The sequence below is a fragment of the Ammospiza caudacuta genome, chromosome 6, assembly GCF_027887145.1.
Source record: "Ammospiza caudacuta isolate bAmmCau1 chromosome 6, bAmmCau1.pri, whole genome shotgun sequence".
Classification (NCBI taxonomy): Eukaryota; Metazoa; Chordata; class Aves; order Passeriformes; family Passerellidae; genus Ammospiza; species Ammospiza caudacuta.
This window is the reverse complement of record NC_080598.1, coordinates 5,699,188-5,978,744: the sequence shown is the minus strand read 5'-3', so window position 1 is coordinate 5,978,744 and position 279,557 is coordinate 5,699,188.

Genomic DNA, 279,557 nt, shown 5'->3' with positions numbered 1-279,557 from the left:
CTGTCTGGCAAGGAAAACCTGCGGGAGCACAGAAAACATCTCCCATCGTGTTCTGGACGTTGCACGGAGGTCTGCCAAGTGTTTGGCATGAAGGAAAGAAAAGTTGTCCAAAAGAGCTTCCAATTGAATATTCATGTGATTGGAAACGTCAGGAAAGTGTAAGGTACTGTTTTCTATCAGTTGGCAAGCTGCGCACACAATCCCAGTGTTGTACAGCTTCCTTCTTCACCTTTCCGATGCTGCCGCTCTCTCCGGCTCCCGGAGCCGAAGAAGCGGCTTCTTCGCGCAAAGACCATTGTACCGCTCACAGTGCTCTCTTAGCGCCGCTTCTGCCGAAAGAAGCCCGGGAGCGGCGCTTAGCTCCGGAGAGCATCGTACCTTCGTCTTTAGCGTCTTTTGTGGTCTACATCCTAGCAGAAAGCTTTTCCACTCTGTCTGGCAAGGAAAACCTGCGGGAGCACAGAAAACATCTCCCATCGTGTTCTGGACGTTGCACGGAGGTCTGCCAAGTGTTTGGCATGAAGGAAAGAAAAGTTGTCCAAAACAGCTTCCAATCGAATATTCATGTGATTGGAAACGTCACGAAAGTGTAAGGTACTGTTTTCTATCAGTTGGCAAGCTGCGCACACAATCCCAGTGTTGTACAGCTTCCTTCATCACCTTTCCGATGCTGCCGCTCTCTCCGGCTCCCGGAGCTGAAGAAGCGGCTTCTTCGCGCAAAGACGATTGTACCGCTCACAGTGCTCTCTTAGCGCCGCTTCTGCCGAAAGAAGCCCGGGAGCGGCGCTTAGCTCCGGAGAGCATCGTACCTTCGTCTTTAGCGTCTTTTGTGGTCTACATCCTAGCAGAAAGCTTTTCCACTCTGTCTGGCAAGGAAAACCTGCGGGAGCACAGAAAACATCTCCCATCGTGTTCTAGACGTTGCACGGAGGTCTGCCAAGTGTTTGGCATGAAGGAAAGAAAAGTTGTCCAAAACAGCTTCCAATGGCATATTCATGTGATTGGAAACGTCAGGAAAGTGTAAGGTACTGTTTTCTATCAGTTGGCAAGCTGCGCACACAATCCCAGTGTTGTACAGCTTCCTTCTTCACCTTTCCGATGCTGCCGCTCTCTCCGGCTCCCGGAGCCGAAGAAGCGGCTTCTTCGCGCAAAGACGATTGTACCGCTCACAGTGCTCTCTTAGCGCCGCTTCTGCCGAAAGAAGCCCGGGAGCGGCTCTTAGCTCCGGAGAGCATCGTACCTTCGTCTTTAGCGTCTTTTGTGGTCTACATCCTAGCAGAAAGCTTTTCCACTCTGTCTGGCAAGGAAAACCTGCGGGAGCACAGAAAACATCTCCCATCGTGTTCTGGACGTTGCACGGAGGTCTGCCAAGTGTTTGGCATGAAGGAAAGAAAAGTTGTCCAAAACAGCTTCCAATCGAATATTCATGTGATTGGAAACGTCAGGAAAGTGTAAGGTACTGTTTTCTATCAGTTGGCAAGCTGCGCACACAATCCCAGTGTTGTACAGCTTCCTTCTTCACCTTTCCGATGCTGCCGCTCTCTCCGGCTCCCGGAGCCGAAGAAGCGGCTTCTTCGCGCAAAGACGATTGTACCGCTCACAGTGCTCTCTTAGCGCCGCTTCTGCCGAAAGAAGCCCGGGAGCGGCGCTTAGCTCCGGAGAGCATATTAACTTCGTCTTTAGCGTCTTTTGTGGTCTACATCCTAGCAGAAAGCTTTTCCACTCTGTCTGGCAAGGAAAACCTGCGGGAGCACAGAAAACATCTCCCATCGTGTTCTGGACGTTGCACGGAGGTCTGCCAAGTGTTTGGCATGAAGGAAAGAAAAGTTGTCCAAAACAGCTTCCAATCGAATATTCATGTGATTGGAAACGTCACGAAAGTGTAAGGTACTGTTTTCTATCAGTTGGCAAGCTGCGCACACAATCCCAGTGTTGTACAGCTTCCTTCTTCACCTTTCCGATGCTGCCGCTCTCTCCGGCTCCCGGAGCCGAAGAAGCGGCTTCTTCGCGCAAAGACGATTGTACCGCTCACAGTGCTCTCTTAGCGCCGCTTCTGCCGAAAGAAGCCCGGGAGCGGCGCTTAGCTCCGGAGAGCATCGTACCTTCGTCTTTAGCGTCTTTTGTGGTCTACATCCTAGCAGAAAGCTTTTCCACTCTGTCTGGCAAGGAAAACCTGCGGGAGCACAGAAAACATCTCCCATCGTGTTCTGGACGTTGCACGGAGGTCTGCCAAGTGTTTGGCATGAAGGAAAGAAAAGTTGTCCAAAAGAGCTTCCAATTGAATATTCATGTGATTGGAAACGTCAGGAAAGTGTAAGGTACTGTTTTCTATCAGTTGGCAAGCTGCGCACACAATCCCAGTGTTGTACAGCTTCCTTCTTCACCTTTCCGATGCTGCCGCTCTCTCCGGCTCCCGGAGCCGAAGAAGCGGCTTCTTCGCGCAAAGACCATTGTACCGCTCACAGTGCTCTCTTAGCGCCGCTTCTGCCGAAAGAAGCCCGGGAGCGGCGCTTAGCTCCGGAGAGCATCGTACCTTCGTCTTTAGCGTCTTTTGTGGTCTACATCCTAGCAGAAAGCTTTTCCACTCTGTCTGGCAAGGAAAACCTGCGGGAGCACAGAAAACATCTCCCATCGTGTTCTGGACGTTGCACGGAGGTCTGCCAAGTGTTTGGCATGAAGGAAAGAAAAGTTGTCCAAAACAGCTTCCAATCGAATATTCATGTGATTGGAAACGTCACGAAAGTGTAAGGTACTGTTTTCTATCAGTTGGCAAGCTGCGCACACAATCCCAGTGTTGTACAGCTTCCTTCATCACCTTTCCGATGCTGCCGCTCTCTCCGGCTCCCGGAGCTGAAGAAGCGGCTTCTTCGCGCAAAGACGATTGTACCGCTCACAGTGCTCTCTTAGCGCCGCTTCTGCCGAAAGAAGCCCGGGAGCGGCGCTTAGCTCCGGAGAGCATCGTACCTTCGTCTTTAGCGTCTTTTGTGGTCTACATCCTAGCAGAAAGCTTTTCCACTCTGTCTGGCAAGGAAAACCTGCGGGAGCACAGAAAACATCTCCCATCGTGTTCTAGACGTTGCACGGAGGTCTGCCAAGTGTTTGGCATGAAGGAAAGAAAAGTTGTCCAAAACAGCTTCCAATGGCATATTCATGTGATTGGAAACGTCAGGAAAGTGTAAGGTACTGTTTTCTATCAGTTGGCAAGCTGCGCACACAATCCCAGTGTTGTACAGCTTCCTTCTTCACCTTTCCGATGCTGCCGCTCTCTCCGGCTCCCGGAGCCGAAGAAGCGGCTTCTTCGCGCAAAGACGATTGTACCGCTCACAGTGCTCTCTTAGCGCCGCTTCTGCCGAAAGAAGCCCGGGAGCGGCTCTTAGCTCCGGAGAGCATCGTACCTTCGTCTTTAGCGTCTTTTGTGGTCTACATCCTAGCAGAAAGCTTTTCCACTCTGTCTGGCAAGGAAAACCTGCGGGAGCACAGAAAACATCTCCCATCGTGTTCTGGACGTTGCACGGAGGTCTGCCAAGTGTTTGGCATGAAGGAAAGAAAAGTTGTCCAAAACAGCTTCCAATCGAATATTCATGTGATTGGAAACGTCAGGAAAGTGTAAGGTACTGTTTTCTATCAGTTGGCAAGCTGCGCACACAATCCCAGTGTTGTACAGCTTCCTTCTTCACCTTTCCGATGCTGCCGCTCTCTCCGGCTCCCGGAGCCGAAGAAGCGGCTTCTTCGCGCAAAGACGATTGTACCGCTCACAGTGCTCTCTTAGCGCCGCTTCTGCCGAAAGAAGCCCGGGAGCGGCGCTTAGCTCCGGAGAGCATATTAACTTCGTCTTTAGCGTCTTTTGTGGTCTACATCCTAGCAGAAAGCTTTTCCACTCTGTCTGGCAAGGAAAACCTGCGGGAGCACAGAAAACATCTCCCATCGTGTTCTGGACGTTGCACGGAGGTCTGCCAAGTGTTTGGCATGAAGGAAAGAAAAGTTGTCCAAAACAGCTTCCAATCGAATATTCATGTGATTGGAAACGTCAGGAAAGTGTAAGGTACTGTTTTCTATCAGTTGGCAAGCTGCGCACACAATCCCAGTGTTGTACAGCTTCCTTCTTCACCTTTCCGATGCTGCCGCTCTCTCCGGCTCCCGGAGCCGAAGAAGCGGCTTCTTCGCGCAAAGACGATTGTACCGCTCACAGTGCTCTCTTAGCGCCGCTTCTGCCGAAAGAAGCCCGGGAGCGGCGCTTAGCTCCGGAGAGCATCGTACCTTCGTCTTTAGCGTCTTTTGTGGTCTACATCCTAGCAGAAAGCTTTTCCACTCTGTCTGGCAAGGAAAACCTGCGGGAGCACAGAAAACATCTCCCATCGTGTTCTGGACGTTGCACGGAGGTCTGCCAAGTGTTTGGCATGAAGGAAAGAAAAGTTGTCCAAAACAGCTTCCAATCGAATATTCATGTGATTGGAAACGTCAGGAAAGTGTAAGGTACTGTTTTCTATCACTTGGCAAGCTGCGCACACAATCCCAGTGTTGTACAGCTTCCTTCTTCACCTTTCCGATGCTGCCGCTCTCTCCGGCTCTCGGAGCCGAAGAAGCGGCTTCTTCGCGCAAAGACCATTGTACCGCTCACAGTGCTCTCTTAGCGCCGCTTCTGCCGAAAGAAGCCCGGGAGCGGCGCTTAGCTCCGGAGAGCATCGTAACTTCGTCTTTAGCGTCTTTTGTGGTCTACATCCTAGCAGAAAGCTTTTCCACTCTGTCTGGCAAGGAAAACCTGCGGGAGCACAGAAAACATCTCCCATCGTGTTCTGGACGTTGCACGGAGGTCTGCCAAGTGTTTGGCATGAAGGAAAGAAAAGTTGTCCAAAACAGCTTCCAATCGAATATTCATGTGATTGGAAACGTCACGAAAGTGTAAGGTACTGTTTTCTATCAGTTGGCAAGCTGCGCACACAATCCCAGTGTTGTACAGCTTCCTTCTTCACCTTTCCGATGCTGCCGCTCTCTCCGGCTCCCGGAGCCGAAGAAGAGGCTTCTTCGCGCAAAGACGATTGTACCGCTCACAGTGCTCTCTTAGCGCCGCTTCTGCCGAAAGAAGCCCGGGAGCGGCTCTTAGCTCCGGAGAGCATCGTACCTTCGTCTTTAGCGTCTTTTGTGGTCTACATCCTAGCAGAAAGCTTTTCCACTCTGTCTGGCAAGGAAAACCTGCGGGAGCACAGAAAACATCTCCCATCGTGTTCTGGACGTTGCACGGAGGTCTGCCAAGTGTTTGGCATGAAGGAAAGAAAAGTTGTCCAAAACAGCTTCCAATGGCATATTCATGTGATTGGAAACGTCAGGAAAGTGGTAAGGTACTGTTTTCTATCAGTTGGCAAGCTGCGCACACAATCCCAGTGTTGTACAGCTTCCTTCTTCACCTTTCCGATGCTGCCGCTCTCTCCGGCTCCCGGAGCCGAAGAAGCGGCTTCTTCGCGCAAAGACGATTGTACCGCTCACAGTGCTCTCTTAGCGCCGCTTCTGCCGAAAGAAGCCCGGGAGCGGCGCTTAGCTCCGGAGAGCATATTAACTTCGTCTTTAGCGTCTTTTGTGGTCTACATCCTAGCAGAAAGCTTTTCCACTCTGTCTGGCAAGGAAAACCTGCGGGAGCACAGAAAACATCTCCCATCGTGTTCTGGACGTTGCACGGAGGTCTGCCAAGTGTTTGGCATGAAGGAAAGAAAAGTTGTCCAAAACAGCTTCCAATCGAATATTCATGTGATTGGAAACGTCAGGAAAGTGTAAGGTACTGTTTTCTATCAGTTGGCAAGCTGCGCACACAATCCCAGTGTTGTACAGCTTCCTTCTTCACCTTTCCGATGCTGCCGCTCTCTCCGGCTCCCGGAGCCGAAGAAGCGGCTTCTTCGCGCAAAGACGATTGTACCACTCACAGTGCTCTCTTAGCGCCACTTCTGCCGAAAGAAGCCCGGGAGCGGCGCTTAGCTCCGGAGAGCATCGTACCTTCGTCTTTAGCGTCTTTTGTGGTCTACATCCTAGCAGAAAGCTTTTCCACTCTGTCTGGCAAGGAAAACCTGCGGGAGCACAGAAAACATCTCCCATCGTGTTCTGGACGTTGCACGGAGGTCTGCCAAGTGTTTGGCATGAAGGAAAGAAAAGTTGTCCAAAAGAGCTTCCAATCGAATATTCATGTGATTGGAAACGTCAGGAAAGTGTAAGGTACTGTTTTCTATCAGTTGGCAAGCTGCGCACACAATCCCAGTGTTGTACAGCTTCCTTCTTCACCTTTCCGATGCTGCCGCTCTCTCCGGCTCCCGGAGCCGAAGAAGCGGCTTCTTCGCGCAAAGACGATTGTACCGCTCACAGTGCTCTCTTAGCGCCGCTTCTGCCGAAAGAAGCCCGGGAGCGGCGCTTAGCTCCGGAGAGCATCGTACCTTCGTCTTTAGCGTCTTTTGTGGTCTACATCCTAGCAGAAAGCTTTTCCACTCTGTCTGGCAAGGAAAACCTGCGGGAGCACAGAAAACATCTCCCATCGTGTTCTGGACGTTGCACGGAGGTCTGCCAAGTGTTTGGCATGAAGGAAAGAAAAGTTGTCCAAAAGAGCTTCCAATCGAATATTCATGTGATTGGAAACGTCAGGAAAGTGTAAGGTACTGTTTTCTATCAGTTGGCAAGCTGCGCACACAATCCCAGTGTTGTACAGCTTCCTTCTTCACCTTTCCGATGCTGCCGCTCTCTCCGGCTCCCGGAGCCGAAGAAGCGGCTTCTTCGCGCAAAGACGATTGTACCGCTCACAGTGCTCTCTTAGCGCCGCTTCTGCCGAAAGAAGCCCGGGAGCGGCGCTTAGCTCCGGAGAGCATCGTACCTTCGTCTTTAGCGTCTTTTGTGGTCTACATCCTAGCAGAAAGCTTTTCCACTCTGTCTGGCAAGGAAAACCTGCGGGAGCACAGAAAACATCTCCCATCGTGTTCTGGACGTTGCACGGAGGTCTGCCAAGTGTTTGGCATGAAGGAAAGAAAAGTTGTCCAAAACAGCTTCCAATCGAATATTCATGTGATTGGAAACGTCAGGAAAGTGTAAGGTACTGTTTTCTATCAGTTGGCAAGCTGCGCACACAATCCCAGTGTTGTACAGCTTCCTTCTTCACCTTTCCGATGCTGCCGCTCTCTCCGGCTCCCGGAGCCGAAGAAGAGGCTTCTTCGCGCAAAGACGATTGTACCGCTCACAGTGCTCTCTTAGCGCCGCTTCTGCCGAAAGAAGCCCGGCAGCGGCTCTTAGCTCCGGAGAGCATCGTACCTTCGTCTTTAGCGTCTTTTGTGGTCTACATCCTAGCAGAAAGCTTTTCCACTCTGTCTGGCAAGGAAAACCTGCGGGAGCACAGAAAACATCTCCCATCGTATTCTGGACGTTGCACGGAGGTCTGCCAAGTGTTTGGCATGAAGGAAAGAAAAGTTGTCCAAAACAGCTTCCAATGGCATATTCATGTGATTGGAAACGTCAGGAAAGTGGTAAGGTACTGTTTTCTATCAGTTGGCAAGCTGCGCACACAATCCCAGTGTTGTACAGCTTCCTTCTTCACCTTTCCGATGCTGCCGCTCTCTCCGGCTCCCGGAGCCGAAGAAGCGGCTTCTTCGCGCAAAGACGATTGTACCGCTCACAGTGCTCTCTTAGCGCCGCTTCTGCCGAAAGAAGCCCGGGAGCGGCTCTTAGCTCCGGAGAGCATCGTACCTTCGTCTTTAGCGTCTTTGTGGTCTACATCCTAGCAGAAAGCTTTTCCACTCTGTCTGGCAAGGAAAACCTGCGGGAGCACAGAAAACATCTCCCATCGTGTTCTGGACGTTGCACGGAGGTCTGCCAAGTGTTTGGCATGAAGGAAAGAAAAGTTGTCCAAAACAGCTTCCAATCGCATATTCATGTGATTGGAAACGTCAGGAAAGTGTAAGGTACTGTTTTCTATCAGTTGGCAAGCTGCGCACACAATCCCAGTGTTGTACAGCTTCCTTCTTCACCTTTCCGATGCTGCCGCTCTCTCCGGCTCCCGGAGCCGAAGAAGCGGCTTCTTTGCGCAAAGACGATTGTACCGCTCACAGTGCTCTCTTAGCGCCGCTTCTGCCGAAAGAAGCCCGGGAGCGGCGCTTAGCTCCGGAGAGCATATTAACTTCGTCTTTAGCGTCTTTTGTGGTCTACATCCTAGCAGAAAGCTTTTCCACTCTGTCTGGCAAGGAAAACCTGCGGGAGCACAGAAAACATCTCCCATCGTGTTCTGGACGTTGCACGGAGGTCTGCCAAGTGTTTGGCATGAAGGAAAGAAAAGTTGTCCAAAACAGCTTCCAATCGAATATTCATGTGATTGGAAACGTCAGGAAAGTGTAAGGTACTGTTTTCTATCAGTTGGCAAGCTGCGCACACAATCCCAGTGTTGTACAGCTTCCTTCTTCACCTTTCCGATGCTGCCGCTCTCTCCGGCTCCCGGAGCCGAAGAAGCGGCTTCTTCGCGCAAAGACCATTGTACCGCTCACAGTGCTCTCTTAGCGCCGCTTCTGCCGAAAGAAGCCCGGGAGTGGCGCTAAGCTCCGGAGAGCATCGTAACTTCGTCTTTAGCGTCTTTTGTGGTCTACATCCTAGCAGAAAGCTTTTCCACTCTGTCTGGCAAGGAAAACCTGCGGGAGCACAGAGGACATCTCCCATCGTGTTCTAAACGTTGCACGGAGGTCTGCCAAGTGTTTGGCATGAAGGAAAGAAAAGTTGTCCAAAACAGCTTCCAATCGAATATTCATGTGATTGGAAATGTCAGGAAAGTGTAAGGTACTGTTTTCTATCAGTTGGCAAGCTGCGCACACAATCCCAGTGTTGTACAGCTTCCTTCTTCACCTTTCCGATGCTGCCGCTCTCTCCGGCTCCCGGAGCCGAAGAAGCGGCTTCTTCGCGCAAAGACGATTGTACCGCTCACAGTGCTCTCTTAGCGCCGCTTCTGCCGAAAGAAGCCCGGGAGCGGCTCTTAGCTCCGGAGAGCATCGTACCTTCGTCTTTAGCGTCTTTTGTGGTCTACATCCTAGCAGAAAGCTTTTCCACTCTGTCTGGCAAGGAAAACCTGCGGGAGCACAGAAAACATCTCCCATCGTGTTCTGGACGTTGCACGGAGGTCTGCCAAGTGTTTGGCATGAAGGAAAGAAAAGTTGTCTAAAACAGGTTCCAATGGCATATTCATGTGATTGGAAACGTCAGGAAAGTGTAAGGTACTGTTTTCTATCAGTTGGCAAGCTGTGCACACAATCCCAGTGTTGTACAGCTTCCTTCATCACCTTTCCGATGCTGCCGCTCTCTCCGGCTCCCGGAGCTGAAGAAGCGGCTTCTTCGCGCAAAGACGATTGTACCGCTCACAGTGCTCTCTTAGCGCCGCTTCTGCCGAAAGAAGCCCGGGAGCGGCGCTTAGCTCCGGAGAGCATCGTACCTTCGTCTTTAGCGTCTTTTGTGGTCTACATCCTAGCAGAAAGCTTTTCCACTCTGTCTGGCAAGGAAAACCTGCGGGAGCACTGAAAACATCTCCCATCGTGTTCTAGACGTTGCACGGAGGTCTGCCAAGTGTTTGGCATGAAGGAAAGAAAAGTTGTCCAAAACAGCTTCCAATCGCATATTCATGTGATTGGAAACGTCAGGAAAGTGTAAGGTACTGTTTTCTATCAGTTGGCAAGCTGCGCACACAATCCCAGTGTTGTACAGCTTCCTTCTTCACGTTTGCGATGCTGCCGCTCTCTCCGGCTCCCGGAGCCGAAGAAGCGGCTTCTTCGCGCAAAGACGATTGTACCGCTCACAGTGCTCTCTTAGCGCCGCTTCTGCCGAAAGAAGCCCGGGAGCGGCTCTTAGCTCCGGAGAGCATCGTACCTTCGTCTTTAGCGTCTTTTGTGGTCTACATCCTAGCAGAAAGCTTTTCCACTCTGTCTGGCAAGGAAAACCTGCGGGAGCACAGAGAACATCTCCCATCGTGTTCTGGACGTTGCACGGAGGTCTGCCAAGTGTTTGGCATGAAGGAAAGAAAAGTTGTCCAAAAGAGCTTCCAATGGCATATTCATGTGATTGGAAACGTCAGGAAAGTGTAAGGTACTGTTTTCTATCAGTTGGCAAGCTGCGCACACAATCCCAGTGTTGTACAGCTTCCTTCTTCACCTTTCCGATGCTGCCGCTCTCTCCGGCTCCCGGAGCCGAAGAAGCGGCTTCTTCGCGCAAAGACGATTGTACCGCTCACAGTGCTCTCTTAGCGCCGCTTCTGCCGAAAGAAGCCCGGGAGCGGCGCTTAGCTCCGGAGAGCATCGTACCTTCGTCTTTAGCGTCTTTTGTGGTCTACATCCTAGCAGAAAGCTTTTCCACTCTGTCTGGCAAGGAAAACCTGCGGGAGCACAGAAAACATCTCCCATCGTGTTCTGGACGTTGCACGGAGGTCTGCCAAGTGTTTGGCATGAAGGAAAGAAAAGTTGTCCAAAACAGCTTCCAATCGAATATTCATGTGATTGGAAACGTCAGGAAAGTGTAAGGTACTGTTTTCTATCAGTTGGCAAGCTGCGCACACAATCCCAGTGTTGTACAGCTTCCTTCTTCACTATTCCGATGCTGCCGCTCTCTCCGGCTCCCGGAGCCGAAGAAGAGGCTTCTTCGCGCAAAGACGATTGTACCGCTCACAGTGCTCTCTTAGCGCCGCTTCTGCCGAAAGAAGCCCGGGAGCGGCGCTTAGCTCCGGAGAGCATCGTACCTTCGTCTTTAGCGTCTTTTGTGGTCTACATCCTAGCAGAAAGCTTTTCCACTCTGTCTGGCAAGGAAAACCTGCGGGAGCACAGAAAACATCTCCCATCGTGTTCTGGACGTTGCACGGAGGTCTGCCAAGTGTTTGGCATGAAGGAAAGAAAAGTTGTCCAAAACAGCTTCCAATCGAATATTCATGTGATTGGAAACGTCAGGAAAGTGGTAAGGTACTGTTTTCTATCAGTTGGCAAGCTGCGCACACAATCCCAGTGTTGTACAGCTTCCTTCTTCACCTTTCCGATGCTGCCGCTCTCTCCGGCTCCCGGAGCCGAAGAAGCGGCTTCTTCGCGCAAAGACGATTGTACCGCTCACAGTGCTCTCTTAGCGCCGCTTCTGCCGAAAGAAGCCCGGGAGCGGCGCTTAGCTCCGGAGAGCATCGTACCTTCGTCTTTAGCGTCTTTTGTGGTCTACATCCTAGCAGAAAGCTTTTCCACTCTGTCTGGCAAGGAAAACCTGCGGGAGCACAGAAAACATCTCCCATCGTGTTCTGGACGTTGCACGGAGGTCTGCCAAGTGTTTGGCATGAAGGAAAGGAAAGTTGTCTAAAACAGCTTCCAATGGCATATTCATGTGATTGGAAACGTCAGGAAAGTGTAAGGTACTGTTTTCTATCAGTTGGCAAGCTGCGCACACAATCCCAGTGTTGTACAGCTTCCTTCTTCACCTTTCCGATGCTGCCGCTCTCTCCGGCTCCCGGAGCCGAAGAAGCGGCTTCTTCGCGCAAAGACCATTGTACCGCTCACAGTGCTCTCTTAGCGCCGCTTCTGCCGAAAGAAGCCCGGGAGCGGCGCTTAGCTCCGGAGAGCATCGTACCTTCGTCTTTAGCGTCCTTTGTGGTCTACATCCTAGCAGAAAGCTTTTCCACTCTGTCTGGCAAGGAAAACCTGCGGGAGCACAGAAAACATCTCCCATCGTGTTCTGGACGTTGCACGGAGGTCTGCCAAGTGTTTGGCATGAAGGAAAGAAAAGTTGTCCAAAACAGCTTCCAATGGCATATTCATGTGATTGGAAACGTCAGGAAAGTGGTAAGGTACTGTTTTCTATCAGTTGGCAAGCTGCGCACACAATCCCAGTGTTGTACAGCTTCCTTCTTCACCTTTCCGATGCTGCCGCTCTCTCCGGCTCCCGGAGCCGAAGAAGCGGCTTCTTCGCGCAAAGACGATTGTACCGCTCACAGTGCTCTCTTAGCGCCGCTTCTGCCGAAAGAAGCCCGGCAGCGGCGCTTGGCTCCGGAGAGCATCGTACCTTCGTCTTTAGCGTCTTTTGTGGTCTACATCCTAGCAGAAAGCTTTTCCACTCTGTCTGGCAAGGAAAACCTGCGGGAGCACAGAAAATATCTCCCATCGTGTTCTGGACGTTGCACGGAGGTCTGCCAAGTGTTTGGCATGAAGGAAAGAAAAGTTGTCCAAAACAGCTTCCAATCGAATATTCATGTGATTGGAAACGTCAGGAAAGTGGTAAGGTACTGTTTTCTATCAGTTGGCAAGCTGTGCACACAATCCCAGTGTTGTACAGCTTCCTTCATCACCTTTCCGATGCTGCCGCTCTCTCCGGCTCCCGGAGCTGAAGAAGCGGCTTCTTCGCGCAAAGACGATTGTACCGCTCACAGTGCTCTCTTAGCGCCGTGTCTGCCGAAAGAAGCCCGGGAGCGGCGCTTAGCTCCAGAGAGCATCGTACCTTCGTCTTTAGCGTCTTTTGTGGTCTACATCCTAGCAGAAAGCTTTTCCACTCTGTCTGGCAAGGAAAACCTGCGGGAGCACAGAAAACATCTCCCATCGTGTTCTAGACGTTGCACGGAGGTCTGCCAAGTGTTTGGCATGAAGGAAAGAAAAGTTGTCCAAAACAGCTTCCAATGGCATATTCATGTGATTGGAAACGTCAGGAAAGTGTAAGGTACTGTTTTCTATCAGTTGGCAAGCTGCGCACACAATCCCAGTGTTGTACAGCTTCCTTCTTCACGTTTGCGATGCTGCCGCTCTCTCCGGCTCCCGGAGCCGAAGAAGCGGCTTCTTCGCGCAAAGACGATTGTACCGCTCACAGTGCTCTCTTAGCGCCGCTTCTGCCGAAAGAAGCCCGGGAGCGGCTCTTAGCTCCGGAGAGCATCGTACCTTCGTCTTTAGCGTCTTTTGTGGTCTACATCCTAGCAGAAAGCTTTTCCACTCTGTCTGGCAAGGAAAACCTGCGGGAGCACAGAAAACATCTCCCATCGTGTTCTGGACGTTGCACGGAGGTCTGCCAAGTGTTTGGCATGAAGGAAAGAAAAGTTGTCCAAAACAGCTTCCAATCGAATATTCATGTGATTGGAAACGTCAGGAAAGTGTAAGGTACTGTTTTCTATCAGTTGGCAAGCTGCGCACACAATCCCAGTGTTGTACAGCTTCCTTCTTCACGTTTGCGATGCTGCCGCTCTCTCCGGCTCCCGGAGCCGAAGAAGCGGCTTCTTCGCGCAAAGACGATTGTACCGCTCACAGTGCTCTCTTAGCGCCGCTTCTGCCGAAAGAAGCCCGGGAGCGGCGCTTAGCTCCGGAGAGCATATTAACTTCGTCTTTAGCGTCTTTTGTGGTCTACATCCTAGCAGAAAGCTTTTCCACTCTGTCTGGCAAGGAAAACCTGCGGGAGCACAGAAAACATCTCCCATCGTGTTCTGGACGTTGCACGGAGGTCTGCCAAGTGTTTGGCATGAAGGAAAGAAAAGTTGTCCAAAACAGCTTCCAATCGAATATTCATGTGATTGGAAACGTCAGGAAAGTGTAAGGTACTGTTTTCTATCAGTTGGCAAGCTGCGCACACAATCCCAGTGTTGTACAGCTTCCTTCTTCACCTTTCCGATGCTGCCGCTCTCTCCGGCTCCCGGAGCCGAAGAAGCGGCTTCTTCGCGCAAAGACGATTGTACCGCTCACAGTGCTCTCTTAGCGCCGCTTCTGCCGAAAGAAGCCCGGGAGCGGCGCTTAGCTCCGGAGAGCATCGTACCTTCGTCTTTAGCGTCTTTTGTGGTCTACATCCTAGCAGAAAGCTTTTCCACTCTGTCTGGCAAGGAAAACCTGCGGGAGCACAGAAAACATCTCCCATCGTGTTCTGGACGTTGCACGGAGGTCTGCCAAGTGTTTGGCATGAAGGAAAGAAAAGTTGTCCAAAAGAGCTTCCAATCGAATATTCATGTGATTGGAAACGTCAGGAAAGTGTAAGGTACTGTTCTCTATCAGTTGGCAAGCTGCGCACACAATCCCAGTGTTGTACAGCTTCCTTCTTCACCTTTCCGATGCTGCCGCTCTCTCCGGCTCCCGGAGCCGAAGAAGCGGCTTCTTCGCGCAAAGACGATTGTACCGCTCACAGTGCTCTCTTAGCGCCGCTTCTGCCGAAAGAAGCCCGGGAGCGGCGCTTAGCTCCGGAGAGCATCGTACCTTCGTCTTTAGCGTCTTTTGTGGTCTACATCCTAGCAGAAAGCTTTTCCACTCTGTCTGGCAAGGAAAACCTGCGGGAGCACAGAAAACATCTCCCATCGTGTTCTGGACGTTGCACGGAGGTCTGCCAAGTGTTTGGCATGAAGGAAAGAAAAGTTGTCCAAAACAGCTTCCAATCGAATATTCATGTGATTGGAAACGTCACGAAAGTGTAAGGTACTGTTTTCTATCAGTTGGCAAGCTGCGCACACAATCCCAGTGTTGTACAGCTTCCTTCATCACCTTTCCGATGCTGCCGCTCTCTCCGGCTCCCGGAGCTGAAGAAGCGGCTTCTTCGCGCAAAGACAATTGTACCGCTCACAGTGCTCTCTTAGCGCCGCTTCTGCCGAAAGAAGCCCGGGAGCGGCTCTTAGCTCCGGAGAGCATCGTACCTTCGTCTTTAGTGTCTTTTGTGGTCTACATCCTAGCAGAAAGCTTTTCCACTCTGTCTGGCAAGGAAAACCTGCGGGAGCACAGAAAACATCTCCCATCGTGTTCTAGACGTTGCACGGAGGTCTGCCAAGTGTTTGGCATGAAGGAAAGAAAAGTTGTCCAAAACAGCTTCCAATGGCATATTCATGTGATTGGAAACGTCACGAAAGTGTAAGGTACTGTTTTCTATTAGTTGGCAAGCTGCGCACACAATCCCAGTGTTGTACAGCTTCCTTCTTCACGTTTGCGATGCTGCCGCTCTCTCCGGCTCCCGGAGCCGAAGAAGCGGCTTCTTCGCGCAAAGACGATTGTACCGCTCACAGTGCTCTCTTAGCGCCGCTTCTGCCGAAAGAAGCCCGGGAGCGGCTCTTAGCTCCGGAGAGCATCGTACCTTCGTCTTTAGCGTCTTTTGTGGTCTACATCCTAGCAGAAAGCTTTTCCACTCTGTCTGGCAAGGAAAACCTGCGGGAGCACAGAAAACATCTCCCATCGTGTTCTGGACGTTGCACGGAGGTCTGCCAAGTGTTTGGCATGAAGGAAAGAAAAGTTGTCCAAAACAGCTTCCAATCGAATATTCATGTGATTGGAAACGTCAGGAAAGTGTAAGGTACTGTTTTCTATCAGTTGGCAAGCTGCGCACACAATCCCAGTGTTGTACAGCTTCCTTCTTCACGTTTGCGATGCTGCCGCTCTCTCCGGCTCCCGGAGCCGAAGAAGCGGCTTCTTCGCGCAAAGACGATTGTACCGCTCACAGTGCTCTCTTAGCGCCGCTTCTGCCGAAAGAAGCCCGGGAGCGGCGCTTAGCTCCGGAGAGCATATTAACTTCGTCTTTAGCGTCTTTTGTGGTCTACATCCTAGCAGAAAGCTTTTCCACTCTGTCTGGCAAGGAAAACCTGCGGGAGCACAGAAAACATCTCCCATCGTGTTCTGGACGTTGCACGGAGGTCTGCCAAGTGTTTGGCATGAAGGAAAGAAAAGTTGTCCAAAACAGCTTCCAATCGAATATTCATGTGATTGGAAACGTCACGAAAGTGTAAGGTACTGTTTTCTATCAGTTGGCAAGCTGCGCACACAATCCCAGTGTTGTACAGCTTCTTTCATCACCTTTCCGATGCTGCCGCTCTCTCCGGCTCCCGGAGCTGAAGAAGCGGCTTCTTCGCGCAAAGACGATTGTACCGCTCACAGTGCTCTCTTAGCGCCGCTTCTGCCGAAAGAAGCCCGGGAGCGGCTCTTAGCTCCGGAGAGCATCGTACCTTCGTCTTTAGCGTCTTTTGTGGTCTACATCCTAGCAGAAAGCTTTTCCACTCTGTCTGGCAAGGAAAACCTGCGGGAGCACAGAAAACATCTCCCATCGTGTTCTAGACGTTGCACGGAGGTCTGCCAAGTGTTTGGCATGAAGGAAAGAAAAGTTGTCCAAAACAGCTTCCAATGGCATATTCATGTGATTGGAAACGTCAGGAAAGTGGTAAGGTACTGTCTTCTATCAGTTGGCAAGCTGCGCACACAATCCCAGTGTTGTACAGCTTCCTTCTTCACCTTTCCGATGCTGCCGCTCTCTCCGGCTCCCGGAGCCGAAGAAGCGGCTTCTTCGCGCAAAGACGATTGTACCGCTCACAGTGCTCTCTTAGCGCTGCTTCTGCCGAAAGAAGCCCGGGAGCGGCTCTTAGCTCCGGAGAGCATCGTACCTTCGTCTTTAGCGTCTTTTGTGGTCTACATCCTAGCAGAAAGCTTTTCCACTCTGTCTGGCAAGGAAAACCTGCGGGAGCACAGAAAACATCTCCCATCGTGTTCTGGACGTTGCACGGAGGTCTGCCAAGTGTTTGGCATGAAGGAAAGAAAAGTTGTCCAAAAGAGCTTCCAATCGAATATTCATGTGATTGGAAACGTCAGGAAAGTGTAAGGTACTGTTTTCTATCAGTTGGCAAGCTGCGCACACAATCCCAGTGTTGTACAGCTTCCTTCTTCACCTTTCCGATGCTGCCGCTCTCTCCGGCTCCCGGAGCCGAAGAAGCGGCTTCTTCGCGCAAAGACGATTGTACCGCTCACAGTGCTCTCTTAGCGCCGCTTCTGCCGAAAGAAGCCCGGGAGCGGCGCTTAGCTCCGGAGAGCATCGTACCTTCGTCTTTAGCGTCTTTTGTGGTCTACATCCTAGCAGAAAGCTTTTCCACTCTGTCTGGCAAGGAAAACCTGCGGGAGCACAGAAAACATCTCCCATCGTGTTCTGGACGTTGCACGGAGGTCTGCCAAGTGTTTGGCATGAAGGAAAGAAAAGTTGTCCAAAACAGCTTCCAATCGAATATTCATGTGATTGGAAACGTCACGAAAGTGTAAGGTACTGTTTTCTATCAGTTGGCAAGCTGCGCACACAATCCCAGTGTTGTACAGCTTCCTTCATCACCTTTCCGATGCTGCCGCTCTCTCCGGCTCCCGGAGCTGAAGAAGCGGCTTCTTCGCGCAAAGACAATTGTACCGCTCACAGTGCTCTCTTAGCGCCGCTTCTGCCGAAAGAAGCCCGGGAGCGGCGCTTAGCTCCGGAGAGCATCGTACCTTCGTCTTTAGCGTCTTTTGTGGTCTACATCCTAGCAGAAAGCTTTTCCACTCTGTCTGGCAAGGAAAACCTGCGGGAGCACAGAAAACATCTCCCATCGTGTTCTAGACGTTGCACGGAGGTCTGCCAAGTGTTTGGCATGAAGGAAAGAAAAGTTGTCCAAAACAGCTTCCAATGGCATATTCATGTGATTGGAAACGTCACGAAAGTGTAAGGTACTGTTTTCTATCAGTTGGCAAGCTGCGCACACAATCCCAGTGTTGTACAGCTTCCTTCTTCACGTTTGCGATGCTGCCGCTCTCTCCGGCTCCCGGAGCCGAAGAAGCGGCTTCTTCGCGCAAAGACGATTGTACCGCTCACAGTGCTCTCTTAGCGCCGCTTCTGCCGAAAGAAGCCCGGGAGCGGCTCTTAGCTCCGGAGAGCATCGTACCTTCGTCTTTAGCGTCTTTTGTGGTCTACATCCTAGCAGAAAGCTTTTCCACTCTGTCTGGCAAGGAAAACCTGCGGGAGCACAGAAAACATCTCCCATCGTGTTCTGGACGTTGCACGGAGGTCTGCCAAGTGTTTGGCATGAAGGAAAGAAAAGTTGTCCAAAACAGCTTCCAATCGAATATTCATGTGATTGGAAACGTCAGGAAAGTGTAAGGTACTGTTTTCTATCAGTTGGCAAGCTGCGCACACAATCCCAGTGTTGTACAGCTTCCTTCTTCACGTTTGCGATGCTGCCGCTCTCTCCGGCTCCCGGAGCCGAAGAAGCGGCTTCTTCGCGCAAAGACGATTGTACCGCTCACAGTGCTCTCTTAGCGCCGCTTCTGCCGAAAGAAGCCCGGGAGCGGCGCTTAGCTCCGGAGAGCATATTAACTTCGTCTTTAGCGTCTTTTGTGGTCTACATCCTAGCAGAAAGCTTTTCCACTCTGTCTGGCAAGGAAAACCTGCGGGAGCACAGAAAACATCTCCCATCGTGTTCTGGACGTTGCACGGAGGTCTGCCAAGTGTTTGGCATGAAGGAAAGAAAAGTTGTCCAAAACAGCTTCCAATCGAATATTCATGTGATTGGAAACGTCACGAAAGTGTAAGGTACTGTTTTCTATCAGTTGGCAAGCTGCGCACACAATCCCAGTGTTGTACAGCTTCTTTCATCACCTTTCCGATGCTGCCGCTCTCTCCGGCTCCCGGAGCTGAAGAAGCGGCTTCTTCGCGCAAAGACGATTGTACCGCTCACAGTGCTCTCTTAGCGCCGCTTCTGCCGAAAGAAGCCCGGGAGCGGCGCTTAGCTCCGGAGAGCATCGTACCTTCGTCTTTAGCGTCTTTTGTGGTCTACATCCTAGCAGAAAGCTTTTCCACTCTGTCTGGCAAGGAAAACCTGCGGGAGCACAGAAAACATCTCCCATCGTGTTCTAGACGTTGCACGGAGGTCTGCCAAGTGTTTGGCATGAAGGAAAGAAAAGTTGTCCAAAACAGCTTCCAATGGCATATTCATGTGATTGGAAACGTCAGGAAAGTGGTAAGGTACTGTCTTCTATCAGTTGGCAAGCTGCGCACACAATCCCAGTGTTGTACAGCTTCCTTCTTCACCTTTCCGATGCTGCCGCTCTCTCCGGCTCCCGGAGCCGAAGAAGCGGCTTCTTCGCGCAAAGACGATTGTACCGCTCACAGTGCTCTCTTAGCGCTGCTTCTGCCGAAAGAAGCCCGGGAGCGGCGCTTAGCTCCGGAGAGCATCGTACCTTCGTCTTTAGCGTCTTTTGTGGTCTACATCCTAGCAGAAAGCTTTTCCACTCTGTCTGGCAAGGAAAACCTGCGGGAGCACAGAAAACATCTCCCATCGTGTTCTGGACGTTGCACGGAGGTCTGCCAAGTGTTTGGCATGAAGGAAAGAAAAGTTGTCCAAAACAGCTTCCAATCGAATATTCATGTGATTGGAAACGTCAGGAAAGTGTAAGGTACTGTTTTCTATCAGTTGGCAAGCTGCGCACACAATCCCAGTGTTGTACAGCTTCCTTCTTCACCTTTCCGATGCTGCCGCTCTCTCCGGCTCCCGGAGCCAAAGAAGCGGCTTCTTCGCGCAAAGACGATTGTACCGCTCACAGTGCTCTCTTAGCGCCGCTTCTGCCGAAAGAAGCCCGGGAGCGGCGCTTAGCTCCGGAGAGCATATTAATTTCGTCTTTAGCGTCTTTTGTGGTCTACATCCTAGCAGAAAGCTTTTCCACTCTGTCTGGCAAGGAAAACCTGCGGGAGCACAGAAAACATCTCCCATCGTGTTCTGGACGTTGCACGGAGGTCTGCCAAGTGTTTGGCATGAAGGAAAGAAAAGTTGTCCAAAACAGCTTCCAATCGAATATTCATGTGATTGGAAACGTCACGAAAGTGTAAGGTACTGTTTTCTATCAGTTGGCAAGCTGCGCACACAATCCCAGTGTTGTACAGCTTCCTTCTTCACCTTTCCGATGCTGCCGCTCTCTCCGGCTCCCGGAGCCGAAGAAGCGGCTTCTTCGCGCAAAGACGATTGTACCGCTCACAGTGCTCTCTTAGCGCCGCTTCTGCCGAAAGAAGCCCGGGAGCGGCGCTTAGCTCCGGAGAGCATCGTACCTTCGTCTTTAGCGTCTTTTGTGGTCTACATCCTAGCAGAAAGCTTTTCCACTCTGTCTGGCAAGGAAAACCTGCGGGAGCACAGAAAACATCTCCCATCGTGTTCTGGACGTTGCACGGAGGTCTGCCAAGTGTTTGGCATGAAGGAAAGAAAAGTTGTCCAAAACAGCTTCCAATCGAATATTCATGTGATTGGAAACGTCAGGAAAGTGTAAGGTACTGTTTTCTATCAGTTGGCAAGCTGCGCACACAATCCCAGTGTTGTACAGCTTCCTTCTTCACCTTTCCGATGCTGCCGCTCTCTCCGGCTCCCGGAGCCGAAGAAGCGGCTTCTTCGCGCAAAGACCATTGCACCGCTCACAGTGCTCTCTTAGCGCCGCTTCTGCCGAAAGAAGCCCGGGAGCGGCGCTTAGCTCCGGAGAGCATCGTAACTTCGTCTTTAGCGTCTTTTGTGGTCTACATCCTAGCAGAAAGCTTTTCCACTCTGTCTGGCAAGGAAAACCTGCGGGAGCACAGAAAACATCTCCCATCGTGTTCTGGACGTTGCACGGAGGTCTGCCAAGTGTTTGGCATGAAGGAAAGAAAAGTTGTCCAAAACAGCTTCCAATCGAATATTCATGTGATTGGAAACGTCAGGAAAGTGGTAAGGTACTGTTTTCTATCAGTTGGCAAGCTGCGCACACAATCCCAGTGTTGTACAGCTTCCTTCTTCACCTTTCCGATGCTGCCGCTCTCTCCGGCTCCCGGAGCCGAAGAAGCGGCTTCTTCGCGCAAAGACGATTGTACCGCTCACAGTGCTCTCTTAGCGCCGCTTCTGCCGAAAGAAGCCCGGGAGCGGCGCTTAGCTCCGGAGAGCATCGTACCTTCGTCTTTAGCGTCTTTTGTGGTCTACATCCTAGCAGAAAGCTTTTCCACTCTGTCTGGCAAGGAAAACCTGCGGGAGCACAGAAAACATCTCCCATCGTGTTCTGGACGTTGCACGGAGGTCTGCCAAGTGTTTGGCATGAAGGAAAGAAAAGTTGTCCAAAACAGCTTCCAATCGAATATTCATGTGATTGGAAACGTCACGAAAGTGTAAGGTACTGTTTTCTATCAGTTGGCAAGCTGCGCACACAATCCCAGTGTTGTACAGCTTCCTTCTTCACCTTTCCGATGCTGCCGCTCTCTCCGGCTCCCGGAGCCGAAGAAGCGGCTTCTTTGCGCAAAGACGATTGTACCGCTCACAGTGCTCTCTTAGCGCCGCTTCTGCCGAAAGAAGCCCGGGAGCGGCTCTTAGCTCCGGAGAGCATCGTACCTTCGTCTTTAGCGTCTTTTGTGGTCTACATCCTAGCAGAAAGCTTTTCCACTCTGTCTGGCAAGGAAAACCTGCGGGAGCACAGAAAACATCTCCCATCGTGCTCTAGACGTTGCACGGAGGTCTGCCAAGTGTTTGGCATGAAGGAAAGAAAAGTTGTCCAAAACAGCTTCCAATCGAATATTCATGTGATTGGAAACGTCAGGAAAGTGGTAAGGTACTGTTTTCTATCAGTTGGCAAGCTGCGCACACAATCCCAGTGTTGTACAGCTTCCTTCTTCACCTTTCCGATGCTGCCGCTCTCTCCGGCTCCCGGAGCCGAAGAAGCGGCTTCTTCGCGCAAAGACCATTGTACCGCTCACAGTGCTCTCTTAGCGCGGCTTCTGCCGAAAGAAGCCTGGGAGCGGCGCTTAGCTCCGGAGAGCATCGTAACTTCGTCTTTAGCGTCTTTTGTGGTCTACATCCTAGCAGAAAGCTTTTCCACTCTGTCTGGCAAGGAAAACCTGCGGGAGCACAGAAAACATCTCCCATCGTGTTCTGGACGTTGCACGGAGGTCTGCCAAGTGTTTGGCATGAAGGAAAAAAAGTTGTCCAAAACAGCTTCCAATCGAATATTCATGTGATTGGAAATGTCAGGAAAGTGCTAAGGTACTTTTTTCTATCAGTTGGCAAGCTGCGCACACAATCCCAGTGTTGTACAGCTTCCTTCTTCACCTTTCCGATGCAGCGGCTCTCTCCGGCTCCCGGAGCCGAAGAAGCGGCTTCTTCGCGCAAAGACGATTGTACCGCTCACAGTGCTCTCTTAGCGCCGCTTCTGCCGAAAGAAGCCCGGGAGCGGCTCTTAGCTCCGGAGAGCATCGTACCTTCGTCTTTAGCGTCTTTTGTGGTCTACATCCTAGCAGAAAGCTTTTCCACTCTGTCTGGCAAGGAAAACCTGCGGGAGCACAGAAAACATCTCCCATCGTGTTCTGGACGTTGCACGGAGGTCTGCCAAGTGTTTGGCATGAAGGAAAGAAAAGTTGTCCAAAACAGCTTCCAATGGCATATTCATGTGATTGGAAACGTCAGGAAAGTGGTAAGGTACTGTTTTCTATCAGTTGGCAAGCTGCGCACACAATCCCAGTGTTGTACAGCTTCCTTCTTCACCTTTCCGATGCTGCCGCTCTCTCCGGCTCCCGGAGCCGAAGAAGCGGCTTCTTCGCGCAAAGACGATTGTACCGCTCACAGTGCTCTCTTAGCGCCGCTTCTGCCGAAAGAAGCCCGGGAGCGGCTCTTAGCTCCGGAGAGCATCGTACCTTCGTCTTTAGCGTCTTTTGTGGTCTACATCCTAGCAGAAAGCTTTTCCGCTCTGTCTGGCAAGGAAAACCTGCGGGAGCACAGAAAACATCTCCCATCGTGTTCTGGACGTTGCACGGAGGTCTGCCAAGTGTTTGGCATGAAGGAAAGAAAAGTTGTCCAAAACAGCTTCCAATCGAATATTCATGTGATTGGAAACGTCAGGAAAGTGCTAAGGTACAGTTTTCTATCAGTTGGCAAGCTGCGCACACAATCCCAGTGTTGTACAGCTTCCTTCTTCACCCTTCCGATGCTGCCGCTCTCTCCGGCTCCCGGAGCTGAAGAAGCGGCTTCTTCGCGCAAAGACGATTGTACCGCTCACAGTGCTCTCTTAGCGCCGCTTCTGCCGAAAGAAGCCCGGGAGCGGCGCTTGGCTCCGGAGAGCATCGTACCTTCGTCTTTAGCGTCTTTTGTGGTCTACATCCTAGCAGAAAGCTTTTCCACTCTGTCTGGCAAGGAAAACCTGCGGGAGCACAGAAAACATCTCCCATCGTGTTCTGGACGTTGCACGGAGGTCTGCCAAGTGTTTGGCATGAAGGAAAGAAAAGTTGTCCAAAACAGCTTCCAATCGAATATTCATGTGATTGGAAACGTCAGGAAAGTGGTAAGGTACTGTTTTCTATCAGTTGGCAAGCTGCGCACACAACCCCAGTGTTGTACAGCTTCCTTCTTCACCTTTCCGATGCTGCCGCTCTCTCCGGCTCCCGGAGCTGAAGAAGCGGCTTCTTCGCGCAAAGACGATTGTACCGCTCACAGTGCTCTCTTAGCGCCGCTTCTGCCGAAAGAAGCCCGGGAGCGGCGCTTAGCTCCGGAGAGCATCGTACCTTCGTCTTTAGCGTCTTTTGTGGTCTACATCCTAGCAGAAATCTTTTCAACTCTGTCTGGCAAGGAAAACCTGCGGGAGTACAGAAAACATCTCCCATAATGTTCTGGACGCTGCACGGAGGTCTGCCAACTGTTTGGCATGAAGGAAAGAAAAGCTGTCCAAACCAGCTTCTTTTCGAATATTCCTGTGATTGGAAAGTCAGGAAAGTGGTAAGGTACTGTTTTCTATCAGTTGGCAAGCTGCGCACACAATCCCAGTGTTGTACAGCTTCCTTCTTCACCTTTCCGATGCTGCCGCTCTCTCCGGCTCCCGGAGCCGAAGAAGCGGCTTCTTCGCGCAAAGACGATTGTACCGCTCACAGTGCTCTCTTAGCGCCGCTTCTGCCGAAAGAAGCCCGGGAGCGGCGCTTAGCTCCGGAGAGCATCGTACCTTCGTCTTTAGCGTCTTTTGTGGTCTACATCCTAGCAGAAAGCTTTTCCACTCTGTCTGGCAAGGAAAACCTGCGGGAGCACAGAAAACATCTCCCATCGTGTTCTGGACGTTGCACGGAGGTCTGCCAAGTGTTTGGCATGAAGGAAAGAAAAGTTGTCTAAAACAGCTTCCAATGGCATATTCATGTGATTGGAAACGTCAGGAAAGTGTAAGGTACTGTTTTCTATCAGTTGGCAAGCTGCGCACACAATCCCAGTGTTGTACAGCTTCCTTCTTCACCTTTCCGATGCTGCCGCTCTCTCCGGCTCCCGGAGCCGAAGAAGCGGCTTCTTCGCGCAAAGACGATTGTACCGCTCACAGTGCTCTCTTAGCGCCGCTTCTGCCGAAAGAAGCCCGGGAGCGGCGCTTAGCTCCGGAGAGCATCGTACCTTCGTCTTTAGCGTCTTTTGTGGTCTACATCCTAGCAGAAAGCTTTTCCACTCTGTCTGGCAAGGAAAACCTGCGGGAGCACAGAAAACATCTCCCATCGTGTTCTAGACGTTGCACGGAGGTCTGCCAAGTGTTTGGCATGAAGGAAAGAAAAGTTGTCCAAAACAGCTTCCAATGGCATATTCATGTGATTGGAAACGTCAGGAAAGTGGTAAGGTACTGTCTTCTATCAGTTGGCAAGCTGCGCACACAATCCCAGTGTTGTACAGCTTCCTTCTTCACCTTTCCGATGCTGCCGCTCTCTCCGGCTCCCGGAGCCGAAGAAGCGGCTTCTTCGCGCAAAGACGATTGTACCGCTCACAGTGCTCTCTTAGCGCTGCTTCTGCCGAAAGAAGCCCGGGAGCGGCTCTTAGCTCCGGAGAGCATCGTACCTTCGTCTTTAGCGTCTTTTGTGGTCTACATCCTAGCAGAAAGCTTTTCCACTCTGTCTGGCAAGGAAAACCTGCGGGAGCACAGAAAACATCTCCCATCGTGTTCTGGACGTTGCACGGAGGTCTGCCAAGTGTTTGGCATGAAGGAAAGAAAAGTTGTCCAAAACAGCTTCCAATCGAATATTCATGTGATTGGAAACGTCAGGAAAGTGTAAGGTACTGTTTTCTATCAGTTGGCAAGCTGCGCACACAATCCCAGTGTTGTACAGCTTCCTTCTTCACCTTTCCGATGCTGCCGCTCTCTCCGGCTCCCGGAGCCGAAGAAGCGGCTTCTTCGCGCAAAGACGATTGTACCGCTCACAGTGCTCTCTTAGCGCCGCTTCTGCCGAAAGAAGCCCGGGAGCGGCGCTTAGCTCCGGAGAGCATATTAATTTCGTCTTTAGCGTCTTTTGTGGTCTACATCCTAGCAGAAAGCTTTTCCACTCTGTCTGGCAAGGAAAACCTGCGGGAGCACAGAAAACATCTCCCATCGTGTTCTGGACGTTGCACGGAGGTCTGCCAAGTGTTTGGCATGAAGGAAAGAAAAGTTGTCCAAAACAGCTTCCAATCGAATATTCATGTGATTGGAAACGTCAGGAAAGTGGTAAGGTACTGTTTTCTATCAGTTGGCAAGCTGCGCACACAATCCCAGTGTTGTACAGCTTCCTTCTTCACCTTTCCGATGCTGCCGCTCTCTCCGGCTCCCGGAGCCGAAGAAGCGGCTTCTTCGCGCAAAGACGATTGTACCGCTCACAGTGCTCTCTTAGCGCCGCTTCTGCCGAAAGAAGCCCGGGAGCGGCGCTTAGCTCCGGAGAGCATCGTACCTTCGTCTTTAGCGTCTTTTGTGGTCTACATCCTAGCAGAAAGCTTTTCCACTCTGTCTGGCAAGGAAAACCTGCGGGAGCACAGAAAACATCTCCCATCGTGTTCTGGACGTTGCACGGAGGTCTGCCAAGTGTTTGGCATGAAGGAAAGAAAAGTTGTCCAAAACAGCTTCCAATCGAATATTCATGTGATTGGAAACGTCAGGAAAGTGTAAGGTACTGTTTTCTATCAGTTGGCAAGCTGCGCACACAATCCCAGTGTTGTACAGCTTCCTTCTTCACGTTTGCGATGCTGCCGCTCTCTCCGGCTCCCGGAGCCGAAGAAGCGGCTTCTTCGCGCAAAGACCATTGCACCGCTCACAGTGCTCTCTTAGCGCCGCTTCTGCCGAAAGAAGCCCGGGAGCGGCGCTTAGCTCCGGAGAGCATCGTAACTTCGTCTTTAGCGTCTTTTGTGGTCTACATCCTAGCAGAAAGCTTTTCCACTCTGTCTGGCAAGGAAAACCTGCGGGAGCACAGAAAACATCTCCCATCGTGTTCTGGACGTTGCACGGAGGTCTGCCAAGTGTTTGGCATGAAGGAAAGAAAAGTTGTCCAAAACAGCTTCCAATCGAATATTCATGTGATTGGAAACGTCAGGAAAGTGGTAAGGTACTGTTTTCTATCAGTTGGCAAGCTGTGCACACAATCCCAGTGTTGTACAGCTTCCTTCTTCACCTTTCCGATGCTGCCGCTCTCTCCGGCTCCCGGAGCCGAAGAAGCGGCTTCTTCGCGCAAAGACGATTGTACCGCTCACAGTGCTCTCTTAGCGCCGCTTCTGCCGAAAGAAGCCCGGGAGCGGCGCTTAGCTCCGGAGAGCATCGTACCTTCGTCTTTAGCGTCTTTTGTGGTCTACATCCTAGCAGAAAGCTTTTCCACTCTGTCTGGCAAGGAAAACCTGCGGGAGCACAGAAAACATCTCCCATCGTGTTCTGGACGTTGCACGGAGGTCTGCCAAGTGTTTGGCATGAAGGAAAGAAAAGTTGTCCAAAACAGCTTCCAATCGAATATTCATGTGATTGGAAACGTCACGAAAGTGTAAGGTACTGTTTTCTATCAGTTGGCAAGCTGCGCACACAATCCCAGTGTTGTACAGCTTCCTTCTTCACCTTTCCGATGCTGCCGCTCTCTCCGGCTCCCGGAGCCGAAGAAGCGGCTTCTTCGCGCAAAGACGATTGTACCGCTCACAGTGCTCTCTTAGCGCCGCTTCTGCCGAAAGAAGCCCGGGAGCGGCGCTTAGCTCCGGAGAGCATCGTACCTTCGTCTTTAGCGTCTTTTGTGGTCTACATCCTAGCAGAAAGCTTTTCCACTCTGTCTGGCAAGGAAAACCTGCGGGAGCACAGAAAACATCTCCCATCGTGTTCTGGACGTTGCACGGAGGTCTGCCAAGTGTTTGGCATGAAGGAAAGAAAAGTTGTCCAAAACAGCTTCCAATCGAATATTCATGTGATTGGAAACGTCAGGAAAGTGGTAAGGTACTGTTTTCTATCAGTTGGCAAGCTGCGCACACAATCCCAGTGTTGTACAGCTTCCTTCTTCACCTTTCCGATGCTGCCGCTCTCTCCGGCTCCCGGAGCCGAAGAAGCGGCTTCTTTGCGCAAAGACGATTGTACCGCTCACAGTGCTCTCTTAGCGCCGCTTCTGCCGAAAGAAGCCCGGGAGCGGCTCTTAGCTCCGGAGAGCATCGTACCTTCGTCTTTAGCGTCTTTTGTGGTCTACATCCTAGCAGAAAGCTTTTCCACTCTGTCTGGCAAGGAAAACCTGCGGGAGCACAGAAAACATCTCCCATCGTGCTCTAGACGTTGCACGGAGGTCTGCCAAGTGTTTGGCATGAAGGAAAGAAAAGTTGTCCAAAACAGCTTCCAATCGAATATTCATGTGATTGGAAACGTCAGGAAAGTGGTAAGGTACTGTTTTCTATCAGTTGGCAAGCTGCGCACACAATCCCAGTGTTGTACAGCTTCCTTCTTCACCTTTCCGATGCTGCCGCTCTCTCCGGCTCCCGGAGCCGAAGAAGCGGCTTCTTCGCGCAAAGACGATTGTACCGCTCACAGTGCTCTCTTAGCGCGGCTTCTGCCGAAAGAAGCCTGGGAGCGGCGCTTAGCTCCGGAGAGCATCGTAACTTCGTCTTTAGCGTCTTTTGTGGTCTACATCCTAGCAGAAAGCTTTTCCACTCTGTCTGGCAAGGAAAACCTGCGGGAGCACAGAAAACATCTCCCATCGTGTTCTGGACGTTGCACGGAGGTCTGCCAAGTGTTTGGCATGAAGGAAAAAAAGTTGTCCAAAACAGCTTCCAATCGAATATTCATGTGATTGGAAACGTCAGGAAAGTGCTAAGGTACTTTTTTCTATCAGTTGGCAAGCTGCGCACACAATCCCAGTGTTGTACAGCTTCCTTCTTCACCTTTCCGATGCTGCCGCTCTCTCCGGCTCCCGGAGCCGAAGAAGCGGCTTCTTCGCGCAAAGACGATTGTACCGCTCACAGTGCTCTCTTAGCGCCGCTTCTGCCGAAAGAAGCCCGGGAGCGGCTCTTAGCTCCGGAGAGCATCGTACCTTCGTCTTTAGCGTCTTTTGTGGTCTACATCCTAGCAGAAAGCTTTTCCACTCTGTCTGGCAAGGAAAACCTGCGGGAGCACAGAAAACATCTCCCATCGTGTTCTGGACGTTGCACGGAGGTCTGCCAAGTGTTTGGCATGAAGGAAAGAAAAGTTGTCCAAAACAGCTTCCAATGGCATATTCATGTGATTGGAAACGTCAGGAAAGTGGTAAGGTACTGTTTTCTATCAGTTGGCAAGCTGCGCACACAATCCCAGTGTTGTACAGCTTCCTTCTTCACCTTTCCGATGCTGCCGCTCTCTCCGGCTCCCGGAGCCGAAGAAGCGGCTTCTTCGCGCAAAGACGATTGTACCGCTCACAGTGCTCTCTTAGCGCCGCTTCTGCCGAAAGAAGCCCGGGAGCGGCTCTTAGCTCCGGAGAGCATCGTACCTTCGTCTTTAGCGTCTTTTGTGGTCTACATCCTAGCAGAAAGCTTTTCCGCTCTGTCTGGCAAGGAAAACCTGCGGGAGCACAGAAAACATCTCCCATCGTGTTCTGGACGTTGCACGGAGGTCTGCCAAGTGTTTGGCATGAAGGAAAGAAAAGTTGTCCAAAACAGCTTCCAATCGAATATTCATGTGATTGGAAACGTCAGGAAAGTGCTAAGGTACAGTTTTCTATCAGTTGGCAAGCTGCGCACACAATCCCAGTGTTGTACAGCTTCCTTCTTCACCCTTCCGATGCTGCCGCTCTCTCCGGCTCCCGGAGCTGAAGAAGCGGCTTCTTCGCGCAAAGACGATTGTACCGCTCACAGTGCTCTCTTAGCGCCGCTTCTGCCGAAAGAAGCCCGGGAGCGGCGCTTGGCTCCGGAGAGCATCGTACCTTCGTCTTTAGCGTCTTTTGTGGTCTACATCCTAGCAGAAAGCTTTTCCACTCTGTCTGGCAAGGAAAACCTGCGGGAGCACAGAAAACATCTCCCATCGTGTTCTGGACGTTGCACGGAGGTCTGCCAAGTGTTTGGCATGAAGGAAAGAAAAGTTGTCCAAAACAGCTTCCAATCGAATATTCATGTGATTGGAAACGTCAGGAAAGTGGTAAGGTACTGTTTTCTATCAGTTGGCAAGCTGCGCACACAATCCCAGTGTTGTACAGCTTCCTTCTTCACCTTTCCGATGCTGCCGCTCTCTCCGGCTCCCGGAGCCGAAGAAGCGGCTTCTTCGCGCAAAGACGATTGTACCGCTCACAGTGCTCTCTTAGCGCCGCTTCTGCCGAAAGAAGCCCGGGAGCGGCGCTTAGCTCCGGAGAGCATCGTACCTTCGTCTTTAGCGTCTTTTGTGGTCTACATCCTAGCAGAAATCTTTTCAACTCTGTCTGGCAAGGAAAACCTGCGGGAGTACAGAAAACATCTCCCATAATGTTCTGGACGCTGCACGGAGGTCTGCCAACTGTTTGGCATGAAGGAAAGAAAAGCTGTCCAAACCAGCTTCTTTTCGAATATTCCTGTGATTGGAAAGTCAGGAAAGTGGTAAGGTACTGTTTTCTATCAGTTGGCAAGCTGCGCACACAATCCCAGTGTTGTACAGCTTCCTTCTTCACCTTTCCGATGCTGCCGCTCTCTCCGGCTCCCGGAGCCGAAGAAGCGGCTTCTTCGCGCAAAGACGATTGTACCGCTCACAGTGCTCTCTTAGCGCCGCTTCTGCCGAAAGAAGCCCGGGAGCGGCGCTTAGCTCCGGAGAGCATCGTACCTTCGTCTTTAGCGTCTTTTGTGGTCTACATCTTAGCAGAAAGCTTTTCCACTCTGTCTGGCAAGGAAAACCTGCGGGAGCACAGAAAACATCTCCCATCGTGTTCTGGACGTTGCACGGAGGTCTGCCAAGTGTTTGGCATGAAGGAAAGAAAAGTTGTCTAAAACAGCTTCCAATGGCATATTCATGTGATTGGAAACGTCAGGAAAGTGTAAGGTACTGTTTTCTATCAGTTGGCAAGCTGCGCACACAATCCCAGTGTTGTACAGCTTCCTTCTTCACCTTTCCGATGCTGCCGCTCTCTCCGGCTCCCGGAGCCGAAGAAGCGGCTTCTTCGCGCAAAGACGATTGTACCGCTCACAGTGCTCTCTTAGCGCCGCTTCTGCCGAAAGAAGCCCGGCAGCGGCGCTTAGCTCCGGAGAGCATCGTAACTTCGTCTTTAGCGTCTTTTGTGGTCTACATCCTAGCAGAAAGCTTTTCCACTCTGTCTGGCAAGGAAAACCTGCGGGAGCACAGAAAACATCTCCCATCGTGTTCTAAACGTTGCACGGAGGTCTGCCAAGTGTTTGGCATGAAGGAAAGAAAAGTTGTCCAAAACAGCTTCCAATCGCATATTCATGTGATTGGAAACGTCAGGAAAGTGGTAAGGTACTGTTTTCTATCAGTTGGCAAGCTGCGCACACAATCCCAGTGTTGTACAGCTTCCTTCTTCACCTTTCCGATGCTGCCGCTCTCTCCGGCTCCCGGAGCCGAAGAAGAGGCTTCTTCGCGCAAAGACGATTGTACCGCTCACAGTGCTCTCTTAGCGCCGCTTCTGCCGAAAGAAGCCCGGCAGCGGCTCTTAGCTCCGGAGAGCATCGTACCTTCGTCTTTAGCGTCTTTTGTGGTCTACATCCTAGCAGAAAGCTTTTCCACTCTGTCTGGCAAGGAAAACCTGCGGGAGCACAGAAAACATCTCCCATCGTGTTCTGGATGTTGCACGGAGGTCTGCCAAGTGTTTGGCATGAAGGAAAGAAAAGTTGTCCAAAACAGCTTCCAATCGAATATTCATGTGATTGGAAACGTCAGGAAAGTGGTAAGGTACTGTTTTCTATCAGTTGGCAAGCTGCGCACACAATCCCAGTGTTGTACAGCTTCCTTCTTCACCTTTCCGATGCTGCCGCTCTCTCCGGCTCACGGAGCCAAAGAAGCGGCTTCTTCGCGCAAAGACGATTGTACCGCTCACAGTGCTCTCTTAGCGCCGCTTCTGCCGAAAGAAGCCCGGGAGCGGCGCTTAGCTCCGGAGAGCATCGTACCTTCGTCTTTAGCGTCTTTTGTGGTCTACATCCTAGCAGAAAGCTTTTCCACTCTGTCTGGCAAGGAAAACCTGCGGGAGCACAGAAAACATCTCCCATCGTGTTCTGGACGTTGCACGGAGGTCTGCCAAGTGTTTGGCATGAAGGAAAGAAAAGTTGTCCAAAACAGCTTCCAATCGAATATTCATGTGATTGGAAACGTCACGAAAGTGTAAGGTACTGTTTTCTATCAGTTGGCAAGCTGCGCACACAATCCCAGTGTTGTACAGCTTCCTTCTTCACCTTTCCGATGCTGCCGCTCTCTCCGGCTCCCGGAGCCGAAGAAGCGGCTTCTTCGCGCAAAGACGATTGTACCGCTCACAGTGCTCTCTTAGCGCCGCTTCTGCCGAAAGAAGCCCGGGAGCGGCGCTTAGCTCCGGAGAGCATCGTACCTTCGTCTTTAGCGTCTTTTGTGGTCTACATCCTAGCAGAAAGCTTTTCCACTCTGTCTGGCAAGGAAAACCTGCGGGAGCACAGAAAACATCTCCCATCGTGTTCTGGACGTTGCACGGAGGTCTGCCAAGTGTTTGGCATGAAGGAAAGAAAAGTTGTCCAAAACAGCTTCCAATCGAATATTCATGTGATTGGAAACGTCAGGAAAGTGGTAAGGTACTGTTTTCTATCAGTTGGCAAGCTGCGCACACAATCCCAGTGTTGTACAGCTTCCTTCTTCACCTTTCCGATGCTGCCGCTCTCTCCGGCTCCCGGAGCCGAAGAAGCGGCTTCTTTGCGCAAAGACGATTGTACCGCTCACAGTGCTCTCTTAGCGCCGCTTCTGCCGAAAGAAGCCCGGGAGCGGCGCTTAGCTCCGGAGAGCATCGTACCTTCGTCTTTAGCGTCTTTTGTGGTCTACATCCTAGCAGAAAGCTTTTCCACTCTGTCTGGCAAGGAAAACCTGCGGGAGCACAGAAAACATCTCCCATCGTGCTCTAGACGTTGCACGGAGGTCTGCCAAGTGTTTGGCATGAAGGAAAGAAAAGTTGTCCAAAACAGCTTCCAATGGCATATTCATGTGATTGGAAACGTCAGGAAAGTGGTAAGGTACTGTTTTCTATCAGTTGGCAAGCTGCGCACACAATCCCAGTGTTGTACAGCTTCCTTCTTCACCTTTCCGATGCTGCCGCTCTCTCCGGCTCCCGGAGCCGAAGAAGCGGCTTCTTCGCGCAAAGACGATTGTACCGCTCACAGTGCTCTCTTAGCGCCGCTTCTGCCGAAAGAAGCCCGGGAGCTGCTCTTAGCTCCGGAGAGCATCGTACCTTCGTCTTTAGCGTCTTTTGTGGTCTACATCCTAGCAGAAAGCTTTTCCACTCTGTCTGGCAAGGAAAACCTGCGGGAGCACAGAAAACATCTCCCATCGTGTTCTAGACGTTGCACGGAGGTCTGCCAAGTGTTTGGCATGAAGGAAAGAAAAGTTGTCCAAAACAGCTTCCAATCGAATATTCATGTGATTGGAAACGTCAGGAAAGTGTAAGGTACTGTTTTCTATCAGTTGGCAAGCTGCGCACACAATCCCAGTGTTGTACAGCTTCCTTCTTCACCTTTCCGATGCTGCCGCTCTCTCCGGCTCCCGGAGCCGAAGAAGCGGCTTCTTCGCGCAAAGACGATTGTACCGCTCACAGTGCTCTCTTAGCGCGGCTTCTGCCGAAAGAAGCCTGGGAGCGGCGCTTAGCTCCGGAGAGCATCGTAACTTCGTCTTTAGCGTCTTTTGTGGTCTACATCCTAGCAGAAAGCTTTTCCACTCTGTCTGGCAAGGAAAACCTGCGGGAGCACAGAAAACATCTCCCATCGTGTTCTGGACGTTGCACGGATGTCTGCCAAGTGTTTGGCATGAAGGAAAAAAAGTTGTCCAAAACAGCTTCCAATCGAATATTCATGTGATTGGAAACGTCAGGAAAGTGCTAAGGTACTTTTTTCTATCAGTTGGCAAGCTGCGCACACAATCCCAGTGTTGTACAGCTTCCTTCTTCACCTTTCCGATGCTGCGGCTCTCTCCGGCTCCCGGAGCCGAAGAAGCGGCTTCTTCGCGCAAAGACGATTGTACCGCTCACAGTGCTCTCTTAGCGCCGCTTCTGCCGAAAGAAGCCCGGGAGCGGCTCTTAGCTCCGGAGAGCATCGTACCTTCGTCTTTAGCGTCTTTTGTGGTCTACATCCTAGCAGAAAGCTTTTCCACTCTGTCTGGCAAGGAAAACCTGCGGGAGCACAGAAAACATCTCCCATCGTGTTCTGGACGTTGCACGGAGGTCTGCCAAGTGTTTGGCATGAAGGAAAGAAAAGTTGTCCAAAACAGCTTCCAATCGAATATTCATGTGATTGGAAACGTCAGGAAAGTGGTAAGGTACTGTTTTCTATCAGTTGGCAAGCTGCGCACACAATCCCAGTGTTGTACAGCTTCCTTCTTCACCTTTCCGATGCTGCCGCTCTCTCCGGCTCCCGGAGCCGAAGAAGCGGCTTCTTCGCGCAAAGACCATTGCACCGCTCACAGTGCTCTCTTAGCGCCGCTTCTGCCGAAAGAAGCCCGGGAGCGGCTCTTAGCTCCGGAGAGCATCGTACCTTCGTCTTTAGCGTCTTTTGTGGTCTACATCCTAGCAGAAAGCTTTTCCGCTCTGTCTGGCAAGGAAAACCTGCGGGAGCACAGAAAACATCTCCCATCGTGTTCTGGACGTTGCACGGAGGTCTGCCAAGTGTTTGGCATGAAGGAAAGAAAAGTTGTCCAAAACAGCTTCCAATCGAATATTCATGTGATTGGAAACGTCAGGAAAGTGGTAAGGTACTGTTTTCTATCAGTTGGCAAGCTGCGCACACAATCCCAGTGTTGTACAGCTTCCTTCTTCACCCTTCCGATGCTGCCGCTCTCTCCGGCTCCCGGAGCTGAAGAAGCGGCTTCTTCGCGCAAAGACGATTGTACCGCTCACAGTGCTCTCTTAGCGCCGCTTCTGCCGAAAGAAGCCCGGCAGCGGCGCTTGGCTCCGGAGAGCATCGTACCTTCGTCTTTAGCGTCTTTTGTGGTCTACATCCTAGCAGAAAGCTTTTCCACTCTGTCTGGCAAGGAAAACCTGCGGGAGCACAGAAAACATCTCCCATCGTGTTCTGGACGTTGCACGGATGTCTGCCAAGTGTTTGGCATGAAGGAAAGAAAAGTTGTCCAAAACAGCTTCCAATCGAATATTCATGTGATTGGAAACGTCAGGAAAGTGGTAAGGTACTGTTTTCTATCAGTTGGCAAGCTGCGCACACAATCCCAGTGTTGTACAGCTTCCTTCTTCACCTTTCCGATGCTGCCGCTCTCTCCGGCTCCCGGAGCCGAAGAAGCGGCTTCTTCGCGCAAAGACGATTGTACCGCTCACAGTGCTCTCTTAGCGCCGCTTCTGCCGAAAGAAGCCCGGGAGCGGCGCTTAGCTCCGGAGAGCATCGTACCTTCGTCTTTAGCGTCTTTTGTGGTCTACATCCTAGCAGAAATCTTTTCAACTCTGTCTGGCAAGGAAAACCTGCGGGAGTACAGAAAACATCTCCCATAATGTTCTGGACGCTGCACGGAGGTCTGCCAACTGTTTGGCATGAAGGAAAGAAAAGCTGTCCAAACCAGCTTCTTTTCGAATATTCCTGTGATTGGAAAGTCAGGAAAGTGGTAAGGTACTGTTTTCTATCAGTTGGCAAGCTGCGCACACAATCCCAGTGTTGTACAGCTTCCTTCTTCACCTTTCCGATTCTGCCGCTCTCTCCGGCTCCCGGAGCCGAAGAAGCGGCTTCTTCGCGCAAAGACGATTGTACCGCTCACAGTGCTCTCTTAGCGCCGCTTCTGCCGAAAGAAGCCCGGGAGCGGCGCTTAGCTCCGGAGAGCATCGTACCTTCGTCTTTAGCGTCTTTTGTGGTCTACATCCTAGCAGAAAGCTTTTCCACTCTGTCTGGCAAGGAAAACCTGCGGGAGCACAGAAAACATCTCCCATCGTGTTCTGGACGTTGCACGGAGGTCTGCCAAGTGTTTGGCATGAAGGAAAGAAAAGTTGTCCAAAACAGCTTCCAATCGAATATTCATGTGATTGGAAACGTCAGGAAAGTGGTAAGGTACTGTTTTCTATCAGTTGGCAAGCTGCGCACACAATCCCAGTGTTGTACAGCTTCCTTCTTCACCTTTCCGATGCTGCCGCTCTCTCCGGCTCCCGGAGCCGAAGAAGCGGCTTCTTCGCGCAAAGACGATGGTACCACTCACAGTGCTCTCTTAACGCCGCTTCTGCCGAAAGAAGCCCGGGAGCGGCTCTTAGCTCCGGAGAGCATCGTACCTTCGTCTTTAGCGTCTTTTGTGGTCTACATCCTAGCAGAAAGCTTTTCCACTCTGTCTGGCAAGGAAAACCTGCGGGAGCACAGAAAACATCTCCCATCGTCTTCTGGACGTTGCACGGAGGTCTGCCAAGTGTTTGGCATGAAGGAAGGAAAGTTGTCCAAAACAGCTTCCAATCGAATATTCATGTGATTGGAAACGTCAGGAAAGTGGTAAGGTACTGTTTTCTATCAGTTGGCAGGCTGCGCACACAATCCCAGTGTTGTACAGCTTCCTTCTTCACCTTTCCGATGCTGCCGCTCTCTCCGGCTCCCGGAGCCGAAGAAGCGGCTTCTTCGCGCAAAGACGATTGTACCGCTCACAGTGCTCTCTTAGCGCCGCTTCTGCCGAAAGAAGCCCGGCAGCGGCTCTTAGCTCCGGAGAGCATCGTACCTTCGTCTTTAGCGTCTTTTGTGGTCTACATCCTAGCAGAAAGCTTTTCCGCTCTGTCTGGCAAGGAAAACCTGCGGGAGCACAGAAAACATCTCCCATCGTGTTCTGGACGTTGCACGGAGGTCTGCCAAGTGTTTGGCATGAAGGAAAGAAAAGTTGTCCAAAACAGCTTCCAATCGAATATTCATGTGATTGGAAACGTCAGGAAAGTGGTAAGGTACTGTTTTCTATCAGTTGGCAAGCTGCGCACACAATCCCAGTGTTGTACAGCTTCCTTCTTCACCCTTCCGATGCTGCCGCTCTCTCCGGCTCCCGGAGCTGAAGAAGCGGCTTCTTCGCGCAAAGACGATTGTACCGCTCACAGTGCTCTCTTAGCGCCGCTTCTGCCGAAAGAAGCCCGGGAGCGGCGCTTGGCTCCGGAGAGCATCGTACCTTCGTCTTTAGCGTCTTTTGTGGTCTACATCCTAGCAGAAAGCTTTTCCACTCTGTCTGGCAAGGAAAACCTGCGGGAGCACAGAAAACATCTCCCATCGTGTTCTGGACGTTGCACGGATGTCTGCCAAGTGTTTGGCATGAAGGAAAGAAAAGTTGTCCAAAACAGCTTCCAATGGCATATTCATGTGATTGGAAACGTCAGGAAAGTGGTAAGGTACTGTTTTCTATCAGTTGGCAAGCTGCGCACACAATCCCAGTGTTGTACAGCTTCCTTCTTCACCTTTCCGATGCTGCCGCTCTCTCCGGCTCCCGGAGCCGAAGAAGCGGCTTCTTCGCGCAAAGACGATTGTACCGCTCACAGTGCTCTCTTAGCGCCGCTTCTGCCGAAAGAAGCCCGGGAGCGGCGCTTAGCTCCGGAGAGCATCGTACCTTCGTCTTTAGCGTCTTTTGTGGTCTACATCCTAGCAGAAATCTTTTCAACTCTGTCTGGCAAGGAAAACCTGCGGGAGTACAGAAAACATCTCCCATAATGTTCTGGACGCTGCACGGAGGTCTGCCAACTGTTTGGCATGAAGGAAAGAAAAGCTGTCCAAACCAGCTTCTTTTCGAATATTCCTGTGATTGGAAAGTCAGGAAAGTGGTAAGGTACTGTTTTCTATCAGTTGGCAAGCTGCGCACACAATCCCAGTGTTGTACAGCTTCCTTCTTCACCTTTCCGATTCTGCCGCTCTCTCCGGCTCCCGGAGCCGAAGAAGCGGCTTCTTCGCGCAAAGACGATTGTACCGCTCACAGTGCTCTCTTAGCGCCGCTTCTGCCGAAAGAAGCCCGGGAGCGGCGCTTAGCTCCGGAGAGCATCGTACCTTCGTCTTTAGCGTCTTTTGTGGTCTACATCCTAGCAGAAAGCTTTTCCACTCTGTCTGGCAAGGAAAACCTGCGGGAGCACAGAAAACATCTCCCATCGTGTTCTGGACGTTGCACGGAGGTCTGCCAAGTGTTTGGCATGAAGGAAAGAAAAGTTGTCCAAAACAGCTTCCAATCGAATATTCATGTGATTGGAAACGTCAGGAAAGTGGTAAGGTACTGTTTTCTATCAGTTGGCAAGCTGCGCACACAATCCCAGTGTTGTACAGCTTCCTTCTTCACCTTTCCGATGCTGCCGCTCTCTCCGGCTCCCGGAGCCGAAGAAGCGGCTTCTTCGCGCAAAGACGATTGTACCACTCACAGTGCTCTCTTAGCGCCGCTTCTGCCGAAAGAAGCCCGGGAGCGGCTCTTAGCTCCGGAGAGCATCGTACCTTCGTCTTTAGCGTCTTTTGTGGTCTACATCCTAGCAGAAAGCTTTTCCACTCTGTCTGGCAAGGAAAACCTGCGGGAGCACAGAAAACATCTCCCATCGTGTTCTGGACGTTGCACGGAGGTCTGCCAAGTGTTTGGCATGAAGGAAGGAAAGTTGTCCAAAACAGCTTCCAATCGAATATTCATGTGATTGGAAACGTCAGGAAAGTGGTAAGGTACTGTTTTCTATCAGTTGGCAGGCTGCGCACACAATCCCAGTGTTGTACAGCTTCCTTCTTCACCTTTCCGATGCTGCCGCTCTCTCCGGCTCCCGGAGCCGAAGAAGCGGCTTCTTCGCGCAAAGACGATTGTACCGCTCACAGTGCTCTCTTAGTGCCGCTTCTGCCGAAAGAAGCCCGGCAGCGGCTCTTAGCTCCGGAGAGCATCGTACCTTCGTCTTTAGCGTCTTTTGTGGTCTACATCCTAGCAGAAAGCTTTTCCACTCTGTCTGGCAAGGAAAACCTGCGGGAGCACAGAAAACATCTCCCATCGTGCTCTAGACGTTGCACGGAGGTCTGCCAAGTGTTTGGCATGAAGGAAAGAAAAGTTGTCCAAAACAGCTTCCAATGGCATATTCATGTGATTGGAAACGTCAGGAAAGTGGTAAGGTACTGTTTTCTATCAGTTGGCAAGCTGCGCACACAATCCCAGTGTTGTACAGCTTCCTTCTTCACCTTTCCGATGCTGCCGCTCTCTCCGGCTCCCGGAGCCGAAGAAGCGGCTTCTTCGCGCAAAGACGATTGTACCGCTCACAGTGCTCTCTTAGCGCCGCTTCTGCCGAAAGAAGCCCGGGAGCTGCTCTTAGCTCCGGAGAGCATCGTACCTTCGTCTTTAGCGTCTTTTGTGGTCTACATCCTAGCAGAAAGCTTTTCCACTCTGTCTGGCAAGGAAAACCTGCGGGAGCACAGAAAACATCTCCCATCGTGTTCTAGACGTTGCACGGAGGTCTGCCAAGTGTTTGGCATGAAGGAAAGAAAAGTTGTCCAAAACAGCTTCCAATCGAATATTCATGTGATTGGAAACGTCAGGAAAGTGTAAGGTACTGTTTTCTATCAGTTGGCAAGCTGCGCACACAATCCCAGTGTTGTACAGCTTCCTTCTTCACCTTTCCGATGCTGCCGCTCTCTCCGGCTCCCGGAGCCGAAGAAGCGGCTTCTTCGCGCAAAGACGATTGTACCGCTCACAGTGCTCTCTTAGCGCGGCTTCTGCCGAAAGAAGCCTGGGAGCGGCGCTTAGCTCCGGAGAGCATCGTAACTTCGTCTTTAGCGTCTTTTGTGGTCTACATCCTAGCAGAAAGCTTTTCCACTCTGTCTGGCAAGGAAAACCTGCGGGAGCACAGAAAACATCTCCCATCATGTTCTGAACGTTGCACGGATGTCTGCCAAGTGTTTGGCATGAAGGAAAAAAAGTTGTCCAAAACAGCTTCCAATCGAATATTCATGTGATTGGAAACGTCAGGAAAGTGGTAAGGTACTGTTTTCTATCAGTTGGCAAGCTGCGCACACAATCCCAGTGTTGTACAGCTTCCTTCTTCACCTTTCCGATGCTGCCGCTCTCTCCGGCTCCCGGAGCCGAAGAAGCGGCTTCTTCGCGCAAAGACGATTGTACCGCTCACAGTGCTCTCTTAGCGCCGCTTCTGCCGAAAGAAGCCCGGGAGCGGCTCTTAGCTCCGGAGAGCATCGTACCTTCGTCTTTAGCGTCTTTTGTGGTCTACATCCTAGCAGAAAGCTTTTCCACTCTGTCTGGCAAGGAAAACCTGCGGGAGCACAGAAAACATCTCCCATCGTGTTCTGGACGTTGCACGGAGGTCTGCCAAGTGTTTGGCATGAAGGAAAGAAAAGTTGTCCAAAACAGCTTCCAATCGAATATTCATGTGATTGGAAACGTCAGGAAAGTGGTAAGGTACTGTTTTCTATCAGTTGGCAAGCTGCGCACACAATCCCAGTGTTGTACAGCTTCCTTCTTCACCTTTCCGATGCTGCCGCTCTCTCCGGCTCCCGGAGCCAAAGAAGCGGCTTCTTCGCGCAAAAACGATTGTACCGCTCACAGTGCTCTCTTAGCGCCGCTTCTGCCGAAAGAAGCCCGGCAGCGGCTCTTAGCTCCGGAGAGCATCGTACCTTCGTCTTTAGCGTCTTTTGTGGTCTACATCCTAGCAGAAAGCTTTTCCACTCTGTCTGGCAAGGAAAACCTGCGGGAGCAGAGAAAACATCTCCCATCGTGTTCTGGACGTTGCATGGAGTTCTGCCAAGTGTTTGGCATGAAGGAAAGAAAAGTTGTCCAAAACAGCTTCCAATCGAATATTCATGTGATTGGAAACGTCCGGAAAGTGGTAAGGTACTGTTTTCTATCAGTTGGCAAGCTGCGCACACAATCCCAGTGTTGTACAGCTTCCTTCTTCACCCTTCCGATGCTGCCACTCTCTCCGGCTCCCGGAGCCGAAGAAGCGGCTTCTTCGCGCAAAGACGATTGTACCGCTCACAGTGCTCTCTTAGCGCCGCTTCTGCCGAAAGAAGCCCGGGAGCGGCGCTTAGCTCCGGAGAGCATCGTAACTTCGTCTTTAGCGTCTTTTGTGGTCTACATCCTAGCAGAAAGCTTTTCCACTCTGTCTGGCAAGGAAAACCTGCGGGAGCACAGAAAACATCTCCCATCGTGTTCTGGACGTTGCACGGAGGTCTGCCAAGTGTTTGGCATGAAGGAAAGAAAAGTTGTCCAAAACAGCTTCCAATGGCATATTCATGTGATTGGAAACGTCAGGAAAGTGGTAAGGTACTGTTTTCTATCAGTTGGCAAGCTGCGCACACAATCCCAGTGTTGTACAGCTTCCTTCTTCACCTTTCCGATGCTGCCGCTCTCTCCGGCTCCCGGAGCCGAAGAAGCGGCTTCTTCGCGCAAAGACGATTGTACCGCTCACAGTGCTCTCTTAGCGCCGCTTCTGCCGAAAGAAGCCCGGGAGCGGCGCTTAGCTCCGGAGAGCATCGTCCCTTCGTCTTTAGCGTCTTTTGTGGTCTACATCCTAGCAGAAATCTTTTCCACTCTGTCTGGCAAGGAAAACCTGCGGGAGTACAGAAAACATCTCCCATAATGTTATGGACGCTGCACGGAGGTCTGCCAACTGTTTGGCATGAAGGAAAGAAAAGCTGTCCAAACCAGCTTCTTATCGAATATTCCTGTGATTGGAAACGTCAGGAAAGTGGTAAGGTACTGTTTTCTATCAGTTGGCAAGCTGCGCACACAATCCCAGTGTTGTACAGCTTCCTTCTTCACCTTTCCGATGCTGCCGCTCTCTCCGGCTCCCGGAGCCGAAGAAGAGGCTTCTTCGCGCAAAGACGATTGTACCGCTCACAGTGCTCTCTTAGCGCCGCTTCTGCCGAAAGAAGCCCGGGAGCGGCGCTTAGCTCCGGAGAGCATCGTACCTTCGTCTTTAGCGTCTTTTGTGGTCTACATCCTAGCAGAAAGCTTTTCCACTCTGTCTGGCAAGGAAAACCTGCGGGAGCACAGAAAACATCTCCCATCGTGCTCTAGACGTTGAACGGAGGTCTGCCAAGTGTTTGGCATGAAGGAAAGAAAAGTTGTCCAAAACAGCTTCCAATCGAATATTCATGTGATTGGAAACGTCAGGAAAGTGGTAAGGTACTGTTTTCTATCAGTTGGCAAGCTGCGCACACAATCCCAGTGTTGTACAGCTTCCTTCTTCACCTTTCCGATGCTGCCGCTCTCTCCGGCTCCCGGAGCCGAAGAAGCGGCTTCTTCGCGCAAAGACGATTGTACCGCTCACAGTGCTCTCTTAGCGCCGCTTCTGCCGAAAGAAACCCGGGAGCGGCTCTTAGCTCCGGAGAGCATCGTACCTTCGTCTTTAGCGTCTTTTGTGGTCTACATCCTAGCAGAAATCTTTTCAACTCTGTCTGGCAAGGAAAACCTGCGGGAGTACAGAAAACATCTCCCATAATGTTCTGGACGCTGCACGGAGGTCTGCCAACTGTTTGGCATGAAGGAAAGAAAAGCTGTCCAAACCAGCTTCTTTTCGAATATTCCTGTGATTGGAAAGTCAGGAAAGTGGTAAGGTACTGTTTTCTATCAGTTGGCAAGCTGCGCACACAATCCCAGTGTTGTACAGCTTCCTTCTTCACCTTTCCGATGCTGCCGCTCTCTCCGGCTCCCGGAGCCGAAGAAGCGGCTTCTTCGCGCAAAGACGATTGTACCGCTCACAGTGCTCTCTTAGCGCGGCTTCTGCCGAAAGAAGCCTGGGAGTGGCGCTTAGCTCCGGAGAGCATCGTAACTTCGTCTTTAGCGTCTTTTGTGGTCTACATCCTAGCAGAAAGCTTTTCCACTCTGTCTGGCAAGGAAAACCTGCGGGAGCACAGAAAACATCTCCCATCATGTTCTGAACGTTGCACGGATGTCTGCCAAGTGTTTGGCATGAAGGAAAAAAAGTTGTCCAAAACAGCTTCCAATCGAATATTCATGTGATTGGAAACGTCAGGAAAGTGGTAAGGTACTGTTTTCTATCAGTTGGCAAGCTGCGCACACAATCCCAGTGTTGTACAGCTTCCTTCTTCACCTTTCCGATGCTGCCGCTCTCTCCGGCTCCCGGAGCCGAAGAAGCGGCTTCTTCGCGCAAAGACGATTGTACCGCTCACAGTGCTCTCTTAGCGCCGCTTCTGCCGAAAGAAGCCCGGGAGCGGCTCTTAGCTCCGGAGAGCATCGTACCTTCGTCTTTAGCGTCTTTTGTGGTCTACATCCTAGCAGAAAGCTTTTCCACTCTGTCTGGCAAGGAAAACCTGCGGGAGCACAGAAAACATCTCCCATCGTCTTCTGGACGTTGCACGGAGGTCTGCCAAGTGTTTGGCATGAAGGAAAGAAAAGTTGTCCAAAACAGCTTCCAATCGAATATTCATGTGATTGGAAACGTCAGGAAAGTGGTAAGGTACTGTTTTCTATCAGTTGGCAAGCTGCGCACACAATCCCAGTGTTGTACAGCTTCCTTCTTCACCTTTCCGATGCTGCCGCTCTCTCCGGCTCCCGGAGCCGAAGAAGCGGCTTCTTCGCGCAAAGACGATTGTACCGCTCACAGTGCTCTCTTAGCGCCGCTTCTGCCGAAAGAAGCCCGGCAGCGGCGCTTAGCTCCGGAGAGCATCGTACCTTCGTCTTTAGCGTCTTTTGTGGTCTACATCCTAGCAGAAAGCTTTTCCACTCTGTCTGGCAAGGAAAACCTGCGGGAGCACAGAAAACATCTCCCATCGTGTTCTGGACGTTGCAAGGAGTTCTGCCAAGTGTTTGGCATGAAGGAAAGAAAAGTTGTCCAAAACAGCTTCCAATCGAATATTCATGTGATTGGAAACGTCCGGAAAGTGGTAAGGTACTGTTTTCTATCAGTTGGCAAGCTGCGCACACAATCCCAGTGTTGTACAGCTTCCTTCTTCACCTTTCCGATGCTGCCGCTCTCTCCGGCTCCCGGAGCCGAAGAAGAGGCTTCTTCGCGCAAAGACGATTGTACCGCTCACAGTGCTCTCTTAGCGCCGCTTCTGCCGAAAGAAGCCCGGGAGCTGCTCTTAGCTCCGGAGAGCATCGTACCTTCGTCTTTAGCGTCTTTTGTGGTCTACATCCTAGCAGAAAGCTTTTCCACTCTGTCTGGCAAGGAAAACCTGCGGGAGCACAGAAAACATCTCCCATCGTCTTCTGGACGTTGCACGGAGGTCTGCCAAGTGTTTGGCATGAAGGAAGGAAAGTTGTCCAAAACAGCTTCCAATCGAATATTCATGTGATTGGAAACGTCAGGAAAGTGGTAAGGTACTGTTTTCTATCAGTTGGCAGGCTGCGCACACAATCCCAGTGTTGTACAGCTTCCTTCTTCACCTTTCCGATGCTGCCGCTCTCTCCGGCTCCCGGAGCCGAAGAAGCGGCTTCTTCGCGCAAAGACGATTGTACCGCTCACAGTGCTCTCTTAGCGCCGCTTCTGCCGAAAGAAGCCCGGCAGCGGCTCTTAGCTCCGGAGAGCATCGTACCTTCGTCTTTAGCGTCTTTTGTGGTCTACATCCTAGCAGAAAGCTTTTCCGCTCTGTCTGGCAAGGAAAACCTGCGGGAGCACAGAAAACATCTCCCATCGTGTTCTGGACGTTGCACGGAGGTCTGCCAAGTGTTTGGCATGAAGGAAAGAAAAGTTGTCCAAAACAGCTTCCAATCGAATATTCATGTGATTGGAAACGTCAGGAAAGTGGTAAGGTACTGTTTTCTATCAGTTGGCAAGCTGCGCACACAATCCCAGTGTTGTACAGCTTCCTTCTTCACCCTTCCGATGCTGCCGCTCTCTCCGGCTCCCGGAGCTGAAGAAGCGGCTTCTTCGCGCAAAGACGATTGTACCGCTCACAGTGCTCTCTTAGCGCCGCTTCTGCCGAAAGAAGCCCGGGAGCGGCGCTTGGCTCCGGAGAGCATCGTACCTTCGTCTTTAGCGTCTTTTGTGGTCTACATCCTAGCAGAAAGCTTTTCCACTCTGTCTGGCAAGGAAAACCTGCGGGAGCACAGAAAACATCTCCCATCGTGTTCTGGACGTTGCACGGAGGTCTGCCAAGTGTTTGGCATGAAGGAAAGAAAAGTTGTCCAAAACAGCTTCCAATCGAATATTCATGTGATTGGAAACGTCAGGAAAGTGGTAAGGTACTGTTTTCTATCAGTTGGCAAGCTGCGCACACAATCCCAGTGTTGTACAGCTTCCTTCTTCACCTTTCCGATGCTGCCGCTCTCTCCGGCTCCCGGAGCCGAAGAAGCGGCTTCTTCGCGCAAAGACGATTGTACCGCTCACAGTGCTCTCTTAGCGCCGCTTCTGCCGAAAGAAGCCCGGGAGCGGCGCTTAGCTCCGGAGAGCATCGTACCTTCGTCTTTAGCGTCTTTTGTGGTCTACATCCTAGCAGAAATCTTTTCAACTCTGTCTGGCAAGGAAAACCTGCGGGAGTACAGAAAACATCTCCCATAATGTTCTGGACGCTGCACGGAGGTCTGCCAACTGTTTGGCATGAAGGAAAGAAAAGCTGTCCAAACCAGCTTCTTTTCGAATATTCCTGTGATTGGAAAGTCAGGAAAGTGGTAAGGTACTGTTTTCTATCAGTTGGCAAGCTGCGCACACAATCCCAGTGTTGTACAGCTTCCTTCTTCACCTTTCCGATTCTGCCGCTCTCTCCGGCTCCCGGAGCCGAAGAAGCGGCTTCTTCGCGCAAAGACGATTGTACCGCTCACAGTGCTCTCTTAGCGCCGCTTCTGCCGAAAGAAGCCCGGGAGCGGCGCTTAGCTCCGGAGAGCATCGTACCTTCGTCTTTAGCGTCTTTTGTGGTCTACATCCTAGCAGAAAGCTTTTCCACTCTGTCTGGCAAGGAAAACCTGCGGGAGCACAGAAAACATCTCCCATCGTGTTCTGGACGTTGCACGGAGGTCTGCCAAGTGTTTGGCATGAAGGAAAGAAAAGTTGTCCAAAACAGCTTCCAATCGAATATTCATGTGATTGGAAACGTCAGGAAAGTGGTAAGGTACTGTTTTCTATCAGTTGGCAAGCTGCGCACACAATCCCAGTGTTGTACAGCTTCCTTCTTCACCTTTCCGATGCTGCCGCTCTCTCCGGCTCCCGGAGCCGAAGAAGCGGCTTCTTCGCGCAAAGACGATTGTACCACTCACAGTGCTCTCTTAGCGCCGCTTCTGCCGAAAGAAGCCCGGGAGCGGCTCTTAGCTCCGGAGAGCATCGTACCTTCGTCTTTAGCGTCTTTTGTGGTCTACATCCTAGCAGAAAGCTTTTCCACTCTGTCTGGCAAGGAAAACCTGCGGGAGCACAGAAAACATCTCCCATCGTCTTCTGGACGTTGCACGGAGGTCTGCCAAGTGTTTGGCATGAAGGAAGGAAAGTTGTCCAAAACAGCTTCCAATCGAATATTCATGTGATTGGAAACGTCAGGAAAGTGGTAAGGTACTGTTTTCTATCAGTTGGCAGGCTGCGCACACAATCCCAGTGTTGTACAGCTTCCTTCTTCACCTTTCCGATGCTGCCGCTCTCTCCGGCTCCCGGAGCCGAAGAAGCGGCTTCTTCGCGCAAAGACGATTGTACCGCTCACAGTGCTCTCTTAGCGCCGCTTCTGCCGAAAGAAGCCCGGCAGCGGCGCTTAGCTCCGGAGAGCATCGTACCTTCGTCTTTAGCGTCTTTTGTGGTCTACATCCTAGCAGAAAGCTTTTCCACTCTGTCTGGCAAGGAAAACCTGCGGGAGCACAGAAAACATCTCCCATCGTGCTCTAGACGTTGCACGGAGGTCTGCCAAGTGTTTGGCATGAAGGAAAGAAAAGTTGTCCAAAACAGCTTCCAATCGAATATTCATGTGATTGGAAACGTCAGGAAAGTGGTAAGGTACTGTTTTCTATCAGTTGGCAAGCTGCGCACACAATCCCAGTGTTGTACAGCTTCCTTCTTCACCTTTCCGATGCTGCCGCTCTCTCCGGCTCCCGGAGCCGAAGAAGCGGCTTCTTCGCGCAAAGACGATTGTACCGCTCACAGTGCTCTCTTAGCGCCGCTTCTGCCGAAAGAAGCCCGGGAGCTGCTCTTAGCTCCGGAGAGCATCGTACCTTCGTCTTTAGCGTCTTTTGTGGTCTACATCCTAGCAGAAAGCTTTTCCACTCTGTCTGGCAAGGAAAACCTGCGGGAGCACAGAAAACATCTCCCATCGTGTTCTAGACGTTGCACGGAGGTCTGCCAAGTGTTTGGCATGAAGGAAAGAAAAGTTGTCCAAAACAGCTTCCAATCGAATATTCATGTGATTGGAAACGTCAGGAAAGTGTAAGGTACTGTTTTCTATCAGTTGGCAAGCTGCGCACACAATCCCAGTGTTGTACAGCTTCCTTCTTCACCTTTCCGATGCTGCCGCTCTCTCCGGCTCCCGGAGCCGAAGAAGCGGCTTCTTCGCGCAAAGACGATTGTACCGCTCACAGTGCTCTCTTAGCGCGGCTTCTGCCGAAAGAAGCCTGGGAGCGGCGCTTAGCTCCGGAGAGCATCGTAACTTCGTCTTTAGCGTCTTTTGTGGTCTACATCCTAGCAGAAAGCTTTTCCACTCTGTCTGGCAAGGAAAACCTGCGGGAGCACAGAAAACATCTCCCATCATGTTCTGAACGTTGCACGGATGTCTGCCAAGTGTTTGGCATGAAGGAAAAAAAGTTGTCCAAAACAGCTTCCAATCGAATATTCATGTGATTGGAAACGTCAGGAAAGTGGTAAGGTACTGTTTTCTATCAGTTGGCAAGCTGCGCACACAATCCCAGTGTTGTACAGCTTCCTTCTTCACCTTTCCGATGCTGCCGCTCTCTCCGGCTCCCGGAGCCGAAGAAGCGGCTTCTTCGCGCAAAGACGATTGTACCGCTCACAGTGCTCTCTTAGCGCCGCTTCTGCCGAAAGAAGCCCGGCAGCGGCTCTTAGCTCCGGAGAGCATCGTACCTTCGTCTTTAGCGTCTTTTGTGGTCTACATCCTAGCAGAAAGCTTTTCCACTCTGTCTGGCAAGGAAAACCTGCGGGAGCACAGAAAACATCTCCCATCGTGTTCTGGACGTTGCACGGAGGTCTGCCAAGTGTTTGGCATGAAGGAAAGAAAAGTTGTCCAAAACAGCTTCCAATCGAATATTCATGTGATTGGAAACGTCAGGAAAGTGGTAAGGTACTGTTTTCTATCAGTTGGCAAGCTGCGCACACAATCCCAGTGTTGTACAGCTTCCTTCTTCACCTTTCCGATGCTGCCGCTCTCTCCGGCTCCCGGAGCCAAAGAAGCGGCTTCTTCGCGCAAAAACGATTGTACCGCTCACAGTGCTCTCTTAGCGCCGCTTCTGCCGAAAGAAGCCCGGCAGCGGCTCTTAGCTCCGGAGAGCATCGTACCTTCGTCTTTAGCGTCTTTTGTGGTCTACATCCTAGCAGAAAGCTTTTCCACTCTGTCTGGCAAGGAAAACCTGCGGGAGCAGAGAAAACATCTCCCATCGTGTTCTGGACGTTGCATGGAGTTCTGCCAAGTGTTTGGCATGAAGGAAAGAAAAGTTGTCCAAAACAGCTTCCAATCGAATATTCATGTGATTGGAAACGTCCGGAAAGTGGTAAGGTACTGTTTTCTATCAGTTGGCAAGCTGCGCACACAATCCCAGTGTTGTACAGCTTCCTTCTTCACCCTTCCGATGCTGCCACTCTCTCCGGCTCCCGGAGCCGAAGAAGCGGCTTCTTCGCGCAAAGACGATTGTACCGCTCACAGTGCTCTCTTAGCGCCGCTTCTGCCGAAAGAAGCCCGGGAGCGGCGCTTAGCTCCGGAGAGCATCGTAACTTCGTCTTTAGCGTCTTTTGTGGTCTACATCCTAGCAGAAAGCTTTTCCACTCTGTCTGGCAAGGAAAACCTGCGGGAGCACAGAAAACATCTCCCATCGTGTTCTGGACGTTGCACGGAGGTCTGCCAAGTGTTTGGCATGAAGGAAAGAAAAGTTGTCCAAAACAGCTTCCAATTGAATATTCATGTGATTGGAAACGTCAGGAAAGTGGTAAGGTACTGTTTTCTATCAGTTGGCAAGCTGCGCACACAATCCCAGTGTTGTACAGCTTCCTTCTTCACCTTTCCGATGCTGCCGCTCTCTCCGGCTCCCGGAGCCGAAGAAGCGGCTTCTTCGCGCAAAGACGATTGTACCGCTCACAGTGCTCTCTTAGCGCCGCTTCTGCCGAAAGAAGCCCGGGAGCGGCGCTTAGCTCCGGAGAGCATCGTCCCTTCGTCTTTAGCGTCTTTTGTGGTCTACATCCTAGCAGAAATCTTTTCCACTCTGTCTGGCAAGGAAAACCTGCGGGAGTACAGAAAACATCTCCCATAATGTTATGGACGCTGCACGGAGGTCTGCCAACTGTTTGGCATGAAGGAAAGAAAAGCTGTCCAAACCAGCTTCTTATCGAATATTCCTGTGATTGGAAACGTCAGGAAAGTGGTAAGGTACTGTTTTCTATCAGTTGGCAAGCTGCGCACACAATCCCAGTGTTGTACAGCTTCCTTCTTCACCTTTCCGATGCTGCCGCTCTCTCCGGCTCCCGGAGCCGAAGAAGAGGCTTCTTCGCGCAAAGACGATTGTACCGCTCACAGTGCTCTCTTAGCGCCGCTTCTGCCGAAAGAAGCCCGGGAGCGGCGCTTAGCTCCGGAGAGCATCGTACCTTCGTCTTTAGCGTCTTTTGTGGTCTACATCCTAGCAGAAAGCTTTTCCACTCTGTCTGGCAAGGAAAACCTGCGGGAGCACAGAAAACATCTCCCATCGTGCTCTAGACGTTGCACGGAGGTCTGCCAAGTGTTTGGCATGAAGGAAAGAAAAGTTGTCCAAAACAGCTTCCAATCGAATATTCATGTGATTGGAAACGTCAGGAAAGTGGTAAGGTACTGTTTTCTATCAGTTGGCAAGCTGCGCACACAATCCCAGTGTTGTACAGCTTCCTTCTTCACCTTTCCGATGCTGCCGCTCTCTCCGGCTCCCGGAGCCGAAGAAGCGGCTTCTTCGCGCAAAGACGATTGTACCGCTCACAGTGCTCTCTTAGCGCCGCTTCTGCCGAAAGAAGCCCGGGAGCGGCTCTTAGCTCCGGAGAGCATCGTACCTTCGTCTTTAGCGTCTTTTGTGGTCTACATCCTAGCAGAAATCTTTTCAACTCTGTCTGGCAAGGAAAACCTGCGGGAGTACAGAAAACATCTCCCATAATGTTCTGGACGCTGCACGGAGGTCTGCCAACTGTTTGGCATGAAGGAAAGAAAAGCTGTCCAAACCAGCTTCTTTTCGAATATTCCTGTGATTGGAAAGTCAGGAAAGTGGTAAGGTACTGTTTTCTATCAGTTGGCAAGCTGCGCACACAATCCCAGTGTTGTACAGCTTCCTTCTTCACCTTTCCGATGCTGCCGCTCTCTCCGGCTCCCGGAGCCGAAGAAGCGGCTTCTTCGCGCAAAGACGATTGTACCGCTCACAGTGCTCTCTTAGCGCGGCTTCTGCCGAAAGAAGCCTGGGAGTGGCGCTTAGCTCCGGAGAGCATCGTAACTTCGTCTTTAGCGTCTTTTGTGGTCTACATCCTAGCAGAAAGCTTTTCCACTCTGTCTGGCAAGGAAAACCTGCGGGAGCACAGAAAACATCTCCCATCATGTTCTGAACGTTGCACGGATGTCTGCCAAGTGTTTGGCATGAAGGAAAGAAAAGTTGTCCAAAACAGCTTCCAATTGAATATTCATGTGATTGGAAACGTCAGGAAAGTGGTAAGGTACTGTTTTCTATCAGTTGGCAAGCTGCGCACACAATCCCAGTGTTGTACAGCTTCCTTCTTCACCTTTCCGATGCTGCCGCTCTCTCCGGCTCCCGGAGCCGAAGAAGCGGCTTCTTCGCGCAAAGACGATTGTACCGCTCACAGTGCTCTCTTAGCGCCGCTTCTGCCGAAAGAAGCCCGGGAGCGGCGCTTAGCTCCGGAGAGCATCGTCCCTTCGTCTTTAGCGTCTTTTGTGGTCTACATCCTAGCAGAAATCTTTTCCACTCTGTCTGGCAAGGAAAACCTGCGGGAGTACAGAAAACATCTCCCATAATGTTATGGACGCTGCACGGAGGTCTGCCAACTGTTTGGCATGAAGGAAAGAAAAGCTGTCCAAACCAGCTTCTTATCGAATATTCCTGTGATTGGAAACGTCAGGAAAGTGGTAAGGTACTGTTTTCTATCAGTTGGCAAGCTGCGCACACAATCCCAGTGTTGTACAGCTTCCTTCTTCACCTTTCCGATGCTGCCGCTCTCTCCGGCTCCCGGAGCCGAAGAAGAGGCTTCTTCGCGCAAAGACGATTGTACCGCTCACAGTGCTCTCTTAGCGCCGCTTCTGCCGAAAGAAGCCCGGCAGCGGCGCTTAGCTCCGGAGAGCATCGTACCTTCGTCTTTAGCGTCTTTTGTGGTCTACATCCTAGCAGAAAGCTTTTCCACTCTGTCTGGCAAGGAAAACCTGCGGGAGCACAGAAAACATCTCCCATCGTGCTCTAGACGTTGAACGGAGGTCTGCCAAGTGTTTGGCATGAAGGAAAGAAAAGTTGTCCAAAACAGCTTCCAATCGAATATTCATGTGATTGGAAACGTCAGGAAAGTGGTAAGGTACTGTTTTCTATCAGTTGGCAAGCTGCGCACACAATCCCAGTGTTGTACAGCTTCCTTCTTCACCTTTCCGATGCTGCCGCTCTCTCCGGCTCCCGGAGCCGAAGAAGCGGCTTCTTCGCGCAAAGACGATTGTACCGCTCACAGTGCTCTCTTAGCGCCGCTTCTGCCGAAAGAAGCCCGGGAGCGGCTCTTAGCTCCGGAGAGCATCGTACCTTCGTCTTTAGCGTCTTTTGTGGTCTACATCCTAGCAGAAATCTTTTCAACTCTGTCTGGCAAGGAAAACCTGCGGGAGTACAGAAAACATCTCCCATAATGTTCTGGACGCTGCACGGAGGTCTGCCAACTGTTTGGCATGAAGGAAAGAAAAGCTGTCCAAACCAGCTTCTTTTCGAATATTCCTGTGATTGGAAAGTCAGGAAAGTGGTAAGGTACTGTTTTCTATCAGTTGGCAAGCTGCGCACACAATCCCAGTGTTGTACAGCTTCCTTCTTCACCTTTCCGATGCTGCCGCTCTCTCCGGCTCCCGGAGCCGAAGAAGCGGCTTCTTCGCGCAAAGACGATTGTACCGCTCACAGTGCTCTCTTAGCGCGGCTTCTGCCGAAAGAAGCCTGGGAGTGGCGCTTAGCTCCGGAGAGCATCGTAACTTCGTCTTTAGCGTCTTTTGTGGTCTACATCCTAGCAGAAAGCTTTTCCACTCTGTCTGGCAAGGAAAACCTGCGGGAGCACAGAAAACATCTCCCATCATGTTCTGAACGTTGCACGGATGTCTGCCAAGTGTTTGGCATGAAGGAAAAAAAGTTGTCCAAAACAGCTTCCAATCGAATATTCATGTGATTGGAAACGTCAGGAAAGTGGTAAGGTACTGTTTTCTATCAGTTGGCAAGCTGCGCACACAATCCCAGTGTTGTACAGCTTCCTTCTTCACCTTTCCGATGCTGCCGCTCTCTCCGGCTCCCGGAGCCGAAGAAGCGGCTTCTTCGCGCAAAGACGATTGTACCGCTCACAGTGCTCTCTTAGCGCCGCTTCTGCCGAAAGAAGCCCGGGAGCGGCTCTTAGCTCCGGAGAGCATCGTACCTTCGTCTTTAGCGTCTTTTGTGGTCTACATCCTAGCAGAAAGCTTTTCCACTCTGTCTGGCAAGGAAAACCTGCGGGAGCACAGAAAACATCTCCCATCGTGTTCTGGACGTTGCACGGAGGTCTGCCAAGTGTTTGGCATGAAGGAAAGAAAAGTTGTCCAAAACAGCTTCCAATCGAATATTCATGTGATTGGAAACGTCAGGAAAGTGGTAAGGTACTGTTTTCTATCAGTTGGCAAGCTGCGCACACAATCCCAGTGTTGTACAGCTTCCTTCTTCACCTTTCCGATGCTGCCGCTCTCTCCGGCTCCCGGAGCCGAAGAAGCGGCTTCTTCGCGCAAAGACGATTGTACCGCTCACAGTGCTCTCTTAGCGCCGCTTCTGCCGAAAGAAGCCCGGCAGCGGCGCTTAGCTCCGGAGAGCATCGTACCTTCGTCTTTAGCGTCTTTTGTGGTCTACATCCTAGCAGAAAGCTTTTCCACTCTGTCTGGCAAGGAAAACCTGCGGGAGCACAGAAAACATCTCCCATCGTGTTCTGGACGTTGCAAGGAGTTCTGCCAAGTGTTTGGCATGAAGGAAAGAAAAGTTGTCCAAAACAGCTTCCAATCGAATATTCATGTGATTGGAAACGTCCGGAAAGTGGTAAGGTACTGTTTTCTATCAGTTGGCAAGCTGCGCACACAATCCCAGTGTTGTACAGCTTCCTTCTTCACCTTTCCGATGCTGCCGCTCTCTCCGGCTCCCGGAGCCGAAGAAGAGGCTTCTTCGCGCAAAGACGATTGTACCGCTCACAGTGCTCTCTTAGCGCCGCTTCTGCCGAAAGAAGCCCGGGAGCGGCGCTTAGCTCCGGAGAGCATCGTACCTTCGTCTTTAGCGTCTTTTGTGGTCTACATCCTAGCAGAAAGCTTTTCCACTCTGTCTGGCAAGGAAAACCTGCGGGAGCACAGAAAACATCTCCCATCGTCTTCTGGACGTTGCACGGAGGTCTGCCAAGTGTTTGGCATGAAGGAAGGAAAGTTGTCCAAAACAGCTTCCAATCGAATATTCATGTGATTGGAAACGTCAGGAAAGTGGTAAGGTACTGTTTTCTATCAGTTGGCAGGCTGCGCACACAATCCCAGTGTTGTACAGCTTCCTTCTTCACCTTTCCGATGCTGCCGCTCTCTCCGGCTCCCGGAGCCGAAGAAGCGGCTTCTTCGCGCAAAGACGATTGTACCGCTCACAGTGCTCTCTTAGCGCCGCTTCTGCCGAAAGAAGCCCGGCAGCGGCTCTTAGCTCCGGAGAGCATCGTACCTTCGTCTTTAGCGTCTTTTGTGGTCTACATCCTAGCAGAAAGCTTTTCCGCTCTGTCTGGCAAGGAAAACCTGCGGGAGCACAGAAAACATCTCCCATCGTGTTCTGGACGTTGCACGGAGGTCTGCCAAGTGTTTGGCATGAAGGAAAGAAAAGTTGTCCAAAACAGCTTCCAATCGAATATTCATGTGATTGGAAACGTCAGGAAAGTGGTAAGGTACTGTTTTCTATCAGTTGGCAAGCTGCGCACACAATCCCAGTGTTGTACAGCTTCCTTCTTCACCCTTCCGATGCTGCCGCTCTCTCCGGCTCCCGGAGCTGAAGAAGCGGCTTCTTCGCGCAAAGACGATTGTACCGCTCACAGTGCTCTCTTAGCGCCGCTTCTGCCGAAAGAAGCCCGGGAGCGGCGCTTAGCTCCGGAGAGCATCGTACCTTCGTCTTTAGCGTCTTTTGTGGTCTACATCCTAGCAGAAATCTTTTCAACTCTGTCTGGCAAGGAAAACCTGCGGGAGTACAGAAAACATCTCCCATAATGTTCTGGACGCTGCACGGAGGTCTGCCAACTGTTTGGCATGAAGGAAAGAAAAGCTGTCCAAACCAGCTTCTTTTCGAATATTCCTGTGATTGGAAAGTCAGGAAAGTGGTAAGGTACTGTTTTCTATCAGTTGGCAAGCTGCGCACACAATCCCAGTGTTGTACAGCTTCCTTCTTCACCTTTCCGATTCTGCCGCTCTCTCCGGCTCCCGGAGCCGAAGAAGCGGCTTCTTCGCGCAAAGACGATTGTACCGCTCACAGTGCTCTCTTAGCGCCGCTTCTGCCGAAAGAAGCCCGGGAGCGGCGCTTAGCTCCGGAGAGCATCGTACCTTCGTCTTTAGCGTCTTTTGTGGTCTACATCCTAGCAGAAAGCTTTTCCACTCTGTCTGGCAAGGAAAACCTGCGGGAGCACAGAAAACATCTCCCATCGTGTTCTGGACGTTGCACGGAGGTCTGCCAAGTGTTTGGCATGAAGGAAAGAAAAGTTGTCCAAAACAGCTTCCAATCGAATATTCATGTGATTGGAAACGTCAGGAAAGTGGTAAGGTACTGTTTTCTATCAGTTGGCAAGCTGCGCACACAATCCCAGTGTTGTACAGCTTCCTTCTTCACCTTTCCGATGCTGCCGCTCTCTCCGGCTCCCGGAGCCGAAGAAGCGGCTTCTTCGCGCAAAGACGATTGTACCACTCACAGTGCTCTCTTAGCGCCGCTTCTGCCGAAAGAAGCCCGGCAGCGGCTCTTAGCTCCGGAGAGCATCGTACCTTCGTCTTTAGCGTCTTTTGTGGTCTACATCCTAGCAGAAAGCTTTTCCACTCTGTCTGGCAAGGAAAACCTGCGGGAGCACAGAAAACATCTCCCATCGTCTTCTGGACGTTGCACGGAGGTCTGCCAAGTGTTTGGCATGAAGGAAGGAAAGTTGTCCAAAACAGCTTCCAATCGAATATTCATGTGATTGGAAACGTCAGGAAAGTGGTAAGGTACTGTTTTCTATCAGTTGGCAGGCTGCGCACACAATCCCAGTGTTGTACAGCTTCCTTCTTCACCTTTCCGATGCTGCCGCTCTCTCCGGCTCCCGGAGCCGAAGAAGCGGCTTCTTCGCGCAAAGACGATTGTACCGCTCACAGTGCTCTCTTAGCGCCGCTTCTGCCGAAAGAAGCCCGGCAGCGGCTCTTAGCTCCGGAGAGCATCGTACCTTCGTCTTTAGCGTCTTTTGTGGTCTACATCCTAGCAGAAAGCTTTTCCACTCTGTCTGGCAAGGAAAACCTGCGGGAGCACAGAAAACATCTCCCATCGTGCTCTAGACGTTGCACGGAGGTCTGCCAAGTGTTTGGCATGAAGGAAAGAAAAGTTGTCCAAAACAGCTTCCAATGGCATATTCATGTGATTGGAAACGTCAGGAAAGTGGTAAGGTACTGTTTTCTATCAGTTGGCAAGCTGCGCACACAATCCCAGTGTTGTACAGCTTCCTTCTTCACCTTTCCGATGCTGCCGCTCTCTCCGGCTCCCGGAGCCGAAGAAGCGGCTTCTTCGCGCAAAGACGATTGTACCGCTCACAGTGCTCTCTTAGCGCCGCTTCTGCCGAAAGAAGCCCGGGAGCTGCTCTTAGCTCCGGAGAGCATCGTACCTTCGTCTTTAGCGTCTTTTGTGGTCTACATCCTAGCAGAAAGCTTTTCCACTCTGTCTGGCAAGGAAAACCTGCGGGAGCACAGAAAACATCTCCCATCGTGTTCTAGACGTTGCACGGAGGTCTGCCAAGTGTTTGGCATGAAGGAAAGAAAAGTTGTCCAAAACAGCTTCCAATCGAATATTCATGTGATTGGAAACGTCAGGAAAGTGTAAGGTACTGTTTTCTATCAGTTGGCAAGCTGCGCACACAATCCCAGTGTTGTACAGCTTCCTTCTTCACCTTTCCGATGCTGCCGCTCTCTCCGGCTCCCGGAGCCGAAGAAGCGGCTTCTTCGCGCAAAGACGATTGTACCGCTCACAGTGCTCTCTTAGCGCGGCTTCTGCCGAAAGAAGCCTGGGAGCGGCGCTTAGCTCCGGAGAGCATCGTAACTTCGTCTTTAGCGTCTTTTGTGGTCTACATCCTAGCAGAAAGCTTTTCCACTCTGTCTGGCAAGGAAAACCTGCGGGAGCACAGAAAACATCTCCCATCATGTTCTGAACGTTGCACGGATGTCTGCCAAGTGTTTGGCATGAAGGAAAAAAAGTTGTCCAAAACAGCTTCCAATCGAATATTCATGTGATTGGAAACGTCAGGAAAGTGGTAAGGTACTGTTTTCTATCAGTTGGCAAGCTGCGCACACAATCCCAGTGTTGTACAGCTTCCTTCTTCACCTTTCCGATGCTGCCGCTCTCTCCGGCTCCCGGAGCCGAAGAAGCGGCTTCTTCGCGCAAAGACGATTGTACCGCTCACAGTGCTCTCTTAGCGCCGCTTCTGCCGAAAGAAGCCCGGCAGCGGCTCTTAGCTCCGGAGAGCATCGTACCTTCGTCTTTAGCGTCTTTTGTGGTCTACATCCTAGCAGAAAGCTTTTCCACTCTGTCTGGCAAGGAAAACCTGCGGGAGCACAGAAAACATCTCCCATCGTGTTCTGGACGTTGCACGGAGGTCTGCCAAGTGTTTGGCATGAAGGAAAGAAAAGTTGTCCAAAACAGCTTCCAATCGAATATTCATGTGATTGGAAACGTCAGGAAAGTGGTAAGGTACTGTTTTCTATCAGTTGGCAAGCTGCGCACACAATCCCAGTGTTGTACAGCTTCCTTCTTCACCTTTCCGATGCTGCCGCTCTCTCCGGCTCCCGGAGCCAAAGAAGCGGCTTCTTCGCGCAAAAACGATTGTACCGCTCACAGTGCTCTCTTAGCGCCGCTTCTGCCGAAAGAAGCCCGGCAGCGGCTCTTAGCTCCGGAGAGCATCGTACCTTCGTCTTTAGCGTCTTTTGTGGTCTACATCCTAGCAGAAAGCTTTTCCACTCTGTCTGGCAAGGAAAACCTGCGGGAGCAGAGAAAACATCTCCCATCGTGTTCTGGACGTTGCATGGAGTTCTGCCAAGTGTTTGGCATGAAGGAAAGAAAAGTTGTCCAAAACAGCTTCCAATCGAATATTCATGTGATTGGAAACGTCCGGAAAGTGGTAAGGTACTGTTTTCTATCAGTTGGCAAGCTGCGCACACAATCCCAGTGTTGTACAGCTTCCTTCTTCACCCTTCCGATGCTGCCACTCTCTCCGGCTCCCGGAGCCGAAGAAGCGGCTTCTTCGCGCAAAGACGATTGTACCGCTCACAGTGCTCTCTTAGCGCCGCTTCTGCCGAAAGAAGCCCGGGAGCGGCGCTTAGCTCCGGAGAGCATCGTAACTTCGTCTTTAGCGTCTTTTGTGGTCTACATCCTAGCAGAAAGCTTTTCCACTCTGTCTGGCAAGGAAAACCTGCGGGAGCACAGAAAACATCTCCCATCGTGTTCTGGACGTTGCACGGAGGTCTGCCAAGTGTTTGGCATGAAGGAAAGAAAAGTTGTCCAAAACAGCTTCCAATTGAATATTCATGTGATTGGAAACGTCAGGAAAGTGGTAAGGTACTGTTTTCTATCAGTTGGCAAGCTGCGCACACAATCCCAGTGTTGTACAGCTTCCTTCTTCACCTTTCCGATGCTGCCGCTCTCTCCGGCTCCCGGAGCCGAAGAAGCGGCTTCTTCGCGCAAAGACGATTGTACCGCTCACAGTGCTCTCTTAGCGCCGCTTCTGCCGAAAGAAGCCCGGGAGCGGCGCTTAGCTCCGGAGAGCATCGTCCCTTCGTCTTTAGCGTCTTTTGTGGTCTACATCCTAGCAGAAATCTTTTCCACTCTGTCTGGCAAGGAAAACCTGCGGGAGTACAGAAAACATCTCCCATAATGTTATGGACGCTGCACGGAGGTCTGCCAACTGTTTGGCATGAAGGAAAGAAAAGCTGTCCAAACCAGCTTCTTATCGAATATTCCTGTGATTGGAAACGTCAGGAAAGTGGTAAGGTACTGTTTTCTATCAGTTGGCAAGCTGCGCACACAATCCCAGTGTTGTACAGCTTCCTTCTTCACCTTTCCGATGCTGCCGCTCTCTCCGGCTCCCGGAGCCGAAGAAGAGGCTTCTTCGCGCAAAGACGATTGTACCGCTCACAGTGCTCTCTTAGCGCCGCTTCTGCCGAAAGAAGCCCGGGAGCGGCGCTTAGCTCCGGAGAGCATCGTACCTTCGTCTTTAGCGTCTTTTGTGGTCTACATCCTAGCAGAAAGCTTTTCCACTCTGTCTGGCAAGGAAAACCTGCGGGAGCACAGAAAACATCTCCCATCGTGCTCTAGACGTTGCACGGAGGTCTGCCAAGTGTTTGGCATGAAGGAAAGAAAAGTTGTCCAAAACAGCTTCCAATCGAATATTCATGTGATTGGAAACGTCAGGAAAGTGGTAAGGTACTGTTTTCTATCAGTTGGCAAGCTGCGCACACAATCCCAGTGTTGTACAGCTTCCTTCTTCACCTTTCCGATGCTGCCGCTCTCTCCGGCTCCCGGAGCCGAAGAAGCGGCTTCTTCGCGCAAAGACGATTGTACCGCTCACAGTGCTCTCTTAGCGCCGCTTCTGCCGAAAGAAGCCCGGGAGCGGCTCTTAGCTCCGGAGAGCATCGTACCTTCGTCTTTAGCGTCTTTTGTGGTCTACATCCTAGCAGAAATCTTTTCAACTCTGTCTGGCAAGGAAAACCTGCGGGAGTACAGAAAACATCTCCCATAATGTTCTGGACGCTGCACGGAGGTCTGCCAACTGTTTGGCATGAAGGAAAGAAAAGCTGTCCAAACCAGCTTCTTTTCGAATATTCCTGTGATTGGAAAGTCAGGAAAGTGGTAAGGTACTGTTTTCTATCAGTTGGCAAGCTGCGCACACAATCCCAGTGTTGTACAGCTTCCTTCTTCACCTTTCCGATGCGGCCGCTCTCTCCGGCTCCCGGAGCCGAAGAAGCGGCTTCTTCGCGCAAAGACGATTGTACCGCTCACAGTGCTCTCTTAGCGCGGCTTCTGCCGAAAGAAGCCTGGGAGTGGCGCTTAGCTCCGGAGAGCATCGTAACTTCGTCTTTAGCGTCTTTTGTGGTCTACATCCTAGCAGAAAGCTTTTCCACTCTGTCTGGCAAGGAAAACCTGCGGGAGCACAGAAAACATCTCCCATCATGTTCTGAACGTTGCACGGATGTCTGCCAAGTGTTTGGCATGAAGGAAAAAAAGTTGTCCAAAACAGCTTCCAATCGAATATTCATGTGATTGGAAACGTCAGGAAAGTGGTAAGGTACTGTTTTCTATCAGTTGGCAAGCTGCGCACACAATCCCAGTGTTGTACAGCTTCCTTCTTCACCTTTCCGATGCTGCCGCTCTCTCCGGCTCCCGGAGCCGAAGAAGCGGCTTCTTCGCGCAAAGACCATTGTACCGCTCACAGTGCTCTCTTAGCGCCGCTTCTGCCGAAAGAAGCCCGGGAGCGGCTCTTAGCTCCGGAGAGCATCGTACCTTCGTCTTTAGCGTCTTTTGTGGTCTACATCCTAGCAGAAAGCTTTTCCACTCTGTCTGGCAAGGAAAACCTGCGGGAGCACAGAAAACATCTCCCATCGTGTTCTGGACGTTGCACGGAGGTCTGCCAAGTGTTTGGCATGAAGGAAAGAAAAGTTGTCCAAAACAGCTTCCAATCGAATATTCATGTGATTGGAAACGTCAGGAAAGTGGTAAGGTACTGTTTTCTATCAGTTGGCAAGCTGCGCACACAATCCCAGTGTTGTACAGCTTCCTTCTTCACCTTTCCGATGCTGCCGCTCTCTCCGGCTCCCGGAGCCGAAGAAGCGGCTTCTTCGCGCAAAGACGATTGTACCGCTCACAGTGCTCTCTTAGCGCCGCTTCTGCCGAAAGAAGCCCGGCAGCGGCGCTTAGCTCCGGAGAGCATCGTACCTTCGTCTTTAGCGTCTTTTGTGGTCTACATCCTAGCAGAAAGCTTTTCCACTCTGTCTGGCAAGGAAAACCTGCGGGAGCACAGAAAACATCTCCCATCGTGTTCTGGACGTTGCAAGGAGTTCTGCCAAGTGTTTGGCATGAAGGAAAGAAAAGTTGTCCAAAACAGCTTCCAATCGAATATTCATGTGATTGGAAACGTCCGGAAAGTGGTAAGGTACTGTTTTCTATCAGTTGGCAAGCTGCGCACACAATCCCAGTGTTGTACAGCTTCCTTCTTCACCTTTCCGATGCTGCCGCTCTCTCCGGCTCCCGGAGCCGAAGAAGAGGCTTCTTCGCGCAAAGACGATTGTACCGCTCACAGTGCTCTCTTAGCGCCGCTTCTGCCGAAAGAAGCCCGGGAGCGGCGCTTAGCTCCGGAGAGCATCGTACCTTCGTCTTTAGCGTCTTTTGTGGTCTACATCCTAGCAGAAAGCTTTTCCACTCTGTCTGGCAAGGAAAACCTGCGGGAGCAGAGAAAACATCTCCCATCGTGCTCTAGACGTTGCACGGAGGTCTGCCAAGTGTTTGGCATGAAGGAAAGAAAAGTTGTCCAAAACAGCTTCCAATGGCATATTCATGTGATTGGAAACGTCAGGAAAGTGGTAAGGTACTGTTTTCTATCAGTTGGCAAGCTGCGCACACAATCCCAGTGTTGTACAGCTTCCTTCTTCACCTTTCCGATGCTGCCGCTCTCTCCGGCTCCCGGAGCCGAAGAAGCGGCTTCTTCGCGCAAAGACGATTGTACCGCTCACAGTGCTCGCTTAGCGCCGCTTCTGCCGAAAGAAGCCCGGGAGCGGCTCTTAGCTCCGGAGAGCATCGTACCTTCGTCTTTAGCGTCTTTTGTGGTCTACATCCTAGCAGAAAGCTTTTCCACTCTGTCTGGCAAGGAAAACCTGCGGGAGCACAGAAAACATCTCCCATCGTGTTCTGGACGTTGCACGGATGTCTGCCAAGTGTTTGGCATGAAGGAAAGAAAAGTTGTCCAAAACAGCTTCCAATCGAATATTCATGGGATTGGAAACGTCAGGAAAGTGGTAAGGTACTGTTTTCTATCAGTTGGCAAGCTGCGCACACAATCCCAGTGTTGTACAGCTTCCTTCTTCACCTTTCCGATGCTGCCGCTCTCTCCGGCTCCCGGAGCCGAAGAAGCGGCTTCTTCGCGCAAAGACGATTGTACCGCTCACAGTGCTCTCTTAGCGCCGCTTCTGCCGAAAGAAGCCCGGGAGCGGCTCTTAGCTCCGGAGAGCATATTAACTTCGTCTTTAGCGTCTTTTGTGGTCTACATCCTAGCAGAAACCTTTTCCACTCTGTCTGGCAAGGAAAACCTGCGGGAGCACAGAAAACATCTCCCATCGTGTTCTGGACGTTGCACGGATGTCTGCCAAGTGTTTGGCATGAAGGAAAGAAAAGTTGTCCAAAACAGCTTCCAATGGCATATTCATGTGATTGGAAACGTCAGGAAAGTGGTAAGGTACTGTTTTCTATCAGTTGGCAAGCTGCGCACACAATCCCAGTGTTGTACAGCTTCCTTCTTCACCTTTCCGATGCTGCCGCTCTCTCCGGCTCCCGGAGCCGAAGAAGCGGCTTCTTCGCGCAAAGACGATTGTACCGCTCACAGTGCTCTCTTAGCGCCGCTTCTGCCGAAAGAAGCCCGGGAGCGGCTCTTAGCTCCGGAGAGCATCGTACCTTCGTCTTTAGCGTCTTTTGTGGTCTACATCCTAGCAGAAAGCTTTTCCACTCTGTCTGGCAAGGAAAACCTGCGGGAGCACAGAAAACATCTCCCATCGTGTTCTGGACGTTGCACGGAGGTCTGCCAAGTATTTGGCATGAAGGAAAGAAAAGTTGTCCAAAACAGCTTCCAATCGAATATTCATGTGATTGGAAACGTCAGGAAAGTGTAAGGTACTGTTTTCTATCAGTTGGCAAGCTGCGCACACAATCCCAGTGTTGTACAGCTTCCTTCTTCACCTTTCCGATGCTGCCGCTCTCTCCGGCTCCCGGAGCCGAAGAAGCGGCTTCTTCGCGCAAAGACGATTGTACCGCTCACAGTGCTCTCTTAGCGCCGCTTCTGCCGAAAGAAGCCCGGGAGCGGCTCTTAGCTCCGGAGAGCATCGTACCTTCGTCTTTAGCGTCTTTTGTGGTCTACATCCTAGCAGAAAGCTTTTCCACTCTGTCTGGCAAGGAAAACCTGCGGGAGCACAGAAAACATCTCCCATCATGTTCTGGACGTTGCACGGATGTCTGCCAAGTGTTTGGCATGAAGGAAAGAAAAGTTGTCCAAAACAGCTTCCAATCGAATATTCATGTGATTGGAAACGTCAGGAAAGTGCTAAGATACTGTTTTCTATCAGTTGGCAAGCTGCGCACACAATCCCAGTGTTGTACAGCTTCCTTCTTCACCTTTCCGATGCTGCCGCTCTCTCCGGCTCCCGGAGCCGAAGAAGCGGCTTCTTCGCGCAAAGACGATTGTACCGCTCACAGTGCTCTCTTAGCGCGGCTTCTGCCGAAAGAAGCCTGGGAGCGGCGCTTAGCTCCGGAGAGCATCGTACCTTCGTCTTTAGCGTCTTTTGTGGTCTCCATCCTAGCAGAAAGCTTTTCCACTCTGTCTGGCAAGGAAAACCTGCGGGAGCACAGAAAACATCTCCCATCGTGTTCTGGACGTTGCACGGAGGTCTGCCAAGTGTTTGGCATGAAGGAAAGAAAAGTTGTCCAAAACAGCTTCCAATCGAATATTCATGTGATTGGAAACGTCAGGAAAGTGTAAGGTACTGTTTTCTATCAGTTGGCAAGCTGCGCACACAATCCCAGTGTTGTACAGCTTTCTTCTTCACGTTTGCGATGCTGCCGCTCTCTCCGGCTCCCGGAGCCGAAGAAGCGGCTTCTTCGCGCAAAGACGATTGTACCGCTCACAGTGCTCTCTTAGCGCCGCTTCTGCCGAAAGAAGCCCGGGAGCGGCGCTTAGCTCCGGAGAGCATCGTACCTTCGTCTTTAGCGTCTTTTGTGGTCTACATCCTAGCAGAAAGCTTTTCCACTCTGTCTGGCAAGGAAAACCTGCGGGAGCACAGAAAACATCTCCCATCGTGTTCTGGACGTTGCACGGAGGTCTGCCAAGTGTTTGGCATGAAGGAAAGAAAAGTTGTCCAAAACAGCTTCCAATCGAATATTCATGTGATTGGAAACGTCAGGAAAGTGGTAAGGTACTGTTTTCTATCAGTTGGCAAGCTGCGCACACAATCCCAGTGTTGTACAGCTTCCTTCTTCACCTTTCCGATGCTGCCGCTCTCTCCGGCTCCCGGAGCCGAAGAAGCGGCTTCTTCGCGCAAAGACGATTGTACCGCTCACAGTGCTCTCTTAGCGCCGCTTCTGCCGAAAGAAGCCCGGCAGCGGCGCTTAGCTCCGGAGAGCATCGTACCTTCGTCTTTAGCGTCTTTTGTGGTCTACATCCTAGCAGAAAGCTTTTCCACTCTGTCTGGCAAGGAAAACCTGCGGGAGCACAGAAAACATCTCCCATCATGATCTGGACGTTGCACGGAGGTCTGCCAAGTGTTTGGCATGAAGGAAAGAAAAGTTGTCCAAAACAGCTTCCAATGGAAAATTCATGTGATTGGAAACGTCAGGAAAGTGTAAGGTACTGTTTTCTATCAGTTGGCAAGCTGCGCACACAATCCCAGTGTTGTACAGCTTCCTTCTTCACCTTTCCGATGCTGCCGCTCTCTCCGGCTCCCGGAGCCGAAGAAGCGGCTTCTTCGCGCAAAGACGATTGTACCGCTCACAGTGCTCTCTTAGCGCCGCTTCTGCCGAAAGAAGCCCGGCAGCGGCGCTTAGCTCCGGAGAGCATCGTAACTTCGTCTTTAGCGTCTTTTGTGGTCTACATCCTAGCAGAAAGCTTTTCCACTCTGTCTGGCAAGGAAAACCTGCGGGAGCACAGAAAACATCTCCCATCGTGTTCTGGACGTTGCACGGAGGTCTGCCAAGTGTTTGGCATGAAGGAAAGAAAAGTTGTCCAAAACAGCTTCCAATCGAATATTCATGTGATTGGAAACGTCAGGAAAGTGGTAAGGTACTGTTTTCTATCAGTTGGCAAGCTGCGCACACAATGCCAGTTTTGTGCAGCTTCCTTCTTCACCTTTCCGATGCTGCCGCTCTCTCCGGCTCCCGGAGCCGAAGAAGCGGCTTCTTCGCGCAAAGACGATTGTACCGCTCACAGTGCTCTCTTAGCGCCGCTTCTGCCGAAAGAAGCCCGGGAGCGGCGCTTAGCTCCGGAGAGCATCGTACCTTCGTCTTTAGTGTCTTTTGTGGTCTACATCCAAGCAGAAAGCTTTTCCACTCTGTCTGGCAAGGAAAACCTGCGCCAGCACAGAAAACACCTCCCATCGTGTTCTGGACGTTGCACGGAGGTCTGCCAAGTGTTTGGCATGAAGGAAAGAAAAGTTGTCCAAAACAGCTTCCAATCGAATATTCATGTGATTGGAAACGTCAGGAAAGTGGTAAGGTACTGTTTTCTATCAGTTGGCAAGCTGCGCACACAATCCCAGTGTTGTACAGCTTCCTTCTTCACCTTTCCGATGCTGCCGCTCTCTCCGGCTCCCGGAGCCGAAGAAGCGGCTTCTTCGCGCAAAGACGATTGTACCGCTCACAGTGCTCTCTTAGCGCCGCTTCTGCCGAAAGAAGCCCGGGAGCGGCGCTTAGCTCCGGAGAGCATCGTACCTTCGTCTTTAGCGTCTTTTGTGGTCTACATCCTAGCAGAAAGCTTTTCCACTTAGTCTGGCAAGGAAAACCTGCGGGAGTACAGAAAACATCTCCCATCATGATCTGGACGCTGCACGGAGGTCTGCCAACTGTTTGGCATGAAGGAAAGAAAAGTTGTCCAAAACACCTTCTTATCGAATATTCCTGTGATTGGAAACGTCAGGAAAGTGGTAAGGTACTGTTTTCTATCAGTTGGCAAGCTGCGCACACAATCCCAGTGTTGTACAGCTTCCTTCTTCACCTTTCCGATTCTGCCGCTATCTCCGGCTCCCGGAGCCGAAGAAGCGGCTTCTTCGCGCAAAGACGATTGTACCGCTCACAGTGCTCTCTTAGCGCCGCTTCTGCCGAAAGAAGCCCGGCAGCGGCGCTTAGCTCCGGAGAGCATCGTAACTTCGTCTTTAGCGTCTTTTGTGGTCTACATCCTAGCAGAAAGCTTTTCCACTCTGTCTGGCAAGGAAAACCTGCGGGAGCACAGAAAACATCTCCCATCGAGTTCTGGACGTTGCACGGAGGTCTGCCAAGTGTTTGGCATGAAGGAAAGAAAAGTTGTCCAAAACAGCTTCCAATCGAATATTCATGTGATTGGAAACGTCAGGAAAGTGGTAAGGTACTGTTTTCTATCAGTTGGCAAGCTGCGCACACAATCCCAGTGTTGTGCAGCTTCCTTCTTCACCTTTCCGATGCTGCCGCTCTCTCCGGCTCCCGGAGCCGAAGAAGCGGCTTCTTCGCGCAAAGACGATTGTACCGCTCACAGTGCTCTCTTAGCGCCGCTTCTGCCGAAAGAACCCCGGGAGCGGCGCTTAGCTCCGGAGAGCATCGTACCTTTGTCTTTAGCGTCTTTTGTGGTCTACATCCTAGCAGAAAGCTTTTCCACTCTGTCTGGCAAGGAAAACCTGCGGGAGCACAGAAAACATCTCCCATCGTGTTCTGGACGTTGCACGGAGGTCTGCCAAGTGTTTGGCATGAAGGAAAGAAAAGTTGTCCAAAACAGCTTCCAATCGAATATTCATGTGATTGGAAACGTCAGGAAAGTGGTAAGGTACTGTTTTCTATCAGTTGGCAAGCTGCGCACACAATCCCAGTGTTGTACAGCTTCCTTCTTCACCTTTCCGATGCTGCCGCTCTCTCCGGCTCCCGGAGCCGAAGAAGCGGCTTCTTCGCGCAAAGACGATTGTACCGCTCACAGTGCTCTCTTAGCGCCGCTTCTGCCGAAAGAAGCCCGGGAGCGGCGCTTAGCTCCGGAGAGCATCGTACCTTCGTCTTTAGCGTCTTTTGTGGTCTACATCCTAGCAGAAAGCTTTTCCACTCTGTCTGGCAAGGAAAACCTGCGGGAGTACAGAAAACATCTCCCATCATGATATGGACGCTGCACGGAGGTCTGCCAATTGTTTGGAATGAAGGAAAGAAAAGTTGTCAAAAACTGTTTCTTATCGAATATTCATGTGATTGGAAACGTCAGGAAAGTGTAAGGTACTGTTTTCTATCAGTTGGCAAGCTGCGCACACAATCCCAGTGTTGTACAGCTTCCTTCTTCACCTTTCCGATGCTGCCGCTCTCTCCGGCTCCCGGAGCCGAAGAAGAGGCTTCTTCGCGCAAAGACGATTGTACCGCTCACAGTGCTCTCTTAGCGCCGCTTCTGCCGAAAGAAGCCCGGGAGCGGCGCTTAGCTCCGGAGAGCATCGTACCTTCGTCTTTAGCGTCTTTTGTGGTCTACATCCTAGCAGAAAGCTTTTCCACTCTGTCTGGCAAGGAAAACCTGCGGGAGCACAGAAAACATCTCCCGTAATGCTCTAGACGTTGCACGGAGGTCTGCCAAGTGTTTGGCATGAAGGAAAGAAAAGTTGTCCAAAACAGCTTCCAATGGCATATTCATGTGATTGGAAACGTCAGGAAAGTGGTAAGGTACTGTTTTCTATCAGTTGGCAAGCTGCGCACACAATCCCAGTGTTGTACAGCTTCCTTCTTCACCTTTCCGATGCTGCCGCTCTCTCCGGCTCCCGGAGCCGAAGAAGCGGCTTCTTCGCGCAAAGACGATTGTACCGCTCACAGTGCTCTCTTAGCGCCGCTTCTGCCGAAAGAAGCCCGGGAGCGGCTCTTAGCTCCGGAGAGCATCGTACCTTCGTCTTTAGCGTCTTTTGTGGTCGACATCCTAGCAGAAAGCTTTTCCACTCTGTCTGGCAAGGAAAACCTGCGGGAGCACAGAAAACATCTCCCATCGTGTTCTGGACGTTGCACGGAGGTCTGCCAAGTGTTTGGCATGAAGGAAAGAAAAGTTGTCCAAAACAGCTTCCAATCGAATATTCATGTGATTGGAAACGTCAGGAAAGTGTAAGGTACTGTTTTCTATCAGTTGGCAAGCTGCGCACACAATCCCAGTGTTGTACAGCTTCCTTCTTCACCTTTCCGATGCTGCCGCTCTCTCCGGCTCCCGGAGCCGAAGAAGCGGCTTCTTCGCGCAAAGACGATTGTACCGCTCACAGTGCTCTCTTAGCGCCGCTTCTGCCGAAAGAAGCCCGGCAGCGGCGCTTAGCTCCGGAGAGCATCGTACCTTCGTCTTTAGCGTCTTTTGTGGTCTACATCCTAGCAGAAAGCTTTTCCACTCTGTCTGGCAAGGAAAACCTGCGGGAGCACAGAAAACATCTCCCATCGTGTTCTGGACGTTGCACGGAGGTCTGCCAAGTGTTTGGCATGAAGGAAAGAAAAGTTGTCCAAAACAGCTTCCAATCGAATATTCATGTGATTGGAAACGTCACGAAAGTGTAAGGTACTGTTTTCTATCAGTTGGCAAGCTGCGCACACAATCCCAGTGTTGTACAGCTTCCTTCTTCACCTTTCCGATGCTGCCGCTCTCTCCGGCTCCCGGAGCCGAAGAAGCGGCTTCTTCGCGCAAAGACGATTGTACCGCTCACAGTGCTCTCTTAGCGCCGCTTCTGCCGAAAGAAGCCCGGGAGCGGCGCTTAGCTCCGGAGAGCATCGTACCTTCGTCTTTAGCGTCTTTTGTGGTCTACATCCTAGCAGAAAGCTTTTCCACTCTGTCTGGCAAGGAAAACCTGCGGGAGCACAGAAAACATCTCCCATCGTGTTCTGGACGTTGCACGGAGGTCTGCCAAGTGTTTGGCATGAAGGAAAGAAAAGTTGTCCAAAACAGCTTCCAATGGCATATTCATGTGATTGGAAACGTCAGGAAAGTGGTAAGGTACTGTTTTCTATCAGTTGGCAAGCTGCGCACACAATCCCAGTGTTGTACAGCTTCCTTCTACACCTTTCCGATGCTGCCGCTCTCTCCGGCTCCCGGAGCCGAAGAAGCGGCTTCTTCGCGCAAAGACGATTGTACCGCTCACAGTGCTCTCTTAGCGCCGCTTCTGCCGAAAGAAGCCCGGCAGTGGCGCTTAGCTCCGGAGAGCATCGTACCTTCGTCTTTAGCGTCTTTTGTGGTCTACATCCTAGCAGAAAGCTTTTCCACTCTGTCTGGCAAGGAAAACCTGCGGGAGCACAGAAAACATCTCCCATCGTGTTCTGGACGTTGCACGGAGGTCTGCCAAGTGTTTGGCATGAAGGAAAGAAAAGTTGTCCAAAACAGCTTCCAATGGCATATTCATGTGATTGGAAACGTCAGGAAAGTGTAAGGTACTGTTTTCTATCATTTGGCAAGCTGCGCACACAATCCCAGTGTTGTACAGCTTCCTTCTTCACCTTTCCGATGCTGCCGCTCTCTCCGGCTCCCGGAGCCGAAGAAGCGGCTTCTTCGCGCAAAGACGATTGTACCGCTCACAGTGCTCTCTTAGCGCCGCTTCTGCCGAAAGAAGCCCGGGAGCGGCGCTTAGCTCCGGAGAGCATCGTACCTTCGTCTTTAGCGTCTTTTGTGGTCTACATCCTAGCAGAAAGCTTTTCCACTCTGTCTGGCAAGGAAAACCTGCGGGAGCACAGAAAACATCTCCCATCGTGTTCTGGACGTTGCACGGAGGTCTGCCAAGTGTTTGGCATGAAGGAAAGAAAAGTTGTCCAAAACAGCTTCCAATCGCATATTCATGTGATTGGAAACGTCAGGAAAGTGGTAAGGTACTGTTTTCTATCAGTTGGCAAGCTGCGCACACAATCCCAGTGTTGTACAGCTTCCTTCTTCACCTTTCCGATGCTGCCGCTCTCTCCGGCTCCCGGAGCCGAAGAAGCGGCTTCTTCGCGCAAAGACGATTGTACCGCTCACAGTGCTCTCTTAGCGCCGCTTCTGCCGAAAGAAGCCCGGCAGCGGCTCTTAGCTCCGGAGAGCATCGTACCTTCGTCTTTAGCGTCTTTTGTGGTCTACATCCTAGCAGAAAGCTTTTCCACTCTGTCTGGCAAGGAAAACCTGCGGGAGCACAGAAAACATCTCCCATCGTGTTCTGGACGTTGCACGGAGGTCTGCCAAGTGTTTGGCATGAAGGAATAAAAAGTTGTCCAAAACAGTTTCCAATCGAATATTCATGTGATTGGAAACGTCAGGAAAGTGGTAAGGTACTGTTTTCTATCAGTTGGCAAGCTGCGCACACAATCCCAGTGTTGTACAGCTTCCTTCATCACCTTTCCGATGCTGCCGCTCTCTCCGGCTCCCGGAGCTGAAGAAGCGGCTTCTTCGCGCAAAGACGATTGTACCGCTCACAGTGCTCTCTTAGCGCCGCTTCTGCCGAAAGAAGCCCGGGAGCGGCGCTTAGCTCCGGAGAGCATCGTACCTTCGTCTTTAGCGTCTTTTGTGGTCTACATCCTAGCAGAAAGCTTTTCCACTCTGTCTGGCAAGGAAAACCTGCGGGAGCACAGAAAACATCTCCCATCGTGTTCTGGACGTTGCACGGAGGTCTGCCAAGTGTTTGGCATGAAGGAAAGAAAAGTTGTCCAAAACAGCTTCCAATTGAATATTCATGTGATTGGAAACGTCAGGAAAGTGCTAAGGTACTGTTTTCTATCAGTTGGCAAGCTGCGCACACAATCCCAGTGTTGTACAGCTTCCTTCTTCACCTTTCCGATGCTGCCGCTCTCTCCGGCTCCCGGAGCCGAAGAAGCGGCTTCTTCGCGCAAAGACGATTGTACCGCTCACAGTGCTCTCTTAGCGCCGCTTCTGCCGAAAGAAGCCCGGCAGCGGCTCTTAGCTCCGGAGAGCATCGTACCTTCGTCTTTAGCGTCTTTTGTGGTCTACATCCTAGCAGAAAGCTTTTCCACTCTGTCTGGCAAGGAAAACCTGCGGGAGTACAGAAAACATCTCCCATCATGACCTGGACGCTGCACGGAGGTCTGCCAACTGTTTGGAATGAAGGAAAGAAAAGTTGTCCAAAACAGTTTCTTATCGAATATTCCTGTGATTGGAAACGTCAGGAAAGTGGTAAGGTACTGTTTTCTATCAGTTGGCAAGCTGCGCACACAATCCCAGTGTTGTACAGCTTCCTTCTTCACCTTTCCGATGCTGCCGCTCTCTCCGGCTCCCAGAGCCGAAGAAGCGGCTTCATCGCGCAAAGACGATTGTACCGCTCACAGTGCTCTCTTAGCGCCGCTTCTGCCGAAAGAAGCCCGGGAGCGGCGCTTAGCTCCGGAGAGCATCGTACCTTCGTCTTTAGCGTCTTTTGTGGTCTACATCCTAGCAGAAAGCTTTTCCACTCTGTCTGGCAAGGAAAACCTGCGGGAGCACAGAAAACATCTCCCATCGTGTTCTAGACGTTGCACGGAGGTCTGCCAAGTGTTTGGCATGAAGGAAAGAAAAGTTGTCCAAAACAGCTTCCAATCGAATATTCATGTGATTGGAAACGTCAGGAAAGTGGTAAGGTACTGTTTTCTATCAGTTGGCAAGCTGCGCACACAATCCCAGTGTTGTACAGCTTCCTTCTTCACCTTTCCGATGCTGCCGCTCTCTCCGGCTCCCGGAGCCGAAGAAGCGGCTTCTTCGCGCAAAGACGATTGTACCGCTCACAGTGCTCCCTTAGCACCGCTTCTGCCGAAAGAAGCCCGGGAGCGGCTCTTAGCTCCGGAGAGCATCGTACCTTCGTCTTTAGCGTCTTTTGTGGTCTACATCCTAGCAGAAAGCTTTTCCACTCTGTCTGGCAAGGAAAACCTGCGGGAGCACAGAAAACATCTCCCATAATGCTCTAGACGTTGCACGGAGGTCTGCCAAGTGTTTGGCATGAAGGAAAGAAAAGTTGTCCAAAAAAGCTTCCAATGGCATATTCCTGTGATTGGAAACGTCAGGAAAGTGGTAAGGTACTGTTTTCTATCAGTTGGCAAGCTGCGCACACAATCCCAGTGTTGTACAGCTTCCTTCTTCACCTTTCCGATGCTGCCGCTCTCTCCGGCTCCCGGAGCCGAAGAAGCGGCTTCTTCGCGCAAAGACGATTGTACCGCTCACAGTGCTCTCTTAGCGCCGCTTCTGCCGAAAGAAGCCCGGGAGCGGCTCTTAGCTCCGGAGAGCATCGTACCTTCGTCTTTAGCGTCTTTTGTGGTCTACATCCTAGCAGAAAGCTTTTCCACTCTGTCTGGCAAGGAAAACCTGCGGGAGCACAGAAAACATCTCCCATCGTATTCTGGACGTTGCACGGAGGTCTGCCAAGTGTTTGGCATGAAGGAAAGAAAAGTTGTCCAAAACAGCTTCCAATCGAATATTCATGTGATTGGAAACGTCAGGAAAGTGTAAGGTACTGTTTTCTATCAGTTGGCAAGCTGCGCACACAATCCCAGTGTTGTACAGCTTCCTTCTTCACCTTTCCGATGCTGCCGCTCTCTCCGGCTCCCGGAGCCGATGAAGCGGCTTCTTCGCGCAAAGACGATTGTACCGCTCACAGTGCTCTCTTAGCGCCGCTTCTGCCGAAAGAAGCCCGGGAGCGGCTCTTATCTCCGGAGAGCATCGTACCTTCGTCTTTAGCGTCTTTTGTGGTCTACATCCTAGCAGAAAGCTTTTCCACTCTGTCTGGCAAGGAAAACCTGCGGGAGCACAGAAAACATCTCCCATCGTGTTCTGGACGTTGCACGGAGGTCTGCCAAGTGTTTGGCATGAAGGAAAGAAAAGTTGTCCAAAACAGCTTCCAATCGAATATTCATGTGATTGGAAACGTCAGGAAAGTGTAAGGTACTGTTTTCTATCAGTTGGCAAGCTGCGCACACAATCCCAGTGTTGTACAGCTTCCTTCTTCACCTTTCCGATGCTGCCGCTCTCTCCGGCTCCCGGAGCCGAAGAAGCGGCTTCTTCGCGCAAAGACGATTGTACCGCTCACAGTGCTCTCTTAGCGCCGCTTCTGCCGAAAGAAGCCCGGGAGCGGCGCTTGGCTCCGGAGAGCATCGTACCTTCGTCTTTAGCGTCTTTTGTGGTCTACATCCTAGCAGAAAGCTTTTCCACTCTGTCTGGCAAGGAAAACCTGCGGGAGCACAGAAAACATCTCCCATCGTGTTCTGGACGTTGCACGGAGGTCTGCCAAGTGTTTGGCATGAAGGAAAGAAAAGTTGTCCAAAACAGCTTCCAATCGAATATTCATGTGATTGGAAACGTCAGGAAAGTGTAAGGTACTGTTTTCTATCAGTTGGCAAGCTGCGCACACAATCCCAGTGTTGTACAGCTTCCTTCTTCACCTTTCCGATGCTGCCGCTCTCTCCGGCTCCCGGAGCCGAAGAAGCGGCTTCTTCGCGCAAAGACCATTGTACCGCTCACAGTGCTCTCTTAGCGCCGCTTCTGCCGAAAGAAGCCCGGGAGCGGCGCTTAGCTCCGGAGAGCATCGTAACTTCGTCTTTAGCGTCTTTTGTGGTCTACATCCTAGCAGAAAGCTTTTCCACTCTGTCTGGCAAGGAAAACCTGCGGGAGCACAGAAAACATCTCCCATCGTGTTCTAAACGTTGCACGGATGTCTGCCAAGTGTTTGGCATGAAGGAAAGAAAAGTTGTCCAAAACAGCTTCCAATCGAATATTCATGTGATTGGAAACGTCAGGAAAGTGTAAGGTACTGTTTTCTATCAGTTGGCAAGCTGCGCACACAATCCCAGTGTTGTACAGCTTCCTTCTTCACCTTTCCGATGCTGCAGCTCTCTCCGGCTCCCGGAGCCGAAGAAGAGGCTTCTTCGCGCAAAGACGATTGTACCGCTCACAGTGCTCTCTTAGCGCCGCTTCTGCCGAAAGAAGCCCGGGAGCGGCGCTTAGCTCCGGAGAGCATCGTACCTTCGTCTTTAGCGTCTTTTGTGGTCGACATCCTAGCAGAAAGCTTTTCCACTCTGTCTGGCAAGGAAAACCTGCGGGAGCACAGAAAACATCTCCCATCGTGTTCTGGACGTTGCACGGAGGTCTGCCAAGTGTTTGGCATGAAGGAAAGAAAAGTTGTCCAAAACAGCTTCCAATCGAATATTCATGTGATTGGAAACGTCAGGAAAGTGGTAAGGTACTGTTTTCTATCAGTTGGCAAGCTGCGCACACAATCCCAGTGTTGTACAGCTTCCTTCTTCACCTTTCCGATGCTGCCGCTCTCTCCGGCTCCCGGAGCCGAAGAAGAGGCTTCTTCGCGCAAAGACGATTGTACCGCTCACAGTGCTCTCTTAGCGCCGCTTCTGCCGAAAGAAGCCCGGGAGCGGCTCTTAGCTCCGGAGAGCATCGTACCTTCGTCTTTAGCGTCTTTTGTGGTCTACATCCTAGCAGAAAGCTTTTCCACTCTGTCTGGCAAGGAAAACCTGCGGGAGCACAGAAAACATCTCCCATCGTGTTCTGGACGTTGCACGGAGGTCTGCCAAGTGTTTGGCATGAAGGAAAGAAAAGTTGTCCAAAACAGCTTCCAATCGCATATTCATGTGATTAGAAACGTCACGAAAGTGTAAGGTACTGTTTTCTATCAGTTGGCAAGCTGCGCACACAATCCCAGTGTTGTACAGCTTCCTTCTTCACCTTTCCGATGCTGCCGCTCTCTCCGGCTCCCGGAGCCGAAGAAGCGGCTTCTTCGCGCAAAGACGATTGTACCGCTCACAGTGCTCTCTTAGCGCCGCTTCTGCCGAAAGAAGCCCGGGAGCGGCGCTTAGCTCCGGAGAGCATCGTAACTTCGTCTTTAGCGTCTTTTGTGGTCTACATCCTAGCAGAAAGCTTTTCCACTCTGTCTGGCAAGGAAAACCTGCGGGAGCACAGAGAACATCTCCCATCGTGTTCTGGACGTTGCACGGAGGTCTGCCAAGTGTTTGGCATGAAGGAAAGAAAAGTTGTCCAAAACAGCTTCCAATCGAATATTCATGTGATTGGAAACGTCAGGAAAGTGTAAGGTACTGTTTTCTATCAGTTGGCAAGCTGCGCACACAATCCCAGTGTTGTACAGCTTCCTTCTTCACCTTTCCGATGCTGCCGCTCTCTCCGGCTCCCGGAGCCGAAGAAGAGGCTTCTTCGCGCAAAGACGATTGTACCGCTCACAGTGCTCTCTTAGCGCCGCTTCTGCCGAAAGAAGCCCGGGAGCGGCGCTTAGCTCCGGAGAGCATCGTACCTTCGTCTTTAGCGTCTTTTGTGGTCTACATCCTAGCAGAAAGCTTTTCCACTCTGTCTGGCAAGGAAAACCTGCGGGAGCACAGAAAACATCTCCCATCGTGTTCTGGACGTTGCACGGAGGTCTGCCAAGTGTTTGGCATGAAGGAAAGAAAAGTTGTCCAAAACAGCTTCCAATCGAATATTCATGTGATTGGAAACGTCAGGAAAGTGTAAGGTACTGTTTTCTATCAGTTGGCAAGCTGCGCACACAATCCCAGTGTTGTACAGCTTCCTTCTTCACCTTTCCCATGCTGCCGCTCTCTCCGGCTCCCGGAGCCGAAGAAGCGGCTTCTTCGCGCAAAGACGATTGTACCGCTCACAGTGCTCTCTTAGCGCCGCTTCTGCCGAAAGAAGCCCGGGAGCGGCGCTTAGCTCCGGAGAGCATCGTACCTTCGTCTTTAGCGTCTTTTGTGGTCTACATCCTAGCAGAAAGCTTTTCCACTCTGTCTGGCAAGGAAAACCTGCGGGAGCACAGAGGACATCTCCCATCGTGTTCTAAACGTTGCACGGAGGTCTGCCAAGTGTTTGGCATGAAGGAAAGAAAAGTTGTCCAAAACAGCTTCCAATCGAATATTCATGTGATTGGAAATGTCAGGAAAGTGTAAGGTACTGTTTTCTATCAGTTGGCAAGCTGCGCACACAATCCCAGTGTTGTACAGCTTCCTTCTTCACCTTTCCGATGCTGCCGCTCTCTCCGGCTCCCGGAGCCGAAGAAGAGGCTTCTTCGCGCAAAGACGATTGTACCGCTCACAGTGCTCTCTTAGCGCCGCTTCTGCCGAAAGAAGCCCGGGAGCGGCTCTTAGCTCCGGAGAGCATCGTACCTTCGTCTTTAGCGTCTTTTGTGGTCTACATCCTAGCAGAAAGCTTTTCCACTCTGTCTGGCAAGGAAAACCTGCGGGAGCACAGAAAACATCTCCCATCGTGTTCTGGACGTTGCACGGAGGTCTGCCAAGTGTTTGGCATGAAGGAAAGAAAAGTTGTCCAAAACAGCTTCCAATCGAATATTCATGTGATTGGAAACCTCAGGAAAGTGCTAAGGTACTGTTTTCTATCAGTTGGCAAGCTGCGCACACAATCCCAGTGTTGTACAGCTTCCTTCTTCACCTTTCCGATGCTGCCGCTCTCTCCGGCTCCCGGAGCCGAAGAAGCGGCTTCTTCGCGCAAAGACGATTGTACCGCTCACAGTGCTCTCTTAGCGCCGCTTCTGCCGAAAGAAGCCCGGGAGCGGCGCTTAGCTCCGGAGAGCATCGTACCTTCGTCTTTAGCGTCTTTTGTGGTCTACATCCTAGCAGAAAGCTTTTCCACTCTGTCTGGCAAGGAAAACCTGCGGGAGCACAGAAAACATCTCCCATCGTGTTCTGGACGTTGCACGGAGGTCTGCCAAGTGTTTGGCATGAAGGAAAGAAAAGTTGTCCAAAACAGCTTCCAATCGAATATTCATGTGATTGGAAACGTCACGAAAGTGTAAGGTACTGTTTTCTATCAGTTGGCAAGCTGCGCACACAATCCCAGTGTTGTACAGCTTCCTTCTTCACCTTTCCGATGCTGCCGCTCTCTCCGGCTCCCGGAGCCGAAGAAGCGGCTTCTTCGCGCAAAGACGATTGTACCGCTCACAGTGCTCTCTTAGCGCCGCTTCTGCCGAAAGAAGCCCGGGAGCGGCGCTTGGCTCCGGAGAGCATCGTACCTTCGTCTTTAGCGTCTTTTGTGGTCTACATCCTAGCAGAAAGCTTTTCCACTCTGTCTGGCAAGGAAAACCTGCGGGAGCACAGAAAACATCTCCCATCGTGTTCTGGACGTTGCACGGAGGTCTGCCAAGTGTTTGGCATGAAGGAAAGAAAAGTTGTCCAAAACAGCTTCCAATTGAATATTCATGTGATTGGAAACGTCAGGAAAGTGGTAAGGTACTGTTTTCTATCAGTTGGCAAGCTGCGCACACAATCCCAGTGTTGTACAGTTTCCTTCTTCACCTTTCCGATGCTGCCGCTCTCTCCGGCTCCCGGAGCCGAAGAAGCGGCTTCTTCGCGCAAAGACGATTGTACCGCTCACAGTGCTCTCTTAGCGCCGCTTCTGCCGAAAGAAGCCCGGCAGCGGCTCTTAGCTCCGGAGAGCATCGTACCTTCGTCTTTAGCGTCTTTTGTGGTCTACATCCTAGCAGAAATATTTTCCACTCTGTCTGGCAAGGAAAACCTGCGGGAGTACAGAAAACATCTCCCATAATGTTCTGGACGCTGCACGGAGGTCTGCCAACTGTTTGGCATGAAGGAAAGAAAAGCTGTCCAAACCAGCTTCTTTTCGAATATTCCTGTGATTGGAAACGTCAGGAAAGTGGTAAGGTACTGTTTTCTATCAGTTGGCAAGCTGCGCACACAATCCCAGTGTTGTACAGCTTCCTTCTTCACCTTTCCGATTCTGCCGCTCTCTCCGGCTCCCGGAGCCGAAGAAGCGGCTTCTTCGCGCAAAGACGATTGTACCGCTCACAGTGCTCTCTTAGCGCCGCTTCTGCCGAAAGAAGCCCGGGAGCGGCGCTTAGCTCCGGAGAGCATCGTACCTTCGTCTTTAGCGTCTTTTGTGGTCTACATCCTAGCAGAAAGCTTTTCCACTCTGTCTGGCAAGGAAAACCTGCGGGAGCACAGAAAACATCTCCCATCGTGTTCTGGACGTTGCACGGAGGTCTGCCAAGTGTTTGGCATGAAGGAAAGAAAAGTTGTCCAAAAAAGCTTCCAATGGCATATTCATGTGATTGGAAACGTCAGGAAAGTGGTAAGGTACTGTTTTCTATCAGTTGGCAAGCTGCGCACACAATCCCAGTGTTGTACAGCTTCCTTCTTCACCTTTCCGATGCTGCCGCTCTCTCCGGCTCCCGGAGCCGAAGAAGCGGCTTCTTCGCGCAAAGACGATTGTACCACTCACAGTGCTCTCTTAGCGCCGCTTCTGCCGAAAGAAGCCCGGGAGCGGCTCTTAGCTCCGGAGAGCATCGTACCTTCGTCTTTAGCGTCTTTTGTGGTCTACATCCTAGCAGAAAGCTTTTCCACTCTGTCTGGCAAGGAAAACCTGCGGGAGCACAGAAAACATCTCCCATCGTCTTCTGGACGTTGCACGGAGGTCTGCCAAGTGTTTGGCATGAAGGAAGGAAAGTTGTCCAAAACAGCTTCCAATTGAATATTCATGTGATTGGAAACGTCAGGAAAGTGGTAAGGTACTGTTTTCTATCAGTTGGCAAGCTGCGCACACAATCCCAGTGTTGTACAGCTTCCTTCTTCACCTTTCCGATGCTGCCGCTCTCTCCGGCTCCCGGAGCCGAAGAAGCGGCTTCTTCGCGCAAAGACGATTGTACCGCTCACAGTGCTCTCTTAGCGCCGCTTCTGCCGAAAGAAGCCCGGGAGCGGCTCTCAGCTCCGGAGAGCATCGTACCTTCGTCTTTAGCGTCTTTTGTGGTCTACATCCTAGCAGAAAGCTTTTCCACTCTGTCTGGCAAGGAAAACCTGCGGGAGCACAGAAAACATCTCCCATCGTGCTCTAGACGTTGCACGGAGGTCTGCCAAGTGTTTGGCATGAAGGAAAGAAAAGTTGTCCAAAACAGCTTCCAATGGCATATTCATGTGATTGGAAACGTCAGGAAAGTGGTAAGGTACTGTTTTCTATCAGTTGGCAAGCTGCGCACACAATCCCAGTGTTGTACAGCTTCCTTCTTCACCTTTCCGATGCTGCCGCTCTCTCCGGCTCCCGGAGCCGAAGAAGCGGCTTCTTCGCGCAAAGACGATTGTACCGCTCACAGTGCTCTCTTAGCGCCGCTTCTGCCGAAAGAAGCCCGGGAGCGGCGCTTAGCTCCGGAGAGCATCGTACCTTCGTCTTTAGCGTCTTTTGTGGTCTACATCCTAGCAGAAAGCTTTTCCACTCTGTCTGGCAAGGAAAACCTGCGGGAGCACAGAAAACATCGCCCATCGTGTTCTAGACGTTGCACGGAGGTCTGCCAAGTGTTTGGCATGAAGGAAAGAAAAGCTGTCCAAACCAGCTTCCAATCGAATATTCATGTGATTGGAAACGTCAGGAAAGTGGTAAGGTACTGTTTTCTATCAGTTGGCAAGCTGCGCACACAATCCCAGTGTTGTACAGCTTCCTTCTTCACCTTTCCGATGCTGCCGCTCTCTCCGGCTCCCGGAGCCGAAGAAGAGGCTTCTTCGCGCAAAGACGATTGTACCGCTCACAGTGCTCTCTTAGCGCCGCTTCTGCCGAAAGAAGCCCGGGAGCGGCGCTTAGCTCCGGAGAGCATCGTACCTTCGTCTTTAGCGTCTTTTGTGGTCTACATCCTAGCAGAAAGCTTTTCCACTCTGTCTGGCAAGGAAAACCTGCGGGAGCACAGAAAACATCTCCCATCGTGCTCTAGACGTTGCACGGAGGTCTGCCAAGTGTTTGGCATGAAGGAAAGAAAAGTTGTCCAAAACAGCTTCCAATGGCATATTCATGTGATTGGAAACGTCAGGAAAGTGGTAAGGTACTGTTTTCTATCAGTTGGCAAGCTGCGCACACAATCCCAGTGTTGTACAGCTTCCTTCTTCACCTTTCCGATGCTGCCGCTCTCTCCGGCTCCCGGAGCCGAAGAAGCGGCTTCTTCGCGCAAAGACGATTGTACCGCTCACAGTGCTCTCTTAGCGCCGCTTCTGCCGAAAGAAGCCCGGGAGCGGCTCTTAGCTCCGGAGAGCATCGTACCTTCGTCTTTAGCGTCTTTTGTGGTCTACATCCTAGCAGAAAGCTTTTCCACTCTGTCTGGCGAGGAAAACCTGCGGGAGCACAGAAAACATCTCCCATCGTGTTCTGGACGTTGCACGGAGGTCTGCCAAGTGTTTGGCATGAAGGAAAGAAAAGTTGTCCAAAACAGCTTCCAATCGAATATTCATGTGATTGGAAACGTCAGGAAAGTGTAAGGTACTGTTTTCTATCAGTTGGCAAGCTGCGCACACAATCCCAGTGTTGTACAGCTTCCTTCTTCACCTTTCCGATGCTGCCGCTCTCTCCGGCTCCCGGAGCCGAAGAAGCGGCTTCTTCGCGCAAAGACGATTGTACCGCTCACAGTGCTCTCTTAGCGCGGCTTCTGCCGAAAGAAGCCGGGGAGCGGCGCTTAGCTCCGGAGAGCATCGTAACTTCGTCTTTAGCGTCTTTTGTGGTCTACATCCTAGCAGAAAGCTTTTCCACTCTGTCTGGCAAGGAAAACCTGCGGGAGCACAGAAAACATCTCCCATCATGTTCTGAACGTTGCACGGATGTCTGCCAAGTGTTTGGCATGAAGGAAAAAAAGTTGTCCAAAACAGCTTCCAATCGCATATTCATGTGATTGGAAACGTCAGGAAAGTGCTAAGGTACTGTTTTCTATCAGTTGGCAAGCTGCGCACACAATCCCAGTGTTGTACAGCTTCCTTCTTCACCTTTCCGATGCTGCCGCTCTCTCCGGCTCCCGGAGCCGAAGAAGCGGCTTCTTCGCGCAAAGACGATTGTACCGCTCACAGTGCTCTCTTAGCGCCGCTTCTGCCGAAAGAAGCCCGGGAGCGGCTCTTAGCTCCGGAGAGCATCGTACCTTCGTCTTTAGCATCTTTTGTGGTCTACATCCTAGCAGAAAGCTTTTCCACTCTGTCTGGCAAGGAAAACCTGCGGGAGCACAGAAAACATCTCCCATCGTGTTCTGGACGTTGCACGGAGGTCTGCCAAGTGTTTGGCATGAAGGAAAGAAAAGTTGTCCAAAACAGCTTCCAATCGAATATTCATGTGATTGGAAACGTCAGGAAAGTGGTAAGGTACTGTTTTCTATCAGTTGGCAAGCTGCGCACACAATCCCAGTGTTGTACAGCTTCCTTCTTCACCTTTCCGATGCTGCCGCTCTCTCCGGCTCCCGGAGCCGAAGAAGCGGCTTCTTCGCGCAAAGACGATTGTACCGCTCACAGTGCTCTCTTAGCGCCGCTTCTGCCGAAAGAAGCCCGGGAGCGGCTCTTAGCTCCGGAGAGCATCGTACCTTCGTCTTTAGCGTCTTTTGTGGTCTACATCCTAGCAGAAAGCTTTTCCACTCTGTCTGGCAAGGAAAACCTGCGGGAGCACAGAAAACATCTCCCATCGTGTTCTGGACGTTGCACGGAGGTCTGCCAAGTGTTTGGCATGAAGGAAAGAAAAGTTGTCCAAAACAGCTTCCAATCGAATATTCATGTGATTGGAAACGTCAGGAAAGTGTAAGGTACTGTTTTCTATCAGTTGGCAAGCTGCGCACACAATCCCAGTGTTGTACAGCTTCCTTCTTCACCTTTCCGATGCTGCCGCTCTCTCCGGCTCCCGGAGCCGAAGAAGCGGCTTCTTCGCCCAAAGACGATTGTACCGCTCACAGTGCTCTCTTAGCGCCGCTTCTGCCGAAAGAAGCCCGGGAGCGGCGCTTAGCTCCGGAGAGCATCGTACCTTCGTCTTTAGCGTCTTTTGTGGTCTACATCCTAGCAGAAAGCTTTTCCACTCTGTCTGGCAAGGAAAACCTGCGGGAGCACAGAAAACATCTCCCATCGTGTTCTGGACGTTGCACGGAGGTCTGCCAAGTGTTTGGCATGAAGGAAAGAAAAGTTGTCCAAAACAGCTTCCAATGGAATATTCATGTGATTGGAAATGTCAGGAAAGTGTAAGGTACTGTTTTCTATCAGTTGGCAAGCTGCGCACACAATCCCAGTGTTGTACAGCTTCCTTCTTCACCTTTCCGATGCTGCCGCTCTCTCCGGCTCCCGGAGCCGAAGAAGAGGCTTCTTCGCGCAAAGACGATTGTACCGCTCACAGTGCTCTCTTAGCGCCGCTTCTGCCGAAAGAAGCCCGGGAGCTGCTCTTATCTCCGGAGAGCATCGTACCTTCGTCTTTAGCGTCTTTTGTGGTCTACATCCTAGCAGAAAGCTTTTCCACTCTGTCTGGCAAGGAAAACCTGCGGGAGCACAGAAAACATCTCCCATCGTGTTCTGGACGTTGCACGGAGGTCTGCCAAGTGTTTGGCATGAAGGAAAGAAAAGTTGTCCAAAACAGCTTCCAATCGAATATTCATGTGATTGGAAACATCAGGAAAGTGGTAAGGTACTGTTTTCTATCAGTTGGCAAGCTGCGCACACAATCCCAGTGTTGTACAGCTTCCTTCTTCACCTTTCCGATGCTGCCGCTCTCTCCGGCTCCCGGAGCCGAAGAAGCGGCTTCTTCGCGCAAAGACGATTGTACCGCTCACAGTGCTCTCTTAGCGCCGCTTCTGCCGAAAGAAGCCCGGGAGCGGCGCTTAGCTCCGGAGAGCATCGTACCTTCGTCTTTAGCGTCTTTTGTGGTCTACATCCTAGCAGAAAGCTTTTCCACTCTGTCTGGCAAGGAAAACCTGCGGGAGCACAGAAAACATCTCCCATCGTGTTCTAGACGTTGCACGGAGGTCTGCCAAGTGTTTGGCATGAAGGAAAGAAAAGTTGTCCAAAACAGCTTCCAATGGCATATTCATGTGATTGGAAACGTCAGGAAAGTGGTAAGGTACTGTTTTCTATCAGTTGGCAAGCTGCGCACACAATCCCAGTGTTGTACAGCTTCCTTCTTCACCTTTCCGATGCTGCCGCTCTCTCCGGCTCCCGGAGCCGAAGAAGCGGCTTCTTCGCGCAAAGACGATTGTACCGCTCACAGTGCTCTCTTAGCGCCGCTTCTGCCGAAAGAAGCCCGGGAGCGGCTCTTAGCTCCGGAGAGCATCGTACCTTCGTCTTTAGCGTCTTTTGTGGTCTACATCCTAGCAGAAAGCTTTTCCACTCTGTCTGGCAAGGAAAACCTGCGGGAGCACAGAAAACATCTCCCATCGTGTTCTGGACGTTGCACGGAGGTCTGCCAAGTGTTTGGCATGAAGGAAAGAAAAGTTGTCCAAAACAGCTTCCAATCGAATATTCATGTGATTGGAAACGTCAGGAAAGTGCTAAGGTACTGTTTTCTATCCGTTGGCAAGCTGCGCACACAATCCCAGTGTTGTACAGCTTCCTTCTTCACCTTTCCGATGCTGCCGCTCTCTCCGGCTCCCGGAGCCGAAGAAGCGGCTTCTTCGCGCAAAGACGATTGTACCGCTCACAGTGCTCTCTTAGCGCCGCTTCTGCCGAAAGAAGCCCGGGAGCGGCGCTCAGCTCCGGAGAGCATCGTACCTTCGTCTTTAGCGTCTTTTGTGGTCTACATCCTAGCAGAAAGCTTTTCCACTCTGTCTGGCAAGGAAAACCTGCGGGAGCACAGAAAACATCTCCCATCGTGTTCTGGACGTTGCACGGATGTCTGCCAAGTGTTTGGCATGAAGGAAAGAAAAGTTGTCCAAAACAGCTTCCAATCGAATATTCATGTGATTGGAAACGTCAGGAAAGTGCTAAGGTACTGTTTTCTATCAGTTGGCAAGCTGCGCACACAATCCCAGTGTTGTACAGCTTCCTTCTTCACCTTTCCGATGCTGCCGCTCTCTCCGGCTCCCGGAGCCGAAGAAGCGGCTTCTTCGCGCAAAGACGATTGTACCGCTCACAGTGCTCTCTTAGCGCCGCTTCTGCCGAAAGAAGCCCGGGAGCGGCGCTTAGCTCCGGAGAGCATCGTACCTTCGTCTTTAGCGTCTTTTGTGGTCTCCATCCTAGCAGAAAGCTTTTCCACTCTGTCTGGCAAGGAAAACCTGCGGGAGCACAGAAAACATCTCCCATCGTGTTCTGGACGTTGCACGGAGGTCTGCCAAGTGTTTGGCATGAAGGAAAGAAAAGTTGTCCAAAACAGCTTCCAATCGAATATTCATGTGATTGGAAACGTCAGGAAAGTGGTAAGGTACTGTTTTCTATCAGTTGGCAAGCTGCGCACACAATCCCAGTGTTGTACAGCTTCCTTCTTCACCTTTCCGATGCTGCCGCTCTCTCCGGCTCCCGGAGCCGAAGAAGCGGCTTCTTCGCCCAAAGACGATTGTACCGCTCACAGTGCTCTCTTAGCGCCGCTTCTGCCGAAAGAAGCCCGGGAGCGGCTCTTAGCTCCGGAGAGCATCGTACCTTCGTCTTTAGCGTCTTTTGTGGTCTACATCCTAGCAGAAAGCTTTTCCACTCTGTCTGGCAAGGAAAACCTGCGGGAGCACAGAAAACATCTCCCATCGTGTTCTGGACGTTGCACGGAGGTCTGCCAAGTGTTTGGCATGAAGGAAAGAAAAGTTGTCCAAAACAGTTTCCAATCGAATATTCATGTGATTGGAAACGTCAGGAAAGTGGTAAGGTACTGTTTTCTATCAGTTGGCAAGCTGCGCACACAATCCCAGTGTTGTACAGCTTCCTTCTTCACCTTTCCGATGCTGCCGCTCTCTCCGGCTCCCGGAGCCGAAGAAGCGGCTTCTTCGCGCAAAGACGATTGTACCGCTCACAGTGCTCTCTTAGCGCCGCTTCTGCCGAAAGAAGCCCGGGAGCGGCGCTTAGCTCCGGAGAGCATCGTACCTTCGTCTTTAGCGTCTTTTGTGGTCTACATCCTAGCAGAAAGCTTTTCCACTCTGTCTGGCAAGGAAAACCTGCGGGAGCACAGAAAACATCTCCCATCGTGTTCTGGACGTTGCACGGAGGTCTGCCAAGTGTTTGGCATGAAGGAAAGAAAAGTTGTCCAAAACAGCTTCCAATTGAATATTCATGTGATTGGAAACGTCAGGAAAGTGGTAAGGTACTGTTTTCTATCAGTTGGCAAGCTGCGCACACAATCCCAGTGTTGTACAGCTTCCTTCTTCACCTTTCCGATGCTGCCGCTCTCTCCGGCTCCCGGAGCCGAAGAAGCGGCTTCTTCGCGCAAAGACGATTGTACCGCTCACAGTGCTCTCTTAGCGCCGCTTCTGCCGAAAGAAGCCCGGCAGCGGCTCTTAGCTCCGGAGAGCATCGTACCTTCGTCTTTAGCGTCTTTTGTGGTCTACATCCTAGCAGAAAGCTTTTCCACTCTGTCTGGCAAGGAAAACCTGCGGGAGCACAGAAAACATCTCCCATCGTGTTCTGGACGTTGCACGGAGGTCTGCCAAGTGTTTGGCATGAAGGAAAGAAAAGTTGTCCAAAACAGCTTCCAATCGAATATTCATGTGATTGGAAACGTCAGGAAAGTGGTAAGGTACTGTTTTCTATCAGTTGGCAAGCTGCGCACACAATCCCAGTGTTGTACAGCTTCCTTCTTCACCTTTCCGATGCTGCCGCTCTCTCCGGCTCCCAGAGCCGAAGAAGCGGCTTCTTCGCGCAAAGACGATTGTACCGCTCACAGTGCTCTCTTAGCGCCGCTTCTGCCGAAAGAAGCCCGGGAGCGGCGCTTGGCTCCGGAGAGCATCGTACCTTCGTCTTTAGCGTCTTTTGTGGTCTACATCCTAGCAGAAAGCTTTTCCACTCTGTCTGGCAAGGAAAACCTGCGGGAGCACAGAAAACATCTCCCATCGTGTTCTGGACGTTGCATGGAGGTCTGCCAAGTGTTTGGCATGAAGGAAAGAAAAGTTGTCCAAAACAGCTTCCAATCGAATATTCATGTGATTGGAAACGTCAGGAAAGTGCTAAGGTACTGTTTTCTATCAGTTGGCAAGCTGCGCACACAATCCCAGTGTTGTACAGCTTCCTTCTTCACCTTTCCGATGCTGCCGCTCTCTCCGGCTCCCGGAGCCGAAGAAGCGGCTTCTTCGCGCAAAGACGATTGTACCGCTCACAGTGCTCTCTTAGCGCCGCTTCTGCCGAAAGAAGCCCGGGAGCGGCGCTTAGCTCCGGAGAGCATCGTAACTTCGTCTTTAGCGTCTTTTGTGGTCTACATCCTAGCAGAAAGCTTTTCCACTCTGTCTGGCAAGGAAAACCTGCGGGAGCACAGAAAACATCTCCCATCGTGTTCTGGATGTTGCACGGAGGTCTGCCAAGTGTTTGGCATGAAGGAAAGAAAAGTTGTCCAAAACAGCTTCCAATCGAATATTCATGTGATTGGAAACGTCAGGAAAGTGGTAAGGTACTGTTTTCTATCAGTTGGCAAGCTGCGCACACAATCCCAGTGTTGTACAGCTTCCTTCTTCACCTTTCCGATGCTGCCGCTCTCTCCGGCTCCCGGAGCCGAAGAAGCGGCTTCTTCGCGCAAAGACGATTGTACCGCTCACAGTGCTCTCTTAGCGCCGCTTCTGCCGAAAGAACCCCGGGAGCGGCGCTTAGCTCCGGAGAGCATCGTACCTTCGTCTTTAGCGTCTTTTGTGGTCTACATCCTAGCAGAAAGCTTTTCCACTCTGTCTGGCAAGGAAAACCTGCGGGAGCACAGAAAACATCTCCCATCGTGTTCTGGACGTTGCACGGAGGTCTGCCAAGTGTTTGGCATGAAGGAAAGAAAAGTTGTCCAAAACAGCTTCCAATGGCATATTCATGTGATTGGAAACGTCAGGAAAGTGGTAAGGTACTGTTTTCTATCAGTTGGCAAGCTGCGCACACAATCCCAGTGTTGTACAGCTTCCTTCTTCACCTTTCCGATGCTGCCGCTCTCTCCGGCTCCCGGAGCCGAAGAAGCGGCTTCTTCGCGCAAAGACGATTGTACCGCTCACAGTGCTCTCTTAGCGCCGCTTCTGCCGAAAGAAGCCCGGGAGCGGCGCTTAGCTCCGGAGAGCATCGTACCTTCGTCTTTAGCGTCTTTTGTGGTCTACATCCTAGCAGAAAGCTTTTCCACTCTGTCTGGCAAGGAAAACCTGCGGGAGTACAGAAAACATCTCCCATCATGACCTGGACGCTGCACGGAGGTCTGCCAACTGTTTGGAATGAAGGAAAGAAAAGTTGTCCAAAACAGTTTCTTATCGAATATTCCTGTGATTGGAAACGTCAGGAAAGTGGTAAGGTACTGTTTTCTATCAGTTGGCAAGCTGCGCACACAATCCCAGTGTTGTACAGCTTCCTTCTTCACCTTTCCGATGCTGCCGCTCTCTCCGGCTCCCGGAGCCGAAGAAGCGGCTTCATCGCGCAAAGACGATTGTACCGCTCACAGTGCTCTCTTAGCGCCGCTTCTGCCGAAAGAAGCCCGGGAGCGGCGCTTAGCTCCGGTGAGCATCGTACCTTCGTCTTTAGCGTCTTTTGTGGTCTACATCCTAGCAGAAAGCTTTTCCACTCTGTCTGGCAAGGAAAACCTGCGGGAGCACAGAAAACATCTCCCATCGTGTTCTAGACGTTGCACGGAGGTCTGCCAAGTGTTTGGCATGAAGGAAAGAAAAGTTGTCCAAAACAGCTTCCAATCGAATATTCATGTGATTGGAAACGTCAGGAAAGTGGTAAGGTACTGTTTTCTATCAGTTGGCAAGCTGCGCACACAATCCCAGTGTTGTACAGCTTCCTTCTTCACCTTTCCGATGCTGCCGCTCTCTCCGGCTCCCAGAGCCGAAGAAGCGGCTTCTTCGCGCAAAGACGATTGTACCGCTCACAGTGCTCTCTTAGCGCCGCTTCTGCCGAAAGAAGCCCGGGAGCGGCTCTTAGCTCCGGAGAGCATCGTACCTTCGTCTTTAGCGTCTTTTGTGGTCTACATCCTAGCAGAAAGCTTTTCCACTCTGTCTGGCAAGGAAAACCTGCGGGAGCACAGAAAACATCTCCCATAATGCTCTAGACGTTGCACGGAGGTCTGCCAAGTGTTTGGCATGAAGGAAAGGAAAGTTGTCCAAAACAGCTTCCAATGGCATATTCATGTGATTGGAAACGTCAGGAAAGTGGTAAGGTACTGTTTTCTATCAGTTGGCAAGCTGCGCACACAATCCCAGTGTTGTACAGCTTCCTTCTTCACCTTTCCGATGCTGCCGCTCTCTCCGGCTCCCGGAGCCGAAGAAGCGGCTTCTTCGCGCAAAGACGATTGTACCGCTCACAGTGCTCTCTTAGCGCCGCTTCTGCCGAAAGAAGCCCGGGAGGGGCTCTTATCTCCGGAGAGCATCGTACCTTCGTCTTTAGCGTCTTTTGTGGTCTACATCCTAGCAGAAAGCTTTTCCACTCTGTCTGGCAAGGAAAACCTGCGGGAGCACAGAAAACATCTCCCATCGTGTTCTGGACGTTGCACGGAGGTCTGCCAAGTGTTTGGCATGAAGGAAAGAAAAGTTGTCCAAAACAGCTTCCAATCGAATATTCATGTGATTGGAAACGTCAGGAAAGTGTAAGGTACTGTTTTCTATCAGTTGGCAAGCTGCGCACACAATCCCAGTGTTGTACAGCTTCCTTCTTCACCTTTCCGATGCTGCCGCTCTCTCCGGCTCCCGGAGCCGAAGAAGCGGCTTCTTCGCGCAAAGACGATTGTACCGCTCACAGTGCTCTCTTAGCGCCGCTTCTGCCGAAAGAAGCCCGGGAGCGGCGCTTAGCTCCGGAGAGCATCGTACCTTCGTCTTTAGCGTCTTTTGTGGTCTACATCCTAGCAGAAAGCTTTTCCACTCTGTCTGGCAAGGAAAACCTGCGGGAGCACAGAAAACATCTCCCATCGTGTTCTAAACGTTGCACGGATGTCTGCCAAGTGTTTGGCATGAAGGAAAGAAAAGTTGTCCAAAACAGCTTCCAATCGAATATTCATGTGATTGGAAACGTCAGGAAAGTGTAAGGTACTGTTTTCTATCAGTTGGCAAGCTGCGCACACAATCCCAGTGTTGTACAGCTTCCTTCTTCACCTTTCCGATGCTGCCGCTCTCTCCGGCTCCCGGAGCCGAAGAAGCGGCTTCTTCGCGCAAAGACGATTGTACCGCTCACAGTGCTCTCTTAGCGCCGCTTCTGCCGAAAGAAGCCCGGCAGCGGCTCTTAGCTCCGGAGAGCATCGTACCTTCGTCTTTAGCGTCTTTTGTGGTCTACATCCTAGCAGAAAGCTTTTCCACTCTGTCTGGCAAGGAAAACCTGCGGGAGCACAGAAAACATCTCCCATCGTGTTCTGGACGTTGCACGGAGGTCTGCCAAGTGCTTGGCATGAAGGAAAGAAAAGTTGTCCAAAACAGCTTCCAATCGAATATTCATGTGATTGGAAACGTCAGGAAAGTGGTAAGGTACTGTTTTCTATCAGTTGGCAAGCTGCGCACACAATCCCAGTGTTGTACAGCTTCCTTCTTCACCTTTCCGATGCTGCCGCTCTCTCCGGCTCCCGGAGCCGAAGAAGCGGCTTCTTCGCGCAAAGACGATTGTACCGCTCACAGTGCTCTCTTAGCGCCGCTTCTGCCGAAAGAAGCCCGGGAGCGGCTCTTAGCTCCGGAGAGCATTGTACCTTCGTCTTTAGCGTCTTTTGTGGTCTACATCCTAGCAGAAAGCTTTTCCACTCTGTCTGGCAAGGAAAACCTGCGGGAGCACAGAAAACATCTCCCATCGTGTTCTGGACGTTGCACGGAGGTCTGCCAAGTGTTTGGCATGAAGGAAAGAAAAGTTGTCCAAAACAGCTTCCAATCGCATATTCATGTGATTAGAAACGTCACGAAAGTGTAAGGTACTGTTTTCTATCAGTTGGCAAGCTGCGCACACAATCCCAGTGTTGTACAGCTTCCTTCTTCACCTTTCCGATGCTGCCGCTCTCTCCGGCTCCCGGAGCCGAAGAAGCGGCTTCTTCGCGCAAAGACGATTGTACCGCTCACAGTGCTCTCTTAGCGCCGCTTCTGCCGAAAGAAGCCCGGGAGCGGCGCTTGGCTCCGGAGAGCATCGTACCTTCGTCTTTAGCGTCTTTTGTGGTCTACATCCTAGCAGAAAGCTTTTCCACTCTGTCTGGCAAGGAAAACCTGCGGGAGCACAGAAAACATCTCCCATCGTGTTCTGGACGTTGCACGGAGGTCTGCCAAGTGTTTGGCATGAAGGAAAGAAAAGTTGTCCAAAACAGCTTCCAATCGAATATTCATGCGATTGGAAACGTCAGGAAAGTGGTAAGGTACTGTTTTCTATCAGTTGGCAAGCTGCGCACACAATCCCAGTGTTGTACAGTTTCCTTCTTCACCTTTCCGATGCTGCCGCTCTCTCCGGCTCCCGGAGCCGAAGAAGCGGCTTCTTCGCGCAAAGACGATTGTACCGCTCACAGTGCTCTCTTAGCGCCGCTTCTGCCGAAAGAAGCCCGGCAGCGGCGCTTAGCTCCGGAGAGCATCGTACCTTCGTTTTTAGCGTCTTTTGTGGTCTACATCCTAGCAGAAAGCTTTTCCACTCTGTCTGGCAAGGAAAACCTGCGGGAGTACAGAAAACATCTCCCATAATGTTCTGGACGCTGCACGGAGGTCTGCCAACTGTTTGGCATGAAGGAAAGAAAAGCTGTCCAAACCAGCTTCTTTTCGAATATTCCTGTGATTGGAAACGTCAGGAAAGTGGTAAGGTACTGTTTTCTATCAGTTGGCAAGCTGCGCACACAATCCCAGTGTTGTACAGCTTCCTTCTTCACCTTTCCGATTCTGCCGCTCTCTCCGGCTCCCGGAGCCGAAGAAGCGGCTTCTTCGCGCAAAGACGATTGTACCGCTCACAGTGCTCTCTTAGCGCCGCTTCTGCCGAAAGAAGCCCGGGAGCGGCGCTTAGCTCCGGAGAGCATCGTACCTTCGTCTTTAGCGTCTTTTGTGGTCTACATCCTAGCAGAAAGCTTTTCCACTCTGTCTGGCAAGGAAAACCTGCGGGAGCACAGAAAACATCTCCCATCGTGTTCTGGACGTTGCACGGAGGTCTGCCAAGTGTTTGGCATGAAGGAAAGAAAAGTTGTCCAAAACAGCTTCCAATGGCATATTCATGTGATTGGAAACGTCAGGAAAGTGGTAAGGTACTGTTTTCTATCAGTTGGCAAGCTGCGCACACAATCCCAGTGTTGTACAGCTTCCTTCTTCACCTTTCCGATGCTGCCGCTCTCTCCGGCTCCCGGAGCCGAAGAAGCGGCTTCTTCGCGCAAAGATGATTGTACCACTCACAGTGCTCTCTTAGCGCCGCTTCTGCCGAAAGAAGCCCGGGAGCGGCTCTTAGCTCCGGAGAGCATCGTACCTTCGTCTTTAGCGTCTTTTGTGGTCTACATCCTAGCAGAAAGCTTTTCCACTCTGTCTGGCAAGGAAAACCTGCGGGAGCACAGAAAACATCTCCCATCGTGCTCTAGACGTTGCACGGAGGTCTGCCAAGTGTTTGGCATGAAGGAAAGAAAAGTTGTCCAAAACAGCTTCCAATGGCATATTCATGTGATTGGAAACGTCAGGAAAGTGGTAAGGTACTGTTTTCTATCAGTTGGCAAGCTGCGCACACAATCCCAGTGTTGTACAGCTTCCTTCTTCACCTTTCCGATGCTGCCGCTCTCTCCGGCTCCCGGAGCCGAAGAAGCGGCTTCTTCGCGCAAAGACGATTGTACCGCTCACAGTGCTCTCTTAGCGCCGCTTCTGCCGAAAGAAGCCCGGCAGCGGCTCTTAGCTCCGGAGAGCATCGTACCTTCGTCTTTAGCGTCTTTTGTGGTCTACATCCTAGCAGAAAGCTTTTCCACTCTGTCTGGCAAGGAAAACCTGCGGGAGCACAGAAAACATCTCCCATCGTGCTCTAGACGTTGCACGGAGGTCTGCCAAGTGTTTGGCATGAAGGAAAGAAAAGTTGTCCAAAACAGCTTCCAATGGCATATTCATGTGATTGGAAACGTCAGGAAAGTGGTAAGGTACTGTTTTCTATCAGTTGGCAAGCTGCGCACACAATCCCAGTGTTGTACAGCTTCCTTCTTCACCTTTCCGATGCTGCCGCTCTCTCCGGCTCCCGGAGCCGAAGAAGCGGCTTCTTCGCGCAAAGACGATTGTACCGCTCACAGTGCTCTCTTAGCGCCGCTTCTGCCGAAAGAAGCCCGGGAGCGGCTCTTAGCTCCGGAGAGCATCGTACCTTCGTCTTTAGCGTCTTTTGTGGTCTACATCCTAGCAGAAAGCTTTTCCACTCTGTCTGGCAAGGAAAACCTGCGGGAGCACAGAAAACATCTCCCATCGTGTTCTGGACGTTGCACGGAGGTCTGCCAAGTGTTTGGCATGAAGGAAAGAAAAGTTGTCCAAAACAGCTTCCAATCGAATATTCATGTGATTGGAAACGTCAGGAAAGTGTAAGGTACTGTTTTCTATCAGTTGGCAAGCTGCGCACACAATCCCAGTGTTGTACAGCTTCCTTCTTCACCTTTCCGATGCTGCCGCTCTCTCCGGCTCCCGGAGCCGAAGAAGCGGCTTCTTCGCGCAAAGACGATTGTACCGCTCACAGTGCTCTCTTAGCGCCGCTTCTGCCGAAAGAAGCCTGGGAGCGGCGCTTAGCGCCGGAGAGCATCGTAACTTCGTCTTTAGCGTCTTTTGTGGTCTACATCCTAGCAGAAAGCTTTTCCACTCTGTCTGGCAAGGAAAACCTGCGGGAGCACAGAAAACATCTCCCATCATGTTCTGAACGTTGCACGGATGTCTGCCAAGTGTTTGGCATGAAGGAAAAAAAGTTGTCCAAAACAGCTTCCAATCGAATATTCATGTGATTGGAAACGTCAGGAAAGTGGTAAGGTACTGTTTTCTATCAGTTGGCAAGCTGCGCACACAATCCCAGTGTTGTACAGCTTCCTTCTTCACCTTTCCGATGCTGCCGCTCTCTCCGGCTCCTGGAGCCGAAGAAGCGGCTTCTTCGCCCAAAGACGATTGTACCGCTCACAGTGCTCTCTTAGCGCCGCTTCTGCCGAAAGAAGCCCGGGAGCGGCTCTTAGCTCCGGAGAGCATCGTACCTTCGTCTTTAGCGTCTTTTGTGGTCTACATCCTAGCAGAAAGCTTTTCCACTCTGTCTGGCAAGGAAAACCTGCGGGAGCACAGAAAACATCTCCCATCGTGTTCTGGACGTTGCACGGAGGTCTGCCAAGTGTTTGGCATGAAGGAAAGAAAAGTTGTCCAAAACAGCTTCCAATCGAATATTCATGTGATTGGAAACGTCAGGAAAGTGGTAAGGTACTGTTTTCTATCAGTTGGCAAGCTGCGCACACAATCCCAGTGTTGTACAGCTTCCTTCTTCACCTTTCCGATGCTGCCGCTCTCTCCGGCTCCCGGAGCCGAAGAAGCAGCTTCTTCGCGCAAAGACGATTGTACCGCTCACAGTGCTCTCTTAGCGCCGCTTCTGCCGAAAGAAGCCCGGGAGCGGCGCTTAGCTCCGGAGAGCATCGTACCTTCGTCTTTAGCGTCTTTTGTGGTCTACATCCTAGCAGAAAGCTTTTCCACTCTGTCTGGCAAGGAAAACCTGCGGGAGTACAGAAAACATCTCCCATCGTGTTCTAGATGTTGCACGGAGGTCTGCCAAGTGTTTGGCATGAAGGAAAGAAAAGTTGTCCAAAACAGCTTCCAATCGAATATTCATGTGATTGGAAACGTCAGGAAAGTGGTAAGGTACTGTTTTCTATCAGTTGGCAAGCTGCGCACACAATCCCAGTGTTGTACAGCTTCCTTCTTCACCTTTCCGATGCTGCCGCTCTCTCCGGCTCCCAGAGCCGAAGAAGCGGCTTCTTCGCGCAAAGACGATTGTACCGCTCACAGTGCTCTCTTAGCACCGCTTCTGCCGAAAGAAGCCCGGGAGCGGCTCTTAGCTCCGGAGAGCATCGTACCTTCGTCTTTAGCGTCTTTTGTGGTCTACATCCTAGCAGAAAGCTTTTCCACTCTGTCTGGCAAGGAAAACCTGCGGGAGCACAGAAAACATCTCCCATAATGCTCTAGACGTTGCACGGATGTCTGCCAAGTGTTTGGCATGAAGGAAAGAAAAGTTGTCCAAAACAGCTTCCAATCGAATATTCATGTGATTGGAAACGTCAGGAAAGTGGTAAGGTACTGTTTTCTATCAGTTGGCAAGCTGCGCACACAATCCCAGTGTTGTACAGCTTCCTTCTTCACCTTTCCGATGCTGCCGCTCTCTCCGGCTCCCGGAGCCGAAGAAGCGGCTTCTTTGCGCAAAGACGATTGTACCGCTCACAGTGCTCTCTTAGCGCCGCTTCTGCCGAAAGAAGCCCGGGAGCGGCTCTTAGCGCCGGAGAGCATCGTACCTTCGTCTTTAGCGTCTTTTGTGGTCTACATCCTAGCAGAAAGCTTTTCCACTCTGTCTGGCAAGGAAAACCTGCGGGAGCACAGAAAACATCTCCCATCGTGTTCTGGACGTTGCACGGAGGTCTGCCAAGTGTTTGGCATGAAGGAAAGAAAAGTTGTCCAAAACAGCTTCCAATTGAATATTCATGTGATTGGAAACGTCAGGAAAGTGTAAGGTACTGTTTTCTATCAGTTGGCAAGCTGCGCACACAATCCCAGTGTTGTACAGCTTCCTTCTTCACCTTTCCGATGCTGCCGCTCTCTCCGGCTCCCAGAGCCGAAGAAGCGGCTTCTTCGCGCAAAGACGATTGTACCGCTCACAGTGCTCTCTTAGCGCCGCTTCTGCCGAAAGAAGCCCGGGAGCGGCTCTTAGCTCCGGAGAGCATCGTACCTTCGTCTTTAGCGTCTTTTGTGGTCTACATCCTAGCAGAAAGCTTTTCCACTCTGTCTGGCAAGGAAAACCTGCGGGAGCACAGAAAACATCTCCCATCGTGTTCTGGACGTTGCACGGAGGTCTGCCAAGTGTTTGGCATGAAGGAAAGAAAAGTTGTCCAAAACAGCTTCCAATTGAATATTCATGTGATTGGAAACGTCAGGAAAGTGGTAAGGTACTGTTTTCTATCAGTTGGCAAGCTGCGCACACAATCCCAGTGTTGTACAGCTTCCTTCTTCACCTTTCCGATGCTGCCGCTCTCTCCGGCTCCCGGAGCCGAAGAAGTGGCTTCTTCGCGCAAAGACGATTGTACCGCTCCCAGTGCTCTCTTAGCACCGCTTCTGCCGAAAGAAGCCCGGGAGCGGCTCTTAGCTCCGGAGAGCATCGTACCTTCGTCTTTAGCGTCTTTTGTGGTCTACATCCTAGCAGAAAGCTTTTCCACTCTGTCTGGCAAGGAAAACCTGCGGGAGCACAGAAAACATCTCCCATAATGCTCTAGACGTTGCACGGATGTCTGCCAAGTGTTTGGCATGAAGGAAAGAAAAGTTGTCCAAAACAGCTTCCAATGGCATATTCATGTGATTGGAAACGTCAGGAAAGTGGTAAGGTACTGTTTTCTATCAGTTGGCAAGCTGCGCACACAATCCCAGTGTTGTACAGCTTCCTTCTTCACCTTTCCGATGCTGCCGCTCTCTCCGGCTCCCGGAGCCGAAGAAGCGGCTTCTTCGCGCAAAGACGATTGTACCGCTCACAGTGCTCTCTTAGCGCCGCTTCTGCCGAAAGAAGCCCGGGAGCGGCTCTTAGCTCCGGAGAGCATCGTACCTTCGTCTTTAGCGTCTTTTGTGGTCTACATCCTAGCAGAAAGCTTTTCCACTCTGTCTGGCAAGGAAAACCTGCGGGAGCACAGAAAACATCTCCCATCGTGTTCTGGACGTTGCACGGAGGTCTGCCAAGTGTTTGGCATGAAGGAAAGAAAAGTTGTCCAAAACAGCTTCCAATTGAATATTCATGTGATTGGAAACGTCAGGAAAGTGGTAAGGTACTGTTTTCTATCAGTTGGCAAGCTGCGCACACAATCCCAGTGTTGTACAGCTTCCTTCTTCACCTTTCCGATGCTGCCGCTCTCTCCGGCTCCCGGAGCCGAAGAAGCGGCTTCTTCGCGCAAAGACGATTGTACCGCTCACAGTGCTCTCTTAGCGCCGCTTCTGCCGAAAGAAGCCCGGGAGCGGCGCTTAGCTCCGGAGAGCATCGTACCTTCGTCTTTAGCGTCTTTTGTGGTCTACATCCTAGCAGAAATCTTTTCAACTCTGTCTGGCAAGGAAAACCTGCGGGAGTACAGAAAACATCTCCCATAATGTTCTGGACGTTGCACGGAGGTCTGCCAAGTGTTTGGCATGAAGGAAAGAAAAGCTGTCCAAACCAGCTTCCAATCGAATATTCATGTGATTGGAAACGTCAGGAAAGTGGTAAGGTACTGTTTTCTATCAGTTGGTAAGCTGCGCACACAATCCCAGTGTTGTACAGCTTCCTTCTTCACCTTTCCGATGCTGCCGCTCTCTCCGGCTCCCGGAGCCGAAGAAGAGGCTTCTTCGCGCAAAGACGATTGTACCGCTCACAGTGCTCTCTTAGCGCCGCTTCTGCCGAAAGAAGCCCGGGAGCGGCGCTTAGCTCCGGAGAGCATCGTACCTTCGTCTTTAGCGTCTTTTGTGGTCTACATCCTAGCAGAAAGCTTTTCCACTCTGTCTGGCAAGGAAAACCTGCGGGAGCACAGAAAACATCTCCCATCGTGCTCTAGACTTTGCACGGAGGTCTGCCAAGTGTTTGGCATGAAGGAAAGAAAAGTTGTCCAAAACAGCTTCCAATGGCATATTCATGTGATTGGAAACGTCAGGAAAGTGGTAAGGTACTGTTTTCTATCAGTTGGCAAGCTGCGCACACAATCCCAGTGTTGTACAGCTTCCTTCTTCACCTTTCCGATGCTGCCGCTCTCTCCGGCTCCCGGAGCCGAAGAAGCGGCTTCTTCGCGCAAAGACGATTGTACCGCTCACAGTGCTCTCTTAGCGCCGCTTCTGCCGAAAGAAGCCCGGGAGCGGCTCTTAGCTCCGGAGAGCATCGTACCTTCGTCTTTAGCGTCTTTTGTGGTCTACATCCTAGCAGAAAGCTTTTCCACTCTGTCTGGCAAGGAAAACCTGCGGGAGCACAGAAAACATCTCCCATCGTGTTCTGGACGTTGCACGGAGGTCTGCCAAGTGTTTGGCATGAAGGAAAGAAAAGTTGTCCAAAACAGCTTCCAATCGAATATTCATGTGATTGGAAACGTCAGGAAAGTGTAAGGTACTGTTTTCTATCAGTTGGCAAGCTGCGCACACAATCCCAGTGTTGTACAGCTTCCTTCTTCACCTTTCCGATGCTGCCGCTCTCTCCGGCTCCCGGAGCCGAAGAAGCGGCTTCTTCGCGCAAAGACGATTGTACCGCTCACAGTGCTCTCTTAGTGCGGCTTCTGCCGAAAGAAGCCTGGGAGCGGCGCTTAGCTCCGGAGAGCATCTTAACTTCGTCTTTAGCGTCTTTTGTGGTCTACATCCTAGCAGAAAGCTTTTCCACTCTGTCTGGCAAGGAAAACCTGCGGGAGCACAGAAAACATCTCCCATCATGTTCTGAACGTTGCACGGATGTCTGCCAAGTGTTTGGCATGAAGGAAAAAAAGTTGTCCAAAACAGCTTCCAGTCGCATATTCATGTGATTGGAAACGTCAGGAAAGTGCTAAGGTACTGTTTTCTATCAGTTGGCAAGCTGCGCACACAATCCCAGTATTGTACAGCTTCCTTCTTCACATTTCCCGATGCTGCCGCTCTCTCCGGCTCCCGGAGCCGAAGAAGCGGCTTCTTCGCGCAAAGACGATTGTACCGCTCACAGTGCTCTCTTAGCGCCGCTTCTGCCGAAAGAAGCCCGGCAGCGGCTCTTAGCTCCGGAGAGCATCGTACCTTCGTCTTTAGCGTCTTTTGTGGTCTACATCCTAGCAGAAAGCTTTTCCACTCTGTCTGGCAAGGAAAACCTGCGGGAGCACAGAAAACATCTCCATCGTGTTCTGGACGTTGCACGGAGGTCTGCCAAGTGTTTGGCATGAAGGAAAGAAAAGTTGTCCAAAACAGCTTCCAATCGAATATTCATGTGATTGGAAACGTCAGGAAAGTGGTAAGGTACTGTTTTCTATCAGTTGGCAAGCTGCGCACACAATCCCAGTGTTGTACAGCTTCCTTCTTCACCTTTCCGATGCTGCCGCTCTCTCCGGCTCCCGGAGCCGAAGAAGCGGCTTCTTCGCGCAAAGACGATTGTACCGCTCACAGTGCTCTCTTAGCGCCGCTTCTGCCGAAAGAAGCCCGGGAGCGGCTCTTAGCTCCGGAGAGCATCGTACCTTCGTCTTTAGCGTCTTTTGTGGTCTACATCCTAGCAGAAAGCTTTTCCACTCTGTCTGGCAAGGAAAACCTGCGGGAGCACAGAAAACATCTCCCATCGTGTTCTGGACGTTGCACGGAGGTCTGCCAAGTGTTTGGCATGAAGGAAAGAAAAGTTGTCCAAAACAGCTTCCAATCGAATATTCATGTGATTGGAAACGTCAGGAAAGTGTAAGGTACTGTTTTCTATCAGTTGGCAAGCTGCGCACACAATCCCAGTGTTGTACAGCTTCCTTCTTCACCTTTCCGATGCTGCCGCTCTCTCCGGCTCCCGGAGCCGAAGAAGCGGCTTCTTCGCGCAAAGACGATTGTACCGCTCACAGTGCTCTCTTAGCGCCGCTTCTGCCGAAAGAAGCCCGGGAGCGGCGCTTAGCTCCGGAGAGCATCGTACCTTCGTCTTTAGCGTCTTTTGTGGTCTACATCCTAGCAGAAAGCTTTTCCACTCTGTCTGGCAAGGAAAACCTGCGGGAGCACAGAAAACATCTCCCATCGTGTTCTGGACGTTGCACGGAGGTCTGCCAAGTGTTTGGCATGAAGGAAAGAAAAGTTGTCCAAAACAGCTTCCAATGGCATATTCATGTGATTGGAAATGTCAGGAAAGTGTAAGGTACTGTTTTCTATCAGTTGGCAAGCTGCGCACACAATCCCAGTGTTGTACAGCTTCCTTCTTCACCTTTCCGATGCTGCCGCTCTCTCCGGCTCCCGGAGCCGAAGAAGCGGCTTCTTCGCGCAAAGACGATTGTACCGCTCACAGTGCTCTCTTAGCGCCGCTTCTGCCGAAAGAAGCCCGGGAGCGGCTCTTATCTCCGGAGAGCATCGTACCTTCGTCTTTAGCGTCTTTTGTGGTCTACATCCTAGCAGAAAGCTTTTCCACTCTGTCTGGCAAGGAAAACCTGCGGGAGCACAGAAAACATCTCCCATCGTGTTCTGGACGTTGCACGGAGGTCTGCCAAGTGTTTGGCATGAAGGAAAGAAAAGTTGTCCAAAACAGCTTCCAATCGAATATTCATGTGATTGGAAACGTCAGGAAAGTGGTAAGGTACTGTTTTCTATCAGTTGGCAAGCTGCGCACACAATCCCAGTGTTGTACAGCTTCCTTCTTCACCTTTCCGATGCTGCCGCTCTCTCCGGCTCCCGGAGCCGAAGAAGCGGCTTCTTCGCCCAAAGACGATTGTACCGCTCACAGTGCTCTCTTAGCGCCGCTTCTGCCGAAAGAAGCCCGGCAGCGGCGCTTAGCTCCGGAGAGCATCGTATCTTCGTCTTTAGCGTCTTTTGTGGTCTACATCCTAGCAGAAAGCTTTTCCACTCTGTCTGGCAAGGAAAACCTGCGGGAGCACAGAAAACATCTCCCATCATGTTCTGAACGTTGCACGGATGTCTGCCAAGTGTTTGGCATGAAGGAAAAAAAGTTGTCCAAAACAGCTTCCAGTCGCATATTCATGTGATTGGAAACGTCAGGAAAGTGCTAAGGTACTGTTTTCTATCAGTTGGCAAGCTGCGCACACAATCCCAGTATTGTACAGCTTCCTTCTTCACATTTCCGATGCTGCCGCTCTCTCCGGCTCCCGGAGCCGAAGAAGCGGCTTCTTCGCGCCAAAGACGATTGTACCGCTCACAGTGCTCTCTTAGCGCCGCTTCTGCCGAAAGAAGCCCGGCAGCGGCTCTTAGCTCCGGAGAGCATCGTACCTTCGTCTTTAGCGTCTTTTGTGGTCTACATCCTAGCAGAAAGCTTTTCCACTCTGTCTGGCAAGGAAAACCTGCGGGAGCACAGAAAACATCTCCCATCGTGTTCTGGACGTTGCACGGAGGTCTGCCAAGTGTTTTGGCATGAAGGAAAGAAAAGTTGTCCAAAACAGCTTCCAATCGAATATTCATGTGATTGGAAACGTCAGGAAAGTGGTAAGGTACTGTTTTCTATCAGTTGGCAAGCTGCGCACACAATCCCAGTGTTGTACAGCTTCCTTCTTCACCTTTCCGATGCTGCCGCTCTCTCCGGCTCCCGGAGCCGAAGAAGCGGCTTCTTCGCGCAAAGACGATTGTACCGCTCACAGTGCTCTCTTAGCGCCGCTTCTGCCGAAAGAAGCCGGGAGCGGCTCTTAGCTCCGGAGAGCATCGTACCTTCGTCTTTAGCGTCTTTTGTGGTCTACATCCTAGCAGAAAGCTTTTCCACTCTGTCTGGCAAGGAAAACCTGCGGGAGCACAGAAAACATCTCCCATCGTGTTCTGGACGTTGCACGGAGGTCTGCCAAGTGTTTGGCATGAAGGAAAGAAAAGTTGTCCAAAACAGCTTCCAATCGAATATTCATGTGATTGGAAACGTCAGGAAAGTGTAAGGTACTGTTTTCTATCAGTTGGCAAGCTGCGCACACAATCCCAGTGTTGTACAGCTTCCTTCTTCACCTTTCCGATGCTGCCGCTCTCTCCGGCTCCCGGAGCCGAAGAAGCGGCTTCTTCGCGCAAAGACGATTGTACCGCTCACAGTGCTCTCTTAGCGCCGCTTCTGCCGAAAGAAGCCCGGGAGCGGCGCTTAGCTCCGGAGAGCATCGTACCTTCGTCTTTAGCGTCTTTTGTGGTCTACATCCTAGCAGAAAGCTTTTCCACTCTGTCTGGCAAGGAAAACCTGCGGGAGCACAGAAAACATCTCCCATCGTGTTCTGGACGTTGCACGGAGGTCTGCCAAGTGTTTGGCATGAAGGAAAGAAAAGTTGTCCAAAACAGCTTCCAATGGCATATTCATGTGATTGGAAATGTCAGGAAAGTGTAAGGTACTGTTTTCTATCAGTTGGCAAGCTGCGCACACAATCCCAGTGTTGTACAGCTTCCTTCTTCACCTTTCCGATGCTGCCGCTCTCTCCGGCTCCCGGAGCCGAAGAAGCGGCTTCTTCGCGCAAAGACGATTGTACCGCTCACAGTGCTCTCTTAGCGCCGCTTCTGCCGAAAGAAGCCCGGGAGCGGCTCTTATCTCCGGAGAGCATCGTACCTTCGTCTTTAGCGTCTTTTGTGGTCTACATCCTAGCAGAAAGCTTTTCCACTCTGTCTGGCAAGGAAAACCTGCGGGAGCACAGAAAACATCTCCCATCGTGTTCTGGACGTTGCACGGAGGTCTGCCAAGTGTTTGGCATGAAGGAAAGAAAAGTTGTCCAAAACAGCTTCCAATCGAATATTCATGTGATTGGAAACGTCAGGAAAGTGGTAAGGTACTGTTTTCTATCAGTTGGCAAGCTGCGCACACAATCCCAGTGTTGTACAGCTTCCTTCTTCACCTTTCCGATGCTGCCGCTCTCTCCGGCTCCCGGAGCCGAAGAAGCGGCTTCTTCGCCCAAAGACGATTGTACCGCTCACAGTGCTCTCTTAGCGCCGCTTCTGCCGAAAGAAGCCCGGCAGCGGCGCTTAGCTCCGGAGAGCATCGTACCTTCGTCTTTAGCGTCTTTTGTGGTCTACATCCTAGCAGAAAGCTTTTCCACTCTGTCTGGCAAGGAAAACCTGCGGGAGCACAGAAAACATCTCCCATCGTGTTCTAGACGTTGCACGGAGGTCTGCCAAGTGTTTGGCATGAAGGAAAGAAAAGTTGTCCAAAACAGCTTCCAATGGCATATTCATGTGATTGGAAACGTCAGGAAAGTGGTAAGGTACTGTTTTCTATCAGTTGGCAAGCTGCGCACACAATCCCAGTGTTGTACAGCTTCCTTCTTCACCTTTCCGATGCTGCCGCTCTCTCCGGCTCCCGGAGCCGAAGAAGCGGCTTCTTCGCGCAAAGACGATTGTACCGCTCACAGTGCTCTCTTAGCGCCGCTTCTGCCGAAAGAAGCCCGGGAGCGGCTCTTAGCTCCGGAGAGCATCGTACCTTCGTCTTTAGCGTCTTTTGTGGTCTACATCCTAGCAGAAAGCTTTTCCACTCTGTCTGGCAAGGAAAACCTGCGGGAGCACAGAAAACATCTCCCATCGTGTTCTGGACGTTGCACGGAGGTCTGCCAAGTGTTTGGCATGAAGGAAAGAAAAGTTGTCCAAAACAGCTTCCAATCGAATATTCATGTGATTGGAAACGTCAGGAAAGTGGTAAGGTACTGTTTTCTATCAGTTGGCAAGCTGCGCACACAATCCCAGTGTTGTACAGCTTCCTTCTTCACCTTTCCGATGCTGCCGCTCTCTCCGGCTCCCGGAGCCGAAGAAGCGGCTTCTTCGCCCAAAGACGATTGTACCGCTCACAGTGCTCTCTTAGCGCCGCTTCTGCCGAAAGAAGCCCGGGAGCGGCGCTTAGCTCCGGAGAGCATCGTACCTTCGTCTTTAGCGTCTTTTGTGGTCTACATCCTAGCAGAAAGCTTTTCCACTCTGTCTGGCAAGGGAAAACCTGCGGGAGCACAGAAAACATCTCCCATCGTGTTCTGGACGTTGCACGGAGGTCTGCCAAGTGTTTGGCATGAAGGAAAGAAAAGTTGTCCAAAACAGCTTCCAATGGCATATTCATGTGATTGGAAACGTCAGGAAAGTGGTAAGGTACTGTTTTCTATCAGTTGGCAAGCTGCGCACACAATCCCAGTGTTGTACAGCTTCCTTCTTCACCTTTCCGATGCTGCCGCTCTCTCCGGCTCCCGGAGCCGAAGAAGCGGCTTCTTCGCGCAAAGACGATTGTACCGCTCACAGTGCTCTCTTAGCGCCGCTTCTGCCGAAAGAAGCCCGGGAGCGGCTCTTAGCTCCGGAGAGCATCGTACCTTCGTCTTTAGCGTCTTTTGTGGTCTACATCCTAGCAGAAAGCTTTTCCACTCTGTCTGGCAAGGAAAACCTGCGGGAGCACAGAAAACATCTCCCATCGTGCTCTGGACGTTGCACGGAGGTCTGCCAAGTGTTTGGCATGAAGGAAAGAAAAGTTGTCCAAAACAGCTTCCAATGGCATATTCATGTGATTGGAAACGTCAGGAAAGTGGTAAGGTACTGTTTTCTATCAGTTGGCAAGCTGCGCACACAATCCCAGTGTTGTACAGCTTCCTTCTTCACCTTTCCGATGCTGCCGCTCTCTCCGGCTCCCGGAGCCGAAGAAGCGGCTTCTTCGCGCAAAGACGATTGTACCGCTCACAGTGCTCTCTTAGCGCCGCTTCTGCCGAAAGAAGCCCGGCAGCGGCTCTTAGCTCCGGAGAGCATCGTACCTTCGTCTTTAGCGTCTTTTGTGGTCTACATCCTAGCAGAAAGCTTTTCCACTCTGTCTGGCAAGGAAAACCTGCGGGAGCACAGAAAACATCTCCCATCGTGCTCTAGACGTTGCACGGAGGTCTGCCAAGTGTTTGGCATGAAGGAAAGAAAAGTTGTCCAAAACAGCTTCCAATGGCATATTCATGTGATTGGAAACGTCAGGAAAGTGGTAAGGTACTGTTTTCTATCAGTTGGCAAGCTGCGCACACAATCCCAGTGTTGTACAGCTTCCTTCTTCACCTTTCCGATGCTGCCGCTCTCTCCGGCTCCCGGAGCCGAAGAAGCGGCTTCTTCGCGCAAAGACCATTGTACCGCTCACAGTGCTCTCTTAGCGCCGCTTCTGCCGAAAGAAGCCCGGGAGCGGCTCTTAGCTCCGGAGAGCATCGTACCTTCGTCTTTAGCGTCTTTTGTGGTCTACATCCTAGCAGAAAGCTTTTCCACTCTGTCTGGCAAGGAAAACCTGCGGGAGCACAGAAAACATCTCCCATCGTGTTCTGAACGTTGCACGGATGTCTGCCAAGTGTTTGGCATGAAGGAAAAAAAGTTGTCCAAAACAGCTTCCAATCGAATATTCATGTGATTGGAAACGTCAGGAAAGTGGTAAGGTACTGTTTTCTATCAGTTGGCAAGCTGCGCACACAATCCCAGTGTTGTACAGCTTCCTTCTTCACCTTTCCGATGCTGCCGCTCTCTCCGGCTCCTGGAGCCGAAGAAGCGGCTTCTTCGCCCAAAGACGATTGTACCGCTCACAGTGCTCTCTTAGCGCCGCTTCTGCCGAAAGAAGCCCGGGAGCGGCTCTTAGCTCCGGAGAGCATCGTACCTTCGTCTTTAGCGTCTTTTGTGGTCTACATCCTAGCAGAAAGCTTTTCCACTCTGTCTGGCAAGGAAAACCTGCGGGAGCACAGAAAACATCTCCCATCGTGTTCTGGACGTTGCACGGAGGTCTGCCAAGTGTTTGGCATGAAGGAAAGAAAAGTTGTCCAAAACAGCTTCCAATCGAATATTCATGTGATTGGAAACGTCAGGAAAGTGGTAAGGTACTGTTTTCTATCAGTTGGCAAGCTGCGCACACAATCCCAGTGTTGTACAGCTTCCTTCTTCACCTTTCCGATGCTGCCGCTCTCTCCGGCTCCCGGAGCCGAAGAAGCAGCTTCTTCGCGCAAAGACGATTGTACCGCTCACAGTGCTCTCTTAGCGCCGCTTCTGCCGAAAGAAGCCCGGGAGCGGCGCTTAGCTCCGGAGAGCATCGTACCTTCGTCTTTAGCGTCTTTTGTGGTCTACATCCTAGCAGAAAGCTTTTCCACTCTGTCTGGCAAGGAAAACCTGCGGGAGTACAGAAAACATCTCCCATCGTGTTCTAGACGTTGCACGGAGGTCTGCCAAGTGTTTGGCATGAAGGAAAGAAAAGATGTCCAAAACAGCTTCCAATCGAATATTCATGTGATTGGAAACGTCAGGAAAGTGGTAAGGTACTGTTTTCTATCAGTTGGCAAGCTGCGCACACAATCCCAGTGTTGTACAGCTTCCTTCTTCACCTTTCCGATGCTGCCGCTCTCTCCGGCTCCCAGAGCCGAAGAAGCGGCTTCTTCGCGCAAAGACGATTGTACCGCTCACAGTGCTCTCTTAGCGCCGCTTCTGCCGAAAGAAGCCCGGGAGCGGCTCTTAGCTCCGGAGAGCATCGTACCTTCGTCTTTAGCGTCTTTTGTGGTCTACATCCTAGCAGAAAGCTTTTCCACTCTGTCTGGCAAGGAAAACCTGCGGGAGCACAGAAAACATCTCCCATAATGCTCTAGACGTTGCACGGATGTCTGCCAAGTGTTTGGCATGAAGGAAAGAAAAGTTGTCCAAAACAGCTTCCAATCGAATATTCATGTGATTGGAAACGTCAGGAAAGTGGTAAGGTACTGTTTTCTATCAGTTGGCAAGCTGCGCACACAATCCCAGTGTTGTACAGCTTCCTTCTTCACCTTTCCGATGCTGCCGCTCTCTCCGGCTCCCGGAGCCGAAGAAGCGGCTTCTTCGCGCAAAGACGATTGTACCGCTCACAGTGCTCTCTTAGCGCCGCTTCTGCCGAAAGAAGCCCGGGAGCGGCTCTTAGCTCCGGAGAGCATCGTACCTTCGTCTTTAGCGTCTTTTGTGGTCTACATCCTAGCAGAAAGCTTTTCCACTCTGTCTGGCAAGGAAAACCTGCGGGAGCACAGAAAACATCTCCCATCGTGTTCTGGACGTTGCACGGAGGTCTGCCAAGTGTTTGGCATGAAGGAAAGAAAAGTTGTCCAAAACAGCTTCCAATTGAATATTCATGTGATTGGAAACGTCAGGAAAGTGGTAAGGTACTGTTTTCTATCAGTTGGCAAGCTGCGCACACAATCCCAGTGTTGTACAGCTTCCTTCTTCACCTTTCCGATGCTGCCGCTCTCTCCGGCTCCCAGAGCCGAAGAAGCGGCTTCTTCGCGCAAAGACGATTGTACCGCTCACAGTGCTCTCTTAGCGCCGCTTCTGCCGAAAGAAGCCCGGGAGCGGCTCTTAGCTCCGGAGAGCATCGTACCTTCGTCTTTAGCGTCTTTTGTGGTCTACATCCTAGCAGAAAGCTTTTCCACTCTGTCTGGCAAGGAAAACCTGCGGGAGCACAGAAAACATCTCCCATCGTGTTCTGGACGTTGCACGGAGGTCTGCCAAGTGTTTGGCATGAAGGAAAGAAAAGTTGTCCAAAACAGCTTCCAATTGAATATTCATGTGATTGGAAACGTCAGGAAAGTGGTAAGGTACTGTTTTCTATCAGTTGGCAAGCTGCGCACACAATCCCAGTGTTGTACAGCTTCCTTCTTCACCTTTCCGATGCTGCCGCTCTCTCCGGCTCCCGGAGCCGAAGAAGCGGCTTCTTCGCGCAAAGACGATTGTACCGCTCCCAGTGCTCTCTTAGCACCGCTTCTGCCGAAAGAAGCCCGGGAGCGGCTCTTAGCTCCGGAGAGCATCGTACCTTCGTCTTTAGCGTCTTTTGTGGTCTACATCCTAGCAGAAAGCTTTTCCACTCTGTCTGGCAAGGAAAACCTGCGGGAGCACAGAAAACATCTCCCATAATGCTCTAGACGTTGCACGGATGTCTGCCAAGTGTTTGGCATGAAGGAAAGAAAAGTTGTCCAAAACAGCTTCCAATGGCATATTCATGTGATTGGAAACGTCAGGAAAGTGGTAAGGTACTGTTTTCTATCAGTTGGCAAGCTGCGCACACAATCCCAGTGTTGTACAGCTTCCTTCTTCACCTTTCCGATGCTGCCGCTCTCTCCGGCTCCCGGAGCCGAAGAAGCGGCTTCTTCGCGCAAAGACGATTGTACCGCTCACAGTGCTCTCTTAGCGCCGCTTCTGCCGAAAGAAGCCCGGGAGCGGCTCTTAGCTCCGGAGAGCATCGTACCTTCGTCTTTAGCGTCTTTTGTGGTCTACATCCTAGCAGAAAGCTTTTCCACTCTGTCTGGCAAGGAAAACCTGCGGGAGCACAGAAAACATCTCCCATCGTGTTCTGGACGTTGCACGGAGGTCTGCCAAGTGTTTGGCATGAAGGAAAGAAAAGTTGTCCAAAACAGCTTCCAATTGAATATTCATGTGATTGGAAACGTCAGGAAAGTGGTAAGGTACTGTTTTCTATCAGTTGGCAAGCTGCGCACACAATCCCAGTGTTGTACAGCTTCCTTCTTCACCTTTCCGATGCTGCCGCTCTCTCCGGCTCCCGGAGCCGAAGAAGCGGCTTCTTCGCGCAAAGACGATTGTACCGCTCACAGTGCTCTCTTAGCGCCGCTTCTGCCGAAAGAAGCCCGGGAGCGGCGCTTAGCTCCGGAGAGCATCGTACCTTCGTCTTTAGCGTCTTTTGTGGTCTACATCCTAGCAGAAATCTTTTCCACTCTGTCTGGCAAGGAAAACCTGCGGGAGTACAGAAAACATCTCCCATAATGTTCTGGACGTTGCACGGAGGTCTGCCAAGTGTTTGGCATGAAGGAAAGAAAAGCTGTCCAAACCAGCTTCCAATCGAATATTCATGTGATTGGAAACGTCAGGAAAGTGGTAAGGTACTGTTTTCTATCAGTTGGCAAGCTGCGCACACAATCCCAGTGTTGTACAGCTTCCTTCTTCACCTTTCCGATGCTGCCGCTCTCTCCGGCTCCCGGAGCCGAAGAAGAGGCTTCTTCGCGCAAAGACGATTGTACCGCTCACAGTGCTCTCTTAGCGCCGCTTCTGCCGAAAGAAGCCCGGGAGCGGCGCTTAGCTCCGGAGAGCATCGTACCTTCGTCTTTAGCGTCTTTTGTGGTCTACATCCTAGCAGAAAGCTTTTCCACTCTGTCTGGCAAGGAAAACCTGCGGGAGCACAGAAAACATCTCCCATCGTGCTCTAGACTTTGCACGGAGGTCTGCCAAGTGTTTGGCATGAAGGAAAGAAAAGTTGTCCAAAACAGCTTCCAATGGCATATTCATGTGATTGGAAACGTCAGGAAAGTGGTAAGGTACTGTTTTCTATCAGTTGGCAAGCTGCGCACACAATCCCAGTGTTGTACAGCTTCCTTCTTCACCTTTGTGATGCTGCCGCTCTCTCCGGCTCCCGGAGCCGAAGAAGCGGCTTCTTCGCGCAAAGACGATTGTACCGCTCACAGTGCTCTCTTAGCGCCGCTTCTGCCGAAAGAAGCCCGGGAGCGGCTCTTAGCTCCGGAGAGCATCGTACCTTCGTCTTTAGCGTCTTTTGTGGTCTACATCCTAGCAGAAAGCTTTTCCACTCTGTCTGGCAAGGAAAACCTGCGGGAGCACAGAAAACATCTCCCATCGTGTTCTGGACGTTGCACGGAGGTCTGCCAAGTGTTTGGCATGAAGGAAAGAAAAGTTGTCCAAAACAGCTTCCAATCGAATATTCATGTGATTGGAAACGTCAGGAAAGTGTAAGGTACTGTTTTCTATCAGTTGGCAAGCTGCGCACACAATCCCAGTGTTGTACAGCTTCCTTCTTCACCTTTCCGATGCTGCCGCTCTCTCCGGCTCCCGGAGCCGAAGAAGCGGCTTCTTCGCGCAAAGACGATTGTACCGCTCACAGTGCTCTCTTAGTGCGGCTTCTGCCGAAAGAAGCCTGGGAGCGGCGCTTAGCTCCGGAGAGCATCGTAACTTCGTCTTTAGCGTCTTTTGTGGTCTACATCCTAGCAGAAAGTTTTTCCACTCTGTCTGGCAAGGAAAACCTGCGGGAGCACAGAAAACATCTCCCATCATGTTCTGAACGTTGCACGGATGTCTGCCAAGTGTTTGGCATGAAGGAAAAAAAGTTGTCCAAAACAGCTTCCAATGGCATATTCATGTGATTGGAAACGTCAGGAAAGTGCTAAGGTACTGTTTTCTATCAGTTGGCAAGCTGCGCACACAATCCCAGTATTGTACAGCTTCCTTCTTCACATTTCCGATGCTGCCGCTCTCTCCGGCTCCCGGAGCCGAAGAAGCGGCTTCTTCGCGCAAAGACGATTGTACCGCTCACAGTGCTCTCTTAGCGCCGCTTCTGCCGAAAGAAGCCCGGGAGCGGCTCTTAGCTCCGGAGAGCATCGTACCTTCGTCTTTAGCGTCTTTTGTGGTCTACATCCTAGCAGAAAGCTTTTCCACTCTGTCTGGCAAGGAAAACCTGCGGGAGCACAGAAAACATCTCCCATCGTGTTCTGGACGTTGCACGGAGGTCTGCCAAGTGTTTGGCATGAAGGAAAGAAAAGTTGTCCAAAACAGCTTCCAATCGAATATTCATGTGATTGGAAACGTCAGGAAAGTGTAAGGTACTGTTTTCTATCAGTTGGCAAGCTGCGCACACAATCCCAGTGTTGTACAGCTTCCTTCTTCACCTTTCCGATGCTGCCGCTCTCTCCGGCTCCCGGAGCCGAAGAAGCGGCTTCTTCGCCCAAAGACGATTGTACCGCTCACAGTGCTCTCTTAGCGCCGCTTCTGCCGAAAGAAGCCCGGGAGCGGCGCTTAGCTCCGGAGAGCATCGTACCTTCGTCTTTAGCGTCTTTTGTGGTCTACATCCTAGCAGAAAGCTTTTCCACTCTGTCTGGCAAGGAAAACCTGCGGGAGCACAGAAAACATCTCCCATCGTGTTCTGGACGTTGCACGGAGGTCTGCCAAGTGTTTGGCATGAAGGAAAGAAAAGTTGTCCAAAACAGCTTCCAATGGCATATTCATGTGATTGGAAATGTCAGGAAAGTGTAAGGTACTGTTTTCTATCAGTTGGCAAGCTGCGCACACAATCCCAGTGTTGTACAGCTTCCTTCTTCACCTTTCCGATGCTGCCGCTCTCTCCGGCTCCCGGAGCCGAAGAAGCGGCTTCTTCGCGCAAAGACGATTGTACCGCTCACAGTGCTCTCTTAGCGCCGCTTCTGCCGAAAGAAGCCCGGGAGCGGCTCTTATCTCCGGAGAGCATCGTACCTTCGTCTTTAGCGTCTTTTGTGGTCTACATCCTAGCAGAAAGCTTTTCCACTCTGTCTGGCAAGGAAAACCTGCGGGAGCACAGAAAACATCTCCCATCGTGTTCTGGACGTTGCACGGAGGTCTGCCAAGTGTTTGGCATGAAGGAAAGAAAAGTTGTCCAAAACAGCTTCCAATCGAATATTCATGTGATTGGAAACGTCAGGAAAGTGGTAAGGTACTGTTTTCTATCAGTTGGCAAGCTGCGCACACAATCCCAGTGTTGTACAGCTTCCTTCTTCACCTTTCCGATGCTGCCGCTCTCTCCGGCTCCCGGAGCCGAAGAAGCGGCTTCTTCGCCCAAAGACGATTGTACCGCTCACAGTGCTCTCTTAGCGCCGCTTCTGCCGAAAGAAGCCCGGCAGCGGCGCTTAGCTCCGGAGAGCATCGTACCTTCGTCTTTAGCGTCTTTTGTGGTCTACATCCTAGCAGAAAGCTTTTCCACTCTGTCTGGCAAGGAAAACCTGCGGGAGCACAGAAAACATCTCCCATCGTGTTCTAGACGTTGCACGGAGGTCTGCCAAGTGTTTGGCATGAAGGAAAGAAAAGTTGTCCAAAACAGCTTCCAATGGCATATTCATGTGATTGGAAACGTCAGGAAAGTGGTAAGGTACTGTTTTCTATCAGTTGGCAAGCTGCGCACACAATCCCAGTGTTGTACAGCTTCCTTCTTCACCTTTCCGATGCTGCCGCTCTCTCCGGCTCCCGGAGCCGAAGAAGCGGCTTCTTCGCGCAAAGACGATTGTACCGCTCACAGTGCTCTCTTAGCGCCGCTTCTGCCGAAAGAAGCCCGGGAGCGGCTCTTAGCTCCGGAGAGCATCGTACCTTCGTCTTTAGCGTCTTTTGTGGTCTACATCCTAGCAGAAAGCTTTTCCACTCTGTCTGGCAAGGAAAACCTGCGGGAGCACAGAAAACATCTCCCATCGTGTTCTGGACGTTGCACGGAGGTCTGCCAAGTGTTTGGCATGAAGGAAAGAAAAGTTGTCCAAAACAGCTTCCAATCGAATATTCATGTGATTGGAAACGTCAGGAAAGTGGTAAGGTACTGTTTTCTATCAGTTGGCAAGCTGCGCACACAATCCCAGTGTTGTACAGCTTCCTTCTTCACCTTTCCGATGCTGCCGCTCTCTCCGGCTCCCGGAGCCGAAGAAGCGGCTTCTTCGCCCAAAGACGATTGTACCGCTCACAGTGCTCTCTTAGCGCCGCTTCTGCCGAAAGAAGCCCGGGAGCGGCGCTTAGCTCCGGAGAGCATCGTACCTTCGTCTTTAGCGTCTTTTGTGGTCTACATCCTAGCAGAAAGCTTTTCCACTCTGTCTGGCAAGGAAAACCTGCGGGAGCACAGAAAACATCTCCCATCGTGTTCTAGACGTTGCACGGAGGTCTGCCAAGTGTTTGGCATGAAGGAAAGAAAAGTTGTCCAAAACAGCTTCCAATGGCATATTCATGTGATTGGAAACGTCAGGAAAGTGGTAAGGTACTGTTTTCTATCAGTTGGCAAGCTGCGCACACAATCCCAGTGTTGTACAGCTTCCTTCTTCACCTTTCCGATGCTGCCGCTCTCTCCGGCTCCCGGAGCCGAAGAAGCGGCTTCTTCGCGCAAAGACGATTGTACCGCTCACAGTGCTCTCTTAGCGCCGCTTCTGCCGAAAGAAGCCCGGGAGCGGCGCTTAGCTCCGGAGAGCATCGTACCTTCGTCTTTAGCGTCTTTTGTGGTCTACATCCTAGCAGAAAGCTTTTCCACTCTGTCTGGCAAGGAAAACCTGCGGGAGCACAGAAAACATCTCCCATCGTGTTCTGGACGTTGCACGGAGGTCTGCCAAGTGTTTGGCATGAAGGAAAGAAAAGTTGTCCAAAACAGCTTCCAATGGCATATTCATGTGATTGGAAACGTCAGGAAAGTGGTAAGGTACTGTTTTCTATCAGTTGGCAAGCTGCGCACACAATCCCAGTGTTGTACAGCTTCCTTCTTCACCTTTCCGATGCTGCCGCTCTCTCCGGCTCCCGGAGCCGAAGAAGCGGCTTCTTCGCGCAAAGACGATTGTACCGCTCACAGTGCTCTCTTAGCGCCGCTTCTGCCGAAAGAAGCCCGGGAGCGGCGCTTAGCTCCGGAGAGCATCGTACCTTCGTCTTTAGCGTCTTTTGTGGTCTACATCCTAGCAGAAAGCTTTTCCACTCTGTCTGGCAAGGAAAACCTGCGGGAGCACAGAAAACATCTCCCATCGTGTTCTGGACGTTGCACGGAGGTCTGCCAAGTGTTTGGCATGAAGGAAAGAAAAGTTGTCCAAAACAGCTTCCAATCGAATATTCATGTGATTGGAAACGTCAGGAAAGTGGTAAGGTACTGTTTTCTATCAGTTGGCAAGCTGCGCACACAATCCCAGTGTTGTACAGCTTCCTTCTTCACCTTTCCGATGCTGCCGCTCTCTCCGGCTCCCGGAGCCGAAGAAGCGGCTTCTTCGCCCAAAGACGATTGTACCGCTCACAGTGCTCTCTTAGCGCCGCTTCTGCCGAAAGAAGCCCGGGAGCGGCGCTTAGCTCCGGAGAGCATCGTACCTTCGTCTTTAGCGTCTTTTGTGGTCTACATCCTAGCAGAAAGCTTTTCCACTCTGTCTGGCAAGGAAAACCTGCGGGAGCACAGAAAACATCTCCCATCGTGTTCTGGACGTTGCACGGAGGTCTGCCAAGTGTTTGGCATGAAGGAAAGAAAAGTTGTCCAAAACAGCTTCCAATGGCATATTCATGTGATTGGAAACGTCAGGAAAGTGGTAAGGTACTGTTTTCTATCAGTTGGCAAGCTGCGCACACAATCCCAGTGTTGTACAGCTTCCTTCTTCACCTTTCCGATGCTGCCGCTCTCTCCGGCTCCCGGAGCCGAAGAAGCGGCTTCTTCGCGCAAAGACGATTGTACCGCTCACAGTGCTCTCTTAGCGCCGCTTCTGCCGAAAGAAGCCCGGGAGCGGCTCTTAGCTCCGGAGAGCATCGTACCTTCGTCTTTAGCGTCTTTTGTGGTCTACATCCTAGCAGAAAGCTTTTCCACTCTGTCTGGCAAGGAAAACCTGCGGGAGCACAGAAAACATCTCCCATCGTGTTCTGGACGTTGCACGGAGGTCTGCCAAGTGTTTGGCATGAAGGAAAGAAAAGTTGTCCAAAACAGCTTCCAATCGAATATTCATGTGATTGGAAACGTCAGGAAAGTGGTAAGGTACTGTTTTCTATCAGTTGGCAAGCTGCGCACACAATCCCAGTGTTGTACAGCTTCCTTCTTCACCTTTCCGATGCTGCCGCTCTCTCCGGCTCCCGGAGCCGAAGAAGCGGCTTCTTCGCGCAAAGACGATTGTACCGCTCACAGTGCTCTCTTAGCGCCGCTTCTGCCGAAAGAAGCCCGGGAGCGGCGCTTAGCTCCGGAGAGCATCGTACCTTCGTCTTTAGCGTCTTTTGTGGTCTACATCCTAGCAGAAAGCTTTTCCACTCTGTCTGGCAAGGAAAACCTGCGGGAGCACAGAAAACATCTCCCATCGTGTTCTAGACGTTGCACGGAGGTCTGCCAAGTGTTTGGCATGAAGGAAAGAAAAGTTGTCCAAAACAGCTTCCAATGGCATATTCATGTGATTGGAAACGTCAGGAAAGTGGTAAGGTACTGTTTTCTATCAGTTGGCAAGCTGCGCACACAATCCCAGTGTTGTACAGCTTCCTTCTTCACCTTTCCGATGCTGCCGCTCTCTCCGGCTCCCGGAGCCGAAGAAGCGGCTTCTTCGCGCAAAGACGATTGTACCGCTCACAGTGCTCTCTTAGCGCCGCTTCTGCCGAAAGAAGCCCGGGAGCGGCGCTTAGCTCCGGAGAGCATCGTACCTTCGTCTTTAGCGTCTTTTGTGGTCTACATCCTAGCAGAAAGCTTTTCCACTCTGTCTGGCAAGGAAAACCTGCGGGAGCACAGAAAACATCTCCCATCGTGTTCTGGACGTTGCACGGAGGTCTGCCAAGTGTTTGGCATGAAGGAAAGAAAAGTTGTCCAAAACAGCTTCCAATGGCATATTCATGTGATTGGAAACGTCAGGAAAGTGGTAAGGTACTGTTTTCTATCAGTTGGCAAGCTGCGCACACAATCCCAGTGTTGTACAGCTTCCTTCTTCACCTTTCCGATGCTGCCGCTCTCTCCGGCTCCCAGAGCCGAAGAAGCGGCTTCTTCGCGCAAAGACGATTGTACCGCTCACAGTGCTCTCTTAGCGCCGCTTCTGCCGAAAGAAGCCCGGGAGCGGCGCTTAGCTCCGGAGAGCATCGTACCTTCGTCTTTAGCGTCTTTTGTGGTCTACATCCTAGCAGAAAGCTTTTCCACTCTGTCTGGCAAGGAAAACCTGCGGGAGCACAGAAAACATCTCCCATAATGCTCTAGACGTTGCACGGAGGTCTGCCAAGTGTTTGGCATGAAGGAAAGAAAAGTTGTCCAAAACAGCTTCCAATGGCATATTCATGTGATTGGAAACGTCAGGAAAGTGGTAAGGTACTGTTTTCTATCAGTTGGCAAGCTGCGCACACAATCCCAGTGTTGTACAGCTTCCTTCTTCACCTTTCCGATGCTGCCGCTCTCTCCGGCTCCCGGAGCCGAAGAAGCGGCTTCTTCGCGCAAAGACGATTGTACCGCTCACAGTGCTCTCTTAGCGCCGCTTCTGCCGAAAGAAGCCCGGGAGCGGCTCTTAGCTCCGGAGAGCATCGTACCTTCGTCTTTAGCGTCTTTTGTGGTCTACATCCTAGCAGAAAGCTTTTCCACTCTGTCTGGCAAGGAAAACCTGCGGGAGCACAGAAAACATCTCCCATCGTGTTCTGGACGTTGCACGGAGGTCTGCCAAGTGTTTGGCATGAAGGAAAGAAAAGTTGTCCAAAACAGCTTCCAATTGAATATTCATGTGATTGGAAACGTCAGGAAAGTGGTAAGGTACTGTTTTCTATCAGTTGGCAAGCTGCGCACACAATCCCAGTGTTGTACAGCTTCCTTCTTCACCTTTCCGATGCTGCCGCTCTCTCCGGCTCCCGGAGCCGAAGAAGCGGCTTCTTCGCGCAAAGACGATTGTACCGCTCACAGTGCTCTCTTAGCGCCGCTTCTGCCGAAAGAAGCCCGGGAGCGGCGCTTAGCTCCGGAGAGCATCGTACCTTCGTCTTTAGCGTCTTTTGTGGTCTACATCCTAGCAGAAATCTTTTCCACTCTGTCTGGCAAGGAAAACCTGCGGGAGTACAGAAAACATCTCCCATCGTGTTCTGGACGTTGCACGGAGGTCTGCCAAGTGTTTGGCATGAAGGAAAGAAAAGCTGTCCAAACCAGCTTCCAATCGAATATTCATGTGATTGGAAACGTCAGGAAAGTGGTAAGGTACTGTTTTCTATCAGTTGGCAAGCTGCGCACACAATCCCAGTGTTGTACAGCTTCCTTCTTCACCTTTCCGATGCTGCCGCTCTCTCCGGCTCCCGGAGCCGAAGAAGAGGCTTCTTCGCGCAAAGACGATTGTACCGCTCACAGTGCTCTCTTAGCGCCGCTTCTGCCGAAAGAAGCCCTGGAGCGGCGCTTAGCTCCGGAGAGCATCGTACCTTCGTCTTTAGCGTCTTTTGTGGTCTGCATCCTAGCAGAAAGCTTTTCCACTCTGTCTGGCAAGGAAAACCTGCGGGAGCACAGAAAACATCTCCCATCGTGCTCTAGACGTTGCACGGAGGTCTGCCAAGTGTTTGGCATGAAGGAAAGAATAGTTGTCCAAAACAGCTTCCAATGGCATATTCATGTGATTGGAAACGTCAGGAAAGTGGTAAGGTACTGTTTTCTATCAGTTGGCAAGCTGCGCACACAATCCCAGTGTTGTACAGCTTCCTTCTTCACCTTTCCGATGCTGCCGCTCTCTCCGGCTCCCGGAGCCGAAGAAGCGGCTTCTTCGCGCAAAGACGATTGTACCGCTCACAGTGCTCTCTTAGCGCCGCTTCTGCCGAAAGAAGCCCGGGAGCGGCTCTTAGCTCCGGAGAGCATCGTACCTTCGTCTTTAGCGTCTTTTGTGGTCTACATCCTAGCAGAAAGCTTTTCCACTCTGTCTGGCAAGGAAAACCTGCGGGAGCACAGAAAACATCTCCCATCGTGTTCTGGACGTTGCACGGAGGTCTGCCAAGTGTTTGGCATGAAGGAAAGAAAAGTTGTCCAAAACAGCTTCCAATCGAATATTCATGTGATTGGAAACGTCAGGAAAGTGTAAGGTACTGTTTTCTATCAGTTGGCAAGCTGCGCACACAATCCCAGTGTTGTACAGCTTCCTTCTTCACCTTTCCGATGCTGCCGCTCTCTCCGGCTCCCGGAGCCGAAGAAGCGGCTTCTTCGCGCAAAGACGATTGTACCGCTCACAGTGCTCTCTTAGCGCCGCTTCTGCCGAAAGAAGCCCGGGAGCGGCGCTTAGCTCCGGAGAGCATCGTACCTTCGTCTTTAGCGTCTTTTGTGGTCTACATCCTAGCAGAAAGCTTTTCCACTCTGTCTGGCAAGGAAAACCTGCGGGAGCACAGAAAACATCTCCCATCGTGTTCTGGACGTTGCACGGAGGTCTGCCAAGTGTTTGGCATGAAGGAAAGAAAAGTTGTCCAAAACAGCTTCCAATGGCATATTCATGTGATTGGAAATGTCAGGAAAGTGTAAGGTACTGTTTTCTATCAGTTGGCAAGCTGCGCACACAATCCCAGTGTTGTACAGCTTCCTTCTTCACCTTTCCGATGCTGCCGCTCTCTCCGGCTCCCGGAGCCGAAGAAGCGGCTTCTTCGCGCAAAGACGATTGTACCGCTCACAGTGCTCTCTTAGCGCCGCTTCTGCCGAAAGAAGCCCGGGAGCGGCTCTTATCTCCGGAGAGCATCGTACCTTCGTCTTTAGCGTCTTTTGTGGTCTACATCCTAGCAGAAAGCTTTTCCACTCTGTCTGGCAAGGAAAACCTGCGGGAGCACAGAAAACATCTCCCATCGTGTTCTAGACGTTGCACGGAGGTCTGCCAAGTGTTTGGCATGAAGGAAAGAAAAGTTGTCCAAAACAGCTTCCAATGGCATATTCATGTGATTGGAAACGTCAGGAAAGTGGTAAGGTACTGTTTTCTATCAGTTGGCAAGCTGCGCACACAATCCCAGTGTTGTACAGCTTCCTTCTACACCTTTCCGATGCTGCCGCTCTCTCCGGCTCCCGGAGCCGAAGAAGCGGCTTCTTCGCGCAAAGACGATTGTACCGCTCACAGTGCTCTCTTAGCGCCGCTTCTGCCGAAAGAAGCCCGGGAGCGGCTCTTAGCTCCGGAGAGCATCGTACCTTCGTCTTTAGCGTCTTTTGTGGTCTACATCCTAGCAGAAAGCTTTTCCACTCTGTCTGGCAAGGAAAACCTGCGGGAGCACAGAAAACATCTCCCATCGTGTTCTGGACGTTGCACGGAGGTCTGCCAAGTGTTTGGCATGAAGGAAAGAAAAGTTGTCCAAAACAGCTTCCAATCGAATATTCATGTGATTGGAAACGTCAGGAAAGTGTAAGGTACTGTTTTCTATCAGTTGGCAAGCTGCGCACACAATCCCAGTGTTGTACAGCTTCCTTCTTCACCTTTCCGATGCTGCCGCTCTCTCTGGCTCCCGGAGCCGAAGAAGCGGCTTCTTCGCGCAAAGACGATTGTACCGCTCACAGTGCTCTCTTAGCGCCGCTTCTGCCGAAAGAAGCCCGGGAGCGGCGCTTAGCTCCGGAGAGCATCGTACCTTCGTCTTTAGCGTCTTTTGTGGTCTACATCCTAGCAGAAAGCTTTTCCACTCTGTCTGGCAAGGAAAACCTGCGGGAGCACAGAAAACATCTCCCATCATGTTCTGGACGTTGCACGGAGGTCTGCCAAGTGTTTGGCATGAAGGAAAGAAAAGTTGTCCAAAACAGCTTCCAATCGAATATTCATGTGATTGGAAACGTCAGGAAAGTGTAAGGTACTGTTTTCTATCAGTTGGCAAGCTGCGCAAACAATCCCAGTGTTGTAGAGCTTCCTTCTTCACCTTTCCGATGCTGCCGCTCTCTCCGGCTCCCGGAGCCGAAGAAGCGGCTTCTTCGCGCAAAGACGATTGTACCGCTCACAGTGCTCTCTTAGCGCCGCTTCTGCCGAAAGAAGCCCGGCAGCGGCGCTTAGCTCCGGAGAGCATCGTACCTTCGTCTTTAGCGTCTTTTGTGGTCTCCATCCTAGCAGAAAGCTTTTCCACTCTGTCTGGCAAGGAAAACCTGCGGGAGCACAGAAAACATCTCCCATCGTGTTCTGGACGTTGCACGGAGGTCTGCCAAGTGTTTGGCATGAAGGAAAGAAAAGTTGTCCAAAACAGCTTCCAATCGAATATTCATGTGATTGGAAACGTCAGGAAAGTGTAAGGTACTGTTTTCTATCAGTTGGCAAGCTGCGCACACAATCCCAGTGTTGTACAGCTTCCTTCTTCACCTTTCCGATGCTGCCGCTCTCTCCGGCTCCCGGAGCCGAAGAAGCGGCTTCTTCGCCCAAAGACGATTGTACCGCTCACAGTGCTCTCTTAGCGCCGCTTCTGCCGAAAGAAGCCCGGGAGCGGCGCTTAGCTCCGGAGAGCATCGTACCTTCGTCTTTAGCGTCTTTTGTGGTCTACATCCTAGCAGAAAGCTTTTCCACTCTGTCTGGCAAGGAAAACCTGCGGGAGCACAGAAAACATCTCCCATCGTGTTCTGGACGTTGCACGGAGGTCTGCCAAGTGTTTGGCATGAAGGAAAGAAAAGTTGTCCAAAACAGCTTCCAATCGAATATTCATGTGATTGGAAACGTCAGGAAAGTGGTAAGGTACTGTTTTCTATCAGTTGGCAAGCTGCGCACACAATCCCAGTGTTGTACAGCTTCCTTCTTCACCTTTCCGATGCTGCTGCTCTCTCCGGCTCCCGGAGCCGAAGAAGCGGCTTCTTCGCGCAAAGACGATTGTACCGCTCACAGTGCTCTCTTAGTGCCGCTTCTGCCGAAAGAAGCCCGGGAGCGGCGCTTAGCTCCGGAGAGCATCGTACCTTCGTCTTTAGCGTCTTTTGTGGTCTACATCCTAGCAGAAAGCTTTTCCACTCTGTCTGGCAAGGAAAACCTGCGGGAGCACAGAAAACATCTCCCATCGTGTTCTAGACGTTGCACGGAGGTCTGCCAAGTGTTTGGCATGAAGGAAAGAAAAGTTGTCCAAAACAGCTTCCAATGGCATATTCATGTGATTGGAAACGTCAGGAAAGTGGTAAGGTACTGTTTTCTATCAGTTGGCAAGCTGCGCACACAATCCCAGTGTTGTACAGCTTCCTTCTTCACCTTTCCGATGCTGCCGCTCTCTCCGGCTCCCGGAGCCGAAGAAGCGGCTTCTTCGCGCAAAGACGATTGTACCGCTCACAGTGCTCTCTTAGCGCTGCTTCTGCCGAAAGAAGCCCGGGAGCGGCGCTTAGCTCCGGAGAGCATCGTACCTTCGTCTTTAGCGTCTTTTGTGGCCTACATCCTAGCAGAAAGCTTTTCCACTCTGTCTGGCAAGGAAAACCTGCGGGAGCACAGAAAACATCTCCCATCGTGTTCTGGACGTTGCACGGAGGTCTGCCAAGTGTTTGGCATGAAGGAAAGAAAAGTTGTCCAAAACAGCTTCCAATCGAATATTCATGTGATTGGAAACGTCAGGAAAGTGGTAAGGTACTGTTTTCTATCAGTTGGCAAGCTGCGCACACAATCCCAGTGTTGTACAGCTTCCTTCTTCACTTTTCCGATGCTGCCGCTCTCTCCGGCTCCTGGAGCCGAAGAAGCGGCTTCTTCGCGCAAAGACGATTGTACCGCTCACAGTGCTCTCTTAGCGCCGCTTCTGCCGAAAGAAGCCCGGGAGCGGCTCTTAGCTCCGGAGAGCATCGTACCTTCGTCTTTAGCGTCTTTTGTGGTCTACATCCTAGCAGAAAGCTTTTCCACTCTGTCTGGCAAGGAAAACCTGCGGGAGCACAGAAAACACCTCCCATCGTGTTCTGGACGTTGCACGGAGGTCTGCCAAGTGTTTGGCATGAAGGAAAGAAAAGTTGTCCAAAACAGCTTCCAATCGAATATTCATGTGATTGGAAACGTCAGGAAAGTGTAAGGTACTGTTTTCTATCAGTTGGCAAGCTGCGCACACAATCCCAGTGTTGTACAGCTTCCTTCTTCACCTTTCCGATGCTGCCGCTCTCTCCGGCTCCCGGAGCCGAAGAAGCGGCTTCTTCGCGCAAAGACGATTGTACCGCTCACAGTGCTCTCTTAGCGCCGCTTCTGCCGAAAGAAGCCCGGGAGCGGCGCTTAGCTCCGGAGAGCATCGTACCTTCGTCTTTAGCGTCTTTTGTGGTCTACATCCTAGCAGAAAGCTTTTCCACTCTGTCTGGCAAGGAAAACCTGCGGGAGCACAGAAAACATCTCCCATCATGTTCTGGACGTTGCACGGATGTCTGCCAAGTGTTTGGCATGAAGGAAAGAAAAGTTGTCCAAAACAGCTTCCAATCGAATATTCATGTGATTGGAAACGTCAGGAAAGTGCTAAGGTACTGTTTTCTATCAGTTGGCAAGCTGCGCACACAATCCCGGTGTTGTAGAGCTTCCTTCTTCACCTTTCCGATGCTGCCGCTCTCTCCGGCTCCCGGAGCCGAAGAAGCGGCTTCTTCGCGCAAAGACGATTGTACCGCTCACAGTGCTCTCTTAGCGCCGCTTCTGCCGAAAGAAGCCCGGGAGCGGCGCTTAGCTCCGGAGAGCATCATACCTTCGTCTTTAGCGTCTTTTGTGGTCTCCATCCTAGCAGAAAGCTTTTCCACTCTGTCTGGCAAGGAAAACCTGCGGGAGCACAGAAAACATCTCCCATCGTGTTCTGGACGTTGCACGGAGGTCTGCCAAGTGTTTGGCATGAAGGAAAGAAAAGTTGTCCAAAGCAGCTTCCAATCGAATATTCATGTGATTGGAAACGTCAGGAAAGTGTAAGGTACTGTTTTCTATCAGTTGGCAAGCTGCGCACACAATCCCAGTGTTGTACAGCTTCCTTCTTCACCTTTCCGATGCTGCCGCTCTCTCCGGCTCCCGGAGCCGAAGAAGCGGCTTCTTCGCCCAAAGACGATTGTACCGCTCACAGTGCTCTCTTAGCGCCGCTTCTGCCGAAAGAAGCCCGGGAGCGGCGCTTAGCTCCGGAGAGCATCGTACCTTCGTCTTTAGCGTCTTTTGTGGTCTACATCCTAGCAGAAAGCTTTTCCACTCTGTCTGGCAAGGAAAACCTGCGGGAGCACAGAAAACATCTCCCATCGTGTTCTGGACGTTGCACGGAGGTCTGCCAAGTGTTTGGCATGAAGGAAAGAAAAGTTGTCCAAAACAGCTTCCAATGGCATATTCATGTGATTGGAAATGTCAGGAAAGTGTAAGGTACTGTTTTCTATCAGTTGGCAAGCTGCGCACACAATCCCAGTGTTGTACAGCTTCCTTCTTCACCTTTCCGATGCTGCCGCTCTCTCCGGCTCCCGGAGCCGAAGAAGCGGCTTCTTCGCGCAAAGACGATTGTACCGCTCACAGTGCTCTCTTAGCGCCGCTTCTGCCGAAAGAAGCCCGGGAGCGGCTCTTATCTCCGGAGAGCATCGTACCTTCGTCTTTAGCGTCTTTTGTGGTCTACATCCTAGCAGAAAGCTTTTCCACTCTGTCTGGCAAGGAAAACCTGCGGGAGCACAGAAAACATCTCCCATCGTGTTCTGGACGTTGCACGGAGGTCTGCCAAGTGTTTGGCATGAAGGAAAGAAAAGTTGTCCAAAACAGCTTCCAATCGAATATTCATGTGATTGGAAACGTCAGGAAAGTGGTAAGGTACTGTTTTCTATCAGTTGGCAAGCTGCGCACACAATCCCAGTGTTGTACAGCTTCCTTCTTCACCTTTCCGATGCTGCCGCTCTCTCCGGCTCCCGGAGCCGAAGAAGCGGCTTCTTCGCCCAAAGACGATTGTACCGCTCACAGTGCTCTCTTAGCGCCGCTTCTGCCGAAAGAAGCCCGGCAGCGGCGCTTAGCTCCGGAGAGCATCGTACCTTCGTCTTTAGCGTCTTTTGTGGTCTACATCCTAGCAGAAAGCTTTTCCACTCTGTCTGGCAAGGAAAACCTGCGGGAGCACAGAAAACATCTCCCATCGTGTTCTAGACGTTGCACGGAGGTCTGCCAAGTGTTTGGCATGAAGGAAAGAAAAGTTGTCCAAAACAGCTTCCAATGGCATATTCATGTGATTGGAAACGTCAGGAAAGTGGTAAGGTACTGTTTTCTATCAGTTGGCAAGCTGCGCACACAATCCCAGTGTTGTACAGCTTCCTTCTTCACCTTTCCGATGCTGCCGCTCTCTCCGGCTCCCGGAGCCGAAGAAGCGGCTTCTTCGCGCAAAGACGATTGTACCGCTCACAGTGCTCTCTTAGCGCCGCTTCTGCCGAAAGAAGCCCGGGAGCGGCTCTTAGCTCCGGAGAGCATCGTACCTTCGTCTTTAGCGTCTTTTGTGGTCTACATCCTAGCAGAAAGCTTTTCCACTCTGTCTGGCAAGGAAAACCTGCGGGAGCACAGAAAACATCTCCCATCGTGTTCTGGACGTTGCACGGAGGTCTGCCAAGTGTTTGGCATGAAGGAAAGAAAAGTTGTCCAAAACAGCTTCCAATCGAATATTCATGTGATTGGAAACGTCAGGAAAGTGGTAAGGTACTGTTTTCTATCAGTTGGCAAGCTGCGCACACAATCCCAGTGTTGTACAGCTTCCTTCTTCACCTTTCCGATGCTGCCGCTCTCTCCGGCTCCCGGAGCCGAAGAAGCGGCTTCTTCGCCCAAAGACGATTGTACCGCTCACAGTGCTCTCTTAGCGCCGCTTCTGCCGAAAGAAGCCCGGGAGCGGCGCTTAGCTCCGGAGAGCATCGTACCTTCGTCTTTAGCGTCTTTTGTGGTCTACATCCTAGCAGAAAGCTTTTCCACTCTGTCTGGCAAGGAAAACCTGCGGGAGCACAGAAAACATCTCCCATCGTGTTCTAGACGTTGCACGGAGGTCTGCCAAGTGTTTGGCATGAAGGAAAGAAAAGTTGTCCAAAACAGCTTCCAATGGCATATTCATGTGATTGGAAACGTCAGGAAAGTGGTAAGGTACTGTTTTCTATCAGTTGGCAAGCTGCGCACACAATCCCAGTGTTGTACAGCTTCCTTCTTCACCTTTCCGATGCTGCCGCTCTCTCCGGCTCCCGGAGCCGAAGAAGCGGCTTCTTCGCGCAAAGACGATTGTACCGCTCACAGTGCTCTCTTAGCGCCGCTTCTGCCGAAAGAAGCCCGGGAGCGGCGCTTAGCTCCGGAGAGCATCGTACCTTCGTCTTTAGCGTCTTTTGTGGTCTACATCCTAGCAGAAAGCTTTTCCACTCTGTCTGGCAAGGAAAACCTGCGGGAGCACAGAAAACATCTCCCATCGTGTTCTGGACGTTGCACGGAGGTCTGCCAAGTGTTTGGCATGAAGGAAAGAAAAGTTGTCCAAAACAGCTTCCAATCGAATATTCATGTGATTGGAAACGTCAGGAAAGTGGTAAGGTACTGTTTTCTATCAGTTGGCAAGCTGCGCACACAATCCCAGTGTTGTACAGCTTCCTTCTTCACCTTTCCGATGCTGCCGCTCTCTCCGGCTCCCGGAGCCGAAGAAGCGGCTTCTTCGCCCAAAGACGATTGTACCGCTCACAGTGCTCTCTTAGCGCCGCTTCTGCCGAAAGAAGCCCGGGAGCGGCGCTTAGCTCCGGAGAGCATCGTACCTTCGTCTTTAGCGTCTTTTGTGGTCTACATCCTAGCAGAAAGCTTTTCCACTCTGTCTGGCAAGGAAAACCTGCGGGAGCACAGAAAACATCTCCCATCGTGTTCTAGACGTTGCACGGAGGTCTGCCAAGTGTTTGGCATGAAGGAAAGAAAAGTTGTCCAAAACAGCTTCCAATGGCATATTCATGTGATTGGAAACGTCAGGAAAGTGGTAAGGTACTGTTTTCTATCAGTTGGCAAGCTGCGCACACAATCCCAGTGTTGTACAGCTTCCTTCTTCACCTTTCCGATGCTGCCGCTCTCTCCGGCTCCCGGAGCCGAAGAAGCGGCTTCTTCGCGCAAAGACGATTGTACCGCTCACAGTGCTCTCTTAGCGCCGCTTCTGCCGAAAGAAGCCCGGGAGCGGCGCTTAGCTCCGGAGAGCATCGTACCTTCGTCTTTAGCGTCTTTTGTGGTCTACATCCTAGCAGAAAGCTTTTCCACTCTGTCTGGCAAGGAAAACCTGCGGGAGCACAGAAAACATCTCCCATCGTGTTCTGGACGTTGCACGGAGGTCTGCCAAGTGTTTGGCATGAAGGAAAGAAAAGTTGTCCAAAACAGCTTCCAATCGAATATTCATGTGATTGGAAACGTCAGGAAAGTGGTAAGGTACTGTTTTCTATCAGTTGGCAAGCTGCGCACACAATCCCAGTGTTGTACAGCTTCCTTCTTCACCTTTCCGATGCTGCCGCTCTCTCCGGCTCCCGGAGCCGAAGAAGCGGCTTCTTCGCCCAAAGACGATTGTACCGCTCACAGTGCTCTCTTAGCGCCGCTTCTGCCGAAAGAAGCCCGGGAGCGGCGCTTAGCTCCGGAGAGCATCGTACCTTCGTCTTTAGCGTCTTTTGTGGTCTACATCCTAGCAGAAAGCTTTTCCACTCTGTCTGGCAAGGAAAACCTGCGGGAGCACAGAAAACATCTCCCATCGTGTTCTGGACGTTGCACGGAGGTCTGCCAAGTGTTTGGCATGAAGGAAAGAAAAGTTGTCCAAAACAGCTTCCAATGGCATATTCATGTGATTGGAAACGTCAGGAAAGTGGTAAGGTACTGTTTTCTATCAGTTGGCAAGCTGCGCACACAATCCCAGTGTTGTACAGCTTCCTTCTTCACCTTTCCGATGCTGCCGCTCTCTCCGGCTCCCGGAGCCGAAGAAGCGGCTTCTTCGCGCAAAGACGATTGTACCGCTCACAGTGCTCTCTTAGCGCCGCTTCTGCCGAAAGAAGCCCGGGAGCGGCGCTTAGCTCCGGAGAGCATCGTACCTTCGTCTTTAGCGTCTTTTGTGGTCTACATCCTAGCAGAAAGCTTTTCCACTCTGTCTGGCAAGGAAAACCTGCGGGAGCACAGAAAACATCTCCCATCGTGTTCTGGACGTTGCACGGAGGTCTGCCAAGTGTTTGGCATGAAGGAAAGAAAAGTTGTCCAAAACAGCTTCCAATCGAATATTCATGTGATTGGAAACGTCAGGAAAGTGGTAAGGTACTGTTTTCTATCAGTTGGCAAGCTGCGCACACAATCCCAGTGTTGTACAGCTTCCTTCTTCACCTTTCCGATGCTGCCGCTCTCTCCGGCTCCCGGAGCCGAAGAAGCGGCTTCTTCGCCCAAAGACGATTGTACCGCTCACAGTGCTCTCTTAGCGCCGCTTCTGCCGAAAGAAGCCCGGGAGCGGCGCTTAGCTCCGGAGAGCATCGTACCTTCGTCTTTAGCGTCTTTTGTGGTCTACATCCTAGCAGAAAGCTTTTCCACTCTGTCTGGCAAGGAAAACCTGCGGGAGCACAGAAAACATCTCCCATCGTGTTCTGGACGTTGCACGGAGGTCTGCCAAGTGTTTGGCATGAAGGAAAGAAAAGTTGTCCAAAACAGCTTCCAATGGCATATTCATGTGATTGGAAACGTCAGGAAAGTGGTAAGGTACTGTTTTCTATCAGTTGGCAAGCTGCGCACACAATCCCAGTGTTGTACAGCTTCCTTCTTCACCTTTCCGATGCTGCCGCTCTCTCCGGCTCCCGGAGCCGAAGAAGCGGCTTCTTCGCGCAAAGACGATTGTACCGCTCACAGTGCTCTCTTAGCGCCGCTTCTGCCGAAAGAAGCCCGGGAGCGGCTCTTAGCTCCGGAGAGCATCGTACCTTCGTCTTTAGCGTCTTTTGTGGTCTACATCCTAGCAGAAAGCTTTTCCACTCTGTCTGGCAAGGAAAACCTGCGGGAGCACAGAAAACATCTCCCATCGTGTTCTGGACGTTGCACGGAGGTCTGCCAAGTGTTTGGCATGAAGGAAAGAAAAGTTGTCCAAAACAGCTTCCAATCGAATATTCATGTGATTGGAAACGTCAGGAAAGTGGTAAGGTACTGTTTTCTATCAGTTGGCAAGCTGCGCACACAATCCCAGTGTTGTACAGCTTCCTTCTTCACCTTTCCGATGCTGCCGCTCTCTCCGGCTCCCGGAGCCGAAGAAGCGGCTTCTTCGCGCAAAGACGATTGTACCGCTCACAGTGCTCTCTTAGCGCCGCTTCTGCCGAAAGAAGCCCGGGAGCGGCGCTTAGCTCCGGAGAGCATCGTACCTTCGTCTTTAGCGTCTTTTGTGGTCTACATCCTAGCAGAAAGCTTTTCCACTCTGTCTGGCAAGGAAAACCTGCGGGAGCACAGAAAACATCTCCCATCGTGTTCTAGACGTTGCACGGAGGTCTGCCAAGTGTTTGGCATGAAGGAAAGAAAAGTTGTCCAAAACAGCTTCCAATGGCATATTCATGTGATTGGAAACGTCAGGAAAGTGGTAAGGTACTGTTTTCTATCAGTTGGCAAGCTGCGCACACAATCCCAGTGTTGTACAGCTTCCTTCTTCACCTTTCCGATGCTGCCGCTCTCTCCGGCTCCCGGAGCCGAAGAAGCGGCTTCTTCGCGCAAAGACGATTGTACCGCTCACAGTGCTCTCTTAGCGCCGCTTCTGCCGAAAGAAGCCCGGGAGCGGCGCTTAGCTCCGGAGAGCATCGTACCTTCGTCTTTAGCGTCTTTTGTGGTCTACATCCTAGCAGAAAGCTTTTCCACTCTGTCTGGCAAGGAAAACCTGCGGGAGCACAGAAAACATCTCCCATCGTGTTCTGGACGTTGCACGGAGGTCTGCCAAGTGTTTGGCATGAAGGAAAGAAAAGTTGTCCAAAACAGCTTCCAATGGCATATTCATGTGATTGGAAACGTCAGGAAAGTGGTAAGGTACTGTTTTCTATCAGTTGGCAAGCTGCGCACACAATCCCAGTGTTGTACAGCTTCCTTCTTCACCTTTCCGATGCTGCCGCTCTCTCCGGCTCCCAGAGCCGAAGAAGCGGCTTCTTCGCGCAAAGACGATTGTACCGCTCACAGTGCTCTCTTAGCGCCGCTTCTGCCGAAAGAAGCCCGGGAGCGGCGCTTAGCTCCGGAGAGCATCGTACCTTCGTCTTTAGCGTCTTTTGTGGTCTACATCCTAGCAGAAAGCTTTTCCACTCTGTCTGGCAAGGAAAACCTGCGGGAGCACAGAAAACATCTCCCATCGTGTTCTAGATGTTGCACGGAGGTCTGCCAAGTGTTTGGCATGAAGGAAAGAAAAGTTGTCCAAAACAGCTTCCAATCGAATATTCATGTGATTGGAAACGTCAGGAAAGTGGTAAGGTACTGTTTTCTATCAGTTGGCAAGCTGCGCACACAATCCCAGTGTTGTACAGCTTCCTTCTTCACCTTTCCGATGCTGCCGCTCTCTCCGGCTCCCAGAGCCGAAGAAGCGGCTTCTTCGCGCAAAGACGATTGTACCGCTCACAGTGCTCTCTTAGCGCTGCTTCTGCCGAAAGAAGCCCGGGAGCGGCGCTTAGCTCCGGAGAGCATCGTACCTTCGTCTTTAGCGTCTTTTGTGGTCTACATCCTAGCAGAAAGCTTTTCCACTCTGTCTGGCAAGGAAAACCTGCGGGAGCACAGAAAACATCTCCCATAATGCTCTAGACGTTGCACGGAGGTCTGCCAAGTGTTTGGCATGAAGGAAAGAAAAGTTGTCCAAAACAGCTTCCAATGGCATATTCATGTGATTGGAAACGTCAGGAAAGTGGTAAGGTACTGTTTTCTATCAGTTGGCAAGCTGCGCACACAATCCCAGTGTTGTACAGCTTCCTTCTTCACCTTTCCGATGCTGCCGCTCTCTCCGGCTCCCGGAGCCGAAGAAGCGGCTTCTTCGCCCAAAGACGATTGTACCGCTCACAGTGCTCTCTTAGCGCCGCTTCTGCCGAAAGAAGCCCGGGAGCGGCGCTTAGCTCCGGAGAGCATCGTACCTTCGTCTTTAGCGTCTTTTGTGGTCTACATCCTAGCAGAAAGCTTTTCCACTCTGTCTGGCAAGGAAAACCTGCGGGAGCACAGAAAACATCTCCCATCGTGTTCTAGACGTTGCACGGAGGTCTGCCAAGTGTTTGGCATGAAGGAAAGAAAAGTTGTCCAAAACAGCTTCCAATGGCATATTCATGTGATTGGAAACGTCAGGAAAGTGGTAAGGTACTGTTTTCTATCAGTTGGCAAGCTGCGCACACAATCCCAGTGTTGTACAGCTTCCTTCTTCACCTTTCCGATGCTGCCGCTCTCTCCGGCTCCCGGAGCCGAAGAAGCGGCTTCTTCGCGCAAAGACGATTGTACCGCTCACAGTGCTCTCTTAGCGCCGCTTCTGCCGAAAGAAGCCCGGGAGCGGCTCTTAGCTCCGGAGAGCATCGTACCTTCGTCTTTAGCGTCTTTTGTGGTCTACATCCTAGCAGAAAGCTTTTCCACTCTGTCTGGCAAGGAAAACCTGCGGGAGCACAGAAAACATCTCCCATCGTGTTCTAGATGTTGCACGGAGGTCTGCCAAGTGTTTGGCATGAAGGAAAGAAAAGTTGTCCAAAACAGCTTCCAATCGAATATTCATGTGATTGGAAACGTCAGGAAAGTGGTAAGGTACTGTTTTCTATCAGTTGGCAAGCTGCGCACACAATCCCAGTGTTGTACAGCTTCCTTCTTCACCTTTCCGATGCTGCCGCTCTCTCCGGCTCCCGGAGCCGAAGAAGCGGCTTCTTCGCGCAAAGACGATTGTACCGCTCACAGTGCTCTCTTAGCGCCGCTTCTGCCGAAAGAAGCCCGGGAGCGGCTCTTAGCTCCGGAGAGCATCGTACCTTCGTCTTTAGCGTCTTTTGTGGTCTACATCCTAGCAGAAAGCTTTTCCACTCTGTCTGGCAAGGAAAACCTGCGGGAGCACAGAAAACATCTCCCATCGTGTTCTAGACGTTGCACGGAGGTCTGCCAAGTGTTTGGCATGAAGGAAAGAAAAGTTGTCCAAAACAGCTTCCAATCGAATATTCATGTGATTGGAAACGTCAGGAAAGTGGTAAGGTACTGTTTTCTATCAGTTGGCAAGCTGCGCACACAATCCCAGTGTTGTACAGCTTCCTTCTTCACCTTTCCGATGCTGCCGCTCTCTCCGGCTCCCAGAGCCGAAGAAGCGGCTTCTTCGCGCAAAGACGATTGTACCGCTCACAGTGCTCTCTTAGCGCCGCTTCTGCCGAAAGAAGCCCGGGAGCGGCGCTTAGCTCCGGAGAGCATCGTACCTTCGTCTTTAGCGTCTTTTGTGGTCTACATCCTAGCAGAAAGCTTTTCCACTCTGTCTGGCAAGGAAAACCTGCGGGAGCACAGAAAACATCTCCCATAATGCTCTAGACGTTGCACGGAGGTCTGCCAAGTGTTTGGCATGAAGGAAAGAAAAGTTGTCCAAAACAGCTTCCAATGGCATATTCATGTGATTGGAAACGTCAGGAAAGTGGTAAGGTACTGTTTTCTATCAGTTGGCAAGCTGCGCACACAATCCCAGTGTTGTACAGCTTCCTTCTTCACCTTTCCGATGCTGCCGCTCTCTCCGGCTCCCGGAGCCGAAGAAGCGGCTTCTTCGCGCAAAGACGATTGTACCGCTCACAGTGCTCTCTTAGCGCCGCTTCTGCCGAAAGAAGCCCGGGAGCGGCTCTTAGCTCCGGAGAGCATCGTACCTTCGTCTTTAGCGTCTTTTGTGGTCTACATCCTAGCAGAAAGCTTTTCCACTCTGTCTGGCAAGGAAAACCTGCGGGAGCACAGAAAACATCTCCCATCGTGTTCTGGACGTTGCACGGAGGTCTGCCAAGTGTTTGGCATGAAGGAAAGAAAAGTTGTCCAAAACAGCTTCCAATTGAATATTCATGTGATTGGAAACGTCAGGAAAGTGGTAAGGTACTGTTTTCTATCAGTTGGCAAGCTGCGCACACAATCCCAGTGTTGTACAGCTTCCTTCTTCACCTTTCCGATGCTGCCGCTCTCTCCGGCTCCCGGAGCCGAAGAAGCGGCTTCTTCGCGCAAAGACGATTGTACCGCTCACAGTGCTCTCTTAGCGCCGCTTCTGCCGAAAGAAGCCCGGGAGCGGCGCTTAGCTCCGGAGAGCATCGTACCTTCGTCTTTAGCGTCTTTTGTGGTCTACATCCTAGCAGAAATCTTTTCCACTCTGTCTGGCAAGGAAAACCTGCGGGAGTACAGAAAACATCTCCCATCGTGTTCTGGACGTTGCACGGAGGTCTGCCAAGTGTTTGGCATGAAGGAAAGAAAAGCTGTCCAAACCAGCTTCCAATCGAATATTCATGTGATTGGAAACGTCAGGAAAGTGGTAAGGTACTGTTTTCTATCAGTTGGCAAGCTGCGCACACAATCCCAGTGTTGTACAGCTTCCTTCTTCACCTTTCCGATGCTGCCGCTCTCTCCGGCTCCCGGAGCCGAAGAAGAGGCTTCTTCGCGCAAAGACGATTGTACCGCTCACAGTGCTCTCTTAGCGCCGCTTCTGCCGAAAGAAGCCCTGGAGCGGCGCTTAGCTCCGGAGAGCATCGTACCTTCGTCTTTAGCGTCTTTTGTGGTCTGCATCCTAGCAGAAAGCTTTTCCACTCTGTCTGGCAAGGAAAACCTGCGGGAGCACAGAAAACATCTCCCATCGTGCTCTAGACGTTGCACGGAGGTCTGCCAAGTGTTTGGCATGAAGGAAAGAAAAGTTGTCCAAAACAGCTTCCAATGGCATATTCATGTGATTGGAAACGTCAGGAAAGTGGTAAGGTACTGTTTTCTATCAGTTGGCAAGCTGCGCACACAATCCCAGTGTTGTACAGCTTCCTTCTTCACCTTTCCGATGCTGCCGCTCTCTCCGGCTCCCGGAGCCGAAGAAGCGGCTTCTTCGCGCAAAGACGATTGTACCGCTCACAGTGCTCTCTTAGCGCCGCTTCTGCCGAAAGAAGCCCGGGAGCGGCTCTTAGCTCCGGAGAGCATCGTACCTTCGTCTTTAGCGTCTTTTGTGGTCTACATCCTAGCAGAAAGCTTTTCCACTCTGTCTGGCAAGGAAAACCTGCGGGAGCACAGAAAACATCTCCCATCGTGTTCTGGACGTTGCACGGAGGTCTGCCAAGTGTTTGGCATGAAGGAAAGAAAAGTTGTCCAAAACAGCTTCCAATCGAATATTCATGTGATTGGAAACGTCAGGAAAGTGTAAGGTACTGTTTTCTATCAGTTGGCAAGCTGCGCACACAATCCCAGTGTTGTACAGCTTCCTTCTTCACCTTTCCGATGCTGCCGCTCTCTCCGGCTCCCGGAGCCGAAGAAGCGGCTTCTTCGCGCAAAGACGATTGTACCGCTCACAGTGCTCTCTTAGCGCCGCTTCTGCCGAAAGAAGCCCGGGAGCGGTGCTTAGCTCCGGAGAGCATCGTACCTTCGTCTTTAGCGTCTTTTGTGGTCTACATCCTAGCAGAAAGCTTTTCCACTCTGTCTGGCAAGGAAAACCTGCGGGAGCACAGAAAACATCTCCCATCGTGTTCTGGACGTTGCACGGAGGTCTGCCAAGTGTTTGGCATGAAGGAAAGAAAAGTTGTCCAAAACAGCTTCCAATCGAATATTCATGTGATTGGAAACGTCAGGAAAGTGGTAAGGTACTGTTTTCTATCAGTTGGCAAGCTGCGCACACAATCCCAGTGTTGTACAGCTTCCTTCTTCACCTTTCCGATGCTGCCGCTCTCTCCGGCTCCCGGAGCCGAAGAAGCGGCTTCTTCGCGCAAAGACGATTGTACCGCTCACAGTGCTCTCTTAGCGCCGCTTCTGCCGAAAGAAGCCCGGGAGCGGCGCTTAGCTCCGGAGAGCATCGTACCTTCGTCTTTAGCGTCTTTTGTGGTCTACATCCTAGCAGAAAGCTTTTCCACTCTGTCTGGCAAGGAAAACCTGCGGGAGCACAGAAAACATCTCCCATCGTGTTCTAGACGTTGCACGGAGGTCTGCCAAGTGTTTGGCATGAAGGAAAGAAAAGTTGTCCAAAACAGCTTCCAATGGCATATTCATGTGATTGGAAACGTCAGGAAAGTGGTAAGGTACTGTTTTCTATCAGTTGGCAAGCTGCGCACACAATCCCAGTGTTGTACAGCTTCCTTCTTCACCTTTCCGATGCTGCCGCTCTCTCCGGCTCCCGGAGCCGAAGAAGCGGCTTCTTCGCGCAAAGACGATTGTACCGCTCACAGTGCTCTCTTAGCGCCGCTTCTGCCGAAAGAAGCCCGGGAGCGGCGCTTAGCTCCGGAGAGCATCGTACCTTCGTCTTTAGCGTCTTTTGTGGTCTACATCCTAGCAGAAAGCTTTTCCACTCTGTCTGGCAAGGAAAACCTGCGGGAGCACAGAAAACATCTCCCATCGTGTTCTGGACGTTGCACGGAGGTCTGCCAAGTGTTTGGCATGAAGGAAAGAAAAGTTGTCCAAAACAGCTTCCAATGGCATATTCATGTGATTGGAAACGTCAGGAAAGTGGTAAGGTACTGTTTTCTATCAGTTGGCAAGCTGCGCACACAATCCCAGTGTTGTACAGCTTCCTTCTTCACCTTTCCGATGCTGCCGCTCTCTCCGGCTCCCAGAGCCGAAGAAGCGGCTTCTTCGCGCAAAGACGATTGTACCGCTCACAGTGCTCTCTTAGCGCCGCTTCTGCCGAAAGAAGCCCGGGAGCGGCGCTTAGCTCCGGAGAGCATCGTACCTTCGTCTTTAGCGTCTTTTGTGGTCTACATCCTAGCAGAAAGCTTTTCCACTCTGTCTGGCAAGGAAAACCTGCGGGAGCACAGAAAACATCTCCCATCGTGTTCTAGATGTTGCACGGAGGTCTGCCAAGTGTTTGGCATGAAGGAAAGAAAAGTTGTCCAAAACAGCTTCCAATCGAATATTCATGTGATTGGAAACGTCAGGAAAGTGGTAAGGTACTGTTTTCTATCAGTTGGCAAGCTGCGCACACAATCCCAGTGTTGTACAGCTTCCTTCTTCACCTTTCCGATGCTGCCGCTCTCTCCGGCTCCCAGAGCCGAAGAAGCGGCTTCTTCGCGCAAAGACGATTGTACCGCTCACAGTGCTCTCTTAGCACCGCTTCTGCCGAAAGAAGCCCGGGAGCGGCGCTTAGCTCCGGAGAGCATCGTACCTTCGTCTTTAGCGTCTTTTGTGGTCTACATCCTAGCAGAAAGCTTTTCCACTCTGTCTGGCAAGGAAAACCTGCGGGAGCACAGAAAACATCTCCCATAATGCTCTAGACGTTGCACGGAGGTCTGCCAAGTGTTTGGCATGAAGGAAAGAAAAGTTGTCCAAAACAGCTTCCAATGGCATATTCATGTGATTGGAAACGTCAGGAAAGTGGTAAGGTACTGTTTTCTATCAGTTGGCAAGCTGCGCACACAATCCCAGTGTTGTACAGCTTCCTTCTTCACCTTTCCGATGCTGCCGCTCTCTCCGGCTCCCGGAGCCGAAGAAGCGGCTTCTTCGCGCAAAGACGATTGTACCGCTCACAGTGCTCTCTTAGCGCCGCTTCTGCCGAAAGAAGCCCGGGAGCGGCTCTTAGCTCCGGAGAGCATCGTACCTTCGTCTTTAGCGTCTTTTGTGGTCTACATCCTAGCAGAAAGCTTTTCCACTCTGTCTGGCAAGGAAAACCTGCGGGAGCACAGAAAACATCTCCCATCGTGTTCTGGACGTTGCACGGAGGTCTGCCAAGTGTTTGGCATGAAGGAAAGAAAAGTTGTCCAAAACAGCTTCCAATTGAATATTCATGTGATTGGAAACGTCAGGAAAGTGGTAAGGTACTGTTTTCTATCAGTTGGCAAGCTGCGCACACAATCCCAGTGTTGTACAGCTTCCTTCTTCACCTTTCCGATGCTGCCGCTCTCTCCGGCTCCCGGAGCCGAAGAAGCGGCTTCTTCGCCCAAAGACGATTGTACCGCTCACAGTGCTCTCTTAGCGCCGCTTCTGCCGAAAGAAGCCCGGCAGCGGCGCTTAGCTCCGGAGAGCATCGTACCTTCGTCTTTAGCGTCTTTTGTGGTCTACATCCTAGCAGAAAGCTTTTCCACTCTGTCTGGCAAGGAAAACCTGCGGGAGCACAGAAAACATCTCCCATCGTGTTCTAGACGTTGCACGGAGGTCTGCCAAGTGTTTGGCATGAAGGAAAGAAAAGTTGTCCAAAACAGCTTCCAATGGCATATTCATGTGATTGGAAACGTCAGGAAAGTGGTAAGGTACTGTTTTCTATCAGTTGGCAAGCTGCGCACACAATCCCAGTGTTGTACAGCTTCCTTCTTCACCTTTCCGATGCTGCCGCTCTCTCCGGCTCCCGGAGCCGAAGAAGCGGCTTCTTCGCGCAAAGACGATTGTACCGCTCACAGTGCTCTCTTAGCGCCGCTTCTGCCGAAAGAAGCCCGGGAGCGGTGCTTAGCTCCGGAGAGCATCGTACCTTCGTCTTTAGCGTCTTTTGTGGTCTACATCCTAGCAGAAAGCTTTTCCACTCTGTCTGGCAAGGAAAACCTGCGGGAGCACAGAAAACATCTCCCATCGTGTTCTGGACGTTGCACGGAGGTCTGCCAAGTGTTTGGCATGAAGGAAAGAAAAGTTGTCCAAAACAGCTTCCAATCGAATATTCATGTGATTGGAAACGTCAGGAAAGTGGTAAGGTACTGTTTTCTATCAGTTGGCAAGCTGCGCACACAATCCCAGTGTTGTACAGCTTCCTTCTTCACCTTTCCGATGCTGCCGCTCTCTCCGGCTCCCGGAGCCGAAGAAGCGGCTTCTTCGCGCAAAGACGATTGTACCGCTCACAGTGCTCTCTTAGCGCCGCTTCTGCCGAAAGAAGCCCGGGAGCGGCGCTTAGCTCCGGAGAGCATCGTACCTTCGTCTTTAGCGTCTTTTGTGGTCTACATCCTAGCAGAAAGCTTTTCCACTCTGTCTGGCAAGGAAAACCTGCGGGAGCACAGAAAACATCTCCCATCGTGTTCTAGACGTTGCACGGAGGTCTGCCAAGTGTTTGGCATGAAGGAAAGAAAAGTTGTCCAAAACAGCTTCCAATGGCATATTCATGTGATTGGAAACGTCAGGAAAGTGGTAAGGTACTGTTTTCTATCAGTTGGCAAGCTGCGCACACAATCCCAGTGTTGTACAGCTTCCTTCTTCACCTTTCCGATGCTGCCGCTCTCTCCGGCTCCCGGAGCCGAAGAAGCGGCTTCTTCGCGCAAAGACGATTGTACCGCTCACAGTGCTCTCTTAGCGCCGCTTCTGCCGAAAGAAGCCCGGGAGCGGCGCTTAGCTCCGGAGAGCATCGTACCTTCGTCTTTAGCGTCTTTTGTGGTCTACATCCTAGCAGAAAGCTTTTCCACTCTGTCTGGCAAGGAAAACCTGCGGGAGCACAGAAAACATCTCCCATCGTGTTCTGGACGTTGCACGGAGGTCTGCCAAGTGTTTGGCATGAAGGAAAGAAAAGTTGTCCAAAACAGCTTCCAATGGCATATTCATGTGATTGGAAACGTCAGGAAAGTGGTAAGGTACTGTTTTCTATCAGTTGGCAAGCTGCGCACACAATCCCAGTGTTGTACAGCTTCCTTCTTCACCTTTCCGATGCTGCCGCTCTCTCCGGCTCCCAGAGCCGAAGAAGCGGCTTCTTCGCGCAAAGACGATTGTACCGCTCACAGTGCTCTCTTAGCGCCGCTTCTGCCGAAAGAAGCCCGGGAGCGGCGCTTAGCTCCGGAGAGCATCGTACCTTCGTCTTTAGCGTCTTTTGTGGTCTACATCCTAGCAGAAAGCTTTTCCACTCTGTCTGGCAAGGAAAACCTGCGGGAGCACAGAAAACATCTCCCATCGTGTTCTAGATGTTGCACGGAGGTCTGCCAAGTGTTTGGCATGAAGGAAAGAAAAGTTGTCCAAAACAGCTTCCAATCGAATATTCATGTGATTGGAAACGTCAGGAAAGTGGTAAGGTACTGTTTTCTATCAGTTGGCAAGCTGCGCACACAATCCCAGTGTTGTACAGCTTCCTTCTTCACCTTTCCGATGCTGCCGCTCTCTCCGGCTCCCAGAGCCGAAGAAGCGGCTTCTTCGCGCAAAGACGATTGTACCGCTCACAGTGCTCTCTTAGCACCGCTTCTGCCGAAAGAAGCCCGGGAGCGGCGCTTAGCTCCGGAGAGCATCGTACCTTCGTCTTTAGCGTCTTTTGTGGTCTACATCCTAGCAGAAAGCTTTTCCACTCTGTCTGGCAAGGAAAACCTGCGGGAGCACAGAAAACATCTCCCATAATGCTCTAGACGTTGCACGGAGGTCTGCCAAGTGTTTGGCATGAAGGAAAGAAAAGTTGTCCAAAACAGCTTCCAATGGCATATTCATGTGATTGGAAACGTCAGGAAAGTGGTAAGGTACTGTTTTCTATCAGTTGGCAAGCTGCGCACACAATCCCAGTGTTGTACAGCTTCCTTCTTCACCTTTCCGATGCTGCCGCTCTCTCCGGCTCCCGGAGCCGAAGAAGCGGCTTCTTCGCGCAAAGACGATTGTACCGCTCACAGTGCTCTCTTAGCGCCGCTTCTGCCGAAAGAAGCCCGGGAGCGGCTCTTAGCTCCGGAGAGCATCGTACCTTCGTCTTTAGCGTCTTTTGTGGTCTACATCCTAGCAGAAAGCTTTTCCACTCTGTCTGGCAAGGAAAACCTGCGGGAGCACAGAAAACATCTCCCATCGTGTTCTGGACGTTGCACGGAGGTCTGCCAAGTGTTTGGCATGAAGGAAAGAAAAGTTGTCCAAAACAGCTTCCAATTGAATATTCATGTGATTGGAAACGTCAGGAAAGTGGTAAGGTACTGTTTTCTATCAGTTGGCAAGCTGCGCACACAATCCCAGTGTTGTACAGCTTCCTTCTTCACCTTTCCGATGCTGCCGCTCTCTCCGGCTCCCGGAGCCGAAGAAGCGGCTTCTTCGCGCAAAGACGATTGTACCGCTCACAGTGCTCTCTTAGCGCCGCTTCTGCCGAAAGAAGCCCGGGAGCGGCGCTTAGCTCCGGAGAGCATCGTACCTTCGTCTTTAGCGTCTTTTGTGGTCTACATCCTAGCAGAAATCTTTTCCACTCTGTCTGGCAAGGAAAACCTGCGGGAGTACAGAAAACATCTCCCATCGTGTTCTGGACGTTGCACGGAGGTCTGCCAAGTGTTTGGCATGAAGGAAAGAAAAGCTGTCCAAACCAGCTTCCAATCGAATATTCATGTGATTGGAAACGTCAGGAAAGTGGTAAGGTACTGTTTTCTATCAGTTGGCAAGCTGCGCACACAATCCCAGTGTTGTACAGCTTCCTTCTTCACCTTTCCGATGCTGCCGCTCTCTCCGGCTCCCGGAGCCGAAGAAGAGGCTTCTTCGCGCAAAGACGATTGTACCGCTCACAGTGCTCTCTTAGCGCCGCTTCTGCCGAAAGAAGCCCTGGAGCGGCGCTTAGCTCCGGAGAGCATCGTACCTTCGTCTTTAGCGTCTTTTGTGGTCTGCATCCTAGCAGAAAGCTTTTCCACTCTGTCTGGCAAGGAAAACCTGCGGGAGCACAGAAAACATCTCCCATCGTGCTCTAGACGTTGCACGGAGGTCTGCCAAGTGTTTGGCATGAAGGAAAGAAAAGTTGTCCAAAACAGCTTCCAATGGCATATTCATGTGATTGGAAACGTCAGGAAAGTGGTAAGGTACTGTTTTCTATCAGTTGGCAAGCTGCGCACACAATCCCAGTGTTGTACAGCTTCCTTCTTCACCTTTCCGATGCTGCCGCTCTCTCCGGCTCCCGGAGCCGAAGAAGCGGCTTCTTCGCGCAATGACGATTCTACCGCTCACAGTGCTCTCTTAGCGCCGCTTCTGCCGAAAGAAGCCCGGGAGCGGCTCTTAGCTCCGGACAGCATCGTACCTTCGTCTTTAGCGTCTTTTGTGGTCTACATCCTAGCAGAAAGCTTTTCCACTCTGTCTGGCAAGGAAAACCTGCGGGAGCACAGAAAACATCTCCCATCGTGTTCTGGACGTTGCACGGAGGTCTGCCAAGTGTTTGGCATGAAGGAAAGAAAAGTTGTCCAAAACAGCTTCCAATCGAATATTCATGTGATTGGAAACGTCAGGAAAGTGTAAGGTACTGTTTTCTATCAGTTGGCAAGCTGCGCACACAATCCCAGTGTTGTACAGCTTCCTTCTTCACCTTTCCGATGCTGCCGCTCTCTCCGGCTCCCGGAGCCGAAGAAGCGGCTTCTTCGCGCAAAGACGATTGTACCGCTCACAGTGCTCTCTTAGCGCCGCTTCTGCCGAAAGAAGCCCGGGAGCGGCGCTTAGCTCCGGAGAGCATCGTACCTTCGTCTTTAGCGTCTTTTGTGGTCTACATCCTAGCAGAAAGCTTTTCCACTCTGTCTGGCAAGGAAAACCTGCGGGAGCACAGAAAACATCTCCCATCGTGTTCTGGACGTTGCACGGAGGTCTGCCAAGTGTTTGGCATGAAGGAAAGAAAAGTTGTCCAAAACAGCTTCCAATGGCATATTCATGTGATTGGAAATGTCAGGAAAGTGTAAGGTACTGTTTTCTATCAGTTGGCAAGCTGCGCACACAATCCCAGTGTTGTACAGCTTCCTTCTTCACCTTTCCGATGCTGCCGCTCTCTCCGGCTCCCGGAGCCGAAGAAGCGGCTTCTTCGCGCAAAGACGATTGTACCGCTCACAGTGCTCTCTTAGCGCCGCTTCTGCCGAAAGAAGCCCGGGAGCGGCTCTTATCTCCGGAGAGCATCGTACCTTCGTCTTTAGCGTCTTTTGTGGTCTACATCCTAGCAGAAAGCTTTTCCACTCTGTCTGGCAAGGAAAACCTGCGGGAGCACAGAAAACATCTCCCATCGTGTTCTAGACGTTGCACGGAGGTCTGCCAAGTGTTTGGCATGAAGGAAAGAAAAGTTGTCCAAAACAGCTTCCAATGGCATATTCATGTGATTGGAAACGTCAGGAAAGTGGTAAGGTACTGTTTTCTATCAGTTGGCAAGCTGCGCACACAATCCCAGTGTTGTACAGCTTCCTTCTACACCTTTCCGATGCTGCCGCTCTCTCCGGCTCCCGGAGCCGAAGAAGCGGCTTCTTCGCGCAAAGACGATTGTACCGCTCACAGTGCTCTCTTAGCGCCGCTTCTGCCGAAAGAAGCCCGGGAGCGGCTCTTAGCTCCGGAGAGCATCGTACCTTCGTCTTTAGCGTCTTTTGTGGTCTACATCCTAGCAGAAAGCTTTTCCACTCTGTCTGGCAAGGAAAACCTGCGGGAGCACAGAAAACATCTCCCATCGTGTTCTGGACGTTGCACGGAGGTCTGCCAAGTGTTTGGCATGAAGGAAAGAAAAGTTGTCCAAAACAGCTTCCAATCGAATATTCATGTGATTGGAAACGTCAGGAAAGTGGTAAGGTACTGTTTTCTATCAGTTGGCAAGCTGCGCACACAATCCCAGTGTTGTACAGCTTCCTTCTTCACCTTTCCGATGCTGCCGCTCTCTCTGGCTCCCGGAGCCGAAGAAGCGGCTTCTTCGCGCAAAGACGATTGTACCGCTCACAGTGCTCTCTTAGCGCCGCTTCTGCCGAAAGAAGCCCGGGAGCGGCGCTTAGCTCCGGAGAGCATCGTACCTTCGTCTTTAGCGTCTTTTGTGGTCTACATCCTAGCAGAAAGCTTTTCCACTCTGTCTGGCAAGGAAAACCTGCGGGAGCACAGAAAACATCTCCCATCGTGTTCTGGACGTTGCACGGAGGTCTGCCAAGTGTTTGGCATGAAGGAAAGAAAAGTTGTCCAAAACAGCTTCCAATCGAATATTCATGTGATTGGAAACGTCAGGAAAGTGTAAGGTACTGTTTTCTATCAGTTGGCAAGCTGCGCAAACAATCCCAGTGTTGTACAGCTTCCTTCTTCACCTTTCCGATGCTGCCGCTCTCTCCGGCTCCCGGAGCCGAAGAAGCGGCTTCTTCGCGCAAAGACGATTGTACCGCTCACAGTGCTCTCTTAGCGCCGCTTCTGCCGAAAGAAGCCCGGCAGCGGCGCTTAGCTCCGGAGAGCATCGTACCTTCGTCTTTAGCGTCTTTTGTGGTCTCCATCCTAGCAGAAAGCTTTTCCACTCTGTCTGGCAAGGAAAACCTGCGGGAGCACAGAAAACATCTCCCATCGTGTTCTGGACGTTGCACGGAGGTCTGCCAAGTGTTTGGCATGAAGGAAAGAAAAGTTGTCCAAAACAGCTTCCAATCGAATATTCATGTGATTGGAAACGTCAGGAAAGTGTAAGGTACTGTTTTCTATCAGTTGGCAAGCTGCGCACACAATCCCAGTGTTGTACAGCTTCCTTCTTCACCTTTCCGATGCTGCCGCTCTCTCCGGCTCCCGGAGCCGAAGAAGCGGCTTCTTCGCGCAAAGACGATTGTACCGCTCACAGTGCTCTCTTAGCGCCGCTTCTGCCGAAAGAAGCCCGGGAGCGGCGCTTAGCTCCGGAGAGCATCGTACCTTCGTCTTTAGCGTCTTTTGTGGTCTACATCCTAGCAGAAAGCTTTTCCACTCTGTCTGGCAAGGAAAACCTGCGGGAGCACAGAAAACATCTCCCATCGTGTTCTGGACGTTGCACGGAGGTCTGCCAAGTGTTTGGCATGAAGGAAAGAAAAGTTGTCCAAAACAGCTTCCAATCGAATATTCATGTGATTGGAAACGTCAGGAAAGTGGTAAGGTACTGTTTTCTATCAGTTGGCAAGCTGCGCACACAATCCCAGTGTTGTACAGCTTCCTTCTTCACCTTTCCGATGCTGCCGCTCTCTCCGGCTCCCGGAGCCGAAGAAGCGGCTTCTTCGCGCAAAGACGATTGTACCGCTCACAGTGCTCTCTTAGTGCCGCTTCTGCCGAAAGAAGCCCGGGAGCGGCGCTTAGCTCCGGAGAGCATCGTACCTTCGTCTTTAGCGTCTTTTGTGGTCTACATCCTAGCAGAAAGCTTTTCCACTCTGTCTGGCAAGGAAAACCTGCGGGAGCACAGAAAACATCTCCCATCGTGTTCTAGACGTTGCACGGAGGTCTGCCAAGTGTTTGGCATGAAGGAAAGAAAAGTTGTCCAAAACAGCTTCCAATGGCATATTCATGTGATTGGAAACGTCAGGAAAGTGGTAAGGTACTGTTTTCTATCAGTTGGCAAGCTGCGCACACAATCCCAGTGTTGTACAGCTTCCTTCTTCACCTTTCCGATGCTGCCGCTCTCTCCGGCTCCCGGAGCCGAAGAAGCGGCTTCTTCGCGCAAAGACGATTGTACCGCTCACAGTGCTCTCTTAGCGCTGCTTCTGCCGAAAGAAGCCCGGGAGCGGCGCTTAGCTCCGGAGAGCATCGTACCTTCGTCTTTAGCGTCTTTTGTGGTCTACATCCTAGCAGAAAGCTTTTCCACTCTGTCTGGCAAGGAAAACCTGCGGGAGCACAGAAAACATCTCCCATCGTGTTCTGGACGTTGCACGGAGGTCTGCCAAGTGTTTGGCATGAAGGAAAGAAAAGTTGTCCAAAACAGCTTCCAATCGAATATTCATGTGATTGGAAACGTCAGGAAAGTGGTAAGGTACTGTTTTCTATCAGTTGGCAAGCTGCGCACACAATCCCAGTGTTGTACAGCTTCCTTCTTCACTTTTCCGATGCTGCCGCTCTCTCCGGCTCCCGGAGCCGAAGAAGCGGCTTCTTCGCGCAAAGACGATTGTACCGCTCACAGTGCTCTCTTAGCGCCGCTTCTGCCGAAAGAAGCCCGGGAGCGGCTCTTAGCTCCGGAGAGCATCGTACCTTCGTCTTTAGCGTCTTTTGTGGTCTACATCCTAGCAGAAAGCTTTTCCACTCTGTCTGGCAAGGAAAACCTGCGGGAGCACAGAAAACATCTCCCATCGTGTTCTGGACGTTGCACGGAGGTCTGCCAAGTGTTTGGCATGAAGGAAAGAAAAGTTGTCCAAAACAGCTTCCAATCGAATATTCATGTGATTGGAAACGTCAGGAAAGTGTAAGGTACTGTTTTCTATCAGTTGGCAAGCTGCGCACACAATCCCAGTGTTGTAGAGCTTCCTTCTTCACCTTTCCGATGCTGCCGCTCTCTCCGGCTCCCGGAGCCGAAGAAGCGGCTTCTTCGCGCAAAGACGATTGTACCGCTCACAGTGCTCTCTTAGCGCCGCTTCTGCCGAAAGAAGCCCGGGAGCGGCGCTTAGCTCCGGAGAGCATCATACCTTCGTCTTTAGCGTCTTTTGTGGTCTCCATCCTAGCAGAAAGCTTTTCCACTCTGTCTGGCAAGGAAAACCTGCGGGAGCACAGAAAACATCTCCCATCGTGTTCTGGACGTTGCACGGAGGTCTGCCAAGTGTTTGGCATGAAGGAAAGAAAAGTTGTCCAAAGCAGCTTCCAATCGAATATTCATGTGATTGGAAACGTCAGGAAAGTGTAAGGTACTGTTTTCTATCAGTTGGCAAGCTGCGCACACAATCCCAGTGTTGTACAGCTTCCTTCTTCACCTTTCCGATGCTGCCGCTCTCTCCGGCTCCCGGAGCCGAAGAAGCGGCTTCTTCGCGCAAAGACGATTGTACCGCTCACAGTGCTCTCTTAGCGCCGCTTCTGCCGAAAGAAGCCCGGGAGCGGCGCTTAGCTCCGGAGAGCATCGTACCTTCGTCTTTAGCGTCTTTTGTGGTCTACATCCTAGCAGAAAGCTTTTCCACTCTGTCTGGCAAGGAAAACCTGCGGGAGCACAGAAAACATCTCCCATCGTGTTCTGGACGTTGCACGGAGGTCTGCCAAGTGTTTGGCATGAAGGAAAGAAAAGTTGTCCAAAACAGCTTCCAATCGAATATTCATGTGATTGGAAACGTCAGGAAAGTGGTAAGGTACTGTTTTCTATCAGTTGGCAAGCTGCGCACACAATCCCAGTGTTGTACAGCTTCCTTCTTCACCTTTCCGATGCTGCCGCTCTCTCCGGCTCCCGGAGCCGAAGAAGCGGCTTCTTCGCGCAAAGACGATTGTACCGCTCACAGTGCTCTCTTAGCGCCGCTTCTGCCGAAAGAAGCCCGGGAGCGGCGCTTAGCTCCGGAGAGCATCGTACCTTCGTCTTTAGCGTCTTTTGTGGTCTACATCCTAGCAGAAAGCTTTTCCACTCTGTCTGGCAAGGAAAACCTGCGGGAGCACAGAAAACATCTCCCATCGTGTTCTAGACGTTGCACGGAGGTCTGCCAAGTGTTTGGCATGAAGGAAAGAAAAGTTGTCCAAAACAGCTTCCAATGGCATATTCATGTGATTGGAAACGTCAGGAAAGTGGTAAGGTACTGTTTTCTATCAGTTGGCAAGCTGCGCACACAATCCCAGTGTTGTACAGCTTCCTTCTTCACCTTTCCGATGCTGCCGCTCTCTCCGGCTCCCGGAGCCGAAGAAGCGGCTTCTTCGCGCAAAGACGATTGTACCGCTAACAGTGCTCTCTTAGCGCCGCTTCTGCCGAAAGAAGCCCGGGAGCGGCTCTTAGCTCCGGAGAGCATCGTACCTTCGTCTTTAGCGTCTTTTGTGGTCTACATCCTAGCAGAAAGCTTTTCCACTCTGTCTGGCAAGGAAAACCTGCGGGAGCACAGACAACATCTCCCATCGTGTTCTGGACGTTGCACGGAGGTCTGCCAAGTGTTTGGCATGAAGGAAAGAAAAGTTGTCCAAAACAGCTTCCAATCGAATATTCATGTGATTGGAAACGTCAGGAAAGTGTAAGGTACTGTTTTCTATCAGTTGGCAAGCTGCGCACACAATCCCAGTGTTGTACAGCTTCCTTCTTCACCTTTCCAATGCTGCCGCTCTCTCCGGCTCCCGGAGCCGAAGAAGCGGCTTCTTCGCGCAAAGACGATTGTACCGCTCACAGTGCTCTCTTAGCGCCGCTTCTGCCGAAAGAAGCCCGGGAGCGGCGCTTAGCTCCGGAGAGCATCGTACCTTCGTCTTTAGCGTCTTTTGTGGTCTACATCCTAGCAGAAAGCTTTTCCACTCTGTCTGGCAAGGAAAACCTGCGGGAGCACAGAAAACATCTCCCATCATGTTCTGGACGTTGCACGGATGTCTGCCAAGTGTTTGGCATGAAGGAAAGAAAAGTTGTCCAAAACAGCTTCCAATCGAATATTCATGTGATTGGAAACGTCAGGAAAGTGGTAAGGTACTGTTTTCTATCAGTTGGCAAGCTGCGCACACAATCCCAGTGTTGTACAGCTTCCTTCTTCACCTTTCCGATGCTGCCGCTCTCTCCGGCTCCCGGAGCCGAAGAAGCGGCTTCTTCGCGCAAAGACGATTGTACCGCTCACAGTGCTCTCTTAGCGCCGCTTCTGCCGAAAGAAGCCCGGGAGCGGCGCTTAGCTCCGGAGAGCATCGTACCTTCGTCTTTAGCGTCTTTTGTGGTCTCCATCCTAGCAGAAAGCTTTTCCACTCTGTCTGGCAAGGAAAACCTGCGGGAGCACAGAAAACATCTCCCATCGTGTTCTGGACGTTGCACGGAGGTCTGCCAAGTGTTTGGCATGAAGGAAAGAAAAGTTGTCCAAAACAGCTTCCAATCGAATATTCATGTGATTGGAAACGTCAGGAAAGTGTAAGGTACTGTTTTCTATCAGTTGGCAAGCTGCGCACACAATCCCAGTGTTGTACAGCTTCCTTCTTCACCTTTCCGATGCTGCCGCTCTCTCCGGCTCCCGGAGCCGAAGAAGCGGCTTCTTCGCCCAAAGACGATTGTACCGCTCACAGTGCTCTCTTAGCGCCGCTTCTGCCGAAAGAAGCCCGGGAGCGGCGCTTAGCTCCGGAGAGCATCGTACCTTCGTCTTTAGTGTCTTTTGTAGTCTACATCCTAGCAGAAAGCTTTTCCACTCTGTCTGGCAAGGAAAACCTGCGGGAGCACAGAAAACATCTCCCATCGTGTTCTGGACGTTGCACGGAGGTCTGCCAAGTGTTTGGCATGAAGGAAAGAAAAGTTGTCCAAAACAGCTTCCAATTGAATATTCATGTGATTGGAAACGTCAGGAAAGTGGTAAGGTACTGTTTTCTATCAGTTGGCAAGCTGCGCACACAATCCCAGTGTTGTACAGCTTCCTTCTTCACCTTTCCGATGCTGCCGCTCTCTCCGGCTCCCGGAGCCGAAGAAGCGGCTTCTTCGCGCAAAGACGATTGTACCGCTCACAGTGCTCTCTTAGCGCCGCTTCTGCCGAAAGAAGCCCGGGAGCGGCGCTTAGCTCCGGAGAGCATCGTACCTTCGTCTTTAGCGTCTTTTGTGGTCTCCATCCTAGCAGAAAGCTTTTCCACTCTGTCTGGCAAGGAAAACCTGCGGGAGCACAGAAAACATCTCCCATCGTCTTCTGGACGTTGCACGGAAGTCTGCCAAGTGTTTGGCATGAAGGAAAGAAAAGTTGTCCAAAACAGCTTCCAATCGAATATTCATGTGATTGGAAACGTCAGGAAAGTGTAAGGTACTGTTTTCTATCAGTTGGCAAGCTGCGCACACAATCCCAGTGTTGTACAGCTTCCTTCTTCACCTTTCCGATGCTGCCGCTCTCTCCGGCTCCCGGAGCCGAAGAAGCGGCTTCTTCGCGCAAAGACGATTGTACCGCTCACAGTGCTCTCTTAGCGCCGCTTCTGCCGAAAGAAGCCCGGGAGCGGCGCTTAGCTCCGGAGAGCATCGTACCTTCGTCTTTAGCGTCTTTTGTGGTCTACATCCTAGCAGAAAGCTTTTCCACTCTGTCTGGCAAGGAAAACCTGCGGGAGCACAGAAAACATCTCCCATCGTGTTCTGGACGTTGCACGGAGGTCTGCCAAGTGTTTGGCATGAAGGAAAGAAAAGTTGTCCAAAACAGCTTCCAATTGAATATTCATGTGATTGGAAACGTCAGGAAAGTGGTAAGGTACTGTTTTCTATCAGTTGGCAAGCTGCGCACACAATCCCAGTGTTGTACAGCTTCCTTCTTCACCTTTCCGATGCTGCCGCTCTCTCCGGCTCCCGGAGCCGAAGAAGCGGCTTCTTCGCCCAAAGACGATTGTACCGCTCACAGTGCTCTCTTAGCGCCGCTTCTGCCGAAAGAAGCCCGGGAGCGGCTCTTAGCTCCGGAGAGTATCGTACCTTCGTCTTTAGCGTCTTTTGTGGTCTACATCCTAGCAGAAAGCTTTTCCACTCTGTCTGGCAAGGAAAACCTGCGGGAGCACAGAAAACATCTCCCATCGTCTTCTGGACGTTGCACGGAGGTCTGCCAAGTGTTTGGCATGAAGGAAGGAAAGTTGTCAAAAACAGCTTCCAATCGAATATTCATGTGATTGGAAACGTCAGGAAAGTGGTAAGGTACTGTTTTCTATCAGTTGGCAAGCTGCGCACACAATCCCAGTGTTGTACAGCTTCCTTCTTCACCTTTCCGATGCTGCCGCTCTCTCCGGCTCCCGGAGCCGAAGAAGCGGCTTCTTTGCGCAAAGACGATTGTACCGCTCACAGTGCTCTCTTAGCGCCGCTTCTGCCGAAAGAAGCCCGGGAGCGGCGCTTAGCTCCGGAGAGCATCGTACCTTCGTCTTTAGCGTCTTTTGTGGTCTACATCCTAGCAGAAACCTTTTCCACTCTGTCTGGCAAGGAAAACCTGCGGGAGCACAGAGAACATCTCCCATCGTGTTCTAAACGTTGCACGGAGGTCTGCCAAGTGTTTGGCATGAAGGAAAGAAAATTTGTCCAAAACAGCTTCCAATCGAATATTCCTGTGATTGGAAACGTCAGGAAAGTGGTAAGGTAATGTTTTCTATCAGTTGGCAAGCTGCGCACACAATCCCAGTGTTGTACAGCTTCCTTCTTCACCTTTCCGATGCTGCCGCTCTCTCCGGCTCCCGGAGCCGAAGAAGCGGCTTCTTCGCGCAAAGACGATTGTACCGCTCACAGTGCTCTCTTAGCGCCGCTTCTGCCGAAAGAAGCCCGGGAGCGGCGCTTAGCTCCGGAGAGCATCGTACCTTCGTCTTTAGCGTCTTTTGTGGTCTACATCCTAGCAGAAAGCTTTTCCACTCTGTCTGGCAAGGAAAACCTGCGGGAGCACAGAAAACATCTCCCATCGTGTTCTGGACGTTGCACGGAGGTCTGCCAAGTGTTTGGCATGAAGGAAAGAAAAGTTGTCCAAAACAGCTTCCAATGGCATATTCATGTGATTGGAAACGTCAGGAAAGTGGTAAGGTACTGTTTTCTATCAGTTGGCAAGCTGCGCACACAATCCCAGTGTTGTACAGCTTCCTTCTTCACCTTTCCGATGCTGCCGCTCTCTGCGGCTCCCAGAGCCGAAGAAGCGGCTTCTTCGCGCAAAGACGATTGTACCGCTCACAGTGCTCTCTTAGCGCCGCTTCTGCCGAAAGAAGCCCGGGAGCGGCGCTTAGCTCCGGAGAGCATCGTACCTTCGTCTTTAGCGTCTTTTGTGGTCTACATCCTAGCAGAAAGCTTTTCCACTCTGTCTGGCAAGGAAAACCTGCGGGAGCACAGAAAACATCTCCCATCGTGTTCTGGACGTTGCACGGAGGTCTGCCAAGTGTTTGGCATGAAGGAAAGAAAAGTTGTCCAAAACAGCTTCCAATCGAATATTCATGTGATTGGAAACGTCAGGAAAGTGGTAAGGTACTGTTTTCTATCAGTTGGCAAGCTGCGCACACAATCCCAGTGTTGTACAGCTTCCTTCTTCACCTTTCCGATGCTGCCGCTCTCTCCGGCTCCCGGAGCCGAAGAAGCGGCTTCTTCGCGCAAAGACGATTGTACCGCTCACAGTGCTCTCTTAGCGCCGCTTCTGCCGAAAGAAGCCCGGGAGCGGCGCTTAGCTCCGGAGAGCATCGTACCTTCGTCTTTAGCGTCTTTTGTGGTCTACATCCTAGCAGAAAGCTTTTCCACTCTGTCTGGCAAGGAAAACCTGCGGGAGCACAGAAAACATCTCCCATCGTGTTCTGGACGTTGCACGGAGGTCTGCCAAGTGTTTGGCATGAAGGAAAGAAAAGTTGTCCAAAACAGCTTCCAATCGAATATTCATGTGATTGGAAACGTCAGGAAAGTGGTAAGGTACTGTTTTCTATCAGTTGGCAAGCTGCGCACACAATCCCAGTGTTGTGCAGCTTCCTTCTTCACCTTTCCGATGCTGCCGCTCTCTCCGGCTCCCGGAGCCGAAGAAGCGGCTTCTTCGCGCAAAGACGATTGTACCGCTCACAGTGCTCTCTTAGCGCCGCTTCTGCCGAAAGAAGCCCGGGAGCGGCTCTTAGCTCCGGAGAGCATCGTACCTTCGTCTTTAGCGTCTTTTGTGGTCTACATCCTAGCAGAAAGCTTTTCCACTCTGTCTGGCAAGGAAAACCTGCGGGAGCACAGAAAACATCTCCCATCGTGTTCTGGAAGTTGCACGGAAGTCTGCCAAGTGTTTGGCATGAAGGAAAGAAAAGTTGTCCAAAACAGCTTCCAATCGAATATTCATGTGATTGGAAACGTCAGGAAAGTGTAAGGTACTGTTTTCTATCAGTTGGCAAGCTGCGCACACAATCCCAGTGTTGTACAGCTTCCTTCTTCACCTTTGCGATGCTGCCGCTCTCTCCAGCTCCCGGAGCCGAAGAAGCGGCTTCTTCGCGCAAAGACGATTGTACCGCTCACAGTGCTCTCTTAGCGCCGCTTCTGCCGAAAGAAGCCCGGGAGCGGCGCTTAGCTCTGGAGAGCATCGTACCTTCGTCTTTAGCGTCTTTTGTGGTCTACATCCTAGCAGAAAGCTTTTCCACTCTGTCTGGCAAGGAAAACCTGCGGGAGCACAGAAAACATCTCCCATCGTGTTCTGGACGTTGCACGGAGGTCTGCCAAGTGTTTGGCATGAAGGAAAGAAAAGTTGTCCAAAACAGCTTCCAATCGAATATTCATGTGATTGGAAACGTCAGGAAAGTGTAAGGTACTGTTTTCTATCAGTTGGCAAGCTGCGCACACAATCCCAGTGTTGTACAGCTTCCTTCTTCACCTTTCCGATGCTGCCGCTCTCTCCGGCTCCCGGAGCCGAAGAAGCGGCTTCTTCGCGCAAAGACGATTGTACCGCTCACAGTGCTCTCTTAGCGCCGCTTCTGCCGAAAGAAGCCCGGGAGCGGCGCTTAGCTCCGGAGAGCATCGTAACTTCGTCTTTAGCGTCTTTTGTGGTCTACATCCTAGCAGAAAGCTTTTCCACTCTGTCTGGCAAGGAAAACCTGCGGGAGCACAGAAAACATCTCCCATCATGTTCTGGACGTTGCACGGATGTCTGCCAAGTGTTTGGCATGAAGGAAAGAAAAGTTGTCCAAAACAGCTTCCAATCGAATATTCATGTGATTGGAAACGTCAGGAAAGTGGTAAGGTACTGTTTTCTATCAGTTGGCAAGCTGCGCACACAATCCCAGTGTTGTACAGCTTCCTTCTTCACCTTTCCGATGCTGCCGCTCTCTCCGGCTCCCGGAGCCGAAGAAGCGGCTTCTTCGCGCAAAGACGATTGTACCGCTCACAGTGCTCTCTTAGCGCCGCTTCTGCCGAAAGAAGCCCGGCAGCGGCTCTTAGCTCCGGAGAGCATCGTACCTTCGTCTTTAGCGTCTTTTGTGGTCTACATCCTAGCAGAAAGCTTTTCCACTCTGTCTGGCAAGGAAAACCTGCGGGAGCACAGAAAACATCTCCCATCGTCTTCTGGACGTTGCACGGAGGTCTGCCAAGTGTTTGGCATGAAGGAAAGAAAAGTTGTCCAAAACAGCTTCCAATCGAATATTCATGTGATTGGAAACGTCCGGAAAGTGGTAAGGTACTGTTTTCTATCAGTTGGCAAGCTGCGCACACAATCCCAGTGTTGTACAGCTTCCTTCTTCACCTTTCCGATGCTGCCGCTCTCTCCGGCTCCCGGAGCCGAAGAAGCGGCTTCTTCGCGCAAAGACGATTGTACCGCTCACAGTGCTCTCTTAGCGCCGCTTCTGCCGAAAGAAGCCTGGGAGCGGCTCTTAGCTCCGGAGAGCATCGTACCTTCGTCTTTAGCGTCTTTTGTGGTCTACATCCTAGCAGAAAGCTTTTCCACTCTGTCTGGCAAGGAAAACCTGCGGGAGCACAGAAAACATCTCCCATCGTGTTCTGGACGTTGCACGGAGGTCTGCCAAGTGTTTGGCATGAAGGAAAGAAAAGTTGTCCAAAACAGCTTCCAATGGCATATTCATGTGATTGGAAACGTCAGGAAAGTGGTAAGGTACTGTTTTCTATCAGTTGGCAAGCTGCGCACACAATCCCAGTGTTGTACAGCTTCCTTCTTCACCTTTCCGATGCTGCCGCTCTCTCCGGCTCCCGGAGCCGAAGAAGCGGCTTCTTCGCGCAAAGACGATTGTACCGCTCACAGTGCTCTCTTAGCGCCGCTTCTGCCGAAAGAAGCCCGGGAGCGGCGCTTAGCTCCGGAGAGCATCGTACCTTCGTCTTTAGCGTCTTTTGTGGTCTACATCCTAGCAGAAAGCTTTTCCACTCTGTCTGGCATGGAAAACCTGCGGGAGCACAGAAAACATCTCCCATCGTGTTCTGGACGTTGCACGGAGGTCTGCCAAGTGTTTGGCATGAAGGAAAGAAAAGTTGTCCAAAACAGCTTCCAATGGCATATTCATGTGATTGGAAACGTCAGGAAAGTGGTAAGGTACTGTTTTCTATCAGTTGGCAAGCTGCGCACACAATCCCAGTGTTGTACAGCTTCCTTCTTCACCTTTCCGATGCTGCCGCTCTCTCCGGCTCCCGGAGGCGAAGAAGCGGCTTCTTCGCCCAAAGACGATTGTACCGCTCACAGTGCTCTCTTAGCGCCGCTTCTGCCGAAAGAAGCCCGGGAGCGGCGCTTAGCTCCGGAGAGCATCGTACCTTCGTCTTTAGCGTCTTTTGTGGTCTACATCCTAGCAGAAAGCTTTTCCACTCTGTCTGGCAAGGAAAACCTGCGGGAGCACAGAAAACATCTCCCATTGTGTTCTGGACGTTGCACGGAGGTCTGCCAAGTGTTTGGCATGAAGGAAAGAAAAGTTGTCCAAAACAGCTTCCAATCGAATATTCATGTGATTGGAAACGTCAGGAAAGTGTAAGGTACTGTTTTCTATCAGTTGGCAAGCTGCGCACACAATCCCAGTGTTGTACAGCTTCCTTCTTCACCTTTCCGATGCTGCCACTCTCTCCGGCTCCCAGGGGCCGAAGAAGCGGCTTCTTCGCGCAAAGACGATTGTACCGCTCACAGTGCTCTCTTAGCGCCGCTTCTGCCGAAAGAAGCCCGGGAGCGGCTCTTAGCTCCGGAGAGCATCGTACCTTCGTCTTTAGCGTCTTTTGTGGTCTACATCCTAGCAGAAAGCTTTTCCACTCTGTCTGGCAAGGAAAACCTGCGGGAGCACAGAAAACATCTCCCATCGTGTTCTGGACGTTGCACGGAGGTCTGCCAAGTTTTTGGCATGAAGGAAAGAAAAGTTGTCCAAAACAGCTTCCAATCGAATATTCATGTGATTGGAAACGTCAGGAAAGTGGTAAGGTACTGTTTTCTATCAGTTGGCAAGCTGCGCACACAATCCCAGTGTTGTACAGCTTCCTTCTTCACCTTTCCGATGCTGCCGCTCTCTCCGGCTCCCGGAGCCGAAGAAGCGGCTTCTTCGCGCAAAGACGATTGTACCGCTCACAGTGCTCTCTTAGCGCCGCTTCTGCCGAAAGAAGCCCGGCAGCGGCTCTTAGCTCCGGAGAGCATCGTACCTTCGTCTTTAGTGTCTTTTGTGGTCTACATCCTAGCAGAAAGCTTTTCCACTCTGTCTGGCAAGGAAAACCTGCGGGAGCACAGAAAACATCTCCCATCGTGTTCTAAACGTTGCACGGATGTCTGCCAAGTGTTTGGCATGAAGGAAAGAAAAGTTGTCCAAAACAGCTTCCAATCGAATATTCATGTGATTGGAAACGTCAGGAAAGTGGTAAGGTACTGTTTTCTATCAGTTGGCAAGCTGCGCACACAATCCCAGTGTTGTACAGCTTCCTTCTTCACCTTTCCGATGCTGCCGCTCTCTCCGGCTCCCGGAGCCGAAGAAGCGGCTTCTTCGCGCAAAGACGATTGTACCGCTCACAGTGCTCTCTAAACACCGCTTCTGCCGAAAGAAGCCCGGGAGCGGCTCTTAGCTCCGGAGAGCATCGTACCTTCGTCTTTAGCGTCTTTTGTGGTCTACATCCTAGCAGAAAGCTTTTCCACTCTGTCTGGCAAGGAAAACCTGCGGGAGCACAGAAAACATCTCCCATCGTGTTCTGGACGTTGCACGGAGGTCTGCCAAGTGTTTGGCATGAAGGAAAGAAAAGTTGTCCAAAACAGCTTCCAATCGAATATTCATGTGATTGGAAACGTCAGGAAAGTGTAAGGTACTGTTTTCTATCAGTTGGCAAGCTGCGCACAAAATCCCAGTGTTGTACAGCTTCCTTCTTCACCTTTCCGATGCTGCCGCTTTCTCCGGCTCCCGGAGCCGAAGAAGCGGCTTCTTCGCGCAAAGACGATTGTACCGCTCACAGTGCTCTCTTAGCGCCGCTTCTGCCGAAAGAAGCCCGGGAGCGGCGCTTAGCTCCGGAGAGCATCGTACCTTTGTCTTTAGCGTCTTTTGTGGTCTACATCCTAGCAGAAAGCTTTTCCACTCTGTCTGGCAAGGAAAACCTGCGGGAGCACAGAAAACATCTCCCATCGTGCTCTTGACATTGCACGGTGGTCTGCCAAGTGTTTGGCGTGAAGGAAAGAAAAGTTGTCCAAAACAGCTTCCAATGGCATATTCATGTGATTGGAAACGTCAGGAAAGTGGTAAGGTACTGTTTTCTATCAGTTGGCAAGCTGCGCACACAATCCCAGTGTTGTACAGCTTCCTTCTTCACCTTTCCGATGCTGCCGCTCTCTCCGGCTCCCGGAGCCGAAGAAGCGGCTTCTTCGCCCAAAGACGATTGTACCGCTCACAGTGCTCTCTTAGCGCCGCTTCTGCCGAAAGAAGCCCGGGAGCGGCTCTTAGCTCCGGAGAGCATCGTACCTTCGTCTTTAGCGTCTTTTGTGGTCTACATCCTAGCAGAAAGCTTTTCCACTCTGTCTGGCAAGGAAAACCTGCGGGAGCACAGAAAACATCTCCCATCGTCTTCTGGACGTTGCACGGAGGTCTGCCAAGTGTTTGGCATGAAGGAAAGAAAAGTTGTCCAAAACAGCTTCCAATCGAATATTCATGTGATTGGAAACGTCAGGAAAGTGTAAGGTACTGTTTTCTATCAGTTGGCAAGCTGTGCACACAATCCCAGTGTTGTACAGCTTCCTTCTTCACCTTTCCGATGCTGCCGCTCTCTCCGGCTCCCGGAGCCGAAGAAGCGGCTTCTTCGCGCAAAGACGATTGTACCGCTCACAGTGCTCTCTTAGCGCCGCTTCTGCCGAAAGAAGCCCGGGAGCGGCGCTTAGCTCCGGAGAGCATCGTAACTTCGTCTTTAGCGTCTTTTGTGGTCTACATCCTAGCAGAAAGCTTTTCCACTCTGTCTGGCAAGGAAAACCTGCGGGAGCACAGAAAACATCTCCCATCATGTTCTGGACGTTGCACGGATGTCTGCCAAGTGTTTGGCATGAAGGAAAGAAAAGTTGTCCAAAACAGCTTCCAATCGAATATTCATGTGATTGGAAACGTCAGGAAAGTGGTAAGGTACTGTTTTCTATCAGTTGGCAAGCTGCGCACACAATCCCAGTGTTGTACAGCTTCCTTCTTCACCTTTCCGATGCTGCCGCTCTCTCCGGCTCCCGGAGCCGAAGAAGCGGCTTCTTCGCGCAAAGACGATTGTACCGCTCACAGTGCTCTCTTAGCGCCGCTTGTGCCGAAAGAAGCCAGGGAGCGGCGCTTAGCTCCGGAGAGCATCGTACCTTCGTCTTTAGCGTCTTTTGTGGTCTACATCCTAGCAGAAAGCTTTTCCACTCTGTCTGGCAAGGAAAACCTGCGGGAGCACAGAAAACATCTCCCATCGTGTTCTGGACGTTGCACGGAGGTCTGCCAAGTGTTTGGCATGAAGGAAAGAAACGTTGTCCAAAACAGCTTCCAATCGAATATTCATGTGATTGGAAACGTCAGGAAAGTGGTAAGGTACTGTTTTCTATCAGTTGGCAAGCTGCGCACACAATCCCAGTGTTGTACAGCTTCCTTCTTCACCTTTCCAATGCTGCCGCTCTCTCCGGCTCCCGGAGCCGAAGAAGCGGCTTCTTCGCGCAAAGACGATTGTACCGCTCACAGTGCTCTCTTAGCGCCGCTTCTGCCGAAAGAAGCCCGGGAGCGGCTCTTAACTCCGGAGAGCATCGTACCTTCGTCTTTAGCGTCTTTTGTGGTCTACATCCTAGCAGAAAGCTTTTCCACTCTGTCTGGCAAGGAAAACCTGCGGGAGCACAGAAAACATCTCCCATCGTGTTCTAAACGTTGCACGGAGGTCTGCCAAGTGTTTGGCATGAAGGAAAGAAAAGTTGTCCAAAACAGCTTCCAATGGCATATTCATGTGATTGGAAACGTCAGGAAAGTGGTAAGGTACTGTTTTCTATCAGTTGGCAAGCTGCGCACACAATCCCAGTGTTGTACAGCTTCCTTCTTCACCTTTCCGATGCTGCCGCTCTCTCCGGCTCCCGGAGCCGAAGAAGCGGCTTCTTCGCGCAAAGACGATTGTACCGCTCACAGTGCTCTCTTAGCGCCGCTTCTGCCGAAAGAAGCCCGGGAGCGGCGCTTAGCTCCGGAGAGCATCGTACCTTCGTCTTTAGCGTCTTTTGTGGTCTACATCCTAGCAGAAAGCTTTTCCACTCTGTCTGGCAAGGAAAACCTGCGGGAGCACAGAAAACATCTCCCATCGTGTTCTGGACGTTGCACGGAGGTCTGCCAAGTGTTTGGCATGAAGGAAAGAAAAGTTGTCCAAAACAGCTTCCAATGGCATATTCATGTGATTGGAAACGTCAGGAAAGTGGTAAGGTACTGTTTTCTATCAGTTGGCAAGCTGCGCACACAATCCCAGTGTTGTACAGCTTCCTTCTTCACCTTTCCGATGCTGCCGCTCTCTCCGGCTCCCGGAGCCGAAGAAGCGGCTTCTTCGCGCAAAGACGATTGTACCGCTCACAGTGCTCTCTTAGCGCCGCTTCTGCCGAAAGAAGCCCGGGAGCGGCTCTTAGCTCCGGAGAGCATCGTACCTTCGTCTTTAGCGTCTTTTGTGGTCTACATCCTAGCAGAAAGCTTTTCCACTCTGTCTGGCAAGGAAAACCTGTGGGAGCACAGAAAACATCTCCCATTGTGTTCTGGACGTTGCACGGAGGTCTGCCAAGTGTTTGGCATGAAGGAAAGAAAAGTTGTCCAAAACAGCTTCCAATCGAATATTCATGTGATTGGAAACGTCAGGAAAGTGTAAGGTACTGTTTTCTATCAGTTGGCAAGCTGCGCACACAATCCCAGTGTTGTACAGCTTCCTTCTTCACCTTTCCGATGCTGCCGCTCTCTCCGGCTCCCAGGGGCCGAAGAAGCGGCTTCTTCGCGCAAAGACGATTGTACCGCTCACAGTGCTCTATTAGCGCCGCTTCTGCCGAAAGAAGCCCGGGAGCGGCGCTTAGCTCCGGAGAGCATCGTACCTTCGTCTTTAGCGTCTTTTGTGGTCTACATCCTAGCAGAAAGCTTTTCCACTCTGTCTGGCAAGGAAAACCTGCGGGAGCACAGAAAACATCTCCCATCGTGTTCTGGACGTTGCACGGAGGTCTGCCAAGTGTTTGGCATGAAGGAAAGAAAAGTTGTCCAAAACAGCTTCCAATCGAATATTCCTGTGATTGGAAACGTCAGGAAAGTGGTAAGGTACTGTTTTCTATCAGTTGGCAAGCTGCGCACACAATCCCAGTGTTGTACAGCTTCCTTCTTCACCTTTCCGATGCTGCCGCTCTCGCCGGCTCCCGGAGCCGAAGTAGCGGCTTCTTCGCGCAAAGACGATTGTACCGCTCACAGTGCTCTCTTAGCGCCGCTTCTGCCGAAAGAAGCCCGGGAGCGGCGCTTAGCTCCGGAGAGCATCGTACCTTCGTCTTTAGCGTCTTTTGTGGTCTACATCCTAGCAGAAAGCTTTTCCACTCTGTCTGGCAAGGAAAACCTGCGGGAGCACAGAAAACATCTCCCATCGTGTTCTGGACGTTGCACGGAGGTCTGCCAAGTGTTTGGCATGAAGGAAAGAAAAGTTGTCCAAAACAGCTTCCAATCGAATATTCATGTGATTGGAAACGTCAGGAAAGTGGTAAGGTACTGTTTTCTATCAGTTGGCAAGCTGCGCACACAATCCCAGTGTTGTACAGCTTCCTTCTTCACCTTTCCGATGCTGCCGCTCTCTCCGGCTCCCGGAGCCGAAGAAGCGGCTTCTTCGCGCAAAGACCATTGTACCGCTCACAGTGCTCTCTAAACACCGCTTCTGCCGAAAGAAGCCCGGGAGCGGCTCTTAGCTCCGGAGAGCATCGTACCTTCGTCTTTAGCGTCTTTTGTGGTCTACATCCTAGCAGAAAGCTTTTCCACTCTGTCTGGCAAGGAAAACCTGCGGGAGCACAGAAAATATCTCCCATCGTGTTCTGGACGTTGCACGGAGGTCTGCCAAGTGTTTGGCATGAAGGAAAGAAAAGTTGTCCAAAACAGCTTCCAATCGAATATTCATGTGATTGGAAACGTCAGGAAAGTGTAAGGTACTGTTTTCTATCAGTTGGCAAGCTGCGCACACAATCCCAGTGTTGTACAACTTCCTTCTTCACCTTTCCGATGCTGCCGCTCTCTCCGGCTCCCGGAGCCGAAGAAGCGGCTTCTTCGCGCAAAGACGATTGTACCGCTCACAGTGCTCTCTTAGCGCCGCTTCTGCCGAAAGAAGCCCGGGAGCGGCTCTTAACTCCGGAGAGCATCGTACCTTCGTCTTTAGCGTCTTTTGTGGTCTACATCCTAGCAGAAAGCTTTTCCACTCTGTCTGGCAAGGAAAACCTGCGGGAGCACAGAAAACATCTCCCATCGTGTTCTGGACGTTGCACGGAGGTCTGCCAAGTGTTTGGCATGAAGGAAAGAAAAGTTGTCCAAAACAGCTTCCAATCGAATATTCATGTGATTGGAAACGTCAGGAAAGTGGTAAGGTACTGTTTTCTATCAGTTGGCAAGCTGCGCACACAATCCCAGTGTTGTACAGCTTCCTTCTTCACCTTTCCGATGCTGCCGCTTTCTCCGGCTCCCGGAGCCGAAGAAGCGGCTTCTTCGCGCAAAGACGATTGTACCGCTCACAGTGCTCTCTTAGCGCCGCTTCTGCCGAAAGAAGCCCGGGAGCGGCGCTTAGCTCCGGAGAGCATCGTACCTTCGTCTTTAGCGTCTTTTGTGGTCTACATCCTAGCAGAAAGCTTTTCCACTCTGTCTGGCAAGGAAAACCTGCGGGAGCACAGAAAACATCTCCCATCGTGTTCTGGACGTTGCACGGAGGTCTGCCAAGTGTTTGGCATGAAGGAAAGAAACGTTGTCCAAAACAGCTTCCAATCGAATATTCATGTGATTGGAAACGTCAGGAAAGTGGTAAGGTACTGTTTTCTATCAGTTGGCAAGCTGCGCACACAATCCCAGTGTTGTACAGCTTCCTTCTTCACCTTTCCAATGCTGCCGCTCTCTCCGGCTCCCGGAGCCGAAGAAGCGGCTTCTTCGCGCAAAGACGATTGTACCGCTCACAGTGCTCTCTTAGCGCCGCTTCTGCCGAAAGAAGCCCGGGAGCGGCTCTTAACTCCGGAGAGCATCGTACCTTCGTCTTTAGCGTCTTTTGTGGTCTACATCCTAGCAGAAAGCTTTTCCACTCTGTCTGGCAAGGAAAACCTGCGGGAGCACAGAAAACATCTCCCATCGTGTTCTAAACGTTGCACGGATGTCTGCCAAGTTTTTGGCATGAAGGAAAGAAAAGTTGTCCAAAACAGCTTCCAATGGCATATTCATGTGATTGGAAACGTCAGGAAAGTGGTAAGGTACTGTTTTCTATCAGTTGGCAAGCTGCGCACACAATCCCAGTGTTGTACAGCTTCCTTCTTCACCTTTCCGATGCTGCCGCTCTCTCCGGCTCCCGGAGCCGAAGAAGCGGCTTCTTCGCCCAAAGACGATTGTACCGCTCACAGTGCTCTCTTAGCGCCGCTTCTGCCGAAAGAAGCCCGGGAGCGGCGCTTAGCTCCGGAGAGCATCGTACCTTCGTCTTTAGCGTCTTTTGTGGTCTACATCCTAGCAGAAAGCTTTTCCACTCTGTCTGGCAAGGAAAACCTGCGGGAGCACAGAAAACATCTCCCATCGTGTTCTGGACGTTGCACGGAGGTCTGCCAAGTGTTTGGCATGAAGGAAAGAAAAGTTGTCCAAAACAGCTTCCAATGGCATATTCATGTGATTGGAAACGTCAGGAAAGTGGTAAGGTACTGTTTTCTATCAGTTGGCAAGCTGCGCACACAATCCCAGTGTTGTACAGCTTCCTTCTTCACCTTTCCGATGCTGCCGCTCTCTCCGGCTCCCGGAGCCGAAGAAGCGGCTTCTTCGCGCAAAGACGATTGTACCGCTCACAGTGCTCTCTTAGCGCCGCTTCTGCCGAAAGAAGCCCGGGAGCGGCGCTTAGCTCCGGAGAGCATCGTACCTTCGTCTTTAGCGTCTTTTGTGGTCTACATCCTAGCAGAAAGCTTTTCCACTCTGTCTGGCAAGGAAAACCTGTGGGAGCACAGAAAACATCTCCCATTGTGTTCTGGACGTTGCACGGAGGTCTGCCAAGTGTTTGGCATGAAGGAAAGAAAAGTTGTCCAAAACAGCTTCCAATCGAATATTCATGTGATTGGAAACGTCAGGAAAGTGTAAGGTACTGTTTTCTATCAGTTGGCAAGCTGCGCACACAATCCCAGTGTTGTACAGCTTCCTTCTTCACCTTTCCGATGCTGCCGCTCTCTCCGGCTCCCAGGGGCCGAAGAAGCGGCTTCTTCGCGCAAAGACGATTGTACCGCTCACAGTGCTCTCTTAGCGCCGCTTCTGCCGAAAGAAGCCCGGGAGCGGCGCTTAGCTCCGGAGAGCATCGTACCTTCGTCTTTAGCGTCTTTTGTGGTCTACATCATAGCAGAAAGCTTTTCCACTCTGTCTGGCAAGGAAAACCTGCGGGAGCACAGAAAACATCTCCCATCGTGTTCTGGACGTTGCACGGATGTCTGCCAAGTGTTTGGCATGAAGGAAAGAAAAGTTGTCCAAAACAGCTTCCAATCGAATATTCATGTGATTGGAAACGTCAGGAAAGTGTTAAGGTACTGTTTTCTATCAGTTGGCAAGCTGCGCACACAATCCCAGTGTTGTACAGCTTCCTTCTTCACCTTTCCGATGCTGCCGCTCTCTCCGGCTCCCGGAGCCGAAGAAGCGGCTTCTTCGCGCAAAGACGATTGTACCGCTCACAGTGCTCTCTTAGCGCCGCTTCTGCCGAAAGAAGCCCGGGAGCGGCGCTTAGCTCCGGAGAGCATCGTACCTTCGTCTTTAGCGTCTTTTGTGGTCTACATCCTAGCAGAAAGCTTTTCCACTCTGTCTGGCAAGGAAAACCTGCGGGAGCACAGAAAACATCTCCCATCGTGTTCTGGACGTTGCACGGAGGTCTGCCAAGTGTTTGGCATGAAGGAAAGAAAAGTTGTCCAAAACAGCTTCCAATCGAATATTCCTGTGATTGGAAACGTCAGGAAAGTGGTAAGGTACTGTTTTCTATCAGTTGGCAAGCTGCGCACACAATCCCAGTGTTGTACAGCTTCCTTCTTCACCTTTCCGATGCTGCCGCTCTCTCCGGCTCCCGGAGCCGAAGAAGCGGCTTCTTCGCGCAAAGACGATTGTACCGCTCACAGTGCTCTCTTAGCGCCGCTTCTGCCGAAAGAAGCCCGGGAGCGGCGCTTAGCTCCGGAGAGCATCGTACCTTCGTCTTTAGCGTCTTTTGTGGTCTACATCCTAGCAGAAAGCTTTTCCACTCTGTCTGGCAAGGAAAACCTGCGGGAGCACAGAAAACATCTCCCATCGTGTTCTGGACGTTGCACGGAGGTCTGCCAAGTGTTTGGCATGAAGGAAAGAAAAGTTGTCCAAAACAGCTTCCAATCGAATATTCATGTGATTGGAAACGTCAGGAAAGTGTAAGGTACTGTTTTCTATCAGTTGGCAAGCTGCGCACACAATCCCAGTGTTGTACAGCTTCCTTCTTCACCTTTCCGATGCTGCCGCTCTCTCCGGCTCCCGGAGCCGAAGAAGCGGCTTCTTCGCGCAAAGACGATTGTACCGCTCACAGTGCTCTCTTAGCGCCGCTTCTGCCGAAAGAAGCCCGGGAGCGGCTCTTAGCTCCGGAGAGCATCGTACCTTCGTCTTTAGCGTCTTTTGTGGTCTACATCCTAGCAGAAAGCTTTTCCACTCTGTCTGGCAAGGAAAACCTGCGGGAGCACAGAAAACATCTCCCATCGTGCTCTAGACGTTGCACGGAGGTCTGCCAAGTGTTTGGCATGAAGGAAAGAAAAGTTGTCCAAAACAGCTTCCAATGGCATATTCATGTGATTGGAAACGTCAGGAAAGTGGTAAGGTACTGTTTTCTATCAGTTGGCAAGCTGCGCACACAATCCCAGTGTTGTACAGCTTCCTTCTTCACCTTTCCGATGCTGCCGCTCTCTCCGGCTCCCGGAGCCGAAGAAGCGGCTTCTTCGCGCAAAGACGATTGTACCGCTCACAGTGCTCTCTTAGCGCCGCTTCTGCCGAAAGAAGCCCGGGAGCGGCGCTTAGCTCCGGAGAGCATCGTACCTTCGTCTTTAGCGTCTTTTGTGGTCTACATCCTAGCAGAAAGCTTTTCCACTCTGTCTGGCAAGGAAAACCTGCGGGAGCACAGAAAACATCTCCCATCGTGTTCTGGACGTTGCACGGAGGTCTGCCAAGTGTTTGGCATGAAGGAAAGAAAAGTTGTCCAAAACAGCTTCCAATCGAATATTCATGTGATTGGAAACGTCAGGAAAGTGGTAAGGTACTGTTTTCTATCAGTTGGCAAGCTGCGCACACAATCCCAGTGTTGTACAGCTTCCTTCTTCACCTTTCCGATGCTGCCGCTCTCTCTGGCTCCCGGAGCCGAAGAAGCGGCTTCTTCGCCCAAAGACGATTGTACCGCTCACAGTGCTCTCTTAGCGCCGCTTCTGCCGAAAGAAGCCCGGCAGCGGCGCTTAGCTCCGGAGAGCATCGTACCTTCGTCTTTAGCGTCTTTTGTGGTCTACATCCTAGCAGAAAGCTTTTCCACTCTGTCTCGCAAGGAAAACCTGCGGGAGCACAGAAAACATCTCCCATCGTGTTCTGGACGTTGCACGGAGGTCTGCCAAGTGTTTGGCATGAAGGAAAGAAAAGTTGTCCAAAACGGCTTCCAATCGAATATTCATGTGATTGGAAACGTCAGGAAAGTGCTAAGGTACTGTTTTCTATCAGTTGGCAAGCTGCGCACACAATCCCAGTGTTGTACAGCTTCCTTCTTCACCTTTCCGATGCTGCCGCTCTCTCCGGCTCCCGGAGCCGAAGAAGCGGCTTCTTCGCGCAAAGACGATTGTACCGCTCACAGTGGTCTCTTAGCGCCGCTTCTGCCGAAAGAAGCCCGGCAGCGGCGCTTAGCTCCGGAGAGCATCGTACCTTCGTCTTTAGCGTCTTTTGTGGTCTACATCCTAGCAGAAAGCTTTTCCACTCTGTCTGGCAAGGAAAACCTGCGGGAGCACAGAAAACATCTCCCATCGTGTTCTAAACGTTGCACGGATGTCTGCCAAGTGTTTGGCATGAAGGAAAGAAAAGTTGTCCAAAACAGCTTCCAATGGCATATTCATGTGATTGGAAACGTCAGGAAAGTGGTAAGGTACTGTTTTCTATCAGTTGGCAAGCTGCGCACACAATCCCAGTGTTGTACAGCTTCCTTCTTCACCTTTCCGATGCTGCCGCTCTCTCCGGCTCCCGGAGCCGAAGAAGCGGCTTCTTCGCGCAAAGACGATTGTACCGCTCACAGTGCTCTCTTAGCGCCGCTTCTGCCGAAAGAAGCCCGGCAGCGGCGCTTAGCTCCGGAGAGCATCGTACCTTCGTCTTTAGCGTCTTTTGTGGTCTACATCCTAGCAGAAAGCTTTTCCACTCTGTCTGGCAAGGAAAACCTGCGGGAGCACAGAAAACATCTCCCATCGTGTTCTGGACGTTGCACGGAGGTCTGCCAAGTGTTTGGCATGAAGGAAAGAAAAGTTGTCCAAAACAGCTTCCAATGGCATATTCATGTGATTGGAAACGTCAGGAAAGTGGTAAGGTACTGTTTTCTATCCGTTGGCAAGCTGCGCACACAATCCCAGTGTTGTACAGCTTCCTTCTTCACCTTTCCGATGCTGCCGCTCTCTCCGGCTCCCGGAGCCGAAGAAGCGGCTTCTTCGCGCAAAGACCATTGTACCGCTCACAGTGCTCTCTTAGCGCCGCTTCTGCCGAAAGAAGCCCGGGAGCGGCGCTTAGCTCCGGAGAGCATCGTACCTTCGTCTTTAGCGTCTTTTGTGGTCTACATCCTAGCAGAAAGCTTTTCCACTCTGTCTGGCAAGGAAAACCTGCGGGAGCACAGAAAACATCTCCCATCGTGTTCTGGACATTGCACGGAGGTCTGCCAAGTGTTTGGCATGAAGGAAAGAAAAGTTGTCCAAAACAGCTTCCAATCGAATATTCATGTGATTGGAAACGTCAGGAAAGTGCTAAGGTACTGTTTTCTATCAGTTGGCAAGCTGCGCACACAATCCCAGTGTTGTACAGCTTCCTTCTTCACCTTTCCGATGCTGCCGCTCTCTCCGGCTCCCGGAGCCGAAGAAGCGGCTTCTTCGCGCAAAGACGATTGTACCGCTCACAGTGCTCTCTTAGCGCCGCTTCTGCCGAAAGAAGCCCGGCAGCGGCTCTTAGCTCCGGAGAGCATCGTACCTTCGTCTTTAGTGTCTTTTGTGGTCTACATACTAGCAGAAAGCTTTTCCACTCTGTCTGGCAAGGAAAACCTGCGGGAGCACAGAAAACATCTCCCATCGTGTTCTAAACGTTGCACGGAGGTCTGCCAAGTGTTTGGCATGAAGGAAAGAAAAGTTGTCCAAAACAGCTTCCAATCGAATATTCATGTGATTGGAAACGTCAGGAAAGTGGTAAGGTACTGTTTTCTATCAGTTGGCAAGCTGCGCACACAATCCCAGTGTTGTACAGCTTCCTTCTTCACCTTTGCGATGCTGCCGCTCTCTCCGGCTCCCGGAGCCGAAGAAGCGGCTTCTTCGCGCAAAGACGATTGTACCGCTCACAGTGCTCTCTAAACACCGCTTCTGCCGAAAGAAGCCCGGGAGCGGCTCTTAGCTCCGGAGAGCATCGTACCTTCGTCTTTAGAGTCTTTTGTGGTCTACATCCTAGCAGAAAGCTTTTCCACTCTGTCTGGCAAGGAAAACCTGCGGGAGCACAGAAAACATCTCCCATAATGCTCTAGACGTTGCACGGAGGTCTGCCAAGTGTTTGGCATGAAGGAAAGAAAAGTTGTCCAAAACAGCTTCCAATCGAATATTCATGTGATTGGAAACGTCAGGAAAGTGCTAAGGTACTGTTTTCTATCAGTTGGCAAGCTGCGCACACAATCCCAGTGTTGTACAGCTTCCTTCTTCACCTTTCCGATGCTGCCGCTCTCTCCGGCTCCCGGAGCCGAAGAAGCGGCTTCTTCGCGCAAAGACGATTGTACCGCTCACAGTGCTCTCTTAGCGCCGCTTCTGCCGAAAGAAGCCCGGGAGCGGCGCTTTGCTCCGGAGAGCATCGTACCTTCGTCTTTAGCGTCTTTTGTGGTCTACATCCTAGCAGAAAGCTTTTCCACTCTGTCTGGCAAGGAAAACCTGCGGGAGCACAGAAAACATCTCCCATCGTGCTCTAGACATTGCACGGAGGTCTGCCAAGTGTTTGGCATGAAGGAAAGAAAAGTTGTCCAAAACAGCTTCCAATGGCATATTCATGTGATTGGAAACGTCAGGAAAGTGGTAAGGTACTGTTTTCTATCAGTTGGCAAGCTGCGCACACAATCCCAGTGTTGTACAGCTTCCTTCTTCACCTTTCCGATGCTGCCGCTCTCTCCGGCTCCCGGAGCCGAAGAAGCGGCTTCTTCGCGCAAAGACGATTGTACCGCTCACAGTGCTCTCTTAGCGCCGCTTCTGCCGAAAGAAGCCCGGCAGCGGCTCTTAGCTCCGGAGAGCATCGTACCTTCGTCTTTAGCGTCTTTTGTGGTCTACATCCTAGCAGAAAGCTTTTCCACTCTGTCTGGCAAGGAAAACCTGCGGGAGCACAGAAAACATCTCCCATCGTGTTCTGGACGTTGCACGGAGGTCTGCCAAGTGTTTGGCATGAAGGAAAGAAAAGTTGTCCAAAACAGCTTCCAATGGCATATTCATGTGATTGGAAACGTCAGGAAAGTGGTAAGGTACTGTTTTCTATCAGTTGGCAAGCTGCGCACACAATCCCAGTGTTGTACAGCTTCCTTCTTCACCTTTCCGATGCTGCCGCTCTCTCCGGCTCCCGGAGCCGAAGAAGCGGCTTCTTCGCGCAAAGACGATTGTACCGCTCACAGTGCTCTCTTAGCGCCGCTTCTGCCGAAAGAAGCCCGGCAGCGGCTCTTAGCTCCGGAGAGCATCGTACCTTCGTCTTTAGTGTCTTCTGTGGTCTACATCCTAGCAGAAAGCTTTTCCACTCTGTCTGGCAAGGAAAACCTGCGGGAGCACAGAAAACATCTCCCATCGTGTTCTAAACGTTGCACGGATGTCTGCCAAGTGTTTGGCATGAAGGAAAGAAAAGTTGTCCAAAACAGCTTCCAATCGAATATTCATGTGATTGGAAACGTCAGGAAAGTGGTAAGGTACTGTTTTCTATCAGTTGGCAAGCTGCGCACACAATCCCAGTGTTGTACAGCTTCCTTCTTCACCTTTCCGATGCTGCCGCTCTCTCCGGCTCCCGGAGCCGAAGAAGCGGCTTCTTCGCGCAAAGACGATTGTACCGCTCACAGTGCTCTCTAAACACCGCTTCTGCCGAAAGAAGCCCGGGAGCGGCTCTTAGCTCCGGAGAGCATCGTACCTTCGTCTTTAGCGTCTTTTGTGGTCTACATCCTAGCAGAAAGCTTTTCCACTCTGTCTGGCAAGGAAAACCTGCGGGAGCACAGAAAACATCTCCCATCGTGTTCTGGACGTTGCACGGAGGTCTGCCAAGTGTTTGGCATGAAGGAAAGAAAAGTTGTCCAAAACAGCTTCCAATCGAATATTCATGTGATTGGAAACGTCAGGAAAGTGTAAGGTACTGTTTTCTATCAGTTGGCAAGCTGCGCACACAATCCCAGTGTTGTACAGCTTCCTTCTTCACCTTTCCGATGCTGCCGCTCTCTCCGGCTCCCGGAGCCGAAGAAGCGGCTTCTTCGCGCAAAGACGATTGTACCGCTCACAGTGCTCTCTTAGCGCCGCTTCTGCCGAAAGAAGCCCGGGAGCGGCGCTTAGCTCCGGAGAGCATCGTACCTTCGTCTTTAGCGTCTTTTGTGGTCTACATCCTAGCAGAAAGCTTTTCCACTCTGTCTGGCAAGGAAAACCTGCGGGAGCACAGAAAACATCTCCCATCGTGCTCTAGACATTGCACGGAGGTCTGCCAAGTGTTTGGCATGAAGGAAAGAAAAGTTGTCCAAAACAGCTTCCAATGGCATATTCATGTGATTGGAAACGTCAGGAAAGTGGTAAGGTACTGTTTTTTAGCACTTGGCAAGCTGCGCACACAATCCCAGTGTTGTACAGCTTCCTTCTTCACCTTTCCGATGCTGCCGCTCTCTCCGGCTCCCGGAGCCGAAGAAGCGGCTTCTTCGCGCAAAGACGATTGTACCGCTCACAGTGCTCTCTTAGCGCCGCTTCTGCCGAAAGAAGCCCGGGAGCGGCTCTTAGCTCCGGAGAGCATCGTACCTTCGTCTTTAGCGTCTTTTGTGGTCTACATCCTAGCAGAAAGCTTTTCCACTCTGTCTGGCAAGGAAAACCTGCGGGAGCACAGAAAACATCTCCCATCGTCTTCTGGACGTTGCACGGAGGTCTGCCAAGTGTTTGGCATGAAGGAAAGAAAAGTTGTCCAAAACAGCTTCCAATCGAATATTCATGTGATTGGAAACGTCAGGAAAGTGTAAGGTACTGTTTTCTATCAGTTGGCAAGCTGCGCACACAATCCCAGTGTTGTACAGCTTCCTTCTTCACCTTTCCGATGCTGCCGCTCTCTCCGGCTCCCGGAGCCGAAGAAGCGGCTTCTTCGCGCAAAGACGATTGTACCGCTCACAGTGCTCTCTTAGCGCCGCTTCTGCCGAAAGAAGCCCGGGAGCGGCGCTTAGCTCCGGAGAGCATCGTAACTTCGTCTTTAGCGTCTTTTGTGGTCTACATCCTAGCAGAAAGCTTTTCCACTCTGTCTGGCAAGGAAAACCTGCGGGAGCACAGAAAACATCTCCCATCGTGCTCTAGACGTTGCACGGAGGTCTGCCAAGTGTTTGGCATGAAGGAAAGAAAAGTTGTCCAAAACAGCTTCCAATCGAATATTCATGTGATTGGAAACGTCAGGAAAGTGGTAAGGTACTGTTTTCTATCAGTTGGCAAGCTGCGCACACAATCCCAGTGTTGTACAGCTTCCTTCTTCACCTTTCCGATGCTGCCGCTCTCTCCGGCTCCCGGAGCCGAAGAAGCGGCTTCTTCGCGCAAAGACGATTGTACCGCTCACAGTGCTCTCTTAGCGCCGCTTCTGCCGAAAGAAGCCCGGGAGCGGCGCTTAGCTCCGGAGAGCATCGTACCTTCGTCTTTAGCGTCTTTTGTGGTCTACATCCTAGCAGAAAGCTTTTCCACTCTGTCTGGCAAGGAAAACCTGCGGGAGCACAGAAAACATCTCCCATCGTGTTCTGGACGTTGCACGGAGGTCTGCCAAGTGTTTGGCATGAAGGAAAGAAAAGTTGTCCAAAACAGCTTCCAATGGCATATTCATGTGATTGGAAACGTCAGGAAAGTGGTAAGGTACTGTTTTCTATCAGTTGGCAAGCTGCGCACACAATCCCAGTGTTGTACAGCTTCCTTCTTCACCTTTCCGATGCTGCCGCTCTCTCCGGCTCCCGGAGCCGAAGAAGCGGCTTCTTCGCGCAAAGACCATTGTACCGCTCACAGTGCTCTCTTAGCGCCGCTTCTGCCGAAAGAAGCCCGGGAGCGGCGCTTAGCTCCGGAGAGCATCGTACCTTCGTCTTTAGCGTCTTTTGTGGTCTACATCCTAGCAGAAAGCTTTTCCACTCTGTCTGGCAAGGAAAACCTGCGGGAGCACAGAAAACATCTCCCATCGTGTTCTGGACGTTGCACGGAGGTCTGCCAAGTGTTTGGCATGAAGGAAAGAAAAGTTGTCCAAAACAGCTTCCAATCGAATATTCATGTGATTGGAAACGTCAGGAAAGTGCTAAGGTACTGTTTTCTATCAGTTGGCAAGCTGCGCACACAATCCCAGTGTTGTACAGCTTCCTTCTTCACCTTTCCGATGCTGCCGCTCTCTCCGGCTCCCGGAGCCGAAGAAGCGGCTTCTTCGCGCAAAGACGATTGTACCGCTCACAGTGCTCTCTTAGCGCCGCTTCTGCCGAAAGAAGCCCGGCAGCGGCTCTTAGCTCCGGAGAGCATCGTACCTTCGTCTTTAGCGTCTTTTGTGGTCTACATCCTAGCAGAAAGCTTTTCCACTCTGTCTGGCAAGGAAAACCTGCGGGAGCACAGAAAACATCTCCCATCGTGTTCTAAACGTTGCACGGATGCCTGCCAAGTGTTTGGCATGAAGGAAAGAAAAGTTGTCCAAAACAGCTTCCAATGGCATATTCATGTGATTGGAAACGTCAGGAAAGTGGTAAGGTACTGTTTTCTATCAGTTGGCAAGCTGCGCACACAATCCCAGTGTTGTACAGCTTCCTTCTTCACCTTTCCGATGCTGCCGCTCTCTCCGGCTCCCGGAGCCGAAGAAGCGGCTTCTTCGCGCAAAGACGATTGTACCGCTCACAGTGCTCTCTTAGCGCCGCTTCTGCCGAAAGAAGCCCGGGAGCGGCGCTTAGCTCCGGAGAGCATCGTACCTTCGTCTTTAGCGTCTTTTGTGGTCTACATCCTAGCAGAAAGCTTTTCCACTCTGTCTGGCAAGGAAAACCTGCGGGAGCACAGAAAACATCTCCCATCGTGTTCTGGACGTTGCACGGAGGTCTGCCAAGTGTTTGGCATGAAGGAAAGAAAAGTTGTCCAAAACAGCTTCCAATGGCATATTCATGTGATTGGAAACGTCAGGAAAGTGGTAAGGTACTGTTTTCTATCAGTTGGCAAGCTGCGCACACAATCCCAGTGTTGTACAGCTTCCTTCTTCACCTTTCCGATGCTGCCGCTCTCTCTGGCTCCCGGAGCCGAAGAAGCGGCTTCTTCGCGCAAAGACGATTGTACCGCTCACAGTGCTCTCTTAGCGCCGCTTCTGCCGAAAGAAGCCCGGGAGCGGCGCTTAGCTCCAGAGAGCATCGTACCTTCGTCTTTAGCGTCTTTTGTGGTCTACATCCTAGCAGAAAGCTTTTCCACTCTGTCTGGCAAGGAAAACCTTCGGGAGCACAGAAAACATCTCCCATCGTGTTCTGGACGTTGCACGGAGGTCTGCCAAGTGTTTGGCATGAAGGAAAGAAAAGTTGTCCAAAACAGCTTCCAATCGAATATTCCTGTGATTGGAAACGTCAGGAAAGTGGTAAGGTACTGTTTTCTATCAGTTGGCAAGCTGCGCACACAATCCCAGTGTTGTACAGCTTCCTTCTTCACCTTTCCGATGCTGCCGCTCTCTCCGGCTCCCGGAGCCGAAGAAGCGGCTTCTTCGCGCAAAGACGATTGTACCGCTCACAGTGCTCTCTTAGCGCCGCTTCTGCCGAAAGAAGCCCGGCAGCGGCTCTTAGCTCCGGAGAGCATCGTACCTTCGTCTTTAGCGTCTTTTGTGGTCTACATCCTAGCAGAAAGCTTTTCCACTCTGTCTGGCAAGGAAAACCTGCGGGAGCACAGAAAACATCTCCCATCGTGCTCTAGACGTTGCACGGAGGTCTGCCAAGTGTTTGGCATGAAGGAAAGAAAAGTTGTCCAAAACAGCTTCCAATCGAATATTCATGTGATTGGAAACGTCAGGAAAGTGGTAAGGTACTGTTTTCTATCAGTTGGCAAGCTGCGCACACAATCCCAGTGTTGTACAGCTTCCTTCTTCACCTTTCCGATGCTGCCGCTCTCTCCGGCTCCCGGAGCCGAAGAAGCGGCTTCTTCGCGCAAAGACGATTGTACCGCTCACAGTGCTCTCTTAGCGCCGCTTCTGCCGAAAGAAGCCCGGGAGCGGCGCTTAGCTCCGGAGAGCATCGTACCTTCGTCTTTAGCGTCTTTTGTGGTCTACATCCTAGCAGAAAGCTTTTCCACTCTGTCTGGCAAGGAAAACCTGCGGGAGCACAGAAAACATCTCCCATCGTGTTCTGGACGTTGCACGAAGTTCTGCCAAGTGTTTGGCATGAAGGAAAGAAAAGTTGTCCAAAACAGCTCCCAATCGAATATTCATGTGATTGGAAACGTCAGGAAAGTGTAAGGTACTGTTTTCTATCAGTTGGCAAGCTGCGCACACAATCCCAGTGTTGTACAGCTTCCTTCTTCACCTTTCCGATGCTGCCGCTCTCTCCGGCTCCCGGAGCCGAAGAAGCGGCTTCTTCGCGCAAAGACGATTGTACCGCTCACAGTGCTCTCTTAGCGCCGCTTCTGCCGAAAGAAGCCCGGGAGCGGCGCTTAGCTCCGGAGAGCATCGTACCTTCGTCTTTAGCGTCTTTTGTGGTCTACATCCTAGCAGAAAGCTTTTCCACTCTGTCTGGCAAGGAAAACCTGCGGGAGCACAGAAAACATCTCCCATCATGTTCTGGACGTTGCACGGATGTCTGCCAAGTGTTTGGCATGAAGGAAAGAAAAGTTGTCCAAAACAGCTTCCAATCGAATATTCATGTGATTGGAAACGTCAGGAAAGTGCTAAGGTACTGTTTTCTATCAGTTGGCAAGCTGCGCACACAATCCCAGTGTTGTACAGCTTCCTTCTTCACCTTTCCAATGCTGCCGCTCTCTCCGGCTCCCGGAGCCGAAGAAGCGGCTTCTTCGCGCAAAGACGATTGTACCGCTCACAGTGCTCTCTTAGCGCCGCTTCTGCCGAAAGAAGCCCGGGAGCGGCTCTTAACTCCGGAGAGCATCGTACCTTCGTCTTTAGCGTCTTTTGTGGTCTACATCCTAGCAGAAAGCTTTTCCACTCTGTCTGGCAAGGAAAACCTGCGGGAGCACAGAAAACATCTCCCATCGTGTTCTAAACGTTGCACGGATGTCTGCCAAGTGTTTGGCATGAAGGAAAGAAAAGTTGTCCAAAACAGCTTCCAATGGCATATTCATGTGATTGGAAACGTCAGGAAAGTGGTAAGGTACTGTTTTCTATCAGTTGGCAAGCTGCGCACACAATCCCAGTGTTGTACAGCTTCCTTCTTCACCTTTCCGATGCTGCCGCTCTCTCCGGCTCCCGGAGCCGAAGAAGCGGCTTCTTCGCGCAAAGACGATTGTACCGCTCACAGTGCTCTCTTAGCGCCGCTTCTGCCGAAAGAAGCCCGGGAGCGGCGCTTAGCTCCGGAGAGCATCGTACCTTCGTCTTTAGCGTCTTTTGTGGTCTACATCCTAGCAGAAAGCTTTTCCACTCTGTCTGGCAAGGAAAACCTGCGGGAGCACAGAAAACATCTCCCATCGTGTTCTGGACGTTGCACGGAGGTCTGCCAAGTGTTTGGCATGAAGGAAAGAAAAGTTGTCCAAAACAGCTTCCAATGGCATATTCATGTGATTGGAAACGTCAGGAAAGTGGTAAGGTACTGTTTTCTATCAGTTGGCAAGCTGCGCACACAATCCCAGTGTTGTACAGCTTCCTTCTTCACCTTTCCGATGCTGCCGCTCTCTCTGGCTCCCGGAGCCGAAGAAGCGGCTTCTTCGCGCAAAGACGATTGTACCGCTCACAGTGCTCTCTTAGCGCCGCTTCTGCCGAAAGAAGCCCGGGAGCGGCGCTTAGCTCCAGAGAGCATCGTACCTTCGTCTTTAGCGTCTTTTGTGGTCTACATCCTAGCAGAAAGCTTTTCCACTCTGTCTGGCAAGGAAAACCTGCGGGAGCACAGAAAACATCTCCCATCGTGTTCTGGACGTTGCACGGAGGTCTGCCAAGTGTTTGGCATGAAGGAAAGAAAAGTTGTCCAAAACAGCTTCCAATGGCATATTCATGTGATTGGAAACGTCAGGAAAGTGGTAAGGTACTGTTTTCTATCAGTTGGCAAGCTGCGCACACAATCCCAGTGTTGTACAGCTTCCTTCTTCACCTTTCCGATGCTGCCGCTCTCTGCGGCTCCCAGAGCCGAAGAAGCGGCTTCTTCGCGCAAAGACGATTGTACCGCTCACAGTGCTCTCTTAGCGCCGCTTCTGCCGAAAGAAGCCCGGGAGCGGCTCTTAGCTCCGGAGAGCATCGTACCTTCGTCTTTAGCGTCTTTTGTGGTCTACATCCTAGCAGAAAGCTTTTCCACTCTGTCTGGCAAGGAAAACCTGCGGGAGCACAGAAAACATCTCCCATCGTGCTCTAGACGTTGCACGGAGGTCTGCCAAGTGTTTGGCATGAAGGAAAGAAAAGTTGTCCAAAACAGCTTCCAATCGAATATTCATGTGATTGGAAACGTCAGGAAAGTGGTAAGGTACTGTTTTCTATCAGTTGGCAAGCTGCGCACACAATCCCAGTGTTGTACAGCTTCCTTCTTCACCTTTCCGATGCTGCCGCTCTCTCCGGCTCCCGGAGCCGAAGAAGCGGCTTCTTCGCGCAAAGACGATTGTACCGCTCACAGTGCTCTCTTAGCGCCGCTTCTGCCGAAAGAAGCCCGGGAGCGGCGCTTAGCTCCGGAGAGCATCGTACCTTCGTCTTTAGCGTCTTTTGTGGTCTACATCCTAGCAGAAAGCTTTTCCACTCTGTCTGGCAAGGAAAACCTGCGGGAGCACAGAAAACATCTCCCATCGTGTTCTGGACGTTGCACGGAGTTCTGCCAAGTGTTTGGCATGAAGGAAAGAAAAGTTGTCCAAAACAGCTCCCAATCGAATATTCATGTGATTGGAAACGTCAGGAAAGTGTAAGGTACTGTTTTCTATCAGTTGGCAAGCTGCGCACACAATCCCAGTGTTGTACAGCTTCCTTCTTCACCTTTCCGATGCTGCCGCTCTCTCCGGCTCCCGGAGCCGAAGAAGCGGCTTCTTCGCCCAAAGACGATTGTACCGCTCACAGTGCTCTCTTAGCGCCGCTTCTGCCGAAAGAAGCCCGGGAGCGGCGCTTAGCTCCGGAGAGCATCGTACCTTCGTCTTTAGCGTCTTTTGTGGTCTACATCCTAGCAGAAAGCTTTTCCACTCTGTCTGGCAAGGAAAACCTGCGGGAGCACAGAAAACATCTGCCATCGTGTTCTGGACGTTGCACGGAGGTCTGCCATGTGTTTGGCATGAAGGAAAGAAAAGTTGTCCAAAACAGCTTCCAATCGAATATTCATGTGATTGGAAACGTCAGGAAAGTGTAAGGTACTGTTTTCTATCAGTTGGCAAGCTGCGCACACAATCCCAGTGTTGTACAGCTTCCTTCTTCACCTTTCCGATGCTGCCGCTCTCTCCGGCTCCCGGAGCCGAAGAAGCGGCTTCTTCGCGCAAAGACGATTGTACCGCTCACAGTGCTCTCTTAGCGCCGCTTCTGCCGAAAGAAGCCCGGGAGCGGCTCTTAGCTCCGGAGAGCATCGTACCTTCGTCTTTAGCGTCTTTTGTGGTCTACATCCTAGCAGAAAGCTTTTCCACTCTGTCTGGCAAGGAAAACCTGCGGGAGCACAGAAAACATCTCCCATCGTGTTCTGGACGTTGCACGGAGGTCTGCCAAGTGTTTGGCATGAAGGAAAGAAAAGTTGTCCAAAACAGCTTCCAATGGCATATTCATGTGATTGGAAACGTCAGGAAAGTGGTAAGGTACTGTTTTCTATCAGTTGGCAAGCTGCGCACACAATCCCAGTGTTGTACAGCTTCCTTCTTCACCTTTCCGATGCTGCCGCTCTCTCCGGCTCCCGGAGCCGGAGAAGCGGCTTCTTCGCGCAAAGACGATTGTACCGCTCACAGTGCTCTCTTAGCGCCGCTTCTGCCGAAAGAAGCCCGGGAGCGGCGCTTAGCTCCGGAGAGCATCGTACCTTCGTCTTTAGCGTCTTTTGTGGTCTACATCCTAGCAGAAAGCTTTTCCACTCTGTCTGGCAAGGAAAACCTGCGGGAGCACAGAAAACATCTCCCATCGTGTTCTGGACGTTGCACGGAGGTCTGCCAAGTGTTTGGCATGAAGGAAAGAAAAGTTGTCCAAAACAGCTTCCAATGGCATATTCATGTGATTGGAAACGTCAGGAAAGTGCTAAGGTACTGTTTTCTATCAGTTGGCAAGCTGCGCACACAATCCCAGTGTTGTACAGCTTCCTTCTTCACCTTTCCGATGCTGCCGCTCTCTCCGGCTCCCGGAGCCGAAGAAGCGGCTTCTTCGCCCAAAGACGATTGTACCGCTCACAGTGCTCTCTTAGCGCCGCTTCTGCCGAAAGAAGCCCGGGAGCGGCGCTTAGCTCCGGAGAGCATCGTACCTTCGTCTTTAGCGTCTTTTGTGGTCTACATCCTAGCAGAAAGCTTTTCCACTCTGTCTGGCAAGGAAAACCTGCGGGAGCACAGAAAACATCTCCCATCGTGTTCTGGACGTTGCACGGAGGTCTGCCAAGTGTTTGGCATGAAGGAAAGAAAAGTTGTCCAAAACAGCTTCCAATCGAATATTCCTGTGATTGGAAACGTCAGGAAAGTGGTAAGGTACTGTTTTCTATCAGTTGGCAAGCTGCGCACACAATCCCAGTGTTGTACAGCTTCCTTCTTCACCTTTCCGATGCTGCCGCTCTCTGCGGCTCCCAGAGCCGAAGAAGCGGCTTCTTCGCGCAAAGACGATTGTACCGCTCACAGTGCTCTCTTAGCGCCGCTTCTGCCGAAAGAAGCCCGGCAGCGGCTCTTAGCTCCGGAGAGCATCGTACCTTCGTCTTTAGCGTCTTTTGTGGTCTACATCCTAGCAGAAAGCTTTTCCACTCTGTCTGGCAAGGAAAACCTGCGGGAGCACAGAAAACATCTCCCATCGTGCTCTAGACGTTGCACGGAGGTCTGCCAAGTGTTTGGCATGAAGGAAAGAAAAGTTGTCCAAAACAGCTTCCAATCGAATATTCATGTGATTGGAAACGTCAGGAAAGTGGTAAGGTACTGTTTTCTATCAGTTGGCAAGCTGCGCACACAATCCCAGTGTTGTACAGCTTCCTTCTTCACCTTTCCGATGCTGCCGCTCTCTCCGGCTCCCGGAGGCGAAGAAGCGGCTTCTTCGCGCAAAGACGATTGTACCGCTCACAGTGCTCTCTTAGCGCCGCTTCTGCCGAAAGAAGCCCGGGAGCGGCGCTTAGCTCCGGAGAGCATCGTACCTTCGTCTTTAGCGTCTTTTGTGGTCTACATCCTAGCAGAAAGCTTTTCCACTCTGTCTGGCAAGGAAAACCTGCGGGAGCACAGAAAACATCTCCCATCGTCTTCTGGACGTTGCACGGAGTTCTGCCAAGTGTTTGGCATGAAGGAAAGAAAAGTTGTCCAAAACAGCTTCCAATCGAATATTCATGTGATTGGAAACATCAGGAAAGTGTAAGGTACTGTTTTCTATCAGTTGGCAAGCTGCGCACACAATCCCAGTGTTGTACAGCTTCCTTCTTCACCTTTCCGATGCTGCCGCTCTCTCCGGCTCCCGGAGCCGAAGAAGCGGCTTCTTCGCGCAAAGACGATTGTACCGCTCACAGTGCTCTCTTAGCGCCGCTTCTGCCGAAAGAAGCCCGGGAGCGGCTCTTAGCTCCGGAGAGCATCGTACCTTCGTCTTTAGCGTCTTTTGTGGTCTACATCCTAGCAGAAAGCTTTTCCACTCTGTCTGGCAAGGAAAACCTGCGGGAGCACAGAAAACATCTCCCATCGTGTTCTGGACGTTGCACGGAGGTCTGCCAAGTGTTTGGCATGAAGGAAAGAAAAGTTGTCCAAAACAGCTTCCAATCGAATATTCATGTGATTGGAAACGTCAGGAAAGTGCTAAGGTACTGTTTTCTATCAGTTGGCAAGCTGCGCACACAATCCCAGTGTTGTACAGCTTCCTTCTTCACCTTTCCGATGCTGCCGCTCTCTCCGGCTCCCGGAGCCGAAGAAGCGGCTTCTTCGCGCAAAGACGATTGTACCGCTCACAGTGCTCTCTTAGCGCCGCTTCTGCCGAAAGAAGCCCGGGAGCGGCTCTTAGCTCCGGAGAGCATCGTACCTTCGTCTTTAGCGTCTTTTGTGGTCTACATCCTAGCAGAAAGCTTTTCCACTCTGTCTGGCAAGGAAAACCTGCGGGAGCACAGAAAACATCTCCCATCGTGTTCTGGACGTTGCACGGAGTTCTGCCAAGTGTTTGGCATGAAGGAAAGAAAAGTTGTCCAAAACAGCTCCCAATCGAATATTCATGTGATTGGAAACGTCAGGAAAGTGTAAGGTACTGTTTTCTATCAGTTGGCAAGCTGCGCACACAATCCCAGTGTTGTACAGCTTCCTTCTTCACCTTTCCGATGCTGCCGCTCTCTCCGGCTCCCGGAGCCGAAGAAGCGGCTTCTTCGCGCAAAGACGATTGTACCGCTCACAGTGCTCTCTTAGCGCCGCTTCTGCCGAAAGAAGCCCGGGAGCGGCGCTTAGCTCCGGAGAGCATCGTACCTTCGTCTTTAGCGTCTTTTGTGGTCTACATCCTAGCAGAAAGCTTTTCCACTCTGTCTGGCAAGGAAAACCTGCGGGAGCACAGAAAACATCTCCCATCGTGTTCTGGACGTTGCACGGAGGTCTGCCAAGTGTTTGGCATGAAGGAAAGAAAAGTTGTCCAAAACAGCTTCCAATCGAATATTCATGTGATTGGAAACGTCAGGAAAGTGTAAGGTACTGTTTTCTATCAGTTGGCAAGCTGCGCACACAATCCCAGTGTTGTACAGCTTCCTTCTTCACCTTTCCGATGCTGCCGCTCTCTCCGGCTCCCGGAGCCGAAGAAGCGGCTTCTTCGCGCAAAGACGATTGTACCGCTCACAGTGCTCTCTTAGCGCCGCTTCTGCCGAAAGAAGCCCGGCAGCGGCTCTTAGCTCCGGAGAGCATCGTACCTTCGTCTTTAGCGTCTTTTGTGGTCTACATCCTAGCAGAAAGCTTTTCCACTCTGTCTGGCAAGGAAAACCTGCGGGAGCACAGAAAACATCTCCCATCGTGCTCTAGACGTTGCACGGAGGTCTGCCAAGTGTTTGGCATGAAGGAAAGAAAAGTTGTCCAAAACAGCTTCCAATCGAATATTCATGTGATTGGAAACGTCAGGAAAGTGGTAAGGTACTGTTTTCTATCAGTTGGCAAGCTGCGCACACAATCCCAGTGTTGTACAGCTTCCTTCTTCACCTTTCCGATGCTGCCGCTCTCTCCGGCTCCCGGAGCCGAAGAAGCGGCTTCTTCGCGCAAAGACGATTGTACCGCTCACAGTGCTCTCTTAGCGCCGCTTCTGCCGAAAGAAGCCCGGGAGCGGCGCTTAGCTCCGGAGAGCATCGTACCTTCGTCTTTAGCGTCTTTTGTGGTCTACATCCTAGCAGAAAGCTTTTCCACTCTGTCTGGCAAGGAAAACCTGCGGGAGCACAGAAAACATCTCCCATCGTCTTCTGGACGTTGCACGGAGTTCTGCCAAGTGTTTGGCATGAAGGAAAGAAAAGTTGTCCAAAACAGCTTCCAATCGAATATTCATGTGATTGGAAACATCAGGAAAGTGTAAGGTACTGTTTTCTATCAGTTGGCAAGCTGCGCACACAATCCCAGTGTTGTACAGCTTCCTTCTTCACCTTTCCGATGCTGCCGCTCTCTCCGGCTCCCGGAGCCGAAGAAGCGGCTTCTTCGCGCAAAGACGATTGTACCGCTCACAGTGCTCTCTTAGCGCCGCTTCTGCCGAAAGAAGCCCGGGAGCGGCTCTTAGCTCCGGAGAGCATCGTACCTTCGTCTTTAGCGTCTTTTGTGGTCTACATCCTAGCAGAAAGCTTTTCCACTCTGTCTGGCAAGGAAAACCTGCGGGAGCACAGAAAACATCTCCCATCGTGTTCTGGACGTTGCACGGAGGTCTGCCAAGTGTTTGGCATGAAGGAAAGAAAAGTTGTCCAAAACAGCTTCCAATCGAATATTCATGTGATTGGAAACGTCAGGAAAGTGCTAAGGTACTGTTTTCTATCAGTTGGCAAGCTGCGCACACAATCCCAGTGTTGTACAGCTTCCTTCTTCACCTTTCCGATGCTGCCGCTCTCTCCGGCTCCCGGAGCCGAAGAAGCGGCTTCTTCGCGCAAAGACGATTGTACCGCTCACAGTGCTCTCTTAGCGCCGCTTCTGCCGAAAGAAGCCCGGGAGCGGCGCTTAGCTCCGGAGAGCATCGTACCTTCGTCTTTAGCGTCTTTTGTGGTCTACATCCTAGCAGAAAGCTTTTCCACTCTGTCTGGCAAGGAAAACCTGCGGGAGCACAGAAAACATCTCCCATCGTGTTCTGGACGTTGCACGGAGTTCTGCCAAGTGTTTGGCATGAAGGAAAGAAAAGTTGTCCAAAACAGCTCCCAATCGAATATTCATGTGATTGGAAACGTCAGGAAAGTGTAAGGTACTGTTTTCTATCAGTTGGCAAGCTGCGCACACAATCCCAGTGTTGTACAGCTTCCTTCTTCACCTTTCCGATGCTGCCGCTCTCTCCGGCTCCCGGAGCCGAAGAAGCGGCTTCTTCGCGCAAAGACGATTGTACCGCTCACAGTGCTCTCTTAGCGCCGCTTCTGCCGAAAGAAGCCCGGGAGCGGCGCTTAGCTCCGGAGAGCATCGTACCTTCGTCTTTAGCGTCTTTTGTGGTCTACATCCTAGCAGAAAGCTTTTCCACTCTGTCTGGCAAGGAAAACCTGCGGGAGCACAGAAAACATCTGCCATCGTGTTCTGGACGTTGCACGGAGGTCTGCCAAGTGTTTGGCATGAAGGAAAGAAAAGTTGTCCAAAACAGCTTCCAATCGAATATTCATGTGATTGGAAACGTCAGGAAAGTGTAAGGTACTGTTTTCTATCAGTTGGCAAGCTGCGCACACAATCCCAGTGTTGTACAGCTTCCTTCTTCACCTTTCCGATGCTGCCGCTCTCTCCGGCTCCCGGAGCCGAAGAAGCGGCTTCTTCGCGCAAAGACGATTGTACCGCTCACAGTGCTCTCTTAGCGCCGCTTCTGCCGAAAGAAGCCCGGGAGCGGCTCTTAGCTCCGGAGAGCATCGTACCTTCGTCTTTAGCGTCTTTTGTGGTCTACATCCTAGCAGAAAGCTTTTCCACTCTGTCTGGCAAGGAAAACCTGCGGGAGCACAGAAAACATCTCCCATCGTGCTCTAGACGTTGCACGGAGGTCTGCCAAGTGTTTGGCATGAAGGAAAGAAAAGTTGTCCAAAACAGCTTCCAATGGCATATTCATGTGATTGGAAACGTCAGGAAAGTGGTAAGGTACTGTTTTCTATCAGTTGGCAAGCTGCGCACACAATCCCAGTGTTGTACAGCTTCCTTCTTCACCTTTCCGATGCTGCCGCTCTCTCCGGCTCCCGGAGCCGAAGAAGCGGCTTCTTCGCGCAAAGACGATTGTACCGCTCACAGTGCTCTCTTAGCGCCGCTTCTGCCGAAAGAAGCCCGGGAGCGGCGCTTAGCTCCGGAGAGCATCGTACCTTCGTCTTTAGCGTCTTTTGTGGTCTACATCCTAGCAGAAAGCTTTTCCACTCTGTCTGGCAAGGAAAACCTGCGGGAGCACAGAAAACATCTCCCATCGTGTTCTGGACGTTGCACGGAGGTCTGCCAAGTGTTTGGCATGAAGGAAAGAAAAGTTGTCCAAAACAGCTTCCAATGGCATATTCATGTGATTGGAAACGTCAGGAAAGTGCTAAGGTACTGTTTTCTATCAGTTGGCAAGCTGCGCACACAATCCCAGTGTTGTACAGCTTCCTTCTTCACCTTTCCGATGCTGCCGCTCTCTCCGGCTCCCGGAGCCGAAGAAGCGGCTTCTTCGCCCAAAGACGATTGTACCGCTCACAGTGCTCTCTTAGCGCCGCTTCTGCCGAAAGAAGCCCGGGAGCGGCGCTTAGCTCCGGAGAGCATCGTACCTTCGTCTTTAGCGTCTTTTGTGGTCTACATCCTAGCAGAAAGCTTTTCCACTCTGTCTGGCAAGGAAAACCTGCGGGAGCACAGAAAACATCTCCCATCGTGTTCTGGACGTTGCACGGAGGTCTGCCAAGTGTTTGGCATGAAGGAAAGAAAAGTTGTCCAAAACAGCTTCCAATCGAATATTCCTGTGATTGGAAACGTCAGGAAAGTGGTAAGGTACTGTTTTCTATCAGTTGGCAAGCTGCGCACACAATCCCAGTGTTGTACAGCTTCCTTCTTCACCTTTCCGATGCTGCCGCTCTCTGCGGCTCCCAGAGCCGAAGAAGCGGCTTCTTCGCGCAAAGACGATTGTACCGCTCACAGTGCTCTCTTAGCGCCGCTTCTGCCGAAAGAAGCCCGGCAGCGGCTCTTAGCTCCGGAGAGCATCGTACCTTCGTCTTTAGCGTCTTTTGTGGTCTACATCCTAGCAGAAAGCTTTTCCACTCTGTCTGGCAAGGAAAACCTGCGGGAGCACAGAAAACATCTCCCATCGTGCTCTAGACGTTGCACGGAGGTCTGCCAAGTGTTTGGCATGAAGGAAAGAAAAGTTGTCCAAAACAGCTTCCAATCGAATATTCATGTGATTGGAAACGTCAGGAAAGTGGTAAGGTACTGTTTTCTATCAGTTGGCAAGCTGCGCACACAATCCCAGTGTTGTACAGCTTCCTTCTTCACCTTTCCGATGCTGCCGCTCTCTCCGGCTCCCGGAGCCGAAGAAGCGGCTTCTTCGCGCAAAGACGATTGTACCGCTCACAGTGCTCTCTTAGCGCCGCTTCTGCCGAAAGAAGCCCGGGAGCGGCGCTTAGCTCCGGAGAGCATCGTACCTTCGTCTTTAGCGTCTTTTGTGGTCTACATCCTAGCAGAAAGCTTTTCCACTCTGTCTGGCAAGGAAAACCTGCGGGAGCACAGAAAACATCTCCCATCGTCTTCTGGACGTTGCACGGAGTTCTGCCAAGTGTTTGGCATGAAGGAAAGAAAAGTTGTCCAAAACAGCTCCCAATCGAATATTCATGTGATTGGAAACATCAGGAAAGTGTAAGGTACTGTTTTCTATCAGTTGGCAAGCTGCGCACACAATCCCAGTGTTGTACAGCTTCCTTCTTCACCTTTCCGATGCTGCCGCTCTCTCCGGCTCCCGGAGCCGAAGAAGCGGCTTCTTCGCGCAAAGACGATTGTACCGCTCACAGTGCTCTCTTAGCGCCGCTTCTGCCGAAAGAAGCCCGGGAGCGGCTCTTAGCTCCGGAGAGCATCGTACCTTCGTCTTTAGCGTCTTTTGTGGTCTACATCCTAGCAGAAAGCTTTTCCACTCTGTCTGGCAAGGAAAACCTGCGGGAGCACAGAAAACATCTGCCATCGTGTTCTGGACGTTGCACGGAGGTCTGCCAAGTGTTTGGCATGAAGGAAAGAAAAGTTGTCCAAAACAGCTTCCAATCGAATATTCATGTGATTGGAAACGTCAGGAAAGTGTAAGGTACTGTTTTCTATCAGTTGGCAAGCTGCGCACACAATCCCAGTGTTGTACAGCTTCCTTCTTCACCTTTCCGATGCTGCCGCTCTCTCCGGCTCCCGGAGCCGAAGAAGCGGCTTCTTCGCGCAAAGACGATTGTACCGCTCACAGTGCTCTCTTAGCGCCGCTTCTGCCGAAAGAAGCCCGGGAGCGGCTCTTAGCTCCGGAGAGCATCGTACCTTCGTCTTTAGCGTCTTTTGTGGTCTACATCCTAGCAGAAAGCTTTTCCACTCTGTCTGGCAAGGAAAACCTGCGGGAGCACAGAAAACATCTCCCATCGTGCTCTAGACGTTGCACGGAGGTCTGCCAAGTGTTTGGCATGAAGGAAAGAAAAGTTGTCCAAAACAGCTTCCAATGGCATATTCATGTGATTGGAAACGTCAGGAAAGTGGTAAGGTACTGTTTTCTATCAGTTGGCAAGCTGCGCACACAATCCCAGTGTTGTACAGCTTCCTTCTTCACCTTTCCGATGCTGCCGCTCTCTCCGGCTCCCGGAGCCGAAGAAGCGGCTTCTTCGCGCAAAGACGATTGTACCGCTCACAGTGCTCTCTTAGCGCCGCTTCTGCCGAAAGAAGCCCGGGAGCGGCTCTTAGCTCCGGAGAGCATCGTAACTTCGTCTTTAGCGTCTTTTGTGGTCTACATCCTAGCAGAAAGCTTTTCCACTCTGTCTGGCAAGGAAAACCTGTGGGAGCACAGAAAACATCTCCCATCGTGTTCTGGACGTTGCACGGAGGTCTGCCAAGTGTTTGGCATGAAGGAAAGAAAAGTTGTCCAAAACAGCTTCCAATCGAATATTCATGTGATTGGAAACGTCCGGAAAGTGGTAAGGTACTGTTTTCTATCAGTTGGCAAGCTGCGCACACAATCCCAGTGTTGTACAGCTTCCTTCTTCACCTTTCCGATGCTGCCGCTCTCTCCGGCTCCCGGAGCCGAAGAAGCGGCTTCTTCGCGCAAAGACGATTGTACCGCTCACAGTGCTCTCTTAGCGCCGCTTCTGCCGAAAGAAGCCCGGGAGCGGCGCTTAGCTCCGGAGAGCATCGTACCTTCGTCTTTAGCGTCTTTTGTGGTCTACATCCTAGCAGAAAGCTTTTCCACTCTGTCTGGCAAGGAAAACCTGCGGGAGCACAGAAAACATCTCCCATCGTGTTCTGGACGTTGCACGGAGGTCTGCCAAGTGTTTGGCATGAAGGAAAGAAAAGTTGACCAAAACAGCTTCCAATCGCATATTCATGTGATTGGAAACGTCAGGAAAGTGGTAAGGTACTGTTTTCTATCAGTTGGCAAGCTGCGCACACAATCCCAGTGTTGTACAGCTTCCTTCTTCACCTTTCCGATGCTGCCGCTCTCTCCGGCTCCCGGAGCCGAAGAAGCGGCTTCTTCGCGCAAAGACGATTGTACCGCTCACAGTGCTCTCTTAGCGCCGCTTCTGCCGAAAGAAGCCCGGCAGCGGCTCTTAGCTCCGGAGAGCATCGTACCTTCGTCTTTAGCATCTTTTGTGGTCTACATCCTAGCAGAAACCTTTTCCACTCTGTCTGGCAAGGAAAACCTGCGGGAGCACAGAAAACATCTCCCATCGTGTTCTGGACGTTGCACGGAGGTCTGCCAAGTGTTTGGCATGAAGGAAAGAAAAGTTGTCCAAAACAGCTTCGAATGGCATATTCATGTGATTGGAAACGTCAGGAAAGTGGTAAGGTACTGTTTTCTATCAGTTGGCAAGCTGCGCACACAATCCCAGTGTTGTACAGCTTCCTTCTTCACCTTTCCGATGCTGCCGCTCTCTCCGGCTCCCGGAGCCGAAGAAGCGGCTTCTTCGCGCAAAGACGATTGTACCGCTCACAGTGCTCTCTTAGCGCCGCTTCTGCCGAAAGAAGCCCGGGAGCGGCTCTTAGCTCCGGAGAGCATCGTACCTTTGTCTTTAGCGTCTTTTGTGGTCTACATCCTAGCAGAAAGCTTTTCCACTCTGTCTGGCAAGGAAAACCTGCGGGAGCACAGAAAACATCTCCCATCGTGTTCTGGACGTTGCACGGAGGTCTGCCAAGTGTTTGGCATGAAGGAAAGAAAAGTTGTCCAAAACAGCTTCCAATCGAATATTCATGTGATTGGAAACGTCAGGAAAGTGCTAAGGTACTGTTTTCTATCAGTTGGCAAGCTGCGCACACAATCCCAGTGTTGTACAGCTTCCTTCTTCACCTTTCCGATGCTGCCGCTCTCTCCGGCTCCCGGAGCCGAAGAAGCGGCTTCTTCGCGCAAAGACGATTGTACCGCTCACAGTGCTCTCTTAGCGCCGCTTCTGCCGAAAGAAGCCCGGCAGCGGCTCTTAGCTCCGGAGAGCATCGTACCTTCGTCTTTAGCGTCTTTTGTGGTCTACATCCTAGCAGAAAGCTTTTCCACTCTGTCTGGCAAGGAAAACCTGCGGGAGCACAGAAAACATCTCCCATCGTGTTCTGGACGTTGCACGGAGGTCTGCCAAGTGTTTGGCATGAAGGAAAGAAAAGTTGTCCAAAACAGCTTCCAATGGCATATTCATGTGATTGGAAACGTCAGGAAAGTGGTAAGGTACTGTTTTCTATCAGTTGGCAAGCTGCGCACACAATCCCAGTGTTGTACAGCTTCCTTCTTCACCTTTCCGATGCTGCCGCTCTCTCCGGCTCCCGGAGCCGAAGAAGCGGCTTCTTCGCGCAAAGACGATTGTACCGCTCACAGTGCTCTCTTAGCGCGGCTTCTGCCGAAAGAAGCCCGGGAGCGGCTCTTAGCTCCGGAGAGCATCGTACCTTCGTCTTTAGCGTCTTTTGTAGTCTACATCCTAGCAGAAAGCTTTTCCACTCTGTCTGGCAAGGAAAACCTGTGGGAGCACAGAAAACATCTCCCATCGTGTTCTGGACGTTGCACGGAGGTCTGCCAAGTGTTTGGCATGAAGGAAAGAAAAGTTGTCCAAAACAGCTTCCAATGGCATATTCATGTGATTGGAAACGTCAGGAAAGTGGTAAGGTACTGTTTTCTATCAGTTGGCAAGCTGCGCACACAATCCCAGTGTTGTACAGCTTCCTTCTTCACCTTTCCGATGCTGCCGCTCTCTCCGGCTCCCGGAGCCGAAGAAGCGGCTTCTTCGCGCAAAGACGATTGTACCGCTCACAGTGCTCTCTTAGCGCCGCTTCTGCCGAAAGAAGCCCGGGAGCGGCTCTTAGCTCCGGAGAGCATCGTACCTTTGTCTTTAGCGTCTTTTGTGGTCTACATCCTAGCAGAAAGCTTTTCCACTCTGTCTGGCAAGGAAAACCTGCGGGAGCACAGAAAACATCTCCCATCGTGTTCTGGACGTTGCACGGAGGTCTGCCAAGTGTTTGGCATGAAGGAAAGAAAAGTTGTCCAAAACAGCTTCCAATCGAATATTCATGTGATTGGAAACGTCAGGAAAGTGGTAAGGTACTGTTTTCTATCAGTTGGCAAGCTGCGCACACAATCCCAGTGTTGTACAGCTTCCTTCTTCACCTTTCCGATGCTGCCGCTCTCTCCGGCTCCCGGAGCCGAAGAAGCGGCTTCTTCGCGCAAAGACGATTGTACCGCTCACAGTGCTCTCTTAGCGCCGCTTCTGCCGAAAGAAGCCCGGCAGCGGCTCTTAGCTCCGGAGAGCATCGTACCTTCGTCTTTAGCGTCTTTTGTGGTCTACATCCTAGCAGAAAGCTTTTCCACTCTGTCTGGCAAGGAAAACCTGCGGGAGCACAGAAAACATCTCCCATCGTGTTCTGGACGTTGCACGGAGGTCTGCCAAGTGTTTGGCATGAAGGAAAGAAAAGTTGTCCAAAACAGCTTCCAATGGCATATTCATGTGATTGGAAACGTCAGGAAAGTGGTAAGGTACTGTTTTCTATCAGTTGGCAAGCTGCGCACACAATCCCAGTGTTGTACAGCTTCCTTCTTCACCTTTCCGATGCTGCCGCTCTCTCCGGCTCCCGGAGCCGAAGAAGCGGCTTCTTCGCGCAAAGACGATTGTACCGCTCACAGTGCTCTCTTAGCGCGGCTTCTGCCGAAAGAAGCCCGGGAGCGGCTCTTAGCTCCGGAGAGCATCGTACCTTCGTCTTTAGCGTCTTTTGTAGTCTACATCCTAGCAGAAAGCTTTTCCACTCTGTCTGGCAAGGAAAACCTGCGGGAGCACAGAAAACATCTCCCATCGTGTTCTGGACGTTGCACGGAGGTCTGCCAAGTGTTTGGCATGAAGGAAAGAAAAGTTGTCCAAAACAGCTTCCAATGGCATATTCATGTGATTGGAAAAGTCAGGAAAGTGGTAAGGTACTGTTTTCTATCAGTTGGCAAGCTGCGCACACAATCCCAGTGTTGTACAGCTTCCTTCTTCACCTTTCCGATGCTGCCGCTCTCTCCGGCTCCCGGAGCCGAAGAAGCGGCTTCTTCGCGCAAAGACGATTGTACCGCTCACAGTGCTCTCTTAGCGCCGCTTCTGCCGAAAGAAGCCCGGGAGCGGCTCTTAGCTCCGGAGAGCATCGTACCTTCGTCTTTAGCGTCTTTTGTAGTCTACATCCTAGCAGAAAGCTTTTCCACTCTGTCTGGCAAGGAAAACCTGCGGGAGCACAGAAAACATCTCCCATCGTGTTCTGGACGTTGCACGGAGGTCTGCCAAGTGTTTGGCATGAAGGAAAGAAAAGTTGTCCAAAACAGCTTCCAATGGCATATTCATGTGATTGGAAACGTCAGGAAAGTGGTAAGGTACTGTTTTCTATCAGTTGGCAAGCTGCGCACACAATCCCAGTGTTGTACAGCTTCCTTCTTCACCTTTCCGATGCTGCCGCTCTCTCCGGCTCCCGGAGCCGAAGAAGCGGCTTCTTCGCGCAAAGACGATTGTACCGCTCACAGTGCTCTCTTAGCGCCGCTTCTGCCGAAAGAAGCCCGGGAGCAGCTCTTAGCTCCGGAGAGCATCGTACCTTTGTCTTTAGCGTCTTTTGTGGTCTACATCCTAGCAGAAAGCTTTTCCACTCTGTCTGGCAAGGAAAACCTGCGGGAGCACAGAAAACATCTCCCATCGTGTTCTGGACGTTGCACAGAGGTCTGCCAAGTGTTTGGCATGAAGGAAAGAAAAGTTGTCCAAAACAGCTTCCAATCGAATATTCATGTGATTGGAAACGTCAGGAAAGTGCTAAGGTACTGTTTTCTATCAGTTGGCAAGCTGCGCACACAATCCCAGTGTTGTACAGCTTCCTTCTTCACCTTTCCGATGCTGCCGCTCTCTCCGGCTCCCGGAGCCGAAGAAGCGGCTTCTTCGCGCAAAGACGATTGTACCGCTCACAGTGCTCTCTTAGCGCCGCTTCTGCCGAAAGAAGCCCGGCAGCGGCTCTTAGCTCCGGAGAGCATCGTACCTTCGTCTTTAGCGTCTTTTGTGGTCTACATCCTAGCAGAAAGCTTTTCCACTCTGTCTGGCAAGGAAAACCTGCGGGAGCACAGAAAACATCTCCCATCGTGTTCTGGACGTTGCACGGAGGTCTGCCAAGTGTTTGGCATGAAGGAAAGAAAAGTTGTCCAAAACAGCTTCCAATGGCATATTCATGTGATTGGAAACGTCAGGAAAGTGGTAAGGTACTGTTTTCTATCAGTTGGCAAGCTGCGCACACAATCCCAGTGTTGTACAGCTTCCTTCTTCACCTTTCCGATGCTGCCGCTCTCTCCGGCTCCCGGAGCCGAAGAAGCGGCTTCTTCGCGCAAAGACGATTGTACCGCTCACAGTGCTCTCTTAGCGCCGCTTCTGCCGAAAGAAGCCCGGGAGCGGCTCTTAGCTCCGGAGAGCATCGTACCTTCGTCTTTAGCGTCTTTTGTAGTCTACATCCTAGCAGAAAGCTTTTCCACTCTGTCTGGCAAGGAAAACCTGCGGGAGCACAGAAAACATCTCCCATCGTGTTCTGGACGTTGCACGGAGGTCTGCCAAGTGTTTGGCATGAAGGAAAGAAAAGTTGTCCAAAACAGCTTCCAATGGCATATTCATGTGATTGGAAACGTCAGGAAAGTGGTAAGGTACTGTTTTCTATCAGTTGGCAAGCTGCGCACACAATCCCAGTGTTGTACAGCTTCCTTCTTCACCTTTCCGATGCTGCCGCTCTCTCCGGCTCCCGGAGCCGAAGAAGCGGCTTCTTCGCGCAAAGACGATTGTACCGCTCACAGTGCTCTCTTAGCGCCGCTTCTGCCGAAAGAAGCCCGGGAGTGGCTCTTAGCTCCGGAGAGCATCGTACCTTCGTCTTTAGCGTATTTTGTAGTCTACATCCTAGCAGAAAGCTTTTCCACTCTGTCTGGCAAGGAAAACCTGCGGGAGCACAGAAAACATCTCCCATCGTGTTCTGGACGTTGCACGGAGGTCTGCCAAGTGTTTGGCATGAAGGAAAGAAAAGTTGTCCAAAACAGCTTCCAATCGAATATTCATGTGATTGGAAACGTCAGGAAAGTGGTAAGGTACTGTTTTCTATCAGTTGGCAAGCTGCGCACACAATCCCAGTGTTGTACAGCTTCCTTCTTCACCTTTCCGATGCTGCCGCTCTCTCCGGCTCCCGGAGCCGAAGAAGCGGCTTCTTCGCGCAAAGACGATTGTACCGCTCACAGTGCTCTCTTAGCGCCGCTTCTGCCGAAAGAAGCCCGGGAGCGGCTCTTAGCTCCGGAGAGCATCGTACCTTCGTCTTTAGCGTCTTTTGTGGTCTACATCCTAGCAGAAAGCTTTTCCACTCTGTCTGGCAAGGAAAACCTGCGGGAGCACAGAAAACATCTCCCATCGTGTTCTAGACGTTGCACGGAGGTCTGCCAAGTGTTTGGCATGAAGGAAAGAAAAGTTGTCCAAAACAGCTTCCAATCGAATATTCATGTGATTGGAAACGTCAGGAAAGTGGTAAGGTACTGTTTTCTATCAGTTGGCAAGCTGCGCACACAATCCCAGTGTTGTACAGCTTCCTTCTTCACCTTTCCGATGCTGCCGCTCTCTCCGGCTCCCGGAGCCGAAGAAGCGGCTTCTTCGCGCAAAGACGATTGTACCGCTCACAGTGCTCTCTTAGCGCCGCTTCTGCCGAAAGAAGCCCGGGAGCGGCTCTTAGCTCCGGAGAGCATCGTACCTTCGTCTTTAGCGTCTTTTGTGGTCTACATCCTAGCAGAAAGCTTTTCCACTCTGTCTGGCAAGGAAAACCTGCGGGAGCACAGAAAACATCTCCCATCGTGTTCTGGACGTTGCACAGAGGTCTGCCAAGTGTTTGGCATGAAGGAAAGAAAAGTTGTTTAAAACAGCTTCCAATCGAATATTCATGTGATTGGAAACGTCAGGAAAGTGCTAAGGTACTGTTTTCTATCAGTTGGCAAGCTGCGCACACAATCCCAGTGTTGTACAGCTTCCTTCTTCACCTTTCCGATGCTGCCGCTCTCTCCGGCTCCCGGAGCCGAAGAAGCGGCTTCTTCGCGCAAAGACGATTGTACCGCTCACAGTGCTCTCTTAGCGCCGCTTCTGCCGAAAGAAGCCCGGGAGCGGCTCTTAGCTCCGGAGAGCATCGTACCTTCGTCTTTAGCGTCTTTTGTGGTCTACATCCTAGCAGAAAGCTTTTCCACTCTGTCTGGCAAGGAAAACCTGCGGGAGCACAGAAAACATCTCCCATCGTGTTCTGGACGTTGCACGGAGGTCTGCCAAGTGTTTGGCATGAAGGAAAGAAAAGTTGTCCAAAACAGCTTCCAATCGAATATTCATGTGATTGGAAACGTCAGGAAAGTGGTAAGGTACTGTTTTCTATCAGTTGGCAAGCTGCGCACACAATCCCAGTGTTGTACAGCTTCCTTCTTCACCTTTCCGATGCTGCCGCTCTCTCCGGCTCCCGGAGCCGAAGAAGCGGCTTCTTCGCGCAAAGACGATTGTACCGCTCACAGTGCTCTCTTAGCGCCGCTTCTGCCGAAAGAAGCCCGGGAGCGGCTCTTAGCTCCGGAGAGCATCGTACCTTCGTCTTTAGCGTCTTTTGTGGTCTACATCCTAGCAGAAAGCTTTTCCACTCTGTCTGGCAAGGAAAACCTGCGGGAGCACAGAAAACATCTCCCATCGTGTTCTGGACGTTGCACGGAGGTCTGCCAATGTGTTTGGCATGAAGGAAAGAAAAGTTGACCAAAACAGCTTCCAATCGCATATTCATGTGATTGGAAACATCAGGAAAGTGTAAGGTACTGTTTTCTATCAGTTGGCAAGCTGCGCACACAATCCCAGTGTTGTACAGATTCCTTCTTCACCTTTCCGATGCTGCCGCTCTCTCCGGCTCCCGGAGCCGAAGAAGCGGCTTCTTCGCGCAAAGACGATTGTACCGCTCACAGTGCTCTCTTAGCGTCGCTTCTGCCGAAAGAAGCCCGGGAGCGGCTCTTAGCTCCGGAGAGCATCGTACCTTCGTCTTTAGCGTCTTTTGTGGTCTACATCCTAGCAGAAAGCTTTTCCACTCTGTCTGGCAAGGAAAACCTGCGGGAGCACAGAAAACATCTCCCATCGTGTTCTAGACGTTGCACGGAGGTCTGCCAAGTGTTTGGCATGAAGGAAAGAAAAGTTGTCCAAAACAGCTTCCAATGGCATATTCATGTGATTGGAAACGTCAGGAAAGTGGTAAGGTACTGTTTTCTATCAGTTGGCAAGCTGCGCACACAATCCCAGTGTTGTACAGCTTCCTTCTTCACCTTTCCAATGCTGACGCTCTCTCCGGCTCCCGGAGCCGAAGAAGCGGCTTCTTCGCGCAAAGACGATTGTACCGCTCACAGTGCTCTCTTAGCGCCGCTTCTGCCGAAAGAAGCCCGGCAGCGGCTCTTAGCTCCGGAGAGCATCGTACCTTCGTCTTTAGCGTCTTTTGTGGTCTACATCCTAGCAGAAAGCTTTTCCACTCTGTCTGGCAAGGAAAACCTGCGGGAGCACAGAAAACATCTCCCATCGTGTTCTGGACGTTGCACGGAGGTCTGCCAAGTGTTTGGCATGAAGGAAAGAAAAGTTGTCCAAAACAGCTTCCAATGGCATATTCATGTGATTGGAAACGTCAGGAAAGTGGTAAGGTACTGTTTTCTATCAGTTGGCAAGCTGCGCACACAATCCCAGTGTTGTACAGCTTCCTTCTTCACCTTTCCGATGCTGCCGCTCTCTCCGGCTCCCGGAGCCGAAGAAGCGGCTTCTTCGCGCAAAGACGATTGTACCGCTCACAGTGCTCTCTTAGCGCCGCTTCTGCCGAAAGAAGCCCGGGAGCGGCTCTTAGCTCCGGAGAGCATCGTACCTTCGTCTTTAGCGTCTTTTGTGGTCTACATCCTAGCAGAAAGCTTTTCCACTCTGTCTGGCAAGGAAAACCTGCGGGAGCACAGAAAACATCTGCCATCGTGTTCTGGACGTTGCACGGAGGTCTGCCAAGTGTTTGGCATGAAGGAAAGAAAAGTTGTCCAAAACAGCTTCCAATCGAATATTCATGTGATTGGAAACGTCAGGAAAGTGGTAAGGTACTGTTTTCTATCAGTTGGCAAGCTGCGCACACAATCCCAGTGTTGTACAGCTTCCTTCTTCACCTTTCCAATGCTGCCGCTCTCTCCGGCTCCCGGAGCCGAAGAAGCGGCTTCTTCGCGCAAAGACGATTGTACCGCTCACAGTGCTCTCTTAGCGCCGCTTCTGCCGAAAGAAGCCCGGGAGCGGCGCTTAGCTCCGGAGAGCATCGTACCTTCGTCTTTAGCGTCTTTTGTGGTCTACATCCTAGCAGAAAGCTTTTCCACTCTGTCTGGCAAGGAAAACCTGCGGGAGCACAGAAAACATCTCCCATCGTGTTCTGGACGTTGCACGGAGGTCTGCCAAGTGTTTGGCATGAAGGAAAGAAAAGTTGTCCAAAACAGCTTCCAATCGAATATTCATGTGATTGGAAACGTCAGGAAAGTGGTAAGGTACTGTTTTCTATCAGTTGGCAAGCTGCGCACACAATCCCAGTGTTGTACAGCTTCCTTCTTCACCTTTCCGATGCTGCCGCTCTCTCCGGCTCCCGGAGCCGAAGAAGCGGCTTCTTCGCGCAAAGACGATTGTACCGCTCACAGTGCTCTCTTAGCGCCGCTTCTGCCGAAAGAAGCCCGGGAGCGGCTCTTAGCTCCGGAGAGCATCGTACCTTCGTCTTTAGCGTCTTTTGTGGTCTACATCCTAGCAGAAACCTTTTCCACTCTGTCTGGCAAGGAAAACCTGCGGGAGCACAGAAAACATCTCCCATCGTGTTCTAGACGTTGCACGGAGGTCTGCCAAGTGTTTGGCATGAAGGAAAGAAAAGTTGTCCAAAACAGCTTCCAATCGAATATTCATGTGATTGGAAACGTCAGGAAAGTGTAAGGTACTGTTTTCTATCAGTTGGCAAGCTGCGCACACAATCCCAGTGTTGTACAGCTTCCTTCTTCACCTTTCCGATGCTGCCGCTCTCTCCGGCTCCCGGAGCCGAAGAAGCGGCTTCTTCGCGCATAGACGATTGTACCGCTCACAGTGCTCTCTTAGCGCCGCTTCTGCCGAAAGAAGCCCGGGAGCGGCTCTTAGCTCCGGAGAGCATCGTACCTTCGTCTTTAGCGTCTTTTGTGGTCTACATCCTAGCAGAAAGCTTTTCCACTCTGTCTGGCAAGGAAAACCTGCGGGAGCACAGAAAACATCTCCCATCGTCTTCTGGACGTTGCACGGAGGTCTGCCAAGTGTTTGGCATGAAGGAAAGAAAAGTTGTCCAAAACAGCTTCCAATGGCATATTCATGTGATTGGAAACGTCAGGAAAGTGGTAAGGTACTGTTTTCTATCAGTTGGCAAGCTGCGCACACAATCCCAGTGTTGTACAGCTTCCTTCTTCACCTTTCCGATGCTGCCGCTCTCTCCGGCTCCCGGAGCCGAAGAAGCGGCTTCTTCGCGCAAAGACGATTGTACCGCTCACAGTGCTCTCTTAGCGCCGCTTCTGCCGAAAGAAGCCCGGGAGCGGCTCTTAGCTCCGGACAGCATCGTACCTTCGTCTTTAGCGTCTTTTGTGGTCTACATCCTAGCAGAAAGCTTTTCCACTCTGTCTGGCAAGGAAAACCTGCGGGAGCACAGAAAACATCTCCCATCGTGTTCTGGACGTTGCACGGAGGTCTGCCAAGTGTTTGGCATGAAGGAAAGAAAAGTTGTCCAAAACAGCTTCCAATCGAATATTCATGTGATTGGAAACGTCAGGAAAGTGGTAAGGTACTGTTTTCTATCAGTTGGCAAGCTGCGCACACAATCCCAGTGTTGTACAGCTTCCTTCTTCACCTTTCCGATGCTGCCGCTCTCTCCGGCTCCCGGAGCCGAAGAAGCGGCTTCTTCGCGCATAGACGATTGTACCACTCACAGTGCTCTCTTTGCGCCGCTTCTGCCGAAAGAAGCCCGGGAGCGGCGCTTAGCTCCGGAGAGCATCGTACCTTCGTCTTTAGCGTCTTTTGTGGTCTACATCCTAGCAGAAAGCTTTTCCACTCTGTCTGGCAAGGAAAACCTGCGGGAGCACAGAAAACATCTCCCATCGTGTTCTAAACGTTGCACGGAGGTCTGCCAAGTGTTTGGCATGAAGGAAAGAAAAGTTGTCCAAAACAGCTTCCAATCGAATATTCATGTGATTGGAAACGTCAGGAAAGTGGTAAGGTACTGTTTTCTATCAGTTGGCAAGCTGCGCACACAATCCCAGTGTTGTACAGCTTCCTTCTTCACCTTTCCGATGCTGCCGCTCTCTCCGGCTCCCGGAGCCGAAGAAGCGGCTTCTTTGCGCAAAGACGATTGTACCGCTCACAGTGCTCTCTTAGCGCCGCTTCTGCCGAAAGAAGCCCGGGAGCGGCGCTTAGCTCCGGAGAGCATATTAACTTCGTCTTTAGCGTCTTTTGTGGTCTACATCCTAGCAGAAAGCTTTTCCACTCTGTCTGGCAAGGAAAACCTGCGGGAGCACAGAAAACATCTCCCATCGTGTTCTGGACGTTGCACGGAGGTCTGCCAAGTGTTTGGCATGAAGGAAAGAAAAGTTGTCCAAAACAGCTTCCAATGGCATATTCATGTGATTGGAAACGTCAGGAAAGTGGTAAGGTACTGTTTTCTATCAGTTGGCAAGCTGCGCACACAATCCCAGTGTTGTACAGCTTCCTTCTTCACCTTTCCGATGCTGCCGCTCTCTCCGGCTCCCGGAGCCGAAGAAGCGGCTTCTTCGCGCAAAGACGATTGTACCGCTCACAGTGCTCTCTTAGCGCCGCTTCTGCCGAAAGAAGCCCGGGAGCGGCTCTTAGCTCCGGAGAGCATCGTACCTTCGTCTTTAGCGTCTTTTGTGGTCTACATCCTAGCAGAAAGCTTTTCCACTCTGTCTGGCAAGGAAAACCTGCGGGAGCACAGAAAACATCTCCCATCGTGTTCTAGACGTTGCACGGAGGTCTGCCAAGTGTTTGGCATGAAGGAAAGAAAAGTTGTCCAAAACAGCTTCCAATCGAATATTCATGTGATTGGAAACGTCAGGAAAGTGGTAAGGTACTGTTTTCTATCAGTTGGCAAGCTGCGCACACAATCCCAGTGTTGTACAGCTTTCTTCTTCACCTTTCCGATGCTGCCGCTCTCTCCGGCTCCCGGAGCCGAAGAAGCGGCTTCTTCGCGCATAGACGATTGTACCACTCACAGTGCTCTCTTTGCGCCGCTTCTGCCGAAAGAAGCCCGGGAGCGGCGCTTAGCTCCGGAGAGCATCGTACCTTCGTCTTTAGCGTCTTTTGTGGTCTACATCCTAGCAGAAAGCTTTTCCACTCTGTCTGGCAAGGAAAACCTGCGGGAGCACAGAAAACATCTCCCATCGTGTTCTAGACGTTGCACGGAGGTCTGCCAAGTGTTTGGCATGAAGGAAAGAAAAGTTGTCCAAAACAGCTTCCAATCGAATATTCATGTGATTGGAAACGTCAGGAAAGTGGTAAGGTACTGTTTTCTATCAGTTGGCAAGCTGCGCACACAATCCCAGTGTTGTACAGCTTCCTTCTTCACCTTTCCGATGCTGCCGCTCTCTCCGGCTCCCGGAGCCGAAGAAGCGGCTTCTTCGCGCAAAGACGATTGTACCGCTCACAGTGCTCTCTTAGCGCCGCTTCTGCCGAAAGAAGCCCGGGAGCGGCGCTTAGCTCCGGAGAGCATCGTACCTTCGTCTTTAGCGTCTTTTGTGGTCTACATCCTAGCAGAAAGCTTTTCCACTCTGTCTGGCAAGGAAAACCTGCGGGAGCACAGAAAACATCTCCCATCGTGTTCTGGACGTTGCACGGAGGTCTGCCAAGTGTTTGGCATGAAGGAAAGAAAAGTTGTCCAAAACAGCTTCCAATGGCATATTCATGTGATTGGAAACGTCAGGAAAGTGGTAAGGTACTGTTTTCTATCAGTTGGCAAGCTGCGCACACAATCCCAGTGTTGTACAGCTTCCTTCTTCACCTTTCCGATGCTGCCGCTCTCTCCGGCTCCCGGAGCCGAAGAAGCGGCTTCTTCGCGCAAAGACGATTGTACCACTCACAGTGCTCTCTTAGCGCCGCTTCTGCCGAAAGAAGCCCGGGAGCGGCTCTTAGCTCCGGAGAGCATCGTACCTTCGTCTTTAGCGTCTTTTGTGGTCTACATCCTAGCAGAAAGCTTTTCCACTCTGTCTGGCAAGGAAAACCTGCGGGAGCACAGAAAACATCTCCCATCGTGTTCTGGACGTTGCACGGAGGTCTGCCAAGTGTTTGGCATGAAGGAAAGAAAAGTTGTCCAAAACAGCTTCCAATCGAATATTCATGTGATTGGAAACGTCCGGAAAGTGGTAAGGTACTGTTTTCTATCAGTTGGCAAGCTGCGCACACAATCCCAGTGTTGTACAGCTTCCTTCTTCACCTTTCCAATGCTGCCGCTCTCTCCGGCTCCCGGAGCCGAAGAAGCGGCTTCTTCGTGCAAAGACGATTGTACCGCTCACAGTGCTCTCTTAGCGCCGCTTCTGCCGAAAGAAGCCCGGGAGCGGCGCTTAGCTCCGGAGACCATCGTACCTTCGTCTTTAGCGTCTTTTGTGGTCTACATCCTAGCAGAAAGCTTTTCCACTCTGTCTGGCAAGGAAAACCTGCGGGAGCACAGAAAACATCTCCCATCGTGTTCTGGACGTTGCACAGAGGTCTGCCAAGTGTTTGGCATGAAGGAAAGAAAAGTTGTCCAAAACAGCTTCCAATGGCATATTCATGTGATTGGAAACGTCAGGAAAGTGGTAAGGTACTGTTTTCTATCAGTTGGCAAGCTGCGCACACAATCCCAGTGTTGTACAGCTTCCTTCTTCACCTTTCCGATGCTGCCGCTCTCTCCGGCTCCCGGAGCCGAAGAAGCGGCTTCTTCGCGCAAAGACGATTGTACCGCTCACAGTGCTCTCTTAGCGCCGCTTCTGCCGAAAGAAGCCCGGGAGCGGCTCTTAGCTCCGGAGAGTATCGTACCTTCGTCTTTAGCGTCTTTTGTGGTCTAGATCCTAGCAGAAAGCTTTTCCACTCTGTCTGGCAAGGAAAACCTGCGGGAGCACAGAAAACATCTCCCATCGTGTTCTGGACGTTGCACGGAGGTCTGCCAAGTGTTTGGCATGAAGGAAAGAAAAGTTGTCCAAAACAGCTTCCAATCGAATATTCATGTGATTGGAAACGTCAGGAAAGTGCTAAGGTACTGTTTTCTATCAGTTGGCAAGCTGCGCACACAATCCCAGTGTTGTACAGCTTCCTTCTTCACCTTTCCGATGCTGCCGCTCTCTCCGGCTCCCGGAGCCGAAGAAGCGGCTTCTTCGCGCAAAGACGATTGTACCGCTCACAGTGCTCTCTTAGCGCCGCTTCTGCCGAAAGAAGCCCGGGAGCGGCTCTTAGCTCCGGAGAGCATCGTACCTTCGTCTTTAGCGTCTTTTGTGGTCTACATCCTAGCAGAAAGCTTTTCCACTCTGTCTGGCAAGGAAAACCTGCGGGAGCACAGAAAACATCTCCCATCGTGTTCTGGACGTTGCACGGAAGTCTGCCAAGTGTTTGGCATGAAGGAAAGAAAAGTTGTCCAAAACAGCTTCCAATCGAATATTCATGTGATTGGAAACGTCAGGAAAGTGCTAAGGTACTGTTTTCTATCAGTTGGCAAGCTGCGCACACAATCCCAGTGTTGTACAGCTTCCTTCTTCACCTTTCCGATGCTGCCGCTCTCTCCGGCTCCCGGAGCCGAAGAAGCGGCTTCTTCGCGCAAAGACGATTGTACCGCTCACAGTGCTCTCTTAGCGCCGCTTCTGCCGAAAGAAGCCCGGGAGCGGCGCTTAGCTCCGGAGAGCATCGTACCTTCGTCTTTAGCGTCTTTTGTGGTCTACATCCTAGCAGAAAGCTTTTCCACTCTGTCTGGCAAGGAAAACCTGCGGGAGTACAGAAAACATCTCCCATCATGATCTGGACGCTGCACGGAGGTCTGCCAACTGTTTGGCATGAAGGAAAGAAAAGTTGTCCAAAACACCTTCTTATCGAATATTCCTGTGATTGGAAACGTCAGGAAAGTGGTAAGGTACTGTTTTCTATCAGTTGGCAAGCTGCGCACACAATCCCAGTGTTGTACAGCTTCCTTCTTCACCTTTCCGATGCTGCCGCTCTCTCCGGCTCCCGGAGCCGAAGAAGCGGCTTCTTCGCGCAAAGACGATTGTACCGCTCACAGTGCTCTCTTAGCGCCGCTTCTGCCGAAAGAAGCCCGGGAGCGGCGCTTAGCTCCGGAGAGCATCGTACCTTCGTCTTTAGCGTCTTTTGTGGTCTACATCCTAGCAGAAAGCTTTTCCACTCTGTCTGGCAAGGAAAACCTGCGGGAGCACAGAAAACATCTCCCATCGTGTTCTAGACGTTGCACGGAGGTCTGCCAAGTGTTTGGCATGAAGGAAAGAAAAGTTGTCCAAAACAGCTTCCAATCGAATATTCATGTGATTGGAAACGTCAGGAAAGTGGTAAGGTACTGTTTTCTATCAGTTGGCAAGCTGCGCACACAATCCCAGTGTTGTACAGCTTCCTTCTTCACCTTTCCGATGCTGCCGCTCTCTCCGGCTCCCAGAGCCGAAGAAGCGGCTTCTTCGCGCAAAGACGATTGTACCGCTCACAGTGCTCTCTTAGCGCGGCTTCTGCCGAAAGAAGCCCGGGAGCGGCGCTTAGCTCCGGAGAGCATCGTACCTTCGTCTTTAGCGTCTTTTGTGGTCTACATCCTAGCAGAAAGCTTTTCCACTCTGTCTGGCAAGGAAAACCTGCGGGAGCACAGAAAACATCTCCCATCGTGCTCTAGACGTTGCACGGAGGTCTGCCAAGTGTTTGGCATGAAGGAAAGAAAAGTTGTCCAAAACAGCTTCCAATCGAATATTCATGTGATTGGAAACGTCAGGAAAGTGGTAAGGTACTGTTTTCTATCAGTTGGCAAGCTGCGCACACAATCCCAGTGTTGTACAGCTTCCTTCTTCACCTTTCCGATGCTGCCGCTCTCTCCGGCTCCCGGAGCCGAAGAAGCGGCTTCTTCGCGCAAAGACGATTGTACCGCTCACAGTGCTCTCTTAGCGCCGCTTCTGCCGAAAGAAGCCCGGGAGCGGCGCTTAGCTCCGGAGAGCATCGTACCTTCGTCTTTAGCGTCTTTTGTGGTCTACATCCTAGCAGAAAGCTTTTCCACTCTGTCTGGCAAGGAAAACCTGCGGGAGCACAGAAAACATCTCCCATCGTGTTCTGGACGTTGCACGGAGGTCTGCCAAGTGTTTGGCATGAAGGAAAGAAAAGTTGTCCAAAACAGCTTCCAATCGAATATTCATGTGATTGGAAACGTCAGGAAAGTGTAAGGTACTGTTTTCTATCAGTTGGCAAGCTGCGCACACAATCCCAGTGTTGTACAGCTTCCTTCTTCACCTTTCCGATGCTGCCGCTCTCTCCGGCTCCCGGAGCCGAAGAAGCGGCTTCTTCGCGCAAAGACGATTGTACCGCTCACAGTGCTCTCTTAGCGCCGCTTCTGCCGAAAGAAGCCCGGGAGCGGCTCTTAGCTCCGGAGAGCATCGTACCTTCGTCTTTAGCGTCTTTTGTGGTCTACATCCTAGCAGAAAGCTTTTCCACTCTGTCTGGCAAGGAAAACCTGCGGGAGCACAGAAAACATCTCCCATCGTGTTCTGGACGTTGCACGGAGGTCTGCCAAGTGTTTGGCATGAAGGAAAGAAAAGTTGTCCAAAACAGCTTCCAATCGAATATTCATGTGATTGGAAACGTCCGGAAAGTGGTAAGGTACTGTTTTCTATCAGTTGGCAAGCTGCGCACACAATCCCAGTGTTGTACAGCTTCCTTCTTCACCTTTCCGATGCTGCCGCTCTCTCCGGCTCCCGGAGCCGAAGAAGCGGCTTCTTCGCGCAAAGACGATTGTACCGCTCACAGTGCTCTCTTAGCGCCGCTTCTGCCGAAAGAAGCCCGGGAGCGGCTCTTAGCTCCGGAGAGCATCGTACCTTCGTCTTTAGCGTCTTTTGTGGTCTACATCCTAGCAGAAAGCTTTTCCACTCTGTCTGGCAAGGAAAACCTGCGGGAGCACAGAAAACATCTCCCATCGTGTTCTAGACGTTGCACGGAGGTCTGCCAAGTGTTTGGCATGAAGGAAAGAAAAGTTGTCCAAAACAGCTTCCAATGGCATATTCATGTGATTGGAAACGTCAGGAAAGTGGTAAGGTACTGTTTTCTATCAGTTGGCAAGCTGCGCACACAATCCCAGTGTTGTACAGCTTCCTTCTTCACCTTTCCGATGCTGCCGCTCTCTCCGGCTCCCGGAGCCGAAGAAGCGGCTTCTTCGCGCAAAGACGATTGTACCGCTCACAGTGCTCTCTTAGCGCCGCTTCTGCCGAAAGAAGCCCGGGAGCGGCTCTTAGCTCCGGAGAGCATCGTACCTTCGTCTTTAGCGTCTTTTGTGGTCTACATCCTAGCAGAAAGCTTTTCCACTCTGTCTGGCAAGGAAAACCTGCGGGAGCACAGAAAACATCTCCCATCGTGTTCTAAACGTTGCACGGAGGTCTGCCAAGTGTTTGGCATGAAGGAAAGAAAAGTTGTCCAAAACAGCTTCCAATCGAATATTCATGTGATTGGAAACGTCAGGAAAGTGGTAAGGTACTGTTTTCTATCAGTTGGCAAGCTGCGCACACAATCCCAGTGTTGTACAGCTTCCTTCTTCACCTTTCCGATGCTGCCGCTCTCTCCGGCTCCCGGAGCCGAAGAAGCGGCTTCTTCGCGCAAAGACGATTGTACCGCTCACAGTGCTCTCTTAGCGCCGCTTCTGCCGAAAGAAGCCCGGGAGCGGCGCTTAGCTCCGGAGAGCATCGTAACTTCGTCTTTAGCGTCTTTTGTGGTCTACATCCTAGCAGAAAGCTTTTCCACTCTGTCTGGCAAGGAAAACCTGCGGGAGCACAGAAAACATCTCCCATCGTGTTCTGGACGTTGCACGGAGGTCTGCCAAGTGTTTGGCATGAAGGAAAGAAAAGTTGTCCAAAACAGCTTCCAATGGCATATTCATGTGATTGGAAACGTCAGGAAAGTGGTAAGGTACTGTTTTCTATCAGTTGGCAAGCTGCGCACACAATCCCAGTGTTGTACAGCTTCCTTCTTCACCTTTCCGATGCTGCCGCTCTCTCCGGCTCCCGGAGCCGAAGAAGCGGCTTCTTCGCGCAAAGACGATTGTACCGCTCACAGTGCTCTCTTAGCGCCGCTTCTGCCGAAAGAAGCCCGGGAGCGGTGCTTAGCTCCGGAGAGCATCGTACCTTCGTCTTTAGTGTCTTTTGTGGTCTACATCCTAGCAGAAAGCTTTTCCACTCTGTCTGGCAAGGAAAACCTGCGGGAGCACAGAAAACATCTCCCATCGTGTTCTGGACGTTGCACGGAGGTCTGCCAAGTGTTTGGCATGAAGGAAAGAAAAGTTGTCCAAAACAGCTTCCAATCGAATATTCATGTGATTGGAAACGTCCGGAAAGTGGTAAGGTACTGTTTTCTATCAGTTGGCAAGCTGCGCACACAATCCCAGTGTTGTACAGCTTCCTTCTTCACCTTTCCGATGCTGCCGCTCTCTCCGGCTCCCGGAGCCGAAGAAGCGGCTTCTTCGCGCAAAGACCATTGTACCGCTCACAGTGCTCTCTAAACACCGCTTCTGCCGAAAGAAGCCCGGGAGCGGCTCTTAGCTCCGGAGAGCATCGTACCTTCGTCTTTAGCGTCTTTTGTGGTCTACATCCTAGCAGAAAGCTTTTCCACTCTGTCTGGCAAGGAAAACCTGCGGGAGCACAGAAAACATCTCCCATCGTGTTCTGGACGTTGCACGGAGGTCTGCCAAGTGTTTGGCATGAAGGAAAGAAAAGTTGTCCAAAACAGCTTCCAATCGAATATTCATGTGATTGGAAACGTCAGGAAAGTGTAAGGTACTGTTTTCTATCAGTTGGCAAGCTGCGCACACAATCCCAGTGTTGTACAACTTCCTTCTTCACCTTTCCGATGCTGCCGCTCTCTCCGGCTCCCGGAGCCGAAGAAGTGGCTTCTTCGTGCAAAGACGATTGTACCGCTCACAGTGCTCTCTTAGCGCCGCTTCTGCCGAAAGAAGCCCGGGAGCGGCTCTTAGCTCCGGAGAGCATCGTACCTTCGTCTTTAGCGTCTTTTGTGGTCTACATCCTAGCAGAAAGCTTTTCCACTCTGTCTGGCAAGGAAAACCTGCGGGAGCACAGAAAACATCTCCCATCGTGTTCTGGACGTTGCACGGAGGTCTGCCAAGTGTTTGGCATGAAGGAAAGAAAAGTTGTCCAAAACAGCTTCCAATCGAATATTCATGTGATTGGAAACGTCAGGAAAGTGTAAGGTACTGTTTTCTATCAGTTGGCAAGCTGCGCACACAATCCCAGTGTTGTACAGCTTCCTTCTTCACCTTTCCAATGCTGCCGCTCTCTCCGGCTCCCGGAGCCGAAGAAGCGGCTTCTTCGCGCAAAGACGATTGTACCGCTCACAGTGCTCTCTTAGCGCCGCTTCTGCCGAAAGAAGCCCGGGAGCGGCGCTTAGCTCCGGAGAGCATCGTACCTTCGTCTTTAGCGTCTTTTGTGGTCTACATCCTAGCAGAAAGCTTTTCCACTCTGTCTGGCAAGGAAAACCTGCGGGAGCACAGAAAACATCTCCCATCGTGTTCTGGACGTTGCACAGAGGTCTGCCAAGTGTTTGGCATGAAGGAAAGAAAAGTTGTCCAAAACAGCTTCCAATGGCATATTCATGTGATTGGAAACGTCAGGAAAGTGGTAAGGTACTGTTTTCTATCAGTTGGCAAGCTGCGCACACAATCCCAGTGTTGTACAGCTTCCTTCTTCACCTTTCCGATGCTGCCGCTCTCTCCGGCTCCCGGAGCCGAAGAAGCGGCTTCTTCGCGCAAAGACGATTGTACCGCTCACAGTGCTCTCTTAGCGCCGCTTCTGCCGAAAGAAGCCCGGGAGCGGCTCTTAGCTCCGGAGAGCATCGTACCTTCGTCTTTAGCGTCTTTTGTGGTCTACATCCTAGCAGAAAGCTTTTCCACTCTGTCTGGCAAGGAAAACCTGCGGGAGCACAGAAAACATCTCCCATCATGATCTGGACGCTGCACGGAGGTCTGCCAACTGTTTGGAATGAAGGAAAGAAAAGTTGTCCAAAACACCTTCTTATCGAATATTCCTGTGATTGGAAACGTCAGGAAAGTGGTAAGGTACTGTTTTCTATCAGTTGGCAAGCTGCGCACACAATCCCAGTGTTGTACAGCTTCCTTCTTCACCTTTCCGATGCTGCCGCTCTCTCCGGCTCCCGGAGCCGAAGAAGCGGCTTCTTCGCGCAAAGACGATTGTACCGCTCACAGTGCTCTCTTAGCGCCGCTTCTGCCGAAAGAAGCCCGGCAGCGGCTCTTAGCTCCGGAGAGCATCGTACCTTCGTCTTTAGCGTCTTTTGTGGTCTACATCCTAGCAGAAAGCTTTTCCACTCTGTCTGGCAAGGAAAACCTGCGGGAGCACAGAAAACATCTCCCATCGTGTTCTGGACGTTGCACAGAGGTCTGCCAAGTGTTTGGCATGAAGGAAAGAAAAGATGTCCAAAACAGCTTCCAATCGAAGATTCATGTGATTGGAAACGTCAGGAAACTGCTAAGGTACTGTTTTCTATCAGTTGGCAAGCTGCGCACACAATCCCAGTGTTGTAGAGCTTCCTTCTTCACCTTTCCGATGCTGCCGCTCTCTCCGGCTCCCGGAGCCGAAGAAGCGGCTTCTTCGCGCAAAGACGATTGTACCGCTCACAGTGCTCTCTTAGCGCCGCTTCTGCCGAAAGAAGCCCGGGAGCGGCGCTTAGCTCCGGAGAGCATCGTACCTTCGTCTTTAGCGTCTTTTGTGGTCTACATCCTAGCAGAAAGCTTTTCCACTCTGTCTGGCAAGGAAAACCTGCGGGAGCACAGAAAACATCTCCCATCGTGTTCTGGACGTTGCACGGAGGTCTGCCAAGTGTTTGGCATGAAGGAAAGAAAAGCTGTCCAAAACAGCTTCCAATCGAATATTCATGTGATTGGAAACGTCAGGAAAGTGTAAGGTACTGTTTTCTATCAGTTGGCAAGCTGCGCACACAATCCCAGTGTTGTACAGCTTCCTTCTTCACCTTTCCGATGCTGCCGCTCTCTCCGGCTCCCGGAGCCGAAGAAGCGGCTTCTTCGCGCAAAGACGATTGTACCGCTCACAGTGCTCTCTTAGCGCGGCTTCTGCCGAAAGAAGCCCGGGAGCGGCGCTTAGCTCCGGAGAGCATCGTACCTTCGTCTTTAGCGTCTTTTGTGGTCTACATCCTAGCAGAAAGCTTTTCCACTCTGTCTGGCAAGGAAAACCTGCGGGAGCACAGAAAACATCTCCCATCGTGTTCTGGACGTTGCACGGAGGTCTGCCAAGTGTTTGGCATGAAGGAAAGAAAAGTTGTCCAAAACAGCTTCCAATCGAATATTCATGTGATTGGAAACGTCAGGAAAGTGGTAAGGTACTGTTTTCTATCAGTTGGCAAGCTGCGCACACAATCCCAGTGTTGTACAGCTTCCTTCTTCACCTTTCCGATGCTGCCGCTCTCTCCGGCTCCCGGAGCCGAAGAAGCGGCTTCTTCGCGCAAAGACGATTGTACCGCTCACAGTGCTCTCTTAGCGCCGCTTCTGCCGAAAGAAGCCCGGGAGCGGCTCTTAGCTCCGGAGAGCATCGTACCTTCGTCTTTAGCGTCTTTTATGGTCTACATCCTAGCAGAAAGCTTTTCCACTCTGTCTGGCAAGGAAAACCTGCGGGAGCACAGAAAACATCTCCCATCGTGTTCTGGACGTTGCACGGAGGTCTGCCAAGTGTTTGGCATGAAGGAAAGAAAAGTTGTCCAAAACAGCTTCCAATCGAATATTCATGTGATTGGAAACGTCAGGAAAGTGGTAAGGTACTGTTTTCTATCAGTTGGCAAGCTGCGCACACAATCCCAGTGTTGTACAGCTTCCTTCTTCACCTTTCCGATGCTGCCGCTCTCTCCGGCTCCCGGAGCCGAAGAAGCGGCTTCTTCGCGCAAAGACGATTGTACCGCTCACAGTGCTCTCTTAGCGCCGCTTCTGCCGAAAGAAGCCCGGGAGCGGCTCTTAGCTCCGGAGAGCATCGTACCTTCGTCTTTAGCGTCTTTTGTGGTCTACATCCTAGCAGAAAGCTTTTCCACTCTGTCTGGCAAGGAAAACCTGCGGGAGCACAGAAAACATCTCCCATCGTGTTCTGGACGTTGCACGGAGGTCTGCCAAGTGTTTGGCATGAAGGAAAGAAAAGTTGTCCAAAACAGCTTCCAATCGAATATTCATGTGATTGGAAACGTCAGGAAAGTGGTAAGGTACTGTTTTCTATCAGTTGGCAAGCTGCGCACACAATCCCAGTGTTGTACAGCTTCCTTCTTCACCTTTCCGATGCTGCCGCTCTCTCCGGCTCCCGGAGCCGAAGAAGCGGCTTCTTCGCGCAAAGACGATTGTACCGCTCACAGTGCTCTCTTAGCGCCGCTTCTGCCGAAAGAAGCCCGGGAGCGGCTCTTAGCTCCGGAGAGCATCGTACCTTCGTCTTTAGCGTCTTTTGTGGTCTACATCCTAGCAGAAAGCTTTTCCACTCTGTCTGGCAAGGAAAACCTGCGGGAGCACAGAAAACATCTCCCATCGTGTTCTGGACGTTGCACGGAAGTCTGCCAAGTGTTTGGCATGAAGGAAAGAGAAGTTGTCCAAAACAGCTTCCAATCGAATATTCATGTGATTGGAAACGTCAGGAAAGTGCTAAGGTACTGTTTTCTATCAGTTGGCAAGCTGCGCACACAATCCCAGTGTTGTACAGCTTCCTTCTTCACCTTTCCGATGCTGCCGCTCTCTCCGGCTCCCGGAGCCGAAGAAGCGGCTTCTTCGCGCAAAGACGATTGTACCGCTCACAGTGCTCTCTTAGCGCCGCTTCTGCCGAAAGAAGCCCGGGAGCGGCGCTTAGCTCCGGAGAGCATCGTACCTTCGTCTTTAGCGTCTTTTGTGGTCTACATCCTAGCAGAAAGCTTTTCCACTCTGTCTGGCAAGGAAAACTTGCGGGAGTACAGAAAACATCTCCCATCATGATCTGGACGCTGCACGGAGGTCTGCCAACTGTTTGGCATGAAGGAAAGAAAAGTTGTCCAAAACACCTTCTTATCGAATATTCCTGTGATTGGAAACGTCAGGAAAGTGGTAAGGTACTGTTTTCTATCAGTTGGCAAGCTGCGCACACAATCCCAGTGTTGTACAGCTTCCTTCTTCACCTTTCCGATGCTGCCGCTCTCTCCGGCTCCCGGAGCCGAAGAAGCGGCTTCTTCGCGCAAAGACGATTGTACCGCTCACAGTGCTCTCTTAGCGCCGCTTCTGCCGAAAGAAGCCCGGGAGCGGCTCTTAGCTCCGGAGAGCATCGTACCTTCGTCTTTAGCGTCTTTTGTGGTCTACATCCTAGCAGAAAGCTTTTCCACTCTGTCTGGCAAGGAAAACCTGCGGGAGCACAGAAAACATCTCCCATCGTGTTCTAGACGTTGCACGGAGGTCTGCCAAGTGTTTGGCATGAAGGAAAGAAAAGTTGTCCAAAACAGCTTCCAATCGAATATTCATGTGATTGGAAACGTCAGGAAAGTGGTAAGGTACTGTTTTCTATCAGTTGGCAAGCTGCGCACACAATCCCAGTGTTGTACAGCTTCCTTCTTCACCTTTCCGATGCTGCCGCTCTCTCCGGCTCCCAGAGCCGAAGAAGCGGCTTCTTCGCGCAAAGACGATTGTACCGCTCACAGTGCTCTCTTAGCGCGGCTTCTGCCGAAAGAAGCCCGGGAGCGGCGCTTAGCTCCGGAGAGCATCGTACCTTCGTCTTTAGCGTCTTTTGTGGTCTACATCCTAGCAGAAAGCTTTTCCACTCTGTCTGGCAAGGAAAACCTGCGGGAGCACAGAAAACATCTCCCATCGTGCTCTAGACGTTGCACGGAGGTCTGCCAAGTGTTTGGCATGAAGGAAAGAAAAGTTGTCCAAAACAGCTTCCAATCGAATATTCATGTGATTGGAAACGTCAGGAAAGTGGTAAGGTACTGTTTTCTATCAGTTGGCAAGCTGCGCACACAATCCCAGTGTTGTACAGCTTCCTTCTTCACCTTTCCGATGCTGCCGCTCTCTCCGGCTCCCGGAGCCGAAGAAGCGGCTTCTTCGCGCAAAGACGATTGTACCGCTCACAGTGCTCTCTTAGCGCCGCTTCTGCCGAAAGAAGCCCGGGAGCGGCGCTTAGCTCCGGAGAGCATCGTACCTTCGTCTTTAGCGTCTTTTGTGGTCTACATCCTAGCAGAAAGCTTTTCCACTCTGTCTGGCAAGGAAAACCTGCGGGAGCACAGAAAACATCTCCCATCGTGTTCTGGACGTTGCACGGAGGTCTGCCAAGTGTTTGGCATGAAGGAAAGAAAAGTTGTCCAAAACAGCTTCCAATGGCATATTCATGTGATTGGAAACGTCAGGAAAGTGGTAAGGTACTGTTTTCTATCAGTTGGCAAGCTGCGCACACAATCCCAGTGTTGTACAGCTTCCTTCTTCACCTTTCCGATGCTGCCGCTCTCTCCGGCTCCCGGAGCCGAAGAAGCGGCTTCTTCGCGCAAAGACGATTGTACCGCTCACAGTGCTCTCTTAGCGCCGCTTCTGCCGAAAGAAGCCCGGGAGCGGCTCTTAGCTCCGGACAGCATCGTACCTTCGTCTTTAGCGTCTTTTGTGGTCTACATCCTAGCAGAAAGCTTTTCCACTCTGTCTGGCAAGGAAAACCTGCGGGAGCACAGAAAACATCTCCCATCGTGTTCTGGACGTTGCACGGAGGTCTGCCAAGTGTTTGGCATGAAGGAAAGAAAAATTGTCCAAAACAGCTTCCAATCGAATATTCATGTGATTGGAAACGTCCGGAAAGTGGTAAGGTACTGTTTTCTATCAGTTGGCAAGCTGCGCACACAATCCCAGTGTTGTACAGCTTCCTTCTTCACCTTTCCGATGCTGCCGCTCTCTCCGGCTCCCGGAGCCGAAGAAGCGGCTTCTTCGCGCAAAGACCATTGTACCGCTCACAGTGCTCTCTAAACACCGCTTCTGCCGAAAGAAGCCCGGCAGCGGCTCTTAGCTCCGGAGAGCATCGTACCTTCGTCTTTAGCGTCTTTTGTGGTCTACATCCTAGCAGAAAGCTTTTCCACTCTGTCTGGCAAGGAAAACCTGCGGGAGCACAGAAAACATCTCCCATCGTGTTCTGGACGTTGCACGGAGGTCTGCCAAGTGTTTGGCATGAAGGAAAGAAAAGTTGTCCAAAACAGCTTCCAATCGAATATTCATGTGATTGGAAACGTCAGGAAAGTGTAAGGTACTGTTTTCTATCAGTTGGCAAGCTGCGCACACAATCCCAGTGTTGTACAACTTCCTTCTTCACCTTTCCGATGCTGCCGCTCTCTCCGGCTCCCGGAGCCGAAGAAGCGGCTTCTTCGTGCAAAGACGATTGTACCGCTCACAGTGCTCTCTTAGCGCCGCTTCTGCCGAAAGAAGCCCGGGAGCGGCGCTTAGCTCCGGAGAGCATCGTACCTTCGTCTTTAGCGTCTTTTGTGGTCTACATCCTAGCAGAAAGCTTTTCCACTCTGTCTGGCAAGGAAAACCTGCGGGAGAACAGAAAACATCTCCCATCGTGTTCTGGACGTTGCACGGAGGTCTGCCAAGTGTTTGGCATGAAGGAAAGAAAAGTTGTCCAAAACAGCTTCCAATCGAATATTCATGTGATTGGAAACGTCAGGAAAGTGTAAGGTACTGTTTTCTATCAGTTGGCAAGCTGCGCACACAATCCCAGTGTTGTACAGCTTCCTTCTTCACCTTTCCGATGCTGCCGCTCTCTCCGGCTCCCGGAGCCGAAGAAGCGGCTTCTTCGCGCAAAGACGATTGTACCGCTCACAGTGCTCTCTTAGCGCCGCTTCTGCCGAAAGAAGCCCGGGAGCGGCTCTTAGCTCCGGAGAGCATCGTACCTTCGTCTTTAGCGTCTTTTGTGGTCTACATCCTAGCAGAAAGCTTTTCCACTCTGTCTGGCAAGGAAAACCTGTGGGAGCACAGAAAACATCTCCCATCGTGTTCTGGACGTTGCACGGAGGTCTGCCAAGTGTTTGGCGTGAAGGAAAGAAAAGTTGTCCAAAACAGCTTCCAATCGAATATTCATGTGATTGGAAACGTCCGGAAAGTGGTAAGGTACTGTTTTCTATCAGTTGGCAAGCTGCGCACACAATCCCAGTGTTGTACAGCTTCCTTCTTCACCTTTCCGATGCTGCCGCTCTCTCCGGCTCCCGGAGCCGAAGAAGCGGCTTCTTCGCGCAAAGACCATTGTACCGCTCACAGTGCTCTCTAAACACCGCTTCTGCCGAAAGAAGCCCGGGAGCGGCTCTTAGCTCCGGAGAGCATCGTACCTTCGTCTTTAGCGTCTTTTGTGGTCTACATCCTAGCAGAAAGCTTTTCCACTCTGTCTGGCAAGGAAAACCTGCGGGAGCACAGAAAACATCTCCCATCGTGTTCTGGACGTTGCACGGAGGTCTGCCAAGTGTTTGGCATGAAGGAAAGAAAAGTTGTCCAAAACAGCTTCCAATCGAATATTCATGTGATTGGAAACGTCAGGAAAGTGTAAGGTACTGTTTTCTATCAGTTGGCAAGCTGCGCACACAATCCCAGTGTTGTACAGCTTCCTTCTTCACCTTTCCGATGCTGCCGCTCTCTCCGGCTCCCGGAGCCGAAGAAGCGGCTTCTTCGCGCAAAGACGATTGTACCGCTCACAGTGCTCTCTTAGCGCCGCTTCTGCCGAAAGAAGCCCGGGAGCGGCTCTTAGCTCCGGAGAGTATCGTACCTTCGTCTTTAGCGTCTTTTGTGGTCTACATCCTAGCAGAAATCTTTTCCACTCTGTCTGGCAAGGAAAACCTGCGGGAGTACAGAAAACATCTCCCATCCTGTTCTGGACGCTGCACGGAGGTCTGCCAACTGTTTGGCATGAAGGAAAGAAAAGCTGTCCAAAACACCTTCTTATCGAATATTCCTGTGATTGGAAACGTCAGGAAAGTGGTAAGGTACTGTTTTCTATCAGTTGGCAAGCTGCGCACACAATCCCAGTGTTGTACAGCTTCCTTCTTCACCTTTCCGATGCTGCCGCTCTCTCCGGCTCCCGGAGCCGAAGAAGCGGCTTCTTCGCGCAAAGACGATTGTACCGCTCACAGTGCTCTCTTAGCGCCGCTTCTGCCGAAAGAAGCCCGGGAGCGGCGCTTAGCTCCGGAGAGCATCGTACCTTCGTCTTTAGCGTCTTTTGTGGTCTACATCCTAGCAGAAAGCTTTTCCACTCTGTCTGGCAAGGAAAACCTGCGGGAGCACAGAAAACATCTCCCATCGTGTTCTGGACGTTGCACGGAGGTCTGCCAAGTGTTTGGCATGAAGGAAAGAAAAGTTGTCCAAAACAGCTTCCAATCGAATATTCATGTGATTGGAAACGTCAGGAAAGTGGTAAGGTACTGTTTTCTATCAGTTGGCAAGCTGCGCCCACAATCCCAGTGTTGTACAGCTTCCTTCTTCACCTTTCCGATGCTGCCGCTCTCTCCGGCTCCCGGAGCCGAAGAAGCGGCTTCTTCGCGCAAAGACGATTGTACCGCTCACAGTGCTCTCTTAGCGCCGCTTCTGCCGAAAGAAGCCCGGGAGCGGCTCTTAGCTCCGGAGAGCATCGTACCTTCGTCTTTAGCGTCTTTTGTGGTCTACATCCTAGCAGAAAGCTTTTCCACTCTGTCTGGCAAGGAAAACCTGCGGGAGCACAGAAAACATCTCCCATAATGCTCTAGACGTTGCACGGAGGTCTGCCAAGTGTTTGGCATGAAGGAAAGAAAAGTTGTCCAAAACAGCTTCCAATGGCATATTCATGTGATTGGAAACGTCAGGAAAGTGTAAGGTACTGTTTTCTATCAGTTGGCAAGCTGCGCACACAATCCCAGTGTTGTACAGCTTCCTTCTTCACCTTTCCGATGCTGCCGCTCTCTCCGGCTCCCGGAGCCGAAGAAGCGGCTTCTTCGCGCAAAGACGATTGTACCGCTCACAGTGCTCTCTTAGCGCCGCTTCTGCCGAAAGAAGCCCGGGAGCGGCGCTTAGCTCCGGAGAGCATCGTACCTTCGTCTTTACTGTCTTTTGTGGTCTACATCCTAGCAGAAAGCTTTTCCACTCTGTCTGGCAAGGAAAACCTGCGGGAGCACAGAAAACATCTCCCATCGTGTTCTGGACGTTGCACGGAGGTCTGCCAAGTGTTTGGCATGAAGGAAAGAAAAGTTGTCCAAAACAGCTTCCAATCGAATATTCATGTGATTGGAAACGTCAGGAAAGTGGTAAGGTACTGTTTTCTATCAGTTGGCAAGCTGCGCACACAATCCCAGTGTTGTACAGCTTCCTTCTTCACCTTTCCGATGCTGCCGCTCTCTCCGGCTCCCGGAGCCGAAGAAGCGGCTTCTTCGCGCAAAGACGATTGTACCGCTCACAGTGCTCTCTTAGCGCCGCTTCTGCCGAAAGAAGCCCGGGAGCGGCTCTTAGCTCCGGAGAGCATCGTACCTTCGTCTTTAGCGTCTTTTGTGGTCTACATCCTAGCAGAAAGCTTTTCCACTCTGTCTGGCAAGGAAAACCTGCGGGAGCACAGAAAACATCTCCCATCGTGCTCTAGACGTTGCACGGAGGTCTGCCAAGTGTTTGGCATGAAGGAAAGAAAAGTTGTCCAAAACAGCTTCCAATGGCATATTCATGTGATTGGAAACGTCAGGAAAGTGGTAAGGTACTGTTTTCTATCAGTTGGCAAGCTGCGCACACAATCCCAGTGTTGTACAGCTTCCTTCTTCACCTTTCCGATGCTGCCGCTCTATCCGGCTCCCGGAGCCGAAGAAGCGGCTTCTTCGCGCAAAGACAATTGTACCGCTCACAGTGCTCTCTTAGCGCCGCTTCTGCCGAAAGAAGCCCGGGAGCGGCTCTTAGCTCCGGAGAGCATCGTAACTTCGTCTTTAGCGTCTTTTGTGGTCTACATCCTAGCAGAAAGCTTTTCCACTCTGTCTGGCAAGGAAAACCTGCGGGAGCACAGAAAACATCTCCCATCATGTTCTGAACTTTGCACGGATGTCTGCCAAGTGTTTGGCATGAAGGAAAGAAAAGTTGTCCAAAACAGCTTCCAATCGAATATTCATGTGATTGGAAACGTCAGGAAAGTGGTAAGGTACTGTTTTCTATCAGTTGGCAAGCTGCGCACACAATCCCAGTGTTGTGCAGCTTCCTTCTTCACCTTTCCGATGCTGCCGCTCTCTCCGGCTCCCGGAGCCGAAGAAGCGGCTTCTTCGCGCAAAGACCATTGTACCGCTCACAGTGCTCTCTTAGCGCCGCTTCTGCCGAAAGAAGCCCGGGAGCGGCTCTTAGCTCCGGAGAGCATCGTACCTTTGTCTTTAGCGTCTTTTGTGGTCTACATCCTAGCAGAAAGCTTTTCCACTCTGTCTGGCAAGGAAAACCTGCGGGAGTACAGAAAACATCTCCCATCGTGTTCTGGACGTTGCACGGAAGTCTGCCAAGTGTTTGGCATGAAGGAAAGAAAAGTTGTCCAAAACAGCTTCCAATCGAATATTCATGTGATTGGAAACGTCAGGAAAGTGCTAAGGTACTGTTTTCTATCAGTTGGCAAGCTGCGCACACAATCCCAGTGTTGTACAGCTTCCTTCTTCACCTTTGCGATGCTGCCGCTCTCTCCGGCTCCCGGAGCCGAAGAAGCGGGTTCTTCGCGCAAAGACGATTGTACCGCTCACAGTGCTCTCTTAGCGCCGCTTCTGCCGAAAGAAGCCCGGGAGCGGCGCTTAGCTCCGGAGAGCATCGTACCTTCGTCTTTAGCGTCTTTTGTGGTCTACATCCTAGCAGAAAGCTTTTCCACTCTGTCTGGCAAGGAAAACCTGCGGGAGTACAGAAAACATCTCCCATCATGATCTGGACGCTGCACGGAGGTCTGCCAACTGTTTGGCATGAAGGAAAGAAAAGTTGTCCAAAACACCTTCTTATCGAATATTCCTGTGATTGGAAACGTCAGGAAAGTGGTAAGGTACTGTTTTCTATCAGTTGGCAAGCTGCGCACACAATCCCAGTGTTGTACAGCTTCCTTCTTCACCTTTCCGATGCTGCCGCTCTCTCCGGCTCCCGGAGCCGAAGAAGCGGCTTCTTCGCGCTAAGACCATTGTACCGCTCACAGTGCTCTCTTAGCGCCGCTTCTGCCGAAAGAAGCCCGGGAGCGGCGCTTACCTCCGGAGAGCATCGTACCTTCGTCTTTAGCGTCTTTTGTGGTCTACATCCTAGCAGAAAGCTTTTCCACTCTGTCTGGCAAGGAAAACCTGCGGGAGCACAGAAAACATCTCCCATCGTGTTCTGGACGTTGCACGGAGGTCTGCCAAGTGTTTGGCATGAAGGAAAGAAAAGTTGTCCAAAACAGCTTCCAATCGCATATTCATGTGATTGGAAACGTCAGGAAAGTGGTAAGGTACTGTTTTCTATCAGTTGGCAAGCTGCGCACACAATCCCAGTGTTGTACAGCTTCCTTCTTCACCTTTCCGATGCTGCCGCTCTCTCCGGCTCCCGGAGCCGAAGAAGCGGCTTCTTCGCGCAAAGACGATTGTACCGCTCACAGTGCTCTCTTAGCGCCACTTCTGCCGAAAGAAGCCCGGGAGCGGCGCTTAGCTCCGGAGAGCATCGTACCTTCGTCTTTAGCGTCTTTTGTGGTCTACATCCTAGCAGAAAGCTTTTCCACTCTGTCTGGCAAGGAAAACCTGCGGGAGCACAGAAAACATCTCCCATCGTGTTCTGGACGTTGCACGGAAGTCTGCCAAGTGTTTGGCATGAAGGAAAGACTAGTTGTCCAAAACAGCTTCCAATGGCATATTCATGTGATTGGAAACGTCAGGAAAGTGGTAAGGTACTGTTTTCTATCAGTTGGCAAGCTGCGCACACAATCCCAGTGTTGTACAGCTTCCTTCTTCACCTTTCCGATGCTGCCGCTCTCTCCGGCTCCCGGAGCCGAAGAAGCGGCTTCTTCGCGCAAAGACGATTGTACCGCTCACAGTGCTCTCTTAGCGCCGCTTCTGCCGAAAGAAGCCCGGGAGCGGCGCTTAGCTCCGGAGAGCATCGTACCTTCGTCTTTAGTGTCTTTTGTGGTCTACATCCTAGCAGAAAGCTTTTCCACTCTGTCTGGCAAGGAAAACCTGCGGGAGCACAGAAAACATCTCCCATCGTGTTCTGGACGTTGCACGGAGGTCTGCCAAGTGTTTGGCATGAAGGAAAGAAAAGTTGTCCAAAACAGCTTCCAATCGAATATTCCTGTGATTGGAAACGTCAGGAAAGTGGTAAGGTACTGTTTTCTATCAGTTGGCAAGCTGCGCACACAATCCCAGTGTTGTACAGCTTCCTTCTTCACCTTTCCGATGCTGCCGCTCTCTCCGGCTCCCGGAGCCGAAGAAGCGGCTTCTTCGCGCAAAGACGATTGTACCGCTCACAGTGCTCTCTTAGCGCCGCTTCTGCCGAAAGAAGCCCGGGAGCGGCTCTTAGCTCCGGAGAGCATCGTACCTTTGTCTTTAGCGTCTTTTGTGGTCTACATCCTAGCAGAAAGCTTTTCCACTCTGTCTGGCAAGGAAAACCTGCGGGAGCACAGAAAACATCTCCCATCGTGTTCTGGACGTTGCACGGAAGTCTGCCAAGTGTTTGGCATGAAGGAAAGAAAAGTTGTCCAAAACAGCTTCCAATCGAATATTCAAGTGATTGGAAACGTCAGGAAAGTGCTAAGGTACTGTTTTCTATCAGTTGGCAAGCTGCGCACACAATCCCAGTGTTGTACAGCTTCCTTCTTCACCTTTCCGATGCTGCCGCTCTCTCCGGCTCCCGGAGCCGAAGAAGCGGGTTCTTCGCGCAAAGACGATTGTACCGCTCACAGTGCTCTCTTAGCGCCGCTTCTGCCGAAAGAAGCCCGGGAGCGGCGCTTAGCTCCGGAGAGCATCGTACCTTCGTCTTTAGCGTCTTTTGTGGTCTACATCCTAGCAGAAAGCTTTTCCACTCTGTCTGGCAAGGAAAACCTGCGGGAGCACAGAAAACATCTCCCATCATGATCTGGACGCTGCACGGAGGTCTGCCAACTGTTTGGCATGAAGGAAAGACTAGTTGTCCAAAACAGCTTCCAATGGCATATTCATGTGATTGGAAACGTCCGGAAAGTGGTAAGGTACTGTTTTCTATCAGTTGGCAAGCTGCGCACACAATCCCAGTGTTGTACAGCTTCCTTCTTCACCTTTCCGATGCTGCCGCTCTCTCCGGCTCCCGGAGCCGAAGAAGCGGCTTCTTCGCGCAAAGACGATTGTACCGCTCACAGTGCTCTCTTAGCGCCGCTTCTGCCGAAAGAAGCCCGGGAGCGGCTCTTAGCTCCGGAGAGCATCGTACCTTCGTCTTTAGCGTCTTTTGTGGTCTACATCCTAGCAGAAAGCTTTTCCACTCTGTCTGGCAAGGAAAACCTGCGGGAGCACAGAAAACATCTCCCATCGTGTTCTGGACGTTGCACGGAGGTCTGCCAAGTGTTTGGCATGAAGGAAAGAAAAGTTGTCCAAAACAGCTTCCAATGGCATATTCATGTGATTGGAAACGTCCGGAAAGTGGTAAGGTACTGTTTTCTATCAGTTGGCAAGCTGCGCACACAATCCCAGTGTTGTACAGCTTCCTTCTTCACCTTTCCGATGCTGCCGCTCTCTCCGGCTCCCGGAGCCGAAGAAGCCGCTTCTTCGCGCAAAGACGATTGTACCGCTCACAGTGCTCTCTTAGCGCCGCTTCTGCCGAAAGAAGCCCGGGAGCGGCTCTTAGCTCCGGAGAGCATCGTACCTTCGTCTTTAGCGTCTTTTGTGGTCTACATCCTAGCAGAAAGCTTTTCCACTCTGTCTGGCAAGGAAAACCTGCGGGAGCACAGAAAACATCTCCCATCGTGCTCTAGACGTTGCACGGAGGTCTGCCAAGTGTTTGGCATGAAGGAAAGAAAAGTTGTCCAAAACAGCTTCCAATGGCATATTCATGTGATTGGAAACGTCCGGAAAGTGGTAAGGTACTGTTTTCTATCAGTTGGCAAGCTGCGCACACAATCCCAGTGTTGTACAGATTCCTTCTTCACCTTTCCGATGCTGCCGCTCTCTCCGGCTCCCGGAGCCGAAGAAGCGGCTTCTTCGCGCAAAGACGATTGTACCGCTCACAGTGCTCTCTTAGCGCCGCTTCTGCCGAAAGAAGCCCGGGAGCGGCGCTTAGCTCCGGAGAGCATCGTAACTTCGTCTTTAGCGTCTTTTGTGGTCTACATCCTAGCAGAAAGCTTTTCCACTCTGTCTGGCAAGGAAAACCTGCGGGAGCACAGAAAACATCTCCCATCATGTTCTGAACCTTGCACGGATGTCTGCCAAGTGTTTGGCATGAAGGAAAGAAAAGTTGTCCAAAACAGCTTCCAATCGAATATTCATGTGATTGGAAACGTCAGGAAAGTGGTAAGGTACTGTTTTCTATCAGTTGGCAAGCTGCGCACACAATCCCAGTGTTGTACAGCTTCCTTCTTCACCTTTCCGATGCTGCCGCTCTCTCCGGCTCCTGGAGCCGAAGAAGCGGCTTCTTCGCGCAAAGACGATTGTACCGCTCACAGTGCTCTCTTAGCGCCGCTTCTGCCGAAAGAAGCCCGGGAGCGGCTCTTAGCTCCGGAGAGCATCGTACCTTCGTCTTTAGCGTCTTTTGTGGTCTACATCCTAGCAGAAAGCTTTTCCACTCTGTCTGGCAAGGAAAACCTGCGGGAGCACAGAAAACATCTCCCATCGTGTTCTAGACGTTGCACAGAGGTCTGCCAAGTGTTTGGCATGAAGGAAAGAAAAGTTGTCCAAAACAGCTTCCAATCGAATATTCATGTGATTGGAAACGTCAGGAAAGTGGTAAGGTACTGTTTTCTATCAGTTGGCAAGCTGCGCACACAATCCCAGTGTTGTACAGCTTCCTTCTTCACCTTTCCGATGCTGCCGCTCTCTCCGGCTCCCGGAGCCGAAGAAGCGGCTTCTTCGCGCAAAGACGATTGTACCGCTCACAGTGCTCTCTTAGCGCCGCTTCTGCCGAAAGAAGCCCGGGAGCGGCTCTTAGCTCCGGAGAGCATCGTACCTTCGTCTTTAGCGTCTTTTGTGGTCTACATCCTAGCAGAAAGCTTTTCCACTCTGTCTGGCAAGGAAAACCTGCGGGAGCACAGAAAACATCTCCCATCGTGTTCTGGACGTTGCACGGAGGTCTGCCAAGTGTTTGGCATGAAGGAAAGAAAAGTTGTCCAAAACAGCTTCCAATCGAATATTCATGTGATTGGAAACGTCAGGAAAGTGGTAAGGTACTGTTTTCTATCAGTTGGCAAGCTGCGCACACAATCCCAGTGTTGTACAGCTTCCTTCTTCACCTTTCCGATGCTGCCGCTCTCTCCGGCTCCCGGAGCCGAAGAAGCGGCTTCTTCGCGCAAAGACGATTGTACCGCTCACAGTGCTCTCTTAGCGCCGCTTCTGCCGAAAGAAGCCCGGGAGCGGCTCTTAGCTCCGGAGAGCATCGTACCTTTGTCTTTAGCGTCTTTTGTGGTCTACATCCTAGCAGAAAGCTTTTCCACTCTGTCTGGCAAGGAAAACCTGCGGGAGCACAGAAAACATCTCCCATCGTGTTCTGGACGTTGCACGGAAGTCTGCCAAGTGTTTGGCATGAAGGAAAGAAAAGTTGTCCAAAACAGCTTCCAATCGAATATTCATGTGATTGGAAACGTCAGGAAAGTGGTAAGGTACTGTTTTCTATCAGTTGGCAAGCTGCGCACACAATCCCAGTGTTGTACAGCTTCCTTCTTCACCTTTCCGATGCTGCCGCTCTCTCCGGCTCCCGGAGCCGAAGAAGCGGGTTCTTCGCGCAAAGACGATTGTACCGCTCACAGTGCTCTCTTAGCGCCGCTTCTGCCGAAAGAAGCCCGGGAGCGGCGCTTAGCTCCGGAGAGCATCGTACCTTCGTCTTTAGCGTCTTTTGTGGTCTACATCCTAGCAGAAACCTTTTCCACTCTGTCTGGCAAGGAAAACCTGCGGGAGTACAGAAAACATCTCCCATCATGATCTGGACGCTGCACGGAGGTCTGCCAACTGTTTGGCATGAAGGAAAGAAAAGTTGTCCAAAACACCTTCTTATCGAATATTCCTGTGATTGGAAACGTCTGGAAAGTGCTAAGGTACTGTTTTCTATCAGTTGGCAAGCTGCGCACACAATCCCAGTGTTGTACAGCTTCCTTCTTCACCTTTCCGATGCTGCCGCTCTCTCCGGCTCCCGGAGCCGAAGAAGCGGCTTCTTCGCGCAAAGACGATTGTACCGCTCACAGTGCTCTCTTAGCGCCGCTTCTGCCGAAAGAAGCCCGGCAGCGGCTCTTAGCTCCGGAGAGCATCGTACCTTCGTCTTTAGCGTCTTTTGTGGTCTACATCCTAGCAGAAAGCTTTTCCACTCTGTCTGGCAAGGAAAACCTGCGGGAGCACAGAAAACATCTCCCATCGTGTTCTAGACGTTGCACGGAGGTCTGCCAAGTGTTTGGCATGAAGGAAAGAAAAGTTGTCCAAAACAGCTTCCAATCGAATATTCATGTGATTGGAAACGTCAGGAAAGTGGTAAGGTACTGTTTTCTATCAGTTGGCAAGCTGCGCACACAATCCCAGTGTTGTACAGCTTCCTTCTTCACCTTTCCGATGCTGCCGCTCTCTCCGGCTCCCGGAGCCGAAGAAGCGGCTTCTTCGCGCAAAGACGATTGTACCGCTCACAGTGCTCTCTTAGCGCCGCTTCTGCCGAAAGAAGCCCGGGAGCGGCGCTTAGCTCCGGAGAGCATCGTACCTTCGTCTTTAGCGTCTTTTGTGGTCTACATCCTAGCAGAAAGCTTTTCCACTCTGTCTGGCAAGGAAAACCTGCGGGAGCACAGAAAACATCTCCCATCGTGCTCTAGACGTTGCACGGAGGTCTGCCAAGTGTTTGGCATGAAGGAAAGAAAAGTTGTCCAAAACAGCTTCCAATGGCATATTCATGTGATTGGAAACGTCAGGAAAGTGGTAAGGTACTGTTTTCTATCAGTTGGTAAGCTGCGCACACAATCCCAGTGTTGTACAGCTTCCTTCTTCACCTTTCCGATGCTGCCGCTCTCTCCGGCTCCCGGAGCCGAAGAAGCGGCTTCTTCGCGCAAAGACGATTGTACCGCTCACAGTGCTCTCTTAGCGCCGCTTCTGCCGAAAGAATCCCGGCAGCGGCTCTTAGCTCCGGAGAGCATCGTACCTTTGTCTTTAGCGTCTTTTGTGGTCTACATCCTAGCAGAAAGCTTTTCCACTCTGTCTGGCAAGGAAAACCTGCGGGAGCACAGAAAACATCTCCCATCGTGTTCTGGACGTTGCACGGAGGTCTGCCAAGTGTTTGGCATGAAGGAAAGAAAAGCTGTCCAAAACAGCTTCCAATCGAATATTCATGTGATTGGAAACGTCAGGAAAGTGTAAGGTACTGTTTTCTATCAGTTGGCAAGCTGCGCACACAATCCCAGTGTTGTACAGCTTCCTTCTTCACCTTTCCGATGCTGCCGCTCTCTCCGGCTTCCGGAGCCGAAGAAGCGGCTTCTTCGCGCAAAGACAATTGTACCGCTCACAGTGCTCTCTTAGCGCCGCTTCTGCCGAAAGAAGCCCGGGAGCGGCGCTTAGCTCCGGAGAGCATCGTAACTTCGTCTTTAGCGTCTTTTGTGGTCTACATCCTAGCAGAAAGCTTTTCCACTCTGTCTGGCAAGGAAAACCTGCGGGAGCACAGAAAACATCTCCCATCATGTTCTGGACGTTGCACGGATGTCTGCCAAGTGTTTGGCATGAAGGAAAGAAAAGTTGTCCAAAACAGCTTCCAATCGAATATTCATGTGATTGGAAACGTCAGGAAAGTGCTAAGGTACTGTTTTCTATCAGTTGGCAAGCTGCGCACACAATCCCAGTGTTGTACAGCTTCCTTCTTCACCTCTCCGATGCTGCCGCTCTCTCCGGCTCCCGGAGCCGAAGAAGCGGCTTCTTCGCGCAAAGACGATTGTACCGCTCACAGTGCTCTCTTAGCGCCGCTTCTGCCGAAAGAAGCTTGGCAGCGGCGCTGAGCTCCGGAGAGCATCGTACCTTCGTCTTTAGCGTCTTTTGTGGTCTACATCCTAGCAGAAAGCTTTTCCACTCTGTCTGGCAAGAAAAACCTGCGGGAGCACAGAAAACATCTCCCATCGTGTTCTGGACGTTGCACGGAGGTCTGCCAAGTGTTTGGCATGAAGGAAAGAAAAGTTGTCCAAAACAGCTTCCAATCGAATATTCCTGTGATTGGAAATGTCAGGAAAGTGGTAAGGTAATGTATTCTATCAGTTGGCAAGCTGCGCACACAATCCCAGTGTTGTACAGCTTCCTTCTTCACCTTTCCGATGCTGCCGCTCTCTCCGGCTCCCGGAGCCGAAGAAGCGGCTTCTTCGCCCAAAGACGATTGTACCGCTCACAGTGCTCTCTTAGCGCCGCTTCTGCCGAAAGAAGCCCGGGAGCGGCGCTTAGCTCCGGAGAGCATCGTACCTTCGTCTTTAGCGTCTTTTGTGGTCTACATCCTAGCAGAAAGCTTTTCCACTCTGTCTGGCAAGGAAAACCTGCGGGAGCACAGAAAACATCTCCCATCGTGTTCTGGAGTTTGCACGGAGGTCTGCCAAGTGTTTGGCATGAAGGAAAGAAAAGTTGTCCAAAACAGCTTCCAATCGCATATTCATGTGATTGGAAACGTCAGGAAAGTGGTAAGGTACTGTTTTCTATCAGTTGGCAAGCTGCGCACACAATCCCAGTGTTGTACAGCTTCCTTCTTCACCTTTCCGATGCTGCCGCTCTCTCCGGCTCCCGGAGCCGAAGAAGCGGCTTCTTCGCGCAAAGACGATTGTACCGCTCACAGTGCCCTCTTAGCGCCGCTTCTGCCGAAAGAAGCCCGGGAGCGGCGCTTAGCTCCGGAGAGCATCGTACCTTCGTCTTTAGCGTCTTTTGTGGTCTACATCCTAGCAGAAAGCTTTTCCACTCTGTCTGGCAAGGAAAACCTGCGGGAGCACAGAAAACATCTCCCATCGTGTTCTGGACGTTGCACGGAGGTCTGCCAAGTGTTTGGCATGAAGGAAAGAAAAGTTGTCCAAAACAGCTTCCAATCGAATATTCATGTGATTGGAAACGTCAGGAAAGTGGTAAGGTACTGTTTTCTATCAGTTGGCAAGCTGCGCACACAATCCCAGTGTTGTACAGCTTCCTTCTTCACCTTTCCGATGCTGCCGCTCTCTCCGGCTCCCAGAGACGAAGAAGCGGCTTCTTCGCGCAAAGACGATTGTACCGCTCACAGTGCTCTCTTAGCGCCGCTTCTGCCGAAAGAATCCCGGCAGCGGCTCTTAGCTCCGGAGAGCATCGTACCTTCGTCTTTAGCGTCTTTTGTGGTCTACATCCTAGCAGAAAGCTTTTCCACTCTGTCTGGCAAGGAAAACCTGCGGGAGCACAGAAAACATCTCCCATCGTGTTCTGGACGTTGCACGGAGGTCTGCCAAGTGTTTGGCATGAAGGAAAGAAAAGTTGTCCAAAACAGCTTCCAATCGCATATTCATGTGATTGGAAACGTCAGGAAAGTGGTAAGGTACTGTTTTCTATCAGTTGGCAAGCTGCGCACACAATCCCAGTGTTGTACAGCTTCCTTCTTCACCTTTCCGATGCTGCCGCTCTCTCCGGCTCCCGGAGCCGAAGAAGAGGCTTCTTCGCGCAAAGACGATTGTACCGCTCACAGTGCTCTCTTAGCGCCGCTTCTGCCGAAAGAAGCCCGGGAGCGGCGCTTAGCTCCGGAGAGCATCGTACCTTCGTCTTTAGCGTCTTTTGTGGTCTACATCCTAGCAGAAAGCTTTTCCACTCTGTCTGGCAAGGAAAACCTGCGGGAGCACAGAAAACATCTCCCATCGTGTTCTGGACGTTGCACGGAGGTCTGCCAAGTGTTTGGCATGAAGGAAAGAAAAGTTGTCCAAAACAGCTTCCAATCGAATATTCATGTGATTGGAAACGTCAGGAAAGTGGTAAGGTACTGTTTTCTATCAGTTGGCAAGCTGCGCACACAATCCCAGTGTTGTACAGCTTCCTTCTTCACCTTTCCGATGCTGCCGCTCTCTCCGGCTCCCGGAGCCGAAGAAGCGGCTTCTTCGCGCAAAGACGATTGTACCGCTCACAGTGCCCTCTTAGCGCCGCTTCTGCCGAAAGAAGCCCGGGAGCGGCGCTTAGCTCCGGAGAGCATCGTACCTTCGTCTTTAGCGTCTTTTGTGGTCTACATCCTAGCAGAAAGCTTTTCCACTCTGTCTGGCAAGGAAAACCTGCGGGAGCACAGAAAACATCTCCCATCGTATTCTGGACGTTGCACGGAGGTCTGCCAAGTGTTTGGCATGAAGGAAAGAAAAGTTGTCCAAAACAGCTTCCAATCGAATATTCATGTGATTGGAAACGTCACGAAAGTGGTAAGGTACTGTTTTCTATCAGTTGGCAAGCTGCGCACACAATCCCAGTGTTGTACAGCTTCCTTCTTCACCTTTCCGATGCTGCCGCTCTCTCCGGCTCCCAGAGACGAAGAAGCGGCTTCTTCGCGCAAAGACGATTGTACCGCTCACAGTGCTCTCTTAGCGCCGCTTCTGCCGAAAGAATCCCGGCAGCGGCTCTTAGCTCCGGAGAGCATCGTACCTTCGTCTTTAGCGTCTTTTGTGGTCTACATCCTAGCAGAAAGCTTTTCCACTCTGTCTGGCAAGGAAAACCTGCGGGAGCACAGAAAACATCTCCCATCGTGTTCTGGACGTTGCACGGAGGTCTGCCAAGTGTTTGGCATGAAGGAAAGAAAAGTTGTCCAAAACAGCTTCCAATCGAATATTCATGTGATTGGAAACGTCAGGAAAGTGGTAAGGTACTGTTTTCTATCAGTTGGCAAGCTGCGCACACAATCCCAGTGTTGTACAGCTTCCTTCTTCACCTTTCCGATGCTGCCGCTCTCTCCGGCTCCCGGAGCCGAAGAAGCGGCTTCTTCGCGCAAAGACGATTGTACCGCTCACAGTGCTCTCTTAGCGCCGCTTCTGCCGAAAGAAGCCCGGGAGCGGCGCTTAGCTCCGGAGAGCATCGTACCTTCGTCTTTAGCGTCTTTTGTGGTCTACATCCTAGCAGAAAGCTTTTCCACTCTGTCTGGCAAGGAAAACCTGCGGGAGCACAGAAAACATCTCCCATCGTGTTCTGGACGTTGCACGGAGGTCTGCCAAGTGTTTGGCATGAAGGAAAGAAAAGTTGTCCAAAACAGCTTCCAATCGAATATTCATGTGATTGGAAACGTCAGGAAAGTGGTAAGGTACTGTTTTCTATCAGTTGGCAAGCTGCGCACACAATCCCAGTGTTGTACAGCTTCCTTCTTCACCTTTCCGATGCTGCCGCTCTCTCCGGCTCCCGGAGCCGAAGAAGCGGCTTCTTCGCGCAAAGACGATTGTACCGCTCACAGTGCTCTCTTAGCGCCGCTTCTGCCGAAAGAAGCCCGGGAGCGGCTCTTAGCTCCGGAGAGCATCGTACCTTCGTCTTTAGCGTCTTTTGTGGTCTACATCCTAGCAGAAAGCTTTTCCACTCTGTCTGGCAAGGAAAACCTGCGGGAGCACAGAAAACATCTCCCATCGTGTTCTGGACGTTGCACGGAGGTCTGCCAAGTGTTTGGCATGAAGGAAAGAAAAGTTGTCCAAAACAGCTTCCAATCGAATATTCATGTGATTGGAAACGTCAGGAAAGTGTAAGGTACTGTTTTCTATCAGTTGGCAAGCTGCGCACACAATCCCAGTGTTGTACAGCTTCCTTCTTCACCTTTCCGATGCTGCCGCTCTCTCCGGCTCCCGGAGCCGAAGAAGCGGCTTCTTCGCGCAAAGACGATTGTACCGCTCACAGTGCTCTCTTAGCGCCGCTTCTGCCGAAAGAAGCCCGGCAGCGGCGCTTAGCTCCGGAGAGCATCGTAACTTCGTCTTTAGCGTCTTTTGTGGTCTACATCCTAGCAGAAAGCTTTTCCACTCTGTCTGGCAAGGAAAACCTGCGGGAGCACAGAAAACATCTCCCATCGTGTTCTGGACGTTGCACGGAGGTCTGCCAAGTGTTTGGCATGAAGGAAAGAAAAGTTGTCCAAAACAGCTTCCAATCGAATATTCATGTGATTGGAAACGTCAGGAAAGTGTAAGGTACTGTTTTCTATCAGTTGGCAAGCTGCGCACACAATCCCAGTGTTGTACAGCTTCCTTCTTCACCTTTCCGATGCTGCCGCTCTCTCCGGCTCCCGGAGCCGAAGAAGCGGCTTCTTCGCGCAAAGACGATTGTACCGCTCACAGTGCTCTCTTAGCGCCGCTTCTGCCGAAAGAAGCCCGGGAGCGGCTCTTAGCTCCGGAGAGCATCGTACCTTCGTCTTTAGCGTCTTTTGTGGTCTACATCCTAGCAGAAAGCTTTTCCACTCTGTCTGGCAAGGAAAACCTGCGGGAGCACAGAAAACATCTCCCATCGTGTTCTGGACGTTGCACGGAGGCCTGCCAAGTGCTTGGCATGAAGGAAAGAAAAGTTGTCCAAAACAGCTTCCAATCGAATATTCATGTGATTGGAAACGTCAGGAAAGTGTAAGGTACTGTTTTCTATCAGTTGGCAAGCTGCGCACACAATCCCAGTGTTGTACAGCTTCCTTCTTCACCTTTCCGATGCTGCCGCTCTCTCCGGCTCCCGGAGCCGAAGAAGCGGCTTCTTCGCGCAAAGACGATTGTACCGCTCACAGTGCTCTCTTAGCGCCGCTTCTGCCGAAAGAAGCCCGGGAGCGGCGCTTAGCTCCGGAGAGCATCGTAACTTCGTCTTTAGCGTCTTTTGTGGTCTACATCCTAGCAGAAAGCTTTTCCACTCTGTCTGGCAAGGAAAACCTGCGGGAGCACAGAAAACATCTCCCATCGTGTTCTGGACGTTGCACGGAGGTCTGCCAAGTGTTTGGCATGAAGGAAAGAAAAGTTGTCCAAAACAGCTTCCAATCGAATATTCATGTGATTGGAAACGTCAGGAAAGTGTAAGGTACTGTTTTCTATCAGTTGGCAAGCTGCGCACACAATCCCAGTGTTGTACAGCTTCCTTCTTCACCTTTCCGATGCTGCCGCTCTCTCCGGCTCCCGGAGCCGAAGAAGCGGCTTCTTCGCGCAAAGACGATTGTACCGCTCACAGTGCTCTCTTAGCGCCGCTTCTGCCGAAAGAAGCCCGGGAGCGGCTCTTAGCTCCGGAGAGCATCGTACCTTCGTCTTTAGCGTCTTTTGTGGTCTACATCCTAGCAGAAAGCTTTTCCACTCTGTCTGGCAAGGAAAACCTGCGGGAGCACAGAAAACATCTCCCATCGTGTTCTGGACGTTGCACGGAGGTCTGCCAAGTGTTTGGCATGAAGGAAAGAAAAGTTGTCCAAAACTGCTTCCAATCGCATATTCATGTGATTGGAAACGTCAGGAAAGTGTAAGGTACTGTTTTCTATCAGTTGGCAAGCTGCGCACACAATCCCAGTGTTGTACAGCTTCCTTCTTCACCTTTCCGATGCTGCCGCTCTCTCCGGCTCCCGGAGCCGAAGAAGCGGCTTCTTCGCGCAAAGACGATTGTACCGCTCACAGTGCTCTCTTAGCGCCGCTTCTGCCGAAAGAAGCCCGGGAGCGGCGCTTAGCTCCGGAGGGCATCGTAACTTCGTCTTTAGCGTCTTTTGTGGTCTACATCCTAGCAGAAAGCTTTTCCACTCTGTCTGGCAAGGAAAACCTGCGGGAGCACAGAGAACATATCCCATCGTGTTCTAAACGTTGCACGGAGGTCTGCCAAGTGTTTGGCATGAAGGAAAGAAAAGTTGTCCAAAACAGCTTCCAATCGAATATTCATGTGATTGGAAACGTCAGGAAAGTGTAAGGTACTGTTTTCTATCAGTTGGCAAGCTGCGCACACAATCCCAGTGTTGTACAGCTTCCTTCTTCACCTTTCCGATGCTGCCGCTCTCTCCGGCTCCCGGAGCCTAAGAAGACGCTTCTTCGCGCAAAGACGATTGTACCGCTCACAGTGCTCTCTTAGCGCCGCTTCTGCCGAAAGAAGCCCGGGAGCGGCGCTTAGCTCCGGAGAGCATCGTAACTTCGTCTTTAGCGTCTTTTGTGGTCTACATCCTAGCAGAAAGCTTTTCCACTCTGTCTGGCAAGGAAAACCTGCGGGAGCACAGAAAACATCTCCCATCGTGTTCTGGACGTTGCACGGAGGTCTGCCAAGTGTTTGGCATGAAGGAAAGAAAAGTTGTCCAAAACAGCTTCCAATCGCATATTCATGTGATTGGAAACGTCAGGAAAGTGTAAGGTACTGTTTTCTATCAGTTGGCAAGCTGCGCACACAATCCCAGTGTTGTACAGCTTCCTTCTTCACCTTTCCGATGCTGCCGCTCTCTCCGGCTCCCGGAGCCGAAGAAGCCGCTTCTTCGCGCAAAGACGATTGTACCGCTCACAGTGCTCTCTTAGCGCCGCTTCTGCCGAAAGAAGCCCGGGAGCGGCGCTTAGCTCCGGAGAGCATCGTAACTTCGTCTTTAGCGTCTTTTGTGGTCTACATCCTAGCAGAAAGCTTTTCCACTCTGTCTGGCAAGGAAAACCTGCGGGAGCACAGAGGACATCTCCCATCGTGTTCTGGACGTTGCACGGAAATCTGCCAAGTGTTTGGCATGAAGGAAAGAAAAGTTGTCCAAAACAGCTTCCAATCGAATATTCATGTGATTGGAAACGTCAGGAAAGTGTAAGGTACTGTTTTCTATCAGTTGGCAAGCTGCGCACACAATCCCAGTGTTGTACAGCTTCCTTCTTCACCTTTCCGATGCTGCCGCTCTCTCCGGCTCCCGGAGCCTAAGAAGACGCTTCTTCGCGCAAAGACGATTGTACCGCTCACAGTGCTCTCTTAGCGCCGCTTCTGCCGAAAAAATCCCGGGAGCGGCTCTTAGCTCCGGAGAGCATCTTACCTTCGTCTTTAGCGTCTTTTGTGGTCTACATCCTAGCAGAAAGCTTTTCCACTCTGTCTGGCAAGGAAAACCTGCGGGAGCACAGAAAACATCTCCCATCGTGTTCTGGACGTTGCACGGAGGTCTGCCAAGTGTTTGGCATGAAGGAAAGAAAAGTTGTCCAAAACAGCTTCCAATCGAATATTCATGTGATTGGAAACGTCAGGAAAGTGTAAGGTACTGTTTTCTATCAGTTGGCAAGCTGCGCACACAATCCCAGTGTTGTACAGCTTCCTTCTTCACCTTTCCGATGCTGCCGCTCTCTCCGGCTCCCGGAGCCGAAGAAGAGGCTTCTTCGCGCAAAGACGATTGTACCGCTCACAGTGCTCTCTTAGCGCCGCTTCTGCCGAAAGAAGCCCGGGAGCGGCGCTTAGCTCCGGAGAGCATCGTACCTTCGTCTTTAGCGTCTTTTGTGGTCTACATCCTAGCAGAAAGCTTTTCCACTCTGTCTGGCAAGGAAAACCTGCGGGAGCACAGAAAACATCTCCCATTGTGTTCTGGACGTTGCACGGAGGTCTGCCAAGTGTTTGGCATGAAGGAAAGAAAAGTTGTCCAAAACAGCTTCCAATCGAATATTCATGTGATTGGAAACGTCAGGAAAGTGTAAGGTACTGTTTTCTATCAGTTGGCAAGCTCCGCACACAATCCCAGTGTTGTACAGCTTCCTTCTTCACCTTTCCGATGCTGCCGCTCTCTCCGGCTCCCGGAGCCGAAGAAGCGGCTTCTTCGCGCAAAGACGATTGTACCGCTCACAGTGCTCTCTTAGCGCCGCTTCTGCCGAAAGAAGCCCGGGAGCGGCGCTTAGCTCCGGAGAGCATCGTAACTTTGTCTTTAGCGTCTTTTGTGGTCTACATCCTAGCAGAAAGCTTTTCCACTCTGTCTGGCAAGGAAAACCTGCGGGAGCACAGAAAACATCTCCCATCGTGTTCTGGACGTTGCACGGAGGTCTGCCAAGTGTTTGGCATGAAGGAAAGAAAAGTTGTCCAAAACAGCTTCCAATCGAATATTCATGTGATTGGAAACGTCAGGAAAGTGTAAGGTACTGTTTTCTATCAGTTGGCAAGCTGCGCACACAATCCCAGTGTTGTACAGCTTCCTTCTTCACCTTTCCGATGCTGCCGCTCTCTCCGGCTCCCGGAGCCGAAGAAGCGGCTTCTTCGCGCAAAGACGATTGTACCGCTCACAGTGCTCTCTTAGCGCCGCTTCTGCCGAAAGAAGCCCGGGAGCGGCTCTTAGCTCCGGAGAGCATCGTACCTTCGTCTTTAGCGTCTTTTGTGGTCTACATCCTAGCAGAAAGCTTTTCCACTCTGTCTGGCAAGGAAAACCTGCGGGAGCACAGAAAACATCTCCCATCGTGTTCTGGACGTTGCACGGAGGTCTGCCAAGTGTTTGGCATGAAGGAAAGAAAAGTTGTCCAAAACAGCTTCCAATCGCATATTCATGTGATTGGAAACGTCAGGAAAGTAGTAAGGTACTGTTTTCTATCAGTTGGCAAGCTGCGCACACAATCCCAGTGTTGTACAGCTTCCTTCTTCACCTTTCCGATGCTGCCGCTCTCTCCGGCTCCCGGAGCCGAAGAAGCGGCTTCTTCGCGCAAAGACGATTGTACCGCTCACAGTGCTCTCTTAGCGCCGCTTCTGCCGAAAGAAGCCCGGGAGCGGCGCTTAGCTCCGGAGAGCATCGTAACTTCGTCTTTAGCGTCTTTTGTGGTCTACATCCTAGCAGAAAGCTTTTCCACTCTGTCTGGCAAGGAAAACCTGCGGGAGCACAGAGAACATATCCCATCGTGTTCTAAACGTTGCACGGAGGTCTGCCAAGTGTTTGGCATGAAGGAAAGAAAAGTTGTCCAAAACAGCTTCCAATCGAATATTCATGTGATTGGAAACGTCAGGAAAGTGCTAAGGTACTGTTTTCTATCAGTTGGCAAGCTGCGCACACAATCCCAGTGTTGTACAGCTTCCTTCTTCACCTTTCCGATGCTGCCGCTCTCTCCGGCTCCCGGAGCCGAAGAAGAGGCTTCTTCGCGCAAAGACGATTGTATCGCTCACAGTGCTCTCTTAGCGCCGCTTCTGCCAAAAGAAGCCCGGGAGCGGCGCTTAGCTCCGGAGAGCATCGTACCTTCGTCTTTAGCGTCTTTTGTGGTCTACATCCTAGCAGAAAGCTTTTCCACTCTGTCTGGCAAGGAAAACCTGCGGGAGCACAGAAAACATCTCCCAACGTGTTCTGGACGTTGCACGGAGGTCTGCCAAGTGTTTGGCATGAAGGAAAGAAAAGTTGTCCAAAACAGCTTCCAATCGAATATTCATGTGATTGGAAACGTCAGGAAAGTGTAAGGTACTGTTTTCTATCAGTTGGCAAACTGCGCACACAATCCCAGTGTTGTACAGCTTCCTTCTTCACCTTTCCGATGCTGCCGCTCTCTCCGGCTCCCGGAGCCGAAGAAGCCGCTTCTTCGCGCAAAGACGATTGTACCGCTCACAGTGCTCTCTTAGCGCCGCTTCTGCCGAAAGAAGCCCGGGAGCGGCGCTTAGCTCCGGAGAGCATCGTAACTTCGTCTTTAGCGTCTTTTGTGGTCTACATCCTAGCAGAAAGCTTTTCCACTCTGTCTGGCAAGGAAAACCTGCGGGAGCACAGAGGACATCTCCCATCGTGTTCTGGACGTTGCACGGAGGTCTGCCAAGTGTTTGGCATGAAGGAAAGAAAAGTTGTCCAAAACAGCTTCCAATCGAATATTCATGTGATTGGAAACGTCAGGAAAGTGTAAGGTACTGTTTTCTATCAGTTGGCAAGCTGCGCACACAATCCCAGTGTTGTACAGCTTCCTTCTTCACCTTTCCGATGCTGCCGCTCTCTCCGGCTCCCGGAGCCTAAGAAGACGCTTCTTCGCGCAAAGACGATTGTACCGCTCACAGTGCTCTCTTAGCGCCGCTTCTGCCGAAAGAAGCCCGGGAGCGGCTCTTAGCTCCGGAGAGCATCTTACCTTCGTCTTTAGCGTCTTTTGTGGTCTACATCCTAGCAGAAAGCTTTTCCACTCTGTCTGGCAAGGAAAACCTGCGGGAGCACAGAAAACATCTCCCATCGTGTTCTGGACGTTGCACGGAGGTCTGCCAAGTGTTTGGCATGAAGGAAAGAAAAGTTGTCCAAAACAGCTTCCAATCGAATATTCATGTGATTGGAAACGTCAGGAAAGTGGTAAGGTACTGTTTTCTATCAGTTGGCAGGCTGCGCACACAATCCCAGTGTTGTACAGCTTCCTTCTTCACCTTTCCGATGCTGCCGTTCTCTCCGGCTCCCGGAGCCGAAGAAGCGGCTTCTTCGCGCAAAGACGATTGTACCACTCACAGTGCTCTCTTAGCGCTGCTTCTGCCGAAAGAAGCCCGGGAGCGGCTCTTAGCTCCGGACAGCATCGTACCTTCGTCTTTAGCGTCTTTTGTGGTCTACATCCTAGCAGAAAGCTTTTCCACTCTGTCTGGCAAGGAAAACCTGCGGGAGCACAGAAAACATCTCCCATCATGTTCTAGACGTTGCACGGAGGTCTGCCAAGTGTTTGGCATGAAGGAAAGAAAAGTTGTCCAAAACAGCTTCCAATGGCATATTCATGTGATTGGAAACGTCAGGAAAGTGTAAGGTACTGTTTTCTATCAGTTGGCAAGCTGCGCACACAATCCCAGTGTTGTACAGCTTCCTTCTTCACCTTTCCGATGCTGCCGCTCTCTCCGGCTCCCGGAGCCGAAGAAGCGGCTTCTTCGCGCAAAGACGATTGTACCGCTCACAGTGCTCTCTTAGCGCCGCTTCTGCCGAAAGAAGCCCGGGAGCGGCGCTTAGCTCCGGAGAGCATCGCAACTTCGTCTTTAGCGTCTTTTGTGGTCTACATCCTAGCAGAAAGCTTTTCCACTCTGTCTGGCAAGGAAAACCTGCGGGAGCACAGAGAACATCTCCCATCGTGTTCTAAACGTTGCACGGAGGTCTGCCAAGTGTTTGGCATGAAGGAAAGAAAAGTTGTCCAAAACAGCTTCCAATCGAATATTCATGTGATTGGAAACGTCAGGAAAGTGTAAGGTACTGTTTTCTATCAGTTGGCAAGCTGCGCACACAATCCCAGTGTTGTACAGCTTCCTTCTTCACCTTTCCGATGCTGCCGCTCTCTCCGGCTCCCGGAGCCGAAGAAGCGGCTTCTTCGCGCAAAGACGATTGTACCGCTCACAGTGCTCTCTTAGCGCAACTTCTGCCGAAGGAAGCCCGGGAGCGGCGCTTAGCTCCGGAGAGCATCGTACCTTCGTCTTTAGCGTCTTTTGTAGTCTACATCCTAGCAGAAAGCTTTTCCACTCTGTCTGGCAAGGAAAACCTGCGGGAGCACAGCAAACATCTCCCATCGTGTTCTGGACGTTGCACGGAGGTCTGCCAAGTGTTTGGCATGAAGGAAAGAAAAGTTGTCCAAAACAGCTTCCAATCGAATATTCATGTGATTGGAAACGTCAGGAAAGTGGTAAGGTACTGTTTTCTATCAGTTGGCAAGCTGCGCACACAATCCCAGTGTTGTACAGCTTCCTTCTTCACCTTTCCGATGCTGCCGCTCTCTCCGGCTCCCGGAGCCGAAGAAGCGGCTTCTTCGCGCAAAGACCATTGTACCGCTCACAGTGCTCTCTTAGCGCCGCTTCTGCCGAAAGAAGCCCGGGAGCGGCGCTTAGCTCCGGAGAGCATCGTAACTTCGTCTTTAGCGTCTTTTGTGGTCTACATCCTAGCAGAAAGCTTTTCCACTCTGTCTGGCAAGGAAAACCTGCGGGAGCACAGAGAACATATCCCATCGTGTTCTAAACGTTGCACGGAGGTCTGCCAAGTGTTTGGCATGAAGGAAAGAAAAGTTGTCCAAAACAGCTTCCAATCGAATATTCATGTGATTGGAAACGTCAGGAAAGTGTAAGGTACTGTTTTCTATCAGTTGGCAAGCTGCGCACACAATCCCAGTGTTGTACAGCTTCCTTCTTCACCTTTCCGATGCTGCCGCTCTCTCCGGCTCCCGGAGCCGAAGAAGAGGCTTCTTCGCGCAAAGACGATTGTATCGCTCACAGTGCTCTCTTAGCGCCGCTTCTGCCGAAAGAAGCCCGGGATCGGCGCTTAGCTCCGGAGAGCATCGTACCTTCGTCTTTAGCGTCTTTTGTGGTCTACATCCTAGCAGAAAGCTTTTCCACTCTGTCTGGCAAGGAAAACCTGCGGGAGCACAGAAAACATCTCCCAACGTGTTCTGGACGTTGCACGGAGGTCTGCCAAGTGTTTGGCATGAAGGAAAGAAAAGTTGTCCAAAACAGCTTCCAATCGAATATTCATGTGATTGGAAACGTCAGGAAAGTGTAAGGTACTGTTTTCTATCAGTTGGCAAGCTGCGCACGCAATCCCAGTGTTGTACAGCTTCCTTCTTCACCTTTCCGATGCTGCCGCTCTCTCCGGCTCCCGGAGCCGAAGAAGCGGCTTCTTCGCGCAAAGACGATTGTACCGCTCACAGTGCTCTCTTAGCGCCGCTTCCGCCGAAAGAAGCCCGGGAGCGGCGCTTAGCTCCGGAGAGCATCGTAACTTCGTCTTTAGCGTCTTTTGTGGTCTACATCCTAGCAGAAAGCTTTTCCACTCTGTCTGGCAAGGAAAACCTGCGGGAGCACAGAGGACATCTCCCATCGTGTTCTGGACGTTGCACGGAGGTCTGCCAAGTGTTTGGCATGAAGGAAAGAAAAGTTGTCCAAAACAGCTTCCAATCGAATATTCATGTGATTGGAAACGTCAGGAAAGTGTAAGGTACTGTTTTCTATCAGTTGGCAAGCTGCGCACACAATCCCAGTGTTGTACAGCTTCCTTCTTCACCTTTCCGATGCTGCCGCTCTCTCCGGCTCCCGGAGCCTAAGAAGACGCTTCTTCGCGCAAAGACGATTGTACCGCTCACAGTGCTCTCTTAGCGCCGCTTCTGCCGAAAGAAGCCCGGGAGCGGCTCTTAGCTCCGGAGAGCATCTTACCTTCGTCTTTAGCGTCTTTTGTGGTCTACATCCTAGCAGAAAGCTTTTCCACTCTGTCTGGCAAGGAAAACCTGCGGGAGCACAGAAAACATCTCCCATCGTGTTCTGGAAGTTGCACGGAGGTCTGCCAAGTGTTTGGCATGAAGGAAAGAAAAGTTGTCCAAAACAGCTTCCAATCGAATATTCATGTGATTGGAAACGTCAGGAAAGTGTAAGGTACTGTTTTCTATCAGTTGGCAAGCTGCGCACACAATCCCAGTGTTGTACAGCTTCCTTCTTCACCTTTCCGATGCTGCCGCTCTCTCCGGCTCCCGGAGCCGAAGAAGCGGCTTCTTCGCGCAAAGACGATTGTATCGCTCACAGTGCTCTCTTAGCGCCGCTTCTGCCGAAAGAAGCCCGGGAGCGGCGCTTAGCTCCGGAGAGCATCGTAACTTCGTCTTTAGCGTCTTTTGTGGTCTACATCCTAGCAGAAAGCTTTTCCACTCTGTCTGGCAAGGAAAACCTGCGGGAGCACAGAAAACATCTCCCATTGTGTTCTGGACGTTGCACGGAGGTCTGCCAAGTGTTTGGCATGAAGGAAAGAAAAGTTGTCCAAAACAGCTTCCAATCGAATATTCATGTGATTGGAAACGTCAGGAAAGTGTAAGGTACTGTTTTCTATCAGTTGGCAAGCTGCGCACACAATCCCAGTGTTGTACAGCTTCCTTCTTCACCTTTCCGATGCTGCCGCTCTCTCCGGCTCCCGGAGCCGAAGAAGCGGCTTCTTCGCGCAAAGACGATTGTACCGCTCACAGTGCTCTCTTAGCGCCGCTTCTGCCGAAAGAAGCCCGGGAGCGGCGCTTAGCTCCGGAGAGCATCGTAACTTCGTCTTTAGCGTCTTTTGTGGTCTACATCCTAGCAGAAAGCTTTTCCACTCTGTCTGGCAAGGAAAACCTGCGGGAGCACAGAGGACATCTCCCATCGTGTTCTGGACGTTGCACGGAGGTCTGCCAAGTGTTTGGCATGAAGGAAAGAAAAGTTGTCCAAAACAGCTTCCAATCGAATATTCATGTGATTGGAAACGTCAGGAAAGTGTAAGGTACTGTTTTCTATCAGTTGGCAAGCTGCGCACACAATCCCAGTGTTGTACAGCTTCCTTCTTCACCTTTCCGATGCTGCCGCTCTCTCCGGCTCCCGGAGCCGAAGAAGCGGCTTCTTCGCGCAAAGACGATTGTACCGCTCACAGTGCTCTCTTAGCGCCGCTTCTGCCGAAAGAAGCCCGGGAGCGGCTCTTAGCTCCGGAGAGCATCGTACCTTCGTCTTTAGCGTCTTTTGTGGTCTACATCCTAGCAGAAAGCTTTTCCACTCTGTCTGGCAAGGAAAACCTGCGGGAGCACAGAAAACATCTCCCATCGTGTTCTGGACGTTGCACGGAGGTCTGCCAAGTGTTTGGCATGAAGGAAAGAAAAGTTGTCCAAAACAGCTTCCAATCGAATATTCATGTGATTGGAAACGTCAGGAAAGTGGTAAGGTACTGTTTTCTATCAGTTGGCAAGCTGCGCACACAATCCCAGTGTTGTACAGCTTCCTTCTTCACCTTTCCGATGCTGCCGCTCTCTCCGGCTCCCGGAGCCGAAGAAGCGGCTTCTTCGCGCAAAGACGATTGTACCGCTCACAGTGCTCTCTTAGCGCCGCTTCTGCCGAAAGAAGCCCGGGAGCGGCGCTTAGCTCCGGAGAGCATCGTAACTTCGTCTTTAGCGTCTTTTGTGGTCTACATCCTAGCAGAAAGCTTTTCCACTCTGTCTGGCAAGGAAAACCTGCGGGAGCACAGAAAACATCTCCCATCGTGTTCTAAACGTTGCACGGAGGTCTGCCAAGTGTTTGGCATGAAGGAAAGAAAAGTTGTCCAAAACAGCTTCCAATCGAATATTCATGTGATTGGAAACGTCAGGAAAGTGTAAGGTACTGTTTTCTATCAGTTGGCAAGCTGCGCACACAATCCCAGTGTTGTACAGCTTCCTTCTTCACCTTTCCGATGCTGCCGCTCTCTCCGGCTCCCAGAGCCTAAGAAGACGCTTCTTCGCGCAAAGACGATTGTACCGCTCACAGTGCTCTCTTAGCGCCGCTTCTGCCGAAAGAAGCCCGGGAGCGGCGCTTAGCTCCGGAGAGCATCGTAACTTCGTCTTTAGCGTCTTTTGTGGTCTACATCCTAGCAGAAAGCTTTTCCACTCTGTCTGGCAAGGAAAACCTGCGGGAGCACAGAAAACATCTCCCATCGTGTTCTGGACGTTGCACGGAGGTCTGCCAAGTGTTTGGCATGAAGGAAAGAAAAGTTGTCCAAAACAGCTTCCAATCGAATATTCATGTGATTGGAAACGTCAGGAAAGTGTAAGGTACTGTTTTCTATCAGTTGGCAAGCTGCGCACACAATCCCAGTGTTGTACAGCTTCCTTCTTCACCTTTCCGATGCTGCCGCTCTCTCCGGCTCCCGGAGCCGAAGAAGCGGCTTCTTCGCGCAAAGACGATTGTACCGCTCACAGTGCTCTCTTAGCGCCGCTTCTGCCGAAAGAAGCCCGGGAGCGGCTCTTAGCTCCGGAGAGCATCGTACCTTCGTCTTTAGCGTCTTTTGTGGTCTACATCCTAGCAGAAAGCTTTTCCACTCTGTCTGGCAAGGAAAACCTGCGGGAGCACAGAAAACATCTCCCATCGTGTTCTGGACGTTGCACGGAGGTCTGCCAAGTGTTTGGCATGAAGGAAAGAAAAGTTGTCCAAAACAGCTTCCAATCGCATATTCATGTGATTGGAAACGTCAGGAAAGTAGTAAGGTACTGTTTTCTATCAGTTGGCAAGCTGCGCACACAATCCCAGTGTTGTACAGCTTCCTTCTTCACCTTTCCGATGCTGCCGCTCTCTCCGGCTCCCGGAGCCGAAGAAGCGGCTTCTTCGCGCAAAGACGATTGTACCGCTCACAGTGCTCTCTTAGCGCCGCTTCTGCCGAAAGAAGCCCGGGAGCGGCGCTTAGCTCCGGAGAGCATCGTAACTTCGTCTTTAGCGTCTTTTGTGGTCTACATCCTAGCAGAAAGCTTTTCCACTCTGTCTGGCAAGGAAAACCTGCGGGAGCACAGAGAACATATCCCATCGTTTTCTAAACGTTGCACGGAGGTCTGCCAAGTGTTTGGCATGAAGGAAAGAAAAGTTGTCCAAAACAGCTTCCAATCGAATATTCATGTGATTGGAAACGTCAGGAAAGTGCTAAGGTACTGTTTTCTATCAGTTGGCAAGCTGCGCACACAATCCCAGTGTTGTACAGCTTCCTTCTTCACCTTTCCGATGCTGCCGCTCTCTCCGGCTCCCGGAGCCGAAGAAGAGGCTTCTTCGCGCAAAGACGATTGTATCGCTCACAGTGCTCTCTTAGCGCCGCTTCTGCCAAAAGAAGCCCGGGAGCGGCGCTTAGCTCCGGAGAGCATCGTACCTTCGTCTTTAGCGTCTTTTGTGGTCTACATCCTAGCAGAAAGCTTTTCCACTCTGTCTGGCAAGGAAAACCTGCGGGAGCACAGAAAACATCTCCCAACGTGTTCTGGACGTTGCACGGAGGTCTGCCAAGTGTTTGGCATGAAGGAAAGAAAAGTTGTCCAAAACAGCTTCCAATCGAATATTCATGTGATTGGAAACGTCAGGAAAGTGTAAGGTACTGTTTTCTATCAGTTGGCAAACTGCGCACACAATCCCAGTGTTGTACAGCTTCCTTCTTCACCTTTCCGATGCTGCCGCTCTCTCCGGCTCCCGGAGCCGAAGAAGCCGCTTCTTCGCGCAAAGACGATTGTACCGCTCACAGTGCTCTCTTAGCGCCGCTTCTGCCGAAAGAAGCCCGGGAGCGGCGCTTAGCTCCGGAGAGCATCGTAACTTCGTCTTTAGCGTCTTTTGTGGTCTACATCCTAGCAGAAAGCTTTTCCACTCTGTCTGGCAAGGAAAACCTGCGGGAGCACAGAGGACATCTCCCATCGTGTTCTGGACGTTGCACGGAGGTCTGCCAAGTGTTTGGCATGAAGGAAAGAAAAGTTGTCCAAAACAGCTTCCAATCGAATATTCATGTGATTGGAAACGTCAGGAAAGTGTAAGGTACTGTTTTCTATCAGTTGGCAAGCTGCGCACACAATCCCAGTGTTGTACAGCTTCCTTCTTCACCTTTCCGATGCTGCCGCTCTCTCCGGCTCCCGGAGCCTAAGAAGACGCTTCTTCGCGCAAAGACGATTGTACCGCTCACAGTGCTCTCTTAGCGCCGCTTCTGCCGAAAGAAGCCCGGGAGCGGCTCTTAGCTCCGGAGAGCATCTTACCTTCGTCTTTAGCGTCTTTTGTGGTCTACATCCTAGCAGAAAGCTTTTCCACTCTGTCTGGCAAGGAAAACCTGCGGGAGCACAGAAAACATCTCCCATCGTGTTCTGGACGTTGCACGGAGGTCTGCCAAGTGTTTGGCATGAAGGAAAGAAAAGTTGTCCAAAACAGCTTCCAATCGAATATTCATGTGATTGGAAACGTCAGGAAAGTGGTAAGGTACTGTTTTCTATCAGTTGGCAGGCTGCGCACACAATCCCAGTGTTGTACAGCTTCCTTCTTCACCTTTCCGATGCTGCCGTTCTCTCCGGCTCCCGGAGCCGAAGAAGCGGCTTCTTCGCGCAAAGACGATTGTACCACTCACAGTGCTCTCTTAGCGCTGCTTCTGCCGAAAGAAGCCCGGGAGCGGCTCTTAGCTCCGGACAGCATCGTACCTTCGTCTTTAGCGTCTTTTGTGGTCTACATCCTAGCAGAAAGCTTTTCCACTCTGTCTGGCAAGGAAAACCTGCGGGAGCACAGAAAACATCTCCCATCATGTTCTAGACGTTGCACGGAGGTCTGCCAAGTGTTTGGCATGAAGGAAAGAAAAGTTGTCCAAAACAGCTTCCAATGGCATATTCATGTGATTGGAAACGTCAGGAAAGTGTAAGGTACTGTTTTCTATCAGTTGGCAAGCTGCGCACACAATCCCAGTGTTGTACAGCTTCCTTCTTCACCTTTCCGATGCTGCCGCTCTCTCCGGCTCCCGGAGCCGAAGAAGCGGCTTCTTCGCGCAAAGACGATTGTACCGCTCACAGTGCTCTCTTAGCGCCGCTTCTGCCGAAAGAAGCCCGGGAGCGGCGCTTAGCTCCGGAGAGCATCGCAACTTCGTCTTTAGCGTCTTTTGTGGTCTACATCCTAGCAGAAAGCTTTTCCACTCTGTCTGGCAAGGAAAACCTGCGGGAGCACAGAGAACATCTCCCATCGTGTTCTAAACGTTGCACGGAGGTCTGCCAAGTGTTTGGCATGAAGGAAAGAAAAGTTGTCCAAAACAGCTTCCAATCGAATATTCATGTGATTGGAAACGTCAGGAAAGTGTAAGGTACTGTTTTCTATCAGTTGGCAAGCTGCGCACACAATCCCAGTGTTGTACAGCTTCCTTCTTCACCTTTCCGATGCTGCCGCTCTCTCCGGCTCCCGGAGCCGAAGAAGCGGCTTCTTCGCGCAAAGACGATTGTACCGCTCACAGTGCTCTCTTAGCGCAACTTCTGCCGAAGGAAGCCCGGGAGCGGCGCTTAGCTCCGGAGAGCATCGTACCTTCGTCTTTAGCGTCTTTTGTAGTCTACATCCTAGCAGAAAGCTTTTCCACTCTGTCTGGCAAGGAAAACCTGCGGGAGCACAGCAAACATCTCCCATCGTGTTCTGGACGTTGCACGGAGGTCTGCCAAGTGTTTGGCATGAAGGAAAGAAAAGTTGTCCAAAACAGCTTCCAATCGAATATTCATGTGATTGGAAACGTCAGGAAAGTGGTAAGGTACTGTTTTCTATCAGTTGGCAAGCTGCGCACACAATCCCAGTGTTGTACAGCTTCCTTCTTCACCTTTCCGATGCTGCCGCTCTCTCCGGCTCCCGGAGCCGAAGAAGCGGCTTCTTCGCGCAAAGACCATTGTACCGCTCACAGTGCTCTCTTAGCGCCGCTTCTGCCGAAAGAAGCCCGGGAGCGGCGCTTAGCTCCGGAGAGCATCGTAACTTCGTCTTTAGCGTCTTTTGTGGTCTACATCCTAGCAGAAAGCTTTTCCACTCTGTCTGGCAAGGAAAACCTGCGGGAGCACAGAGAACATATCCCATCGTGTTCTAAACGTTGCACGGAGGTCTGCCAAGTGTTTGGCATGAAGGAAAGAAAAGTTGTCCAAAACAGCTTCCAATCGAATATTCATGTGATTGGAAACGTCAGGAAAGTGTAAGGTACTGTTTTCTATCAGTTGGCAAGCTGCGCACACAATCCCAGTGTTGTACAGCTTCCTTCTTCACCTTTCCGATGCTGCCGCTCTCTCCGGCTCCCGGAGCCGAAGAAGAGGCTTCTTCGCGCAAAGACGATTGTATCGCTCACAGTGCTCTCTTAGCGCCGCTTCTGCCGAAAGAAGCCCGGGATCGGCGCTTAGCTCCGGAGAGCATCGTACCTTCGTCTTTAGCGTCTTTTGTGGTCTACATCCTAGCAGAAAGCTTTTCCACTCTGTCTGGCAAGGAAAACCTGCGGGAGCACAGAAAACATCTCCCAACGTGTTCTGGACGTTGCACGGAGGTCTGCCAAGTGTTTGGCATGAAGGAAAGAAAAGTTGTCCAAAACAGCTTCCAATCGAATATTCATGTGATTGGAAACGTCAGGAAAGTGTAAGGTACTGTTTTCTATCAGTTGGCAAGCTGCGCACGCAATCCCAGTGTTGTACAGCTTCCTTCTTCACCTTTCCGATGCTGCCGCTCTCTCCGGCTCCCGGAGCCGAAGAAGCGGCTTCTTCGCGCAAAGACGATTGTACCGCTCACAGTGCTCTCTTAGCGCCGCTTCCGCCGAAAGAAGCCCGGGAGCGGCGCTTAGCTCCGGAGAGCATCGTAACTTCGTCTTTAGCGTCTTTTGTGGTCTACATCCTAGCAGAAAGCTTTTCCACTCTGTCTGGCAAGGAAAACCTGCGGGAGCACAGAGGACATCTCCCATCGTGTTCTGGACGTTGCACGGAGGTCTGCCAAGTGTTTGGCATGAAGGAAAGAAAAGTTGTCCAAAACAGCTTCCAATCGAATATTCATGTGATTGGAAACGTCAGGAAAGTGTAAGGTACTGTTTTCTATCAGTTGGCAAGCTGCGCACACAATCCCAGTGTTGTACAGCTTCCTTCTTCACCTTTCCGATGCTGCCGCTCTCTCCGGCTCCCGGAGCCTAAGAAGACGCTTCTTCGCGCAAAGACGATTGTACCGCTCACAGTGCTCTCTTAGCGCCGCTTCTGCCGAAAGAAGCCCGGGAGCGGCTCTTAGCTCCGGAGAGCATCTTACCTTCGTCTTTAGCGTCTTTTGTGGTCTACATCCTAGCAGAAAGCTTTTCCACTCTGTCTGGCAAGGAAAACCTGCGGGAGCACAGAAAACATCTCCCATCGTGTTCTAAACGTTGCACGGAGGTCTGCCAAGTGTTTGGCATGAAGGAAAGAAAAGTTGTCCAAAACAGCTTCCAATCGAATATTCATGTGATTGGAAACGTCAGGAAAGTGTAAGGTACTGTTTTCTATCAGTTGGCAAGCTGCGCACACAATCCCAGTGTTGTACAGCTTCCTTCTTCACCTTTCCGATGCTGCCGCTCTCTCCGGCTCCCGGAGCCGAAGAAGCGGCTTCTTCGCGCAAAGACGATTGTATCGCTCACAGTGCTCTCTTAGCGCCGCTTCTGCCGAAAGAAGCCCGGGAGCGGCGCTTAGCTCCGGAGAGCATCGTAACTTCGTCTTTAGCGTCTTTTGTGGTCTACATCCTAGCAGAAAGCTTTTCCACTCTGTCTGGCAAGGAAAACCTGCGGGAGCACAGAAAACATCTCCCATTGTGTTCTGGACGTTGCACGGAGGTCTGCCAAGTGTTTGGCATGAAGGAAAGAAAAGTTGTCCAAAACAGCTTCCAATCGAATATTCATGTGATTGGAAACGTCAGGAAAGTGTAAGGTACTGTTTTCTATCAGTTGGCAAGCTGCGCACACAATCCCAGTGTTGTACAGCTTCCTTCTTCACCTTTCCGATGCTGCCGCTCTCTCCGGCTCCCGGAGCCGAAGAAGCGGCTTCTTCGCGCAAAGACGATTGTACCGCTCACAGTGCTCTCTTAGCGCCGCTTCTGCCGAAAGAAGCCCGGGAGCGGCGCTTAGCTCCGGAGAGCATCGTAACTTCGTCTTTAGCGTCTTTTGTGGTCTACATCCTAGCAGAAAGCTTTTCCACTCTGTCTGGCAAGGAAAACCTGCGGGAGCACAGAGGACATCTCCCATCGTGTTCTGGACGTTGCACGGAGGTCTGCCAAGTGTTTGGCATGAAGGAAAGAAAAGTTGTCCAAAACAGCTTCCAATCGAATATTCATGTGATTGGAAACGTCAGGAAAGTGTAAGGTACTGTTTTCTATCAGTTGGCAAGCTGCGCACACAATCCCAGTGTTGTACAGCTTCCTTCTTCACCTTTCCGATGCTGCCGCTCTCTCCGGCTCCCGGAGCCGAAGAAGCGGCTTCTTCGCGCAAAGACGATTGTACCGCTCACAGTGCTCTCTTAGCGCCGCTTCTGCCGAAAGAAGCCCGGGAGCGGCTCTTAGCTCCGGAGAGCATCGTACCTTCGTCTTTAGCGTCTTTTGTGGTCTACATCCTAGCAGAAAGCTTTTCCACTCTGTCTGGCAAGGAAAACCTGCGGGAGCACAGAAAACATCTCCCATCGTGTTCTGGACGTTGCACGGAGGTCTGCCAAGTGTTTGGCATGAAGGAAAGAAAAGTTGTCCAAAACAGCTTCCAATCGAATATTCATGTGATTGGAAACGTCAGGAAAGTGGTAAGGTACTGTTTTCTATCAGTTGGCAAGCTGCGCACACAATCCCAGTGTTGTACAGCTTCCTTCTTCACCTTTCCGATGCTGCCGCTCTCTCCGGCTCCCGGAGCCGAAGAAGCGGCTTCTTCGCGCAAAGACGATTGTACCGCTCACAGTGCTCTCTTAGCGCCGCTTCTGCCGAAAGAAGCCCGGGAGCGGCGCTTAGCTCCGGAGAGCATCGTAACTTCGTCTTTAGCGTCTTTTGTGGTCTACATCCTAGCAGAAAGCTTTTCCACTCTGTCTGGCAAGGAAAACCTGCGGGAGCACAGAAAACATCTCCCATCGTGTTCTAAACGTTGCACGGAGGTCTGCCAAGTGTTTGGCATGAAGGAAAGAAAAGTTGTCTAAAACAGCTTCCAATCGAATATTCATGTGATTGGAAACGTCAGGAAAGTGTAAGGTACTGTTTTCTATCAGTTGGCAAGCTGCGCACACAATCCCAGTGTTGTACAGCTTCCTTCTTCACCTTTCCGATGCTGCCGCTCTCTCCGGCTCCCGGAGCCTAAGAAGACGCTTCTTCGCGCAAAGACGATTGTACCGCTCACAGTGCTCTCTTAGCGCCGATTCTGCCGAAAGAAGCCCGGGAGCGGCGCTTAGCTCCGGAGAGCATCGTAACTTCGTCTTTAGCGTCTTTTGTGGTCTACATCCTAGCAGAAAGCTTTTCCACTCTGTCTGGCAAGGAAAACCTGCGGGAGCACAGAAAACATCTCCCATCGTGTTCTGGACGTTGCACGGAGGTCTGCCAAGTGTTTGGCATGAAGGAAAGAAAAGTTGTCCAAAACAGCTTCCAATCGAATATTCATGTGATTGGAAACGTCAGGAAAGTGTAAGGTACTGTTTTCTATCAGTTGGCAAGCTGCGCACACAATCCCAGTGTTGTACAGCTTCCTTCTTCACCTTTCCGATGCTGCCGCTCTCTCCGGCTCCCGGAGCCGAAGAAGCGGCTTCTTCGCGCAAAGACGATTGTACCGCTCACAGTGCTCTCTTAGCGCCGCTTCTGCCGAAAGAAGCCCGGGAGCGGCGCTTAGCTCCGGAGAGCATCGTAACTTCGTCTTTAGCGTCTTTTGTGGTCTACATCCTAGCAGAAAGCTTTTCCACTCTGTCTGGCAAGGAAAACCTGCGGGAGCACAGAGGACATCTCCCATCGTGTTCTGGACGTTGCACGGAGGTCTGCCAAGTGTTTGGCATGAAGGAAAGAAAAGTTGTCCAAAACAGCTTCCAATCGAATATTCATGTGATTGGAAACGTCAGGAAAGTGTAAGGTACTGTTTTCTATCAGTTGGCAAGCTGCGCACACAATCCCAGTGTTGTACAGCTTCCTTCTTCACCTTTCCGATGCTGCCGCTCTCTCCGGCTCCCGGAGCCTAAGAAGACGCTTCTTCGCGCAAAGACGATTGTACCGCTCACAGTGCTCTCTTAGCGCCGCTTCTGCCGAAAAAATCCCGGGAGCGGCTCTTAGCTCCGGAGAGCATCTTACCTTCGTCTTTAGCGTCTTTTGTGGTCTACATCCTAGCAGAAAGCTTTTCCACTCTGTCTGGCAAGGAAAACCTGCGGGAGCACAGAAAACATCTCCCATCGTGTTCTGGACGTTGCACGGAGGTCTGCCAAGTGTTTGGCATGAAGGAAAGAAAAGTTGTCCAAAACAGCTTCCAATCGAATATTCATGTGATTGGAAACGTCAGGAAAGTGTAAGGTACTGTTTTCTATCAGTTGGCAAGCTGCGCACACAATCCCAGTGTTGTACAGCTTCCTTCTTCACCTTTCCGATGCTGCCGCTCTCTCCGGCTCCCGGAGCCGAAGAAGAGGCTTCTTCGCGCAAAGACGATTGTACCGCTCACAGTGCTCTCTTAGCGCCGCTTCTGCCGAAAGAAGCCCGGGAGCGGCGCTTAGCTCCGGAGAGCATCGTACCTTCGTCTTTAGCGTCTTTTGTGGTCTACATCCTAGCAGAAAGCTTTTCCACTCTGTCTGGCAAGGAAAACCTGTGGGAGCACAGAAAACATCTCCCATTGTGTTCTGGACGTTGCACGGAGGTCTGCCAAGTGTTTGGCATGAAGGAAAGAAAAGTTGTCCAAAACAGCTTCCAATCGAATATTCATGTGATTGGAAACGTCAGGAAAGTGTAAGGTACTGTTTTCTATCAGTTGGCAAGCTGCGCACACAATCCCAGTGTTGTACAGCTTCCTTCTTCACCTTTCCGATGCTGCCGCTCTCTCCGGCTCCCGGAGCCGAAGAAGCGGCTTCTTCGCGCAAAGACGATTGTACCGCTCACAGTGCTCTCTTAGCGCCGCTTCTGCCGAAAGAAGCCCGGGAGCGGCGCTTAGCTCCGGAGAGCATCGTAACTTCGTCTTTAGCGTCTTTTGTGGTCTACATCCTAGCAGAAAGCTTTTCCACTCTGTCTGGCAAGGAAAACCTGCGGGAGCACAGAAAACATCTCCCATCGTGTTCTGGACGTTGCACGGAGGTCTGCCAAGTGTTTGGCATGAAGGAAAGAAAAGTTGTCCAAAACAGCTTCCAATCGAATATTCATGTGATTGGAAACGTCAGGAAAGTGTAAGGTACTGTTTTCTATCAGTTGGCAAGCTGCGCACACAATCCCAGTGTTGTACAGCTTCCTTCTTCACCTTTCCGATGCTGCCGCTCTCTCCGGCTCCCGGAGCCGAAGAAGCGGCTTCTTCGCGCAAAGACGATTGTACCGCTCACAGTGCTCTCTTAGCGCCGCTTCTGCCGAAAGAAGCCCGGGAGCGGCTCTTAGCTCCGGAGAGCATCGTACCTTCGTCTTTAGCGTCTTTTGTGGTCTACATCCTAGCAGAAAGCTTTTCCACTCTGTCTGGCAAGGAAAACCTGCGGGAGCACAGAAAACATCTCCCATCGTCTTCTGGACGTTGCACGGAGGTCTGCCAAGTGTTTGGCATGAAGGAAAGAAAAGTTGTCCAAAACAGCTTCCAATCGAATATTCATGTGATTGGAAACCTCAGGAAAGTGCTAAGGTACTGTTTTCTATCAGTTGGCAAGCTGCGCACACAATCCCAGTGTTGTACAGCTTCCTTCTTCACCTTTCCGATGCTGCCGCTCTCTCCGGCTCCCGGAGCCGAAGAAGAGGCTTCTTCGCGCAAAGACGATTGTATCGCTCACAGTGCTCTCTTAGCGCCGCTTCTGCCAAAAGAAGCCCGGGAGCGGCGCTTAGCTCCGGAGAGCATCGTACCTTCGTCTTTAGCGTCTTTTGTGGTCTACATCCTAGCAGAAAGCTTTTCCACTCTGTCTGGCAAGGAAAACCTGCGGGAGCACAGAAAACATCTCCCAACGTGTTCTGGACGTTGCACGGAGGTCTGCCAAGTGTTTGGCATGAAGGAAAGAAAAGTTGTCCAAAACAGCTTCCAATCGAATATTCATGTGATTGGAAACGTCAGGAAAGTGTAAGGTACTGTTTTCTATCAGTTGGCAAGCTGCGCACACAATCCCAGTGTTGTACAGCTTCCTTCTTCACCTTTCCGATGCTGCCGCTCTCTCCGGCTCCCGGAGCCTAAGAAGCCGCTTCTTCGCGCAAAGACGATTGTACCGCTCACAGTGCTCTCTTAGCGCCGCTTCTGCCGAAAGAAGCCCGGGAGCGGCGCTTAGCTCCGGAGAGCATCGTAACTTCGTCTTTAGCGTCTTTTGTGGTCTACATCCTAGCAGAAAGCTTTTCCACTCTGTCTGGCAAGGAAAACCTGCGGGAGCACAGAGGACATCTCCCATCGTGTTCTGGACGTTGCACGGAGGTCTGCCAAGTGTTTGGCATGAAGGAAAGAAAAGTTGTCCAAAACAGCTTCCAATCGAATATTCATGTGATTGGAAACGTCAGGAAAGTGTAAGGTACTGTTTTCTATCAGTTGGCAAGCTGCGCACACAATCCCAGTGTTGTACAGCTTCCTTCTTCACCTTTCCGATGCTGCCGCTCTCTCCGGCTCCCGGAGCCTAAGAAGACGCTTCTTCGCGCAAAGACGATTGTACCGCTCACAGTGCTCTCTTAGCGCCGCTTCTGCCGAAAGAAGCCCGGGAGCGGCTCTTAGCTCCGGAGAGCATCTTACCTTCGTCTTTAGCGTCTTTTGTGGTCTACATCCTAGCAGAAAGCTTTTCCACTCTGTCTGGCAAGGAAAACCTGCGGGAGCACAGAAAACATCTCCCATCGAGTTCTGGACGTTGCACGGAGGTCTGCCAAGTGTTTGGCATGAAGGAAAGAAAAGTTGTCCAAAACAGCTTCCAATCGAATATTCATGTGATTGGAAACGTCAGGAAAGTGGTAAGGTACTGTTTTCTATCAGTTGGCAGGCTGCGCACACAATCCCAGTGTTGTACAGCTTCCTTCTTCACCTTTCCGATGCTGCCGTTCTCTCCGGCTCCCGGAGCCGAAGAAGCGGCTTCTTCGCGCAAAGACGATTGTACCACTCACAGTGCTCTCTTAGCGCTGCTTCTGCCGAAAGAAGCCCGGGAGCGGCTATTAGCTCCGGACAGCATCGTACCTTCGTCTTTAGCGTCTTTTGTGGTCTACATCCTAGCAGAAAGCTTTTCCACTCTGTCTGGCAAGGAAAACCTGCGGGAGCACAGAAAACATCTCCCATCATGTTCTAGACGTTGCACGGAGGTCTGCCAAGTGTTTGGCATGAAGGAAAGAAAAGTTGTCCAAAACAGCTTCCAATCGAATATTCATGTGATTGGAAACGTCAGGAAAGTGTAAGGTACTGTTTTCTATCAGTTGGCAAGCTGCGCACACAATCCCAGTGTTGTACAGCTTCCTTCTTCACCTTTCCGATGCTGCCGCTCTCTCCGGCTCCCGGAGCCGAAGAAGCGGCTTCTTCGCGCAAAGACGATTGTACCGCTCACAGTGCTCTCTTAGCGCCGCTTCTGCCGAAAGAAGCCCGGGAGCGGCGCTTAGCTCCGGAGAGCATCGCAACTTCGTCTTTTGCGTCTTTTGTGGTCTACATCCTAGCAGAAAGCTTTTCCACTCTGTCTGGCAAGGAAAACCTGCGGGAGCACAGAGAACATCTCCCATCGTGTTCTAAACGTTGCACGGAGGTCTGCCAAGTGTTTGGCATGAAGGAAAGAAAAGTTGTCCAAAACAGCTTCCAATCGAATATTCATGTGATTGGAAACGTCAGGAAAGTGTAAGGTACTGTTTTCTATCAGTTGGCAAGCTGCGCACACAATCCCAGTGTTGTACAGCTTCCTTCTTCACCTTTCCGATGCTGCCGCTCTCTCCGGCTCCCGGAGCCGAAGAAGCGGCTTCTTCGCGCAAAGACGATTGTACCGCTCACAGTGCTCTCTTAGCGCAACTTCTGCCGAAGGAAGCCCGGGAGCGGCGCTTAGCTCCGGAGAGCATCGTACCTTCGTCTTTAGCGTCTTTTGTAGTCTACATCCTAGCAGAAAGCTTTTCCACTCTGTCTGGCAAGGAAAACCTGCGGGAGCACAGAAAACATCTCCCATCGTGTTCTGGACGTTGCACGGAGGTCTGCCAAGTGTTTGGCATGAAGGAAAGAAAAGTTGTCCAAAACAGCTTCCAATCGAATATTCATGTGATTGGAAACGTCAGGAAAGTGGTAAGGTACTGTTTTCTATCAGTTGGCAAGCTGCGCACACAATCCCAGTGTTGTACAGCTTCCTTCTTCACCATTCCGATGCTGCCGCTCTCTCCGGTTCCCGGAGCCGAAGAAGCGGCTTCTTCGCGCAAAGACGATTGTACCGCTCACAGTGCTCTCTTAGCGCCGCTTCTGCCGAAAGAAGCCCGGGAGCGGCTCTTAGCTCCGGAGAGCATCGTAACTTCGTCTTTAGCGTCTTTTGTGGTCTACATCCTAGCAGAAAGCTTTTCCACTCTGTCTGGCAAGGAAAACCTGCGGGAGCACAGAGGACATCTCCCATCGTGTTCTGGACGTTGCACGGAGGTCTGCCAAGTGTTTGGCATGAAGGAAAGAAAAGTTGTCCAAAACAGCTTCCAATCGAATATTCATGTGATTGGAAACGTCAGGAAAGTGTAAGGTACTGTTTTCTATCAGTTGGCAAGCTGCGCACACAATCCCAGTGTTGTACAGCTTCCTTCTTCACCTTTCCGATGCTGCAGCTTTCTCCGGCTCCCGGAGCCGAAGAAGCGGCTTCTTCGCGCAAAGACGATTGTACCGCTCACAGTGCTCTCTTAGCGCCGCTTCTGCCGAAAGAAGCCCGGGAGCGGCGCTTAGCTCCGGAGAGCATCGTACCTTCGTCTTTAGCGTCTTTTGTGGTCTACATCCTAGCAGAAAGCTTTTCCACTCTGTCTGGCAAGGAAAACCTGCGGGAGCACAGAAAACATCTCCCATCGTGCTCTAGACGTTGCACGGAGGTCTGACAAGTGTTTGGCGTGAAGGAAAGAAAAGTTGTCCAAAACAGCTTCCAATGGCATATTCATGTGATTGGAAACGTCAGGAAAGTGGTAAGGTACTGTTTTCTATCAGTTGGCAAGCTGCGCACACAATCCCAGTGTTGTACAGCTTCCTTCTTCACCTTTCCGATGCTGCCGCTCTCTCCGGCTCCCGGAGCCGAAGAAGCGGCTTCTTCGCGCAAAGACCATTGTACCGCTCACAGTGCTCTCTTAGCGCCGCTTCTGCCGAAAGAAGCCCGGGAGCGGCTCTTAGCTCCGGAGAGCATCGTACCTTCGTCTTTAGCGTCTTTTGTGGTCTACATCCTAGCAGAAAGCTTTTCCACTCTGTCTGGCAAGGAAAACCTGCGGGAGCACAGAAAACATCTCCCATCGTGTTCTGGACGTTGCACGGAGGTCTGCCAAGTGTTTGGCATGAAGAAAAGAAAAGTTGTCCAAAACAGCTTCCAATCGAATATTCATGTGATTGGAAACGTCAGGAAAGTGGTAAGGTACTGTTTTCTATCAGTTGGCAAGCTGCGCACACAATCCCAGTGTTGTGCAGCTTCCTTCTTCACCTTTCCGATGCTGCCGCTCTCTCCGGCTCCCGGAGCCGAAGAAGCGGCTTCTTCGCGCAAAGACGATTGTACCGCTCACAGTGCTCTCTTAGCGCCGCTTCTGCCGAAAGAAGCCCGGGAGCGGCGCTTAGCTCCGGAGAGCATCGTACCTTCGTCTTTAGCGTCTTTTGTGGTCTACATCCTAGCAGAAAGCTTTTCCACTCTGTCTGGCAAGGAAAACCTGCGGGAGCACAGAAAACATCTCCCATCGTGCTCTAGACGTTGCACGGAGGTCTGACAAGTGTTTGGCGTGAAGGAAAGAAAAGTTGTCCAAAACAGCTTCCAATGGCATATTCATAAGATTGGAAACGTCAGGAAAGTGGTAAGGTACTGTTTTCTATCAGTTGGCAAGCTGCGCACACAATCCCAGTGTTGTACAGCTTCCTTCTTCACCTTTCCGATGCTGCCGCTCTCTCCGGCTCCCGGAGCCGAAGAAGCGGCTTCTTCGCGCAAAGACCATTGTACCGCTCACAGTGCTCTCTTAGCGCCGCTTCTGCCGAAAGAAGCCCGGGAGCGGCTCTTAGCTCCGGAGAGCATCGTACCTTCGTCTTTAGCGTCTTTTGTGGTCTACATCCTAGCAGAAAGCTTTTGCACTCTGTCTGGCAAGGAAAACCTGCGGGAGCACAGAAAACATCTCCCATCGTGTTCTGGACGTTGCACGGAGGTCTGCCAAGTGTTTGGCATGAAGGAAAGAAAAGTTGTCCAAAACAGCTTCCAATCGAATATTCATGTGATTGGAAACGTCAGGAAAGTGGTAAGGTACTGTTTTCTATCAGTTGGCAAGCTGCGCACACAATCCCAGTGTTGTACAGCTTCCTTCTTCACCTTTCCGATGCTGCCGCTCTCTCCGGCTCCCGGAGCCGAAGAAGCGGCTTCTTCGCGCAAAGACCATTGTACCGCTCACAGTGCTCTCTTAGCGCCGCTTCTGCCGAAAGAAGCCCGGGAGCGGCTCTTAGCTCCGGAGAGCATCGTACCTTCGTCTTTAGCGTCTTTTGTGGTCTACATCCTAGCAGAAAGCTTTTCCACTCTGTCTGGCAAGGAAAACCTGCGGGAGCACAGAAAACATCTCCCATCGTGTTCTGGACGTTGCACGGATGTCTGCCAAGTGTTTGGCATGAAGGAAAGAAAAGTTGTCCAAAACAGCTTCCAATCGAATATTCATGTGATTGGAAACGTCAGGAAAGTGGTAAGGTACTGTTTTCTATCAGTTGGCAAGCTGCGCACACAATCCCAGTGTTGTGCAGCTTCCTTCTTCACCTTTCCGATGCTGCCGCTCTCTCCGGCTCCCGGAGCCGAAGAAGCGGCTTCTTCGCGCAAAGACGATTGTACCGCTCACAGTGCTCTCTTAGCGCCGCTTCTGCCGAAAGAAGCCCGGGAGCGGCTCTTAGCTCCGGAGAGCATCGTACCTTTGTCTTTAGCGTCTTTTGTGGTCTACATCCTAGCAGAAAGCTTTTCCACTCTGTCTGGCAAGGAAAACCTGCGGGAGCACAGAAAACATCTCCCATCGTGTTCTGGACGTTGCACGGAAGTCTGCCAAGTGTTTGGCATGAAGGAAAGAAAAGTTGTCCAAAACAGCTTCCAATCGAATATTCATGTGATTGGAAACGTCAGGAAAGTGCTAAGGTACTGTTTTCTATCAGTTGGCAAGCTGCGCACACAATCCCAGTGTTGTACAGCTTCCTTCTTCACCTTTCCGATGCTGCCGCTCTCTCCGGCTCCCGGAGCCGAAGAAGCGGGTTCTTCGCGCAAAGACGATTGTACCGCTCACAGTGCTCTCTTAGCGCCGCTTCTGCCGAAAGAAGCCCGGGAGCGGCGCTTAGCTCCGGAGAGCATCGTAACTTCGTCTTTAGCGTCTTTTGTGGTCTACATCCTAGCAGAAAGCTTTTCAACTCTGTCTGGCAAGGAAAACCTGCGGGAGCACAGAAAACATCTCCCATCGTGCTCTAGACGTTGCACGGAGGTCTGCCAAGTGTTTGGCATGAAGGAAAGAAAAGTTGTCCAAAACAGCTTCCAATGGCATATTCATGTGATTGGAAACGTCAGGAAAGTGGTAAGGTACTGTTTTCTATCAGTTGGCAAGCTGCGCACACAATCCCAGTGTTGTACAGCTTCCTTCTTCACCTTTGCGATGCTGCCGCTCACTCCGGCTCCCGGAGCCGAAGAAACGGCTTCTTCGCGCAAAGACGATTGTACCGCTCACAGTGCTCTCTTAGCGCCGCTTCTGCCGAAAGAAGCCCGGGAGCGGCTCTTAGCTCCGGAGAGCATCGTACCTTCGTCTTTAGCGTCTTTTGTGGTCTACATCCTAGCAGAAAGCTTTTCCACTCTGTCTGGCAAGGAAAACCTGCGGGAGCACAGAAAACATCTCCCATCGTGTTCTGGACGTTGCACGGAGGTCTGCCAAGTGTTTGGCATGAAGGAAAGAAAAGCTGTCCAAAACAGCTTCCAATCGAATATTCATGTGATTGGAAACGTCAGGAAAGTGGTAAGGTACTGTTTTCTATCAGTTGGCAAGCTGCGCACACAATCCCAGTGTTGTACAGCTTCCTTCTTCACCTTTCCGATGCTGCCGCTCTCTCCGGCTCCCGGAGCCGAAGAAGCGGCTTCTTCGCGCAAAGACGATTGTACCGCTCACAGTGCTCTCTTAGCGCCGCTTCTGCCGAAAGAAGCCCGGCAGCGGCGCTTAGCTCCGGAGAGCATCGTACCTTCGTCTTTAGCGTCTTTTGTGGTCTACCTCCTAGCAGAAAGCTTTTCCACTCTGTCTGGCAAGGAAAACCTGCGGGAGCACAGAAAACATCTCCCATCGTGTTCTGGACGTTGCACGGAGGTCTGCCAAGTGTTTGGCATGAAGGAAAGAAAAGTTGTCCAAAACAGCTTCCAATCGAATATTCATGTGATTGGAAACGTCAGGAAAGTGGTAAGGTACTGTTTTCTATCAGTTGGCAAGCTGCGCACACAATCCCAGTGTTGTACAGCTTCCTTCTTCACCTTTCCGATGCTGCCGCTCTCTCCGGCTCCCGGAGCCGAAGAAGCGGCTTCTTCGCGCAAAGACGATTGTACCGCTCACAGTGCTCTCTTAGCGCCGCTTCTGCCGAAAGAAGCCCGGGAGCGGCGCTTAGCTCCGGAGAGCATCGTACCTTCGTCTTTAGCGTCTTTTGTGGTCTACATCCTAGCAGAAAGCTTTTCCACTCTGTCTGGCAAGGAAAACCTGCGGGAGCACAGAAAACATCTCCCATCGTGTTCTGGACGTTGCACGGATGTCTGCCAAGTGTTTGGCATGAAGGAAAGAAAAGTTGTCCAAAACAGCTTCCAATCGAATATTCATGTGATTGGAAACGTCAGGAAAGTGGTAAGGTACTGTTTTCTATCAGTTGGCAAGCTGCGCACACAATCCCAGTGTTGTACAGCTTCCTTCTTCACCTTTCCGATGCTGCCGCTCTCTCCGGCTCCCGGAGCCGAAGAAGCGGCTTCTTCGCGCAAAGACGATTGTACCGCTCACAGTGCTCTCTTAGCGCCCCTTCTGCCGAAAGAAGCCCGGCAGCGGCTCTTAGCTCCGGAGAGCATCGTACCTTCGTCTTTAGCGTCTTTTGTGGTCTACATCCTAGCAGAAAGCTTTTCCACTCTGTCTGGCAAGGAAAACCTGCGGGAGCACAGAGAACATCTCCCATCGTGTTCTAAACGTTGCACGGAGGTCTGCCAAGTGTTTGGCATGAAGGAAAGAAAAGTTGTCCAAAACAGCTTCCAATCGAATATTCATGTGATTGGAAACGTCATGAAAGTGGTAAGGTACTGTTTTCTATCAGTTGGCAAGCTGCGCACACAATCCCAGTGTTGTACAGCTTCCTTCTTCACCTTTCCGATGCTGCCGCTCTCTCCGGCTCCCGGAGCCGAAGAAGCGGCTTCTTCGCGCAAAGACGATTGTACCGCTCACAGTGCTCTCTAAACACCGCTTCTGCCGAAAGAAGCCCGGGAGCGGCTCTTAGCTCCGGAGAGCATCGTACCTTCGTCTTTAGCGTCTTTTGTGGTCTACATCCTAGCAGAAAGCTTTTCCACTCTGTCTGGCAAGGAAAACCTGCGGGAGCACAGAAAACATCTCCCATCGTGTTCTGGACGTTGCACGGAGGTCTGCCAAGTGTTTGGCATGAAGGAAAGAAAAGTTGTCCAAAACAGCTTCCAATGGCATATTCATGTGATTGGAAACGTCAGGAAAGTGTAAGGTACTGTTTTCTATCAGTTGGCAAGCTGCGCACACAATCCCAGTGTTGTACAACTTCCTTCTTCACCTTTCCGATGCTGCCGCTCTCTCCGGCTCCCGGAGCCGAAGAAGCGGCTTCTTCGCGCAAAGACGATTGTACCGCTCACAGTGCTCTCTTAGCGCCGCTTCTGCCGAAAGAAGCCCGGGAGCGGCTCTTAGCTCCGGAGAGCATCGTACCTTCGTCTTTAGCGTCTTTTGTGGTCTACATCCTAGCAGAAAGCTTTTCCACTCTGTCTGGCAAGGAAAACCTGCGGGAGCACAGAAAACATCTCCCATCGTGTTCTGGACGTTGCACGGAGGTCTGCCAAGTGTTTGGCATGAAGGAAAGAAAAGTTGTCCAAAACAGCTTCCAATCGAATATTCATGTGATTGGAAACGTCAGGAAAGTGTAAGGTACTGTTTTCTATCAGTTGGCAAGCTGCGCACACAATCCCAGTGTTGTACAGCTTCCTTCTTCACCTTTCCGATGCTGCCGCTCTCTCCGGCTCCCGGAGCCGAAGAAGCGGCTTCTTCGCGCAAAGACGATTGTACCGCTCACAGTGCTCTCTTAGCGCCGCTTCTGCCGAAAGAAGCCTGGGAGCGGCGCTTAGCTCCGGAGAGCATCGTACCTTCGTCTTTAGCGTCTTTTGTGGTCTACATCCTAGCAGAAAGCTTTTCCACTCTGTCTGGCAAGGAAAACCTGCGGGAGCACAGAAAACATCTCCCATCGTGCTCTAGACGTTGCACGGAGGTCTGCCAAGTGTTTGGCGTGAAGGAAAGAAAAGTTGTCCAAAACAGCTTCCAATGGCATATTCATGTGATTGGAAACGTCAGGAAAGTGGTAAGGTACTGTTTTCTATCAGTTGGCAAGCTGCGCACACAATCCCAGTGTTGTACAGCTTCCTTCTTCACCTTTCCGATGCTGCCGCTCTCTCCGGCTCCCGGAGCCGAAGAAGCGGCTTCTTCGCGCAAAGACGATTGTACCGCTCACAGTGCTCTCTTAGCGCGGCTTCTGCCGAAAGAAGCCCGGGAGCGGCGCTTAGCTCCGGAGAGCATCGTACCTTCGTCTTTAGCGTCTTTTGTGGTCTACATCCTAGCAGAAAGCTTTTCCACTCTGTCTGGCAAGGAAAACCTGCGGGAGCACAGAAAACATCTCCCATCGTGTTCTGGACGTTGCACGGAGGTCTGCCAAGTGTTTGGCATGAAGGAAAGAAAAGTTGTCCAAAACAGCTTCCAATCGAATATTCATGTGATTGGAAACGTCAGGAAAGTGTAAGGTACTGTTTTCTATCAGTTGGCAAGCTGCGCACACAATCCCAGTGTTGTACAGCTTCCTTCTTCACCTTTCCGATGCTGCCGCTCTCTCCGGCTCCCGGAGCCGAAGAAGCGGCTTCTTCGCGCAAAGACGATTGTACCGCTCACAGTGCTCTCTTAGCGCCGCTTCTGCCGAAAGAAGCCCGGGAGCGGCGCTTAGCTCCGGAGAGCATCGTAACTTCGTCTTTAGCGTCTTTTGTGGTCTACATGCTAGCAGAAAGCTTTTCCACTCTGTCTGGCAAGGAAAACCTGCGGGAGCACAGAAAACATCTCCCATCGTGTTCTGGATGTTGCACGGAGGTCTGCCAAGTGTTTGGCATGAAGGAAAGAAAAGTTGTCCAAAACAGCTTCCAATCGAATATTCATGTGATTGGAAACGTCAGGAAAGTGGTAAGGTACTGTTTTCTATCAGTTGGCAAGCTGCGCACACAATCCCAGTGTTGTACAGCTTCCTTCTTCACCTTTCCGATGCTGCCGCTCTCTCCGGCTCCCGGAGCCGAAGAAGCGGCTTCTTCGCGCAAAGACGATTGTACCGCTCACAGTGCTCTCTTAGCGCCGCTTCTGCCGAAAGAAGCCCGGGAGCGGCTCTTAGCTCCGGAGAGCATCGTACCTTCGTCTTTAGCGTCTTTTGTGGTCTACATCCTAGCAGAAAGCTTTTCCACTCTGTCTGGCAAGGAAAACCTGCGGGAGCACAGAAAACATCTCCCATCGTGTTCTGGACGTTGCACGGAGGTCTGCCAAGTGTTTGGCATGAAGGAAAGAAAAGTTGTCCAAAACAGCTTCCAATCGAATATTCATGTGATTGGAAACGTCCGGAAAGTGGTAAGGTACTGTTTTCTATCAGTTGGCAAGCTGCGCACACAATCCCAGTGTTGTACAGCTTCCTTCTTCACCTTTCCGATGCTGCCGCTCTCTCCGGCTCCCGGAGCCGAAGAAGCGGCTTCTTCGCGCAAAGACGATTGTACCGCTCACAGTGCTCTCTTAGCGCCGCTTCTGCCGAAAGAAGCCTGGGAGCGGCGCTTAGCTCCGGAGAGCATCGTACCTTCGTCTTTAGCGTCTTTTGTGGTCTACATCCTAGCAGAAAGCTTTTCCACTCTGTCTGGCAAGGAAAACCTGCGGGAGCACAGAAAACATCTCCCATCGTGTTCTGGACGTTGCACGGAGGTCTGCCAAGTGTTTGGCATGAAGGAAAGAAAAGTTGTCCAAAACAGCTTCCAATCGCATATTCATGTGATTGGAAACGTCAGGAAAGTAGTAAGGTACTGTTTTCTATCAGTTGGCAAGCTGCGCACACAATCCCAGTGTTGTACAGCTTCCTTCTTGACCTTTCCGATGGTGCCGCTCTCTCCGGCTCCCGGAGCCGAAGAAACGGCTTCTTCGCGCAAAGACGATTGTACCGCTCACAGTGCTCTCTAAACACCGCTTCTGCCGAAAGAAGCCCGGGAGCGGCTCTTAGCTCCGGAGAGCATCGTACCTTCGTCTTTAGCGTCTTTTGTGGTCTACATCCTAGCAGAAAGCTTTTCCACTCTGTCTGGCAAGGAAAACCTGCGGGAGCACAGAGAACATCTCCCATCGTGTTCTGGACGTTGCACGGAGGTCTGCCAAGTGTTTGGCATGAAGGAAAGAAAAGTTGTCCAAAACAGCTTCCAATGGCATATTCATGTGATTGGAAACGTCAGGAAAGTGTAAGGTACTGTTTTCTATCAGTTGGCAAGCTGCGCACACAATCCCAGTGTTGTACAACTTCCTTCTTCACCTTTCCGATGCTGCCGCTCTCTCCGGCTCCCGGAGCCGAAGAAGAGGCTTCTTCGCCCAAAGACGATTGTACCGCTCACAGTGCTCTCTTAGCGCCGCTTCTGCCGAAAGAAGCCCGGGAGCGGCTCTTAGCTCCGGAGAGCATCGTACCTTCGTCTTTAGCGTCTTTTGTGGTCTACATCCTAGCAGAAAGCTTTTCCACTCTGTCTGGCAAGGAAAACCTGCGGGAGCACAGAAAACATCTCCCATCGTGTTCTGGACGTTGCACGGAGGTCTGCCAAGTGTTTGGCATGAAGGAAAGAAAAGTTGTCCAAAACAGCTTCCAATCGAATATTCATGTGATTGGAAACGTCAGGAAAGTGTAAGGTACTGTTTTCTATCAGTTGGCAAGCTGCGCACACAATCCCAGTGTTGTACAGCTTCCTTCTTCACCTTTCCGATGCTGCCACTCTCTCCGGCTCCCAGGGGCCGAAGAAGCGGCTTCTTCGCGCAAAGACGATTGTACCGGTCCCAGTGCTCTCTTAGCGCCGCTTCTGCCGAAAGAAGCCCGGGAGCGGCTCTTAGCTCCGGAGAGCATCGTACCTTCGTCTTTAGCGTCTTTTGTGGTCTACATCCTAGCAGAAAGCTTTTCCACTCTGTCTGGCAAGGAAAACCTGCGGGAGCACAGAGAACATCTCCCATCGAGTTCTGGACGTTGCACGGAGGTCTGCCAAGTGTTTGGCATGAAGGAAAGAAAAGTTGTCCAAAACAGCTTCCAATCGAATATTCATGTGATTGGAAACGTCAGGAAAGTGCTAAGGTACTGTTTTCTATCAGTTGGCAAGCTGCGCACACAATCCCAGTGTTGTACAGCTTCCTTCTTCACCTTTCCGATGCTGCCGCTCTCTCCGGCTCCCGGAGCCGAAGAAGCGGCTTCTTCGCGCAAAGACGATTGTACCGCTCACAGTGCTCTCTTAGCGCCGCTTCTGCTGAAAGAAGCCCGGCAGCGGCTCTTAGCTCCGGAGAGCATCGTACCTTCGTCTTTAGTGTCTTTTGTGGTCTACATCCTAGCAGAAAGCTTTTCCACTCTGTCTGGCAAGGAAAACCTGCGGGAGCACAGAAAACATCTCCCATCGTGTTCTAAACGTTGCACGGAGGTCTGCCAAGTGTTTGGCATGAAGGAAAGAAAAGTTGTCCAAAACAGCTTCCAATCGAATATTCATGTGATTGGAAACGTCAGGAAAGTGGTAAGGTACTGTTTTCTATCAGTTGGCAAGCTGCGCACACAATCCCAGTGTTGTACAGCTTCCTTCTTCACCTTTCCGATGCTGCCGCTCTCTCCGGCTCCCGGAGCCGAAGAAGCGGCTTCTTCGCGCAAAGACGATTGTACCGCTCACAGTGCTCTCTTAGCGCCGCTTCTGCCGAAAGAAGCCCGGGAGCGGCTCTTAGCTCCGGAGAGCATCGTACCTTCGTCTTTAGCGTCTTTTGTGGTCTACATCCTAGCAGAAAGCTTTTCCACTCTGTCTGGCAAGGAAAACCTGCGGGAGCACAGAAAACATCTCCCATCGTGTTCTGGACGTTGCACGGAGGTCTGCCAAGTGTTTGGCATGAAGGAAAGAAAAGTTGTCCAAAACAGCTTCCAATCGAATATTCATGTGATTGGAAACGTCAGGAAAGTGTAAGGTACTGTTTCCTATCAGTTGGCAAGCTGCGCACACAATCCCAGTGTTGTACAGCTTCCTTCTTCACCTTTGCGATGCTGCCGCTCTCTCCGGCTCCCGGAGCCGAAGAAGCGGCTTCTTCGCGCAAAGACGATTGTACCGCTCACAGTGCTTTCTTAGCGCCGCTTCTGCCGAAAGAAGCCCGGGAGCGGCGCTTAGCTCCGGAGAGCATCGTAACTTCGTCTTTAGCGTCTTTTGTGGTCTACATCCTAGCAGAAAGCTTTTCCACTCTGTCTGGCAAGGAAAACCTGCGGGAGCACAGAGAACAACTCCCATCGTGTTCTAAACGTTGCACGGAGGTCTGCCAAGTGTTTGGCATGAAGGAAAGAAAAGTTGTCCAAAACAGCTTCCAATCGAATATTCATGTGATTGGAAACGTCACGAAAGTGTAAGGTACTGTTTTCTATCAGTTGGCAAGCTGCGCACACAATCCCAGTGTTGTACAGCTTCCTTCTTCACCTTTCCGATGCTGCCGCTCTCTCCGGCTCCCGGAGCCGAAGAAACGGCTTCTTCGCGCAAAGACGATTGTACCGCTCACAGTGCTCTCTTAGCGCCGCTTCTGCCGAAAGAAGCCCGGGAGCGGCGCTTAGCTCCGGAGAGCATCGTACCTTCGTCTTTAGCGTCTTTTGTGGTCTACATCCTAGCAGAAAGCTTTTCCACTCTGTCTGGCAAGGAAAACCTGCGGGAGCACAGAAAACATCTCCCATCGTGTTCTGGACGTTGCACGGAGGTCTGCCAAGTGTTTGGCATGAAGGAAAGAAAAGTTGTCCAAAACAGCTTCCAATCGAAGATTCATGTGATTGGAAACGTCAGGAAAGTGTAAGGTACTGTTTTCTATCAGTTGGCAAGCTGCGCACACAATCCCAGTGTTGTACAGCTTCCTTCTTCACCTTTCCGATGCTGCCGCTCTCTCCGGCTCCCGGAGCCGAAGAAGCGGCTTCTTCGCGCAAAGACGATTGTACCGCTCACAGTGCTCTCTTAGCGCCGCTTCTGCCGAAAGAAGCCCGGGAGCGGCTCTTAGCTCCGGAGAGCATCGTACCTTCGTCTTTAGCGTCTTTTGTGGTCTACATCCTAGCAGAAAGCTTTTCCACTCTGTCTGGCAAGGAAAACCTGCGGGAGCACAGAAAACATCTCCCATCGTGTTCTGGACGTTGCACGGAGGTCTGCCAAGTGTTTGGCATGAAGGAAAGAAAAGTTGTCCAAAACAGCTTCCAATCGAATATTCATGTGATTGGAAACGTCAGGAAAGTGGTAAGGTACTGTTTTCTATCAGTTGGCAAGCTGCGCACACAATCCCAGTGTTGTACAGCTTCCTTCTTCACCTTTCCGATGCTGCCGCTCTCTCCGGCTCCCGGAGCCGAAGAAGCGGCTTCTTCGCGCAAAGACGATTGTACCGCTCACAGTGCTCTCTTAGCGCCGCTTCTGCCGAAAGAAGCCCGGGAGCAGCTCTTAGCTCCGGAGAGCATCGTACCTTCGTCTTTAGCGTCTTTTGTGGTCTACATGCTAGCAGAAAGCTTTTCCACTCTGTCTGGCAAGGAAAACCTGCGGGAGCACAGAAAACATCTCCCATCGTGTTCTGGACGTTGCACGGAGGTCTGCCAAGTGTTTGGCATGAAGGAAAGAAAAGTTGTCCAAAACAGCTTCCAATCGAATATTCATGTGATTGGAAACGTCAGGAAAGTGGTAAGGTACTGTTTTCTATCAGTTGGCAAGCTGCGCACACAATCCCAGTGTTGTACAGCTTCCTTCTTCACCTTTCCGATGCTGCCGCTCTCTCCGGCTCCCGGAGCCGAAGAAGCGGCTTCTTCGCGCAAAGACGATTGTACCGCTCACAGTGCTCTCTTAGCGCCGCTTCTGCCGAAAGAAGCCCGGGAGCGGCTCTTAGCTCCGGAGAGCATCGTACCTTCGTCTTTAGCGTCTTTTGTGGTCTACATCCTAGCAGAAAGCTTTTCCACTCTGTCTGGCAAGGAAAACCTGCGGGAGCACAGAAAACATCTCCCATCGTGTTCTGGACGTTGCACGGAGGTCTGCCAAGTGCTTGGCATGAAGGAAAGAAAAGTTGTCCAAAACAGCTTCCAATCGAATATTCATGTGATTGGAAACGTCAGGAAAGTGTAAGGTACTGTTTTCTATCATTTGGCAAGCTGCGCACACAATCCCAGTGTTGTACAGCTTCCTTCTTCACCTTTCCGATGCTGCCGCTCTCTCCGGCTCCCGGAGCCGAAGAAGCGGCTTCTTCGCGCAAAGACGATTGTACCGCTCACAGTGCTCTCTTAGCGCCGCTTCTGCCGAAAGAAGCCCGGGAGCGGCGCTTAGCTCTGAGAGCATCGTAACTTCGTCTTTAGCGTCTTTTGTGGTCTACATCCTAGCAGAAAGCTTTTCCACTCTGTCTGGCAAGGAAAACCTGCGGGAGCACAGAGAACATCTCCCATCGTGTTCTAAACGTTGCACGGAGGTCTGCCAAGTGTTTGGCATGAAGGAAAGAAAAGTTGTCCAAAACAGCTTCCAATCGAATATTCATGTGATTGGAAACGTCAGGAAAGTGGTAAGGTACTGTTTTCTATCAGTTGGCAAGCTGCGCACACAATCCCAGTGTTGTACAGCTTCCTTCTTCACCTTTCAGATGCTGCCGCTCTCTCCGGCTCCCGGAGCCGAAGAAGCGGCTTCTTCGCGCAAAGACGATTGTACCGCTCACAGTGCTCTCTTAGCGCCGCTTCTGCCGAAAGAAGCCCGGGAGCGGCGCTTAGCTCCGGAGAGCATCGTACCTTCGTCTTTAGCGTCTTTTGTGGTCTACATCCTAGCAGAAAGCTTTTCCACTCTGTCTGGCAAGGAAAACCTGCGGGAGCACAGAAAACATCTCCCATCGTGTTCTGGACGTTGCACGGAGGTCTGCCAAGTGTTTGGCATGAAGGAAAGAAAAGTTGTCCAAAACAGCTTCCAATCGAATATTCATGTGATTGGAAACGTCAGGAAAGTGGTAAGGTACTGTTTTCTATCAGTTGGCAAGCTGCGCACACAATCCCAGTGTTGTACAGCTTCCTTCTTCACCTTTGCGATGCTGCCGCTCTCTCCGGCTCCCGGAGCCGAAGAAGCGGCTTCTTCGCGCAAAGACGATTGTACCGCTCACAGTGCTTTCTTAGCGCCGCTTCTGCCGAAAGAAGCCCGGGAGCGGCGCTTAGCTCCGGAGAGCATCGTACCTTCGTCTTTAGCGTCTTTTGTGGTCTACATCCTAGCAGAAAGCTTTTCCACTCTGTCTGGCAAGGAAAACCTGCGGGAGCACAGAGAACAACTCCCATCGTGTTCTAAACGTTGCACGGAGGTCTGCCAAGTGTTTGGCATGAAGGAAAGAAAAGTTGTCCAAAACAGCTTCCAATCGAATATTCATGTGATTGGAAACGTCAGGAAAGTGTAAGGTACTGTTTTCTATCAGTTGGCAAGCTGCGCACACAATCCCAGTGTTGTACAGCTTCCTTCTTCACCTTTCCGATGCTGCCGCTCTCTCCGGCTCCCGGAGCCGAAGAAACGGCTTCTTCGCGCAAAGACGATTGTACCGCTCACAGTGCTCTCTTAGCGCCGCTTCTGCCGAAAGAAGCCCGGGAGCGGCGCTTAGCTCCGGAGAGCATCGTACCTTCGTCTTTAGCGTCTTTTGTGGTCTACATCCTAGCAGAAAGCTTTTCCACTCTGTCTGGCAAGGAAAACCTGCGGGAGCACAGAAAACATCTCCCATCGTGTTCTGGACGTTGCACGGAGGTCTGCCAAGTGTTTGGCATGAAGGAAAGAAAAGTTGTCCAAAACAGCTTCCAATCGAAGATTCATGTGATTGGAAACGTCAGGAAAGTGTAAGGTACTGTTTTCTATCAGTTGGCAAGCTGCGCACACAATCCCAGTGTTGTACAGCTTCCTTCTTCACCTTTCCGATGCTGCCGCTCTCTCCGGCTCCCGGAGCCGAAGAAGCGGCTTCTTCGCGCAAAGACGATTGTACCGCTCACAGTGCTCTCTTAGCGCCGCTTCTGCCGAAAGAAGCCCGGGAGCGGCTCTTAGCTCCGGAGAGCATCGTACCTTCGTCTTTAGCGTCTTTTGTGGTCTACATCCTAGCAGAAAGCTTTTCCACTCTGTCTGGCAAGGAAAACCTGCGGGAGCACAGAAAACATCTCCCATCGAGTTCTGGACGTTGCACGGAGGTCTGCCAAGTGTTTGGCATGAAGGAAAGAAAAGTTGTCCAAAACAGCTTCCAATCGAATATTCATGTGATTGGAAACGTCAGGAAAGTGGTAAGGTACTGTTTTCTATCAGTTGGCAAGCTGCGCACACAATCCCAGTGTTGTACAGCTTCCTTCTTCACCTTTCCGATGCTGCCGCTCTCTCCGGCTCCCGGAGCCGAAGAAGCGGCTTCTTCGCGCAAAGACGATTGTACCGCTCACAGTGCTCTCTTAGCGCCGCTTCTGCCGAAAGAAGCCCGGGAGCAGCTCTTAGCTCCGGAGAGCATCGTACCTTTGTCTTTAGTGTCTTTTGTGGTCTACATGCTAGCAGAAAGCTTTTCCACTCTGTCTGGCAAGGAAAACCTGCGGGAGCACAGAAAACATCTCCCATCGTGTTCTGGACGTTGCACGGAGGTCTGCCAAGTGTTTGGCATGAAGGAAAGAAAAGTTGTCCAAAACAGCTTCCAATCGAATATTCATGTGATTGGAAACGTCAGGAAAGTGGTAAGGTACTGTTTTCTATCAGTTGGCAAGCTGCGCACACAATCCCAGTGTTGTACAGCTTCCTTCTTCACCTTTCCGATGCTGCCGCTCTCTCCGGCTCCCGGAGCCGAAGAAGCGGCTTCTTCGCGCAAAGACGATTGTACCGCTCACAGTGCTCTCTTAGCGCCGCTTCTGCCGAAAGAAGCCCGGGAGCGGCTCTTAGCTCCGGAGAGCATCGTACCTTCGTCTTTAGCGTCTTTTGTGGTCTACATCCTAGCAGAAAGCTTTTCCACTCTGTCTGGCAAGGAAAACCTGCGGGAGCACAGAAAACATCTCCCATCGTGTTCTGGACGTTGCACGGAGGTCTGCCAAGTGCTTGGCATGAAGGAAAGAAAAGTTGTCCAAAACAGCTTCCAATCGAATATTCATGTGATTGGAAACGTCAGGAAAGTGTAAGGTACTGTTTTCTATCATTTGGCAAGCTGCGCACACAATCCCAGTGTTGTACAGCTTCCTTCTTCACCTTTCCGATGCTGCCGCTCTCTCCGGCTCCCGGAGCCGAAGAAGCGGCTTCTTCGCGCAAAGACGATTGTACCGCTCACAGTGCTCTCTTAGCGCCGCTTCTGCCGAAAGAAGCCCGGGAGCGGCGCTTAGCTCTGAGAGCATCGTAACTTCGTCTTTAGCGTCTTTTGTGGTCTACATCCTAGCAGAAAGCTTTTCCACTCTGTCTGGCAAGGAAAACCTGCGGGAGCACAGAGAACATCTCCCATCGTGTTCTAAACGTTGCACGGAGGTCTGCCAAGTGTTTGGCATGAAGGAAAGAAAAGTTGTCCAAAACAGCTTCCAATCGAATATTCATGTGATTGGAAACATCAGGAAAGTGGTAAGGTACTGTTTTCTATCAGTTGGCAAGCTGCGCACACAATCCCAGTGTTGTACAGCTTCCTTCTTCACCTTTCCGATGCTGCCGCTCTCTCCGGCTCCCGGAGCCGAAGAAGCGGCTTCTTCGCGCAAAGACGATTGTACCGCTCACAGTGCTCTCTTAGCGCCGCTTCTGCCGAAAGAAGCCCGGGAGCGGCGCTTAGCTCCGGAGAGCATCGTACCTTCGTCTTTAGCGTCTTTTGTGGTCTACATCCTAGCAGAAAGCTTTTCCACTCTGTCTAGCAAGGAAAACCTGCGGGAGCACAGAAAACATCTCCCATCGTGTTCTGGACGTTGCACGGAGGTCTGCCAAGTGTTTGGCATGAAGGAAAGAAAAGTTGTCCAAAACAGCTTCCAATCGAATATTCATGTGATTGGAAACGTCAGGAAAGTGGTAAGGTACTGTTTTCTATCAGTTGGCAATCTGCGCACACAATCCCAGTGTTGTACAGCTTCCTTCTTCACCTTTCCGATGCTGCCGCTCTCTCCGGCTCCCGGAGCCGAAGAAGCGGCTTCTTCGCGCAAAGACGATTGTACCGCTCACAGTGCTCTCTTAGCGCCGCTTCTGCCGAAAGAAGCCCGGGAGCGGCTCTTAGCTCCGGAGAGCATCGTACCTTCGTCTTTAGCGTCTTTTGTGGTCTACATCCTAGCAGAAAGCTTTTCCACTCTGTCTGGCAAGGAAAACCTGCGGGAGCACAGAAAACATCTCCCATCGTGTTCTGGACGTTGCACGGAGGTCTGCCAAGTGTTTGGCATGAAGGAAAAAAAGTTGTCCAAAACAGCTTCCAATGGCATATTCATGTGATTGGAAACGTCAGGAAAGTAGTAAGGTACTGTTTTCTATCAGTTGGCAAGCTGCGCACACAATCCCAGTGTTGTACAGCTTCCTTCTTCACCTTTCCGATGCTGCCGCTCTCTCCGGCTCCCGGAGCCGAAGAAGCGGCTTCTTCGCGCAAAGACGATTGTACCGCTCACAGTGCTCTCTTAGCGCCGCTTCTGCCGAAAGAAGCCCGGGAGCGGCGCTTAGCTCCGGAGAGCATCGTAACTTCGTCTTTAGCGTCTTTTGTGGTCTACATCCTAGCAGAAAGCTTTTCCACTCTGTCTGGCAAGGAAAACCTGCGGGAGCACAGAAAACATCTCCCATCGTGTTCTGGACGTTGCACGGAGGTCTGCCAAGTGTTTGGCATGAAGGAAAGAAAAGTTGTCCAAAACAGCTTCCAATCGAATATTCATGTGATTGGAAACGTCAGGAAAGTGCTAAGGTACTGTTTTCTATCAGTTGGCAAGCTGCGCACACAATCCCAGTGTTGTACAGCTTCCTTCTTCACCTTTCCGATGCTGCCGCTCTCTCCGGCTCCCGGAGCCGAAGAAGCGGCTTCTTCGCCCAAAGACGATTGTACCGCTCACAGTGCTCTCTTAGCGCCGCTTCTGCCGAAAGAAGCCCGGGAGCGGCGCTTAGCTCCGGAGAGCATCGTACCTTCGTCTTTAGCGTCTTTTGTGGTCTACATCCTAGCAGAAAGCTTTTCCACTCTGTCTGGCAAGGAAAACCTGCGGGAGCACAGAAAACATCTCCCATCGTGTTCTGGACGTTGCACGGAGGTCTGCAAAGTGTTTGGCATGAAGGAAAGAAAAGTTGTCCAAAACAGCTTCCAATCGAAGATTCATGTGATTGGAAACGTCAGGAAAGTGTAAGGTACTGTTTTCTATCAGTTGGCAAGCTGCGCACACAATCCCAGTGTTGTACAGCTTCCTTCTTCACCTTTCCGATGCTGCCGCTCTCTCCGGCTCCCGGAGCCGAAGAAGCGGCTTCTTCGCGCAAAGACGATTGTACCGCTCACAGTGCTCTCTTAGCGCCGCTTCTGCCGAAAGAAGCCCGGGAGCGGCTCTTAGCTCCGGAGAGCATCGTAACTTCGTCTTTAGCGTCTTTTGTGGTCTACATCCTAGCAGAAAGCTTTTCCACTCTGTCTGGCAAGGAAAACCTGCGGGAGCACAGAGAACATCTCCCATCGTGTTCTAAACGTTGCACGGAGGTCTGCCAAGTGTTTGGCATGAAGGAAAGAAAAGTTGTCCAAAACAGCTTCCAATCGAATATTCATGTGATTGGAAACGTCAGGAAAGTGTAAGGTACTGTTTTCTATCAGTTGGCAAGCTGCGCACACAATCCCAGTGTTGTACAGCTTCCTTCTTCACCTTTCCGATGCTGCCGCTCTCTCCGGCTCCCGGAGCCGAAGAAGAGGCTTCTTCGCGCAAAGACGATTGTACCGCTCACAGTGCTCTCTTAGCGCCGCTTCTGCCGAAAGAAGCCCGGGAGCGGCGCTTAGCTCCGGAGAGCATCGTACCTTCGTCTTTAGCGTCTTTTGTGGTCTACATCCTAGCAGAAAGCTTTTCCACTCTGTCTGGCAAGGAAAACCTGCGGGAGCACAGAAAACATCTCCCATCGTGTTCTAAACGTTGCACGGAGGTCTGCCAAGTGTTTGGCATGAAGGAAAGAAAAGTTGTCCAAAACAGCTTCCAATCGAATATTCATGTGATTGGAAACGTCAGGAAAGTTTAAGGTACTGTTTTCTATCAGTTGGCAAGCTGCGCACACAATCCCAGTGTTGTACAGCTTCCTTCTTCACCTTTCCGATGCTGCCGCTCTCTCCGGCTCCCGGAGCCGAAAAAGCGGCTTCTTCGCGCAAAGACGATTGTACCGCTCACAGTGCTCTCTTAGCGCCGCTTCTGCCGAAAGAAGCCCGGGAGCGGCGCTTAGCTCCGGAGAGCATCGTAACTTCGTCTTTAGCGTCTTTTGTGGTCTACATCCTAGCAGAAAGCTTTTCCACTCTGTCTGGCAAGGAAAACCTGCGGGAGCACAGAAAACATCTCCCATCGTGTTCTGGACGTTGCACGGAGGTCTGCCAAGTGTTTGGCATGAAGGAAAGAAAAGTTGTCCAAAACAGCTTCCAATCGAATATTCATGTGATTGGAAACGTCAGGAAAGTGTAAGGTACTGTTTTCTATCAGTTGGCAATCTGCGCACACAATCCCAGTGTTGTACAGCTTCCTTCTTCACCTTTCCGATGCTGCCGCTCTCTCCGGCTCCCGGAGCCGAAGAAGCGGCTTCTTCGCGCAAAGACGATTGTACCGGTCCCAGTGCTCTCTTAGCGCCGCTTCTGCCGAAAGAAGCCCGGGAGCGGCTCTTAGCTCCGGAGAGCATCGTACCTTCGTCTTTAGCGTCTTTTGTGGTCTACATCCTAGCAGAAAGCTTTTCCACTCTGTCTGGCAAGGAAAACCTGCGGGAGCACAGAAAACATCTCCCATCGTGTTCTGGACGTTGCACGGAGGTCTGCCAAGTGTTTGGCATGAAGGAAAGAAAAGTTGTCCAAAACAGCTTCCAATGGCATATTCATGTGATTGGAAACGTCAGGAAAGTGTAAGGTACTGTTTTCTATCAGTTGGCAAGCTGCGCACACAATCCCAGTGTTGTACAGCTTCCTTCTTCACCTTTCCGATGCTGCCGCTCTCTCCGGCTCCCGGAGCCGAAGAAGCGGCTTCTTCGCGCAAAGACGATTGTACCGCTCACAGTGCTCTCTTAGCGCCGCTTCTGCCGAAAGAAGCCCGGCAGCGGCGCTTAGCTCCGGAGAGCATCGTACCTTCGTCTTTAGCGTCTTTTGTGGTCTACATCCTAGCAGAAAGCTTTTCCACTCTGTCTGGCAAGGAAAACCTGCGGGAGCACAGAGAACATCTCCCATCGTGTTCTAAATGTTGCACGGAGGTCTGCCAAGTGTTTGGCATGAAGGAAAGAAAAGTTGTCCAAAACAGCTTCCAATCGAATATTCATGTGATTGGAAACGTCAGGAAAGTGTAAGGTACTGTTTTCTATCAGTTGGCAAGCTGCGCACACAATCCCAGTGTTGTACAGCTTCCTTCTTCACCTTTCCGATGCTGCCGCTCTCTCCGGCTCCCGGAGGCGAAGAAGAGGCTTCTTCGCGCAAAGACGATTGTATCGCTCACAGTGCTCTCTTAGCGCCGCTTCTGCCGAAAGAAGCCCGGGAGCGGCGCTTAGCTCCGGAGAGCATCGTACCTTCGTCTTTAGCGTCTTTTGTGGTCTACATCCTAGCAGAAAGCTTTTCCACTCTGTCTGGCAAGGAAAACCTGCGGGAGCACAGAAAACATCTCCCATCGTGTTCTGGACGTTGCACGGAGGTCTGCCAAGTGTTTGGCATGAAGGAAAGAAAAGTTGTCCAAAACAGCTTCCAATCGAATATTCATGTGATTGGAAACGTCAGGAAAGTGTAAGGTACTGTTTTCTATCAGTTGGCAAGCTGCGCACACAATCCCAGTGTTGTACAGCTTCCTTCTTCACCTTTCCGATGCTGCCGCTCTCTCCGGCTCCCGGAGGCGAAGAAGAGGCTTCTTCGCGCAAAGACGATTGTATCGCTCACAGTGCTCTCTTAGCGCCGCTTCTGCCGAAAGAAGCCCGGGAGCGGCGCTTAGCTCCGGAGAGCATCGTACCTTCGTCTTTAGCGTCTTTTGTGGTCTACATCCTAGCAGAAAGCTTTTCCACTCTGTCTGGCAAGGAAAACCTGCGGGAGCACAGCAAACATCTCCCATCGTGTTCTGGACGTTGCACGGAGGTCTGCCAAGTGTTTGGCATGAAGGAAAGAAAAGTTGTCCAAAACAGCTTCCAATCGCATATTCATGTGATTGGAAACGTCAGGAAAGTGGTAAGGTACTGTTTTCTATCAGTTGGCAAGCTGTGCACACAATCCCAGTGTTGTACAGCTTCCTTCTTCACCTTTCCGATGCTGCCGCTCTCTCCGGCTCCTGGAGGCGAAGAAGCGGCTTCTTCGCGCAAAGACGATTGTACCGCTCACAGTGCTCTCTTAGCGCCGCTTCTGCCGAAAGAAGCCCGGGAGCGGCTCTTAGCTCCGGAGAGCATCGTACCTTCGTCTTTAGCGTCTTTTGTGGTCTACATCCTAGCAGAAAGCTTTTCCACTCTGTCTGGCAAGGAAAACCTGCGGGAGCACAGAAAACATCTCCCATCGTGTTCTGGACGTTGCACGGAGGTCTGCCAAGTGTTTGGCATGAAGGAAAGAAAAGTTGTCCAAAACAGCTTCCAATGGCATATTCATGTGATTGGAAACGTCAGGAAAGTGTAAGGTACTGTTTTCTATCAGTTGGCAAGCTGCGCACACAATCCCAGTGTTGTACAGCTTCCTTCTTCACCTTTGCGATGCTGCCGCTCTCTCCGGCTCCCGGAGCCGAAGAAGCGGCTTCTTCGCGCAAAGACGATTGTACCGCTCACAGTGCTCTCTTAGCGCCGCTTCTGCCGAAAGAAGCGCGGGAGCGGCGCTTAGCTCCGGAGAGCATCGTACCTTCGTCTTTAGCGTCTTTTGTGGTCTACATCCTAGCAGAAAGCTTTTCCACTCTGTCTGGCAAGGAAAACCTGCGGGAGCACAGAAAACATCTCCCATCGTGTTCTGGACGTTGCACGGAGGTCTGCCAAGTGTTTGGCATGAAGGAAAGAAAAGTTGTCCAAAACAGCTTCCAATCGAAGATTCATGTGATTGGAAACGTCAGGAAAGTGTAAGGTACTGTTTTCTATCAGTTGGCAAGCTGCGCACACAATCCCAGTGTTGTACAGCTTCCTTCTTCTCCTTTCCGATGCTGCCGCTCTCTCCGGCTCCCGGAGCCGAAGAAGCGGCTTCTTCGCGCAAAGACGATTGTACCGCTCACAGTGCTCTCTTAGCGCAGCTTCTGCCGAAAGAAGCCCGGGAGCGGCTCTTAGCTCCGGAGAGCATCGTACCTTCGTCTTTAGCATCTTTTGTAGTCTACATCCTAGCAGAAAGCTTTTCCACTCTGTCTGGCAAGGAAAACCTGCGGGAGCACAGCAAACATCTCCCATCGTGTTCTGGACGTTGCACGGAGGTCTGGCAAGTGTTTGGCATGAAGGAAAGAAAAGTTGTCCAAAACAGCTTCCAATCGAATATTCATGTGATTGGAAACGTCAGGAAAGTGGTAAGGTACTGTTTTCTATCAGTTGGCAAGCTGCGCACACAATCCCAGTGTTGTACAGCTTCCTTCTTCACCTTTCCGATGCTGCCGCTCTCTCCGGCTCCCGGAGCCGAAGAAGCGGCTTCTTCGCGCAAAGACGATTGTACCGCTCACAGTGCTCTCTTAGCGCCGCTTCTGCCGAAAGAAGCCCGGGAGCGGCTCTTAGCTCCGGAGAGCATCGTACCTTCGTCTTTAGCGTCTTTTGTGGTCTACATCCTAGCAGAAAGCTTTTCCACTCTGTCTGGCAAGGAAAACCTGTGGGAGCACAGAAAACATCTCCCATCGTGTTCTGGACGTTGCACGGAGGTCTGCCAAGTGTTTGGCATGAAGGAAAGAAAAGTTGTCCAAAACAGCTTCCAATCGAATATTCATGTGATTGGAAACGTCAGGAAAGTGTAAGGTACTGTTTTCTATCAGTTGGCAAGCTGCGCACACAATCCCAGTGTTGTACAGCTTCCTTCTTCACCTTTCCGATGCTGCCGCTCTCTCTGGCTCCCGGAGCCGAAGAAGCGGCTTCTTCGCGCAAAGACGATTGTACCGCTCACAGTGCTCTCTTAGCGCCGCTTCTGCCGAAAGAAGCCCGGGAGCGGCTCTTAGCTCCGGAGAGCATCGTACCTTCGTCTTTAGCGTCTTTTGTGGTCTACATCCTAGCAGAAAGCTTTTCCACTCTGTCTGGCAAGGAAAACCTGCGGGAGCACAGAAAACATCTCCCATCGTGTTCTGGACGTTGCACGGAGGTCTGCCAAGTGTTTGGCATGAAGGAAAGAAAAGTTGTCCAAAACAGCTTCCAATGGCATATTCATGTGATTGGAAACGTCAGGAAAGTGTAAGGTACTGTTTTCTATCAGTTGGCAAGCTGCGCACACAATCCCAGTGTTGTACAGCTTCCTTCTTCACCTTTCCGATGCTGCCGCTCTCTCCGGCTCCCGGAGCCGAAGAAGCGGCTTCTTCGCGCAAAGACGATTGTACCGCTCACAGTGCTCTCTTAGCGCCGCTTCTGCCGAAAGAAGCCCGGGAGCGGCGCTTAGCTCCGGAGAGCATCGTAACTTCGTCTTTAGCGTCTTTTGTGGTCTACATCCTAGCAGAAAGCTTTTCCACTCTGTCTGGCAAGGAAAACCTGCGGGAGCACAGAAAACATCTCCCATCGTGTTCTGGACGTTGCACGGAGGTCTGCCAAGTGTTTGGCATGAAGGAAAGAAAAGTTGTCCAAAACAGCTTCCAATCGAATATTCATGTGATTGGAAACGTCAGGAAAGTGTAAGGTACTGTTTTCTATCAGTTGGCAAGCTGCGCACACAATCCCAGTGTTGTACAGCTTCCTTCTTCACCTTTCCGATGCTGCCGCTCTCTCCGGCTCCCGGAGCCGAAGAAGCGGCTTCTTCGCGCAAAGACGATTGTACCGGTCCCAGTGCTCTCTTAGCGCCGCTTCTGCCGAAAGAAGCCCGGGAGCGGCTCTTAGCTCCGGAGAGCATCGTACCTTCGTCTTTAGCGTCTTTTGTGGTCTACATCCTAGCAGAAAGCTTTTCCACTCTGTCTGGCAAGGAAAACCTGCGGGAGCACAGAAAACATCTCCCATCGTGTTCTGGACGTTGCACGGAGGTCTGCCAAGTGTTTGGCATGAAGGAAAGAAAAGTTGTCCAAAACAGCTTCCAATCGCATATTCATGTGATTGGAAACGTCAGGAAAGTGTAAGGTACTGTTTTCTATCAGTTGGCAAGCTGCGCACACAATCCCAGTGTTGTACAGCTTCCTTCTTCACCTTTCCGATGCTGCCGCTCTCTCCGGCTCCCGGAGCCGAAGAAGCGGCTTCTTCGCGCAAAGACGATTGTACCGCTCACAGTGCTCTCTTAGCGCCGCTTCTGCCGAAAGAAGCCCGGGAGCGGCTCTTAGCTCCGGAGAGCATCGTACCTTCGTCTTTAGCGTCTTTTGTGGTCTACATCCTAGCAGAAAGCTTTTCCACTCTGTCTGGCAAGGAAAACCTGCGGGAGCACAGAGAACATCTCCCATCGTGTTCTAAACGTTGCACGGAGGTCTGCCAAGTGTTTGGCATGAAGGAAAGAAAAGTTGTCCAAAACAGCTTCCAATCGAATATTCATGTGATTGGAAACGTCAGGAAAGTGGTAAGGTACTGTTTTCTATCAGTTGGCAAGCTGCGCACACAATCCCAGTGTTGTACAGCTTCCTTCTTCACCTTTCCGATGCTGCCGCTCTCTCCGGCTCCCGGAGCCGAAGAAGAGGCTTCTTCGCGCAAAGACGATTGTATCGCTCACAGTGCTCTCTTAGCGCGGCTTCTGCCGAAAGAAGCCCGGGAGCGGCGCTTAGCTCCGGAGAGCATCGTACCTTCGTCTTTAGCGTCTTTTGTGGTCTACATCCTAGCAGAAAGCTTTTCCACTCTGTCTGGCAAGGAAAACCTGCGGGAGCACAGAAAACATCTCCCAACGTGTTCTGGACGTTGCACGGAGGTCTGCCAAGTGTTTGGCATGAAGGAAAGAAAAGTTGTCCAAAACAGCTTCCAATCGAATATTCATGTGATTGGAAACGTCAGGAAAGTGTAAGGTACTGTTTTCTATCAGTTGGCAAGCTGCGCACACAATCCCAGTGTTGTACAGCTTCCTTCTTCACCTTTCCGATGCTGCCGCTCTCTCCGGCTCCCGGAGCCGAAGAAGCGGCTTCTTCGCGCAAAGACGATTGTACCGCTCACAGTGCTCTCTTAGCGCCGCTTCTGCCGAAAGAAGCCCGGGAGCGGCGCTTAGCTCCGGAGAGCATCGTAACTTCGTCTTTAGCGTCTTTTGTGGTCTACATCCTAGCAGAAAGCTTTTCCACTCTGTCTGGCAAGGAAAACCTGCGGGAGCACAGAAAACATCTCCCATCGTGTTCTGGACGTTGCACGGAGGTCTGCCAAGTGTTTGGCATGAAGGAAAGAAAAGTTGTCCAAAACAGCTTCCAATCGAATATTCATGTGATTGGAAACGTCAGGAAAGTGGTAAGGTACTGTTTTCTATCAGTTGGCAGGCTGCGCACACAATCCCAGTGTTGTACAGCTTCCTTCTTCACCTTTCCGATGCTGCCGCTCTCTCTGGCTCCCGGAGCCGAAGAGGCGGCTTCTTCGCGCAAAGACGATTGTACCACTCACAGTGCTCTCTTAGCGCTGCTTCTGCCGAAAGAAACCCGGCAGCGGCTCTTAGCTCCGGAGAGCATCGTACCTTCGTCTTTAGCGTCTTTTGTGGTCTACATGCTAGCAGAAAGCTTTTCCACTCTGTCTGGCAAGGAAAACCTGCGGGAGCACAGAAAACATCTCCCATAATGTTCTAGACGTTGCACGGAGGTCTGCCAAGTGTTTGGCATGAAGGAAAGAAAAGTTGTCCAAAACAGCTTCCAATCGAATATTCATGTGATTGGAAACGTCAGGAAAGTGTAAGGTACTGTTTTCTATCAGTTGGCAAGCTGCGCACACAATCCCAGTGTTGTACAGCTTCCTTCTTCACCTTTCCGATGCTGCCGCTCTCTCCGGCTCCCGGAGCCGAAGAAGCGGCTTCTTCGCGCAAAGACGATTGTACCGCTCACAGTGCTCTCTTAGCGCCGCTTCTGCCGAAAGAAGCCCGGGAGCGGCGCTTAGCTCCGGAGAGCATCGTAACTTCGTCTTTAGCGTCTTTTGTGGTCTACATCCTAGCAGAAAGCTTTTCCACTCTGTCTGGCAAGGAAAACCTGCGGGAGCACAGACAACATCTCCCATCGTGTTCTAAACGTTGCACGGAGGTCTGCCAAGTGTTTGGCATGAAGGAAAGAAAAGTTGTCCAAAACAGCTTCCAATCGAATATTCATGTGATTGGAAACGTCAGGAAAGTGTAAGGTACTGTTTTCTATCAGTTGGCAAGCTGCGCACACAATCCCAGTGTTGTACAGCTTCCTTCTTCACCTTTCCGATGCTGCCGCTCTCTCCGGCTCCCGGAGCCGAAGAAGAGGCTTCTTCGCACAAAGACGATTGTACCGCTCACAGTGCTCTCTTAGCGCCGCTTCTGCCGAAAGAAGCCCGGGAGCGGCGCTTAGCTCCGGAGAGCATCGTACCTTCGTCTTTAGCGTCTTTTGTGGTCTACATCCTAGCAGAAACCTTTTCCACTCTGTCTGGCAAGGAAAACCTGCGGGAGCACAGAAAACATCTCCCATCGTGTTCTGGACGTTGCACGGAGGTCTGCCAAGTGTTTGGCATGAAGGAAAGAAAAGTTGTCCAAAACAGCTTCCAATCGAAGATTCATGTGATTGGAAACGTCAGGAAAGTGTAAGGTACTGTTTTCTATCAGTTGGCAAGCTGCGCACACAATCCCAGTGTTGTACAGCTTCCTTCTTCACCTTTCCGATGCTGCCGCTCTCTCTGGCTCCCGGAGCCGAAGAAGCGGCTTCTTCGCGCAAAGACGATTGTACCGCTCACAGTGCTCTCTTAGCGCCGCTTCTGCCGAAAGAAGCCCGGGAGCGGCTCTTAGCTCCGGAGAGCATCGTACCTTCGTCTTTAGCGTCTTTTGTGGTCTACATCCTAGCAGAAAGCTTTTCCACTCTGTCTGGCAAGGAAAACCTGCGGGAGCACAGAAAACATCTCCCATCGAGTTCTGGACGTTGCACGGAGGTCTGCCAAGTGTTTGGCATGAAGGAAAGAAAAGTTGTCCAAAACAGCTTCCAATCGAATATTCATGTGATTGGAAACGTCAGGAAAGTGGTAAGGTACTGTTTTCTATCAGTTGGCAAGCTGCGCACACAATCCCAGTGTTGTACAGCTTCCTTCTTCACCTTTCCGATGCTGCCGCTCTCTCCGGCTCCCGGAGCCGAAGAAGCGGCTTCTTCGCGCAAAGACGATTGTACCGCTCACAGTGCTCTCTTAGCGCCGCTTCTGCCGAAAGAAGCCCGGGAGCAGCTCTTAGCTCCGGAGAGCATCGTACCTTTGTCTTTAGTGTCTTTTGTGGTCTACATGCTAGCAGAAAGCTTTTCCACTCTGTCTGGCAAGGAAAACCTGCGGGAGCACAGAAAACATCTCCCATCGTGTTCTGGACGTTGCACGGAGGTCTGCCAAGTGTTTGGCATGAAGGAAAGAAAAGTTGTCCAAAACAGCTTCCAATCGAATATTCATGTGATTGGAAACGTCAGGAAAGTGGTAAGGTACTGTTTTCTATCAGTTGGCAAGCTGCGCACACAATCCCAGTGTTGTACAGCTTCCTTCTTCACCTTTCCGATGCTGCCGCTCTCTCCGGCTCCCGGAGCCGAAGAAGCGGCTTCTTCGCGCAAAGACGATTGTACCGCTCACAGTGCTCTCTTAGCGCCGCTTCTGCCGAAAGAAGCCCGGGAGCGGCTCTTAGCTCCGGAGAGCATCGTACCTTCGTCTTTAGCGTCTTTTGTGGTCTACATCCTAGCAGAAAGCTTTTCCACTCTGTCTGGCAAGGAAAACCTGCGGGAGCACAGAAAACATCTCCCATCGTGTTCTGGACGTTGCACGGAGGTCTGCCAAGTGCTTGGCATGAAGGAAAGAAAAGTTGTCCAAAACAGCTTCCAATCGAATATTCATGTGATTGGAAACGTCAGGAAAGTGTAAGGTACTGTTTTCTATCATTTGGCAAGCTGCGCACACAATCCCAGTGTTGTACAGCTTCCTTCTTCACCTTTCCGATGCTGCCGCTCTCTCCGGCTCCCGGAGCCGAAGAAGCGGCTTCTTCGCGCAAAGACGATTGTACCGCTCACAGTGCTCTCTTAGCGCCGCTTCTGCCGAAAGAAGCCCGGGAGCGGCGCTTAGCTCTGAGAGCATCGTAACTTCGTCTTTAGCGTCTTTTGTGGTCTACATCCTAGCAGAAAGCTTTTCCACTCTGTCTGGCAAGGAAAACCTGCGGGAGCACAGAGAACATCTCCCATCGTGTTCTAAACGTTGCACGGAGGTCTGCCAAGTGTTTGGCATGAAGGAAAGAAAAGTTGTCCAAAACAGCTTCCAATCGAATATTCATGTGATTGGAAACGTCAGGAAAGTGGTAAGGTACTGTTTTCTATCAGTTGGCAAGCTGCGCACACAATCCCAGTGTTGTACAGCTTCCTTCTTCACCTTTCCGATGCTGCCGCTCTCTCCGGCTCCCGGAGCCGAAGAAGCGGCTTCTTCGCGCAAAGACGATTGTACCGCTCACAGTGCTCTCTTAGCGCCGCTTCTGCCGAAAGAAGCCCGGGAGCGGCGCTTAGCTCCGGAGAGCATCGTACCTTCGTCTTTAGCGTCTTTTGTGGTCTACATCCTAGCAGAAAGCTTTTCCACTCTGTCTAGCAAGGAAAACCTGCGGGAGCACAGAAAACATCTCCCATCGTGTTCTGGACGTTGCACGGAGGTCTGCCAAGTGTTTGGCATGAAGGAAAGAAAAGTTGTCCAAAACAGCTTCCAATCGAATATTCATGTGATTGGAAACGTCAGGAAAGTGGTAAGGTACTGTTTTCTATCAGTTGGCAATCTGCGCACACAATCCCAGTGTTGTACAGCTTCCTTCTTCACCTTTCCGATGCTGCCGCTCTCTCCGGCTCCCGGAGCCGAAGAAGCGGCTTCTTCGCGCAAAGACGATTGTACCGCTCACAGTGCTCTCTTAGCGCCGCTTCTGCCGAAAGAAGCCCGGGAGCGGCTCTTAGCTCCGGAGAGCATCGTACCTTCGTCTTTAGCGTCTTTTGTGGTCTACATCCTAGCAGAAAGCTTTTCCACTCTGTCTGGCAAGGAAAACCTGCGGGAGCACAGAAAACATCTCCCATCGTGTTCTGGACGTTGCACGGAGGTCTGCCAAGTGTTTGGCATGAAGGAAAAAAAGTTGTCCAAAACAGCTTCCAATGGCATATTCATGTGATTGGAAACGTCAGGAAAGTAGTAAGGTACTGTTTTCTATCAGTTGGCAAGCTGCGCACACAATCCCAGTGTTGTACAGCTTCCTTCTTCACCTTTCCGATGCTGCCGCTCTCTCCGGCTCCCGGAGCCGAAGAAGCGGCTTCTTCGCGCAAAGACGATTGTACCGCTCACAGTGCTCTCTTAGCGCCGCTTCTGCCGAAAGAAGCCCGGGAGCGGCGCTTAGCTCCGGAGAGCATCGTAACTTCGTCTTTAGCGTCTTTTGTGGTCTACATCCTAGCAGAAAGCTTTTCCACTCTGTCTGGCAAGGAAAACCTGCGGGAGCACAGAAAACATCTCCCATCGTGTTCTGGACGTTGCACGGAGGTCTGCCAAGTGTTTGGCATGAAGGAAAGAAAAGTTGTCCAAAACAGCTTCCAATCGAATATTCATGTGATTGGAAACGTCAGGAAAGTGCTAAGGTACTGTTTTCTATCAGTTGGCAAGCTGTGCACACAATCCCAGTGTTGTACAGCTTCCTTCTTCACCTTTCCGATGCTGCCGCTCTCTCCGGCTCCCGGAGCCGAAGAAGCGGCTTCTTCGCCCAAAGACGATTGTACCGCTCACAGTGCTCTCTTAGCGCCGCTTCTGCCGAAAGAAGCCCGGGAGCGGCGCTTAGCTCCGGAGAGCATCGTACCTTCGTCTTTAGCGTCTTTTGTGGTCTACATCCTAGCAGAAAGCTTTTCCACTCTGTCTGGCAAGGAAAACCTGCGGGAGCACAGAAAACATCTCCCATCGTGTTCTGGACGTTGCACGGAGGTCTGCAAAGTGTTTGGCATGAAGGAAAGAAAAGTTGTCCAAAACAGCTTCCAATCGAAGATTCATGTGATTGGAAACGTCAGGAAAGTGTAAGGTACTGTTTTCTATCAGTTGGCAAGCTGCGCACACAATCCCAGTGTTGTACAGCTTCCTTCTTCACCTTTCCGATGCTGCCGCTCTCTCCGGCTCCCGGAGCCGAAGAAGCGGCTTCTTCGCGCAAAGACGATTGTACCGCTCACAGTGCTCTCTTAGCGCCGCTTCTGCCGAAAGAAGCCCGGGAGCGGCTCTTAGCTCCGGAGAGCATCGTAACTTCGTCTTTAGCGTCTTTTGTGGTCTACATCCTAGCAGAAAGCTTTTCCACTCTGTCTGGCAAGGAAAACCTGCGGGAGCACAGAGAACATCTCCCATCGTGTTCTAAACGTTGCACGGAGGTCTGCCAAGTGTTTGGCATGAAGGAAAGAAAAGTTGTCCAAAACAGCTTCCAATCGAATATTCATGTGATTGGAAACGTCAGGAAAGTGTAAGGTACTGTTTTCTATCAGTTGGCAAGCTGCGCACACAATCCCAGTGTTGTACAGCTTCCTTCTTCACCTTTCCGATGCTGCCGCTCTCTCCGGCTCCCGGAGCCGAAGAAGAGGCTTCTTCGCGCAAAGACGATTGTACCGCTCACAGTGCTCTCTTAGCGCCGCTTCTGCCGAAAGAAGCCCGGGAGCGGCGCTTAGCTCCGGAGAGCATCGTACCTTCGTCTTTAGCGTCTTTTGTGGTCTACATCCTAGCAGAAAGCTTTTCCACTCTGTCTGGCAAGGAAAACCTGCGGGAGCACAGAAAACATCTCCCATCGTGTTCTAAACGTTGCACGGAGGTCTGCCAAGTGTTTGGCATGAAGGAAAGAAAAGTTGTCCAAAACAGCTTCCAATCGAATATTCATGTGATTGGAAACGTCAGGAAAGTTTAAGGTACTGTTTTCTATCAGTTGGCAAGCTGCGCACACAATCCCAGTGTTGTACAGCTTCCTTCTTCACCTTTCCGATGCTGCCGCTCTCTCCGGCTCCCGGAGCCGAAAAAGCGGCTTCTTCGCGCAAAGACGATTGTACCGCTCACAGTGCTCTCTTAGCGCCGCTTCTGCCGAAAGAAGCCCGGGAGCGGCGCTTAGCTCCGGAGAGCATCGTAACTTCGTCTTTAGCGTCTTTTGTGGTCTACATCCTAGCAGAAAGCTTTTCCACTCTGTCTGGCAAGGAAAACCTGCGGGAGCACAGAAAACATCTCCCATCGTGTTCTGGACGTTGCACGGAGGTCTGCCAAGTGTTTGGCATGAAGGAAAGAAAAGTTGTCCAAAACAGCTTCCAATCGAATATTCATGTGATTGGAAACGTCAGGAAAGTGTAAGGTACTGTTTTCTATCAGTTGGCAATCTGCGCACACAATCCCAGTGTTGTACAGCTTCCTTCTTCACCTTTCCGATGCTGCCGCTCTCTCCGGCTCCCGGAGCCGAAGAAGCGGCTTCTTCGCGCAAAGACGATTGTACCGGTCCCAGTGCTCTCTTAGCGCCGCTTCTGCCGAAAGAAGCCCGGGAGCGGCTCTTAGCTCCGGAGAGCATCGTACCTTCGTCTTTAGCGTCTTTTGTGGTCTACATCCTAGCAGAAAGCTTTTCCACTCTGTCTGGCAAGGAAAACCTGCGGGAGCACAGAAAACATCTCCCATCGTGTTCTGGACGTTGCACGGAGGTCTGCCAAGTGTTTGGCATGAAGGAAAGAAAAGTTGTCCAAAACAGCTTCCAATGGCATATTCATGTGATTGGAAACGTCAGGAAAGTGTAAGGTACTGTTTTCTATCAGTTGGCAAGCTGCGCACACAATCCCAGTGTTGTACAGCTTCCTTCTTCACCTTTCCGATGCTGCCGCTCTCTCCGGCTCCCGGAGCCGAAGAAGCGGCTTCTTCGCGCAAAGACGATTGTACCGCTCACAGTGCTCTCTTAGCGCCGCTTCTGCCGAAAGAAGCCCGGCAGCAGCGCTTAGCTCCGGAGAGCATCGTACCTTCGTCTTTAGCGTCTTTTGTGGTCTACATCCTAGCAGAAAGCTTTTCCACTCTGTCTGGCAAGGAAAACCTGCGGGAGCACAGAGAACATCTCCCATCGTGTTCTAAATGTTGCACGGAGGTCTGCCAAGTGTTTGGCATGAAGGAAAGAAAAGTTGTCCAAAACAGCTTCCAATCGAATATTCATGTGATTGGAAACGTCAGGAAAGTGTAAGGTACTGTTTTCTATCAGTTGGCAAGCTGCGCACACAATCCCAGTGTTGTACAGCTTCCTTCTTCACCTTTCCGATGCTGCCGCTCTCTCCGGCTCCCGGAGGCGAAGAAGAGGCTTCTTCGCGCAAAGACGATTGTATCGCTCACAGTGCTCTCTTAGCGCCGCTTCTGCCGAAAGAAGCCCGGGAGCGGCGCTTAGCTCCGGAGAGCATCGTACCTTCGTCTTTAGCGTCTTTTGTGGTCTACATCCTAGCAGAAAGCTTTTCCACTCTGTCTGGCAAGGAAAACCTGCGGGAGCACAGAAAACATCTCCCAACGTGTTCTGGACGTTGCACGGAGGTCTGCCAAGTGTTTGGCATGAAGGAAAGAAAAGTTGTCCAAAACAGCTTCCAATCGAATATTCATGTGATTGGAAACGTCAGGAAAGTGTAAGGTACTGTTTTCTATCAGTTGGCAAGCTGCGCACACAATCCCAGTGTTGTACAGCTTCCTTCTTCACGTTTCCGATGCTGCCGCTCTCTCCGGCTCCCGGAGGCGAAGAAGAGGCTTCTTCGCGCAAAGACGATTGTATCGCTCACAGTGCTCTCTTAGCGCCGCTTCTGCCGAAAGAAGCCCGGGAGCGGCGCTTAGCTCCGGAGAGCATCGTACCTTCGTCTTTAGCGTCTTTTGTGGTCTACATCCTAGCAGAAAGCTTTTCCACTCTGTCTGGCAAGGAAAACCTGCGGGAGCACAGCAAACATCTCCCATCGTGTTCTGGACGTTGCACGGAGGTCTGCCAAGTGTTTGGCATGAAGGAAAGAAAAGTTGTCCAAAACAGCTTCCAATCGCATATTCATGTGATTGGAAACGTCAGGAAAGTGGTAAGGTACTGTTTTCTATCAGTTGGCAAGCTGTGCACACAATCCCAGTGTTGTACAGCTTCCTTCTTCACCTTTCCGATGCTGCCGCTCTCTCCGGCTCCTGGAGCCGAAGAAGCGGCTTCTTCGCGCAAAGACGATTGTACCGCTCACAGTGCTCTCTTAGCGCCGCTTCTGCCGAAAGAAGCCCGGGAGCGGCTCTTAGCTCCGGAGAGCATCGTACCTTCGTCTTTAGCGTCTTTTGTGGTCTACATCCTAGCAGAAAGCTTTTCCACTCTGTCTGGCAAGGAAAACCTGCGGGAGCACAGAAAACATCTCCCATCGTGTTCTGGACGTTGCACGGAGGTCTGCCAAGTGTTTGGCATGAAGGAAAGAAAAGTTGTCCAAAACAGCTTCCAATGGCATATTCATGTGATTGGAAACGTCAGGAAAGTGTAAGGTACTGTTTTCTATCAGTTGGCAAGCTGCGCACACAATCCCAGTGTTGTACAGCTTCCTTCTTCACCTTTGCGATGCTGCCGCTCTCTCCGGCTCCCGGAGCCGAAGAAGCGGCTTCTTCGCGCAAAGACGATTGTACCGCTCACAGTGCTCTCTTAGCGCCGCTTCTGCCGAAAGAAGCGCGGGAGCGGCGCTTAGCTCCGGAGAGCATCGTACCTTCGTCTTTAGCGTCTTTTGTGGTCTACATCCTAGCAGAAAGCTTTTCCACTCTGTCTGGCAAGGAAAACCTGCGGGAGCACAGAAAACATCTCCCATCGTGTTCTGGACGTTGCACGGAGGTCTGCCAAGTGTTTGGCATGAAGGAAAGAAAAGTTGTCCAAAACAGCTTCCAATCGAAGATTCATGTGATTGGAAACGTCAGGAAAGTGTAAGGTACTGTTTTCTATCAGTTGGCAAGCTGCGCACACAATCCCAGTGTTGTACAGCTTCCTTCTTCTCCTTTCCGATGCTGCCGCTCTCTCCGGCTCCCGGAGCCGAAGAAGCGGCTTCTTCGCGCAAAGACGATTGTACCGCTCACAGTGCTCTCTTAGCGCAGCTTCTGCCGAAAGAAGCCCGGGAGCGGCTCTTAGCTCCGGAGAGCATCGTACCTTCGTCTTTAGCATCTTTTGTAGTCTACATCCTAGCAGAAAGCTTTTCCACTCTGTCTGGCAAGGAAAACCTGCGGGAGCACAGCAAACATCTCCCATCGTGTTCTGGACGTTGCACGGAGGTCTGGCAAGTGTTTGGCATGAAGGAAAGAAAAGTTGTCCAAAACAGCTTCCAATCGAATATTCATGTGATTGGAAACGTCAGGAAAGTGGTAAGGTACTGTTTTCTATCAGTTGGCAAGCTGCGCACACAATCCCAGTGTTGTACAGCTTCCTTCTTCACCTTTCCGATGCTGCCGCTCTCTCCGGCTCCCGGAGCCGAAGAAGCGGCTTCTTCGCGCAAAGACGATTGTACCGCTCACAGTGCTCTCTTAGCGCCGCTTCTGCCGAAAGAAGCCCGGGAGCGGCTCTTAGCTCCGGAGAGCATCGTACCTTCGTCTTTAGCGTCTTTTGTGGTCTACATCCTAGCAGAAAGCTTTTCCACTCTGTCTGGCAAGGAAAACCTGTGGGAGCACAGAAAACATCTCCCATCGTGTTCTGGACGTTGCACGGAGGTCTGCCAAGTGTTTGGCATGAAGGAAAGAAAAGTTGTCCAAAACAGCTTCCAATCGAATATTCATGTGATTGGAAACGTCAGGAAAGTGTAAGGTACTGTTTTCTATCAGTTGGCAAGCTGCGCACACAATCCCAGTGTTGTACAGCTTCCTTCTTCACCTTTCCGATGCTGCCGCTCTCTCTGGCTCCCGGAGCCGAAGAAGCGGCTTCTTCGCGCAAAGACGATTGTACCGCTCACAGTGCTCTCTTAGCGCCGCTTCTGCCGAAAGAAGCCCGGGAGCGGCTCTTAGCTCCGGAGAGCATCGTACCTTCGTCTTTAGCGTCTTTTGTGGTCTACATCCTAGCAGAAAGCTTTTCCACTCTGTCTGGCAAGGAAAACCTGCGGGAGCACAGAAAACATCTCCCATCGTGTTCTGGACGTTGCACGGAGGTCTGCCAAGTGTTTGGCATGAAGGAAAGAAAAGTTGTCCAAAACAGCTTCCAATGGCATATTCATGTGATTGGAAACGTCAGGAAAGTGTAAGGTACTGTTTTCTATCAGTTGGCAAGCTGCGCACACAATCCCAGTGTTGTACAGCTTCCTTCTTCACCTTTCCGATGCTGCCGCTCTCTCCGGCTCCCGGAGCCGAAGAAGCGGCTTCTTCGCGCAAAGACGATTGTACCG